This window comes from Furipterus horrens, unplaced genomic scaffold, assembly GCF_987537825.1.
Source record: "Furipterus horrens unplaced genomic scaffold, mFurHor1.1.pri manual_scaffold_4, whole genome shotgun sequence".
In the NCBI taxonomy this organism is placed as follows: domain Eukaryota; kingdom Metazoa; phylum Chordata; class Mammalia; order Chiroptera; family Furipteridae; genus Furipterus; species Furipterus horrens.
The window spans coordinates 17,821,242-18,109,599 of record NW_028327174.1 but is presented as its reverse complement, the minus strand read 5'-3'; the positions used below and the strand labels follow the sequence as shown (position 1 = coordinate 18,109,599).

General features: G+C 39.8%; 4 protein-coding genes, 1 long non-coding RNA gene, 3 other non-coding genes and 3 pseudogenes across 14 annotated transcripts; 9 read left to right on the top strand and 2 right to left on the bottom strand.

Moving 5' to 3' along the window:
* The first annotated feature begins 6,579 nt into the window (after nt 1-6,579).
* LOC150011207 (ferritin light chain pseudogene) lies at nt 6,580-7,111 on the top strand (annotated as a pseudogene).
* Nucleotides 7,112-73,379: 66,268 nt separating this feature from the next.
* LOC150011206 (small ribosomal subunit protein uS2 pseudogene) lies at nt 73,380-74,260 on the top strand (annotated as a pseudogene).
* A 10,239-nt stretch (nt 74,261-84,499) lies between these two features.
* LOC150011205 (uncharacterized) lies at nt 84,500-119,814 on the bottom strand. 2 transcript variants are annotated; one of them, XR_016510648.1, is made up of 3 exons: nt 119,768-119,814; nt 105,295-105,349; nt 84,500-84,786 (listed from the first exon to the last, which is right to left on the bottom strand). It is a non-coding gene; the product is annotated as an uncharacterized LOC150011205 (long non-coding RNA). The 2 variants fall into 2 exon arrangements; XR_016510647.1 differs by lacking the exon at nt 119,768-119,814 and adding an exon at nt 109,717-109,813.
* A 93-nt stretch (nt 119,815-119,907) lies between these two features.
* On the top strand, nt 119,908-119,979 carry TRNAD-GUC (transfer RNA aspartic acid (anticodon GUC)). Its single transcript has one exon. It is a non-coding gene; the product is annotated as a tRNA-Asp (tRNA).
* Nucleotides 119,980-120,657: 678 nt separating this feature from the next.
* TRNAW-CCA (transfer RNA tryptophan (anticodon CCA)) lies at nt 120,658-120,729 on the top strand. Its single transcript has one exon. It is a non-coding gene; the product is annotated as a tRNA-Trp (tRNA).
* A 9,531-nt stretch (nt 120,730-130,260) lies between these two features.
* On the top strand, nt 130,261-161,778 carry TMPO (thymopoietin). 3 transcript variants are annotated; one of them, XM_090272660.1, is made up of 9 exons: nt 130,268-130,861; nt 141,591-141,717; nt 145,154-145,312; nt 150,513-150,610; nt 156,896-157,015; nt 157,115-157,210; nt 157,630-157,740; nt 158,737-158,825; nt 159,559-161,778. In XM_090272660.1, exons 1-9 carry the CDS (start codon nt 130,583-130,585, stop codon nt 159,845-159,847), a joined length of 1,368 nt encoding a protein of 455 aa, XP_090128786.1. In that variant the 5' UTR covers nt 130,268-130,582; the 3' UTR covers nt 159,848-161,778. The 3 variants fall into 3 exon arrangements, with proteins under 3 accessions (XP_090128785.1, XP_090128787.1, XP_090128786.1); XM_090272661.1 differs by lacking the exons at nt 156,896-157,015; nt 157,115-157,210 and having other exon boundaries at nt 130,267-130,861; XM_090272659.1 differs by lacking the exons at nt 150,513-150,610; nt 156,896-157,015; nt 157,115-157,210; ... (1 more) ...; nt 158,737-158,825; nt 159,559-161,778 and adding an exon at nt 146,266-148,994 and having other exon boundaries at nt 130,261-130,861.
* LOC150011202 (large ribosomal subunit protein eL34 pseudogene) lies at nt 142,943-143,320 on the top strand (annotated as a pseudogene).
* Nucleotides 161,779-178,176: 16,398 nt separating the features above from the next.
* SLC25A3 (solute carrier family 25 member 3) lies at nt 178,177-185,546 on the top strand. 3 transcript variants are annotated; one of them, XM_090272658.1, is made up of 8 exons: nt 178,177-178,262; nt 178,515-178,675; nt 180,214-180,335; nt 182,281-182,460; nt 183,297-183,478; nt 184,135-184,307; nt 185,010-185,120; nt 185,205-185,546. In XM_090272658.1, the coding sequence occupies exons 2-8, from the start codon at nt 178,519-178,521 to the stop codon at nt 185,363-185,365; spliced, it is 1,086 nt and encodes a 361-aa protein (XP_090128784.1). In that variant the 5' UTR covers nt 178,177-178,262; nt 178,515-178,518; the 3' UTR covers nt 185,366-185,546. The 3 variants fall into 3 exon arrangements, with proteins under 3 accessions (XP_090128784.1, XP_090128782.1, XP_090128783.1); XM_090272656.1 differs by lacking the exon at nt 180,214-180,335 and adding an exon at nt 179,909-180,033; XM_090272657.1 differs by lacking the exon at nt 180,214-180,335 and adding an exon at nt 179,909-180,033 and having other exon boundaries at nt 178,183-178,241.
* Nucleotides 183,818-184,064, top strand: LOC150011200 (small nucleolar RNA SNORA53). The gene has a single exon (XR_016511054.1). It is a non-coding gene; the product is annotated as a small nucleolar RNA SNORA53 (small nucleolar RNA).
* A 5,132-nt stretch (nt 185,547-190,678) lies between the features above and the next one.
* Nucleotides 190,679-210,124, bottom strand: IKBIP (IKBKB interacting protein). Of its 2 annotated transcripts, none has more exons than XM_090272654.1 (3): nt 209,673-210,085; nt 203,880-203,997; nt 190,679-191,465 (listed from the first exon to the last, which is right to left on the bottom strand). In XM_090272654.1, the coding sequence occupies exons 1-3, from the start codon at nt 209,846-209,848 to the stop codon at nt 190,710-190,712; spliced, it is 1,050 nt and encodes a 349-aa protein (XP_090128780.1). In that variant the 5' UTR covers nt 209,849-210,085; the 3' UTR covers nt 190,679-190,709. The 2 variants fall into 2 exon arrangements, with proteins under 2 accessions (XP_090128780.1, XP_090128778.1); XM_090272652.1 differs by lacking the exon at nt 190,679-191,465 and adding an exon at nt 199,227-200,088 and having other exon boundaries at nt 209,673-210,124.
* A 160-nt stretch (nt 210,125-210,284) lies between these two features.
* Nucleotides 210,285-287,824, top strand: APAF1 (apoptotic peptidase activating factor 1). Its single transcript, XM_090272655.1, has 27 exons — nt 210,285-210,748; nt 213,569-213,747; nt 214,308-214,497; nt 215,467-215,664; nt 227,020-227,203; nt 229,166-229,278; nt 229,381-229,512; nt 230,713-230,951; nt 231,352-231,519; nt 232,195-232,326; nt 236,763-236,876; nt 237,285-237,469; nt 241,702-241,828; nt 242,746-242,871; nt 244,870-245,001; nt 247,767-247,892; nt 253,719-253,880; nt 257,793-257,921; nt 260,950-261,075; nt 262,716-262,835; nt 265,490-265,606; nt 268,677-268,802; nt 275,907-276,026; nt 276,320-276,445; nt 278,073-278,198; nt 280,495-280,641; nt 287,037-287,824. The coding sequence occupies exons 2-27, from the start codon at nt 213,610-213,612 to the stop codon at nt 287,181-287,183; spliced, it is 3,750 nt and encodes a 1,249-aa protein (XP_090128781.1). The 5' UTR covers nt 210,285-210,748; nt 213,569-213,609; the 3' UTR covers nt 287,184-287,824.
* The last annotated feature ends 534 nt before the right edge of the window (nt 287,825-288,358 follow it).

Genomic DNA, 288,358 nt, shown 5'->3' with positions numbered 1-288,358 from the left:
CCTGGCCAGCTCACCTCTTGGATGAAGCTGGCCTCCTCAAGCTCTGGCCACAGTAAATTTTCCCCTGCTGGCCTCAAAGGTTCAGTGAAAATAAAAACATCAGAAGCATCTCAGTTCAGGCAACACTCCTTGTGAAACGTTCACTTTAATGACGCTGTAATGTCGTGCCCCTTGGTGTGCCATTTTATTGTGAGACTTAATCAAAGGCAAAGAGAAATAAAGATGTCAGGCCGAGTGCAGGTGTGCCTTTGTTGGAGTGCGTTCCTGGGGGAGGGGGGAGTGGTCCACAGTAGTAGTGGCTTCTGCACAAAGACTCAGCTTCCCAGGGTCCTGGTGGTTGTTTTTACATGAGTCTGGAGGTTTGCTCTATGTCTGTGTGTGTGCTTTGTATAGTTCCATTTTTATGGACCTCAGGATTAAGAGAGAAAATAATATATATACATGGAGAGAGGAGGGTAGAGGGGGAGAGTGAGAGAATGCATCAGAGAACTTTCTATAGGTCTGAATAGGCCCTGGGGTTGCATGTGCATGCGGTGGTGTAGCTATGTGTCCACGCTTGTACGATGGAGTAGGGGATTTGTGTGAGTGGCCTGTATGTACTTAGTGTATGTGTGGTGTGTGTGTTCATGGGGAGCATTCATGTGCTGTATATATGCATGTGGGGGGTGGGGTGGGGGGTATATATGAGATATATATTTGTTTGTGTTATCTGTATGCCGTGTGTGGGTGTATGTGGTGAGCATTCATGTTGAGATTTGAGTGTGTATCCATGGTTTGTGTGTGTGATATGGGTGTGTTTGCATGTGGTATAAGTGCATGCATGTACGTGTGTGCATGTCATGTGTGTGTGAACACATACATATGCACGTGTATGCCCATATATACATGTGAACAGCAGAGTCCTTTACAGACCCTGGGATTTAAGTGTGTTTATTATATACAAGTGTATCAAATTTGTGGGTACATATATCTATTTGCACTGTCTGTAGCCCTATACATTATATCAGGGCCAACCATGGCTATTTAAAAGACAAGACAAAGCATTTAACTTAAGTACGAAAAGGAAAGCTCAGAGTGGTCACTCAGTTTGGTAACTTTTTGACAAAGAAAGAGAAAAAAAGAAAATTCCAAGGAACCTCAAAATTGGGATTTTAACCTTGATATGGATGTTAATATTTAAGAGATGATGATAATTAATCACTTCCCTTATGTGTTCTGAGTCGTTGAGGAGACAGACCCAGATCAACAGAGTTGAAATGATCAGCTTTATTTACAATAAGGCTGCCTTGGAAAATTTACCTTCACCTGCAACCAGAACTGACTTCCAACCAGCACGCCAGACCTTCCTTCAAAAGGCAGAGCTGCCTTACTGAGTTTATGGTCCAGAGGGGCAAAGAATGGACATGCGGTGAGGACAAGCTACTGGAAAGAACACAAGGGGCTGGATGTTCACACACCATGACTCTCTTCCCAGCCAGGAAAGGGAGCAGAAAAAAAGACAGAGGTTTATTTCCCAAGTCTTCTATTTTCCCACAAGGTGGGCGTTCCTATGTTATGGATCAAGGCAAAAAAAAAAAAGAACAGGAAAAAGAAAATGTTTTCCCTATGATTCCAAAAATGTTCTCTCTTAACCCACCAGATTTGTGTATCCAGGCTGTGGTCAACCAAGAGTGTGTGAAGGAACTGTGGAGTCCCCATGTGGGAACCGATCAGCAGTTAACCAGGGCATCCTCTTAAGGCCTCCTAGACCAGTCACTGACCCTCTGTGCTTCGTCCTAGAGATTGCTGGTATGCACTTTAGCTTTTGTCTCCAACTGGGCAACAGCAGTTCATTAAATTCCTATGGGGTAGTCTAAGCCACAGGTTCCACTACTGATTCTATGCTCCTCTCTAATCATGTCTGGCAAAGTCAGGGAATTTGATTTTCTTCTTCTTGCATAGCTGCACATTACTGCACCCTTCTTCTCACCTGTCCTACTCCTTGCTCATTGTTTTCCAAACAGTAAATTTCTGTACCTCTCATTGGCTGCCAGGAGGAGGCCATGTCTACTACCTCGATGGGTTCCTGCTTATGTGGTTCTTCTGTCCCCACTATCAGGGACCCCCACAGCTGGCCAGGGCAGTCTCTGACTTAGATTCTCCCTGCACTGGGTTGTCCCAAGGTCTAGAGAGGAGACTTGTTTGGCAGTGGTTCAAAGCTCTGTCCTCCAATCTATTGCTGCTGACAAAAAATCCAAGGTGTTTGCTCCTTCTAAGGTCTACAATTATTTCTCAATTGGTTTTTTACTCAGAGATCCTCTTCAACCTCAAAATGCCAGTTGCATGGACCTTAGGGAGCAAGAAAGGAAAGTCTGTATTTATATTGGAGTTATTGATTATGATGCCCATGTGACTGTTCCTAGTGCCACGCAGCTCACCATGCCCTCCTATTTCACCAGAATACTTCTCTTGTGCTGCTTCCTATTCTTTTCCATCACCATTTCTGGGCCTTCGTTGCCTTTCACCAGACTTTTGCCACCACTCACAACTGGGCTCCAAAGTATTATACTAGTCTTGGGTCCCCAACCACTCTAGCCTACATATAATTGCCATGTTTAATGTTCTTGAAATTGTGCTCTTAAAATGGCAATCTCTTGGTCAGACAAATGTCACCCAAGGGTATTGAGCTCAAATTCCTTATCCTATATACCATAGTCTTCCACCATCTGGTTCCTTTCCAAATTTATCTCTATTTTCCCCAAAATCTTCTTCTCCCAACAAACTCAGACACACCTATATTAGATCCTACCTTTCCACCTTTACACTAATATAACATCTTAAATAAGAATTCAGCATTATGCCGTTTTTCCATTGCCCTTGACAGTCCCCCATCCATTCCACTCTATAGCACACGGGAAAGATATAGATTGAATCTCCCTTGGAGTGAAGCTCACTCCATTGCTGACTGTTCCTCCACCTCCAACTGCACGCCAGCACTCCAAGCTGGTGCCTTGATATTTGACATGCACGCATGTAAGTTAGCCTGGGCATCCAAAATGTAGATGTGGTCATTCCTCCACACCTGAGCTTACTTGAGTTTGTCCTCAGGAAATTGAGATGGAGCTTAGAAACGCCGAAGAGCTGGCCACAGAGGCAAAGGACCACATCTTTGTGTTTCAACAACCTTCAGTTGCCTCATATTCCTGATACCACAAGAATCTTTCCTCACCAGTGTGACCCTAGTGACTTAAGCAATGTTGTTTTTGTTCAACGCCATCCCAAACACAAGCAAACTATAGAAATTTGAGGACTGGAAGAGGCTTCGTAGTCCAAAGAAGAAGCAATTTGTGCTAATTCTGTAGGGAAAAGTGACTGTGCTGAGCATGCACCCCCACAAAATCAATACAGGAGGCTCTACTTGCCCTAAATTTGTTTATGTGCCTGTCTTTAGCATGCAGCTCTGGCGTTACATGTGACACTGCTGGACCTCATCCCCAGTGCCCTTTTTGCTGCAATGCACAGCTGCAGTCCCACCTACTCCTCATTTCTTCCTCTGGCATGGAACCCTCAGGGATATCTCCCCCTCTGGACCCACTGGATACCCACATCAATTTCTGGGAATGTAATTCATGCAACCTTGTACCATCTAGTTATGGATGGTGTATGTGTATGTAACTGATCTGTCTGATGGGATATAAACCCCTGGATGACAGAGACCTTATCTCTTAATCTGCATTTCTAGCATCCAGCCAGAGTAAATTCTGGGTTAACATGTGCTATCAATAAGTCAATTAAAAAATACAGTTCTTTGGAAAGACCCTAAATTCAAGGTGCCAAAAAAAAATGTTTGCATACCCTGTCCACATAGAAAATGCCTGCTCCTCTTCAGTGTAGTTGAAACAAACACAGGCTTTTGAGTGAGCCAGACAGGGATGCAAATGTTTTCTGCACCTCAACTGCCTGAGCAAGTTTGAATGGCAGGCACGTTGTCATTGGGCCTTGGCTTCTACTTCTGTTACACAGAAACAGTAATACCCACCTTAGAAGGCCAGGATAAAATAAATTAAATTTAGACAGTGTCTAGAACAAGGCGGGCATGAAACTAATGGTAACTATTAATATATTCTTCAGTGTCATCTCCTCTGTGCTCCCATCACACTTTGTACATTGTTGCTGTCAAGGTCCTGATACAGCTCATTGTGAATATTTGGCTCCACGTCTGCCTCCTCCACTAGGCTGGGAGCTTTCAGGGGCAGGAATTATTCTATATGGACGAACACCTATTTGGGGACATGCTCTGTGCCAGTCCTTCCATATATGTAAGATAATCCTCACAACAAACAACAAGTATTTCCATTTTAAATATGAAGAATTTAATCCCTACAACAACCTACTATTATCCCCATTTTAAACGTGAGAAAATTGGCCTTGGAGGATTAAAGAGGCTTGCATACAAGTTCACACAGGTTCAACTAATGGGGGTGATCTCTGCCCCTGTGTCATTCCAAATCCAAGTCCATGTCCTTCATCTCTACTCTGTTGGGACCAAGGAGGTCTTGGCCAATACTAACTAGTGTATGAGTAGCATGAATTAACATTTATGAAGTGATTTTTAGTCAAGAAAGGGATTCTGAGTTCACATACATGAATATCTATGTTCCACCTTGTGATTATTCTATACCTGGAACAGCACCTGAGACAGGGCTGCAGTGGCCTAAGCAACTTTTTCAGAAAAGGGCTTCCTGCTTCATATGAGGCACAAATTTAGTACATGGAGAAAAATCACCCACATGTCCTGAGGGAGGGTGCTCGATGCAGCATTATTTGTAGAGGCAGGAAATGGGAGTATCATCACTGAGAGAGTAAAGAGGCAATATATGAGAGACACTCACCGAGGGTACAGCCATGGGAAGAGTGGATCATAAGTGGACAAAGTAACATGGCTTCTTCTTAAAGGCAAAGTACTGAGTGAAAGAAGTAAGAAGCACAATGAGATTCATAGCAGTGCCATTTATATAGCACCATTTACATAAATGAGACACACGTGCACACCAAGCACAGTACACATTTTGGTGATGTGGTTTGGTAATAAGAGCATGATTCAGGAGTTCAGCTGCCTGGGTTCAGATCCCAATCTCATTGTGCAGTAGCTGTGTGACCTTAGGCAACTTACTTAACCTCTTTATGCCTCAGTTCTTTCATCTATTAAATGGGGGTGATAAAGGTGCTTAACTCATAACCTTATTATGAGACTAAGTGATTACATATGAAGAGCATAGAACAGAGTTCGGCATGTAGTTAATTCTATACAAGTGTTATTTATTATTAATTTTTTAAAAACATATACAAAGAAAAGATATTGGGTTGGTCAAGAAGTCCATTTAGTGTTTTTGTAAAATAAAAGACATTTTTTATTTTCACCAATAACTGTATTGATTTGGATATTTTGAGTATGTTGGCTGTCTCCCACTATTGGCTTCTAGTGGATAATGCTGCTAAATATCTTCCGATGCATGAGACAGTCCCACAGCAAAGAATTATTTGGCCAAGATGTCAATAGTACCAAGAAACATCACAAACTCATTTTTGACATGTTCAGTCAGTCACAGCACCTTCTCCATACACTGCCAAAATCGTTTTTTGCTTTTCAGTTGTGTTTTTACCTTTCTTGAAATAATAAAGCATAATATGCTGAAAGTATTGCATATTTTATTCCATCTTCAATTTTAAAATGGCTGCACAAAAATTCATCAGTTTTGATAAGTTTCTTTAAATGCACGCTGATATGACAGCTGTCACAATACAATCTAACAAAATTGTTTCAAATGAAGTTAAAGACACCTAAGCCTTACTAGAGCCATCACAGGGAAAAAAACTAAATAAACTTTTTGGCAACCCAAAATACATCTCACATGCATTAGAACAACAGCCTATAGGGAAGAGAATATGTATGAAATAGAAAGGAATCAATACAAACAAGAGGAGCCTTACGTGAAATAGCGAGGCTAATTTACCATGAACTCAGAAGTGTGGTTAATTTAATTCTCTTCAGTTTACTTTTTTTTTTTTAATCTTGAGAATTTACTAGGCAAGCTGTTATCAACCATTTGCCTTACTGAATTGGTAAGCAATTATTTCCTGGTCACATTTGTGGTAAGTCAACTGTTCATCGTTCATAAAAATTCACCCTAAAACTAGGATCAACTTATACTTAAGATATGACTACAGCTAAGCCCAGCCTGCCCCAATACCCATTCTGGGTCAACACAGCTGCTGGGTAATAAATAAATAAGGATGCATTAAATGCCTACTATGTGAAAGACACTGACTTGGCTACAATGAAGCAAAAGAAAGTCATTAGTGTATACTTTTTTAAATTATAAAATACTAAGGTCAGTGAGTGTCCTCGCGGTCCTGTCTCTTGCTTCAGTGTTTGGACAGAACAGACCCAGGGACGCCCCTTCTTCCAGCCTCCAACCACCCTCCAACCTCTTTTCCAGTCACCACCTTTGGAACCATCTCAGCCATCCTTGGCCTTTGAGACTAGCCAACAAACACATTTTTTTTTTTTTTAGTTTAACTCCTTATTACCAAACGACCATGAGCTCCCAAATACATCAGAATTATTCCACGGAGGCCATTGTCAACTTCCTGGTCATCCTGCATTTGCGGGCCTCCTACACCTACCTGACCCTGGGCTTCAATTTCAACCAGAATGATGTGGCTCCGGAGGGCGTAGGCCACTTCTTCTCTGAGTTGGCTGAGGAGAAGTACAGGGCAGGGTCACCAAGAGTCTCTTAAAGATGCAGAATCAGCAAAGCAAGCGCACGCTCTCCCAGGACACAATGGAGCTGTCCCAAGATGAGTAGGTTAAAACTCAAATGCCAGGGGAGCCGCCGTGGTCGTGGAGAAGAGCCTGAACCAGGCCCTTTTGGACCTGCATGCTTTGGGTTCTACCTGCACAGACCCTCATCTCTGACTTTCTGGAGAACGAACCACTTCCTGGGTGAGAAGGTGAAACTCATCAAGAAGATGGGCGACCACTTAACTAACCTCTGCAGGCTGGCCGGCTCCCTGGTTGGGCTAAGCGAGTATGTATCTCTTCGAAAGGCTCACCCTCAAGCACAACTAGAAACCCAGAGGCCTTTGAGGGGCCCTCTGCACTCCCCTGGCATTTGGCTTTTGCCTGAGCCTCTCCCTGAAACCACTAGGCATCCTTTTAACTACCTTGGAGCTGTCGCCCATGCTGCGGACCAAGTGAAAACAATAAAGCTTCTTACAGGAGGAAAGTTGAGTAGTACCAACGACAGCTGTTGAAAGCCATTCAGAACTACTCACATCTGGAGTTCTAGGGAAGATTTCACAAGAGAAGTGGGAAGTAGAACTAACCCTCTCAGCTGCTTGAATAACTTCTAATAGATCTCCTTATTCAGAGATGCTTATGGAAACACCCTAAGGGTCCATCGATGAATGAAAATATGGAATGTTATTCAGCCATAAAAAAGAAGTAAATCTTGCCATTTGCAATAGAGGAACCTTGAAGACATTATGCTAAGTAAAATAAGTCATACAAGGAAAGACAAACACCGTATGCTCTCATGTGAAATCTAAAAAGGGGGGGGGGGGTAGGAGAGGCTCACAAATACAGAGAGATTGGTGACTGCCAGAGGGGTTTGGGGGTGGGGGATGGACAAAATGGTTGAAGAGGGTCCAAAGGTATAAACTTCCAGTTATAAAATAAATAAGTCTTGGAGATAAAGTGTAGAGCATAATGGCTATAGTTAATAATATTGTGTTGCATATTTGGAAATTGCTAAGAGATCTTAGAAGTTTTTATCACAGCCCATTGTCCATAGCCACATCTCCTACCAAAGGGGCTGGAAAATATAGTCATTATGCCAAGCAGCCATGGGCCCATCTAACACTGAGGGATTCTATTATGACAGGAGAAAAGGAGAACGGACTTGGAGGGGTAATCAGCGAACTCAGCCACACTATTCCTAAGTAAAACAATGTTATTCTATACATTCATTTCCCATCTTGGAATAACTATTATAGTATACTATACATTTTTCAAATGTTACTTTTTCTATTGCTAGAAGAATAAAAATGGAAAATAAAACTCGACTATTTCCAATATTCGAAAAATATTTGGCATTGCATTGGTGCTTTCACATTTGTTATGTCATTCCATTTTCACAGCAAGGTATTATAAACACTTGGTGAAATTAAGATTTACAGCTTAGAGACTCTCTTAGTTTTTTCCCCTATGAAATTTATTTAGCATAGTTCTTCTCCTCCTTAGAATCTATGAATAACTCCTGTTCAACTCTCCCCATGACCAAGACCCCTTTTCTGAAGCACCAGTAATTAAGTCAGGATTTCACCAAGCATCTGTGGAAAGGTGATTGCCAATATTTGTGATGTGGAACAGAAATTCCCAAATGTTTCAATCCTTGTTTTAAGTCATGAATTCAAGTTCTTCATGCCCTGTGATTAATGAGATGTTTTATTTTACTGTGCGCTGTTCAGAAGTACTGCATAACACTATCACTTGCTCTAGTTACATGTAAGATTGGGATGGATTCGCTTGGCTTCTACCCCAGAAAAACAACCATCTTTCAGGACATGCTTCAGCAATTCCTCCTTCCTCTCCACTCTGAAGTATGATATTTTCATCTGACCACTGAAGTTCCTTTTTCTTTTTTTCCTTCTTCTACCTCCCCACAACCCCTTTTCCCTCTGATAATCACCATACTATTGTCTGTCTATGAGTTTTGTTTTGTTTATTTGCTTGTTTTCCTTGGTCCCTTCACCGTTTTCACCGAGCCCCACCATCTTCCTGCCCTCTGACAGCTGTCAGTATGCTCTCAATCTATGAATCTGCTTCTATTTTGTTTGTTAGTTCGGTTTGTTCATTAGATTCCACATAGGAGTGAAATCATATGGTATTTGTCTCTCTGACTGGCTTATTTCACTGAACATAATGCTCTCCAGTTGCAAAGGGTAAGATTTCCCCTTTCTTTACAACCAAGTAGTATTCCATTGTGTAAGTGTTATCACTGGAATTTCAAGACCTTTGAATTCATAATTGTAACAAAAGATATTTATTCACTGTTTACTATGTGCCAATGATGTGGAAATTATCTATGAGGTAGAGCAGATTACAATGATTATTATTATCCCCATTTTTATGGATAAAAATATAGGGCCTAAGAAAAGTTAAGTAACTTGCCCCAGTTCTCACAGCTAACATGTAGAAGAGCTGAGACTTGAACCTGCTTCTGTTTGACCAAATAACTCATAATCATTACCTTCCTACAATGAACCAGGTACCAGGTAAGGTGTTGGCAACACAGCAGGTGTGTAAGTTTCTGTCCTCAAGGGATCACAGTCCAGTGGGATAACCAGAAATGCGCCTTCAATTTTACTGTACTGTGACAGGTTCTAGGACTGGCCGAGACCCATGGTCATTAGTGCCCACAAAGAAGAGCAGCTAATCCCACACTCAGAACGTAAGACCTTGTGTTGTCACCTCTCTTCTGTGTCTCTCTACCAGGGGACTCGAGTCTCATACATCTTTGTTTCCTTAGTCCCTAATGCAATGTTTGACACATCGTAAGTGTTCACGAAGCAGTTTATGCTATAAAACCAACCAGCTCTGTATAACCCAGAGTGAAGAGTGAGTACCCTGGGAAATAAGGCAATTTAGGGCTAAATCCACTTTCTAGCTAAGATGTTACCTGCCCAGATTTACACTAATTTTGTTTTTCTCCTAGTGGTATTTGAAGACATTTGAGATCTAGTTGGATAGAGAAATCCCACACTGAGCAGCAACTGGGCTGTTTTTAGTCCTGGGGGCAGCTTCTGGCAGTGCGAGATGGACAGACATTGGTCATGCATATGAGGGAGCAGCCACCCCGCAGAGGTTTCTGAGTGGTAGGAAAGACAACGATAACCCCTGGGACAATTAGCCCCAAATGGGCAGGACTTTATTACTAAGTGACAGCTTCCCTAATTTTTATCCCCACTTCCAACTTAAAACCAACTAGGAAGAGCCAAATATACACCCATAACCAATCACGTAAGATGCCCCACTTCTAGCTAACAGGCCTACAGCTTCCTTATGCCAACAAGCCTTCAATCAGGGCATCCTGAAGCCTTAACTTCACTCCCCCAACCCTTTCCCACTACAAAGCTTTCCCACTTCTCCTCCTGCCTTTGGGTCTACAAGATGCAATTGAGAGCAGCTAACTCCCTTGCTCTGATTAAATAGCTTTTGCTTGTACTCATTTTATTGGTCTTCATTCTTGTCCACACTGTTCACCATGAATTTTCTCTGGGCAATGCTAATTCTCTTTCATGTGCCACACCAATCTGCTTCCCATGCTTATTTACACAGGTTTGTGTTTATTTTATTATTTGTAGCTGAGTTGACATTCCAACTGCAGGGAATTGTCAGTCTCTCTGTCTGAAATTGTTCATTGAGGTGACTTAAACTGATCAATTGACTTCATCAATTGATCAATTGAATTTCTATTGCTTTTGCTAGTTCTGTTCCAATTTGCTACTTCCATGACGTGTCCTTCAGTTCTCTCAAACATCCACTTCGGTCATTGCATGATGCTTTCATCGTTGCTGCTGAAGAAATAACAAAAGAGAATACAAGATAATAAGAATCTCATGGCATCCTCTGAGACAGGCCCTGTGTTTATACCTATATTACAGACAAGAAGATTGAGGCAAAAAGGGTTATAACCTGATGGTCCTAGTCAGGATCCAGGGAGAAAACTTAGCAGCTAAGTAGAAATTTACAGCAAAAAAATAAAACGGCATCTAGATGGTTCTATTAAGAACACACCACAGAAAGATAGATGCTTAGGTACAAATGAACCAAGGGGGTGGGACAAAAAAGTTTATAACTACCAACTTGTCTTTCCAAATTTTTTCTTTTTTGAAATGCTGGCATCTTTTATTTTAGCAGCTAGGGAGCCATTAGTATGTAGTTATAGTTGCTTCCTGCATTTTGCATTAAGTTTCTCCGAAGTGTTATTTACTTTCCTGTGGAAGAAGATGCCTGAAAGGGCCAGATTATTCTTTTTTCAAGAGGACCTTAACTTTCCATCTCTCCTCAGCCCCCAAGGTCGCTAAGACCTACTCTAAGCAGCCAACAGTAGGGCAGGCTTTGTCTTAAAAGAGTGTGAGTTTGTGTATTGTAGGAAAAGAAGAGGAGCAGCCACTAAAAATGTTTGATTTAACGAGGCAGTCTGTACCTTGTGAAATGTACAAGTTATTAATAAATTGCATTTCTTCTTTTTTTATAGAGTACATTCCTAGTGTGGTGTTCCAGTTTATGTTTTATGATAGGTGCTATAGTTACAGCGTTCGAATATGGATTTCATTAATCCTTAATTTGTGCCTCTACCAGGAGGAACTGACTTAAGTGTCCTAGACTTTGCACACACTGCCCTCTCCTGGCTGAAGCGACCTCTCCTTTCCTTGCAAAGCGTGGAGGTAACGAAATGGATTCCAAAAAAGACAAGGGAAGGCTCCGGGATCCCTGCATGGTGGGGATTCCTGGTCTTTCCTGGGGTCACAAAGAAGGGTACTCAAAGCAGTCAGCAAGACCCAGTCCCCATCCTGCCCCAGTGAAAGGTAAGAGAGCCCCAGCTTCTATAAAGAAAAGAAAAGGCAAGGGGAGGATGTGGTCACTGTCTGGATTCCAAACATCCGACCAGAAACTTAAATGCCTGATAATGTTAGTTGGATGAATTTATTCTCACTTCACATTGGTGCAGGGACCTTGGTGGGCTCAAAGAAAAAAAAATGTTACACCCTTAATACTTAGAATGACTGCTGGAAATTAGATCCTGTTCATCTCCTGAGTTTGATTAGTTCCCACCCAAAAAACTGAGTTATGAAATAAGACACATAGATTGCATTTTTTAAATGCTTCAGGAAGCGGTGGCCTAGAAGTGGAGGGAAATACCAGCTTCTGTAAAAAGAACAGGGAAGGAGGGGGGGTTGATCATTGGTGCTGTTCACTGCTATTTTCAGTTCTTCTGGGCACAAATGAGGACTGAGGTTAGGTGTGGCCGGGTGACTAGCTGTGACCAGTGAAGTGGGAGTGGAAGTTAAGCCTTAAAGAATTGGTGCAAGATATGCCACTTTTCCTTCCTGCCCCTACCACAGGGTGGATGCAATATAGCCCACAGACTAAATCCAGCCCGCTGCCAGTTTTTATAAATAAAGCTTTATGGGAACACAGCCGTGCTCCTTCCTTTATATGTGGTCTGTAGCTATTCGCGCATTGCAACAGCAGCGTTGAGCAGCTGTAACGGAGTTCATACGGTCCACAAAGCCTAAGACATTGACCATACGGCCGTTCACAGAAGGTTTGCCAGCCCCTACTCTGAGTCCCTAAGAGAAAATATCGTGGCGCACAGCCCACGCGGGGCATGACGGACATGTAGCATGAGAATGAAATACACCTCTGTTGTCTTATGCCACCAAGATTTTGAAGTGGTTTTGCTACTCGAGCATAACCAAGCCCATCCTGATTGGCACACGGGGTAAAGAAGGAGCTGTCACAAAAATAGAAAAAGAAACTCTGTATACCCAGAATCAAAAATGTCTTGAAAGAATCTCTTCAAACATTAATGATGCAAAATGTGCAAATTCAACGTCATTGACATGGTTCTTTTAAGTGGGTGCGGAATAGTGTGATCCCCACATGCAAGTGAGGCTATTAATCAGGTACGCCAGACAAAAGCGTGATCTAACATCAAAATGAACTTATTTCCATATCTACAGAAGGCCAGCCAGCTTATAATCCGACACTGGTTTTTTTTTTATGAGAGGCGTGAAGAAGCTCATAACAGCAAATCTCAGGCACACATTGATAAATTCCCGAATCGGGCTCTTATGAAACTCAGGAACACACTTCCCATTGCTTTCCACACTCCTTCTCAATCACTGAGCCCAAGGCAGCTGCCTGATTTGCGACCTTCAGCTGTCCACTGTCCCTCATAGATCATTTCCACCTAACAGAGCCTTAAAATTGTCATCATTTCCTTTACTTCAACATTTGAAAGAAATGTTCAAGATTGATCTACCGCTAGGTTGGTTATTTTGCAACCTCCCCCAGCTGGTTAAGAAAAAAAAACTAATGTAAATAAATGTGGCTTTCCTGGACGTTTTAAATGGTAGTAATCAGCAATTTTAGCAACACGGAGGGGAGGAGGAGGGGGTAAGAAAAAGACTGAATAAAAGGACCATGGGCAATGCATATCGCCCTAAGGGAACCAGGTTCAAGCTTTTCCCATTCCCCTGGATTGAAAATTTAACTACCTCTCTAGCTTGGAGCTTGGAGGGGACGGAGCCCTCCCTGCCACGTTTTCCATCAGACTTGGTGTCACATCTGCCTAAGTCTATTGCCCCTTTGTGTCCCAAGGCAGGATGCTGAGGACTGAAGAGACATGGCTCCTTGTGGACCCCCTGTCAGTTTTTAGAGGTGGTTCCACTGGACTCAGGTCAAAAGATACCGACACAAGATCACTGCAGATAAACAGGGGTCTTCCACCAGAAAGGCACCTGTGGACCTAGGAATCAATTCATCTGAGCCAGGGAGCACTCAGTCTCAGGGATCAGCCTGCAGGCAATCCACAGAGCAGCTAAATCCCCCTGATGTTATGGATTTGTGCTGCTCACGACTGCTTCATCCAAATTCAGCTCAGAATGGTAATTCTTCTAACTAATTCAAAACTCCACACTCCCTCAGGCTGTGACAAGTGTTCTCTACGGGCCCAAACGCTCAGGAAAAAGAAAGAAAGGTTTTTTTTCTTTTGCCACTAGTACCAGTCTTCTCTGGGAGGCTGTGTGACTCCTTCCAATTTATTCCAGGACAATAAGTAGAAATGAGCTTCCCAACCCCTGCAGGGCAGGTAGAAGCCATAAGAATGGAAATAGAGCTTGGGGTCTCTGGTTGAGGTGGTTGAACTGGGTCCAGTATTTTGGTTTTGTCAGTTGCCTGCGGTAGCTTGTTAAGTTCACAGATAATTTGTAACTAGGGCAGCTGCTGAACACACTGGAAAAACAGAAGTTCAAAATGGCTTCACTAAATTAAAGGTGAGATCCAATGCCACTGGCAAATGAAAGTTAATAGAGGGCCCCTACCACATTTCAGCAGTGAGGGAAGAGCAATAAAACTAGATTAAAACAAAACTTATATTCAGGGAAGAACAATAAGCTAGGTTAAAATAAAACTTAGACTAAGGGAGGAACAGTAAAACTGCCCGAGTACAAACAGCTTGTGAAAGTACTAGCCATAGACTATGTATGGCAGAAGAAGATCTGAAGGTCTTAGTGGACAAGCTCATTGAGCCAGCAATGTAGCAGAAGTGCTAAACAAGAATATAGAAGACAGAAATTATAAAATAATTTTCACAGGTGCATGCATTATTTTATTCAACCAATTTTACTAAATGCCTACTATGTACCACACAGGTGCTAGACTCTACAGTAGGAATCAAATAGCACCTACGGGCCAAATCTGGCTTACCACCTGTTTTTGCATGGCCTTTGAGCTAATTTTCATAATGTAGGACATAAAAGGAGTATTAGCCTTTCAAAGAGAACAGCTATTCAAAAAGTAAAGGATAGTGCCTCTTAGCCTACAAAGCCTAAAATATTTATCTGGCCTTTCTGAGGGGAAAAAAAAAAAAAGTGTGCTGATGCCTAATATAGGGAGACAAAGCTGCCCTCAAAGAACTCACAGTTTGGCATAAACACAATAATCAGTATTATAGTACTTTGTTGTTTCCTGGCTTCACAATTTAGAAGCAAGATAAAAAATTTTGAAGAAAATTCATGGAAAGTTATAAGATTAATAAAAGAATGGGAAGAAAAATTCATGAGAAATTTTTAAAGAAATTTGAATTATTTCTTCTCAAGAAAAGGAGTCTATGGGAAAAGTTAAGAATAGTCTTCCAATATTTGAGGGGATATTATTAAGAAAAAGGCTTTTTCCATTTGGTCATAAAGATTAATAGAATGTAGGATAAAAAAAATTTTATTATGAAGGTGGTAGGATTTCCTGGAAGGCTTTTAAACTTCTACAAGGAATTGAGAAATCCATTTTCTTTAATCCTCTAAAACTAGTATATTTTCTCATCTGCCTGGAAGCTTTCAGTGTCGTTTGTTGTCTGAGCTGAAGGTGGAGGTAGACTACATGCCCTGTGTTTAGGCTAGCTCCCTGATTCTTCCATTCAGAAGCTGCGGCTTTTCAGAAGGAGAACGTCTTTTTACCCCCTGGGCCTCATTTTCCCCGTCTTGCAAAATGGGAGCCTGACATGCTCTGAGTCTGCAATATCTTGGGCCAAAACTTTGAAATGGTTCAGAAGCTAAGGAAAGCAAAGGAATTTCAATGATCTCATCTCATAAGAAAGATGCTGTTGTATTCTTAATGTGAATATAAACATTTAGACTTGAGCCCTCCCTGGTGTGCCTCAATAGCTTGAGCTTCGGTCTGTAAACCAAAGGGTTGCTGGTTCGATTCCCAGTCAGGGCACATGCCTGAGTTGTGGGCCAGGTCCCCAATTGGGGGCACACAAGAAGCAACCACACATTGATGTTTCTCTCCCTCTCTCCCTCCCTTGCCCTCTCTCTAAAAATAAATAAATAATGTAAAAAATTAGACTCAATATTTGTTTTAATTTAAAGATAACTACTAGCTGGAAAAGAATTGAATTATATTCACTGGAGAGAAAAGACCAAAGAAAAGTTAAATAAATGACTAAAGATCATAAAAGAATAAAAGGGGAAATGTTAAGGAGGCATACACAAAGAAAGACAAAATTAGAAGACAGAACTAAGAACTGAGATTCCACAATTGTAATCAATATGATGGAGTCATAGGTACCTCTTTGAAAGATACACACTCTTAGATTGTATTTAAATTCAAAATTCAACTACATGTTGACATACCATACAGCCCCTGAAAACCAAATGATCTACATGTATAAAACTAAAGGATTTGATATGAAACTTGGTTGATGATATGCATGCTGAAGTTTTAGGGGTGAAGTGTACCAACAGCTGTAACTTACCATGGAACGTATCAAAAACAAAAAACAAAGATAGAATAATGGATGGGCAGAGGGGGAGATGGATATATGAAAACGCAGATACAGGAAAATATTAATTATAGAAGCTAGGAGGTAAGTATATGGATATTTATAAATAATTCTGTATTTCTAAGACTTTTATAAGAAAATTTGGGGGAGGGGATAAAGGGTTGTGGCCAAAAATAAACCAAACAAGTACATAAAGGAATATATCATTTTTTGTTAACTCTAGAGATGAGTAAAGAAAAAGAAAGCTTTTTAAAAAGTTGTATTTGAAGTAGGCAAAACCTGAGTTACTTAGACTTCTTTGTTCTGCTGTTTTCATGGCTTTGAGAATAATTTCAAGGGCCACAGCAGGAAGTCCTTATTTTGATGTGCTCTGTGTGTCTCTCCAAATGTGACCATCTCTTGTTTTTTAGGGAATGTCATAAAGAAGCACGGTTTAAAGACTGTTTTTAAGAACTGTTGCCATTAATGACTCCTCTTTATGCAGATTTCCATCAGAAGAAGAACATTGGACTTAAAATCAAATAGAGTGTGGTGTCATCCCAGTTCAATGACATTGTAGCCATAGGCATGATAATTAAACACTGGCCATTGGTCAAATATATGCTATAGCATTGGAAATGTTATATGCTGCATGATATGACATAATGCTACATACATCGCCATTCAGATGTCTCATAAGCACCTTATACTTAACATATTCTAATCAGAATTCCTGACTTTTCACCTCAAACCAGCTCCTCTTACAGCTTTCCATTTCAAAATGGGGCAGTTTCTCAGGTCAGAATCCTTAGAGCCATCTTTTTCCCCCCTCTTTCTCTCATTCCCCACAAACGATGCAAATCCTGTTGGCTCAACATTCAGAAGACGCCAAGCAACAGATTGATTTCACCACCTCCAATGCTACATCTCCAGTGCCAACCACTACTGTTTCTTTTACCTGGTGATGACAACAGCCATGGAACTGGTTTCCTGCCTTCAACCCTTATTCCTCTAGTTTGGTTGCATCACCACAGCTGGACTGATCTTTTAAAATTATGTCTGATCATGTCATTCCTCTGCTCAAAACTCTTCAGAGGCTCCCCATCTCAATCAGAGTGAAGCTCCAGTCCTGCAGTGGCTTACAAGGTCTGCCTGCTGCTATCCCATCTCCTCCCACTCTGTGCTCAATACTCAGCTCCAGCCACACTGACCCCCTTGCTGTTCCTTGACTTCGTCAAGCACACACCAATCCCAGAGTATTTGCTCTTCTCTCTGCCTGACACTCTCCCCCATGTGATATCTGCATGATTTGCTCTTATCCATTCTCCATGGCTCTGCAAAAATACTGCCTTACCTGGGAGACCCCCACCCCACACTCCCTATTATACTGCCTCTGCTTTATTCTTTCCCACAGCACCTGCTTATGTAACGTACTTACTTCTTTCCTACTGTCTGTATCCCTTGCCCCTCGTGTATAAGTTCCAAGAGGCAAAGTTCTTTGTTTTGGTCGCTATTTTATACTCAGAACTGGAAAAGAACCTGACACTAATTTTCTCCTCGATAAATACTTGTCGAAGGAATATGAAAGTGCTTTGAAAATTATGAAACATTAAATACATGAGATGTGGCATTATTATTTACATGGGTAGGTCAAAGGAGAGCCTTGAAAACAAAATCCCCAGTTCATTTTTCTCCTCAACATATCCTCTTTGCTATGTGACAAGTAGATTCCTCCTCTGTCATTTATAGATCAGATACTGACAAATTTGATCATGTGACACTAGAGGTGTTATTCAAAATAGTTAACAACCTGCTGTTAACAAAATGGACACTGTGACCAATAGAAATAATGCCAGCTAAAACCAGCCTGTACCAGAGCAACATGGGCCTGGAGAAATTAACGCTCAATGACAGCTCTACCACACTGTTATCTTTGAAAACTTGCAGAGAAACAGTCATTGGGTTTAGGATCAAAAGACCTTGGTTCATTGCCACTCCCTCCAACCTCAGCTTGATTGACATTTGGTGCCATATGATTCTTTGATGGGGGAGGGGAGAGAGAAGTCCCATACATTGTACAATGTTTAGCAGCATCTCCAGTCTCTACCCACTGGATTCCAGTAAAATTTCCCCCAGGTTGTGACAACAAAAAATATCTCCACACATTGCTAAGTGTCTCCTGGGGGTTAAAAACTCCTAATCCAACTCTCAGCTATGGAACCTGAGATGAGTTAGTAAATTCCTGCGGGGGTTAATTTCCTTATTTGTAGAAGAGGATTAGTAATAACCTACCACACAGGGTAGCTTTAAGGACTAAAAGAAATAATGTATGTAACTAGTACTTGGCAAATTTTACTATGTTATAATTTTCATACCTATTCTTTCTTACTCCTGATAAAGAATGAGCTATTTATCTTGCTCTGATAAGTGACTTTGCTTATGCAGGCTACACTCATGATGGGCAAGCTGCATTTCTACAATCATAAAGTCGAGCTTTTTAGTGCCTTATCAGGTCACACCTGCAGCACACAAATTATCTCCAAATCCATTCCCTGGTTGGTTTCTCCTCTTAAAGAGCATGCCCTTTGCGGAGTGCATTTAGAGGCAGTCTGCTCACCCATGGTTAATTTTATGGGCTGTTTATCTACAGGAGGATTTACTTGGGTCTATCTTGGTAAATGTAATGAAGCCCGGGTGTGCTTTCACGGGGATGTGAGGTGAGACTAGGGAGAGCAGAGTCTTAGGCTAGCTTTGGAAATGTCATTTCCGAATCACTTTAATTGGACAAGTTCTAGACAGTTCTAAAAGAAGAGCTTCAGTAAACAAACCCATCACAACAAACAAGACAGAAAACCCTTATCTGTTTTTTGGAGGCAGAAAATAGTGTAGCATTTGGTATGAATTCTATCTTGGAAACTTAATAATTCTGCCAATTTTTCAACCCCCTCGAGCACTAGACAACTACGTTATACAGTAGACTTTAATCCATTGTGATATTAATTTATCTCTTTCTCTGGTTAAAAGGTTTCAAAGGGTGGTAGGAACCTAAGAGGGATGGGTAAAATTACCCTCGTTTTACAAATGAAGAGACTCAAAGAGGTTTAGTAGACTGCAGAATGTCATATAAATGATAACTGATGGAGCCAAGACTTGATCTCAAGTCAACTGCCTTCAGATTCCAGACTTTCATTAAAATGTACTGAAATAATTCAACATTCTTGAAGTTCATTACCTGCCCTCCGTTATTTCACCACCTGACCCACTGAAAGCAATGGCAGGAAATACAAGCGGGTTTTAACAGGACAAGCACCATTACAAAGGGCAAAGTCCAAAAAGCTGAGAAAAGTTAGGTTAATGGCAGGGAAGACTATCAGACCTTCCCTGAAGCAACTGTTGATGAAGGAACACCAGGAAGAGCTTATAAATCAGATGCCTCCTCATGCTGATTCACACATTTTCTCAGAATGGTTAGGCTTATTGAGTCTTAGCCTGCCCCGTGGGATGTGTGGCATAAAATTACCTCCACCCAGGGATGATAGTCAAAATATGTGCACCTGGTTCACAGAGACATCAACCGTTGGGAGCAGACACTGACCCCAGAGAAAGAGCCCCTGCTCTCCCAACCCCTCTTTAGTTGGTTGGTCACGGGGCAATCAACGGGGGTCTCCTTGGTGGGGAGACACTCAGGAGACCTTGTAACAACTACTTACCCACTAGAATAGGAAAATATCAGTATTTTTTTTATTATTTTTGGATTTTCCAATTACAGTTGTCCCCTTTACCCCCAATTTCTCTCCCCCACCCAACCCACCCCCTCTCCCGCAATCATATCCCTCCCCGTTGTCCGTATCCATGAGTCATTTATACAGGTTCTTTGACTAAACCCTTCCCTTACTTATCCCCCTTCTCTCCCTCTCCCCTCCCCCCTATTGACTGCTATTCTGCTCTTTGTTCTATTTAGTTCCTTTGTTTGTGTTGTTCTTTAGTTTCCTGTATTAGGTGATATCATATGGTATTTTTCTTTCTTTGCCTGGCTTATTTCACTAAGCATAATTCTCTCTAGTTCCATCCATGTTGTTGCAAATGGCAGGAGTTCCTTCTTTCTTTCTGCTACGTAGTATTCCATTGTGTGCACTGTTGGTGGGAATGCAGACTGGTGCAGCCACTATGGAGAACAGTATGGAATTACCTCAAAAGATTAAAAATGGAACTGCCTTTTGAACCAGCGACTCCACTACTAGGATTATACCCGAAGAATCCTGAAACACCAATTCAAAAGAACTTATGCACTCCTATGTTCATTGCAGCACTGTTTACAATAGCTAAGTGCTGGAAACAACCTAAGTGCCCATCTGTAGATGAGTGGAAAATATCAGTATTTTAATGATGTGTCCAATTGTTCTGGTACATTGAGACATCTAAACCTGCTCCACACTTCCTAGATACATGACCTTACACAAATTATTTAACCCTTCCAAGGCTTCATTTCACTCATTTGTAAAATGAAGATGATGATAATAATTCTTACCACCCAAAATTGTTGTGAAGATGAAATAAAATACAAGTAAGGTGCTATGCAGTGTTCCTGACACATATTAGCTGTGCCATAATTATTAACACTCATTATTATTAAAGGGGAATGCTTGAAATATGCAACATATGAATTAATTTTGGCAGAAGTGAACCCGAGTCTCCTATATACAAGTAACTATTTCCTGAAGTTAGACAAATACATGATAGTGTGCCCCTCCCTGAATCACACCTTCCGATCCTGGTGAGTCAGCTGCCTTCCCTTTGGTTCTAATCCAGGCACTGGTACTAATTTTATCCCCAAATAAGACAAACAGAATGATCTCTCTTGTCACCAGGGTGTCTTATGGAATCAGTGATGACTGAAATCCCATTCTGCATCTCAGGTTTTCAATTGCAAAATCCCAAGCTCTTCAGTAACTGAATACAGGATCTTATGCCCCAGCCTCCAATGGCTGTTTCCTGTCCCTCAGGGCAAATCATTGCCTCCCGGACCTCTGTTCCCTGGCTTTCTCAGTGCTCACTGTCAACATGATCAGAATTCAGCCTCTTCAAAGCTGTGAGAGTCTTGGCCCAACATTATTTTCCAGATCTTGGATCCTGAGTAGATCTTACATGTTCTTCTTCTAGACTTAGTTCCTTATGGTGGATCTTTTAAACACCTCTGTGTGCCAACCCTGGATGTGTTCCTATATTTGGCTGCATCTTTGGCTGACCCAGACCCCAGGCCATAAAACGAGGTGGTTATGAACATGGTGCTGGATTCGCACAAAGGAGAGTTCAAGTTTCAGGTCTGCCACTTACTAGCTATGAGGTCTTGAACAATGCTAATGCTTTCTGAACCAAATTATAAAATGGCGAGTTATAAGTGGTATATAATAGGCTTAGTTCCATAACTGGCATATAGAAGCATTCAATAAGTCAGTACTATTTTTTATGGAAAGTACCACTTCTCCCTCTTCACTGCAACTTGATGTCTGACCATCCTCTAGCTGTTAAACTAGATCCTTAACAAAACTACCTAGAAATTACTCAAAAGCCAGATAGCAGCTCACATCAATATACTGGGTGGACCAAGAAGTTCATTTGGTTTTTTTCCATAAGATGTCACTGGTAGTGCTTGGTTGTCTTTATCTTCATTTGAAACAAACTGTCCTATCAGCATGCATTTAAAAAAAACACTTATCAAGCCCTAGCTGTTATGGCTCAGTGGCCAGCCTGTGAAACTAAAGGTCACCAGTTTGTTTCCTGGTCAGGGCACATGCCTGGGTTGCTGGCCAGGTCTCCAAGGCAATTGATCTGTGTTTCTCTTCTTCTTTTTCCCCCTCTCTCTAAAAATAAATAAATATACATATATTTTAAACTTATCAAAATTGGAGATTTTTTGCATAGGTATTTTAATACCAAAGATGGAAGAAAGTACACATTTTCAGCATACTATGTTTTAGTATTTCAAAAAAGGTAAAACGTAACTGAAATGCAAAAAAAGGTTTGTGCAGTGTATAGAGAAGGTGCTGTGACTGATCAAATGTGTCAAAAGTGGTTTGTGAAGTCTCATGGTGGAGATTTCTCACTGGATGATGTTCGAGTAGACCAGTTGAAGTTGATAGCTATCAAACTGAGAATAATCAATGTTATACCACACAGGAGCAGAGAAGGAAAACTCTGACTCCAAAAAACCTCCGCTGCCTTGCGGCATACCTCTTCAGGGGAAAGGCTAAGGGAGTAAACCCCGACAGAAAATCCGGAGCCGGAGTCCCTAAGGCGGTTTGACGTTGTAGTCAACACCGGCAACTCCTGCGGCGCACCTGAAGCCAAGCTGTATTGACTCCGTCTTTCCCTTGGACCCTTCAGCTGCGAAGAGAGGGGGGGTCTGCTGCATGGGCAACAGCAGACCCTCCATATCACCCTGCCCAGGCTCTGTAGCTTCAGCTTCACTGGAGAGGACACTCCAGCGTCATCACAAGATGTCGATTCAACACGGGAGGAGACAGATACCGTGTCACCCCTGAGTCGGACTGCACAGCCATTCTCGGCAGTGCAGATAGACTCTTAAGAAGCTACACCATCGTCTCTTGAGACGGACGGCTGCCGACCCGACGACCACACAGGAGACAGCCAATATACTCAAAATATCCAAATCAATTACGTTATTGGTAAAAATAAAAAAAATGTCTTTTATTTTACAGAAAAAACTGAACAGACTTTTTGGCCAACCCAATATTTAGATTTTCCCAATCAAAATTATCCAAAAAGCAAATTTGGACATACACTGTTCTTACTTTTTGATTACAACAAATATACACTGAGTGTCTACCATTTACCAAGCATTAGGCCACATGAACAAGACAGATCTGATACCTGCCCTCCTGAAAGTTAGAGTCTGGAATTCCAACTAGAATTAAGGAAACTTTTGTGGAGAGCTCCTTTCTCATCCAAGACAGTGTCTAGCACAGTCCTCCCTTGTGAAATAATTATTTTGCTAGTACTTTTTCTTTCCAATATTCTTTTTCACTTTTTTCTTTTTTTAATTTTTATTTTTAAGTATATTTTATTGATTATGTTATTACAGTTGCCCCAATTTTTCCCCCTTTGCTCTCTCTGCCTCATACCCCTATTACTTCCAGCAACCCAACCCCCTTAGTTCATGTCCATAGGTCATGCACATAAGTTCTTTGGCTTCCCCATTTCCTATACTAGCCTTAACATCCCCCTGTCTATTTGTACCTACCAATTATGCTTCTTAATCCCTGCACCTTTTCCCCCGTTCTCCCCTTCCCTCCTACAAATGATCTCCATATCTATGAATCTGTTCTTGTTCTGGCTGTTTGCAGTTAGTGTGGTTTTTTTGTTTTGTTTTGTTTTTTTAGATTCAGTTGTTGATAGTTGTGAATTTGTTGCCTTTTTAATGTTTATAGTTTTGATCTTCATCTTTTTCTTAAGTAAGTCCCTTCAATGTTTCATGTGATAAGGGCTTGGTGATGATGAATTCCTTTAACTTTGCCTTTTCTGGGAAGCACTTTATCTGTCCTTCAACTCTAAATGATAGTTTTGCTGGATAGAATAATCTTGGTTGTAGGTCCTTGCTTTTCATTACTTTGAATACTTCTTACCAGTCCCTTCTTGCCTGAAAAGTTTTGAGAAATCAGCTGATAGTCTTACAGGAACCCCTTTGTAGGAAACTCTCTTCTTTTCTTTTGCTGTGTTTAAGATTCCCTCTTTATCTTTAACCTTTGACATTTTAATTATGATGTGTCTTGGTGTGATCCTCTTTGGGTCTAGTTTGTTTGGGACTCTCTGTGCTTCCTGGACTTATGTGTCTATTTCCTTTGCCAAATTAGGGTAATTTTCTTTCATTATTTTTTCAAATAGGTTTTTAATTTCTTGTTTTTTCTCTTCTCCTTCTGGCATCCCTATGATTCCTATGTTGGCACATTTAGAGATGTCCCAGAGTCTTCTCATATCATCCTTGTTTTGTTTTGCTTTGTTTTAAATTTTTGAATTCTTGCTTCTTCTTTCTGTTCTGGTTGAATGTTTATTTCTTCTTTATGTTTCAAATCATTGATTTGAATCCCAGCTTCCTCCCTTCACTGTTGGTTTCATGTAGATTTGTCTTTGTTTCACTTAGTGTAATCTTCACTTCTTCCATTATGTTTTGCCATACTCAAGGAATTCTTTGAGCATCTTGATCACCAGTGTTTTGAACTCTGCACCTGATAGGTTGGCTATCTCCATTTCGTTTAGTTCTTTTTCTGGGGTTTTGTTCTGTTCTTTAATTGGGGCCATATTTCTTTGTCTTCTCAACTTGGCAGCCTCCCTGTGTTTGTTTCTTTGTATTAGGTAGAGCTGCTTTGACTCCCTGTAGAAGGCACCTGTAAATTGTGTGGGATGGAGCCTTACATAATCACCAAGGTGAGGCAACCTACTTCACTGCTTTGTGGCTCTGTGGGGTGGGGGCAGGACTTGGAAAGGAGGCTGTGCCACTGCCTGGTTTCTGTGTTTTCCCAGCACTCACCCCATTTCCCATCACTTTTTCCACTCCCTGTATGTGACTGGTGTCCTTCCAGCTGTTTCCCTAGTGTTGAATCCCAAAGTGGATGGGGTTGCATATATTCTAAGACCAAGTGGGCCCTTTAAGTGAAGTCTCCTGAAAATCTGGCAGTTTCTCCCACTGCCCCAACCCCCACTTGTTTTTACAGCCAGAAGTTATGGAAATGTATCTTCCCAGCGCTGGAACCCTGGGCTCTGTATTCTGGACTGGGGCTGGGATTGCATGCTCCCAAAATATTCCTCCCAATTTTTATCAACCACATGTAAATATAGGACCTCCCATGCCATTCTGCCAGTGCCACCACCTCTCCATGCCACACTGAAGTCTCTTTGCCCTTCCTCCCCATCTTCACATCTCCGCCCCTCCTACTCATCTGGATGATTGTGGCTTCTTTAAATCTTTGGTTGTCAGACTTCCATATAGTCCAGTTTTCTGTCAATTCTGGATATTATTTGTTTTAAGATTAAGTTATCATTCTGTTTGTGGTTGCACAAGGAGGGAAAGTCTATCCACCTACATCTCCATCTTGACCAGAAGTCTCTTTTAAAATATTTTAAATGGGAGCATATTACTCTTATAATTTAAAAATTCATCAAAATTGAAAAATACTTGTGGTCTTGCTGGGAAGTATATAAAAGTAACTTGTCAGCCACCTAATGAAGCAGGGAGGTCCTGGCCACCTCACTACAATAGAGTTGTGTTTCTCCCAGGTAAACTCCTGAGCTAACAGCCACCGCTGCCTCTTCCTTAACTGCTAATATTTATTCTCTTCCCTCCAGATACTTCGCCAATTTTTTGGCCTGAATCACCCAGTATTCCAAAACAAATATTGTGTTTAAGATCCAATAAATTTGCCCTAGCTGCGGTGACTCAGTTGGTTACAGTTCAGTCATCCCATAACCAAAGGCCTGCCACAGGTTCAGTTCCCAATCAGGCACATACCTAGGTTGCAGGTTTCTTCCCTGGTCTGGGTGCAAGTGGGAGGCAACTGATCAATTCTCTCTCACATCAATGTTTCTTTCTCTCCCTTCCTCTGTCTCTCTCTAACCGCAGTGAGAAAAATGTCCTTGGGTGAGAAAAAAAAATTAATAAAATCCAACCATTTTTCCTCTGGATATTTAGAATAGATACCAGTTACATTATCTGGATTCTTTAAACAAGAAAAGGTTCGAATTGGTACAGTCAGTCTTTTAGAAAAGCAAAGAAACTTCTCTCCTTTGGAGTTGCTACATATGACACCACTGTGTTTTAAAGGGTCTTAGATAAGCCTTCAATTTTGTGAAGTTTAGAGATTAATAATACCTTGGGGGTGGAAATGCTGAAAGGAAGGCAGGTATTGTCTCAGTAAAAGAAAAGATTCTTCCTGCTTTGCAGTGATTAGCTGCATAAATTGTAGTGCCAGTTCCAGAGCTAAATGAATTAGTATGCATCCCACCCAGAGTTCTTTATTTGTTGAAGTAAAATGCTTACAATTTTTGCTTGGGGCAAGGGTGGGAGGGAAGAGGGCATGTCATTGAGTGAATATGAATTAATCAGTACTTTATGGACAGAACCCATAATTTTAAAGCAGGAGAAAAAAAAAAGTCAGGCATTTATCAGGGTTCCACTCAGCAATCTCCCTCTGTCATTGCTAATAAATCTTTTATGAAATGGAGTTCTGCAATCCCTGCAGAAGTATTCCCCCTCCTCCACATTTCCTTGGAAGAAAAAATAAGTTAGCATGCATTTCTAATATTTTCTCCTTTCTTCCCTATTGAATTTGCTATACATGAAAAATCTCTGAAGCTCCGTATTTTTAAAGCTTTTTCTTTTTTTCAAATGAAGCTCAAGGCCTCTTTCATCAGAGGAAATAATTAATATAAATCTTCTCCCAGGAGACTGAAGGAAAAGTTGCGTTTCAGGAAAGGGACACAATATTTCAGTAAGTATAATATGCTAGGCCTTCTAAATAATCGGCATTGATAGAAGGAGCGATAGAGTCTACCATAGGCCAAAGGAATTTGGAAATAGATAAGAGGATAATTAAAGAGCCCAACATTTCAGTTCTAACGCTTTACAATTTTCCTTTACTTACTCATAGACGCAAGAGTCTGCCAAATCATAAACAGCCTGCCAATAACCTCACAATGCCCTGATTTAATTAGGTTTTGTGCTCCTACTTGAAGGGTAGGTTCATTAGCTGTGAAATACGCCACTGGATGTCTGCATTAAGATTTAAAAGAAACCCTAAATACGGAATGGCGTGTAGCCAGCTTCCTGCCGCTTAACTGTACAAACGAATGTGTGATCGTTCTCCCCGAGGTTGGTAACTTTTTATTTTTAGCCACAAATCCGCAGGCCATTTCTCTAGGTCAGGGATGGGGCCTAATGGCTGGTCGAAAGCTTAAAAAGGTACATGACTGAGAAACCAGTTGTTAAGAGGCTATCAGGAAGGGCTGGCGGGAGGAGGGGACGATATTTTGGAATGATTTTGCCATTAAGCTTGTGTTCCATTTTACAGCTTGGATTTATTTATAACAACAGGTGGTGGTATTTGTGGGGAATTGCTTGTGTTTTCATTTGAGAAGGGCAGCTCCATACATCTGCTAAAAGGCGAAACAAAACCTTTTCCAAACACCAGTTCCTTGCTTTCGGCATCACCATTAGAAAGGAAGAATTTGTAGCAAAAGGCCACCCTGCCATTATTTCTTCCTGATGACACTCATTTAGCAGCCATTAAAATGCAAATAGAACTATGATTTTTAGATCACAAAATTAACATTAACGGTTGAATGATTGATTAAAGGTCATGGCAACGGTATAACTTAATTTCTTAGATAATTGTGTTCGGTTTTCTGCAGACTGTTTGGGTTTCTGAATTAATTTTTATCTGTTGTTGAACACTGACAGGTGCCATAATTGGCAGGGTCTCCTTTGGGCTCATTTCTTCCCGAGTACCATGCCCTCTTCTCTTCCTCCAAGCCGTCGCCTGAAACACTGAAGAGGAGGCCCACCTGCCACCGCATAACTAGCCAATCTGTGAGTCTGGGTAAGGTCACTGGAGGGGTTATTCCAGACCTGCAAAGCTCCAAATAGAATTCCATCCCGTGCCTGATGAGTTTTCCGTCTATGAACTTTCTGCATCAGGCTCCCAGTGATATACAATGACCGCAGCCCTCCCCCGGGGTTGAAGTCAGCCTCCTCAGATCCCTCCCCCCTCCCCCCCCCCCCCCCGCAAGGATCCCATCTCAGACCCTTTTTTCTTTAAGGGAGGCAATAAACCATGCTGAGAGGCAATGATAACACCCCTGTTTTTTTGGCTTTTCACGTCACCTCTGTAGGTGAGAGTTCAGGCAGTGACCCGGGGGGTTCCTATGGGGAGCAGCCAGAGATTAGGTCTATCTGTTCTGCTTCTGCAATGTCAAAAATAAAATATATACATGGTGCTTACCTGACAGGCTGTATACCTTCTTTAATCCCAATAAGTATAGCACTCTGTAATGGAAAGTCAGGAATTCACAGGAAAAGCACCATGGCACTGAAAGAATTGATTTAAAACTTACTATCATTGTCATCACCATTATCTCTTATAGTCATTTATCCTGGAAATTTCAAAGGACTTTGTTTCATTGTGATGGATTCTATTTTGCAAACGCTGTCCACCCACTGCTGGGCTCTAGCTTGAATCCTATCCTTTCGTTCTTATGAGTTCTTTACCAAAGGCTGTACAGCTGACCCCCAGCTGACCAGTCCTGCTCTCTAAGAGCTTACTATCTTGTGGGAGAGACCTCTGCACGTGAAGCAATTAAAGAATATAAAGTAATATATAAAACAGTTACCAGACATAAGCTCCTTAAAGTTACAACCATGTCTTATCAGGCTTTAATTCAACACAAGTATTCATTCAGCAAATACATACTGAGCACCTACTATGTGCCAGTCTTTGTTCCAGAATCTAGGGATACTCTAATAAAGAGGATAGTCACTGCTGAATGTAACATAGCTTCTGATGAGACACAGGGAAGGGAGAATAAGCAATGCACAATGCTTAAAAGTGAACTGAGCATTACATAAAAGGGAAAAGTTTTAAAAAGTGCTATGAGAGTTTACAGAAGACTCTACTATCCCATTGTCTTTCGCAGCTTGTCATATGTCCTAAATCGATGTTTGTTGAAGCCACCAGTCTCTCTATTAATGAATCAACACAAGGATATAAGGATGCAATTCTGAGGAGTTCTCAAAGAAGAAATGGGATTTGCAGGCCACCACACTGGCTCTTGTCAGTTCCTTGAACATGCCATGCTTCCTCTACCCCAGGGCCTTTGTACATGCCATCTTTACTGGTGACACTCCCTTCCCTCCCCTATGCCTAGTTAATACCCACTCATACTTCAGATCTCAATCCAAAAGGTAGACTGCAGAGAAGTTGTCCCTGACTTCCTTAACCCTTCCTCAGCCCTGGATCAGGTCCACAGCCTGGATATACCCAGGTGCAGTTTCCACAAACCCCACCACCCCAAACTCCTACCACTACAGCCCCTGCATGACCCACATCACACAGCTAATGCTGCGCTGGATGATTATTAGATGAATGTTTCTCTCCCCACTCTGCTCTCCAGGCTCCATGAGGGCCCAACAATGGCTGCTGGATAGGATTGCGTCCATTTCAGACCCTTGACAAATGGTTGTTAAACGCACAGGTGGAGGAGTTTGCTGTGTTGAGTCTTGAAAAATGACAAGTATCTGAACAGGCAAAGAAGAGGAACAGAAGGCATGGAGGGTGGGAAGGGTGCAGAGTGGGTCCCACGGAGCTATGCAGAGTGGATGCAAAACATTTCATCAGCTGTCCAGCCAGGGCTCAGACCAGCAGAGTATTTGGTGCTGGGTCTGGTGTACCCTGCATTTCCAGGCACTAAATGAACCCTTCGGTTCCTGGGTTGTGGACAAGTGGGCGGATCCTGGGCAAAGTTATACCTGGGGCTGGATGGTAAGGGTACTCCTCAGGGCAGCAGCTGTCTACCAACATTTTAACAAGCTGCAGATTCTATCACAGGATACCAGCTGACTGAGAGCAATCTCAGGGGTGAAAGGTGCCCCTGTGTGGCTGGGAAAGAGGATAAGCTAAATTATAAGCAGCCTTAAAATACAGGCATAGGCTTTTGATTTTGAGTTCATCAGGCAACTAGGAAGTCACGAGGACCCTAAGAAAGGAAAAAAAATGATAAAAGGCATATTTTTAGAAGGACTGATTTCAAAGTTTGGGCCAGATGCTGCGCTGGGCACCACAGAACTAAAGATGATACAGAGACATCAGGCTTTCCTAAAACCACGTTTCCCATCTTATAAGCTTAGGAGAGATTCTGAACTTCCCGAAGTGTCCAAGTCTCCGTGTTCAACCTCTGGGAGGCTGGTTTTGGTGGCTTTCTCTCCTGGTCTCTGAGCTCCCTAAAGCAATTCCTTACATCGCCAGTGTTGAGGATGGTAATCTAGCCCTTGGCCATGTTTTCGAGCCAAGAGTTGAATGAATGGCTTTATTCAAAACAAAAACATAAAAAGTCACCACCAGGTCTGTGTTACTGCACAAATCCTCTCCCACCCCCTCCCTGCCAACTCTATCTGAAACACGTTTCCCCAACTAAAGCGTGGGTTTCACCAGCTTTCCCAAAACCAAAGCCACGCTAAGCTTCCTTCTGCATTTTAATAGAACCCCGTCTGCCGATGGGATCGCCTGCCACTCTCTGAATCCAACCCCATCCCCCTGCTTGGCAAACACAAGCTTGGTAAGCTGTATTTCATGAAGTTAACCAGACTCATTACAGAGAACATATTTCCAGGAGGAGGGACATTAATTTCTTCCTCATACAAAGAACAAAAATCAATATCGTAAATCCAGGAAATCTCCCCTAAATGTCTTCCCCATTATCACTCTCTCCCTCACTCTGTGTAAATACCATTCTGACAGGTTAGCTATATTTCTACTCAGGTCATGTGGTATTGAGGTGACTATAGGACCAGTCAAGCTGCTGAAGGAAGGCGTGTTGGCTCTGATATTATTCCTAAAGGTGTTTTGTGACATTGGGACACCGTCAAATGGAGCTGAATGTCTTTTTACCTTTTAAACAAGCCCCAGTTCCAGGGCTCAGCCTGCTTAGAGCAAGCTAAACTTGAACGGTGACCGATGGATTTCAATGTGAGTTAGAGGTAGATGAAAAGGAAGTAGTTTTCTAGGGCATGTTTGCATCTCAATATATTCATTTACTCAAACGTGTAATAAATACCAACTGTGCACATTGTATGAGTGGCATATAAACAAGTGGAGACACAAGCTCCAATTTTGCAGGAGTTTCCAGCCTAAGGAAGCAAATAGAGTTTAAACTAAGGCTCAGTTTTAATTTGAATACACACACATCATATCCTAGTAAATTCCTGTGCAGAATTGTGAAATCTCCAAGAAATGCTTTTCCTGGCACCTTTTGAGAGTTCCTTACCCTCACGCAGCCCCGGGGTGGGGGGGGTGGGGGGAACACAACTTCATTTTAGGAGTAAACAAGAATATGACTTTAGAAATCCTTCCAAGATGTTGACCTTTGTGTAGGGATCTGTCAGCCTAAGACCCATGGTCTTGGATGGGTTATTATAAATTAAAATCTAATAAATACTTCATCCTTCTCTCTGGATCTATAATGCCCCATTCAATCAGCAACATCCAGCTTACGTGTGCAATTCAGCTGTGAGAGGCAGGCTGCAAAACTTAGTGACTTCAACATCCCAAGGACATGGGCAAAATTAATTAAGGCATTGCCGCTAAATATTATGCCTCCTTGAGTCCTCCCTCCCAAGTTTATCTCTAATTATCTCCCACTGAGTCATGTCCCCAGTGAGTCAAATCTTTTATTAGATTTTTAGGAGCCACCTTCTGACAGCTTCAAAAGGTTTTTATATGTGAGCATAGTTGATTCCCTCTAATATGCGCCCATCTCTTAACTAATCTCTACCCTGGATCATATTATAAAACCATAGCATGGAAGGAGTCCTTTGAGGTCACCTAGCCCAATTCCACCTGAATATGGACAAGGAAACTGAGGCCTAAGGAAGTTTGATATCTTGAGAAATATGAATAAGTTAACACTGCAGAAACCTGATGTTACAGACACCTACTGTTAGGTCCCATCAAGACTGAATTAGAAATGGTCCTAGAATAAAGGCCTAGATATTTCGACTTTTAGGATATCCCATCCAAAGAAGAAAAAAGAAAAAGTCATCTTGTGCTGCACTTACCCTCCATAAAGTCCCTCCCTTATCAACAAGCCCAGTCTGTGCACCCAGAACTTCAAACCGGCCCTTAGTACCTACCTTACGTTATGTGGACAAGCAAACAAGGAGCCATCATGCATATGAGCAAGGGTTGCACATGAGAGACAATAGCAAACTAAGAACAAGGCCAGGAGCCAGAGACAACAGAAAAAATGGGAAGGAGAAAAAAGTCTCAAAAAATATATCCTCAGAGCATTATACATAACACAGGATGCCCTAAAAGGGAATTTATTAAAGAACAAGAAAGAGTTGTTAGATACTGAGAAAAGAAAGCAAATAAAAAAAAAGAAGACTTAACAAGGATTTTGGACAATCAAGTCAAAATATCTCATAGAAAGCAAAACAAAAAAGATAAAGAGAGGGAAGCTAGGCAAAAAGTGATGAGAATGCTGGGGGAGAAAGGGGTGGTGATCCAGGGACTCTACTGTGTAGCCAACAGGAGTTCCAGAAATTCAGCCCCGAGAAAATAGAGAAAAGAACTATCAGAGGCATAAAACAAGAACATTTCCCAGGACAGCAGGACAGAAGTCTGCTGAGATGGCTTTCTGAGTGTCTGTCCCTGCAGTACAGCTCTGTGGGAATTCAGAAGCCTGGGATGAAGAGAAGATCTGGAGAGCTTTGGGGAAAAGGAGACTTTTCATCAACGAATCGGGAATTACAATGGCTTTGGACTTCTAGGCGTTGGAAGTTAAGAAATAATGGAGTAATGCCTCCAAAATTGTTTATAATGGCAAAAAAATGAATGAAAACACAATTTTGTTTATCTTAGGAAAGAGGACTAATAGAGAGAGGCGCAGACATGCAATGAAATGCCATATATTAGTCCTAAAAGCAGAATTACATGCATTAACATGGATAAATCTCAAAAACAAATGTTAACAGAGCAGGTGCAAAAGGCTAAATAAAATATTTTGCCATTCATATTGACTTTTAAAACATAGCAATACTGTATGCTATTTAAGGATACATGCATACATATGTAAAAAAAATAATTCACAGATTGACAAATACTATTTTCAGGATCATGGTTATTCTAAGGAAGTAAGGAAAGAAGAACAAAAATAAGACTAGGAAGATAAACACAAAGAGAAATAATAGGTATCCAGGGGTTCATGATGCTTTTTCTATACCTGTTGCTTGAAATCTTATGATGTGACCATAGCACCCTAATTGGCTCAGCAATCTCCCCATAGTCAAAGTAAGGCCAAACTTGATTATTGGGTGAACTAAATCAGTTATATAAAAATAGTAATAGAAAAAATAAATAGTATGAGACTTCTAACAAAATGAATAGGAATTTTTCATAATTTTAAAAATAAGAAAAATATTTAGCCAATTACTTGTAAATAAAAGCAATGAATACCAAAAGATGGTTTCAAAGTTGAAGTAGGGAGTGTCTTGGGAGGGAAAGTTCTTACTGTTATTGACAACTGACTGGAGACAAGCATGTGTTATTCTAGTTCTTCAAAAGAGGATGGAGTCAGGGATTTTTATGTCAATCCAGCCACAATTATTTAATATGGTTATAAAGGAAAGGGATGTATTAAGAGCCCTTGGATAAGGGAGGCACTACTTCCTACCCAGGACCACTGAAGTGTTTACTAAGATAAGTCTAGTCTGTTTTGCCCCAAAAGAATAAGTGGATTAGGCATTATTTATTTAGGCTTTATTATCTCCATTTTTCAGGTTGGAACTTGAATAACTTTTCCAAGGTCTCAGAGCTAGTGAGTGATACCAGGGGTGATTTCAAAGCCTAATGTTTTCCCTCTACTCCCTTGCTACTACTCACAGTGTGGTTTTTAAACCTGCAGGGACAGCATCACCTGAGAGCTTCTTAGAGAGGCAGAATCTCTGGTCCTACCTCAAATCTACCAGATCAAAAAGTGCAGTTTAGCAAGATGCACCAGTCTTACCTATATGGCCCTAGAGGAGAGAATTAGGTTACTAGTTGAAAGCTATAGGAGGCCAGGTTTCAGCTCATAGATAAGGAGAAAAATTTAAATAATTAAAACTAACAGAAAGGAAAGGATCTGCTTGTGAAGCAGTGAGATCCCCATCACTGGTGGTATTCAACATCAATGGACCACCTATCTCCTGGGGATGCTATGAAGATAATTGTGAGGCCTTTCCATTCTGGTGATTGTTACCAGTGACCCTTTCAGATACTGGAATTGCACCATTAGAGACATTCCTGGACATTAATGTCCCTGATATTCTACATAGTAAAGAAGAGTTCACAGAACTCTGTGGATGCATAAGAGTACGTAGGTGATTCTGGAACATGGGGAGGAGGTGTTAGGCAGGGTGCTGGACCACTGAAGGCCAGCTGTCATGAGGCAGCCCAGCTGGGAGCAGAGGAAGAACACAGAGGCTGGGCAGCTGAACTTGGGGCAGCAGGTGGGCAGGGAAGGGCCCTGAGGGCCATGCCTGTCTGGGACCCGGGAAGCAAAATTTGCAGTTGCCTTTGCTCCAGTAGATGCCACCTGTCAGTGGGTTCGAGGCTTCTCCTGCGGTTCCATCCTCCCTGCCTGAGCCCCAGAGAAGAGCTGCGAACGAGAGCAGGCTTTGGAAACGTACACATGTAACCACTTTCTCACCCTTTTGAATTTAATTCCACAGTATAATTAAGCACATATACTGCACATGCACAGCTATAATACAAGCTGTCGGTTCAATTTGGAAGTGTGCATTAAACAAATCCAAGTGAGGAGCAACAATCTGTGAGCCTTAGAATTGGAGGAGGAACCAGGCACCAGCCCCATAAAATGAACATTTGATGGGGAAACACTGCCACCTAGTGGCCATGAGGAAAATTGTCAAGCCGAAGAAGCACAAAGACGATACCCGGCACCTAACAAATGTTCGTAAATATTTGGAACTAAACTGAATTGAATTAAATTGAGGTGAAGCGAAGTGAAGTAAATGGCATAAAATGGACAGGGTTCTATTGAAACAATGGCCAGGGTTTGATGACCTACTCCTGAACCCACAAAAGCATAGCATATTTTAGACCAAAGGTAACATCCTCCCCACAACCTGCATCAAGAAGGAGTAGATTTAATCAGAAAAGATCTCAGAAAGTCAAGCTAGTGTGTGCCTCAGCTCAAATGGTTATCAGATGTGGTCTACCAAGACTACAGTATACATAAATCCGATTTCTGACACTTGACAAATATTCAGTAAATAAGTAGAGAAGCAAATTTTCATAAACAAACAAAATATAAACTCAAACCCTTAATAAACAGGCCAGAATGAAAGTAACAGTTTCCTAGCTGCCACCATCAGTCATAGGAGCCCATTCCTTGAAGTCCAAGTACACCTCAAACACCCTACTCTGCATCGGGCAGTATGCTGGGTTTAAGGGTCTCTGCCCCTTTGGACTGGGAACTTCCAGAGGGAGATTTTGACCATAACTATCACATAACAGATAAGAGAGAGGGAGAGAACTAGGAAGTGAGGGAAGGGAGGGAGGGAGGCAGGTGTCCTACTGTAGCATTGGTGCAGATTTCAATAGAAACTATTTCTTCTGTCTGCTTTAACACAGGCCTATGGTCTCCTGAACAGAGTGTCTGCTATTGTCCTGAGGCTTTGGGGCTATAGGGGTATGACAGTTACATTCTCTCAGATTCCTCATGCTATGGACTGAATGTTAGTGCTCCCCCAAAGTTCATAAGTTAAAACACTATTCGCCAATGACATTGGAAGACAGGGCCTTTGAAAGGTAATTAGATCAGGAGGATGGAGAAGAAAAATGAAAGTACCCCCAACCCCCACCCAGGTGGGGACAGAGCAAGAAGGCATTCATCCCCGAACCAGGAACATAGTCAATTGGCACCTTGATCTTGGACTTCCCAGCCTCCAGAACTGCAAGAAAGTGACTGTTGTTAAAGCCATTAGTCTATGGTACTTCTGTCACAGCAGCTTCAGAGACCCTTCGCTTTTTCCTTGACTTTGTTTTTGTTTGATTTGGTCTAGTTTCTTTCTGTATTTAAGTCGCTTCAGAACACACTATATTATGTGAAGTAAATATGTGATGATGTGGAATGATAGTATTTAAAGAACCTTAGGATTTACAAACATCTCATTTGGGATTAAGAAGAGATGGGGCACCTTTTACAGATATGGAGGACTCACCCAGAGTCACACTAAAAATCTGTAGCAGTGCAGAGACACACACTCAGGTCTCCTCCACAGGTGCACCCTGGCTTCACACCCAGAAAACATCCTGCAGGTGGGTATAACGGGGCCCCCTCCACATTTCACTCCCAGACGCATGGTTTCAAAAGAGATGTTGTCCTGAGCTCTGACCTGGGACTTAATTGAAGGTGTTTCATCTTTGGCTCTTAGCAGTCTGTCCATGGAAGCAAACATTTGCCTTCAAGGCTGTGAGTGGCCCCTCACTGGAGGGCCCCATGTGGACGGTGCCCCCTGCATGGGCCAGGCCTCTCCATGTCCCACAGGCACACGGGGTCTCTGCTGAGACACCTTTCCTTCCTGCTTCTCTGCGTGGCAGCTACACTCAGAGACAGCCCTTTAAAACTTCACCCCATTGTGGTCATCTAGAAAACTATTTACCAGTGACGATCTCCCAGAGAGAAATTTTGTTAAACCAGGTACAAATCACAAATGAGGATGATTTTTAAAGAAACATAAAGCCATTCTGGGAAGAAAGAAGGAGCAAGGGAATCTTTATTGGGAAGAGTATTTAAATTAAGATTTTCATTTACAGCATCAATGAATCCACAATTGAAGCAATCGCCACCATGAGAGTAGGCTATATCTGCATAGTAATACTTTCGCATTTTCTTTTCTTAAAAGATCATTCACACACACACAACCACACACACACACACAATAACTCATACACACTCTTTCCTCTACCATAAAACCTCTACTCTTATTTCAGGAGAGTTCACAACTCCCCACCTCTGTAAAACTTTTCCAGGTGAACCCTGGGTGAGCCAAAGTACCCTCCTTCTGCAACAGACTAAATGTGTCACCCCCAAATTCATGTACTGAAACCCTAATTCCGATGCAATAGTACATGGCAGTGGAGACTTTGCTAGATGATTAGGTAGCAGAGTGGAGCCTTCATGAATGAGAACAGTGACCTGAGGGGCCAGAGAATTAGCTGGGACACAGCTATGGGGTCACAGTGAGAAGAAAGCTACCTGTAAACCAGAAGAGGGTCCTCACCAGAACCCAACCATGCTGGCACCCTGATCTCAGACTTTCAGCCTCCAGAGCTGTCAGAAATAAATGAGCAGCTTCTGGTCAAGATGACAGAGTAGGTAAATCACAGCTCTCATCCTTCCACAGCCACATCAAAATACAGTGGTACCTCGGTACCCATCATTAATTCATTCTGTAACTCATGACAAGTATCGAAACTAAATAGTACCAAACAAATTTTTCCCATAAGAAATTTTCTCTTGAGGGGAAGCATTGTGACTCATACAAGTTCTAGCAAGTGCGACGAGTCCCGAGCAAGCACCGAGTGTTGAAACATTTTTTTTCTCGTCAAAATGTGATGAGTACTGCGTTTGACGATGTCTGAAGCCAAGAGTACCGAGGTATGACTGTAACTATTAAAGTACAGAACAATCATCACTGAGAACTGCATGACTGCATGACATCTAACTGAACAGAAGTCCTATGACTGAAGATATAAAGAAGAAGCCACAACAAGACTGGTAGGAGGGGTGGAGACACAGAACGGGCTGGTCCCACACCCACGTGTGCCGGTTAAAAATCAGCCCCAGCCCAGGCCCCCCAGCCAAGGGTTCCCATGCTTGGAAGAAAAGGCCCCATAATTTCTGGCTGTAAAAACAAGCAGGGATTGTGGCTGAATTGGACAAAGGGCTTCTGGAGTCCCAAGAGTTCCTCTTCAAGGGCCCACGCACAGAAATACTCGGACTCACACTCTGAGCTCCAGCGCTGAGGTAGCAGCTGGAAAGGTGCCAGGGACAAATGGAGAGAAACCGAAGTGTCTGGCTTCAGAGCAAGGGCTGGCAGGGCAGCTTCCTTCCAGAAGTGCTGACAGAGGCCATCGTACCTTTGTTGAGTCATCTTCTTGCGGGTGCAGGCAGGTACCATATCTGAATCTTCATCAACCTGGCTCACACCATAGGCCCCCACCCTGATGATTCCCTGAGACCCACCCAACTTCCGCTTCCAGTGGTTTCTATATAAACAGCCTGTCTTGGCTCAAGCTGAAGACTTTTCTAAAGTATCTCAAAGGTCCACCAATGCCCAACAAGCAGTCTCTCTTATCAGCATGCCCCATACCTCTTGCTAAGCAGCCCCCAGCCCAGCACTAGTGGCAACCTGACTCAGTCCACAGCTTGGCCTCTCCCAGGCCCCTCCAAGCCCAGCACAAGTAGCAACCATCTGCAGATCACTTTGTAGCTCATTCTGGGTGGCCCCAGGCAGGGCACAGGTGGTGGCTGACCTTGGCCTGAACTTTCTGAGAGGCCCCAGAGCCAGTGAACCTGACGGACAGCTTCAGACCATGCCAGAGCACCATTTAATCATCTCCAGAGTGACACACTCAAGGGTGGAATTAGCAGGCACCAGAGCCCTGCTAAAGAGAGTGCTATTTCCTGGGGTGGGCCCCTGCACAGCATATCATACCATTGACTGTAGCCTCAGCCAGTCCTCACATCCAATCAGCTTGGGAATCCATCCCTCCCATTGATGTACCAACAGCAATCAAGGCTAAACTACAACAGGAGGGTGCACACAGACCACATGGGGTACACACCTGGAGCACCCAGCTCAGGTGACCAAGGAAGCTGTGCCATTGGGCCCCACAGGACACCTACTACATAAGGCCACTCTACCGAGGCCAGAAGACTTAGCAGCTCTACCTAGTATATAGAAATAAACATAGCAGAACAGCCAAAAATGAGAAAACAAAAAAAGCATGTCCCCAATGAAAGAACAGGACAAAATTCCAGAAAAAGAACTAAACAAAATGGAGACAAGCAATCTACCAGATGCAGAGTTCTAATCACTGGTTATAAGGATGTTCTACATACTTAGAGGAGGAATAGACCAACTCAGTGAAAACTTCAGCAAAGAGATAGGAAACAAAAATGGAGAGAGAGAGAGAGAACATTAAGCCCTGGCTGTCCTGTGAACCAAAGGGACACCGGTTCAATTCCAAGCTGTGGGCTAGGCCTCCAATTGTGGGTGAGTGAGAGGCAACCACACATTGATGTTTCTCTTCCTCTCTGTCTCCCTTCCTTTCCCTCTCTCTAAAAATAAATAAATAAAATATTTTTTAAAAAAATAAAACATAAAAAGCACCAGTCAGAAATGAAGAATACAATAACTAAAATGAAGACTACACAAGAAGGAATCAACAGTAGAGCAGATGAAGTAGAGGATCAAATCAGCCATTTGGAAATTGAGGAAGCAGAAAACACCCAATCAGAACAATAAAAAAAAGAAAAAAATGAGGATACTTTAAGGGGCCTCTGGGACAACATCAAGCATACCAACATTTGCATGATAGGGTACCAGAAGGAGAAGAGAGAGAGCAAGGAATTGAAAACATATTGTCAGAAGATTTCCTTAACTTGGCAAAGGAAATAAACATATAAGTCCAGGAAGTGCAGAGAGTCCCAAACAAGATGAACCCAAAGAGGCCCACACCAACACACATCATAACTAAAATGCTAAGGGTTAAAGATAAAGAGATAATTTTCAAAACAAAGAGAGAAAGACAGTTAGTTACCTACAAGGAAACTCCCATAAGACTGTCAGATGATTTTTCAACAGAAATTTTGCAGGTCAGAAGGGATTGGCACATAAATATTCAAAGTAATAAAAATCAAGTACCTACAACCAAGATTACTCTACCCAGAAATTGTATCATTTTAAATCAAAGCTACAGAGGAAGAGCTTCCCAGACAAGGGAAAGCTAAAGAAGTTCATTACCATCAAACTGGTATTATAAGAAATGTTAAATAATCTACTTTAGAAGAAAAAGATTAAAAATATGAATAATAAAATGGCAATAAATACATATCTGACAACAATTACTATAAATGCAAATGAATTAAATATTCCAATAAAAAGACATAGGGTGGCTGAATGAATAACAAAACAAGACCCTTACATATGCTGTCTACAAAAGACTAACTTCAGATTCAAAGATACACAGAGATTCAAAGTAAAGGGATGGAAAAAGATATTTCATGAAAATGGGGGGGAAATCTGGGGTCCTGATACTTGTGCTAGGCAAAATAGACTTAAAACAAAAGCTGTAACAAGAGACAAAAGACCCAAAAATTCCACTTTGGGATATTTATCCAAAGAAACCCCAAACCCTAATCCGAAAAGACATATGCATCCCTGTGTTTATTGCAGCATTTTTTATAATAGACAAGATATGGAACCAACCTAAGTGCCCTTCAATAGATGAATGGACAAAGAAATGGTACATATATACAATGGAATGTTATTCAGCCATAAAAAAAGAATGAAATCTTGCCATTTTCAACAACATGGACGGATCATAGAGGTTATTGTGCTAAGTGAAACAAGTCAGACAGATAAAGACAAATACCATATGATTTCACTTATATGCAGGATCTAAAAAATAAAATAAATGAACAAACAAAACAGAAACAGACTCATAGGTACAGAAAAACATTTTGACATTTGCTGGGGGGGAGGGGTTGAGGGCTGGGTGAAAAAAAGTGAAGGGATTAAGAAGTGCAAATTGGTAGTTACAGTAGTCATGGGCGTGTAAAGTATAGCACAGGGAACACAGTCAATAATATTATAATAAATATGTATGGTGCTAGGTGGGAACTTGACTTATTAAGGTGTTCACTTTGCAAGTTATATAAATGTCTAATCATGCATTTGTAAACCTGAAACTAATATAATATTGTATGTCAACTATAACTGAAAAATAAAAAATTGTTTAAAAGAAAAAAATTATTGTTTAAGCGATCCAGTCTGTGATAATTTCTTATAGCAGCCCCAAGTAAGTAAGACTCTCCCTCTACCCCCTTGTACACCCTGCATAATCACCAAACATCTACATTTTTGTTGCCTCACTAGCCCATAAGCTTCTTGAGGTCAGGGGTGGTGTGAAAGAATAACTTAATCATCACCCTTTGGAGTTCAGAGAACAATCAAGGTGATGCTAGAGAATCATTACACCAGTCATGGGCTCATAGCTCTACCCAATTACTGCCCCGGGCCTGATTTATTGAGTTGGAAACCAAATTTCTCATAAATACATCATCCTCTCAGATATGTGCTTGTGGTTATTGTTTAGGGAGGGGAAAATACCCATTTATGGTGCCTTGGAGGATATTACAAAGACAATGATAAAAGAGCCTTCTTTTAAAAATGAGCAGGGTGCATCTGTCACCAACCAATCCTAGATAATTTTGTTTTTAACTCTTGTAAAGCTCTTATCCCATAGTACATTGTAGGGCCAGTTTTCAGATTATGAATTTACAAGTTCCTTGAGGGTGTAAACAGATCCTTCTTTGAAAACATATCAGCGGTTCAAAATCTTTTTTGAGATGTAGGTTTTAAGAGAATTAATAAATAATACCCAGTCTTCCCCTTCTGAATTTCAGTCAAAAGAGAAAAAGATATAGGAGTCATGAAGCTCAAAATATAAAAGTAATTATTAATAAAACTATGCTCTGGGAACCATAAGTACTAAGACATGTTAAGTCATTTAATAGTAGTACAGAATAGGAGACTGAGGGAGATGAGGTTGAGTCATTTGCCCGTGGTCATGCCACCAGTCAATGGCAGCCAGGACTTGGACCTGGCAGTGGTGCCATGGCCCACATTCATAACCACCATGCAACACTGCCTCTCAAACACCTTAACCTGCCAGTGAAGCTGACTGGACAGCAAGCCTTGTTTATGTGGCCAAATGATCTTCCTATAAGCATCCCTGCTAAACTGAAGTTTACCCTCCAAAACCACAGGCCTCCTCTAGGGCAGAACTTTCCACATAATAAAAAACTGAGGACGTGCCTTCTTTCCAGGACCAGCTACATAATTTGCAAGGACCAGCGCAAAATAAAAATGCAAGGCCCTGTGTTCAAAAATTGTTAATAATTTCAAAACCACAAGAGCAGAACGTTAAACCAGGGCCCTGTGCAACAGCATAGGTTTCACACCCACGATGCTGGCCCTGCCTCCGCGGTATGTAGATTCCAAGGACAAAGAAGCCCAGGAGGCTCTTGAGGAGCACACTCAGACTCTCCTGTCCTTCTCCTCAACAGAAAATGGAGACTGAGAAAGAAATGAGCCAGTCAAGGAACTATTTTGAGAAGATAGTGAAAATTATACACATGCACACTACATTTTGCACATTTCCATGGGCTTCACAAACCCCTTGAGTATTATGTTAGTTGGCTCAAACTCCTAAAGCAAAACACCATAAACTGGTTCCTGAAACAATACACATTTACTTCTCACAGTACTTGAGGCTAGGAAGGCCAAGATCGAGGTGCTCTCTGATTCGGTGTCTATCTGGTCAGAGCCTGCTTCCTCCTTCTCAGATGGCCACTTTCTTGCTGCATCCTCACATTTTTCAATGGAAGAGAGAGGGATAGAGAGAGAGCAAGAGAGAGACCTAGCTCTCTGGTTTCCTCCTCTTCTAGAATGGCACTAGTCCCACCATAAGGGCTCCATCCGCTTGACTTCATGCAAATATGATTACCTCCCAAAGTCCCCTCCTTTTAATATCATCACATTGGGGGGTTAGACCTTCAACATATGAATTTGAGGGTGACATAAATACTCATTCCATAGCAGGTATGTCTCTGCAAATTCACTGCCTTAAGCATAGAAGGGAATGGGGATATGTAACACACACATTCACACATACAAATACATATGCATACATATACACACACATACAGATATATATATGCATGGGTGAACCCCCTCAAGATTCCCCTTAGCTCTCAAATTGATCTTCCTGAAACTTAAATCCCAGCAGAGTGCCACAGTGCTCAGAATGAGTCAGCTCATTTCCTTCCCCAGGTAAAGGTCAAACTGCATCCACTGTTTGTGCACAAGAATCTTCAGTCCCTGTCATCCATGGCTGTCAATTCAAAGGGCCAGATTTACACTCAGTGTGGTCTAGGTTCTCATTAGCCTTGAATCACCTCCTCCTACACAGAGCCATGACATTTAAAATCCTATCAAAGTAGTCTAAAACAAGCACCAGATTGAACCTTTGGGGGATAAAATAAACGACCCATAAGCCCAGGATAAGAAAGGAATAAAAACAGGCCTTAAAGAAGTAAGATCTCTATTGAACACATCACTCACAACAAATCATTGTGTTGGTCTCTTTTTGTGGTATATATGGAATTGAATGATACTAATCAAATTTAGCCCTTTGAATGTAATTTTGGATTCCAATGCCACCTTGAAAACATTGACAGGTAAAAGTTTCTAAGAAAGTATATTGTAATTTTCTGTGAGTTTCAATGTGTTATACAAATTCCAAAGATAGAGATCTTATAAAATTATATATATAGACAACAATTCATGTGGACTATTGTAAAATAGATTGAATCTCTAATATTTCTATATTGCACCTAAACCATCTCTTTTCTCAGCCAGGCTGATGAGCAATGTGCATCACTAATACTCATTTATTGGTTGAAATTTTATTGAGGACCTACTATGTGGTAAATAATGTTACAAGAACTAGGAAAACAAAGAGAAATAAAAAAACTAGCTTCTTTTTTTAAAGGACTATCCAGTCAATGCAGGGAAGAAAGAGACACTTATCTGGGGACAAATATTGTGATGTGGCATGTTTGTAGTGCATGCTCTAGGAGAACCAAAAAGTGACTGGCTGAATCTGGAAGGACATATTTTGATGGGGAAAATATTTCAGGCAAAAGGAAAGGGTGTGAGCAGAGACAGTGGTGCAAATGTGAATAAATTTCAGGGAACCCTAAATGGCATCCAGCGCTGTGTTGGAAAGATGAGTCTCAATTCTGACATTTGCTAACCTCTTGAGTAGATCACTTGACCTTTCTGAACCTCAGGTTCCTTATCTATAAATTGGGATAATGACCCCTGTCCACAGAATTGCTAACATTTAATAAAAATTTATATACAAATGACCTGTCAACTTGGTGAACTATACAAATGTCAGTTGTACTTGTCTTTTATTATTCACCCTACTATTGTTCTTTCCTTAATCAGAAGGGATGCCATAGGCCATTTGGTTCAAATCACTTCTAGGTAAAACTGAAGCCCAGAAAAATGGTCATAGGCATCACCATTATCAACAACAACCATGAGTCCACAGTCCCCACCTCCTAATTTCCATATTGCAAATCATAAGCTGTTGGATCTAGCTGGATAAACCTAAATCACATGAGTAGCTTTAGCTGCAGGGGAGTCTGGGAAATGTCATATTTAACTTCCTAGCTTCTGTAGTTCAGGAGGTCAAACTACTGAGAGGTTGGATAATATGATCCATAATAAGTTCCAATTTGCCAAACACTGTGAGCCTCTGAAGTAGGCAGGAAAATTTGTATCACTTCCACTTAAATATATGAAAAATCTGAGTGTTAGGGAAGTTAAGTTGCGGTCCCTATTAATTAGTTCTCAAAATCATTTGTGAAATGAATTAGGATGAATGATTTGCCCAGAGTCAGAAAGCAAACTCCTATTGTCTTTTAAGTCCCAAGTAAAAGGGGCCTCCTCTATGATCCTTAAAATTACTCTCTTAGTCAAGGTTAATGCTACTGCTTATGCACACACACACATGCAAACAGATGTGTGCAAAGACTTTGGTGCTTCCATTATGGTGCCTACTGAAATGCATTTTAAAGACCAATTTACATTTCTGTTTCCCTATGTAGACTGTGAATTTCTCACGACCAGGGATGGCATCTTCTCACCATTCTGATTACTCCCTGACCTTAACTCATATGAGGTAAAATAAATAATTGGTTCATTGATTTAATAAATGTAAGGATCTGGGACTTTGACTCCAGTCCAGTGTTCTTTCCACTCTGCCACACTGCTTCTACCCAGCTTTTCCTGAAACCCACTGACTTTGCTATTCCTTTCGTCATTCATGAAAAAAATATTTATTAAGCACCTGCAATGCCACCGTGTTTGGCACAGAAGATGTAATAGTGAGCAAAATGAGACTCAGTCTCAGCTCTCATGGAAAGTACAGTCTAGTGGGGGAGACTGATACTGATTATCTGATCACACGAATAAATGCAAAACTACAGCTACAGCAATGGCACCAAGAAAGACGCTCCTCTTAGCTCTACCACTCAGCAATTCCAAGGGTTTTAGGAGCTCTGTGCCAGGGACTGGGGACAAAGACAAAATTTACATTTTTTATTATATCACAATATCAGACGTGTACATAACGGAAGTGAAGCCAAGCTGTATTGACTCCGTCTTTCCCTTGGATCCCTCAGCTGCGAAGAGAGGGGGGGTCTGCTGCATGGGCAACAGCAGACCCTCCATATCACCCTGCCCAGGCTCTGTAGCTTCAGCTTCACTGGAGAGGACACTCCAGCGTCATCGCAAGATGTCGATTCAACATGGGAGGAGACAGATACCATGTCACTCCCGAGTCGGACTGCACAGCCATTCTCGGCGGTGCAGATAGACTCTTAAGAAGCTACACCATCGTCTCTCGAGGCTCTGTAGCTTCAGCTTCACTGGAGAGGACACTCCAGCGTCATCGCAAGATGTCGATTCAACACGGGAGGAGACAGATACCGTGTCACTCCCGAGTTGGACTGCACAGCCATTCTCGGCGGTGCAGATAGACTCTTAAGAAGCTACACCATCGTCTCTCGAGGCTCTGTAGCTTCAGCTTCACTGAGAGGACACTCCAGCGTCATCGTAAGATCTCGATTCAACACGGGAGGAGACAGATACCGTGTCACTCCCGAGTCGGACTGCACAACCATTCTCGGCAGTGCAGATAGACAGTTAAGAAGCTACACCATCGTCTCTCGAGACGGACGGCTGCCGACGACGACATAACGGAAGGTTTGCCTAAAGCAGTGGTGATAGCTGAGACCTCAATGATAATAGGAGTTGTCCAATGCAAAGAAGTTAAGAAAGTACATTCCATGAGGAAGGGAATAGTCATGGAAAGGTCTCGTGACAGGGTGAGCTGTAGAAACACAAGAATGAAGATGGACCCAGATGGGGTTGGAAAGGGAGGAAGAAGCCAGATTCTGTGGGAAGTATAGGTCAAATAAAGGTTGTTTTCTTCATTCACTCAGAGGAGAGGGCGTGACATGCTTACATGTGTGCTGCAGAAAACTTCAGTTAGGGAATAAATTATTACATAACATTAATGCATTCATCATCCCACCCTGGGCCGCCACAGAGAAGGCGAGCACAGCTGCTGTCAATAGTAGCCACCATACTCTTGATCCGTCTTTCCAAGACTGAATCTCATTTGAATGTCATATAAATATACACTATGCACAAAAAAAGACATGCCTTTCCAAAGGACACTTTGGAGAGAAACAACTTGGTTCTATCGTTCACATGCAAAGGTATAGAGAGGTTTATATGAGCCTTTTGCATTTAATTTATTTTGCAGAAAGAAATGTAAAACTCTTCGGGATTGGAGGTTTCCTTTGAACTAACATCAAACCACCAGAACTGCTAAGGAAGGTTCGGCCAGGCTTTGATATGCCTCGGCGCACCCACAGCATTGCTTTTGCTTTGGACTCACAAAGGGAAGGGAAAAAACAGCACTCTGCATCACGAATCGCTCCTTATTAAAAATAATTCGTGAAGATAGTGCATAAGTCACTTCTAAACCCCTCCTTTACTCTAATTATCCTCTTAAATGTGTGCCAAGACCAACTCACTAAACGTTGCTTTGGATAGTTTAGAAAATATCTTTTTACTGTCATACGACAAGAGCTTACGCAAGGAATTGTTTGCACTCAAGCCAAACAAAATAATAATTAAACTGACTTTCTTCCCTGTTTTTAAATCTCACTCCCTTTCACTCTTAAACTTTCATGTCTCAGCTGAGAATTAAGTGGAAAACTTCCCAACACCCACCCCAAAAAATTATACTTCTATTAGCGGGCATGGATGATCCACAACCACCATTAAATTCTTGTATAGACTTTTCTGGAGATTAAGCAGAAATTTTACGCAAAGCAGGAAAGCATACTGTGTGGGACAGATTTCTTTTTAAACTATCTTAACCCTTTCTTTCCATAAACTCTAAATCAATACTAATAAAATCCATTTTATGTTCATGGTCATTCTAACCTGGTTCTGCTCCTCTCAAACCACATGACCTTGACAAATCCCTTAATCTGCCTGAGGTTTTGTTTGTCTGCCTTTAAAATCGATATAATGTAAGTGAGATAAGTGTCCAAATATAGTTTTTCTTGCTAAATATCTCTTAAAAATAAAAAAGGACCTGGCTACTGTGGCTCAGTGGATTGAGCATCAGCCTGCGAGCCAAGTGTCGCTGGTTCGATTCCCAGTCAGGGCACATGACTAGGTTGCACGTCAGGTCCCCAGTTGGGGGCGTGAGTGAGAGGCAACCACACAGTGATGTTTCTTTCCCTCTCTTTCTCCTTTCCCCTCTCTCTAAAAATAAATAAATAAACAAACAAATAAATAATTGAAATAATAAATAAATTATAAAAATAAAAAATTTAAAAAAGGAATCATATTAATTTAAAAAATACCTACACATGTAGTACATAAAATGAGGACAATAATTAAGCTAAGATTTAAGGACTGTGTGGAAGCGAAAGGTGAAGTGGTGGGACCTGAGGAAGGCTGAAAACGCTCTGACTTCCCCAGAACCGTGGTACATTGGCCCCGTCTCCTTCGCACACGTCACTCCTGCGGAACTGAAAACAGGCCAGGTTTTCATTGCTTTGGTGCCTTTGCAGGTGCTTGTGGGAACTCAGCCTGAAGTCCCCCAACTTCCATTTCATGCCCTAGTCTGCATTCATGATCTTCCCCCAGCCTACCTCACCATACGGTAATCATTTATTTATGTTCCCGGCTCTCTCAGCAAGGAAGTTTACTCCTGGGGGCAGCAAGAATTCTTATACACTATATAGTCTATCGGATTTCTTGGCATAAAATATGCATTGACCAACTAAATGAATGCATGGTGATATGTAATAAGTCTAGTAAATTATGGAGAAATTAAAAATTGTAATACCGTATATCAACTTTACTAACCGCTGGTTTGGCCTCTGTTGAAACATTATGAGCAACTTCAATTAATAGCAGAACATGCAAGGGTGAGCTCTCTCTTTCATCAAATCCATTCTATTTAAAGTCTCTTTTATTCTTTCTTGCCCTTTGTTTGTTTCCAGCCTAGCAATAATCACTATTTATAACAATTTCTTCCTGTTGTTGCCATTTTTTCCCCTAGAAGTTCTTTTTTTTTTTCATTTTTAAGTATATTTTATTGATTATGTTGTTACAGTACTCCCAATTTTTCCCCTTTGCTCCCCTCTGCCCAGTACCCCCCTTCCCTCCGGCAGTCCCAACCCCCTTAGTTCATGTCCATGGATCACACATGTAAGTTCTTGGCTTAACCCTTTCCTATATTATTCTTAACTTCCCCCTGTCTATTTTGTACCAAACAGTTATGCTTCTTAATCCCTGCACCATTTCCCCATTTCTCCCCTTTCTCCCTCCCAGCTGATAACCCTCCAAATGATCCCCACCTATGATTCTGTTCCTATTCTGGTTTGCTTAGTTGGATTTTGTTTTTATTTTTTAGATTCAGTTGTTGATAGTTGTGAGTTTGTTGTCACTTTAATGTTCATAGTTTTGATCTTCTTTTTCTTAAGTCCCTTTGACATTTCCTATAATAATGGCTTAGTGATGATGAACTCCTTTAGCTTCACCTTGTCTGAGAAGCACTTGATCTGCCCTTCCATTCTAAATGATAGCCTTTCTGGATAGAGTAATCCTGGTTGCAGGTTGCCTTTCATCATATTGAATACTGCTTGCCAGTCCCTTCCTGCCTGCGAAGTGTCCTCTGAGAAATCAGCTGGTAGTCCTATAGGCACCCCCCTGCAGCAACTCTCTGCCTCTCTCTTGCTGCCCCCAGGACTCTGTCTTTATCTTTCACCTTAGGCATCTCAGTCATGTGTCCTGGTGTGGTCCCCTCTGGGTACAGCTGGCCTGGGACCCTCTGTGCTTCCTGGACCTGTATGTTCATCTCCTTCACAAAATTTGGGAAGTTTTCCTCATTTTTTTCAATTCTTGCTTCCTCACTCTGCACTGGTTGACTTTTTTTCTTCCTTATGTTCCAAATCATTGATTTGAACCCCGGTTTCCTTCCCTTCACCATTGGTTTTGTGTGGATTGTCCTTCATTTCACTTAGCACAGCCTTCACTTCTTCTCTTATGCGTTTGCCGTACTCAAGCATATCTGCCAAGCCTGTGAGCATCATTATCACCAATGTTTTGAATTCTGCATATCTTTGTTTGCTGTATTTCCATGCAGTTTGATTTTCTGGAACTTCTGGTTGTCTCTAGTTTTGAGGTAGTTGTATTCCTTCTTAGTTGTGGAGGGAGACACAGCGTGTCTGTCTATGCCTCCATCTTGGCCGGAAGTCTCCACTAGAAGTTCTTAATGGCAGGGATTCTGTCTGTGTTGCTCATTGCACAGGCACAGCTCCTGGCACACAGTAGATGTTCAAAACACATTTGTTCAGGAAATGAGTGAAGCCAAAACATACCGAACAAACTTAGTCTCCACGTTCCATCCACTGCTTGTATTAAATTTTCACAATGGTTAAGTAAAGTCATAATGCCAACCTTGTTGGGGCTGAAAGTGGGCCCAATCAATAGCACTTTTTTTCCCCTTTCTGAACCAGTTGAAACTTGAAGGAAAAAAAAAAGAGTTGATAGTAAAATAATCAAAATTTTACTTTAATTAACAATGAAGCTAAATTCAAGGAATTTGGCAAATGACCCCATGGTATTAAGCCTCAGAACCATATAAAGTCAACCCCTAATTTGTGGGCAGCCTCTGCCCCAGGGTTGGGAGCTTCCCTTAAAAAATTCTGGCATATGCTACAACATGGATGAACTTTGAGGGCATTATTCTAAGAGAAATAAGGTGCCACAAAAAGAGACAAATACTGTATGATATGAGGTACCTTGAATAGTCAAAAGCAGCAAGATAGAAAGCACAATGGTGGTTGCCAGGGGCTGGGGAAAGGAGTGATGGGGACTTATTATTACGTGAGTACAGAGTTTCAGTTTTACGAGATGAAAAGGACTCTGGAGATGTGTGATGGTGATGGCTGTACGGCATCATGAAGGTATTTAATGCCACCACAAACTGTATGAGGTCTATCCTGAAAAAGTCCACCATTGTTAATATAATGAGAATGGTTTGCATGGCATCTGTGTAACCTGGCAGCCAAGGAGAGTGGCCTGGGATGCACATGCATGAATCATGATGACTTCACCGTACTAGTCAGTCGGGGCAGTAGATGCAATTGAGTGAGCGTGTGTACTGTGTGGCTGCCACATTCAAAATGACTGAGCAAGTAGAGCAACGAATCTGCATCAAATTTTGCATTAAGCTTGAAAATTCTCCACGGAAACTATTTAGGTGACTCAAAAGGCTTTTGGGGATGATGCAATGAGTGCAACACCAATAAAAGTGTGGCACAAACATTTCAAAGATGGCAGAGAATCTGTTGAAAGTGACCCACACTCTGGAAGGCCTGCAACAAGCAGAACACCTGAGAATGTTGAACGTGTACAGGCTGCAATCAAAGATCAGTGACTGACAGTGTGAGAACTGGAAGCTGATCTGGGGATTCCAAAAACTACTGTGTCCAAGATTTTGACGCAGGACCTTGGCATGAAAGATGTCATGGCAAAATTTGTTCCACAGCTTCTGCTACCAGAGTAGGAAGAACATTGTGCTGCCATTGGGAGAATCGTGTGAGGTCCCAAGGTGCCTACTTTGAAGGGGACTGAGGTGTCACTGTCCTATTACAATGTTTCTTGTATCTTGTATCTTCTTCAATAAATGTCTCTATTTTTCATAGTGCATGGCTGGATACTTTCCCAACCTGCCTTTTGTACAATTAAAAATGGTTAAGATAATCAATTTTGTTGTACCATTTTACCACAACTTTTTTTTTAAATTGGGGAATAAAAGAGAAAACAAAAAAGAAAAATTATGGCAGAGAAGAGCAGAGGAGAACACAGGTTCCTGTGGGCAATTCATCCCCAAGGGCAAAGGGCATAGGGCATAGGCCCCAGAGTCACTGATGGGAGGCATCTCTCCACCTCCCACAGGCAGAGTGAGGAAGGAAATGAAGAGACCAATACTCTAAGGTTTCCCAGTCTCTACCACGGAGGAAAACAATGGGAGTAGAGAGGAACTATCCCTTCTCCCACAACCAACTAGCCTTGACTCCAATACACCGATTTTCAGATCCATTCTATAAAGATTCTGAATTTGGCCATGTGGTAAGCCCACCAGGTCAAGGTTAATGATTAGAAGAGATAGCAGATTACATCACTCCCAAGTCAACAAAATAATCAGAGACCCAAGCAACCTACTTAATGTGGTAATTTTCCATCCATTTGGGAACCTACAATGCTACTACTGGCCAGTAATAACCTGAGGGAAAAACTATAAAATAATACTTTCTGTTACTTTCCATCAACCCAGCTTTGGTCACAGTGCCTCCAGCTGGTTTGCTCTGATTTAGCCCAAAGCACTCCCAGCCACTGAGCTGCCAGGGAAGGTAAGAACCTTACCCTTATCAGCAGAAGCCACGTAGGACAGCTCTTTCTAAAACATTTGAGATCCCCTGTTTTGAATTCATTCTTTTCCTGGATGGCAAAGGGCCTTAGTGACTGTCCAGAAGCGGGGCTCTCAGGCTGGCAAAGTGAAATAGAGGAAGGCTGGGGGAGAGCAAGGAAGAGACCCTGATCATTGTTCAAGAAGACTTCTTCAAGATGGCCATAAGAAGAAACTCTAAAAAGTATTTTTTCCACATCTCCCAGGCAACTGGGAGCAGAGAGAGCTTCTGTGAAGGGGTTAAAGAAAATTTTTCACTTGGCAAAAAAAAGAGAAAAACTCAAATATAAATGTTTTGAAGATTTGTTTTTTTGGGGTGCCTGCCTTTTGAGCTCGGAGGACAAAAAGTAAAGGGAGTGGTAGAGGGAAGACTCTTAAAACTACTCAGTAATTTTTTTTTTCCTGCTTTGTTTTTCCCATTGTAGAACAAACTCTTATATTACATCTCAGCCTGGAATACATCTTCCTGGCTGAATGATAAATCAAAGATTGTAATGTAAATCACTATTGACCTTTAAAAGGGCACTGTCCTTATATTTTCACACTGTGCTGTTTGAAATGTCGACTCAGAATCAGGAAAACAATATGCCATCGATTTCTCTCCATACCTCTTATAACAGCTTGAAATTGATCGGCAAAGCATTGGTATGGGTTTTCTCATTATGGTTTCAACATCATCAGAAATGGTGATTAATGATTCAGCCTTAGGAATAGCATTATTAGACCTTGTAATTACTTTGTGAATCATGTCCAACAGCAACTAGCTTACCCTGTTCCTACCACCTCCCAGAAGTGGGTATACGTTAACCTTAATGCAGTAAAATTCCGTGGTTGTTGGTTAAAAGCCTACACATGATGGGAATATTATTTCTTGTATTATGGTTCATCTTATTGATATTTACTGCCGCCTCCTTGTCCAGTTATTCCTTTTCTATTTCTCCTCCCCTTTCTTAATGTACCAGGGCCTCTCTGGCAATTCGTTAATGCTGGTGTTGCATTCTTCTTTTTATTTCTAATGTCCCTCTCCATTTTTCCTTCAATTTTGTATTCTCTCTCCCTCTAGTTCACTGGTCTATTTGGCTCCTTTTTCTTTTTCTGTCTGATGTAGGCATTCTATCTCTCATTTGCTCCACAAACTATCCAGATTCTCTTAGTCTTGACCATTTTGACTGATTAATATGGACCATCATCCCTCACCTGTCCGCTCTTTGCATGCCCTGGCTATGGAGGGTGGTGACCTGCACTCAGCCACCCCTCACTGCCAGCTCTCCTAGCGAAATGCTATTGAAAAGTATCTACAGAGCAAGGCCTCTCTTCATTATAGAAAAGTAGTTAGGTAGAAATAATTTTTTGGGGGGGTGGGGCTAGAAAAGTGTTTACACTTTTAAATGATATGTCCTTCAGCTGAGTACTTCTGGGTTGGGGGGATACCCCAACCCACATACACGGAAGCTAAAAATTTGGTTTGGATGTCAAGGCTGATGATGCCACACATATACCAAAAGGCTATGAAAAGGTATATTATTCACATAATTGAGTTTTCTGGGGAGAGCAGGGCGGGCAACCCAATTGGGTCCAAAGTGCCTTGAGAACACAAGGAAAGGAGGCACGTTCGAGTTATGTACTATGGACGGGAGCTGGGGCCAGAGAGAGGGTCCACACACTGGCAGGGGCTTGTGTGATTTTAATCTCCCACCCACGCTGAAGGAGAGAGCACCCTGGCTTTCTTATCAGCTTGCCCACGTGTGGCACAGAGGGAGAGAGAAAGAGGTGAGGCTTATAAGTTGTCACCTGTCAAATACCAAAGTACAGAGTCAGACTGCTTGCAAGATCTCTGACCCAAGATAGCCAAAAGCAAGCTGACAGTCTAAGACCTAACCCACAACCACAGACAGTCTCAGACCTAAAGCACAGGGAGCGAGGGCAGGGGGGGTGGGGAGGGGGGCGGGGGGGGTGTTCCACAGAGAATCTCTGCAAAGAGTCATAGAAAGGAGAGTGTCTCCCAGGTGTGGTGAGCTCATTCATGCAAGCTCTTTGGCCAAAGGACCCACAGAAACCTAATGTCTTACCCAACTTCAAAAGCAGAGAAGAGAAGCTCACCCTGCATTTAGATGAAGTGCTTGGCCATCCTCAAGATGTGACATGAATGTCACAAAAAGTGTTCCCTTGCTCCAAACACATTCTATCTCAGGGACACCCCAGAGAAAAGCCCTAAACAATAAGCTCGCCTTTAAATTCCAGGGTCAAAGATTCCCATAATGCTTAGAATAGCATTAAAGAAAGAGCACATTTTTGTGGACCTGAATTCAAGTCCTCCTTTTGCCACTTTTGTGACTGAGAGTTGTACTTATTTCTGAGTGCCAGGCTCTGCTTCTCTATAATGGGAATAAATAATAGCTACTCCATTTCATCAGTTCTAAAATGTACATCTTCCTTGCATTTTAGCATCTCTGAAAACTTGATATAAACAAGGGCTTCTTATAAATCCTAACTGGCAACTTTTTTCACGGTGGCACATAACATAATCATGCACCTTATGACCGATGAAATAAAGAATTACGGGGTTGAGAAAATGCAACCGTATATACTTTGGGCCTCAGTTTCCTGATCCGTAAAATTGAGGTAATAATGGTACTAATGGAGCTGTAGTAAGGGTCAAGTAAGTTAATACACAGAAAGTGTTCCAAACAGTCTCCTGCTCAGGGCAGGAGACCTTAGTATTATCATTATTCCAAGACCTTTTGTGATTCATTTTGAACCCAAGTTGGTTATTGATTTATTCCCCCAAACAGGAGCAGGGCTCTAGGGACAAACTCAATGGTTCTGAATCCTGGCTCTCTCACTTACTAACTGGGAATGTTTGTGGTTTCATTCAGCCACCTCTTTGGCATCTGTAAAGTGAGAATTACAGCACCTGCTTCAGAAAGTGTAAGGTAAGCCTTAAATTAGTCAATCCATGGAGAGAGCCTGGCAAGTGGAAGTCCTCCGTAAACACTAGTTATCATTTTCGGTAAGCAGTTCTGCTTTGAAGAAGCATCTGGTATAGCTTTAGAGATGGCCTACAGAGAGAAAATTACAAAACCATATGGGAAGGATGGCTCCTCTCACACCCTGCCCTTGTATAAGTCCCAAGCATGCCCTCTGGTCAAAGACCGTCCAAGAACACAACTAAGGTCAAAGAGAGTTGGGGTTTCTCCATGCTATGAGGACACCTCACTCCATGAGGATCCATGAAGTGTTTCAGAAAAAGGGTATCAGGAAGGGCTAGTTCTAGGAGTTGGGTCTGCATTAGCTGATTTGGGAAAGGGCTCAAGGGAGTGAATTGGAGCCATCAGAAAGTAGGGAAATTTACTAATTACCTTAATATTTATCTAATAGGCGGGAAGAAAGAAGTGGGGTTAGAGGTGTCACAGAAGAGGCAGTAGTCACTCCTGTCAGCCAGAAGACAGGGTGTTCAGTCATTTTTGTGGCTGCCTGGTGTCTGTCTCTGCTCAGGCATAATCATGGGGTGTTTTTGTTCTTGTTTTGTTCCACCACACTCGTGAAAGTCCTCATCTGATGTTGATAGTTGAAATTGCTTATATTTACCAAGGGAACAGAGTGACCCAACTGGTAGCAAATAAGCCAGCCACCAGCTATCAGCTACTGGGATGACCAGTTGTCCCAGTTTGCCTAGGACTGAGGCGGCCCCAGACCGAAGCACTGGAACACAGGACTTTCAGGGCTAAAATGCAGAAAGTCATGGGCAAACAGGAATGCGTTGGTCACCCTAGCTGTCAGGGCTGCCTTTCTGTTTCTTGACCCTTACCCCTTTTGATAACATGTCCTGCAAATTACCCAGTTTGTTCTTTATTTATTGACTCCTCTGTCTGCGTCTGAGGATGTGCTTTGGAGGCACAGCTCTATCATTTACTAGCCACATGGCCTTGAGCAAATTCCTCAATGTCTCTGAGTCTCAGTTTCCTCTTCTCTAAAATGAGGCTGGCGCACACTTTGTGTGAAGGCATAAGGAGATGATGGCATTTTCAACAATGACTCACACAGCATAGGTGCTTCATGGACGTTACTTCTTGCCCCTCCCTAACTCCCAGCTCTACCCCATTGCATACCAGCTATGTGCCATTTCACGCAACAGCCTTGGGGTAACCCTTATACCTTAGTAATGTTGTTTTTGTAACTCTTAGCATGGTTCCAGGTACTGTAAACACTTAGAAATTGATTGTTAATTGTGTTATCGCTGTTCCTTTTTCTTCTCTTCAGTACTCCCAAGTATTTCCTATGCTCCTCTATTCACTTTTCCTGCAAGGAACATAGATCTGTAAATAATGAAAATGACAACAAACTCTGCATTTCTAGAACACTTAACAACTTACAAAATGCTTTTCACACACACACACACACACACACACACAGCCCTGAGATGCGGGTATTATTACTCTCCTGTAGATTACTGTCTAATTACTCTTCTACAGATTAGCAAACCAAGGCTTGGAGAAGCCGTATTCCTGATTCAAGATCACAAGGCTGGTGAAGAAATACAACAAACCCCCTGAGTCTCCGCTCTGCTGTAAAACAACTTTCCCCAGGGACTCAAAACTGTATGCCAGTGTATCCCCATTCCTGCATAACAGGGACCCTGGTTCAGGCCTCTTGACCAGATGTCGCTGTTGAGACAAGCGGCTGCCATTTGTAATTTCCTGTGCTGTGTTCCCCAGAGTCCACAGCTTAATTTCACTTTAAATCCAGCATGGCTCTTGCCAGACCCATGAGAAAATCCCATTCAAGGTGAAACCACTGAAATCCGATTCAGAGCTCTCTGCTGAGTCTTCTCTGACTATCAATTCAGCTTAGGCCCTGGCAGCTGGGCTCAGCTGGGACTGGAGAATTCTAACTTCCTTTGACTTGCCATCCCCTCCCCCATTGCTCCAAGACGAGATGACAAATGGACTCACAGCTGTCATCCTTTGTGTCAAATTGTCGAACCTTTCAACATCATAGCTTAAGCAGAAGTTACAGAGTTTGGTATTTAACTCAGACTAGTTCCAAAGTATTTCCCCATCTGGAGTCAGTCGTTCCACAGAAAAAAACATTTGCAGTATGTAGACGGAGGGTGTGGGGCTGGAGGGGACCCAGGGATGGGAGATCAACAGCCTTGAGTCCTACTAGCTGAAGGTGTGTGAACACAGAATTCCTTTCCAGGGTTGTCCAAAGCCAGTGGAATTTGTGGTGAAGAAGAAAGAGGCCAAGATTTAGAGTCAGCTGACCCGGGTTCAAATACCAGTCACCATTCTCACAGGGTGAGTTGCCACATGCTACATGCTGGTACTTAGTTTTTCTAAGTCTGTGCTCTCCTTTGAAATGAAACAAAAATGCCTGTCTGCCCTTCTTTTAGGGTGGTCCTGAGCTAATGGACATAAAAGTGCTTTAGAAACTGGAAATCGCCAGACAAGCACAGGCTGTTACTATTACAGCGCAGCGTTCTGAAGTTTGCATAATGTTCTTCAGACGGATTTATATGCATTGCCATACTCTTTGGTCTTTGTTTTTTCTCCCAGTCCCTTTGATCTCCCTGCACAAGCTCAGACCAGCCAAAGAACAGGTCTGCATTTATCTCCTAATTCACACAGTTATTCAAGCCAGTATGTGGTATTCCAACCAAAAAAAAAAAAAATTCCAAGAAAGTTTAAGCGACCGAAAAGAGGGAAAAAAACTTTTTGCTCAACATACGCTTTTTGTTTCTCTAATCTATAAAGAAATTGTACACTTTCGTTTAGAGGAGAAGGGAAAAGGCAGGAAAGCAAGGGAACTTGAGAATTGGAAAGGGAAATTCTACCTTGCTCACTTAAAAATGGTTGAAAAAAAAGATTACATTTATAAAGCTGATTGGGAACGCAGAGTCAAGTGGAAGGGGTGAGTTTAACATAGAGATAAAATAGTCAAAGAAATGTTTCGGGTATTTGCAAGTCATTGTTAAGCAAAGATAAACTTGCTTGTCGCAACACAAGTCATAATTCTAGTAGATTTTCATCTTTGTCTAGAGCTTCGTCCAGAGAAAGAGAGATTCTTAGAAAGTACAACTCACCTTGTTCTTTACATTTTAATAATATTCCTCTTTCCCCCACACAGGGGTTAATATGTTCAGGAATTGACACTATAAATAATCCACAAAGGACTGAGACTAGGACGAGTCCAGAAAGATGTTTCTCTGTGTGCTGTCCTTCCAACCCTGGCCCTGCTTCTGATCCAGGACCCTATTATTATGTTTCCAGCAGAATCTTTGTGTTTTAAAACTTTCCACTTCAACAAAGTGATTAATAGACGAGGCAGCCTATCTGTAAACAGGTGACAGGCAGGATGTGTGCATACACACTAATCACATAGCGTGAACTCCTTCTACAACACTCAGCAGCCCACAGACGATCGAATTGGGATTTGGCAGCTGAATCTTGGACTCATTCCAGAATACTTAATTCAGGAAATACTACAAGTCTTCACACTGTGTAGCAGTTTCATTTTCAAGGCCGCAGCTCAGCACAAGGGGGTGCATGGAGGCACGCAGATAGGGCTGGTGTCAGAAATTGGAAACTTTTCTAAGTGGCCACAAGATGGCCTCACTATTCAGACTGACATTCCCTATTCAGGTTGAGGGCACAGAGGTGTATTTTAAAGATTGCCACTGAAATCATGATCAGGAAGTGGTGGCTTTTCCGTTGTTCTCCAGATTCTTCACCTAGGTTACCTACAACCCTGTAGGTACAGAGTCTCCAGTGGGAGACAAACAGAATATTATGCATTTTTTAAACTCTAGCATGACAGTCAAAATGTTTCTGGTCAATACTATATGGTTTTGTTAAATTTCCCTGGTATCTTGATGCATAGCAATGCATTCACTATTTAATAATTATATTCCCATTTTTTAATTGATATACTGAAGACTCTTTAAACACATCCTACATTGCTCCTGCAAAAGGTCGTCGTCGGCAGCCGTCCGTCTCGAGAGACGATGGTGTAGCTTCTTAAGAGTCTATCTGCACCGCCGAGAATGGTTGTGCAGTCCGACTCGGGAGTGACACGGTATCTGTCTCCTCCCGTGTTGAATCGACATCTTGCGATGACGCTGGAGTGTCCTCTCCAGTGAAGCTGCAAAAGGTAGTAACTAGCTTTTAAGCTAACAGACAAGATGAGACTATCCTGCACCTGGTCATCATTGAGTCTATCATTTTTTAATTATTCTTTGGTGTAAGATGTTCCCTTGAACACGATTTGGTGGTTTGTCTAGCGTATCAGCTAATGTTGCCATGCAATGCTCTAGGACTTGGGTGAAATTTCACATCACATGGCATGGGCTAAGGGAGAGGCCTAATAGGATAAAGAAGAAGCTTTCAAGGCCAGAATCAGCATGACAAGGGTCCATAGTTACTCCTTCATCCATAAAGAGGCATGCCAGGCTCTGCCGGGCCCATGCCCTCTTCCTTCTTATATGACAAACACGAGGGAGCAGCCTTATTAGAATGCTGAGCAGTCTGGTTTTGTTCCCCAAACCAGCTATTTACAGGAATTGTCTTGGAATGCCAGCTGCCCAGTACCTGGAGACATTGGTGCCCCAAGGGTGTTTCAGGTCAGTCCCCTCCTTGGCAGGGGGAGGAAGCACAGTTTCCATGAGAAGCTGAGTTGGGCACTGCCCCTTCACTTGAGAGAAGGGCAAGGGCCTGAGTCCTAGTTAGCCTCCGGCTCAGACCACCCAGGTTTATTAGTCTGCTAGAGCTGCCACAGTCTGGGTGGCTTAAGCAACAGAAATGTATTTCTCACAATTCTGGAGGCTAGAGTCCAAGATCAAGGTGTTGGCAGGTTTTGTTTCTCCAGAGGCCTCTCTCCTTGGCTTTTTTCTCACTGTGTCCTCACAGGGCCTGTTCTCTGTGCACATGCACTCATGGTGTCTCTTCCTCTTCTTATAAGGACTCCAATCTTATTGGATTAAGTCCTCTTACAACCTCATTTAACCGTAATTATCTCCTTAAAGGCCCCATCTCCAAATATAGTCGCATTGGGGGGTTAGGGCTTCAACCTATGAATCTTGTGGGGAAATAGGGGATTCAGCCCATAATGCCAAGCAAGCACACAGGGTTATTTGGGACAGTCTTCCTCCTTGCATAGTTGTAATATTTTTTTCTATACTCTATACTTTGCCAGTTTTTCTTTATGGATATTAATGCCTTACTCTTTAATTTGTCAAATACTTTTATATAGAATGTCTTTTACTCCAATACAATTGTCATGTGCTTTTTTCCACTGGATATGTTGATGACATATTTTATATTAATATAGAGAATATTTGTTGATTATCTCCCTAGTATTCACACCCACCTTCTTCCCTGTAGCCTCCTAATGCTTCTCAGAGGATCCAAATGGTTCCAGAAAGTTTGACTCCACCCCCAACTGCAGCTGGGATATAGACCTTGACCAAGCCAATCAGCACAAGCCGTGCTCAATGACTGGTATGAGGGTGGGCATATGACCCAAGTCAGTCTCATCAAGGTGAATCTCAGGAATCTTACTATAACTGCTAACACAAAACTACACCCTATTCCTTGCTAAACAAGAGCACTGAAGCACATAACTTCAAGGAGCTGATGTCAACTATCTTAGGGAATCAGTTCAGGATGAAGCTCACAGCAAAGGAAGCAGAGCAGAGGGATCAACTGAGTATTTTAGAATATTGTTAAGCCAACACAATAGGAAGCCTGTTTTAGGGATTTTTAATTACATGAGCCCCAGCATATATATTCACTTGTACACACTGGAATAGCCATCTGGTTGTACATGGCTTGTGTCCATTCTTATTAGTCAGGTGTCCATTCTAATTGGTCAGTAACCATGCTGCACAAGTTGTTAAATATATTAAAAATATTTATCCCCATATATGCCAGTAAGTGTCCTTTATTATTAAACTAGTTTGAGTAAGATTTAATTTTGTTTAGTGTATTAGCCATTGAGGTTTGTGCGTTTGTCTATCACAGTGACTAATGTTGCCTTAACTAGCTAGTGTTTCCTTACCTAATACATAATAATAATGCCTTTTCTTTTCAGTATCAGTTTGCTAATTAGAATTCTGTACCATCCTTTTTACATAAGTCAAATTCATAATTCATGGCTACTCACCATTTAGTTTCTTTAAAGAAAACTGTACATTGTTCATAAAGCAATATAGGTACTGAATTTTTCTATATTTTTGTGACTTTTTCCCAAATTCTCCAGTTGTCTTGTCCTCTTCCTTTAGTGACTCACTTGTATTGAGTTCTTCCAACATAGTCAATTTAACAGTCACAGGAATAATTCTTTTTCCATATTCATATTTCATCAGTATACATAAATATTTAATTTGGTTACATAATTGGTTTGGGAACTGGTTTAGAATCCTGTTATTATTGGAACAAAACTGGAAAAATACACTGAAGCAAATGGGTCATGAGCATTCTGTGACCATCAGACAGTGCGTTTTACAAAGGAAATGATGAAGTTTTATTAATCTGATAACTTGATTAAATGAATACTGTTCAACTGAATACAACTGAATTTAGTTTCTTTATTTCACTTAGACATTTCCCATATATATTTGCATATAAAATTGTTCTCTGCTTTGATATTCTTGTTGTTCATATATCAGGTCCTAGTGGTAAGGTTGTGCTAACTTTATAGAATAATTTTGATAGTATCATTTATTGCCACATGTTTTACAGAACATAAGAATCAGATCTTAGAGTCTCTTTTGGAGATCATTCTTTTATAACTTCTCCCAAGGTTGTTGTTCTATTCATATTTTCCACTTCTTCAGTCAGTTTTAGTAATGTGTTTTCTCAGAAAACCAACTACTTCATTAGGGAGAGTTCCAAATGTATTAGCATAGAGCAAGACCTAACATTCTCTTATAAATTTTTCAAATTTTAATTATGAATATTTAAAGCATACAAAAAAAGGAGAGAGAACAGTATAATGAACCCCCACATATCCATTACCCAACTTCAAAAATAACCAACATTTTTGTCAGTATTCCTTCACTTATTCCTCTTTCACTAGAGTAAATTTTTTTCAGCTTTATTGAGGTGTATATAACAAATAAAATTGTAAAATATTAAAAGCGTACATCACGATGATTTGTTATACATACATTTGCATTCTGAAAGGATTCTCCCACCTAGTTAATTAACACATCCATTACCTCATATACTTTTAAAAAACAAAGAAACAAAAAAAATGAGAATCATCCCACAGCTTCCGTGACGCTGCAAACTTAGGAAGGCGTGCCTCAGCCTCTCTTCTTGGGCCCCACACAAGTTCTCTAAGCGCTCAGCGGCTACATGCATCATATATGGAGCAAGAGCACTGAGAGCTCCATGGCCCAGGCAGAGACAAACCTCAACACTGCTAGAATGGGGGTGAGAGTAGAGAGAAAATAGAATAATAAAGAAATAAAATCTTCCATTCAAGAAGGCCTGCAAACTAAAATCCAGGACACATGAAGAATACTAATGTGGCCCTGGCTGGTGTAGCTCAGTGGATTGAGTGCCGGCCTGTGAACCAAAGGGTCATGGGTTCAATTCCCAGTCAGGGCACATGCCTAGGGTTGGGGGCATGTGAGAGGCAACCACATATTAATGTTTTTTTTTCCCTCTCTTTCTCCTTCCTTTCCCCTCTCTTCATAAATAAATAAATAAATAAAATACTAATGTTAAGAAAAACAGCAACAGTATCACAATCACTATTACAAGAAAATAAAAAGGATACAATTTAAACTTTTAAAAAATAAACATATTTTGGAGACTTCCAGCCAAGATGGAGGTGTAGACAGACATGCTGCATCTCTCTCCACAACTAAGAAGAAATACAACTACCTCAAAACTAGAGATAACCAGGAGTTCCAGAAAATCAAGCTGCATGGAAGTCCAACAAACAAATATATAAAGAAGAAATACTTATCCAGACATGTAGAATGGGGCAGAGCCGGGGCGAGAGGACATGGTGTGGTGGCAGCAGCAGCTGCAGCAGCAGCAAGCCAGCAGAAAGTGCAGTTACACGTTTTAAAAAGTGGGGAGGGACACCTGAGGAGTGCTCCCAGCTCTTGACCAGACCGCGCAGCTCAGGGTTCCAGCACTGGGGAAAATCAAGCCTCATTGCTTCTGACTGTGCAAACAAGTGGGGGTTGTGGCAGAGGAAGAAACTTCCAGTCTCTCAGCAGAGTCCGCTTGTTTAAAGGGCCCCCACAGTCCTAGAACATCTGCAAACCCACCCACTCTGGGAACGACGGCCAAGGCAACAGCTAGAAAGGCGCCAGGCCCACACAGAAGTGGGAGAAGTACATGGGAAAGGGGCGACTGCTGAGCAAGTGGCACTGTTCCCTCTCAGACCTCTCCCCCACATACAGTGTCACAACATGGTGAAACGGGTCGCCTGTACTGTCCAATCCCTAAGGCTCCTCCCCTTACAATGTAACAGGAGTGACAGTTTACCTAAGACACAGAGGCAAACAAACACAGGAGCCTGTCAGAATCAGGAGACAGAGAAGTATGGTCCAAAAGGGGAAAAGGATCAAGGTTCCAGTGGGAGAACTAAGCAACGAGGAGATAGCCAACCTCACAGATGAAAAGTTCAAAACACTGGTGATAAAGATGCTCACAGGCTTGAAAGATATGCTAGAGTATGGCAGACGCATAAGGAAAGAAGTGAAGGCTATGCTAAGTGAAACGAAAAAAAATCCACACAAAACCAATGGTGAAGGGGAAAAAAACCAGGGTTCAAATCAATGGTTTAGAACATAAGGAAGAAATAAACAGTCAACCAGTACAGAATGAGGAAATGAGAATTGAAAAAAATGAGGGGAGGCTTAGGAACCTCTGGCACAACTTAAAACGTGCCAACATTTGAATCATAGGGGTGCCAGAGGAAAAGAGGAAGAGGAAGAAATTGAAGGCTTATGTGAAAAAATAATGAAGGAAAACTTCCCAAATTTGGTGAAAGAAATAGACAATCAAGTTCAGGATGCACAGAGAGTCCCAAACAAGCTAGAGCCAAAGAGGACCATACCAAGACACATCATAATTAAAATGCCAAAGGTTCAAGATAAAGAGAGAATCTTAAAAGCAGCAAGAGAAAAGAAGAAAGTTACCTACAAAGGGGTGCCTATAAGACTGTCAGCTGATTTCTCAAAAGAAACATTGCAAGCAAGAAGGGACTGGCAAGAAGTATTCAAAGTGATGAAAAGCAAGGACCTACCACCAAGATTACTCTATCCAGAAAAGCTATCATTTAGAATGGAAGGGCAGATGAAGTGCTTTCCAGACAAGGTAAAGCCAAAGGAGTTCATCATCACCAAGCCATTATTATATGAGGTGTTAAAGGGACTTATTTAAGAAAAAGAAGATCAAACTATGAATACTAAAATGACAACAAACTCACAACTATCAACAACTGAATCTAAAAAATAAAAACAAAATCCAACGAAGCAAACTATAATAGGAACAGAATCATAGGTATGGGGATCATTTGGAGGGTTATCAGCTGGGAGGGGGAAGGGAGAGAAATGGGGAAATGGTGCGTGGTTGGTTGGTACAAAATAGTCGGGGAAGTTAAGAATAATATAGGAAAGGGTGAAGCCAAAGAACTTATATGCATGACCCATAAACATCAACTAAGTGGGGGTGGGATTGCTGGAGGGAAGGGGGGTCCTGGGCAGAGGGGAGCAAAGGGAAAAGAAATAGGCATAGTGTAACAACATAATCAATAAAATATGCTTAAAAATAAATAAATAAGCATATTTTAGTATCCTCAAAAATATAAATAGCCACTCTAAAAAGAAAAAAATATAAAACACAAAGAGGCAGAAACAAATCAGAAAAAGGTTGATGTGAAAAAATACATGTCTTCCAAGGAAGCTCTATGCATGATATTTCACAAGCCCTTGCAAATCTAAATGTCATTCTGCTGTATTTACACCTGAAAAACGACTTGACCAAGTATAAAATTCTCAAGCCACTCCTTTTATCCCCCAGATATATAACCATCACTCCATTTCCTTCTGCCATTTATCTTTGCAGAAATGATGGCTGAGGCCAACCTGCATATTGTTCTTTCATGAATTTGCAAAGGGGTGGGGGAGGCTGTCTGGATGCATCTCACTTTCCTAATCTTTGCAATTCAGAAAACTGTCCAAGGGCGGGTGGAGGGAGGGGAGGTATAATTTTCTCTTCATTAATTTTGCTGTTAATTATTGAATCCTTTTCAAGTTTATTCTTATCTGGTTATTGCCTCTGTATCAGCCAGTGTTCAGTTGCAGAAAACACAACCCACAAGTTTAAGCAAAGGAGATTTATTACAAGGTATTAAATAATTTACTAAATCACCAGGAGAACTGGAAAAACAGACTTTAGACCTGAGCTGTGCAATACAGGAGCCACATGAGGCTACTGAGGACTTAAAATGTGGCTGTTCTCAAATGAGATATGCTTTAATACAAAAATAAAAAAGAATGCAATATATTGACTACAAGTGAAAATAATAAATTTTAGTTGGGTTAAATAAAATATATTATTAAAATTAATGTCACCTATTTTGTTGTAATTCTTCTTAAACTGAACCTACTAGAAATTTTTAAATCACGTATGTGTCACTTTACATTTCTATAGGGCAGCACTGCTCCTGCCGGACCTTCCACGTGTGACTCCCAAAGACACATCTGGGCTGCCAGAAGGCCCGCTGCGCCCGCCCCGGTCAGGAAGCATCGAATCAGGAGCCACTGTTACACCTGATGGCTGCAGCCCCTGCCCCCACCAAGAAGCTGATAGCTGAACTGGAAAGCTGCCTATGGAGTTTTCTCTGCCATAATCAGCTCCAGCAAACTGGATGCTCCGCGACCTCCCTCTCCACAACTTGACTCAGTTCTAAATCCAGCCTCACTTGAGGGCATCATCTTGGCAGAATCTCAATCATATCCGAAGCTGCAAACAATTCTGGGAAGAGAGGGTTTCGGCTTTTCAGCCTTTGCACACTGCCAGAGGGTAGGAATGCACTTTGAGCAAGCCAATCTACAGCACACAGCACTGGCTCTATTACAATCGCCCTTGTTTCTCCTTTGCAAACACGAGTACTTCTTGGATTGAATCTCTTTATGTCTACAATGTGCTTTTGTATTATCTTTCTCTGCCTTCTAGGAAAACCTCTAAAGTTTCTTTTCAATATTACCCCTTCTGTTTTCTACAGTATCAGCTTGGCTCTTTAATAATTTCAGTTAGGATTTTAATTCTCCCATTAAACAAGTTTCCTTGAAATCCTGTGATGAATGGTACAAAAACGAAAGTCATGGAAAAGTATAGTTAGGAGCTATACCAAGTCTAATGGTGGTGCTCTTTTCTCCTTTTTTGGCAGTATTTTTCCCCTAGACCCCAAGTTTTCTTTCATTTTATTGTCTGCTTATCTCTGGGAGAAAAAAAAATAATCCTTAATTAATATTTGCCAAATATGTATTGTCCCACTCTCTGTCCATCATCAATGCCTTCAATCAAAGACCATCAGTAACACATTCAACAAGCTGGAATGATTACGAGTCACAGTGAGGGGGACTGCACACCATGGGCAACGATGGGGAGTCTCAGTAAGAGAACGTTGGAAAGGACTCATCGTCGGGTTTGGGCTTTGGTTGGGTGATTTGGTGGACTGGGCACTGTCAGAAAGCAGGGACAATTTTATAATTGGGTCTCTCAATAAATCTTATTTATAAGCACGGTTAAAGATGTAATTGGCAAGGAAGCAGCCGTTATTTATTTTAGCCAGCAGAGAATGTTTGGTATTTTGTGACTTGAACGATGTTCACGTGTTGTCTGTGTGCTTCTTTTGGCTTTGAAGCACTGTGGTCACGGAGGGGCCTTGTCTGATGTTGATGTCCTGCGAAATGTTATGTTCAACCATATTAAGACACAGCTGTGATTTCCAGGCCAGTTATAACAACACCAAGGGCTAGTCCCTGGATGTCAGGGACTGCTTTTCTCTTACTCATCACTTAGGTGATAGTATGATTCCACTCTGAAATCCACCATGAGAGGGAATGCTGTGGCCCAATTAAAACCTCCGCTGCCTTGCGGCATACCTCTTCAGGGGAAAGGCTAAGGGAGTAAACCCCGACAGAAAATCCGGAGCCGGAGTCCCTAAGGCGGTTTGACGTTGTAGTCAACACCGGCAACTCCTGCGGCGCACCTGAAGCCAAGCTGTATTGACTCTGTCTTTCCCTTGGATGCTTCAGCTGCGAAGAGAGGGGGGGGGGGTCTGCTGCATGGGCAACAGCAGACCCTCCATATCACCCTGCCCAGGCTCTGTAGCTTCAGCTCCACTGGAGAGGACACTCCAGCGTCATCGCAAGATGTCGATTCAACACGGGAGGAGACAGATACCGTGTCACTCCCGAGTCGGACTGCACAGCCATTCTCGGCGGTGCAGATAGACTCTTAAGAAGCTACACCATCGTCTCTCGAGACGGACGGCTGCCGACGACGACGAGAATTCCCAAAATCAAGAAGACATTCTGTCGACCTCCATTGCTGGTTCTCTCACTGACTGAACAAAAGCAAAGTGTTCTAGCTTGAACTCGTACAACCGCAACATACCATCACCAATCACTTTGAGCTTCCTGTCATTCCTCTCTGGAAGGTACGGGCTCTGAGATTGTTGGGAAAGAGAGGTGCCCAAGAGAATAGTGACAGATGTACTCCAGCCCTCTCTCCCAGCATTATCAACATTGTATAGGTAAGGTCAAAAGATACCATGCATTTCAAACCAGGGTACAGACAGTAGAAGACTGATAAAAGTATTTTTAAATTATTTTTAAACAAAAATTCCTACTTTATTTTAGGCACATTGGGTTTCTCAATCCATTTCCATTGGCTGTTCAGTAAACGGAAGGTCTCCTAGATTCTGCCAATACACTGAGAACTTGTTTTAGCTTTTGCAAATATATTGCCTTTTTTTTTTCTGAGAAGATACACCAAGAGCCTCTAGCCAGTCACCGTTTTCAATTGGAATCTTGCCAATCCAATACTATATTGAAAACATACTTACTTCGTCTAGATTTCTACCCCAGAATAAGTTCTATAGATTAGTTAATAGTATTGCATCAATGTTAATTTCCTGGTTTTGATCATTCGACTATGGTTATACAAGACATTAACATTAGGGGAAGCTGGAGAAAGCGCATATGGGAACTCTGCACTACGTTTGCATCTTTTCTGTAGTTGTAACCTTATTTCAAAATAAATACTTATACAAAATTAAACAGCAATATCAAAAACTTCAGAAAAGCCAAGAGTCCATAATACCAACATCCCAGAGAATAGCCTATTGCCCACATATGCCCCAGGCCTGGCCTCCCTGGAATTTACCTAAAATTACTATTTATTTAATCAGTTTATCAAATGAGCTAAACTCGGTGGTGTACAAACAGAACACAGTCTTATTTTTGTGTAATCACTCCATCTTAACACACTCTGTCAAATCACCCTTTCCCAGCTCTGGGCAATGTTTCAAGCATATGTCATAGATTTTTGAGTTAATTTCAAGAACTAAAATTCTTTAAAACATCTTATTTAAAGTTTCAATCACATGCCCAATTCAGAGCTCCCAATTAGCCAGCCCTACCTCAACCAGTAGCCTGGTGACCACGACCCTACAGAGCAGAAAGGACGGTCTCTCCTTCCTCCATCTAATTCACTCTCCTCCCCCTCACCCTGCTGCTTTTGACCTCTCCAGGGCCAGACATAGGGACCAGGGATCAGAGGGAAAGAAACAAATCTGTCTTTTGTGTTAGGTGCTACTGCATACAATATGGTAGGCCATGGCCTTGAAGTAGGAGGAGCCTTATGCTGGCTCTCTCCAATGGAATGCATTTGTGAGCTTTTCAAAGGTTCACTACAAGGACCATCTGCTGAGAAGCACCCCCCTTCCAAGCCAATGCAGAAGTTTCCTGCAAACCTTTCATCTCCTGCCTAGAAGTACACCATATAGCAGCTTACTGCTAGGGCACCTTCATTCACCCCATAAGAGCACGTGCACGCGCACACACACACCTGCTTCGAAGCCAGTTTTCTTCTGTTACAACTCTGGGAAACACATATGCTCACTGTTACAAATTCTGGTCCTATGAAAAGCTCTCACTGCTGCCCTCTTACTTCATTTGGGGCTCACGGGTTTGTCTGACCAGCCTCCGGCATTCCAGACTCCTCAGGCAGGAAGTAAGCAGTAGTTTTCCTTCATTTCTGTCCCTAAATTCCAGAAAACACATATCCATATCTCCACACATCCTTCCATCTCGCTCTATTCCAATCCAAGAGCACCTTTGGGGCCCCAATTCTCTCAAGGGACCCTCACAAGAAGAGAAGAGGAAATGCCACAACACTGTCCGCTACCCAAGAGACTCTTTAATTCCCTCTTCCTGCATCAGCTGGATGTATGTGATGGAGGTTAATAATCACTGCACAGTTTTACTCTCTTTCCACAATTTCTGCAATGGTGTGTCTACTGCTTGTACCCTATTCAGAAATCTGGAGATACTTATCACCCTTTGTTCTCAGCTCTGGGGCTTCAGGTGAAACTTGAGGACGCCATGAAAAGTCCCATTCGATATCCTGTTACACTTAAAACACACCATGACGCCTTCTATATAAGCCTCAGTCCTCATCAGAGCCATCTGCAGACTACACAGCGGGAAACGGAGAAGCCGAGAGTCCTGCGTCGGGGCTGCTGAGATAAGACTTTTAGAAAGACTCAACCCACAGACTTTTGCAAGAGTTACATAATCACATTCCAGAAAACTGAGCATTCCTTAGAAGGCTATTATACAACTAAAGTTGAGGACTGCTTTATGGATGACACAGAGAGGCCAGTTTGGGGCGCAATAATATTCGAGCAATCTCTCATCCATTCCCTGAGTCCCTGCTATGTGCCTGGGTCTGAGTTTGGGCTGGTGTCGCCACAGTGGATGAGACTTCATCCTTGCCTTCAAGTTGCTCAAAAACAATGTCTGTAATGGAAAAAGCTGCCGGCAGCAGCTGTAAGATCCCTGGTGGATGAGATCCTAGATGAGGTCCTAGATGAGAGTGAGGAGAGATGATTCAAGAGTGAGGAGCGGAAAAAAGAAGCAGAAGAACAGCTGATCTTCAGCGTCCCTTCTACCTTTCCAAACCTTAGGTTCCAAATTTAGTGGCTTAAAACAACACAAACTTATCATCTTACAGTCTGTAGGGCAGAAGTCTAATAGCTGTCTTGCCTGACGAAAATCAAGTTGTCAGCAAGCCGAGTTCATTTCTTGGTGGCTCCAGAAAATAATCCATTTCCTGCTCATTTGGGCTATCAGCAAAATCCAGTTTCCTGTGGTTATAAGATTTGGATTCCTGTTTTCTTGCTGGCTAGAGCTAAGGACCATTCCTAGGTTTTAGAGGCCCCTGCATTCCTTGGCTGGTGGCCCTCTCCCTTCATCTTCCAACAGCAAAGGTGGGGAGCTTGCTTCTAGTGCCACGTCTCTGACCCTTCCTCTGTAGTCCCATCTCCCTCACTGACTATAGTCGGAATAGGTTCTCCATTTGTAAGGACTCGGCATTTGTAAGAACTCGCGTGGTTAGATTATTAAATTAGGCCTACACAGGTAATCCAGGATACTCCCCACTCTCAACACCTATTACCTCAACCACATCTGCATGTGAGGTACCATATTCACAGGTTCCAGGAATTAGGGTAAGCTTACCTGGGGGTGGTGGGCATTATTCCACCTACCACAAAGGGTTTGACCTATGTTCCCTGGAGTTTGGGGAGCACAGAAACTGATGCTTGATTCTCACCTAGAAAACTCCAAAGGGCCCTGATGGATGTGGATCAGCTGGTTGGGCATCATGCTACAAAGCAAAGGGTCACCAGTTCAATTCCCAGTCAGGGCACATGTGAGAGGCAACTGATCTATGTTTCTGTCTTACATCAATCTTTCTCTTCCTCTCTTTCTTCTTCCTTTCCTTTCTTTCTAAAAATAAATAAAATATTTTTTAAAAAAAGAAAGGAAAGAAGGAAGGAAGGAAGGAAGGAAGGAAGGAAGGAAGGAAGGAAACTTCGAAGGGAAGAGGCCATCTGGAGCAATCTATGATGAAGAGCAAAGACAGAATACTGCACTTCCAGAGTTTAGAGAGGCAACGTGCCAGGCCACCTGTGGGGCAAATGGATGCTGCAAAGGATAGCCAGGTTAGAGCTTTCCTGAAAGGACTCCATCCAAGAGCACTACCCACCAAGGTCCAGGCTGTCTCAGCACAAAGAGATTGCAGTGTGAAATCTGGAATAGCACTGAGGACATATCAAAGGTGGGTGGTGAGAGAGTGCCTCACTCACGGCAGAGATCTCCATCAGGCAGCTCCAATGAACTAAAAAGCCCCCAATTTGAAAACTGGTCAGTGTTTGGATATCTGCTATGCAGAGGGTTTTTGCAAACTAGTAACAACTAGGTTAAAAAAAAAACACCCCTTGACTTCTAGTTATCCCCTCACTCCTCCACCCCCTGCTAACTACCTAACCCTGGAGCATCTAGCAAATAGAGGCAAGAAGTGGAGAGAGGAAGAAAGAAAAGCGAGATCCTTCCTCCCTTCTTTCCCACTTCAAGTCTCTGGGAGAACATGGAAGAAGAAACTTTTAATCAAATATGTGATTAAAGTTTTGATTTAGATTGGGCTAGAATTTTTAATAACTGAAATCATTCTATCCTGAATGCCCAGAAAAACAAAAGCCTGAGATACCATCCAGGACCTTGGAATGGAGTTTTATTTAAAGGCCATGGTACAAAGAATAAAGTGGTTTCCTCCTGGCACAGACCCAAAGTGTGTATATTCAATATACAAATATAAATCACATTTGCAGGGGCACCTCTAAGATCCTTTAAGAACCAGAATACCAGCCAACAGATGTGTACTTGAGCAACAAGAATCAGTAGGCATATAAATAGAACCACCAGGGAAACCAGTTCTGAGACGCTAAAGCAACCTTTGGCTGACAAGAGTCTGCCCAGAGACCTCTCCATGCAATGGCACTCAAACTTCTCGTGGAGGTTGAGCTCTATAGATGCTTTGCGGTTGTTGTTGTTTTTAATGTCAGATATGAGCTGGGATTTGACAGATGAGTCCCGTTTTAAGTTAGGGAGAAGGGAAAGCATCCCAGGAGGGAAGCATTAGGTACAGAAGGTGCTGTATTCTGAATGTTTGTGTCATCCAAAAATTCCTATGTCAAAACCTAATCTATACTGTGATGGTATCTGGATGTGGGGCCTTTGGGAGGTGATTAGGTCATGAGGAGGAAACACTCATTAATGAGGTTAATGCCCTTAAAAAGAGACCCAGAGAGCTCCCTTGACCCTTCCACCATGTAAAAACATGTCTATGAACCTGGAAGTGAACACTCACCAGACACCAAATCTGCCAGAGCCTTGATCTTGGACTTCCCAGCCTCCAGAAATTTGAGAAATAAACTTCTGCTTTTTATAAGCCACCCGGTCTATTATAATCTAGCAGCCCAAATGGACTAAGACAGACAGGAAGCAAAGGCATAACAGTAGGAATGAATAATGAAGTTGCCAGAAAAAGAGACCAGAGGTACTTGACTGAAGCAAAGAGTAACTGTCTGGGAAGCAGAAGAAAGGAAATTATCTAAGTAGGGTAGGGTCTTTAAAGCTGGACAAGAAGTTTGGGCTTGTTGCCAGGTAACAGAACTATCAGAGTTTCTAAAACTAAGCATTGGCACATAACAGTGTTCTAAAAAGTAATAATAAGCAAAATTGATTAGAAGATAAGACTGGGGTTCAGAATACCAGCTAGGGATCTGTTATCAAATTCCTATGGTGACTCTACTTTTTGAATAGAAGTTGGGACACCCTGACGAGTGTAACAGTGAACACAGATCAACAAAATAGAACTTGAATTGAGGACATCCCAGAAAATCTTGAGTTATTATAAGTACTCCAGCAAGTAACGATGAGGTGGTATGATTTCTTAATCTCTCCTTCTTTGTTATAGCATGTTGTTAGAGGAGACCTCCCCAATCTGTCTGAAATTGGTCGATTTGGGGGCAAGCAGGAAATTATTTAGCAACAGTTGCACCATTGTGAGATTTCATTCTTTCCTAGACTGAAGCTTTAGTCAGATTTCTATTTACAACCAATTAATATTGTACTTCTCAAGAAGGATAATATAATGCCTTTGTGGGAAAATGTTTTTCATGCACACACACACACCATTTAACAATACAACTACTGTGTAACCTGAGTTCTATCTGCCCTGATTTCCTTACTCACCTCCCACTACCATTAAGTTCCCAGCGTGGTATTGAGCTCAGCTCAAATCCCTGGAGGAGTAATAACTTTCTAAGTTTTGAAGCAATAGGAGAAACTACAAATAAAATGATAAATAATTTTATTATTAAAATTCAGAACTCATCCTTTCCATGCTACCTAGAGAAGGGCCCACACGGCGTTGTTCTCGGTTCCCACATAACTTAAAGGGAAACTTTCACAATGTCTGGAGCCCTTGATGTCCTGCAAATGGAAGAGGGGGGTGGCCTCAAATTCCTTGCCGCAAGAACCCACTTAGGGGGCACCAGCCTCGCCTTCCAAATGGAACAGTACATCTGCAAAAGGAAAAATGATGGCATCTACATCATAAACCTGAAGAGAACCTGGGAGAAGCTTCTGCTGGCAGCTCGTGCCATCGCTGCCATTGAAAACCCGCTGATGTCAGTGTCCTACTGTCCAGGAACACTGGTCAGCGAGCTGTGTTGAACTTTGCTGCTGCCACTGGAGCCACTGCTATTGCCGGCGGCCTCACCCCGGGAACGTCACTAACCAGATCCAGGCAGCCTTCCTGGAGCAGAGACTATTGGTGGTCACCGATGCCAGGGCGGACCACCAGCCTCTCACTGAGGCGTCATACGTTAACCTGCCTACCATCGCGCTGTGTCACACAGACTCTCCGTGCTACGTGGACATCGCCACCCCTTGCAGAAACAAGGGGACTCACCCAGTGGGTGCGATGCGGTGAATGCTGGCCCGGGAAGTTCTGCGCATGCACAGCACCATCTCCCGGGAACACCCCTGGAGATGGTGCCTGATCTCCTCTTCTACAGGGATCCTGAAGAGCTTGAGAAGGAAGAGCAGGCCGCTGCTGAAAAGGCTGTGACCAAGGAGGAATTTCAGGGCGAATGGACTGCTCCAGCTGCCAAGTTCACTGCTGCTCAGCCTGAGGTCACTGACTCGTCTGAAGGTGTGCAGGTGCCCCCTGTGCCTATTCAGCAGTTTCCCACTGAGGACAGGAATGCTCAGCCTGCCCCGAAGACTGGTCTGCAGCCCCCACTGCGCAGGCCACTGAGTGGGTAGGAACAACCACTGAGTGGTCTTAAGCTCGTCTTCCATAAACGCTTAACAGAATGGAAATAAGGGTGACGGAAAATAAAGTGTCTTAAAAACTCAAAACTCGTGCTAAACACCAACAAAAAACTAAACTGGAAAGAAATACAATGGACTAAATAATATTTATACTAATTAAACAAGCAAAGGGTTAATACCTACATTAAAATGAAGCTGTAAAAATTAGTAAGAACATTTTATTTCATACTAGGATACCCAGGACTGTTGAGGTAGTGCACTTGTACCTATATAGAATAAATGAGTATAACACATTTTGAGAAGAGTTAACATAATAAAGAACTATTAAAATGTCCTTTGATTCAGAAATGCTATTTCCATGTATCTATTCTAAAAAACTAATCCAAAATTTTTTCTTAAACTTGCATTAAAATTTTCACAGCAATATTTTAATATCAAAAAAAAAAAAAAAACAGGCTGTGTGCCTTACAGTTGGGAAATGGAGAATAAACAATGTTCCACCTAATTAATGGAACAAAGGAATCCTAAAAAAATGAGAAAATAAGAACAGATTGATTCGTGGGTAGCAGGAACGTGAGTGTATTTTATTTCTTTTATTTAAAATTCTATTGTTACTATAACAATGATTATGAAGCAATTTATTTTTTTAATCAATGAACTACCATGGTACCCAGGATGAAGAACCTTCCTTTTATTCTTTCCTCTTTCCTTTTGCCCTTTTCTGTAGGACTGGCCATTTAAAATAATCAAAAGTAATCCTCAGTTTACATTGTAAATGTTCCACAGAAAAACATTTCAAAACATACTATCTATTCATTTACCCTCAGATTTTAACTCTGCAGACCAACCAATTTGGACCTTCCTATGCCCAGTAAGGTTCTTGATTTTTCTATTATCTGTCAAGTTATTTCATTTTGTTTTTGGAAATTATCACCCTGAAGTATCCTGTCTGTATTTTACTTCTAAATACAAGGAGAAAGCTATCTGTGAAAAGCAGAGCTGTTTTCTTGAATCATGAACACTTTATGTAGACAGCTCATCACTTTGTAGAGTGAAGTTGACATTCTGAACTAAGAGCTAAACCCAAAGAATAAGATACAGGTAAGAAGTTTTTCAAGTGGGTCCAATAATATGTAAAGCTGCTTTAAAATGTATTCTTTTCAAGTCAAATCAAAAGTACTAAACAATAGTTTGTTTTGTAAATCATAGTCTAAAATAAGAGAGGAAACATCCTTGGAAGACTTGGCAGAGTTAAGAACAAAAAATAAAAATTGCAAGTTTTCTTATATATTTAATATTGAAAAAGTGCAGTATACTGGGGGTTTTTTATATGAAAATACAAAAACGTTTAAGTGGCTTAAGAACTTCAGAGTTACAGTTCTCTTATATTCATTTTTTAAAACTCATGCAAGACATAACATTTAAAATATATATTTACAGCCAAAAATGTTATTGGTTTTACACCATTTCATACAATACCATGAAAGTTACCACCTATTTTATCATATCACTGATTCATTTTCATCAAGGAAGTGGCCTCTTGGTTATTAAAAAGCCTTGTCTCAGCCCTGGCTGCTGCGGCTCAGTGGATTGAGCATCTACCTGCAAGCCAAGTGTTGCTAGTTCAATTCCCAGTCAGGGCACATGACTAGGTTGCACGTCAGGTCCCCAGTTGGGGGCGCGAGTGAGAGGCAACCACACAATGGAAAAAAAAAAAAAGCCTTGTCTCTATTTCACAGGCATCATGTTCCATGAGAGCACTTCCATCAGAGCAGTCCTCAATCTTTGCTATAATTAGAATCACAGAAGATTTACCAAAACCTATTAATTCTGAAGGGGTGAGGACGGGGTACTAGCATCAAATTTTATAAAAGCTTCTTATGAGATTCTATTGACTATCCATGGTTATGAGTCACTACAATAAACTCATATTACTATCCTCTCTCCCCACCCCTCACTTACTAGTACCCAAGGGAGAAATTCACCTGACTTGTGAGTGTTTGGAGTATAATATACATTTGTTCATGTTCCTCCATTGGTGGAATTAATGTTTTTAAAAGCAATATACCATTTCTTTATAAAGTTAAACCAATACTTACCATATAGTGCAACAATCACCTTTCTAGGAATTTACTCAAACACTTGTAAATGAATGTTTATGGCAATTTTATTCATAATAGCCCCAAACTGGAATCAACTCAGATGTCCAACAACTGGTGAACAAATAAACAAACTGTGATACATCAATGCAGTGGAATACAATTCAGCAATAAGAAGAAACTAACTACTGATATATGCAACCACATCGATGTTATGTACTGTACAATTCCACTTATGTAGCATTCTAGAAGCAAAACAGAGAAACAGAAATTCGATCTGGGTTGCCGAGATCTGGAGATAAGAGTGAAAGGAGAGAAGATTGACTGCAAAAGCATAGGAGGGAGCTACCTGAGGTGATGGAAATATTCTATATGTTGATTGTGATGGTGGTTACACAATTCTACATATTTGTCAAAACTCACCCAACTACACATTGAAAATGATAAATTTTTCCCAGACAATATAAAGCTAAAAGAGTTTATTGCCACAAAATCAGTATTACAAGGAATGTTAAAGGGTCTACTTTAAGAAGAAGAGGGAAAAAGGTCTAAAACATGAATAATAAAATGGCAACAACTAAATACCTATCAATAATTACTTGAAATGTAAATGGATTAAATGCACCAAAGAAAAGACATAAAGTGGCTGAATGAAGAAAACAAGACCCATACATATGCTGCCTACAAGAGACCCACTTCAAATCAAAAGATACACACTGACTGAAAGTAAAGGTATAAAAAAAAAGATATTTCAGGTCAATAGAAATTTTTTAAAAGCTGGGATAGCAATACTTCGACAAAATAGACTTTAAAATAGAGACAAAGAAGGGCATTTCATATGCAAGAGCCAAAATATGGAAGCAACCTAAGTATACACTGATAGATAATTGAATAAAGACACTGAATTATTACTCAGCTTTTAAAAAAATGAAATCTTCTGGTCAAAATACAGGTGTAGGTAAACATACCTCACCTCTTAACACAAGTACAGCAAAAATTACAACTATAGACTACAAAACATATATCACTGAGAATCATCGGGAAATTTAGCCGTATGGAAGCCTGACAACTAAGGATTTGAAGAAGCCACATTCATCCAGATGGATAGGAGAGAAAGAGGTGCAGGAAGGGCGAGGGTGCAGAATATGCAGAGGTGGAGAGGCACAGTGATGCCAAATGACCAGCACCAATCCACTTGTGGTGGACAAAAATAGGTAGGGATACCTCAGAAGTGAGGGATCCCAGCCCCAGACCAGACCACCCAGTCCAGGGTTCCAGCGCCAGGAAGATGAGTCCCAATAACTTCTGGCTATAAAAACACAGGAGAACAATTTTTAACATAATTCCTGTTGATTTCAATTTTTCAGCTGTTTTAGACTTAATGGGCATGCTGATTTCAAAACTGCAGTTAGTTTTCTTCTGTCACATCAAGTTTTTCTCTATAGCTTATCTTAATGCGACCACTCTAGGCTGGATTGAGCCTAGAGTGAGGGAAGCACTAGTGCTCTCCTATTGGCTGAGAGCAAACCTCCCTCAAGTGGGGATGGGTAGGGGACAACCTTGGAGACAAGTGACAGGTTCATACTTGTCTAGGCTATTGAGTTACACATGAGACAGTGTGGTGAGAGGTTGTGTGCCGCTCTATATAGTGAATCGTATTCTGAAGTGTAGTCCGAGTTCTTGTCTGTATACAAGGAGTTAGCAGAACTCATTTTTTTATTTACATACATACTTATTTTCTTTCCTTCAGATCATGTCTGCCTCTGCTATTTCTCATCGTAAATGCCTAAACAACCCTGATTCATTTTGTTATATCTGTGGCAGTTTCACCATTCCCAAAGGACAAACATCAGCACATTTGTCAGGCAAGCTTATTTTGCATATTTTAAAGTAAAACTTGATGATCGAGATAAGTCTTGGGTCCCTCACAAAGTGTGCAAGCAGTGTGTCAAGAGTTTACGGATGTGGACGAAGGGAACACGTGATAAATTGCCATTTGGTCTACCTATGGTTTGACAAGAGCCCAGAGATCATTCAAGTGACTGTTACTTTTGTATAGTGAAAACGTCAGGATAGAACAAGAAAAATAAGTGTAAAATAAAGTATTCTAGTCTACTATCAGCTATATGCCCAGTGCCTCAATCAGCTGAAATCCCAGTGCCAGTTTTCATTGAACTACCTTCTTTTGAAAAACAGGAGTATGGTGAAGAACTGACAGCAACGATGAAGATTTTAAAATTGAAGATGACTCAGTTCGTACGGGATTTGATCAGCATGAGTTGAATAATTTGGCATGAGATTTGGGACTATCCAAAAAGGCTTCAGAACTCCTAGCAACAAGACTGCATGAGAAAAACTTGCTGGAAAAAGGAGTGAAGGTATCCTACTTTCGATCGAGAGAAAATGCATATCTGCAGTACTTTCAAAGTGATGGTGGCTTTGTGTATTGCCATAACCTACATGGTTTAATGGAGGAATGTGGAATTCTGATCTATATAATGCAACTGAATGACGACTGTTCATCAATAGCTCAAAGCAGAGCTTGAAGTGTGTCCTCCTCCACAATGGTAATTTATTTGGTGCAGTCCCAATTGGCCATTCAGTTTGTTTTCATGAAGAATATGAAGACAGAAACAGTCATTGATCTGTTGCAATATCACAAGCACAACTGGATCATCTGTGTTGACCTTAAAATGGTCTGCTTCCTTCTTGGTCAGCAACACGGATACACCAAGTATCCCTGTTTTCTGTGTATGTGGGACAGCAGAGCTTGTGAGAAGCATTGGGTGGAGTCAAATTGGCCTCCAGGATCTGACCTCAAACCTGGTGATCCAAACATTCTACATTATATGAGCCACTTGTTGACAGAAAGAACATTATATTCCCACCTCTGCACATAAAACTGGGTCTCATGAAGCAATTTGTTAAAGCTTTGCCAACTGAAGGAGACTGTTTCAAGTATCTCATTTTGACACTTCCTAGCCTGTCATTTAAAAAGATAAAATACCTTAATATGTATGTTTGGTAGCAAAACTTTACTATTTGTACATAATTTGACTTATAGTAACATATAGCCTTTATATGAATAAAATAACTCTAAATAAACAGTACATTCAGATAATTTTTTTCTTTATTTTCCTTTGTCTGTACATTTTGTATGATTTTTGGTACAAAGGGAGAGTATCTTGTACCTTAAAAAGTTGACATGATAGAGAAAAACTGGGTCATTTTTGGATTCAGATGCCAAAAGTTAGTCAAAAACAAGTGTCAGATCTAACTCAATGAAAATTGTGTTCCCCAGTGTTTCAGTGGGGGTTGGAGTGGTGGAAGAAACTTAAGGATCTCAGGAGACTCCTCATAAAGGGCCCTCAGTCAACTTAGGACTTACGCATACTCACACCCTCTGGAATTCAGCACCAGGGCAACAGCTGGAAAGGCACCAGTGGTATATGGGAAGAAACTGAAGTGACTGGCAATAGAGCAAGCGCTGGGACACAGCTTCCACCCTGGCAAAACTCCAGAGGACAGGCAGAGGCATTATCCCTTCTCCAAGACCTATCTCACAGAGCCACAGAGTGGTGACTCAGGTTGCCCCGCCCTGGTGATTACCTAAGGTTTTGTCCCACACAACCTACAGGTGTGCTTGTCTACAATAGGCCACACTACTAGGACAGGTAGTCAAAGCAGGTCTACCTAATACACAGAAACAAACACAGAGAGGCTGCAAAAATTAGGAGACAAAGAAATATGGCCCAAATGAAAGAACAGAACAAAACCCCAGAAAAAAAACCTAAATGAAATGGAGATAAGCAATCTATCAGATGCGGAGTTCAAAACACTGGTTATTAGGATGCTCAAGAAACTCATTGGGTACTTCAACAACATAAAAAAGACCCAGACAGAAATGAAGATTGCATTACATGAAATAAAGGAAAATCTACAGGGAACCAACAGTGGAGGGGAGGAAGGCAAAAATCAAATCAAATATTTGGAACATAAAGAAGAAAAAAAACATTCAATCAGTATAGCAAAAATTAAAAAGACTCCAAAAAAAGGATAGGCTAAAGAGCCTCTGGGACACCTGCAAACATACCAACATCCAAATCATAGGGGTGCCAGAAGGAGAAGAGGAAGAGCAAGAAATTGAAAAATTATTTGAAAAAATAATGAAAAAATACCTTCCTAATTTGGTGAAGGAAATAGATGTACAAGTCCAGGAAGCACAGAGTCCCAAATGAGATGGACCCAAAGAGGACCACTCCAAGACACATCATAATTAAAATGCCAAAGGTTAGAGATAAAGAGAAAAATCTTAAAAGCAACAAGAGAAAAGAAGAGTTACCTGCCAAGGAGTTCACATAAGACTGTCAGCTGATTTCTCAAAAGAAACTTTGCAGGAAAAAAGAAAGGACTGGCAAGAAGTATTCAATGTGATAAAAAGCAAGGACCTATAACCCAGATTACTCTGTCCAACAAAGCTATCATTTAGAATTGAAGGGTAGATAAAGTGCTTTCCAGACAAGGTAAAACTAAAGGAGTTCATCATCACCAAGCCATTAATATATGAAATTTTAAAAGGAATTATATAAAAAAAAAGATCAAAACTATGAACAATAAGATGGCAGTAAATTCACAACTATCAACAACCAAATCTAAAAAACAAACTAAGCAAACAAGCAGAACAGAACCAGAATCGTAGATATGAAGATAATTTGAAGGGTTATCAGGTGGGAAGGGGAAGGGATAGAATGAGAGAAAAGGTGCAGGGATCAGGAAGCATTACCAGTAGGTACAAACTAGACAGGGGGATGTTAAGAACAGTATAGGAAATACAGTAGCCAAAGAACTTATAGGCATTGTCCGTAGACATGAACTATGGGGTCATTGCTGGAGGTAATGAGGGTACTGGGTAGAACAGGGCAAAGGGAGAAAAAATTGGGATGACTGTAATAGCATAATCAATAAAATATATTTTCAAAAATGAAATCTTACCATTGCAACAACACGAATGGACCTAGAGGGTATTGCACTAAGTGAAACAAGTCAGACAGAAAAAGACAAATACCATATAATTTCACTTATATGTGGAATCTAAAAAACAAAATTAACTAACAATCAAAACAGAAACAAACTTATAGATACAGAGAACAAACTGATGGTTGCCACATGGTAGTAGAGTTAGGGGCTGGGTGAAAAGTATTTCAATAGAAAAACAAAAAGAATTGTAATGTAATGCATGAACCATGATGGTTCTCAAAAAATAAAATAAAAGCTATTAAGTGACATTTTGGAAGATGGGGGAGATTTGAATATGGATTGAATATTAGATGATGTTAGGGAATTTGTTCATTTTCGTTGGTATGATAATGATATCATGATTACATAGGAAAATATACCTACTTTTTATGTGATACATGTTGAAATATTAGAGGCAATGTGTCCTGATTTTCTTAATTTGCTTTAAGGATGGTACAGAAAAGATGTATACCTGTATAGTTTTTCATACACATATATGAATTCATAAAATACAAATATGTAAATATATACATGTTGTCGTCGTCGTCGGCAGCCGTCCGTCTCGAGAGACGATGGTGTAGCTTCTTAAGAGTCTATCTGCACCGCCGAGAATGGCTGTGCAGTCCGACTCGGGAGTGACACGGTATCTGTCTCCTCCCGTGTTGAATCGACATCTTGCGATGACGCTGGAGTGTCCTCTCCAGTGGAGCTGAAGCTACAGAGCCTGGGCAGGGTGATATGGAGGGTCTGCTGTTGCCCATGCAGCAGACCCCCCCTCTCTTCGCAGCTGAAGGGTCCAAGGGAAAGACGGAGTCAATACAGCTTGGCTTCAGGTGCGCCGCAGGAGTTGCCGGTGTTGACTACAACGTCAAACCGCCTTAGGGACTCCGGCTCCGGATTTTCTGTCGGGGTTTACTCCCTTAGCCTTTCCCCTGAAGAGGTATGCCGCAAGGCAGCGGAGGTTTTTTGGAATCAGAGTTTTCCTTCTCTGATGTACCCTGACTGGAAGATCGAACCAGCGACACTTAGCTCGCAGGCCGACGCTCAATCCACTGAGCCAAACCAGCCAGGGGCAAAAAAATCTTTAAAGTCAGGCTAAAGCACCAAAAAGAAGGAAAGAATATATATATTCCAATTTAACTGTCCACAAATATTATCCAAAAAAGTGAGGAGACAACTTGACACTAGAAGAGAGAGGCTATCTGGGGTTCAAAGACACATTATAAAGGAAGGACCAAAGTATAAGAAAAAAGCTTGATGTGATACATTGTTAGCAGGTAAATTATATCCCCCCAAAACTCAAATATTGAAGTCCTAACACCTAGTACCTCTGAATGCGACCTTACTTGGAAATAGGGTGCTTGCAAATGTCATTTGTTAAATTAAAACAAGGTCATACTGAGGAAGGTATATCTTAATCCTAATGATTAGTGTCATATTTGGACACAGACACACACACGTGCAGAGAGAAGCTGGCGTGAAGAGGCACAGGGAGAAGACGGGCATCTACAAACCAAGGAGAGAGGCCTGGAGCAGATCCTTCCCTGACAGCCCTCAGAGGCAACGAGCCCGGCCAACAATGCTTGTCCTGAGTGGGGCAAGAGTGCTGGGACTTTACAGTCTCACACAGGCCAGTCTGTGGATGCACCTGTTCCTGGGATGGGGGTGGAAATGTGAGTAAGGTGATTCTGTTCAGCCACGGGAAATCTCTGAGAAGGGTTGGCAGCTGGAAAGAGTCAGCCAGCTATAATCTCGGCAGAGCTGGGGGATATTTCGTTCAGTCCTGGAGGGGGATCTTGGCTGGGCAATACAGTTTCCATGGCCTACGTCTTCCTCCCCCCAAAACCTTCTAGCAATGATACATTATTTATTTAGTCCCTTCTGTGTTTTCAGCATGTGCTTGGCTCTAGAAGCAATTCCACTCTTGTTGAAAACTGTCAGTTGATGAAAAGGGAGAGAAGCCAATCTAAATATTTGGTGAATGAGTTCTCAGGTTTTTATACTGAGATTCTCATACTTTTTCCCTTGGTCTTGAGAGATGGGTGAACCCTGTTACAGCTTTTCTTTCAAAATATTTTTTTGAGAACACATTTAATTCTATGCCAATACCAAATAAAAAATTTAAAATAGCTAGGGGGAAAAAAGATACTTCCTTCATTTGAAAAGAGGTTACTGCCAAAAACTTAAAACAAGTCTTGTCCTTTTTTACTTTCAATTACAATTGACATACAGTATTTTATTAGTTTTAGGTGTACAGCATAGCAATTAGATATTTACATAATTTACAAAATGATCTCCCCAATAAGTCTAGTACCCCCCAATACCATATATAGTTATTATAGTATTATTGACTATATTTTCTATGCTGTACTTTACATCCCCATGACTATTTTGTAACTTGTTCATTTTTTTAATTTTACTCTATTTTTTCACTTAACTGTTTATTATAGAACTTTTAAAACATACACAAACACAGAGAAAATAGATTATGAGCTCTATATACCTACCATTCATCTTCAACAACTATCAACATTTTGCCCATTTCCAAATATCATGCTGAAGAGTAAAATATCAGACCACATCACCATTAAAGTCAGAAACAAGATACAATGATGTCTACTTTGATGGTGAATAATTTTGTTCTAGAGTTACTGGTCAATACAAAAAGAAAAGAAAAATAAATAAATATGAATATTGGCAAAGTAGACATACGAGGTCTGTCCAGAAGGTATCCAACCATGTATTATGAAAAGTAGAGACATTTATTGAAGAAGGTAAAAGATACAAGAAACATTTTACATAGGATAATGATATCTTAGTTCCCTTCAAAGTAGGCACCTTGGGACTTCACACAGTTCTCCCAGTCTCCATCAGCTGCTCAACATATTTTCCTGAATCTCATCAATGGTCTGAAATCTCTTCCCTTTCAAAGGTGATTTTAGTTTTGGAAAAAGCCAGAAGTCACAGGGCACCAAATCTGAGCTGTAGAGGGGCTGAGTCACCTGGGTGATTTGATGTTTTGCCAAAAAAACTCTGCACAAGACGTGATGCATGAGCAGGCGCGTTGCCGTGATGATGCTGCCTGTCACCAGCTGCCCATAGCTGCGACCTTCTCAATCATCTGAATAATTTCTGTGGAGGAATGTTCAAGCTTAATGCAAAATCTGATGCAGATTCATTACTCTACTTGCTCAGTCATTTTGAATGCGACAGCCACACAGTACACATGCTCACTCAACAGCCTCTACTGCCCCCACGGACTAGTAAGGTGAAGTCATCATTGTTCATGCATGTGCATTCCAGTCCACTCTCCTTGGCTGCCAGGTTACATCGATGTCACGCAAAGCACTCTCATTATATTAACAATGGCTGGACTTCTTCAGGACAGACGTATGCATAGAATATCCACAGCAATCACATAATATCTATATGGATTAATTAAAATTTTCAGAAAGGTAGAAACAAGTTAACATGTAAAAAATCTACAGCTCCTCTATAATCAGCAGAAACTATTTTGAAAGTGTAATAGAGAAGAAAGCTTTATTAAATTCCTGTTAAACATTGAATTACTTAGGAAAAAAACTTAAGAGTATGAAATTTATTGACAATGACCATATAATTTTAATGGCCATAAAAGATATTCCTAGATAAAAGGTTCAATATCATACAGATGTTAATGCTCCACAAAATAAATAGTAAATGCAATACAATTTTAATCAAAAGCCCAATGGGATATTGGGCTAGCTAATTCTAAAGTTCATCTATGAGATGCATCAAAAAAGTCAAGGTTTTTTAGAAAAAGAACAACAAAAAAAGAACTCACCTTACCAGATATCAAAATGTACTATTTCCCATGCATCTCACATTGTACTCGATACATCTTATTTAATACTCACTGGAATGCTATCAGGTAGGTATCACTGCATCCAGTTTACAGATGAGAAATCTGAGGTTCATAGAATTTGAGTAGCTTGCCTGAGGTCAAATAGTGGCAGAGCCAGGGTTGTAACAGACATTCCTGACTTCAAAGATCAAGTTCTTTGTCTTGCACCATTTATAGGCATTCTTCCCCTTCCTGTATTTCTACATTTTTTTAAGCCTTTACACAGCATAGTAAAGAGATTAGGAGTGAAAGCTCCTTGTTTGGCAAGCTGAAAAAAGTTACTTAATACCTACTTATATGATCTGGAACAAGTTACTTAATTTCTTCAAGTCTCAGTTTCCCCCTCTGTAAAATAAGAATTTTAATAGTAACACCTACCTCAGAGATTTTGGGACTGATTAAATGAGATAGCATTTAACACGGTGCCTACCCATTGGCTGGTACAAAATAGACATTAGCTGTGTTATTCCCACTCCAGGTCACCCTGCTGGCACCAGCCAAGCCGGCTTAGGAAACCATTCTATAGTATTTCCAGGGGTCCAAATCAAATTACAAAATTTCTCTGAAATTTTTTAAATACATACTCTCTGACAGTGTCTGGAGTTTTTTCCCCAAACTTTTATAAACTCCAAAATAATGGGGTTGAAAAGAGGGAGAAATAAAGGCCAACGTAGCTCATAACATGCATGATAAAACACAGCATAGACCTGGCTGCTGCGGCTCAGTGGATTGAGCTTCGGCCTGCGAGCCAAGTGTCGCTGGTTCGATTCCCAGTCAGGGCACATGACTAGGTTGCACGTCAGGTCCCCACTTGGGGGCGGGAGGGAGAGGCAACCACACAGTGATGTTTCTCTCCCTCTCTTTCTCCTTTCCACTCTCTCTAAAAATAAATAAATAAACAAACAAACACAGCATTGAAAGTTGATTCAGCTATGATTCATCTAGTGCTATCTGCCTCAGTTCCTACTGCGTTACCACAACTCACTCCCCGTATTGCTCAGCCCTGTATATTTATCACCCACAGCTCACATTTGAGGGCACCGATTACAGAATGTTCTTTTGTGCATCAGCCCAGCAGCCTCCAGCCTCCCACCCCACCCTCACTACCTGAAATTGGTTCAGCAAACTAAGCTCTCCAGTATTTCAATACTGAGGGAAAAAGAACTCATCCCATATGAGTTCTATGAGATATTTATTACTGTCCCCATTTTACTGCTGAGGAAGATGGGCCACTATTTATATTTTACCCCAAGCCACAGAGTTGATAGGGCATGGAGATAAGAGTTGACCCAGATCACCCACAATGCTGCTCCAGGTACAAGGAGTCTGTTGCAAACACAATGCTCCTCAAACTGGTCCCCAATCCAAATGCCACCCACCAGTTTTGCAATATTGTCCTACTTCTTGTGGGATTATTTCCTTAATTTTTTTTCTTAAATCAATGGACTTTTTGAGACCTAAATTAATTAGGGAAGGTCAGGCTAAATAGTAACAGCTGTGAAATCTCAGGTTTTGTAGAACACATTTTTAAGTGTATCCATTTCCTAGGACTGCCGTAGCAAAATACTACAGACTGGGTAGGTTAAAACCACAGAAATTTATTGTTTCACATTCAGGAGACCAGAAGTTCAAAATAAAGGTGTCAGAAGGGTTGGTTCCTTCTGCAGGAAAAACTGCTCCACACCCTTCTCCTAGTTTCTTGATATTCCTTGGCTTCTACACACATCATTCCAATCTCTACCTCCATATTCACATGACCATTTTTTTCTCTCTCTGTTTCTGTGCCCAAATCTCCTCCTCCTTTCTCTTATCAAGACACCAGTCATTGGAGTCAAGGCCCATCCTAATCTAAGATCATTTCATCTCGAGATCTTTGATTACATCTGCAAGGACCCTATTTCCAAATAAGGTCACATTCTGAGATTCTGGGTGGACATGAATTTTGAAAGGGACATTATTCAATCCACTACAACCACTAAATAATGATCACAATTTTTTGGAAAGTTTATCCATGCACAACTTAAAATCATCTTGCATCATGGTAGTGATTTGCAAAGTACACTAGAAAGACAGTGGTGTACACATCTGGAGGCCCTTGGGTACCTCTCCTAGTTCTGAAGGCAGCAAATTTTATAGTCAAGGTGGTTATACTTCCATTACTGCATCTTGGTAAGTTGAGAAGTTGGCCCCCTAGACAGAGACCATTCTTTGGTTTTGATAGTTTAGAAAATGTTATAACAGATTGTTTCGAGTGCTATTTCAAGAGGGTAGATGAACACAAACTTATTGTATGATTCATTCTTTTCTGAAATCAGTAGCTGTGCAAGTACAGACAGGTCTCTGAGGGGTTGTATTTGGGGATTTACTGTCTCTTCTCCATAAAGACAACCAAAGGATCCTAAGGTGGATTTACAATTTAAAAGAAGCTGTGAGGTAATGCTGGACATTACGAAACTCCATTTTGAGGCCAAAGGCAGGATTCCAGAAAGCACTGTAAACAAGAACCCAGAGTAAGCCCAAATTTTCAGTTCAGAGAAGGATAGAAGAGAAAATTATTCTCAGCAGCCTTTATGTGACCTAGATTTCCATATGAATCACAGGTTGAATAAACTTAAGTTTTTCTATCTGAGATAATATCCAGAAGCCCTTAGTCTTCTAAATGCATTTAGACTTCAGCTTTTTCTAGAAACATGCACTCAATAATGGGAATTAAAGATCTCAGGGAAGACATTTCTATTGATCATTCTTTTCTATTTAGATGCTTTTTTTGCTCCAAAATATTAAAGATTACCATTTATCAAAACCATATAAGGGGGAAGTGTCATAAATAAAAAATTATCAGATGGTGAAGATCAATTACTGCATGGGCTCCATGCAAAATATTATAAAAGATGCATAAGAGCAGATGCTGTGCTTGGAAACATCTCAACAAGAACATTTCCGTAAACACATATGGTGTAGGAGCTTTCACATCCATACCACCTCTGTGTTTATACTGACTTAAATAATTCAAGATGGTGTAACTGCTTACAGAAATGTGACAAAATGCTTTAGATAAATTGGGCTGTTCCATGATAAATAAACTAAATGAAAGAAATGACAACATCAATGGTGGCCTTGTAGTATAGTTTGATATCGGGTATAATGATCACTCCTACTTTGTTCTTCTTTCTCAAGATTGCTGAGGCTACTTGGGGTCGTTTTTGGTTCCATATAAAGTTTTGAAATATTTTCTAGATCTGTGAAATATGCTGTTGGTATTTTAATAAGAATTGTGTTGAATCTATTGATAACTTTGGGTAGTGTGGACATTTTCATGATGTTAGGTCTTCCCATCCATGAACACGGTATATACTTCCACTTAGTTGTATCTTCCTTAAGTTCTTTCTCCAGTGTTCTATAGTTTTCTGAGTACAGGTCTTTTACCTCCATGGTTAAATTTATTTCTAGGTACTTTATTTTTCTTGTTGCTATAGTAAGTGAAAATTTTTTCCTAGTTTCTCTTTCTGACACTTCATTGTTGGTGTACAAAAATGCCTTTGATTTCTGAATATTGACTTTGTATCCTGCTATTTTGCCAAATTCACTTATTAGGTCGAGTAGTTTTTTGGTGGAGACTATAGGGCTTTCTATGTACACTATCATGTCACCTGTGAATAGTAACAGTTTTACTTACTCCTTTCCAATGTGGATGCCTTTAATTTATTTTTCTTGTCTGATCACTGTGACTACAACTTCCTACACACTATGTTGAATAAGAGTGGTGAAAGTGGATACTCCTGTCTCATTCCTGATCTTGGGGGAAAGCTTTTAGTTTTTTGCCTGTTGAGTATAATGTTGGCTGTAGGTTTCTTGTACCTGGCTTTTATTACGTTGAGGCATGCTCCCTCTATCCCTAATTTGCTGAGTGTTTTTAGCACAAATGGGCACTGAATTTTATCAAATGCTTTTTGATATGATAATGTGGTTTTTGTCCTTCATTTTGTTTATGTGGTGGATTACGCTTATAGATTTGTGGATATTGTACCATCCTTGCATCCCTGGGATGAATCCCACTTGATCATGGGTATGATCTTTTTAATGTATTGCTGAATCTGGATTGCCAATATTTTGTTGAGGATTTTAACATCTATGGTCATCAGAGATGTTAGCCTGTAGTTTTCTTTCTCTGTTGTGTCTTTATCTGATTTTGGAATTAGGATGATACTGGTCTTGTTAAAAGAGTTTGGGAGTCTTCCTTCTTGTTAAATTTTTTGCAATAATATGAGAAGCATAGAAGGTAGTTCTTCGTGAACTATTTGGTAAAATTCACCTATACAGCCATATGATCCAGGGCTTTTGTGTGCCAGGAGTTTTTTGATGGCCCATAGATATAAGAAAAGATGCTCAACATCACTAGCCATCAGAGAGATGCAAATTCAAACCACAATGAGATACCACCTCACACTGATCACAACAGCCTTCATTAATAATATCAACAAACAATAAGTGCTGGTGAGGATGTGGAGAAAAGGGACCCCATTTGCACTGTTCGTGGGAATGAAGACTGGTACAGCCACTGTGGAAAACAGTATGGAATTTCCTCAAAAAACTAAACATGGAGCTACCTTTTGATCCAGCAATTTCACTTTTGGGATTCTATCATAAGAATTTCAATTCAAAAGAACTTATGCACCCCTCTGTTTATAACAGCTCTATATACAGTAGCCAAGTGCTGAAAACAAGTGCCCATCAGTAGAAGAGTGGATCAAAAACCTGTGGTACCTTTACACAATGGAATACTACACAGCAGATAAAAAGAAGGAGCTCCTACCTTTTACAACAGCATGGATGGACCTGGGGAGTATTATGCTAAGGGAAATAAGCCAGTCAGTAAAAGATAAATACCATATGATCTCACCTATAAGAGGAATCTAATGAACAAAATAAACTAATGAGCAAAATAGAACCACAAGCATGGAAACATGGAACAGACTGACAGTGACCAGAGGGGAGGGGGGAGGGGGATAATGGTGGAAAGAAGGGGAAGGGACTAGTCAATAAACATGTATAAAAGACCCATGGTCATAGACAACAGTGTGGGAACTGACTGCAGGAACAGGGAATGGGATGGGCTAAGGAGAGCAAAGGAGGAAAAAAATAGGACAACTGTAATAGAATAACAATAAAAATGAAAGATATATATATATATATATATATATATATATAACATTAAATGAATAAAGGTCAAAAGAGTGAAAAAAATGACAACAGCAACAACTGTTACAGTCAAATGAGTGGCAGAGGGAGACATGTCTCATCTGCTAACTCAGCAGTCTTGGGCATGGTCCTATAATATTGTCAGGTGTTTCAATATCAGAAGAGACACTATGTTAGCACAGGAAGAGGAAAGTCCTTGGAATTCTATGGGTCCTTTCCACTATCTCGGAAGAGAAGCCTTTGAAACTGTGGGAAAGGGCCCATAGAGCCTAGAGGAAGAAGCCAATTAGCACCTTTGGGTACTAGAAAGTCCTGGAAAACTGGCACTGCCTTTACCTGTCAGTCAAAATGTAACTCCCTTACCCCCATCCCACCAACTATATTAGTCCTCAGGACCAAGGACTCACCCTCTTGGCTCTCATGGTGCTCTTGGCCCTCATGGCGTGCTTGGTGCTGTCGGCCCTCTGGCCGCCCTAGGGCGAGCTTGCCACCCCAGCGTTTGGCCGCCCTTGCTTTTGCTCTGTCATTCACTAATAAACTTTGCGTGCACACTAATAGGCTCGCTGATCTGTAATTCTTTACTGTATCAACAAGAAGAGCCAGGGTTTCTGGACTTCCGGCCAAGATGGAGGCTTAGACGGACACGCTAGGTCTCCCTCTACAACTAGAGAGGAATACAACTACTTCAAAACAAAGGATAACTAGAAATTCCAGAAAATAAAACTACACGGAAGCCCAACATATGAAGTTATAAACCAGCGGTGCCATTTGGGCAGGTAAGAGTTAAAGAGGGCAGCGCTGTTTGCGGTTGCACCTGGAGCGGAGGGGCGGCGAAAAAGCCCGGCGGCAGTCAAGCCCCTGGCAATGCGCGACCCCAGCGCTGGGGAAAGCAGCCACCGCATCGCCTTGAACAGTGAGGCCCAGGGGGGCGGGAGGACGGATCCCGGTCTCCTAGCGGAATAACTGTGTGAATCCACCTTGGACCCCCGCCCCCAAAGAAAGCACCACAGGGCTGCGAAATAGGTCGCGGACAGGCGCCGGTCGCTGAATTGTGACGCGTACACAGGCACTGCCCCCGAGAGCCAGCCCAAGAAAACAAAACGCATCTGTCAAAATGAGGCAGACAACTATAGAAATCCCGGTGACACAGCTCACCAGGCAACAGATAGAGAACCTGACAGATGAACAGATAAGAAACCTGTCAGAGGCTCAGTTCTGGGCCATTGTTATCAGGTGGCTTACAGAATTCACAAAAGAGCAGGAAAAAGATAAGAAAGAAGCGAAAAACATTCATAACGAAAGGAACAAAACCACATACGAGACAGATGGTGAGGAAAAAAAATCCAGAGTTCATTTCAACAAACTGGAATATGGAGAAGGAACAAGCAGTCAACCAAGGCAGAGAGAGGAAATGGGAAGCAACAATGAGAGGATCAGAAACCTCTGGGACAGCTATAAAAGGCCCAACATAAGAATCATTGGTTTGCCAGAGAGTGAGGAAGATGAACTAGAACTTGAAAAATTGAGTGAAAATATAATAAAGGAGAACTTCCCAGACTTGGGGAAGGGAATACACTTGCAGGTCCAGGAAGCAAGGAGAGTTCCCAAGAGACTGGACCCAGGGAGAACCACTCCAAGACACATTATAATCAAAATGTCAAAAATTAAAGATAAAGAGAGAATCTTAAAAGCAGCAAGAGAGAAGAAAAGAATTATGTACAAAGGGGTCCCAATTAGACTATCAGCTGACTTCTCAAGGGAGACCCTACAGGCAAGAAGGGACTGGCAAGAAATATTCAAAGTAATGAAAATCCAAAACCTACAACCACGAATACTCTATCCAGCGAAACTGTCATTCAGAATAGAAGGACAGAGAAAGTGTTTCCAGGACAAAATAAAACTGAAAGAGTTCATTAGATCCAAACCACTGTTATATGAGATGTTAAAGGGACTGGTTTAAAAAACAGAAGCTAAGGAGATGAAACAAAGGCAAACTAAACAGGCAACGAGAGTGGAAAAGGAACTGTGGGTACGGGAAGCATATTGGGGGGAGGTCAACAGGGAGGGGGAGTGGGGAGAGGGAGGGAGATGATATAGGAATTGGGGATCATGGTAGGAGGGAATGAAATAGACGGAGAGAGGTTGGGAGGAACTGTATGCACAACTAATGGACATAATCTAAAAGGGGGGGGACAACTGGAGGGAGGGGGGCCACCGGGTGGAGGGGAGCAGAGGGAAGGGAAATTGGCACAAATGTAATATTTTAATCAATAAAACACATTAAATTTAAAAAAAAAAAAAAAAGAAAAAAAAAAAAGAAGAGCCAGGGTTTCTCCGATAACACAAAAACAACAAAACCCGTTTAGACAAAGGAGGTGAGGAAGGTCTCAAAACCAAAAGTTTTACTGTTTCTTGGCAAAAACTCAAAACACAAGATGTTACTAACCTGTACCTTGTGTTTTCCACCAACAAATATAACTTAAAGAAAAGACCCAAAACTTTCATATATAAATGATTGCTGGCCTTCAAACAGTATTTTTTTTTTAACTTTTCAATTAGTTTATAGTCCATATTGTTTTGTTTTAGTTTCAGGTATACAGCATAGTGGTTAAACAATCATATACTTTACCATGTGGTTCCCCCAATATTTCAGGTTCCCACCTGGCAAGATACATAGTTATTACAATATTATTCACTATATTCCCTGTGCTGTACTTTCCATCCCTGTGACTATTCTGTAACTGCCAATTTGTACTTCTTAATCCCTTCACCTTTTTCACCCAGCCTCCACTTCAAACAGTAGCTGTCATTATATGACTCAGTATCACCCCAAACCATTGCTGACACATTGAACTTTGTAAAACTTTTCTGCAGAATCTCTTCAAAGACTGCCTACTCACCTCACCAGAAAATGTGTTCCTTTACTTTTTAATCACTCTTAGGTTTTAACGATGTGCATTGCCCAAATGAACAGGAAGGCCTTACAGGGTCAAGGTTGAGCAACTCCAAATGAAAATGTATTGCTTTCTAGAAACACATTTTTAACAGGAGATCAAGGCAGCTTTCCAATATGCTTTTAGAGCAGTGGTTCTCAACCTTCCTAATACCACGACCCTTGAATACAGTTCCTCATGTTGTCGTGACCCCCAACCATAAAATGATTTTCGTTGCTACTTCATAACTGTAATTTTGCTACCGTTATGAATCGTAATGTAAATATCTGATATGCAGGATGTATTTTCATTGTTACAAATTGAATATAATTAAAACATAGTGATTAATCACAAAAATAATATGTAATTATATATGTGTTTTCCAATGGTCTTAGGCAACCCCTGTGAAAGGGTCGTTTGACCCCCCCAAAGGGGTCGTGACCCACAGGTTGAGAACCGCTGTTCTGAGGGAAAGGAGTGGGGGTGGGGGAGGGGAGCAGGGCCTGCAGGAGGAAAAGCTGGAGAATGAGACAGAAACTGTGGTATTATTTACTCGACTCCCCTTTTAGGAATTCAAAGCAGGTATCAGCATAGTAAAAGCTGTATGAGAACACTGAAGGAAAGAAACCTGTTTAACTTGGTTGAACATATCCTTTCTCAAACTGACTTATCTGCAGATCCCCTTCTTCATATTACAACCGTTAACATCCCAGTTCTCCAGGATGTGTTTTGGAGAATGTAGTAGCCTAGGAGAGCTCCCAGGTGGCCCCCAGTGATTCTTAACCTCCTGGGATTCCCACTCCTGGGTAATCCCCTCCCACCCTGACAGAGCTGATTTGTATAAGGAAAACGATATTGCAAAAATGATAAGAGTGTGACTTTTGAGGTTAGGCCCTCAAAGACACTGTGACTTTCCCTTTGTACTCTTTGGGACTGCTCATCCTGGGAAAAGCCAGCCCCAATGTCATGAGGACACTCCAGCTGTCAGGGGAGGAACTGAGTGCCACATGAGTGAGCCAGTGAGGATGTCAACGTTAATCCTGCAGCCTAGTCAGGCCCCAGGTAATGAACTCCTGCCCCAGCTGACAGCTGGACTGCAAATTCAGGAGAAACCCTGAGCCAGAACCACTCAGCTGAGCCAGTCCTGAATTTCAAACCACAGAGATCACATGAGATCATGAATTCTTATTGTCACTTTAAGTCACTAAGTTTGGAGGTAACTTGTTATGCAGTAATAGATGACTAGTACTGGGAATATTAAAGTATTTGGTATACAGTATTCCCTCACTTACTGTGGGTATTACATTCTAGATCTCCCTCCTCCCCCCACCCCCCAGTGATAGGTGAAAATCTGCGAAGTAGGAACCTTACATTTATTTTAGTATTTATATATATTTTAAAGCTTTATAAGCCCTTCCCACACACTTATAAACCGTTCCCAGTCCCTTATTAACCTTTCCCACTCCCTTATTAACCTTTTCCATGCTTTTATAAACACTACTTACGTTCTTAAACATATTCTACACTCTTAAACCTACGTACCTTTAACAACATACGTATACAATACCACAAAATCCCGCAATATAGTGAAAAATCCACGATAAATAATTAAATATAATATTTTTAAAAATCCCGCGATAAGTAAACCGCGATATACAGAGGGACTACTACAATCACTTTGGTTGTCACTTAACCATCATAAAGCTGTAATGTAAAATATGTTTTTACACTATTCTACTTCTCTAGAAGGGTAAGCAATGTACTCACACCTAAAGCCAAACCAATTAGGGTCATTCCTCAGGATTTTTGTAACTGAAGTTACACAAAGAGAGTTAGTCTCTGGGGGTGAAACCAAGATATATGAGACTCGGGAGCTGCCAGAACAAAACCAAGATTGAGAGAAAAAAAAATCTAGTACCATTAAAGGCTCCGGATCCAGTGACTCCTGATACCAGTAAGTTCCTTTTTTGCCTAAATTGCTTTACATTGTGTTTCTCAGCCTCGCTTCCAAAAGAATCTTAACTGATCCATCCCCACATAACTCCATGTGTCCCCAGCATAGCACTGGTTATGCTGAGCTATTGGCAGCCACCTTGTACTCATAAGGATAGGCAGGCTTTGGACGAAGCTCTCACCATGAAAGGCAGACCTGCAAAATGGAAATGAACTAAGTTCTGGATGATATCAACAAGCTCCTAGGTCAAACTAACCCCAAAGGCCATTGCAGCTCTGGACTTTGCAGAGGTATAAGCCAATAAACTCTTTGACAGGCTAGATAAGTTTGAGTACAGTTTTCTGGTACTGAACACCTCAAAGATCTAAACCAATACACAAGAGCTAACTAGCCAGAGTGCCACATGCTACAGCCTGCATGGATAAGGGTCCCCTGTGAACACCTGAAACCACAGATAGCAACAAACCCTATATAAACATTTTTCCTACATAGACACACCTAAGATAAAGTTTAATTTATAAATTAAGCACAGTAAGAGATTGACAACAATAACTAATAATGAAACAGAACGATTATAACAATATACTCTATTAAAAGTTATATGAACGTGGTCTCTCTCTCACTCAAAATGTCTTCCTGTACTATACTCACCCTTCTTGTGATAGTGGGAGATGATAACATGCTAAGCCTATTCCTGAGACTGTGTAGCCAATCCTTACCTGCAGTAAGTGGCTTGGTGTCACTTGTTTCAGGGCATCCCTTGCTGAAGTCTTTGTACAGTCTCAATGCTTTCTGGCACAACACGCTGACATCAATCAGAACACATTTTCTGATCTAAGGCCATTTCCAGCTTAACTAAGCACTACAGCTCTGCGGCTGTAACTTTCACGGTTTAAGGTGCAACAAGAAGACGGGCACCAATTTGTTTTTCCTTCTTCACAATGTCACAGATAGAAGATTTGTTCTTACCACAGATTTTAGCAACCTCAGTATAAAATTCTTTTTTCTTTCCTTACTAAGTCAAGAGCTTTCACCTTTTCACTTAAAGGAAGCACTTTACAGCTTCTCTTGGGCATATGGCCAGCATTGCTACTCTTGCGCTTTGGTGCCATTATTAAGTAAAATAAGGACTATTTGAACACAAGACTGAGATATCATGACAGGGGAGCTGATAACCACGATGGCTACGAAGTGACAAATGGCAGAGGAGTGTATACTGAGTAGAGATGTGGGACAGTGCCAGTGATGCAAGATTTCATCACGCTACTCTGAACGCTTTGCAGTTTAAAACTTATGAATTGTTTATTTCTGGAATTTTCCATTTAATATTTTCAGACCTTGGTTGATCTCAGTTAACTGAAATCCAGGAAAGTGAATCCACGGATAAGAGGGGACTATTGGATGGGACAGTTTTCTACTGTAGAAAAGACTTTTCCTCAGTCCCTCAGCCCTGACCCTCAGTGCCTATAAACCAGATGGTTTTAAAGGGTGGACATGGAGTTGGCAGATGTATAAAATGGCTGAAATGTAGGTAACAATTCTAAAGCTTAGCAGCATTAAATGCCTTGCAAATTGAGCTGCACTGAAAATTTCCCCATCTATTATGCTTTAAGTGTGGTTTACGCATAAGCAAATAAAAATTTACTAGCTTAAGTTTAAATGTTGAAAACTGACAGAGGCTACTCCCTATTCTTGAACTACACAGAATTAGGAATTTCTTGGGGTTTTCCAGTTTATGAGATGAGAATTTTTAAGGGAGGAGAAAGATCTTCAACATCAGAAGAAAACAAAGAAAGACCCCGGGGTGGGGGTGGGGAGATGCATATGTCCTTCTGGTGAACTCTCTCCCCGAGCCCTGCATTGGATCCCTCCTGGGAATGTTCTATTTGCATTGGTCACAGCCTTTTGTAAAGCTGGCACCATGCAAGGCTGTACCTAGGCAGGGAGCACTTGAGGAGAGCGATTCTGTGTCTCACTGTGAGCCAGAGAGACTGGGCCAAGCTGTGGGATCCCAGACAGGCCCCTATCTCCAACCTCTTCTATTCTCCCAACTCTTCCATTTAATCTATAAGCATGCTCAAATTGCTTCCCATCCTTTGAGAGAGAGAAAGGAGAAAACCTTCCTTTACTGGATCTAATAGTGTCCCCCTAAAATTCATGTCTACTTATACCCTTATTTGGAAATAGAATCCTTGCATATATAATTAGTTAAATTAAGATGAGATCATACTGGACTAGGGTGAGCCCTACTCTAATGACTGGCATCCTTATAAGAGAAACCAGAGACCCAGAGGAGACACAGTGAGAATACCATGTGCCAACAGAGGCAGAGGGGTGTGTCCACAGGCATGGAATGCCAAGAATTGTCAGCAACCACCAAAAGCTGGTGGTTGAAGCTGGTAGAAGAAGCAAGGAATAATCCTCCCCTGGAGGCTTCATAGAGACCAGGCCCTGCTGAGACCTTAATTTTAGACTTTAAGCCTGTAGAACAATGCAAATAAATTTCTGTTGGTTTAAGTCACCCAGTTTGTGGTAATTTCTTACGGAAGCCTTAGGAAACTAATACACTTCCTGTTTTGTTGGTTTTCTTTTTGCTCATGTGAATTTTCTAATTTCTCTCCAATAAGCGTGGATTATTTGGACAACAAAAGCTTAAAAAGTCCAAACCCTTTCTTGATTCTGCATCCCCTTGCTCCTTTCCTTTCCAGCCAGGCTTCTCACAAAGGCTGTCTATGCTCACTGTCCACTTGATCTCCTCCCAAGACTTCCTCCATCTACCCACTGCATTCTGGCTTCTGCGCCCACAACCCTGATGAAACTGCCCTAGCAAAGGTTATCACTTGCTTCCATGCTCCCAAATCCCCCAGATGGTAACCTTTCTTATTGGCTCTCTCTGCCACATCTGTCAAACACTCTTGCCTTCTTAGAAAGCTCTCCCGCTAATGATGCGCATCATGAGTCTTTACAGCAATTAAAAACCATGGGTTAAATATATATGCCCCATAAAGAGACATGGGTGGGCCTTCTAACTTAATGTTTGTTGAGAAAAGTAAGAAATGGAAAGAGATTTCTTACACATTTACACAAAGTAAAAATATACACACAAATAAGCAGTATACATTCTTAAATACACACAAATGCATGAGAATGGGGACAGGAGTGGTAATGGAGGCAAAATGGAATAAACAAGCAAGCAGAGCAACGTCTCACAGAGACCCGTAAACTGTTCATGGTGGGCCATGAACTGGAGAATACAGTCAGCTCAACCCCTTACATCTGGGGCCGGCCACCTCTCTGCCCCTGAGAGAAAAAAAACGGCCCCATTCCCTGGGCTTCTATGATTCCACACTCATCCATTTTCTTCTTTCCTTTTTTCTTCCTATAAATATTGTAGTTCCCCAAGATTCTTCAGGGTTTCTTCTGTTCTTGCTCAGTCTCCCTGAGTGATATTATCCAAAATCAAGCCTGCAAATATCATCCAAAGATGATGAATGCCATATGTTTCTAAAGTCAGCATTCTCTCCTAAGTTCCATGCCCATAAATCCAACTTATTTATATGCCAGGAATGTATGTTCATTAATGTAGCAGAGCTAGGATGGGCTTCATGATCAAAATGCAGTCGCTTGGATTAGAGTCCAGTCAGTCCTACACAGGAAATTAAGAGTGTGGTGTGATGCGAGATGCAGAGTAAGGTTCTGTTTTCTTTTTTTAGCTGGTCTTTTTTGCTTACAAACTCTCAGGCAAGCTGGTAACATTGGGCTCAGTTAACTTGAACAGTCGCTGCTATCACAGATACATCCTAATATCTGAGCCATATTATAACAATAAAGCTAATTTCTTACTCATGTCACATATCAATGCAAGTGTAACTGGTGGGGTAATTATCCTCCATCAGTGATAGGGACTCAGGTTCCTTCCTGTGGCTTCACTATCTTTAAGTATGGTACCTAAGTTCAACCCTGGAGGTTGTCTCCAACCCAGCCATTAAGAAGGAGGAACTAGCACTGAAGATTGCCCTGGGCAGGTGTTTATGCAACAGGCCTGAAAGTGACAACCATCACCTCTCCTACATCCCACTGGACAAAACTCAGTATGTGATCACATCTCACTGTAGAGGAGCCTGGAAAACATGGTACAGGCATATGTGCCCAGAAAGAAGATGAAATGCATCAAGCAACACATAGAAGTGTCTCCCTCAGTGCTTTTCCTGCATTATCTCATTTAATCTTTCTACAATTGTTTTATTATCTCCATTTTACCGGTGAGAAAACTGAGACATAAAGGTAACAACTAGCCCAAAATGCTCAATGCCTTGAAGTATTATCTCCTTGCCAGGCTTAACAGTCAGGTTGCCAGTCAGACCTGCAAGATCTGATTGCCAAAATAAATTCTCTTATGTGGCAACTTGCTGCTGAAATCCTCAAAGATGGCATGAACGTCAGTTAGAAGGAACAGTGGACAGTCCAAGAGACACAGTTACCAATTTCTTTCTCTCACTCTCTCTTTTTCAGAGTTTAGAGTTTGAGCACCTTGGTGCACAACTAAATGGTACAGAATTCTCTTCTTGTGTAATAGTGTCTGTGTGCTATTTTGATGGTCTTAGTCTAGCAGCATATTCTTCTTCTTCTTTTTTTTTTTTTTACTTATTTATTTTTAGAGAGGGGGGAAGGTAGGGAGAGAAGCATCAGTGTATGGTTTCTTCTTGTGGACCCCCAACTGGGGACTTGGCCTGCAACGCAGGCATGTGCCCTGACTGGGAATCGAACTGGGGACCTTTTAGTTCATAGGCCAGCACTCAATCCACTGAGCCACACCAGCCAGGGCTACCAACATATTATTTATTTAAGATGTTAAAGCGCCCTTCTTTCCAAACCTATTGAAGAAAGATAAACGGTTCACCTAGCCAGCTAATAGCTGACATCTAAGCACTGTTCTATGCACTGACTTCGAATAAGTAGTTCTAGACTTTTGAAATAATGTGCTTGATTTGTGAACCTTTTTTAACTCCAGTAATGCCAAACTCAACAAAGTTCTTTACCTCCTGCTAAAAGTCTGAGCATTATGTTGGCATTATTCACAATTCTTCATACAAGACTTTCCATCAATAATCAATTGTGAGAATAGGCCAGAGTGCCCTTGTAGAGGAAAAGGAAAAAATGTAATATTTGTTTATTCTGTTCACGTGATCAGACATTGGAGTTAGCAGGCATCTGGAGGAGATGGAAGTAGTCTGTCGAAAATAAAATAATTTCCATTTTCAAACTTGAAGAGACTCAAACTATGTTTCCCTTTTCTTTCAGAGTTGTATTTGTATAGTCTCTTTTAGTAAAACTGAAAAATGGGTCATAGCTACTCCCACTGCTACAACACAGTGGAAAGGAGACAGTCCCTCCCCCACTGGAAAACAGAGGGCCTCTTTTGCAGTTAACAAAGGTATAAGGAATCTCAATGAAATTTTCCCTTAGGGGCCTACACTGTAAATATGGACACTAGACAATGGTCTCATTCAACTTTGTTTCCATAATGCTGCACATTTAAGAAGTTCATGGTATTAAAAACAATTGAATTATTTTAATCTTAGACCATTTCATTTTGTAATATCCAAACTTTAGTACTCTATATAAATGCAGTAGATTTATTCAGAATACTATTCCTTTATTACTGAGACAATAAAAATTGGATTGTGTTTTCACAGTTTCAGCAATTTGAGGTGGGAAAAATATTAATATACTGCAAGAAAATTATTTTAATATAATTTCCTGCAGTTGATTTTTATGATAAAAATGTTTCAGCTTTCTTCATTATATTTTTTAAAGATTTTATTTATTTGTTTTCTTAGAGAGAAGGGAGGGAAGGAGAAAGAGAGAAAAAGAAACACCAATGTGTAAGAGAAACATTGACTGGCTGCCTCTTGCATTTTCCCAACTGGGGACCAGCCCACAACCCAGGCACGTGCCCTTACTGGGAATCTAATTAGTGACCCTTCAGTTCACAGGCCAACACTCAATCCACTGAGCCACATCAGTCAAGGTTCAACTTTCCTTATTATTAAAACTTAGAAAAACAATCAGTGAACATAAACCATTAAAAATCAAAAGGCTATTTAAGTTTTGTTTAGACAGGCAAGTCTCAAGTTCCTTAAAAAATAAAAAAATAAAAAAGTCCTGAATCAACAGATCTATTTAAGAAAACTATATCACCTTTTTTTTTTTCTCTCTCTATTTGAAAGGTTTACTTCTAGATGACTTCCATGGTTAAACCTGGTATGGTATGGGTTTCATCAATTTGGAAGCCACCTCTATTTAAGCTTTCCAAGTTTTATAACTGGCTTTAAAACACAAAATCAAAACCACAAATACAGATGTACACACACACACATTCTCCGTTCCCAGACTTCTCCTAACGATCTCCTTTATCTTCAAAGTAATTGGCACCCCCCGGGGACTCTTGGTTTTTCTCTATGCTTGGTTGTCCAGGAATGCCAGCATTCTCTCACAGATGATACTGGACAGGCACGTCAGCCTGGCAGCAAGAACACGTTCTGGGCTGAAGCCGCTGCCAAGAACAACACCCCATTCTTCCCTCCCTGGGGGACTCGTGGGCCTGAACCAGACCTGTGTTTTGGACTAGGATCCAAACTTCCAGCCTAGAGCAAACCCACCGCTCCTGGCCAGGCACCTTGGATTCTTCTGACCTAGGAATAATTAGGGAGGAGGCGAGTCAAAAACCACCAACCTAAACTAACCTAAACCAGGTCCTGCCTCCCAACTAAACCAGGATTTACTCTTCCTCCAGTGATTTCATTAGTCTCTAACAAAATTAATTAACCTGGGTTATAACTTTACTCTTTTATTTTCTTGTTGTTGTTCTGAGTTTCTTTTTTAATCATTATTGTATTTTTTTCCATTGCCATTTAGTCCCCTATACCCCCCTCCCCCCAGCAATCACCACACAGTTGTCCACACCCATGTGTCCTTTTTCCTTTTTGCTCAGTCCCTCCACCCCCAACCTCCTCCGCCACTAGCTCTCATCCTGCTCTCCATCTATGTGTTCGTCCCCATTTTTCTTGAATAACTCTACTCTTTTAAATATCTTCCCTAAATATCTTGTAGGCAATATGTACTAACAGTTAATTGAGTTCTATGGTATTACAGCAGGTAAAATTATACCCTAGCATTATTTGGTATCAAAAAAATCTAGATTATACGGCTCAAGAAATTTAATCCTGTAAGTAAATTATATTTCTTTATAACAGCATAAAGCTTAGAAAAACAGATAAACAAAAAGAAATGGAAGAAAAATTCCCATGATTCTCCTCGTCATCCAGATATGCATCACTCTCTTACCTATGTACATGTAGCAGGATGATATCTAAATATTAATCGCTTTGCTTTTTGTGTTTATTGCTCTGGACCCTTGGCTAGAGAGTGTGCACCCATTACTTTAGAGATTTTTAGCAGAGGTACCCACCACATATTTTTTCTTTTAAAACCAAATCCATATTTGCAGTGTAAAGCAGAAAGAATCAGAAAGGATACGCAAATAGTTGAAAACAGCTTTCCCTGTCCCACCGCCCCCACTGTACCTCCCCCTCCCTAACAGGGTAAGACCCTTTGAGTTGGGAAATAAGAGGAAAGTCAAGAGAAACAAGAGTCAAGGGCACATTGGGCCCTGGGACAGACTGTATCCCTCCTCCTCTTCCTTACTTACAAATGCCCAGTTTTGGTCAGGTGCCATTTTCCCATCGACTTCTTTGCAGGAACATATGATCATGTGACACAGTACTAGCCAATTAGATGTGAGCAAACGTCCACTGAAATTTCTAGAAAACATTTTTCTTCCTTGAAATAGACACCATATCTTCCTTCTTCCTTCCTCAAATGCAGAAAGGATACTGAGTATATGCAGCAGCCAACTTGCAACCACTAGGCAACAAGCTAACAGGCTGAGATAGGATAGAGAACAATGAGATGAAGGCCCTAGACCTACACTGTCCAATACAGCAGTCCTTAGCCATATGAAACTACCGAGCAACTAAAATGCAGCTAGTCCAAATGGAAACGTGCCTTACGTGTAAAATACACAGTGAATTTCGAGGAATTAGTACCAGAGAAATGTAAAATATCTCCTTAGTAATTTTTATATTGATTGCATATTGAAATGACAGTATTTTGGACATACTGGGTTAAATAATATATATTATTAAAATTAATTTTGCCACCCTGACCAGTGTAGCTCAGTTGGTTGAGCGTGGTCCCACAAAATGAAAGTTCTCCAGTTGGAGTCCCAGTCAGGGCACATACTTGGTTGTGGACCAGGTCCCCAGTTGAGAGCATGTGAGAGGCAACCAATCAATGTCTCTCTCTCACATTAATGTTTCTCTCCCTCTCTTCCTCCCTCCCTTGCCCTCTCTCTAAAAATAATAAGAATAAAAAAGTTAATGTTACCTGTTTTACTTTTATCCTGTTGCTATTAGAAATTTTTAAATTACATATGTGCCTCACATTATATTTCTATTAGACAGCACTACTCTAGAACATGAACGACATTAGGGAGTCACTGTAACACTCTTGCTGAGTAAGAAAATAAATCCATATTGATTTAAGCTGTCGTTAGTCAGGTTATCTGTTTCTTGCAAACAAAAGCATTCCTGACAGATACAAGAGTCCTTAAGGTGAAGTCTCAGGGTGGGCATAAATTAAAGAAACCCTTTGAAGATCATGGAGCTGAAAATAGAGAAGGTGCATGAGCTGAGGAGGTATAGATGTTCCCAGTAGCCTCGGGGAACAGCAATCATAGAGAAGGAGGGGCAGAGGGGCACACCTATGTATCAAAGGAGACTAGTCGGCCCCTTGGATCATCATGACTCCCAACTGAGAACCATTGCTTTCATTAGAAATCCCCCCAAAACTTCAAATATACTATTTTCCTTTGGAAGAATTTTCTCCCTTGACTTTTTTGCTATTAATATTAATGTGATATACCTGATTCTAGATGTGAATTTAATAAAATTCTTACTCCATTGTCTTAACTTTTTTTTAAAGGTTTTATTTACTCATTTTCCAGAGAGAGGAGAAGGGAGGGAGAAAGAAAGGGAAAGAAACATCAATGTATGAGAGGAACATTGATCATCAATTGGTTGCCTCCCACATGCACCCCACTTGAGGACATGTGTCCTGACTGGGAATTGAACAAGCAACTTTTTGCTTTCCAATACAACATTCAACCAACTGAGACACATGGTCAGGGCTTAACTTTATTCTTAGAGCCAAACTATGAAACCTTTTCTGTTTCTGGTCTTATATTTTATTCTTAGAAAATATCATTCTTATCCTCTACATCCGTTCTATTGATGGATAGATCGCTGTACCTTAAGTGATGTTACCTAATTGCAAGGCATTTGAGACCATCTAATTTTGCCTACTTGTTGTCAACTAAGCAACAGTCTTCAATGTTGCCCGCGGTGTGCTTATATCAGAAACATAGCAAACAATGTTGGTTGCCTACCTGACAGCCATTTCCCCTTATTTCTTGTTCAAAGAGCGCCTCATTTGTGCCTGTACAAGGGAAAAATATGCTCCATGATGGCGGGTTCTTCTCCAAGTTTCCCTACCCTTTCTCTGTGAATGACTTAAGGATGAGCATGTGGTGGGCACACAAATTTTCCCAGTCAGACTGAGGGGTGGTATAACTTTGAAACAATTTATCTTCCTGATAAAAACTTCTCTCTTCCTGTTTTGGATGTTGTGACACATGTATGTGATGTTGGGAGTTGTGGCACCCATTTTGTGACTGTGAAGGACTTAAAAAAAAAAGACAAAAAGCACATCAGTCACAAGACCTGGAAGAACAAAAGAGGGGGCAAGAAATCTTGCAAACTAGAAAACAGATGAGCAATAACTGATGACAGACCCAAAAGAGAGTTGAATTCTAAGCTGACAGTAAGGAAAGCTGAGAACCAACCTGATTAACACTTCAGAATCCTCAAAGGAGTTGATAGTACCAGGGATCTCTGGAACTGGGAATGGAAGAAAATGATAAAGTAAGGAGGTTGCAGTTAATTTCCTAGAGCCCTTTACTCATTCCATACCGCTAAGCCAATGCCTCTTTCCCACACCAGCAAAATACCAGTGGTTTATTCACTGGAGAAGGTAAAATGGTTTTCTCTAAGTTTGAGAACAGTTGAAATCATGGGTACTGTACCAAAATTAGGTGTATTAAGTGACCGTGTATTCACTAAAGGCTGAATCAATACTGAGACCCTCAACTCTCTTTCCTTAGTTGATTCCCAAAACACTAGAATCAGATCTTAATCCTCCAGGTAAATAATTAAAACACTTTCCAAGTATTTTAAGCAGTTCAAGAGGAAAGAACAAAAGATGAAGACATGAGGATAGAGGACAGTCACTCAGAACACCTACACTGAGGCTCCCAAAGTGAACAAGTTTTACCCACACTTTCAGGACTGAAAATTGTCTTTTGGGTTCTTGCTCTTAATCAGCAGCAGACAACGCAGGATTTCCAGTCATCTGAGAAAGGCCCCTAGCACAGACACTGGACACCAAGTAAACTGAAGGGGGGGTGGGGGGACCAACTTGAAGGAAACAGAAGGGAAAGAAAAACTTTGACAACACTCTCTAAAAATATTCTCAAAGAGAAAAAAAAAATATTTTGTTTCTATAAAAAAAGAACTAAATGCTATTTTTAAAGTATAATTTGAGCGTAAGAATGAGCACTTGAAAATTTTAAAATATGCTAACAGAATTAAAAACTCAAAATAAAGGTTGGAAAATCATCGGCAGCCGTCCGTCTCGAGAGACGATGGTGTAGCTTCTTGAGAGTCTATCTGCACCGCCGAGAATGGCTGTGCAGTCCGACTCGGGAGTGACAATCCCTGCCGCACTTGTTACAGGTGAAGGCAGATGGCTGTTGTTGCTGCTGTTGACGCTGCTTCCGCCTCGATCTTTTCTGGGCAGCCTCGTTGCGGGTTGGAAAATACATTTGTAGAAATCTCCCAAAAATAGAGCAAAAAGATGAAAGCCATGTGAAGTAGCAATTAAGAAATTTTAAGTTAGATAACTAGTCCAAGAAGTACAACATCCAGATAATACAAGTTCCAGAAAGATAAAAGAAAGAAAGAAAGAAAGAAAGAAAGAAAGAAAGAAAGAAGGAAGGAAGGAAGGAAGGAAGGAAGGAAGGAAGGAAGGAAGGAAGGAAGGAAGGAAGGAAGGAAGGAAAGAAAGAAAGAAAGAAAGAAAGAAAGAAAGAAAGAAAGAAAAGAAAGAAAGAAAGAAAGAAAAAGAAAGAAAGAAGAAAGAAAGAAAAAAAGAAAGAAAGAAAGGAAGAAAGAGAAGAAAATACTCAATTTAGAAATATAGGGCATACATCACCAGATTGAAAGAACACTCTGGAAACCACACATCAAGAATGAAAGAACTCACTCATGGCACGTAATTGTGGAATTACAAAACACTGAGGCTCACAGAGATGATTCTACCAACCCCTCTCAGGAGAAAGGGAAAAGGAGTCACATATAAAGTATTAGGAATCAGAATGGCTTCGTATTTCCCAATAGCAATGCTGAAAGCAAAACAACTGTATCACTTTGGGTTTGGCCAAGAAAACAAAAGCCAGTCTAGGTACACAAATAGGAAGGGAATCAAAGGCTTAAACAACTACCAGTTCAGAGTGTGAAGGTCAAAGGAGAAGCCAGTAGAAGCAGCGAATCACAGGACTTCACTTGCAAGCCACAGAAAAATCTCAGCACTCTAAGGCAAGCCACCAACTTCAATCTCAGCTGCTGAGCAAGGACCTAAGGGCCACCTGTAAGAGCTGAGAGCAGTCCCCTCTAACAGCCAGCAAGACAATGGGGACTTCAGTCCTATTGCTGCAGGAAACGGAGCTTGGAAATGGAGCATTTCCCAGTTCAGCCTTCAGATAAGGCTACAGCCAGTGGACACCCTGATTTCAGCATTAGGAGATCTGAACAGAAGGGCCAGCTAAAATATCCTCACCTGTGGACACTGTAATTAAAAAGTATACTATTTGAAGCTGCTACATTTGTGGAAGCTTGTCATGTGTCAATAGAAAACTAACATGTGCCCCATGGCCTGCTGTCTGGGTGAGCTGAAGGAATTCACTGTGTCTCATAAAAGGGGTCAGCTTTGATTTCCTCTTGAGAGTAGGAGGGAGGCCATAGAAAGCTTGAAAGCAGCAGATGTCCTAACTGTGGTGTAGCCTCTGTTTCCCAGAACTCACTCTTGATATGAACCCCTGACTTCCCAGAAGCAGCTCTTGGATTCTCTCAGGAGCACAGAAGCTAAACATGCCTCAGAGATCTGTTCAGCTTATCTTTTGAGAGCTTGCCACAATGGTTGTGCTTGCCACTTGGTTGTCAAAAATATAAACAAAATATTATGTAAATGTACAAATAGGTGGTAAAAGTATAAAGCAAAACAAGGGATAATTACTAAAAAATCAGAAGAGTAGTTCTTCCTTCTTAAGGAAGAGGGCGGAGAATATGATTAAGTAGACTATAGAGAGGAATTCCAAGTAACTAGCAATGTTTCACTTGTTGACCAGGGAAACAAGCATATAAGCGTCAGTTCACCATTACTCTTTAAACTCTACATATATGGTTTATACAGTCTTCTGTATGTATTACATCTAACACCTAAGTGCTTAGCACAGGTAGTGTTAGACAGAAAATTACAGATTAAGTTTTCATCCTGACTGCTTTGACTTTGAATTCCTTTGATTAGAACTTCAACTACAGTGTTAAAAGTACTGGGAAATGGAGTCCCTAAAAACTGGGAACACTTTAGAGTTTCTATTAGTGGAGAAAAGGTGGAATAGTTAATAAACAATATCAGAATGGTTTCATACCCCAAACATCACACCAAAATAAATTCTAGATAGATCAAGATTTCTATATGAAAAATTGGAAACCTGAGAGTATGAGAAGAAAATATGGGAGAATTATTTTGTAATTTGGGAATAGAGAAAGTCTTTGTGAGCATGATACAAAATATAGAAACTATAAAAGGAAAGAATAAACAGATATCTATTTTTTAATTCTGCTTATAAAAAAAAAATACACAAGAGGCAAGAAAACCTGGGTGCAAGTACTTGCATTCCTAGAAGTCAATAAGAAAAAGACCAATAATTCAGTTGAAAATAGGCAAAGGATATGAGCAGACAGTTCCCAAGAAAAAATTTCAAATGGCTTTTAAATGTAAGAAAATATGTTCAATCTTCTCTATAATAAGAGAAATGCAGATTAAAACTACCATATTGGCAGACAAAAATCTTGATACTGCCGTATGGATGAAGGTTAGAGAAACAGATGCTCTCACATATTGCTGGTTCAAGTGTAAAGTGGCTCAAACCCTGTGGAGAACAATTTGACAGTATCTATGAAAATCTAAAGTGTATATTCTGGCAGGCACCATTAGTTGTATACCCCAAATCATTCCTCCATATTTCTTGCTAACAGTTGCTCAGGTGGCAACATGCCAAACTCTTAAGCAATGAGTAGCTATTTATTGATTTCATTTGTGTTTATTAAGCATTTACTGTGTAGTAGGCACTGTTCTAGGCATTGCAGATACAAGAGTGAAGGAGGAAGACCAAACCCCAGTCTTAATGATAATTCTGTGCCAACTGATTGAGATTTCAGCACAAAATGGCAACTGGAGTATTTTGATGTATATTTCAAATAATAGATGACCATGTAATTTTCATTAAAACTGAGACACTTATGAGAGTGAATTAAGTGTTGTTAATAAAATACACTGGGACACAGGTGCTATCTGGGATTGTCACAGGCAAACTAAGAAATACGGCTGCCCCCAGTAATCCTGAGATAATGACAGCACCATTGTCTCAGTTGCTGTTCTAAACAATGTTCTTCCATTCCAAAATGACGCTACCAGGAGTCTTCCAGTCCACTCTGAGAGGGGAGGGGAGGGGAGGGATTAGGACCCAAACTAGCCCTGGAGAAAGTACAAATGACAGATAAATATGAAAAGATACTCAACCTCTTTATAATGAGGAATCAAAAATAGAGAAAATATGTGGTCAGAATACTTTCAAAACACATGTAGCTTTGATGTGAAATGTTAATGCAATACATAATTTTCTGGACATACCTCCAGAAATAACACTGGTTAAAACAGTATTGTTAAATTAAGGAAAATAAGTATTATACTACCCAGATTACAGTTTCTAAAAACAGCACAGAACACTAGAATACTAAAAAACAATATTGTAATCTGTACCATTCTCCTTTGACAAATAGTCACTTTACCAGCCTCCTTCTGAACCAGTAGTGGCTAAGGAAACAGAGAAATGACTGACAGAGTGCTCTTGGAAAGACTTACTTACCCTTAAAAGCATCAATTCAAAAGGAAAGTCTCTGCTGGAGCTGCCTGTTTCCTCATGCTTCAACACTGAGAGTGGCCACGATGCCTGCACCTGCTGCAGTATCTTGTAATGTGAAGTGACAAACATGGAGAGAAAAGTCAGTTTGCTAAGGGCTGTAGAGAAGAAAGACCCACAGGAAAGAGAAGAAAGAACCCAGAGCTCTAGATGACTTTGGGGAGCTGCTGGACCAATTTGACAGAGAATTGTAGCTATGGGTCAAAGATGGGGAAAAGACTTTCTGCTTTATACTCTTTGATACTTTTTAAATGTGCATGTATCACCTATGAAGGGTGGAAGAATATACTACCCTCAAATATGCCACTTTGGCATAAGGGTTGTTGTAAGCAAAAGGCACTTGAAAAACAACAGGTGTAAGAACAGAGCTCTGACCTTGCCTTTTTCTTCCAGAAAGCAGGAGCTACAACTCCCATGTGAAAGGTGTCCTGCCTATACCAGGAGGAATAAAACGTTCTTATCACCAGAGGTGAAACCTCAAGGCCAGGAGAACTTTGTACAAACAGACCTTGTTAAAATAATTCTTATCTTCTTTTAGCCTTCCCGTGTATTTTGGTTACTTTTCCACAATTGCCTATCTTTATTCAACCGAATATAAAAAAGCATTTATGTATTGCCACTTCTTTGGGTCTTCATTTTTCTATGAGGGCTCCCATGTACATGTAAAAATCGGTATCCTTTTCTTCTATTAATCTGTCTTATGTCGATTTAAACTTTTGTCCCAGGAGGAGACCCTAAAAGGGTAGACATAAAAAAGTTTTGCCTTCCCAACACCTATTTATACAAAACTGTAATGCCTGGGATCCCATCCATCCTTAAATTTTTGTTAAAAGATTTTTATTTATTTTTAGAGAGAGAGGGGAAGGGAGGGAGAAAGAAAGGGAGAGAAACATTGACATGAAGTGTGAGAGAAACATTGATCGGTTGCCTCTCACATGTGCCGATTGGAGGACCTGGCCTGCAACCCAGGCATGTGCCCTGACCAGGAATCTAACTGGCAGCCCTTCAGTTCACAGGCCAGTGCTCAATCCACTGAGCCACACCACCCAGCGTAATCTTAAATATTTAAATCAAAAACATCCTTTGTCTGTATGGGGATGACGATTTTTTAATGAAAATGTATTTTTTTAAAAAACCATGTAGTTTGATGAAAATGCAATACAAAGAAGTAAATTATAGACATAAAGGACCTTCAGTATCAGTTTTCATATTACACCGATAAAGCTCGAAGTGGCAGAAATCATTATCAGTAAACAAGCTAAAGCCTTCATAACCAGACCCTTTCACCTATTTTATCTGCAATTAATCCAGAGTATCGATTTATGTTGAAATTACAGGTCAAAACTTGACTGGAGTCTTAAAGAGTAGAACCCAAAAACCTGTGCCAAATGCTCTGAGAACTGACTTTGTTTTTAAGTTTTTTTTAAAAATCAGTATCCACACCTCTATGGTTTTGAAGAGAAAACCTGCCAAGGTTGTTAGTGTGTTACTCCTTCCCCTCAAATTCCAGACATTCTCATCTCTGGGCCTCTCACCAGGCGGGGAGAGCGCTGTGTGGAAACGGCAGTGATCTTTGTGGGTTACGTCTGGTTATACTTCACTAGGACACCAGAGGGCGCGCGGAGGGACGGCACTTGTTTTTCTTTAAATCCAGACTCAAATTCCGTGCTGTGAACAACAAAAGGCTAGGAACAGAGTCCCGGAGACAAAGGGACAAGGAGAAAAAGGCTGCTTGCACGCCCTGTTTTACTGGAGTCGAAATTGCTTCCTCATCTCACTCCCACCTCCGCGCCTAAAAAAATAGAAATAAACAACTTCAGCTACAAAATAATGAAATGTTTGACTAACAAGCAAAAGCGGAGTAGAATAGATTACTTAGTAGTCACCATATAGGTCTAGGAAAAACTATCACGGGTTGTGCACTTGAGCAATTTGCTGGCCTGATGTTAATATCTTTAAAAATATTTTTTTACTGTTTGTTTTTTTCTGAGTTCAGGAATAATTTACGCATATAAGAAGAAAATTTAGAAAATAAAGAAAAGCAAAAGGACAGATCGTCAACATACTCTAACCCAGTTAGAACTATTTTGACTATCTTCCCATATTTCTTTCCAGACTTCTTTCAGTGTTTATAAATGCATAGAAAAATGTGGCTCCATGCTGGTTTTCTTCTCATTTATTGTACCATCTTCATTTTTATCAATAAACTCTGAAAATACAACCTTGCTAATCACATCAGTGAATCACGGATGTAAAACTAAGAAATTTCGAATGTGCTACCGGCAGCTTTCTTCCTAAGAGCTTAGCAAGTTGTCAGACCTCGGTCATGTATTTGAAGCAGGAATGTTTCTGTTGCTTTGCATTTAGAAGATGAAACAGGCAAAGAACTAAAGAAGTAGAAACTTATTTCACCCCACTCCAAATAAACGAAACGAATTTGTCCTTCCCAGGAGCCTGAGGAGTGACCCCAAGGCTCCAGGGCCATCGGAACCCAGCGCTCCTCCCAATGGGGCCAGGGCTCACCCTTAAGGCCATTACATATCATTCCGCACAGTTACTGACACAGGCAGACCAGCAGGTGGTCAGCGAGACATTAAAAAAGTCAAAAACAGGAAGGTCACTGACTTTGAGACTTGGGGCCAATGCCAGCAGGCGGTTTCCTCAAAGGAGAGGAAGCTGAGCCGAGCCCAGAGGCAGACAGTCACAGGAAGGTGATGCCAAGATCTGATGCTCTGAAGTCACCGACCTAATCAGTGATCCTGCAAAGTCCCTTGCGTTTCTGCAACAAATAAAGGGAAGGGTGGTGATATTCTCAGCCCCGAGAACAGAGAGAAATAACTGGAGCTCTCAGGGCCTCAGTTTTCTTATCTGTGTAAGGAAAGGGTCTGAAAGATCTTTATGGTTCTTTCCAGCTGCTCAAAGTCTGTGGTTTTTCATTATCCCCAACTGCGCATTATAATGAACGGTGAAGACATTTCCTGCTTTCTGCAATCTTCTCCCACATGCAGCACCCCCTCTACTTGCTATTTTCAAATTCCCACATACCCTTTCACAAGCTCAGAGCCTTTATTAGTGCTTCCCTCTTCCAGAAGTGCTGGAGAACCTTTCCTTCTCCTCTTTCAAAGTTCCTCATCTTTTAAGGCCCAGGTGAAAAGTAGGTGTTTTTCAACCACCCCCAGCAGAGCTAGTTCTTCCTTCTCTGTAGTCCAATAGTACTTTGCACATACTTCCATCACTTTCTATTTGCGTGGCCTTAACATTCCTATAAATGGGGTGAAATTTGAATATTATACCAAACTCAGAGGACTGTAATAAGGATCCAATGGTTAATGTATGTAGTAGGCTCTCAATAAGCATGGACTATACCTTCACCATAGCATTTGACAAATTGCATTAAAGCTGTCAAAGAGTCTACCTCTCACATGATATCTGAGTTCCTCAAGGGCAGGAAGTGAGTCTTCCTCATATCTTTGTCCCAAATTCCTAGCTCCATGCCTGTTACAAATAATAAATAAAAAAAGGATTTTGGTGTTTGTTTGTTTTAATGAGAAGAAAAAGAGTAAAGTGTTGATTGAAGTGGAAGGGGATAGACTTTTCCCTCTCCATTTTAACTTTGGGTTACTGTTTAAATAAATTAAGATAGGAAATAGTGAATTATGATCACCCTTAATAGATTATTTTCCCCTTAACAATCCAAACGTACCCATCTAAATCTGTCTTCCAGGCCCAAATTATAAACATCCACCTTCAAATTTTAATGCTTATGGAGGGTTAGTTCCCATATTTGCATGGGGAGTTTTGCATTTTAATAAACATAAGTAGTAATGTTTCGGTGAATAAATGATTATAGAATCCAAAACTACCCAAGAGCAATTTAGGCTATTCTTTAATTAGGGGGCAGGAAGGAAGGGAAGAAGGAAGGTTGTGTAGTGAACTGGCCAAAGTTCATATTTACATTATGTTCAAAGGTTGGGTTGAGGAAGTGAGAATAATAGAGAAAAGAGGGAAAAAAAAAAAAACACAACAAATCAGATCATGTATGCTCTTATTTAAAAAAAAAAGTTCTTTAAGAGAGTACAAAGAGAAGACACAGCTTGGAAGAACATATATCTCATCTATGTGTTGATATATTTTAAGATATAGCTCAGATACAGTTTGGAACACATACCTGATTTTTTAAAAAGACTAGTAATTAGAATATATTTCAAAACTCAATAATAAGAAAACAACTCAATTTTAAAATGGGCAAAAGACCAGGATGCTTAAATAAATCCATGAAAATTTTCTCAACATCATTAACCATTCGGGGAAGTCATATTAAAACCACAATGAAATCCCACTACACATCTACTAGAATGGCTTGAATTTAAGAAGTGTACAGCATAATACCAAGTGCTAGAAAACATGTGGAACAACAGAACTGTCATGTGTTGTTGATAGGAATGTAAAATGTTACAGCCACTTAGGAATAGTTTGGCAGTTTCTTATAAAGGTAAACACACACTTACCCTAAGACCTAGCAGTTTGACTCCTAGGTATCGACCCAAGAGAAATAAAGATAGATGTCCACACAAAAACCTGTACACTAATGCTTTTAACAGCTATATATATATATAATAGTTGAAAACTGGAAACAACTCAAATGCCCATCGCTACTGAATGGATAAACAAACATCCATACAACAGAATACTAATCAACAATTTAAAAGAAAAAAAAAAAACTAGTGATACATACAAAAATGTGGATGAATGACTCTCAAAAGCATTAGGCTAATGGAAAGAAGCCATATTCAAAAGGCTACACAATGTATGGTTCCATTAATATGACATTCTGGACATGGAAATCAGATCAGTGGTTGCCTGAGGCTGGAGTGAGGAGATTGACTGCAGAAGGACATAAGGAAACATGGTGATAAAAATGATAGGGGTGATAGAAATAGTCTAAAATGATCAAAATTCATATAATGGTACTTAAAAAGGGGAGTTTTACTGAATATAAATTATACCTCGGTAAACCCTAAAAATAATAAATAAATAATAATGAACACGAAACTAAAAAAAAAGTTCTTAACATAGCCTGAGAGACCCCCACTGACCTTTGAGCCTTGTTTCTCCCATGATGCTCCTCACTCTAACCAAACCACTTCCGTCTTCTTTCAACACCTCTACTCTCTATGATTCCTCAGTTTCTATAACCTTTGCACATCCAGTTCCATCTACAGAGAAAGTTCTTTCCTCATCTTCTTCCTTGTAATTGTTACAGTTGTAATTTTACTTTTTTGTTGTTGCTGTTGTCCTTTGATTAGTGATATGTGTCTCCTCGACTAAAACGAAAGCTCCTTGAGTTCAGGTTCTGTGTTTGCTTAGCACTGGATCTCCAGCTCCCAGCACTATATTTAGCCTACACAATGAGTACTCAACCATCACATTCAACAGCTTACTCAATGTCTTAACCTTAACACATCCAAAACTGAAAGGCTGGTCATCTGTGGAAATACTGCTCTGCCATGTTGCACAATTCCAAGGAGTGCCATCCATAGAGCACCTATGTGAATAGTGCCCTGCATCCTCCCCAGTTGTGCCCTTCATGTGGACTATCATTTGGATGGTGTCCTCTGAAGTTGTACATTATTCTTCTCTACTTCAGTTGATAGCAACTCTGTCCCTCCAGTGGTTCAGGTCAAAAATTTTAGAAGCATCTTTTATTCCTTTTTTACTCTCACACCTCAGAAAATTTTATTAGCTCTACCTTCAAAATATATCATCAGCACCTCTCACATTCTCCATCACTCCCACGTTAGGCTGAACCACCATCATCTCCCATGTAGATTACTGCAGTAGAGCTCTCTGGTCTGCCTGCTTCTGTTCTTGCCCCCTATATTCTACTCTTCGGAACATAAATCAGACCATGCCACTTCCTTATTCAAAACCCTATAGTAGCTCCCTATTTCCCCTCAGAATAAAGTCCAAAATCTTTACAATAATATCTAAGGCCCGTTAGGTCCCCCAAATACCTATATGACTACATCCCTTACTTCCTTCAAGATTGCTACTTCCTTAAAATGAGTCCTACTTTGACCACTCTATTTAACTTGCTCCTGTCCAAACCCCCTTACCATGCTATTATTTTTCTATTTCCACTCTTGTCACCATCTAACATATTTATTTACTATATCCATTGTTTATTGTCTATATTCCTTTTGTTAGAATATAAACTCCATAAGAACAAAATTTACCCATTAAAACCTCCTATCTTCCAGCCAAGATGGAGGCATAGGTAGACATGCTTTGCCTCCTTGCACAACCATAAGAAAGATTACATCTACCTCAAAACAAAAAACAACCAGAACTACCAGAAAATTGAACTGCATGGAAGTCCAAAAACAAAGGTATAAAGAAGTAATACTCATCCAGATGGGTAGGAAGGGCAGAGACAGGGAACAGGGCAGAGAGGACACAGTGCAACAGTGGCAGCAAGGCATTCACTGTGGCTGGCCAGTGGAAAGAGCAGTCACACATTATAAAAGCCAGGAGGGACACCAAGCAATCCGAGTCCCAGGCCAGATTGCATAGCTCATGGTTTCAGCACCGGGAAAATAAAGCCTCATTGCTTCTGGCTGTGAAAACCAGTGGGGGTTGGGGTGGTAGAAGAAATTGCCGTCTCTCAGGAGAGTCCATTTAGAGGGCCCCTATGGTTCTAGAACAAACACAAACACAAACCCACCCACTCTGGGAATGACAGCCAGGGCAATAGCTAGAGAGGTGCCAGTCCCATATGGAAGTGGGAGGAGTGACCAGAAAAGGGGCAAGTGCTGAACAAGAGGCATGGTTCCCTCTCTGATCCCTCCTCCACAAACAGCACCACAACATGGTAAAAGGGGTCACCCAGCATTGACGAATACCTAAGGTTCCACCACTTAAAATGTAACAGGTGTGACAGCTCTACCTAAGACACAGAGACAAACACAAGAGGCTGGCAAGTTGAGAAGACAGAGAAATATGGCCCAAAAGAGAGAGCAGATCAAGGCTCCAGAGGGAGAACTAAACAACAAGGAGATAACCGACCTAATATATGCAGAGTTTAAAACACTGGTGATAACAATGCTCACAGACTTGACAGACATGATTAAGTACAGCAAACGCATAAGGGAAGATGTATAGACTATACTAAGTGAAATGAAGAAAAATCCACACAAAACTAATGGTGAAGGGAAGAAAGCTGGGGTTCAAATCAATAATTTGGGATATAACGAAGAAATAGACAGTCAACCAGTACAGAATGAAGAAACAAGAACTGAAACAAATAAGGAGAGGCTTAGGAACCTCTGGGACAACTTTAAATGTACCAACACCTGAATCATAGGGGTGCTAGATGGAGAAAAAGAAGAGCAAGAAATTGAAAACTTATTTGAAAAAAATAATGAAGGAAAACTTCCCTGATTTGGCAAAGGAAACAGACATACACGTCCAGGAAGCACAGAGAGTCCCATACAAGCTAAACCCAAAGAGGACCACACCAAGACACATCATAATTAAAATGCCAAAGGTTCAAGATAAAGAGAGAATCTTAAAAGCAGCAAGACGAAAGAAGAAAGTTAACTACAAAGGAATTCCCATAAGACTATCAGCTGATTTCTCAAAAGAAACTTTGCAGGAAAAAAGAAGGGACTGGCAAGAAGTATTCAATGTGATGAAAAGCAAGGACCTACAACCAAGATTACTCTATCCAGCAAAGCTATCATTTAGAATGGAAGGGCAGATAAAGTGCTTCCAAGACAAGGTCAAGCTAAAGGAGTTCGTCATCACCAAGCCATTATTATATGAAATGTTAAAGGGACTTATTTAAGAAAAATAAGGAGATCAAAACTATAAATAGTAAAATGTCAACAAACTCACAACTGTCAACAAAAGAATCTAAAAAACAAAAACAAACTAAGCAAACAACTAGAAGAGGAACAGAATCATAGACATGGAGATCATATGGAGGGTTATCAGTGGGGAGGAGGAATAGGAAGAGTAGGGGCGAAATATGCAGAGATCAAGAAGCATAACTGGTAGGTACAAAATAGACAGGGGGACGTTAACAATAGTGAAGTAAATGGAGAAGCCAGTGAAGTTCTATGCATGACCCATGGACATGAACTGAGGGAGGGAGGCACTGCCGAAGGGAAGGGAAGTACTTGGCAGAGGGGTCAAAGGGGAAAAAATTGGGACAACTGTAATAGCATAATCAATAAAATATACTTAAAAAATAAAAGCAATGAAAAAGGAAAAAAACCCTCCTGTTCATCTAAAACAATATCTGGCATATTGTAGGTTCAATAGTGAATTAATAACTATAGTGCCTGCTACATGTTAGAGATTAGTAGATAATAATACAGGAACAAATGTGACACATGTGTTGACACAAGTAATAAAGGTTTTTTTCTCCATAGCACATATTTAGTTATTAACATATACTCATATGTATGTGACTTGAGTGACACCTGGCCTTTCACCACTTCTGACCTGGAACTGTACAAAAAATTATCTTTATCCGCTTACAAAAAAGGAGTAAAATATTTGTCCTACTGACCTCACAGGGCTGTTGAGACTATGAACGTGAATGGTTTTGGAAGCTGTGATAAACTATCCAAAGAGTTATTTAGGTGGAGCAAGATTTGAAACATACCGTCAATTGCCGTCATGCTATTTACTCTCAAAGAGTTTTGTGCTTCCTGTACTGCCAGTTAGATTTTAACCTTTACTTTCTCCCAGTGCTGACAGTGAGCAATCTCTGAGCTCCCTTACTCTATTCAGGTTAATTACTCTTTTCCCTTCCATTTTAGGAAGATGGACAGCAGGTGCTGAGTTCCCTGCTCCATGATCTCTGCTGACTCAGGCCGTTTATTCATTTCTCTAGGGAGCAATAAAGAAGGGCAGTAAAAACACATGTATAAAAACTGACATAGCTTTACCAGAGCTTTGGCTTTGACAAATGAGAAACCTGAGGCAAGTCTCTTCAAGTCTCTTCAACCTTATCAGGAAAAGGATATCATCAGAGTTATTAAGAGTGCCCTTTGGAACTCACAAGTTATTGGAGGATCAGAGTAGAAGAAGTCTCCAAGACACTGAGTTTTATTGAGGCTTTGGTGTATTTAAGAGTGAAAAAATGTCAAAGCAGGCCTCAAAAATTGCTATTTTAATGCCTGCATTAAGCAATCTCATTCATTTGATGGAGAATACCATGTAACCTATGACCTGTAAAAATATATTAATTCATGGTTACACTAAAAGGGATGAATTGCTTAGGACACGTAAGTTTTTCTATAATGAAAACTTTCAACCTTCTCAGTTTGTGAGTCTGAATTCTCTTATTTAGAGATAATGTCAAAAAGTTTGTACGTGAGGACCTTCTAGTCCCTGTGGGAAGAGGCTTCATACTGTTTATGAAAAGTCTCAGGATGATAAAAATTATTCTATTACTTTATTGCAATTTCCTAACCCTGTGTTTAATCAGTGGATATTCTTGTTTTGAATTATTTAAATATATTATTATTTAACAATTCACGTGTTTGTCATCTTCCAGTAACTGTAGACGCCTCCGGAAAGAGACCATAATACAGAAAAAATCGGCTAATAAAATTCCATTTGGCTTCAAATGCGTGAGCTCTTTGGTGTCACAAAAGGTTACAAATTGTTTGAAGAAGCAGTGGACTGTGGGATAATCCTGACTGCTCTGGACATCTGGCAACCACATGATATTCTTGAACTTCGGCTTCAGAATGAAAATGTAAATTTGTGAAAGTAAAGCTCTGCTTCAACTCACATACTTCTGGTCACTATTAAAAAATACCTCTTCCAGCCAGAAGCCTAAATTATCCGGAAAACACAAGGAGCCCAGGAAACTATTTTCAAAAATACACCATCCCGACAACTGCAAGCGCATTTTGTTTTATTCTAAACCATTTACTAACTTTTCACTGAAGAACCCAAGGTACGGAGAAAAGATAATTACCAGAGCAGCGAACTCAAGTATCTTAATTTTCACACTTCCGGATGGCGAGCGGAAACGGAGATACACGAGAAGGGGGAGCGGGTTTGGGGGAAAATATTTTCTTTTTCTAAGGAGATACTTGGAAATGCTTGAGCAACAGCTCCTCGTTAGTATAGTGGTTAGTATCCCCGCCTGTCACGCGGGAGACCGGGGTTCAATTCCCCGACGGGGAGACTAGTGCTTTTTTTTTTTTTTTTTTTTTTTTTGTACTAACTCCATCCACATTTCTTTGTAATTCAACTGCGCGACATTGCTGACAAATACAAGCCTGCTAATTTTATTTTTTTTTGGTACATCTTTCAAAAATTATGGCTCTTAAGCTTAATGCTCACCATGAAATAAAAGCTTACACTAAGAACAAACGCTTTATATTGCTGGCAGAGGCAAAAGAGGGGGTAAGAAAAAGCTCAACTGTGCCTCTCGGATCGCTTCCAACCGGGGCCTACAAAGGCCAGCGCGTGCGCAGTGGCGCCCCGCCAAATTCCAACTGGGGGGAGGTCACGACCTCAGCGTGCGGAGCCTGTTGGAGGGAGGGGAGAGAGAAGGCGGAGTCTCTGCCCCTGACCCGGCGGGTTACAACGGAAATCACTTGCTCAAGAGAAGGTTGGGTTTCCTCGGAACGCGAGGACTGGATTAAATGGAAATCCTGTTCCCTAGCCACCGCTAGTTTGCTCCCAACCTAGGCAGCGGGCCAGCTGACAGGAAAATCTTGGTGGTAAAGGTATCAGTCTTCACCTCTGACTTACACTTCACGGAGGGGCTAGGAGAAAATGGAAGAGCAGTAGGTGTGTCCGGAAGAGACGCCATTCTTACCGGAGTCCTAAGACACTGCGCAAGTCACAGCCCAGCAGGACCTCGTGGCGCAACGGTAGCGCGTCTGACTCCAGATCAGAAGGCTGCGTGTTCGAATCACGTCGGGGTCATAGGTGTTTTTCTTTTTACTCCTCAACCACTGGCTTAAAAACCTAGGTGTATTCCCGCCTTTTTTGGAAAATGCCTTTAATTTTACAGTTTAACCTTCCTCGTTCAAATGTTAAACTAGTAATCCTTAAACTACAAAAAGACAAGGCGCAGTATGTAGTGTAAAGCCTTAAGGCTGATTTTTTTGGTACCGTTTTCCTTTGGGAAGTGAGTTTTCTGTCATTTAACGTACATGATGCGTGGAAATAAGAGCTTTACTGTTGTGTATTAGTGGACATATCAGTCCACGGTGGTTCTTAACAGGTAGTGTACAATCTACTGTGTAATTATTTTTGCAAAGATGATTTTAGACCCGTTTGCCTTTTGAAAGCCAGAAAAAAAATAGTATAATTTCTAACAGTATTATAATAGTTTACATGTTTTCGACCATGTGCCAGGCACTGTAAGCAACCTTACAACTTGCGATTAATATCCTACTTGTAAAGGTGAAACTGGCACACAGAGGAATAGTAACTATCAAGGGTCACCGAAGATTACAACTCAGGTGACTCCGGATCCCCCTCTTTACTAAATGTTTTATAATAAAAGTGGAAATAAACTTGAAAGGACGTGCCAGAACTGTTGTATTTCAGTGATACACCATTTCATGCGAGTGCTGACAAGTCAGATAACCACTTTCAACTACTGTATTAATCTCTAATAGCACGAAGCAAAGCTTACTCATTCACCGTTGTAAGCCTCAGAACTCTTAGTGCTACATACTTCTTACAGGCATATGCCAAATATTTGTTGTACAAAAAATAACAAGACTGTGAGAAATCAATATTTTTAGATTTTTATTTGATATGTTCCATAAAAGTCCCTGAGTTTTTCTGTTCAGTATTTTGAAAATATTAATTTCTTAGGCTTCAATGTAATAGAGCAGTATAGCTGGACCCTGTATTTACAAGTTGTGTAGTTTGTTCTTCCTCTATTTGGGTGGATTGAGATTAGATCATCCATTTCAACAGATATTTATGGACCACCAAGTATGATGAGCAAGATACTGTACAATAGCACTGAGGGAAAGGATACAATGAGTAAAAATGGGTTTGTGGGTTTGATTTTTTTTTTAGCAGCAGGAGACAGGTTAAGTAACAAATACCATACATAATATATTGTGATAAGTGCCATCAAAGTAGCATGAACAGAGTGATGAGATGGTGCTCAAATAGCGACGTTAACTCTGCCTAGGGTAGTTCAAGAAGGCCTCATAAGGAGGATCTTGAAAAATAAAAGTTTGCTATGTAATTTTAAGGCACTTTTTATCCAATGGACATATGTGAATGCCTTCTATGAGCCAAGTGCTTGTCACTTAATATCCCTGGGATCTGATTTCTTCAACTACAAAAGTAGAGGTTTAAATTAGTTTTTGCTAAGGCTGCTATAGCAAAATACCACAGGCTGGGTGCCTTAAACAACAAAAATACATTGTCTTGTAGTTCTGGAGGCTAGAAGTCCAAGATCAATTGGATTTCTTCTAAGACCTGTCCTTGACTTATAGATGGCCACCTTTTCAGTATGTCCCCACATGTTCTTCCTCTGTACTGACACATCCCTGCTGTCTCTGTGTGTTCTTCTTATAAGGACACCAGTTATATTGGATTAGGGCCCACTCTAATGGCCCATTTTACCTTAAATCACCTCTTAATAGATCTCATCTCCAAATAAGAGTCCCATTTTGAGATATTAAGAGGTTAGGGTTCAACATATGGATTTCAGGGGGACATAATTCAGCCTATAACAAAAGTTATTTCTCCCCCTGGCAACTTTTGCACAAACAACATTTATCTGCAAGAATCCTTATTTGATCTTAGCTTGGAACAAGCATGTTATCACATTTGTACAGAATCGTGCTCTTGTGAGGTAGACCCAGCAGGTTGTATACATTGTTAATTATTTTGTTATGGCAGCCCTAGCAAACATACAGCTTTTATTGGAGAACTGCTTGTTCTTCAGTATGGCTAGAGAGGAGGAGAAGCAGAACGCAGTAGAGGTAAATAGGAATTCAGATCACTCAGGCCCTTGTGTGCCATTCCAGCCAATTTAGATTTTATTCTAATGCCAAGCTATTATTCAAGAATGTGAAATGATTGACTGTGGCTTTACAAAGAATATTAAAAATGGCCTAGAGTTGTTGTTTCCAGACCTACATCCTGGGAACAAGCAAGGAATGCAAATTTTCAGGCCCCACCCTAGACCTACACACTCAGGAAACTCTGGGGATGGGGCTAGCAACCTGAGTTTTAACCAGGCCTTCCAAGTGATTCTGATGCAAATTAATGTTTGAGAAGCAATGGCCTATGCAGCAAGGCCAGACTGGAAGTCCCACTTAACTCACAAGGTTGCTAAGAGAATCAAATAACATAAAATACATTAAGTTGTAAAGCACTATATATGAATACCATTATTAAAACTATTTTAATTCTAAATCTATGACTTCACAGGTTCCAGCTTCTTTCCCAAGCCTGAGATGGCTGTAGTTTCTTAGAATGGCTGATTTGCTGACTTGCTATAACTTGGAAGCAACCTAAAATTTAACACTTCATTTTAACTTAAACTTCTGTAATCATTATATAGGAATGATGTGAGGAGAAAGGCTCTGGAACAGACAAATCCATGTTTGAATTAGCGAATCCTGACAATAGCTCTATGATTTTGTTCTATTTCATGAAAATTTTTCCAGTCTATCATTCTTCCAAGTGTATTTATCCACTAGTAGAGAATGCTTTCGGCATTTATTTCACCTGTTTAATAAATCAGCTTTCTCTTTTGAGGAAATGTTTAATCATTTACCTAAGGATGAACTGATAAAATGAAGCCTTTGGAAATGCAAAACTGATAGAGTGAGTTCTGGTAAGCCAAGTGATTACCTGATTTCTCACACTGTTTCAAAAAGAAAAGTAGTTATGATTATAAAATTGTATGTGTTCATTATAGAAATCTTGGGAAATATAGAAATAAATAAAAAAGAAAATAAAAATCACCTGTTCCCCACCACTTAAAGGAAATCACTACGGACATTCTTGTCTATATTCATTTAGTCTTTTTTCTTTGTATATATATTTAAATATACACATAACCATACATATTTTTTCTCTATATAATGGGAGATCTTACCCTAATATGGTTTCCTATTTTTATTTATTTTCTTTTATGATTGCTGTATTGTGAACATTCTTTCATATTAAAAATATTTTAACATTTTTATGATCATTTAGTATTTTGTCATCAGTTCTATTTGAGGTGACACCCTTAAATTCACAACTAAGTTCTATGCAAAACAAAAGTTTTTTTTTTTTTAAAGATTTTATTTATTTCTTTTAAAGAAGGCACAGGAGGGAGAAAGAGAGGGAGAGAAACATCAATGTGTGTTTGCCTTCTGTGCGCCCCCAAATGGGGCCCCAGCCAGGAATGTGCCCTGACTGGGAATCTAACCAGCGACCCTTTGGTTCACAGGCTGGCGCTCAGTCCACTGAGCCACACCAGCCAGGGCCAAAAATGTTATTTTTATATGTAATGTCTCGATAATGAAAAACAAAAATGTCAGCTGTATGTTATTAGCATTAAGAACTTTAAAAATGGAGGCACTTATCCCAGTCATTTAGGAAAATAAAAAGTTTGAAAGTTTTCTGACAAAGTAATTACATCCATATTTTTTAGGCTGTAGTTTCACATAGAAATATCTTTCCATTGTTTGTTAAGGTTTTAGGTATCAATGATATAATATTTAAAGATTTAGCCCTGGCCAGATAGCTCAGTTGCTCACAGTGTTGTCCCAATACAGCAAAGTTGTGGTTTCAATCTCTAGTCAGGGAACATATAAGAAGCAACCAATGAATACATAAATAAGTGGAACAACAAAACAATGTTTCTTTCTCTAAAGTCAGTAAATAAAATTTTTTAAAAATCAGTCTTCCGGCCAAGATGGAAGCCTAGATAGACATGCTACGTCTCCTTCCACAACTAAGAAGAAATACAGTTACCTCAAAATAGGGACAACCGGAAGTTCCAGAAAATTGAGCTGCATGGAAGTCCAACAAACAAAGATATGAAGAAGAAATACTCATGCAGACAGGTAGGAGGGGCAGAGCAGGGTGGAGTGGACACGGTGTGGTGGTGGCAGGGGCAGCAGCAGTGGCAGTGGCAGGCCAGCAGAAAGTGCAGTCACATGTTTTAAAGTCAGGAGGGACACTGGGGGAGTGCTCACAGCATCAGACCAGACCACACAGCTCACAGTTCCAGCGCTGGGGAAAACAGAGCCTCATTGCTTCTGACTGTGCAAACCAGTGGGGGTTGGGGCAGAGGAAGAAGCTGCCTGTCTCTCAGCCGAGTCCACTTACTTAAACGGCCCCCATGGTCCTAGAATGTCCACAGACCCGCCCACTCTAGGAACGATGGCCAGGGCAAGAGCCAGAGGGGTGCCAGTCCCATATGGAAGTGGGAGAAATGCCTGGAAAAGGGGCAAGCACTGAGCAAGCGGCATTGTTCTCTCTCTGACCCCTCCCCCACATAGAGCACCACAACATAGTGAACCGGGTCACCCTGTACTGACGAATACCTAAGGCTCCGCCTTTTACAACATAACAGGTGCGACAGCTCTACCTAAGACACAGAGGCAAACAAACACAGCAGCCTGTCAAGATGAGACAGAGAAGTATGGTCCAAAGGAGGGAACGGATCAAGGTTTCAGTGGGAAAACAAAGTGATGAGGAGATAGCCAACCTAACATGTAGAGTTCAATATACTGGTAATCAGGATGCTCAGAGAAATGATTGATTATGGCAAACATGGAAGGGAAGAAGTGAAGGCTATGCTAAGTGAAACAAAGGAAAATTCACACAAAACCAATGGTGAAGGGAAGGAAACTGGGATTCAAATCAATTATTTGGAACATAAGGAAGAAAAAAGCTCAACCAGTGCAGAATGAGGAAATAAGAATTGAGAAAAATGAGGAGAGACTTAGGAACTTCTGGGACAACTCTAAACATGCCAACATCCGAATCATAGGGGTGTCAGAAGGAAAAGAGGAAGAGTAAGAAACTGGAAGCTTATGTAAAAAAATAAAGAAGGAAAACTCTACAAATTTGGCCAAGGAAATAGACATGCAAGTCCAGGAAGCACAGAGAGTCCCAAACAAGCTAGACTCAAAGAGGACCACATCAACACACATCATAATTAAAATGCCAAAGGTGAAAGATAAGAATCTTAAGAGAGAATCTTAAAAGCAGCAAGAGAAAAGCAGAGAGTTACCTACAAATGGGTGCCTATAAGACTACTAGCTGATTTCTCAAAAGAAACTTCGCAGGCAAGAAGGCACTGATGAGAAGCATTTAATGTGATGAAAAGCAAGGACCTACAACCAGGATTACTCTATCCAGAAAAGCTATCATTTAGAATGGTAGGGCAGATGAAGTGCTTTTCAGACAAGGTCAAGATAAAGGAATTCATCATCACCAAGCCATTATTATATGAAATGTTAAAGGGACTTATTTAAGAAAAAGAAGATCAACACTATAAACATTAAAATGTCAACAAACTCACAACTATCAACAACTGAATCTAAAAAATAAAAACAAAATCCAACAAAGCAAACCAGAATAGGAACAGAATCATAGGTATGGGGATCATTTGGAGGGTGAAGGGGAAGAAGTGGGGAAATGGTGCAGGGATTACGAAGCATAATTGGTAGGTACAAAATAGACAGGGAGAAGTTAAGAATACTATAGGAAAGGGTGAAGCCAAAGAACTTATACGCCCGACCCATGGACATGAACTAAGGGGGATGGGATTGCTGTAGGGAAGGGGGTACTGGGCAGAGGGGAGCAAAGGGAAAAGAAATTGAGACTACTGTAACAACATAATAAAATATACTTAAAAATAAATAAAAATCTAATATCTGTTCCAACATAAAAGGTAACTTTAATGTTTTTTTTTATATTGGATATAAAACACCAGTCTTTTAAATTCAGCAATTCCACAGGAGATGACAAAGAATCAAAATTTTGTGAAAGAGAGAAGGATGAGATCCAGAGTACAAGTGGTAGAATTCACTCTGATAGAGGGACACCTCTCCTACTGGAACAAGAAAGATGCAGGAGAAAATAAGTGCAGGTTTGACCATCTGAAATTGAAGCATTCCCCACAGATGGTTTCTATTTTCTCAAGTATGAGGCAAGGTCACCAGGTGAAAACTGGGAGGGGTGGGGGAAAGGGATGTGGGTGATTTTTTGGGACAAGTGAAGGTGTGAATGGTTAATCCAGATGAATAGCTTTTCCAGCCAGTGTTGAGTGCTCCTATGAGATCTGACATCATAAATTAAAACCAGCCAGCCCTGTTGTATAATATTTCTCCCGTAATATTTACTTGGTTGTAAGCATTGAGAAAATTTTTTCCAGCAGGCTTCAGTCTGAGCAGGGTTGAGGTTCTTCCAAGTAAGACAGACAGAAATAATGCAGTAAGAGAGTTGAAACTTTGTAAAGGACTGATTACAAGATTTGATCAGGGAATCTAAGGTGAGTTAGAAATGATTATATGATGGCAGAAACAGGATAATAGATTTTTAAAAAAAGTTTTGGGGTTAATGGATTGGAGGTCTCAATTAGGTCAACGAAACTACAATAAATGAGCCAAGTGGAAAAGGATATTTATTGATAATTGGGATGCTTGAAATTGAGATCTAGAAGGTAAAATAGTTAATGATGACAAGGTTCAAATTTTTACCACTGGAGTGGATGGATGTGACGGAATAGTGGAACAAATTGTTGGAGATGAAGAGGTCAAACATCAAAGAGGCTAAGTGTTGGTATTGCATAGGTCATCTGTAAGACTGTTGAATTCACACAGAATGTAGACAAGAGGGATGATGAAAAAAACCTAGAGCAAGGAGCGACAGTCTATAATTTCTGAGGGAGAGTGGCCAGGAGGTTGATAAATAATAGTAGTAAAGATGGTAGAGAGTGATTTAGCCAGATTATATGAATTTCAAGTATTTTTGAAGGAGGAAAGAAAAGAAATAGTTTGGAAATGGTAATCAGAAACAAAGAGGCTACCCAAACTCTAGACCTAACCTCTTGGCCTGAAGGTAGATAAGAGAATGAGGAAAGATAGCCTCTACTTTGGACCTCTACAGCAGAGACAAAAGCAAAAATTAACTTCATCACTAAAAATAGTGGTGCTAGCTAGGATGATACCAATCTGAACTTGATAACTCATGAGTGTGTGGATGCAGAAAGGCAATCTCACTGTCTAATAGCTTATGACATCAACCATGTCTCCAGAGAAATGTCGAATCTGCAAGTAACCTCCTGTTGATAATGTCCCTGGAAGAGAAAAGGAGAGATAATCAATGAAAAGGAATGAAAATGTTTTTTTCTCAGGGAACATTTACTTCAGGCATCTAGAATGCAGTTCTTTATGAATTATCTTTAATGTTGGCCTGTAGGGCATAGTACTGTCTCTATTTAAAACGATTTTCAGATACAACAGGTGATTTTTTTTTTTTTTTTTTTTTTTTTACTTCTGGTAAAAAGTAGGGTGAATTATTGCACCTAAAGATTACACTGCCTGGAAAATTTCTGGTGCAAAGGCCCTATGAAAAAAAGCAGTTCCAGTGCAGTAGCCTATCAGGTGGCTTTGTGACTTCAGCATTGTACTTACCCACATTTTATTAAGGTAGAGTAATATTATCCTCGTGTGCCAGTAAGGTCACCTCCTTCGAGGTTCCACTTCAGGGACCTAGCTGCCCAGGAATCCTCAGACCACAGGAGCCTGGAGACCCTTCTACTCAGATCATCATATCTAGCTCTGGTAACCCTGACCCTTTTCAGTTAGGGCAGCAAAACCTACCTCTTAAAAACTATTAAAAGGTAGTTCAGTTAAGCCAAAGCCAAACTCTGCAACTATCAAGGTAACAATGTAGCAGGATAACTTGCAGATACTATGCTCAGTACTTTGTTGCTCTGCCCATTATAATTTGAGACCATACTAGAAGAAGTCACTGACCTGTGGCCGGCGCATTGCACACTGGGACCACCCCACATGCATTAATCACATCTGTGTTTTCCCAACACTGCAAAAGCATGGTCCTTTGCCAGCCGGCTCAGTCCTTCCTCCCTCTGAAGATAAATACACTTGCCTACGTGTTCAGCAAAGACTGCCAATTAAAATACAATTTTTATTTTGTATTACTGAGTTTACTACGATTGCTTAAATTCGTGTAAATCTGAGGTTTATCAAAGAGTTAAAACATAACATTGCCTCTGTGAAAATAACCCATCATTAAAAGAAATGTCTCCTCCATTTGAACAAAATAAAAGGGCTTGACAGGAAACACTTTTAATGAGGATGTTTTAAATTTACAGAAACAACCATGCAGAGATCAGATAAATGTTTAAAAATCATTTTTAAGCAGCTTATAACGTAGTTTGGAGATCAGAACTGGGGAAATGATTAAGACACTCTAGATTCAAGGTCAGCTTCTTTCTTTTCTTGGAAGAAAGCACAGTAAAACAAATTCCTAAGAAATACAAATACTTGTCATAAATGGCATATTTTTCAGGAAGACATTTTAATTGCAGGAAATTTCTGAGATTCTACCAGGTTTTAATTTTAACCAGTAATGAGATTAGGGTTCCCGGCCTAATTATAAGGTCCTTAGGTTTTCTGTATGACTAAAATCTAGTATGTACCTTCCTCAGGTATCTCAAGCTGCCCCATTAAGGCATTCCTAAACGTTTCCTTTTATTCTGTTTTATTAAACGCTAGGTTTGAGCAAGTATGGCAAGAACAGAGGGAGGTATCTAACTCAGTGAGACGGCTCCCAACAAAAATGTAGTTGGGCCCAACTGTTCAAATGTAATAATTTAGAAACGCTCCAACCTGTAGGGTAAAAACCAAATGGAATATTCGACGATACAATTTTGTTACAAATTCAAGGACAGTTGGAAGTGCCCAGCAGTCGAGGGCTGGTTTTTTCCTGAATTTCGGGAACAAAAGAAGCGTTTCCAAGACGAGACGTGAAGGCGTTTGTTTTATAATTACTCTAAAATAAATCAAACCAAGGACGATGAGTGTCTGCAAACACGTCTTGCTTCTCTTCCTTCCTTTCAGATATAACGGTTGGGGAAGGAAATGTTGCGACTATTCTCCGGAGGATCGGTGTCCTGAGGTAGAGAAAGGCCCAGCCCAGGTCCTCGCAGCTCGTCGGCGACCGACTCAGGGGAGGAGTGCTTCTTTCCCAGCAAGGAGCGGGAGAGGAAACCTCACACAAAAGCTGTAAGACTTGTTCCTTATCAGCGTCTAAGGGAAAGGGTGGAGAAAAGGGAAACAGAAACGGACTAGGAGCTGAAGATCCCGCCCGAGCGGCTTTTAAACTGCGTTTCCACAACCTCTCGCAGGGCGCCGCGGCTAATGGAACCCGCGCGAGGCGTCGGGCCAATCACCGCCGCGCTTCCTCCGGCCGCCGGCCAATGGCGGCGCGCGTTCTTGGTGCGTGGGCGAAGCAGGCTGCTCTCCTTGGCTGTCGTGTGTGGGCTGGGGTTGGTGCGAGCTGCTGTTTGGGCTGCACTTGGTGTGCAGTTCTGCTCCGAGGCTTTTGTGTCCGGCTTTTGCTTTGCTTTGCTTTGCTTTCTGTGTGCGAGGATTTTTTCCCTCCCTTTTTTTTGTTTTTTGCTCCGCGCGCTGCTCCCGCTTGGGAGCCTTGAGGCTCAGAGGCAGCAGCGCGTTCCCCCCCTACCCCGCCTTCCAGGCAAGAAGCGAGCGCGCCGGCGTGAGCGCGGGTGTGACGGCTGCGGGGAAGGGGATTCGCCGCCGAGATGCCGGAGTTCCTGGAAGACCCCTCGGTCCTGACGAAGGAGAAGTTGAAGAGTGAGTTGGTGGCCAACAATGTGACGCTTCCGGCGGGAGAGCAGCGCAAAGATGTGTACGTGCAGCTCTACCTGCAGCACCTAACGGCGCGCAACCGGCCGCCGCTCGCCGCCGGCGCCAACAGCAAGGGGCCGCCGGACTTCTCCAGCGACGAGGAGCGCGAGCCCACCCCAGTCCTCGGCTCTGGGGCCGCCGCCGCGGGCCGCAGTCGAGCCTCCGTCGGCAGGGTAAGGACGCCCGGGCTGGGCCACAAAGACGGTCGTTTGGCGTGTGTCGCTCCCCGTGCGCTCGCTGTCCGCCCTCCTCGACGCCCCTTCGGGCCCCCTCGGCATCGAGGCTCTACTCGAGCCCTTCGCCTCGGGCTTGCAGGCCGTGGAAGGGGAGGGCGCTGGAGGGTAGAGTCCCGAAGTTGGGGCCGCAGGGCTGGCGTCTTGGCGGAATGTGTCTGGGAGGCATGAAGTTAGCGTGTGCTCTGAGGTTGCCAGTGGGTGACGGGCGCGCGCGGGTGGCTCGGTGGCCCTGGACTACCGGCCGCCGGGACTGGCTGGGTATTCGGACCGGGACCAACGTGCGCTTTTCAGAAGCGCTTAGGGTCAGCCCGAAACTGCTCTAGGTTACGTTCGAACGTTTTCCCGCTTTCTTAACTGCAATGACGAGTAAGTGTGTGTCTCAGAGCGCTCCCTGGAGGGCAATTTGTGCATACTAATTTTTAATCAAAATTTAAAATAAATTCCCGCCTTTTTAGTTTTGTTTTTTTTTTTCTTCCGGAGGGCTTTTTGAACCGTTTATGTTTTTATTATTTGTGTTACTCGTTTCCAGCAATAGGCCATATTTTGGCGGAGGAGCGTTACTCTAAATTAAAGTGAGCATTTAAAAATAATCATTAAGCGGCTATCATAGACGCTCAAACATTTGAAAATTATGGTTATTAAGGACTTGGGTTTGGGGATTTTTTTTTTCTTTTTGGTACATTTTACATGAAAGTAAAGACTTGGGAATCAGGAGAAATGTTTATTTCATGACATTCTTATTTGTCCGTATCACAATTTGGAATGTCTAAATCTCAGGTAAATCTCAGATTGGCTCCAGCAAATGGATATATATTTTTTAGAACAGTTTGTTTTTTGTTCAGTGAGTTTGTACACAGTGTTTTACTAGTATGAATCTGTCTACTTACCAGACTTCGGATCCTAACAGAATGTAATTAAAAGTAGTGATTGGTGTAAGGGACGATGCATTGTAAGACTTGGAATATGGAGTTTGGACTTGTTGCTGCTAATTACTACTATAACTCGAAAGTACTTCTTTCAAAGTCAGGTTTTTAATTTTTAAAAATATATCTGATGTGCTTTCTGGACTACCCAGATAGAAATAAAAGAAAAATGTAATAGATGCATGTGAGTTTAATCGAAAACCTTAGCCTGAGCTTCAGAGATTTGAAAATCTTATAAGTCAATGCCTGGCAAGTAGTATTACCAGATAAATATTTGTTCAAAAAAACTATAGAAGACCAGCCACACCTTATTGTTTCTCTTTTGTGTGTGTGTGTGGATTTGAGGAAAGCCACTTGACTCTTTCACAAAAAAAAGAAATTTACTTTTAAAGTAAGGCAGTATCCCTTATCTGTTTTTCCCCAGCTCTTCTGAAGAAGAAAGTAATGCTCAAACTATTTCAGTAAAGATTTGGTTGAAAATGAATTATTTTCCATTTAAAGCAGCACACTGTAAAAATGACAGGTCTTTATAGAACCATATCTTGGTCTACACAAACATATTATTCTTTGGTTGTATGTTTTATAATAGGATCACGGTTCTTATTTTGGTGATTCATTTTCTACAGAAATGACCATCTTGATTTTGATGTTTTTCCTTTGGCTAGTTTTTAAAAGAGAATATACTCCAACCTACCCTGTGTTCTTCAGGTTGTAAGAAGATCTGAATGTGAAAAAGTTTAAATATCAATTTAATTATTCAACATTTTTTAGTTTCTGCTATATACTCTTTAGTACTGGAGATGGATTTCTGCCTGACCTCGCCCACCACTATAATTTAATTTTTTCAATTTTTTTGTTATGATAATCAACCATGTTTGTTATCATCCCAACAAATTTCTCATATTATCCAATTTGTTTAGCACTATGCATATAAGCTCTGGGTGAAAGGAATTAGCATTTTAAGAGAACCTATCATGTCCAGTGGCATGCTAAGCCCTTTATGTAGCATTTAATGTTTTGATACATATAGAGAAAAACTATTTCACAGCCATAGATTTAGGCCCTCTCTGCTTGAGTATTTAAAACTAAAAATATGTACCCGTGGCTAGGCTTAATAGTGTGGAACAACTTGAAGAAGTTAATAATGGTAGTTGGTCAGTGGCATCATTATCTGTTTTCAAGCATATTAAGTAAAAGTGAATTATAATTTAATTTAGGAGTCTAATGGACAGTTTATCAGGCATAGGAAAAATACCTTGAATATACAGAGAACATTCCTTTTATGTATACAACATTTTATATTCTAGTAATTGTTAGCCCTGTGTACAGTATAGAGTCACATTTCTTAAAGAATATTTCCAATCTAGGAGAAAGTCAGATTATGTTAGAGCATTGCAGAAAAGGCAAATCTTTTAGGTGGTGAATTTTTAACATTTAAAAAAAAATCAAACATTAATGTGGGTTTGGCCAAAGGCATAGCATATGCCTTCTATTTAAACATGAGTTTATGAGGAATATTTTTAATTAAAGGAGAAATTGTTTCATTTCAGTCATTGCCATGGTCTCTTACAAATGTTTCGCATGCCCAAAATGTGGGTTTGGTTTTTAGTTTTTCTGTCTCTTAAGCTTTTTTTTTTGGTGATACCAGCATTTTTAGGTTGAGATTATCTAGCTTGTCAACACAAAAATAAACATTTACAGAGTTGGCAATCTGCCTTTTCTTTCCAGGTGCAAAGCAGTGTAGTTATTTATAATTATTTTTCAGAATGAATGAGCTAAGTTTTGGAAAGAGATGTATATGTAAAGTCTGTTCAAATGTTACTATATAGCCTCATATGCAGATTGCCTGAGTTATCCATGCAACTTTGAACTTCAGTTTCCTTTCTTGTAAAATGGAGATATTAGTATCTGTCTCATAGGATTTTTAGGGTTCATTGATTTAATATATATAAATTACTTAGAATATAACTCGGTATGTACGTAATTATTCACTAAAATTATTTTATAACAATAATTGTTATACTTCAGCATCTTTGCTACTAAGGTAGAAATTTAAAAATAACTCATAGGTGATATCTTCAGCTGTTGAATTTTAAAGTTGGAAAAAATATTAGAGATCACCTAGTAGTTGGGAAGAAACTGGAGAACAGAGCCTGGTACATAGTAAGTACTGAGTATTTTTGACTGAATAATACTTAAGAGCTTACATAATTTACTTAAAGGAACAGCTTTCTGGAGGCAGGAATCAGTACAACTGATGGTTCCTCATTAAAACTGCTTGCTTGTTAATTATGTATACAGTACCATGCCACCTGCCTTCCAGTTTTTATTCTTATTAAACTTGATATTTCATAAAATGGCGTTACTTTCCTGGAATTTTTCTCCCTACAAATTAAAAATAAAAACCAAGCAGCCTTTATGAACCACTGCTCTATTTAATTTACTTATTCCAATTTATTGACCTCTTAATATTTGTACAGCTGTAGTTTTTCATTGTTTTAGGACAATATTAGGGAGTTGGTTTTCTGCTACTATTTGATAAGTCTTTGTTATTTCTTAATAAGAGATGGATTTTAAAAGTATAAGTGACTTTTTCCTCCCCACATGGCACTTTCATTCAACCAAACATCTTATCATTCTCTTCAGTGTCTGGCAGGTTTTCTTTTAGATGCTTGGGATACAAATGTAAATTGGTAAGGCTCCTTTCTGCTACCTTATTAAATGCTACATCCAAAATTACCTGCAATACTTATTAAAATACAAATTCTTGCGCCCAAGATTAGGACTTAAACTGGATGGAATAAGATTTTTTAGAAGAGGTAACTTCTCAAAACTTGAGGTTTTGGTAACCAGACTTAAGGGCTGTTGCTCAAGTAGTTCACTGTCTGGAGAAGATAAAACATTTACACAAAAACTAATAAAAAGTAGGTTGAATGTGGTGAGTGCCAAAGAAAGTAGATTTCTTGAAAACCTCAGGCTGTTATAAGAAGTTGAAATTCCTGGTTGTCTTTGTTGATGCTAGAGTTTGAACATTCTTATGGTGTGAGGGGTTATCTACATGTAATCTGTACCTGATTGGTTTTCTTTAATTTAAGGTATTTATATTCTACAGTGGAGTTTTTCTTTCTGGCCTATCCACACATTTCAGAAAATTCAAGTAGATCACTAACATGAAATTAGGGCTGTTTAATTTTTTTAAAAGTCTTTAAAGAATTCAAGTCTTTGATATAGAACTCTTAGATTCTAGGCAACTATTTTGATATCAAGGTGTCGGTTTCAAGATTTGATCCTGATGATCTTAGATAAGTGCAGTATAGTGTGTGCAGGGGTGGGTAAATGTAGGTTTAGAGTTGTATTGTTACTCTTGTATTTATTATTAATTTGTATTACAATTGTAAACCTATTTTTGCCCACCCCTGTATATATGTTTCATAGTGTTGTCTTATGAAGTATGCAAATTTTTATTTGGTTAAAAAACAAAAATTCTGATCCATGGCCAAATAATGTGATCCCTTCTCTCCCCCAGCATTTCATACAACTTTATGATTTTTCCTTTTGCATAAAGTATTTCTTGCATTAACTGCTGTTCTGCCTTAAATATTTGGGTCTAAATTAACTTTGATGTTTGTGGCCACTATTGAAATAGCCATTTTTGTTCAGTGCTGTAATGCTTCCTAGGCTTACTGAGGCATTTGTGGTGTTATTTATCTGCCACAACCTTGAAAGGTGCCCATACCTTTGCTTCCTTCTCTTGTTTACCTTGGAAGTTCATGTAGTTTTTTCAGTACTGCCATTGCTTAAATGATTGTAAAAACTTTTTGTAATTTCTCTCAAAGCTTGTTCCATGTTTTTTCAACTATACCTGGCCACATCTGTGGTTTCAGTTACTGTTGGTCAACTGGTCTGAAAATATTAAATGAAAAATAGCAGAAGTAAGCAGTTCATACGTAAATTTTAACTTTTGTGCTGTTTTGAATACTGTAACGAAATTTGCACTGTCCAGCTCCGTTCTATCCAGGATGTGATTCATTCCTTTCTTAGTTATTATTAATCTCTTACTGTGCCTACTTTATAAATTAAACTTTATCATAGGTGCACATGTGTGGGGGAAATGTGGTCTACATAGGTTCAGTACTATGTAGTTTCAGGCATCGACTGGAGGTCTTGGAACATATACCCCTCGGATAAGGGTGGACTACCATATTCTAATGAAATGATCATATATTGGTTTCACCAAAAAGTTTGTTACGTTTATTCTATAAAATAAAAGACACATTTTTCATTTTCACCAGTAACTATTGATTTGGATATTTAGAGTATGTTGGCTGTCCTCCTCTATTGGCTTCTAGTAGGTAGAGGCCAGGGTGCTGCTAAACGTCTTCAAATGCATAAGACTAGCCCCACAACAAAGAATTATTTGGCCAAAATATCAATAGTACCAAAAAACTTTGTAAGCCAGTTTGACATGTACGATCAGTCACAACACCTTCTTTGTACACTGTACAAACCTTTTTTTTTTGTTTGTTTCAGTTCTGTTTTTACCTTTCTTGAAATAGTAAAGCATATTATGCCGAAAATGTTGCTTATCTTCCATCTATAATATAAAAATGACTGCACAAAAATTCACCTATTTTGATGATTTTTTAAAGTATATTTTATTGATTATGTTGTTACAGTAGTTCCAATTTTTTCCCCTTCTCTCCCCTCTGCCCAGTACCCCCCTACCCTCCAGCAATCCAAACCCCCTTAGTTCATGTCCATGGGTTGTGCGTATAAGTTCTTTGGCTTCACCCTTTCCTATGTTATTCTTAACTTCCCCCTGTCTATTTTGTACCAATCGCTTATGCTTCTTAGTCCCTGCACCATTTCCCCATTTCTCCTCCTTCCCACTCCCAGTTGACAACTCTCCAGATGATCCCCATACCTATGATTCTGTCCCTATTCTGGTTTGCTTAGTTGGATTTTATTTTATTTTTTAGATTCAGTTGTTGATAGTTGTGAGTTTGTTGTCATTTTAGTGTTCATAGTTTTGACCTTCTTTTTCTTAAGTAAGTCCCTTTGAGATTTCATATAATAATGGCTTGGTGATGATGAACTCCTTTAGCTTTACCTTGTCTGGGAAGCACTTTATCTGCCCTTCCATTCCAAATGATAGCCTTGCTGGATAGAGTAATCCTGGTTACAGGTTGCCTTTCATCATATCGAATACTGCTTGCCAGTCCCTTCCTGCCTGCAAAGTGTCCTCTGAGAAATCAGCTGATAGTCCTATAGGCACCCCCCTGCAGCAACTCTCTGTGTCTCTCTTGCTGCCCCCAGGACTCTCTCTTTATCTTTCACCTTTGGCATCTCAATTACCATGCATACTGGTGTGGTCCCCTCTGGGTCTGGCTCACCCGGGACCCTCTGTGCTTCCTGGACCTGTATGTCCATCTCCTTCGCAAAATTTGGGAAGTTTTCCTCATTTTTTTCAATTCTTCCTTCCTCATTCTGCACTGGTTGACTTTTTTTCTTCCTTATGTTCCAAACCATTGATTTGAACCCCGGTTTCCTTCCCTTCACCATTGGTTTTGTGTAAATTTTCCTTCATTTCACATAACATAGCCTTCACTTCTCTTATGCGTTTGCCTTACTCAAGCATATCTGTCAAGCCTGTGAGCATCTTTATCACCAGTGTTTTGAATTCTGCGTCTGTTAGGTTGTCTATCTCCTCATCTGTTAGGTTGGCTATCTCCTCATCACTTAGTTCTCCCACTGGAATGTTGGTTCGTTCCCCCTTTTGGGCCATACTTTTCTGTCTCCTCATCTTGACAGGCTGCTGTGTTTGTTTGCCTCCACATCCCAGTTAGAGCAGTCGCTCCTTTTACGTTGTAAGGGGTGGAGCCTTAGGGATTCGTCAGTACAAGGCGACCTGTTTCATCACGTTGTGGTACTGTATGTGGGGGAGGGGTCTGAGAGGGAACAATGCCGCCAGCCCAGCACTCGCCCCTTTTCCAGGCACTTCTCCCACTTCCGTATGGGACTGGATCCTCTAGCTGCTGCCCTGGCTGTTGTCCCCAGAGTGGGTGAGTCTGCGGACATTCTAGGACCGTGGGGGCCCTTTAAACATGCAGATTCTGTTGAGAGACCTGCAGTTTCTTCCTCTGCCCCAACCCCCACTGGTTTTCACAGTCAGATGCATGAGGCTTGATTTTCCCTGATCCTGGGACCGTGAACTTTGAGGTCCAGTGAGGAGCTGGGAACGCTACCCAGGTGTCCCTCCTGACTTTAAAACGTGTGACTGCGCTTTCTGCTGGCCTGCTGCTGTTGATGCTGCTGCTGCCGCTGCTGCCACCACACCTCATCCTCTCCGCCCCTCCTACCTGTCTGGATGAGTATTTCTTCTTTATATCTTTGTTTGCTGGACTTCCATGCAGTTTGATTTTCTGGAACTTCTGCTTGTTTCTAGTTTTGAGGTAGTTGTATTCCCTCTTAGTTGTGGAGGGAGACGCAGCGTGTCTGTCTATGCCTCCATCTTGGCCGGAAGTCCTGATTTTTTTTTCTAATGCATGCTGATATGAGAGGTGTCAAAATACAATCGTAACAAAATTGTTTCAAATGAAATTGAAGACAACTAAGCACTACTAGAGCCCTTGTACAGAAAAAACTAGACAAACTTTTTGGCAAACCCAAGAGAACTAAGTATGGCAACAAAGCTATATCAGAGCTGATGTCTGGCTTCCTTCATGGGTCAAACACTGGCTACCAAAGTCCACTATCACAAGAAGAGTATTCATTTGAGCTTTTAAATTCTGCTGTGCTTATTCAAAGGAAATCATTTTTATATACCTTTAGGTAAAGTCTTAAACTTTTAGATTGATTTATACAAATATTATTAAAAGAGGCCAGTAATGAATTGTATTTAGAATTATCTGGATGAAAATATTTAAAAGTATTTGCTCGTTTGAATTTCTTTTGCTATCATGTCCTCTTTAGACAGGTTAGCCAAACTGACTATTTTAACAATTATGTCTTTAAAACTTGAGTTGCTCTCTTGGGTATTAAGTTTGTATAATTATAAGCAAACTTAGCAAATATTTCCAAACAATGAGTTACTTTCATTATTTTTTTAATTATATTTTATTGATTATGCTATTACAGTTGTCTTTGTGTTTTTATCCCCTTTGCCCCCTCCACCCATAACCCCCCATTTTCTCAGTAATCCCCTCACTGTTGTTGATGTCCATGGGTCATGCATGTAAATTCTTTGGCTACTCCATGTCCTATACTGTACTTTATATCCCCATGTCTATTCTGTAACTACCTATTTGTTCTTCTTAATCCCCTCACTTCTTGACCCTTTCCCCCACACCCTGCTCCCACCTGGCAACCATCAAAATGCTCTCCGTATCCATGATTCTGTCTCTGTTCTAGTTTGCTTAGTATGATTTTTAGATTCAATTGCTGATATATTTTTTTGCCATTTTATTCAGTTTTGTACTTTTTTCATTAAATAAGTCCCTTTAACATTTCATATAATAATTGTTTGGTGTTGATGAACTCCTTTAGTGTTTTCTTGTCTGGGAAGCTCTTTATCTGCCCTTTAATTCTAAACAATAGCTTTGCTGGGTAAAGCAATCATGGCCGTACGTCCCTGCTTTCCATGACTTTGAATATTCCTTGCCAATCCCTTCTAGCCTGCAAAGTTTCTTTTGAAAAATCAGCTGTGACAGTCTTAGGGAACTCCACTGTAGGTAACTTCTTTTCTCTTGCTGCTTTTGAGAGTCTCTCTTTGTCTTTAACTTTGGCATTTTGATTATGATGTGTCTTAGAGTGGACCTGTTTGCATCAGTCTTGTTTGGGACTCTGTGTGCTTCCTGGACTTGCATGTCTTTTTCCTTCACCAAATTAGGGAACTTTTCTTTCCTTATTTTTTCATATAGATTTCCAATTTCTTGGTCTTTCTCTTCTTCTGGCACTCCTATAATGCAAATGTTGGAATGCTGGAAGTTTTCCCAGAAGTCCCTTATACTATCATTATTTTTGTTTTGCTGTGTTTTGTTTTGATTTTGGATTCTTTTCTTATTCTGATTGGTTTTATGTTCCAAATTATTGATTTAAAACTCAGCTTCATCCCCTGTACTGTTCTTTCCCTGTAAATTGTTCTTTGTTTCAATTAGTGTATACTTCATTTCTGACTGGCTCTTTCCTATGCTGTTGAGGTCCTCACTAAGTTCCTTGAGCTTTGTTATAACCAGTGTTTTGAACTCTGCCTCTGATAGGTTGGCTATTTCCATTTTGTTTAGTTCTTTTTCTGGACTCTTGAGCTGTTCTTTAATTTGGGCCATATTTCTTTGCCCCCTCAATTTGCCAGCCTCCCTGTGTTTGTTTCTATGTATTAGGTAGGGCTGCTATGACACCCTATCTCTTGGCAGTGTGGCCTAATTAGTAGGTGTCCTGTAGGGTCCAGTGGCACAGCCTTCCCTATCACCAAAGCTGGGTACTCAAGGTGTACCCTTTGTGTGGGCTGAGTACACCCTCCTCTTGTAATTGAGCATTGATTGCTGTTGGCAGGTCAATGGGAGGGATTTACCCAGGCCAATCAGGGGCAAGGATTGGCTGTGAGCACTGACCACCAACCACACCCCGCTGTGCAGGGGCAGGGTGCTGTTGCTCCGATGTGGTCTGTTAGCTGTTCACTTGGTGTCCTGACCTAGGGATTTTCCAGGTGGTGCAGCCAAGGTCAGCCCTCACCTGTGTTTTGTCCAGGGCCACCATGCCTGAGCTGTAAAGCAATCTGAGATGGCTGCTACTTGTGCTGGGCTTGGAAATTCCCTGGTGTAGCCAAGCTGTGAAACTAGGCTGGCTGCTGCTAGTGCTGGGCCTGGGGCTCACTGAGGCCAGCTGTGGCTTGTTTGATAGGATTTAAGCAGTTATGAAGCATGAGCCAAGACCAGCCATTCATATGTAAAAGCAGCTTGTGGGGGGGGGGGTCTATAAGTTGGGTGGGGCAGAGTCTCTGGGGATCTCCAAAGGGAGAACAAATAGTATTAACCAGGCTGATGGAGTCTTGATACTGGTACCAGCTTGCCAGCTCTGTGGGGGGAGGGTTTAGAAAGAAACAATGGTCTCTGCTTGCCTCAATGCCTGTATACCACTGGTGCCTTTCAAGCTGCTACTCTGGTACGGAAGCTCAGAGGGACTGAGTCTGAGTAGGTGAATCCATGTGTAGGTTCTTTAAGAGGAACTGCTTGGGGTTCCAGCAGTTTCTTCCATTGACTCAATCCCACTGGTTTTTGCATCCAGAAGTTGTGGGGACTTAGCTTCCTGGTGCTGGAACCCTGCTGTGGGACCAGGACTCCTTGCTCCCAGGCTACTGCTCCTGATTTTTTACCCACCACACATGGTGGAGACACCAGCCCGTTTTGCATCTGCACCCCTCCTACAAGTTTGGATAGATGTGGTTTCTTTAATTCTGTAGTTGTCAGACTTCATTCAACTCAATTTCTGATGGTTCTGAATGATAGTTGTTCTGTACTTTAGTTGTAATTTTGATGTGGTTGTGTGAAGAGGCAAGCCATGTCTGCCTACGCTGCCATCTTGACCAGAGGTCCAGTGTGTTACTTTTAATTTAATCAAATTTCCAAGGCTTAATATAACTTAAGTCAACTTGAAGGTGAATTTTCATGTTTATTGTGTACAGTGTTAATATACAGTAAATGAACATTTTAAAATTCGTTTGTAAATGATAATTACTTTGTTTACAGAAAGCCACAAAGAAAACTGATAAACCCAGAGTGGAAGACAAAGATGATTTAGATGTTACAGAGCTCACTAATGAAGATCTTCAGGATCAGCTTGTGAAATATGGGGTGAATCCTGGCCCTATTGTAGGTAAGGTGATAAAATTTCAAATATCTTCTATGAAGCAGTGCTCTAAATTGTTTTTTTCTCTTTTTGTCTAGGAGGTGTTTGGGTTCTAAGGGTCAGTCTGTCATTACTCATTCATATGACCAGGATCTTAGGTTTTTTAACTGTATGAGGGAAATAAATTGAAGGAATTGAATTAAATAATCCCCAGGATTTCCTCTCTTGTCAAGATTCCTTCATATGGTGCTCATATTACACACTACCTCATGAGACACATGCACCTTATATGTCAGGAAAATCTGAGGTAACATGGTTGGCCAAATTTATTCAAATCAGTAATTTAGTGACAGACTTGTTAATATAACTCAAGTTACTCAATTCCTGGCATTTTCAGTTATCATTAAAAATACCTTTTTATATGTGTGCATGGGAGAATCACAAATGATGCTCAGATATATAATGAAGCCCCTAAAACTGTCTTAAGAGTTATTTTAATTGGAATTCAAGAATGATACCCTGAAGAATAAACTAAAAGGAGAAAATTTGGAACTAAGTATACTGGATTTTCATCCTTTGCTTACGTTTGGTGATTTAGCAAGGTTGTTCATGCCTTTATTTTGGAGGATCATGGCAATAAACGTCAGGAGGAGGAAGGCCTACATACTCTATACTCTTCTGGGTAATGTAAAAGTTTGAACACTGGAGAGTTGTGAATTTGTTCTAAAGTGTCGTCGCAGGCAAAGATTTATTAGAGTCTTGTCTTTTGTTTTATTTAACAGCTGTCTACATAGATAATATTTGCTTATTAATATAATAACCAGGCAACATTTGATACCCTTTTTTTTTTTTTTAAGATTTTATTTATTTATTTTTAGAGATAGGGGAAAGCAGGGAGAAAGAGGGAGAAAACCATGATGTGGGAAAGAAACAGCAATCAGCTGCCTCTCGCATTCCCCCAGCTGGCGACTTGGCCTACAACCCAGGCCTGTGCCCTGACTGGGAATTGAACCAATGACCCTTTGGTTTGCAGGGCGACCGTCAATCCACTGAGCCATACCAGCCAGAGCTGATACCCTTTTTAAATTTAAATATTTAAAATTTCAAAATGGAGATGTTGAAAAATGTGTATTATTGTCAACATATATTAAATTACATGTTTATATACTAGCTGTTCATTTTTTCCCCAGCTGTATTGAGGTATAATTGACAAACCTGTGTATGTTTAAGATGTACAACGTGTCTTCGGGAACAGTGTCGTTAGGCATTTGCAATGGTCCAGAGTTTGACATACTGTCGGAGGCTGTCCTACAATACAGCCTCTAACAAAACCAGGTTGTCCCGAACCCCTGGCAATTGAATTGTTTACCTTTATACCAAAAAGGTTAGGAAAGCACCAAAATATGCATGTGGCGTGTGCCCAGCTCGACTTCGCGGAGTTTGTGCCATGAAGCCTAAAGTTCTAATAAGGTTGTCTAAAACGAAAAAACATGTCAACAGGGCCTATGGTGGATCCATGTGTGCTAAATGTGTCTGTGACAGGATCAAATGTGCTTTCCTTATTGAGGAGCAGAAAATTGTGAAAGTATTGAAGGCACAAGCACAGAGTCAGAAAGCTAAATTAAAATGACACTTTTTATAGTAATAAAAATAATTAAAAGGAAAAAAAAAGATGTACAACTTGATGTTTCAGTACACATAATCATTGTGAAATAACCATAGTCAAACTAATTAACATGTCCATCACCTCACATAATTTTCTTTTGTGTGTAGTAAGGGTGCTTAAGGTCTACCTTGGTAAGAAGGTAGACCTTACGAGGTCTGTCCAGAAAGTACCCAGTCATGTAACGTGAAAAATAGAAACATTTATTGAAAAAGATATAAGAAACATTGTACATAGGATAATGATGCCTCAACCCCCTTGAAAGCAGGCATGTTGGGACTTCACACAATTCTCCCAATTGCCACCAGCTACTCCGTAATATTTTCCTGAATCTCATCAATAGCCTGAAATCTCTTCCCTTTCAAAGGTGATTTTAGTTTTGGGAAAAGCCAGAAATCACAGGGCACCAAATCTGGGCCGTAGGGGGGATGAGTCACGTGGGTGATTTGATGTCTTGCAAAAAAACTCTGCACAAGACGTGATGCATGAGCGGGCGCATTGTTGTGATGATGCTGCCTGTCACCAGTTGCCCATAGTTGCGGCCTTCTGAATTGAATTGTTTCCACAGAGGAATGTTCAAGATTGATGCAGACTTGTTGCTGTACTTGCTCAGTCATTTTGAATATGATGGCCACACTGTACACATGTTCACTCAACAGCCTCTATTGCCCCCACTGACTAGTACAATGAAGTGGTCATTATTCACACATGTGCATTCCAGTCCACTCTCTTTGGCTGCCAGGTTACATCAGTGTCGTGAACATTCTCATATTGACAATGGCTGGACTTTTTCTGGACAGACCTCGTGTAGTCAGTTATCAGTAATTTCTAAACTTACTCATTTTGCATAACTGAAATTTTGTACCCTCTGACCAGCATTTCTCCATCTCTACCTGTTCATTTTAAGAATACTTATATAATATTTTGGGATGTTTTGTTTCTAAAAGTTTTCTACACTTTTCATGAAAGGTCATTTTAACTGCGGGTAGGTACATTTAAATGTAATTTAACACCTTAAATATACATAATATTTATGCATTTGAATTCCAGAACTTATTTTCTTGTATGACTGAAATTTTGTATATTCCAACCAACATCATGTCAAACATATAAAACGTAAAAATGTGATTTATAGTCTTTTCTCAGAACTGGATGGCTGTTTATAGGTGTATTATTCTCTTAAGAGTTGTGGGGTTTTTAATCACAGTAATTGAGAGGCATACAATCTGTTAATAAAATTTGTTGTTGTGTTGTTGTTTTAAACTACTGTATATAGTACTGGAGAAAAATACAAAGTCCAGAACTTTCAGGCAAAAAATACTCAGTTGTATATGGCTCTTCAGCTGTTATCTAATAGACTTATAACAATCTACTATGTATTCTATGCCAGAAAAGAAATGTTGTGGTTATGTGTTAAAATACCATAAAGACATCTTTTTATAAATTATTCATTGTATGTGTTTTTTGTTTGTTTTGTTTTGTTTTAGAGAGAGGGGAAAGGAGGGAGAAAGAGAGAGAGAAACATCGATGGGTTGCTTCTCTCATGCCCCTATCTGGGAACCTGGCCCACAACCCAGGCATGTGCCCTGACCAGGAATCAAACCAGCAACCTTTTGATCTGCAGTCTGGTGCTCAATCCGTTGAGCCACACCAGCCACTGCTCATTATCTGGTATTTTTAAGGACCTAAATTTAGAAAGGAAAGAGTGAAAGTAACATTTTAACGTTGCTAAAGATCTGGCTTGAGCCGGATCTTAAATAAGACAATACAAGTACTAAAGCGAGTTTTGCCTTAATACAGGAACAACCAGGAAGCTATATGAGAAAAAGTTGTTGAAACTGAGGGAGCAGGGAACCGAATCAAGATCTTCTACTCCTTTGCCAACAATTTCTTCTTCAGCAGAAAATACAAGACAGAATGGAAGTAATGACTCTGACAGATACAGTGACAATGAGGAAGGTAAAAATTTTAATGATGTTAATCAAATAGATGGGATTTTTTTCCAGACTGATACGATACAGTAACCGTGAAGAAGATAAAATTTAAATTATTACGAAGATATATGTAATTTTTGTTCATATCATTAGTTTTCCAGGTAATTTGATTTAAATAGATTTTGTTGAGAACTCAAACAGAAAAGTACAAATGTCTAATTTTCTGTCACCTAAAATTACCAAGGTACCTGTGTCTTTTTTGCTTCAAATCTCATTTTTCTAAGGAAATAAAATATTACAAATAAAGACAAAGTTCTTCCACATACCCCTTTCCAAATATCCTCTCCATAGAAGCCCTTTTTAAAATATTTTTATATGCATCTATTTAATACATGGTATTATTTTGTACTTTAAAAGGTCCATATAAATGATATACTAAATCCTGTCACTTTTCTTTGCACTGTTACCAAGATCTCATTATTACATATCTGTTTTATTCCTTGTAATTATTATATATTATTGTTATTTACATGTGGCATGTTTTCTCTGTTCTCTTGGTAGGCATTTAAATTTACAGTTTTTGCTAGATAATCTTTTTTCAAGGCAACTGTAGAGCAAATATTGTGACATCTTTTAGTAGACTATTTTAAGAAAATTGGACCATGGTATTTAAATATTTTTGAAAATAGTACAAAAAATAAACGACCTTTTAAAATTTGTTATAAGAACAAGTTGATATTTATAAATGTTTAATTCATTTATATGGCATGTTTGTTGATTTCATGGTTATTTAATTCAACCTAAATTGCCTAATACCTCCATAAGCATTGCTGCCAGGGCATAGTCTATCAAATTGGTTATTCAGAATATGAAATAGAGTCTTTTCCTTCAACAGCACTATGTTAGCAAGGAGGCAAAGAATAAAATCAGCTTAAACACAAGTAATGCTTAAACTTCCTGCCTCTTTTGCCTCTACAGGAAAGAAGAAAGAACACAAGAAAGTGAAGTCCACTAGGGATTTTGTTCCTTTTTCTGAACTTCAAACTACTCCCTCTGGTGGATTTTTTCAGGGTATTTCTTTTCCTGAAATCTCCCCCCGTCCTCCTTTGGGCAGGACTGAACTACAGGCAGCTAAGAAAGTACATGCTTCTAAGGGAGACCCACCTAGGGAACCTCTTATTGCCACAGCCTTGCCTGGCAGGGAACAGTTGCAGAAGTTAGCTTCTGGAGGGAATTTGTTTGTGTCCTCTGATTCTAGCCATTATAGATGTTTAGAGAAAAGTTCTTCGACATCTTCTCAGCATGAACTCGCTGCCATGTTGGTCTCAGCTGCAGCTTCTCCTTCACTGATTAAAGAAACCACCACTACTTGCTCTACAGAAATAGTAGAAAATATTAACTGTGGAGAGAAAAGTGGAACTCGACCATTATGTACTGAGAGGTCCCATGGTTCAAGCCAGTCAATTCTCTCCAGTTCAAGGAAAATACTAGAAGAGTCTGAGAGATCACAAGTAATTTCTCCACCACTTGGTCAGGCAATCAGAGATTATGTCAATTCTCTGTTGGTCCAGAGTGGGGTAGGTAGTTTGCCCGGAACTTCTAACTCTATACCCTCACTGGATATAGAAAACATATGGAAGAGAATTGATCGATCTAATTTTCAAGAAACTGAATCCCTCTCTCCTCCACGAAAATTGCCTAGACTCAGTAAAAAGTCAGAGGAAAAGGATTCAGGTTCCTCTGTGGCATTTAAAAATATACATGGATCTGAGCTGATGTCTTCTTTTGCCAAAACTATTGTCTCTCACTCACTTGCTACGTTAGGCATAGAAATGTCTAAGCAACCACAGCATGATAAAGTAGATGCCCCAGAGCTGTCTTTTCCTTTCCATGAATCTATTTTAAAAGTAATTGAAGAGGAGTGGCAGCAAATTGACAGGCAGCCGCCTTCTTTGGCATGCAAGTATCCAGTTTCTTCCAAAGAGGCAACGCAGCTTTTATCAGTTCCGAAAGTAGATGATGAAATCCTGGGGTTCATTTCTGAAGCCACTCCACCAGCAGGTATTCAGATAGCTTCAGCTGATAAACAGGTGGACTTAGCACTTTGTAGAACATATGAAGCTGCAGCATCAGCATTGCAGATTGCAACCCATACTGCCTTTGTAGCTCGGGCTATGCAGGCTGACATTAGTCAGGCTGCACAAATTCTTAGCTCAGATCCTAGTCAGAGCCACCAGGCACTCGGGATTCTGAGCAAAACATATGATGCAGCCTCATTTCTTTGTGAAGCTGCATTTGATGAAGTAAAGATGGCTGCCCATACCATGGGATCTTCCACTTTAGGTCGCCGTTATCTCTGGCTGAAGGATTGTAGCATTAATCCAGCTCTTAAGAATAAGCTGGCTGTTACTCCCTTTAAAGGTGGGACATTGTTTGGAGGAGAAGTATACAAAGTAGTTAAAAAGCGTGGAAATAAACGCTAATAACATTAAAAGTAAAGGGATCCATTTTATCTTTGAAATTGGGAACTTAGATTTTCTAGGAAATTTTAAGTACTACTTTTAAAGCAAAAAAGTTTTTAAGGTCTTTTTAGTTTCTTAATGGGGCTAATTTCAAAGTGTCCAGCTTCTACCCATTGAGTTATAGTTTAAAATAATTGCTCACATAAAACTGCCTTTTTAAAAAGGTTGTACAGATAGAAACCTGATAAAATTAAAGCTTTGTAGATCACATTTTTATCTCAAATAGTCCAATTTTGCCTAAGATTTTACAACTCTTCAAAACTAAGAAAATTCTTTTAATTAGAATATAAGTCTTCATAGTTCTTAATCTTTTTACTTTCTATACTTGTCTACATTTTTCTTTTATTTTTTTCACTTTTGTTTGTTTTTTACTTGTCTACAGTATCATTCATAGTATTCTATTCTAGATCATTGCAACTCAATGTCCCAGTATACACATTGTTACTGTTCCACAGGCAAGATAAGCGTGCACCAGAATTTGAATCTAGAGACACTTTAGATCAAGGACAGGGTTTATTTTTTGTATTTTTGGTAAAAATTTATTGATAGAGAAAACAGTGCTGACCTACATTCTGTTGTTAAGTGCCTCTTTTCTCCATGGACTGGTGGCCAATGGTTTGTGGACCACACTTTAAGAAATACTGCTCGAAACCATAATACTGTAGGATAGTACATTCTCACCATTACTGTAGTTTATTAGATGAACCAGGCCCTGGAAAGATGGGGCTCTTAATGAACACTTTCAAGGTATGTTGTAGTTCATAGGTTTAGTCTAAGTTCTAAAGGCAAATTTAAGATTTAAGTTAGTTGGAGGTTTTTTAAAGTCATAAGAAATAATGCTATATCCTAGTGTCTTTGTGTTTATATAAAACAATATATTATCTTGTGTTTTCATTTCTGATTGTAAGATGAGAGAGAGTAACTGTAGAAGCATTTGATAATTGAATTTCTTTGTATTTTTATGGAAATAGTAGTATTAAGTATAAGTAAAATATGACCTTGGTTATTCCTATATTCTTAGACTACCCCTGTCCATCTTTGCAGCTTTGTGGAGTGATTTTATTTGTGATTTGTCTTCAGTAATGTACATGTATACATGTACCTACTAAGTGCTATGTGACCTTAAAAATGTATTACTGTAGAATGCTTCTGCAAACTCAATAAAGTTGTTAAATTTGAACAGTTTTGTGTGGTCTCCAGCAACATGTGTGTTTTATTCTTGGAGTTAAAATAAGTTAGATGTTTGTAGATGAACATTCCTTTATCATTTCATCATTGAAACTCACTTGACATTACAACAGTGTAGTTGAAAATATTCTAAACATTGTTGTCCTTTTGTATTTAAGGACCATGTTTTTTATTGGCTATTGAAATTTAAAATTTGTAAGAGGAATTAAGATGAAACCAGATACATTATTTGTTTCAATCAATTTCTACTCAACTACTATTGGGTTCTTTGGATGCTTTCTAATTCTTAGAATCTGAGTTAACAAAGCCTAAGGTTTTATAATGCTAAGGAGTGTCCCAAATATAGATATATTGCTAGATCTATTAATAGGTGTGTTGGGAGGGGGACAGAGTTGCTACCTTGCTCCTAAAGAAAGATCAAACTGTTTGAACTGTCATGCTAAAAGTAAAAATTAGTTGTTTATTTTTGGGAAACTCGCAAGTAGATGCTGGACTGACTAGTGCTAGATAATTAGCAAGACACATAGCTATCTTGAGTACTTTTTAGTACAACTGCATTGAGTTTGTGCAAAACAAAGCTTTTAACGATTAACTACACTTTTGTCTCGAGTGAGAAAGTAAAGTTTTAGGTAACAAGTTTTAGAAGTAACAACTGACATTTTGCAATGTGATGATAAATGGCCACAAAATGTGGAAGTTAACTAAAATTTATATCAAGTCTTTTAATAAATCCAGCTCTTCAAATGGTGATATATTCAAGACTATGGGAATGGAATATTGAAGCCTATAAAAAGATATACATATTTGAGTTGTTAACCATTAGGTGGTATGCTGAGTAATACATACGCCCTAGCTTCTCTTGAGAGAAATGTTATTTGTATTACGGGGAGGAGCAGAAGCAACTATGGTTGGTTGTACTTTTCTGCCAGCGAGATTCCTCCTTACCTCCTCAACTGTACCTAGGTTTTTTATAATCATGGTAAAAAGAAGGGAGGAAAGACTTAAACTGCACTTATGTGTTAACATCATTGCACTTATTGTTATTAGAAGCTTGGTACCATACATCTTTAAATTCTCTGTGGCTTTTTTCTTCATATTCCAAATTCCAGTGTAATAACCTTTGCACTGTATGGACAAAAGAATGGTAACAACTATGTATTTTAATATTTTTCTTCCCCACATTAAATTGTTTTTAGAAAAACCTCCATGGGAGCAGTTTGAATTTACTTTGTTTCAGGCTGTTTAGTTCCAGAAAAGGGGAAGGACAATAGGAAGTCCTGATCAGTTTAAGGAGTGGAGGAGAGAAAAAGAAATGTAATAAAATAAAAATGGAAAAGAAAAAAATTTTTAAGTCAGAAATTGCAGTTAAACAGTTTTGGTCTGTTAAGATAATACCAATAGACAACTTGTTTTACATATTAATGTGCCTAAAACCAGCATTCCAAATGATAATCAAGATGGTTGTAGTTTATTGTATGTTTCAGAGAATAATGGTTTCTCCAATGTTATTTCCAGACTCTAAAATAGAGCTCAAGCTTGAGAAGAGAGAACCACTAAAGGGCAGAGCAAAGACTTCAGTAACACTCAAGCAAAGAAGAGTTGAGCACAATCAGGTATCTTTAGTTTTATGATCGCTATATTCAGGTGTAAGTAATCTCCAGGCAGGACTCATGCGCCTGTGTCCCAGTTGTTGGCTAATAGTTGACACTCAGATTTCAGCGCACTAAATAAAGTGTTCATTCCACCATTCATTAAATGGCATTAGAAATCTAAATTTTGTGTGTTTTTGTCAGTAGTGTAGCTGTGCTTACTACAAAAGCAAGTGTTTAACATCTCATTTATGTTTGGTTCTGTGCTAAGCATGGTTTAAAGCCAATCATACTGCTTCTTAAGATAAAATTATATTTTAGTGTTGATCTTTTTGTTTTCAGTTACAGTTGATGTTCAATATTATGTTAGTTTCATGTGTACAGCATAGTGGTTAGACATTTATATAATTTACAGTTTCACTCTCGACAAGTCCAGTATCCACCTGGCATCCATAGTTATCACAATATTATTGACTGTGTTCCTTATGCTGTACTTTACGTCCCCATGACTACTCTGTAACCACCAGTCTGTACTTCTCAGTCCCTTTGCCTCTTTCACACAGCCCTGAAGCCTTCTCTCATCTGGCAGCCATCAGTTTGTTCTCTGCATCTATGAGTCTGTTTCTGTTTTATTTTGTGTTTTAGATTCCACCTAAAAGTGAAATTCTATGATATTTGTCTAAGAGGAATATTTTAACAGGTGGAAATGCCTAAGCAGTTTTTATATAATTTCTTTAAAAGGCAGGGGAATGGTTTTATATTTGTGTCTTTGTCTTTGTATGTTTCTGATTTTGCTTTTATTTTTGCCTGTCTTCTGTGACCTTTCCCTCAACTCCCAAGCTAGACTGGTCCTGAGACCCCACTATTTTTTCCTTGTTCTAGATGAAAGTTTATGTTTTTTTATTGTGGGTGAGGCAAGATGCAGTAAATGCAGATGCAGAAGCTAGGAAAATCTGGAGAAGGACACTGAAATAGACGAGCATGGAGAATGTTGGCCCAGAGTATTAAGGCAAGATGATATAGTGCTATGAGCAATGTGTGACTGGTCAGATAACAGGTTAAAAGGAGGGAGGAAGGGTGGTATTAAAGATGGTTTAACAGGTAATTGTTTCAGTTGGGGAAGTTAAACTGAAGGACAGTGTAAACAGTGACAGGCAGAATTAGACAGTGGCCTTAGATACAAAATGTAAAACATAGTAAAGTGGGGGGAAGAATTTAATGACCCTCCAGTCACAGAGCCTGAACAGTTGTCAATATTTTATCAGTTTTATATCATCTTCATCTGCACCTCTTAGCTTTTTTGATTCTTTGGTTTTATTTTTATTTTTGCTGGAGTACACAAGAGCAAATCTCTGACATTTCAAACATTAAGATTTTGGTATATGCACACTCAATGCTAGGTCACGTGTAGTAAAATTATTCTTTATAATCCCGCAAGTTTCAGAAATGTCTCTTATTAAATTGTTCAAATTAGGACTCCACATATTTGTTGTTGTTGTTTTATTTTAATCTCTTAAATCTGTAGCTATTTCCACTACAACTATTTCCCCTCCCTTCATTTAGTAAAGAAACCAGGTCAGTTTGCTACAGAATTTACTACATTCTGGATTTGGCAGATTGATTCAAGTGTCATTTAATTTGCTCTTCTATACCCTGTATTTCCTGTAGTCTAGGAGTTAAGATTTATAGTAGGAAAAAGTGATAGGCCTTTCTGTGATGATGGAAATGTTTTGTATCTGCTGCCCATTATGGTAGCCTTGAGCCACTTGTGTGTTGAATACTTGAAATGTGACTAGTGTGGCTGAGAAACTAAAATTTAAATTTATAACTTTAAATTGCCACATGGAGCTAGTAACTAACCATATTGGATAGCACAGATTATAGGGTCGATTAGATTCCAGTTTAGGTTCTTTGACGAGAAATGGTGGTATGGCTTTTTTTTTTTTTTTTTTTTTTTTTTTAAGATTTTATTTATTTTTAGAAGGGAAGGGAGAGAGAAAGAGAGGAAGAGAAACATCATTCAGTTGCCTCTTGCGTGCTCTTGACTGGGGGCGTGGCCTGCAACCCAGGCATGTGCCCCGACTGAAAATCAAACTGGCGACTTTTGGGTTTGCAGTCTGGCGCTCAATCCACACCAGCCAGGGCTATAAGTGAAATTTTTTAATCAATAACTTTTTTCATTTTTATTTATTTATTTTTTATTTTATTTTATCTATATTTAGAGAAAGGGAGGGAGAAAGAAAGGGAGAGAAACATCAATGTGTGCTTTTGCGCACCCCCAACTGGGGACCTGGCCTGCAATCCAGGCGACCCTTTGGTTTGCAGTCGGCGCACAGTCCACTGAGCCATACCAGCCAGGGCCAGAAATAAAATTTTTTAATCAAGAACTTTTTTCCTTCATGTACTGCTTAGTTACCTTGAAATAAAATTCATATAGAAGAGCCAGGAGAATGTTTGCTTCTTGCCTTTCATTTTCCACTTTTCAAATCAAAGTGCCCTAGTCGCTTTGAAAGATGATCAATAAAAGTTTTGTAATAGTATATTTTTTATATATTTTATAATCGGTTGCAGTCATTCTTTTTTTTCATGTTCAAATTGTGCCATCTTTAGCTATTTGGAATTACTGAGTTAGTTTCTGTTTCCCTTTATTGACCTTGTTTGTCTTCGATAGTTTCTTGGTTTTGGCACATCAAGGTGACTCATGATGCTCATATACTTCCTGACTTTCATCATATCAGCCATTTTTCTAAAGAACCCTAATCATTTTTATTAAAATCCTTACTCCTAGGATATGTTTAATTGATTTTAGAGAGAGAGGAAGGGGGGAAGAGAGTAACAGTGATGTGAGAAGCATCCATCAGTTGTTTGAGGTCCTGACTGGGGATCAAACCCACAATCCTTTTTTTAAAGATATTAATTAATTAATTAGAGGGGAAGGGAGGACGGAAGATTGGGAGAGAAACATCAGTGCGTGGTTGTCCCTCTCATGCCCCCAACTGGGGACCTGGCCGGCAACTCAGGCATGTGCCCCGCTTGGGAATCGAACCGGCAGCCCTTCGGTTTGCCGGCTGGCGCTCAATCCATTGAGCCACACCAGCCAGGGCAAACCCACAACCTTTTGGTGGGCTGAATGACACTCCAGCCAACTGAACACCTGGCCAGGGTGAACCCTAATCCTTTTAATAGAGAATATTACTCGGAGGATGCTAACTTCAATCTGGATACTAGGGTGTTCCTTCCTATTGGGTTGTCATTGCCTCTAGGCCTTTGCAGTGGGTAGAGGTAGGAGTACTTATTTTTTAAAATGAAAATAAATCATGAATACATCAAATTAATGAATGCAGGCCTATCTGATATTGCATTTAATGGATGTATTGTAATTTATTTAGCCACTCTTGGTGAATATTTGAATTGTTTTCAGTTATATGCTCTTTTCAATAATGCAGAGAAGAACCAATGAATAGCCTTTTACATTTATCATTTAATATTTTATTCAGTTTATCTTCTGGAAACCTGGAAATGAAATTGCTGGGTGATTCTACAAGATGTTACCAAATAATAGTTGGTAAAATAGTTGAAGCATTTTGTATTCCTACCAGCAATGTATAAGTACCTACCTCTTACGGAGAAATATGCTGCTGCTTTTAATTAACCCGATTATATTTTTTATAACCTAGTTTTGTGGAAATTTTATGTTTGTAGCTTTTTACTCCCTGGGATTTCTAGTCTCCTGAATAACTTTTTACCTGTTAGCTTATTGTATGGCATTGTGAGAAGGTTTTTATTTCTTCTCCATGTTGTCTCCACGGTAAATTCAGGGCTTTTATAGAATATCTTGCTGAAAAATAGACGACAGCACAATTCTTATTTTGGCCACAGAGCATATAGCAAGCACATTAACTACTAATTTTATATAGCAGTGAGTTTCTTTTCAGTCAGTAATTAGTCCATCTTCTAAGTAGTTATAACATTGAATTATGATTTTATTATTTTTACTTCTATTTTCTTTCTTTTTTATTCTGTTTTCTTAAAGTTAGTTTATAGTGGAGTTTGGTAGAGAAAAATTCTTTTTTATTATTCAGAAGATCTTTTCTGGTTGTATGAAAGGTTGTCAATTAGTTTTCTGTGAAGATGATTAATTCTAAATTAGATAATGATGGTCAAGAATAAAATTGGGTGATAGTCCTCAACTAAAGAATTTAACAAACCTGAACAATGGAAAGCTTAAATAACTTATAGGGGAAAGTGTCCCTCCCACCTCTGTTCCCACAGGTGACTAATGAGTTTCTTGTGGTTCCTTCCACAGAAGAAAAGAATCATTAAATGGAACTTGGCTTTTTTTTATTAACCACAATATTTTAGTAGAGGTTTGATAAACTTTTTGATAAAGGGGTTATTTATTTATTTATTTAAAATAAAACATAACATGGAAAGTCCTGGAATTTGGTAGATAACTAATTTTAAGGAGAAGGACATCTCCTCAGCCCTCTTCCTTCATGTGCGTAGGTAAAATATCTGGTGTTTATATTGTATCAATTGCATAAATGTGAATTTTATTTTGGAGCTTTTAAGCAATGTAGTTTTAAATTCTTTAAAGTATGCATTGATAATACCAAATAGAATATTTTATCCAGAATATTTTTAAAATAGTTGTATTATATTTATTGGCATTAAGAAGTTGATTATTGAAGAGAAAATATTGTTGGAAGTAGTTTTAAAAAAAGTACTTGGCTTTGAGATGCATAATAAGTCAGTTATATAATCTTAAACTAGTACTCAGCTCTGGCTGTACATTAGAATCCCCTCAGGAGCTGTAAAAATTTACTGTGCACAGGCCTTCTAGATTCTGACTGATTGATCTAAGCTGGTGTTGGGTATTTGAATCTTTTTTTTTTTTTTCAAAGATTTTACTTATTTAATTTTAGGGCGGGAAAAAAACATTGATTCCTTGGTTCTCTCACGCCCCCAACCCAGGACTCAGTCCGCAGGCCGGCACTCAATACACTGAGCCACACTAGCCAGGGCTTGGTATTTTTTTTAAAGCTCCGCAGATGATACTGTGCTACAGGATTGAGATTAAAACTATTGTTTCCTTCTACTCAAATATTCAAATCAGTTCTATGAAACTTATGTCTGTGCCTTTTGGGGTTTGCTACTGATACTTCCAGCCATATAAGCATATATATTGGATGACCAATCTTGTTCCAAGATAATAGGAAGATATATCTGTCTTAAAAATTAATAAACACTGACTTGGATATAAAAACATCTGCTATCTAGATAAAATATTAGCTTGAAGGCAAAAGTGAAAGTATAAGTGCACTCTAATATACTGATCATGGATTGCTGTTTCCTAGTTAAAAGAATTCAAAAGCATCATCTGGTAATTGTGGCTTCAAAGTTGAATAACTTGTTACTTGGGATGCAGAATCTCAGGCTTCACCCTAGGGCTGCTGCATCAGAATCAACATTAAACAAAAGCTGTAATGTGTGATTGATACACACATTACAGTTTGAGAAGCACTAGTCTTAATGGTTTTCAAGCTATTTTATAGGACTGCTAACTTCATTTTTAAGTGAGGGAAAATTACTCAGCTTTTCAGGGAGAAATAAATCAAGGACTGGAAGGTAACAATGGTCTTATCTGCCTTTCTTTCTGTAGTGAGGAGTTGGCAGCACTAAGTGAGGTTTGGCAGTGACTCTTAGGCGTGTGTGTTCATGAAAAGAGTGACACCAGGTTTTTGTTGCTGTTGTATTTTAATGTCTGTTTCTAAGAAGAATTTGACACCTGGGAAATATGGATTATAATTTAGACTGATTCTATTTAAATAATCCTAACCGCACGAAAATAATAATGTTTTAATCTATTTTAACAGTTATAAAATTGGTATCTTTTTAAAAGGGAACTGACTTGTAGCAAGTGACTTTCTTATAAGTCAAAGTCAGTCATGCTCAGCCTCAGCCTGCTTTTTGTTTCAGCAGAGATGTAGCTGCAATACTATAGCCAAATAGCAAACAGCAGTCACAGGAGTCAGTGATAAATTGATTTGCTTTTTCTCCCCTCATTTCTATTAAAATTTATGAGCTCCTGTAATTGGACTCTTGAGTGTATTTTTATAATACTTTAAGTGTTCTCTGATACGTATGTATCAGTTCAGTCACTACATATAGAAATATATTGAGGACATAGCATTGTTTGCAAATGCTGGCATTTGGAGACTTTTCATGGCTTTTCAGTGCGCTAATATGGCCATTATTAAAGTGTTTGATATTAGAATATGACTTTTTAATGTGTCAATGCTTGATTAGAGCTATTCTCAAGCTGGAGTAACTGAGACTGAATGGACAAGTGGATCTTCAAAAGGCGGACCTCTGCAGGCATTAACTAGGGAATCCACAAGAGGGTCAAGAAGAACTCCGAGGAAAAGGGTGATGCAAGGCTTATTGCTTAGAATTGGGTTTTCAGATTGGTAGGGTTTTAGTCATTATTTTATATTTATTGTCTTTGTTTTGTTTTCAAACTAACAGGTGGATACTTCAGAACATTTTCGTATAGATGGTGCAATAATTTCAGAGAGTACTCCCATAGCTGAAACTATAATGGCTTCAAGCAACGAAACCTTAGTAAATATATTTCATAAACTATACAAGTGATATTCTTTGTAAATTACACTTTAATTAGAATTGGGGAGGTGGTGAATTTTGGCAAATCTCAAACTTATGTTTTTAAACATTACATGTTAATCTTATTTTCCTCATATAAGTCTGAATTTAGATTTTTTTCAATATAGCCAATTTAGATATATAAATTTAATTCATTGTGCAAGAATCCAAAGTATTATAAGGATACTTTTTTGCTAAAATATTTAAAGTATGATGAGGCTTCACACGTGAGAACTATTGAATATGTTCATTTCTGAGTCCTTTTGCCTAAATTTTTATTAAGGGAAAGTTCAATTATTACAGAAATAAAATTTCTTTTTTTTAACATGTGTTTGTTATGTTTGGATAATTCTGAGTCTGAATAATTTGAATCTTGGCAGGTTGTCAATAGGGTGACTGGAAATTTCAAGCATGCAGCTCCCATTCTGCCAATCACTGAATTCTCAGACATACCCAGAAGAACACCAAAGAAACCATTGACAAGAGCTGAAGTAAATGACTAAAATTTAGATCGATGTCATCATTGATCTTTTAAAAAGGAAATATTTACATTTGTTTTTTAGAGTGGGTGGGAGCAGAACTTTATTGGGTGTTATGGGTTTGTGTATATGCGTATTATTTTAAAGACATACTTTATTAGTGACAATAAAAAGTAGTGTAATATGACATGCTAATACTATCCTCTTGCTACTGTATGACTCTTAAGTTTGCAGTTTTCAAGGGAGTGGTCATTTGTGTGCTGCTTATAACATGTTCTCTTTGTTATAGATGTGAGTTGAAACTAACTGGGCAGTAGGGGAGGCTCTACTATCTTTCACTGAAAGATCAAATAATGGGACTTTAAAGGAACTTTGTATGATACTTCATTTCATTAACTCTCCTGTATAATCAAGCTTTAAAGTACTAACTGCATGATGCGTTATAGTTTTAATGAATTGTTACTAAAGGTTATTTTGATCAGGGCATAAAGGTGACAGCAAAACAATCAGGTGGTTAAAAAGCATGTATCTTATGTTTTTTTAAGTTCAGAAGATAATATAGACTACTTAAGAGCATATACTAAAATTTGTTAAAGATCCATGTTAATTTGATAGCTTCTGTATTTGGTCATTTATTACAAAATTTTTGATGAAGGAAGAAACAATGTACTCTTAATGAGAAGCATGGGAAATCCAGTAGTGAGGGAGGCTTATGCTGCCATATTAGCTGCACTGAATTATTGGTTATTTTGAGACTTCAACTTATTTTTAATGTGTGGCAATTTTATTCTTCTCCAATTATCACATTAACTTATGTTCACTTTGAAGAAGTTTGAAGAGAGCCTTGGAAATGTGTGGATACTTGGGTGATGATGAATTTAGAAATGGCAGTTAAAAGCTAGGATAGATTTAAGTGCATTTTCTTCTCTGAAACTTCTGTTTAAAATATATTTTAATTGTTGCACATTTACACTAAATTTTTAACTGTGGTTGTTTGTTTTTTATTAGGTGGGAGAAAAAACAGAGGAAAGAAGAATAGAAAGGGATATTCTTAAGGAAATGTTTCCCTTTGAAGCATCTACACCAACAGGAATTAGGTATTCAGATACATTGAAACAAGTATTAGTGTATTCTACTGGGGCATTTTTATTTATTCACTTATTCCCACCTTTTTTGAGGTATAATGGACACATAAAATTGTATGTATTTAGTGTATACAACATGATTATTTGATATACATAAATGGAAATTTTAATTTTTAATTCTTCACTAAGTTACTATACCTGTGTTCTTAGAATTTTTGGGAGCAGTTTAGTTCTTTTAAGCTATCTAGTTTATGTTGTGGAAAGTTGAGTCAGTTTCAAAATTTACTTCATTAAACTGAAGGATTGTAAATAAATCATTTACCTACTATTTAATTTCCATTTTTAAATCTAAATGGAAACCTGGTAAGAAGCAAATTGTTTTCCCTGAAGGCTTCTGTTTTCTAATTCAAAACACTATATTTAGATATCTGTTGGACTGTTTTCTGACTGAAGGAATCAAAACCAAACTACCTTATTTCTATCTTCTTAGCTCCTAAATATATTGGCTCTGAGAAGCCTTTAAGACGGCAAGTTTAGTGACTATCAGTTTGAATATTTTCGTATAAAAGACAATTATCTTTTTAAATGGAAAATAGTTATACATTTTAAATAGTTTAACTGACCTCGCTGTTACCTCAAGGAATATGTTTGGAATTAAGTGGCAGTGACATTTTATATTATTTATCTAACTCATGGCTTTATCTAAAATTTATTTTTCTCTTTCTCAAACTTTCATTCCCAACAGTGCTAGTTGCCGCAGACCAATCAAAGGGGCTGCAGGCCGGCCATTTGAACTGAGTGATTTCAGGATGGAGGAATCTTTTTCATCTAAATATATTCCTAAGTATGTTCCCTTGGCAGATGTCATCAAGTCAGAAAAGACAAAAAAGGGACGTTCCATTCCCATGTGGATAAAAATTTTGCTATTTGTTGTTGTGGCCATCTTTTTGTTTTTGGTCTACCAAGCTATGGAAACCAACCAAGTAAACCCATTCTCTCCTTTACCTGTTGGTGACTCTGGAAATTCCAACTGAATGATATATCTTTGGCACACTCAACTTGGTCTCCTATTTTTAATAACTGTATAAAAGAACATTTGTGTACACTTGTTGACTCAAGAGCTAAAATGTGATTTCACCTCAAATGTAGTGTTCCATTGAAAAGCAAACAAGATATTATATAAATGGACTTCATTTAAATGTTTTGGACTTTGGACTAGTAGGAGATCACTTCGTGCCATATGAATAATCTTTTATAGCTCTGGAACTTTTTTGTAGGCTTTATTTTTTTAATGTGGACATCTTATTTCATTTTTGAGAAAAATGTATATTGTTTCTGTGTATTTGGGAAACGAAGGGCAAAATGCATAATGTGAAGCTATACATTTAAATGCTTTGAATTCTTACAGAAAAGATTGAAGAATTCTCTGCTGGATAAAAATTTTAGAGATACATGAAACATGAAATTGTAGGAGAAAAATAATGGGGTTGTACGTTTTGTAAGAGCAAAAAGTTTTCATGATGTTTATGGGGAAAAGTACAGCAATAATCTCTTCTGTAACTTTTATTAATTGTAATGATATTATTGTAGCCCTACTGTACTGAACTTTTTAAAAGATTTCTAGTATCATGAATGTCCTACTTTAGTAAGGCTCATTTAAATACAGTTGAATTTTAGCAGGGATCTTTTAGTGTAACATATGTACATGTTATAGAGGACTGTTAGCTGGCTGTACATGTTTTTAAAAGCTGTTTAGCTAGCTATAAGGCTATAATTGGAAAATTGTGCTTTTTATTTACAGCAAAAAATATTGTCAATCCAATTAGCTACCAAAATATTTTTTAGGTAAATGTGTGTCTCTTTAGAAGCTAGAAACTTTACAGACTGGTCTTAGCTTTCATTTGGATTCCTTACTGCATTGTCTTCTGTTACAAAAACAAATTTTGCCAAGCTTCTTTTGCCCCCTATTTCCCAACAATTCGATTTAGAAGTGCAGAAGATAATTGCTTTTAAATTACACAGTAAACTTTTCTTGGATCTACAGTAGTTAATTCATGAATTTGTAAACTCTGAATATGAAGCGGGCATTATGATTTTTGTTTATCCTTGAAGTTGGCTAACTTAATTTTTTGTGGGGTTTTTTTGTTTTTGTTTTTTTTAGCTAAAATTTACCTCATGTATAACTTGGTTAAGTAATTGGAATTTCAGTAGAATCAAGTAAAACAAGTATTTTAAACTTGTTTGAGTTATTAATTTTACACTCTGACCATAAAACACCCTAAAAATGTAAATTATTTTAAAATATCATCTGAAATAAAAAGATACTTTGAAAAGGGGAAAAGTCTGAAGATGTGCATTTAGATCAGCACACATTTTTTATTTGAACTAGCCCTATGCTGATATTTAGCTTTTAGGTATTTTGTAGACATTTTCACTTATCAATTTACCAGAAATGTTCATAGGCCTGTACTGCAGAGGGAGTGAGGAACATACTCCTAGATCAGAAATGCTTGCCTCTCTGAGTAAAAATGTTTCTTTGAGATGAGCCACACAGGGGGCAGGTCTTCCTCAACTTTTCTGCTGTATGGTAATAGTCTATTTTCACTTGCTTTGTTTTTAAACTGTTTGCAATTTTGTTTTCAATCTTTTGTTTATAAATGGAAATTGTGAGAAGCTGCATTTAATGTTTAAAAATGTGGGATGGTAAATCAGACTTAATATGTAAGATCAATCTTCTAATAGGAAAGGTATGGTCCAAAATAGCAAAATTAGAACCAGGTAAAACATATAGGTGTTTTGGTTTTTAATTTTTTTTAATGTGTATCTGGTCTTTTGTCTGTGTCTGTTTTATTCCACTAGAATTAATTAATGTGTCCTTGATGTAAATGCAAAGCATTTTTTCCTGATTAAACTGTAGATGTAGACTTTACAATATAATTCAATAATAAAAAGTAATTAACCTCTAGTTTTGTCATTGTAATAAATGCTTTTCAGATAGCACAAACTATAAGATATCCTGATAACATTTCTTATGTGATATTTATGGATTGTTGAATTTTAGTTCTCATTTCAGTCAACTCCTTTATGTTTTGCTTCTCTTCTTTGTAGTAATCAAGTCCTTGTTTATTCATAGATAAAATAACGTGTAGCCTTTATGCTTGGAGAAGGACACGGGGAAGCTTACAGAGGCTCCTCTCCCACTCTACAATGTATATAGTAACTGCTTTTTTTAAGTCACCCCTTACCCCCAGTTTTACAGTCTTGGTACCTTTCTGTGGTACTCATGATTGTTAGTCTTGCTCTGAGACTAAGCAGAGATATTGCTGTATATATTAATTATGCAGCTATGTTCACAAGGATCAAAGTGCCTTTATCTCTTCATTGTTCACATGTCCCCCAAAGGTGATTTTACTTCAGTATTCTCACAGTAATATGTACACTGTAATTAATTAGAAAATAGCATCAAAGACTTAACAGTGTACTATATTGCATGCTTACCATGTGCAAATACTGTTCTAAGCATTTGATATGTATTAACTTAATCTTCATGATAATACTATGAAGTAGGTGTTTTCTTATTCTTTTATTACAAATGAGGGAAATGATGCTCAGCGCGGTGAAGAAATTTGCCCAGGTTTGCACAACTGGGAAGTAAGGAGACCCAAACAACCAGCACTGGGTTCGTGCTCTACACCAATTCTATTTAGCCTTGCCCTCCGCATGACACTGGGGGTGCCTCTAAGTCCCAAACCTAGGGGTTCTTGAAGGTTCACTTCCAGTTCTAATCTTTCTCCGTGGCCATTTAAATTTGAGCTGCCTTTAGCTTTGTTAATTCATTTTCTACTTAATCCGTTTTTCATTATCATACAGTTATTTGAAATATATTGTCTTTGGATGTCTCACTTCCATTCTCTGTTGTCGTGTTAAACATTTTAAAATTCCCATTTTAGTAATAGTCTCAACAGGGAGGGGTTATATAAACATGTAACCTGTCACCTTGAATTAGCAGTTACTGAGAGCTTTTCAGAGTTCACATACCAACTTCCCACTAAAGATATGGGAAGAAAGTAGAGGAAGAGACACAGAGTTCTGAGTGCCGGGGGACTCAAAACATCAATTTTGTGATGTTCTGGCATCGAATCATTAGTTGAACTGGCATTTGATGACCTGCTATATTCACAGTGCTTTGAAATTGACAGTAAAATTTTGCCACTCAATTCAACAGATATTTGATACCTCCCTCTATACCAGGTATAATGTTTGGTAGTTCATAGATGCAGTTTTAGAAGTATCTTTAAACTCATCTTGAGCATTCTTCTGTGAAATTTTTTAAAAAAAATGGTTTTAACCATTCCGTTAACTAATGGCAGTGTTGGTTTAAATATTATTAATTATTCTTGATTGTATTGAGAGGAAATAGTAATGTTTAATTTTTGGGAATCAACCAAAAGTTTGTCAGCTTGTTTGGGATAAATCAAAGCCGAGTATGAAAATATAGCCCTGATCATAGCTTTTGTACTAGACCACTACTGACTATTGTCCAGAATTTAACACATTGATCTTGTGATAGTGCATAATTTGAAATTGCAACACAGTCTAAAGGGTACTTGTCTTATTTGTCCCAAAAACAAATTATATAGTCTATCACATCTTACAGTTTGAGAGAAGAAATATTACTATTGCTATATAACCTCAAAAGTTAGCAGCATAAAACAATTTTTGCAGTTTCTATGGGTCAGAAATCAGGGAGTGACTTAGCCCTATGGCTTTCACTCAAGTTTTCATGGCTTTGTAATTAAAGTGTCATTCTTGGTTGCAGTATCACCTCAAGGCTCAAGTGGGGCAGAATCTGCTTCCAAGCTCACACGGTGTTGGCAGGCCTCCTAGTTCCTCAAGGCTATTGGCCAGGGACACCCTAGATTACCTGAGTGCCCTCATGACAGGGCTTCACCCAGAGTAATGCAAGAGAGAGTGCACCCATGATTGAAGACACAGCATTTACACAACCTAATACTGGAAATGATACACCATCACTAGATTCTGTTGGTCAGCTCTGGTAAAAGGGGAAGGGACTGAGCAAGAGTAAATGCCAAGAGGCAGGAATAATTGGGGCTCATTTTGTAGTTTGGCTACATAACTCTTAATATGAGGAATTATACTAGTTCCCCCTTATCTGTGGGGGATACATTCCAAGACCCTCAGTGGATGTCTGAAACCATGCTAGTACCATACTCTGTATGCTATTTTCCCTATACATACATGCCTATGATAATGTTTAATTTGTAATTTAGGCATAGTTGGAGATAATAGAACAGTTATAATTAATAAAATTATGTTAACATGGTCTCAAAATATCTTGTACTATGCTTACCCTTGTGATACGAGGTGATACAATGCTTAACGTGGTAAGAGGAAGTCAGGTGATTGATGGCAGGCATTGTGACAATGTTACGCTGCATAATGTTTAGTGACAGACACACCTGTACCTGTTTCACATTCCACGCGCAGAACACTCAGGAGAGAACGACCATGTTGCAAGGGACGATTAATAACATTAAAAAAATGTTATATTAGAGGGGAAAGACAGGGAGAGAAACATCGCTCTCACATGCCCCCAACTGGGGACCTGGCCCGCAACCCACACATGTGCTCTGACTGGGGACTGAACTGGCAACCTTTTTGGTCTGTAGGCCAGCGCTCAATCCACTGAGCCACACCAGCCAGAGCAATTAATAACTTTTCTGTGTGGGGGGCAGAATGGTGCTCAAATTTATAGTAACATGTTTTCATATGCTCTCTTCCTTCCACAGATGGGTCCAATTATCTTTCAGCATGGCTGGGAGAAGGGGAAAGTAATGTGGGTAAAATCAACACACCCCATTTAGGAGAGGGGGTTAAAGATGAGAGGCAGAGTGACTGTTCAAAAGTCTTGACACTCAGTGATCAAGCCAGGGATGTTCTAAGTGCCTGTCAAAGATTATCCATCAGGGTAATAATGCTGAGCTGTCATAACAGACTTTACAATGTCTGAACTCGATGAAATCTACTTGCTCCTCGTGTCCCATGGTGCAGGCCAGGGAGCCACCACACTCATGCTCTCCACACAGTGACTCAGGCACCCAGGGCTTCTCCAACATGTGGCTCCACCAAGTGCCCTCGAGGCCTGCTGACCCTCTGCATTCAGCTGGCAATGAGCACTGATCTGTGCGGGATGAACAGATGAGTGGTATCAATTAGGAGGGCCTGGGAGGAGCCACTCATGGCTGATCCTGCAGGGCAGGAGAGGGTCGGAAATACAGAAAAGCACACCCCGTGCATCTGGGAACCCAGGGCAGCACACCCACCCTCTTGTCCCTGTACCTTTGCAGCCAAGTCCGTCCACCTTCTTCAGGAAGAATATCCAGAGAGAAGAATAAAAAGTACCTCATGCCAACCAGCATAGCACTTCAAAGGAGTATGAGAAAACACTCCAGTTATTTCTAAAGAAAGTCCACTTGCTGTCAGACCCACTTGCTTTCTTCCCTTTCTCCTTAAAAAAAGAACATGCCATTCTGAAGCCACCAAGATGGAGCATGTCCACAGCCAGCCACCTCACCACTGATGACAACCACGAGTTCAGGACAGAACAGAAAAGGCCAGTAACTGCAGACTCTGGAAAGGAGGTGCAGCAGGCAGACTGGGCCGGGAAGTCAGAACTTGACAATGACTGGTACAGCCTTGCGCTGATTGGTCTCTGCTCCTTCATCTCAGCTTTGTCCTAAGGAAGGTGTCTCAGCATACTCCATAGGCAGGACGGGAACGACTCTGAGAGGGCTGGACAAGAGGCCTGTCAGAGCCCGAGTGCAGGGCTGCCAGGGACTCTTGCCTTTTCTCTCCTGGCCTTGTTTGTACCATGAAGCTGCAGCCATGCCAGGCTCCTAAAATGGCAAGGACTTGCTCCACAATTTTGGGAATATCCTGCTTATTTTTTCACTTTGCTCTGAAAACCACCCAGTTATGGAAGCTGCCATACAATGCATGGGGGGAAGGAATCTAAGATTCTGAGAAAAACCAGAGCTTTTAGCAGAAAGACCAGGAATGTGGGAGAGACTCCAGAAGAAGACTTGCTGATAGTGAACTGGGCTCACACAGAGCACACCCTAGAGGCCAGCACCGGCTCTGTACCACGCTGGTGCTGAGGTCACCCCCACAGACGCTGAGACAGAACTGCAGTCAGAAATAAACATTCTCACAGACTTAAACAGTGGCCTTTCCACCTCTGCCATTCAGTGGTGGGAAGACAGACTATGCAACCCTGTCCAGTAAGGGCAGCACATTGCTAGCTTCATCCAAAGTTTGGAGGGAGAAAATAATTGAATTTGAATTGGCACAGAGGTCAAGTGGAGGAAGGATCGAGCTCCAGAGACCCAACCTGTGGACCACCCACACCCTGGATTTTGGTTCTGAGAACAAATTCAGTTTTGCAAATTAACCAATTTTCTTTTGTGTTTTCAGTTTTTTTGTTTCCTATGGTAAAGACTAAATTTCTGTCTGAAAGATAAACATAGCAAGTGAAAAACAACATAGTGGAGGTGGTGCTGCCATTTCCAGCGTGTTTTATGGTAATGTCCACATGTTACAAGCTTAACTGGTGTCTCTGAGCACTATAAATCCACAACAGGCTGCATTAAGTAGGTCTCTAAGCAGATATCAAATCACCTGATACATGAGGAGTGAGGATCATACTGTCTTTTCACCATACAGTAAAACAGTAACGCAACCTGATGAGAAAGAAAACTGTTATTCTGAATCTAACGCAGCAACTCAGAAAATCCCAACTTAAGTCCCAAGAGTTCAGATATCCTTTATGCTTAAGCACCCAAGTTTTAAAGCACACACCAACTTTTTCTTAGTAGAAAGACACTGTACAAACCTGAACCATTTTCTAGCGATAGAAACATTCCTCTTCAAATCAGAGAGCAAAGGCTTTCTAAGCTGTGAATGAGTTTGAGCCACTCTGAATGCACAGCCTTCATTCCAGCTGGCTCCTGAGGGGCCTATGGTTAAAACCTCATCTGGGCAGCCTGTGTTCTAGGCACAGATTAATGTCCATAAGCACCACAGATAAATCAAGATAGCACAACTGCTGTTCTGGAGGAGTGGAGAACGTGCTGCTTAGTCCTGTGTACAAAACGTTGGCAGAATAGCCAGTAGGGTAATATGATCCACATGAACCACTAGGAAGAAAATACCCCACCACTCCTACTTTTCAGGAGAAACCAGGATTGGATTTTCAACTACTTGTCTTACTAAGTCACTTACCACTCCGAAGGATAAAGATATTAATTGGATAACATGTTAATTCTCAGTTTTAGTCACATTGTATTCAAATACAGCATTAATGCCCTTCTCAAACAGCATTCCTTTTATAGCATTAATTATAGAATACATTTTATGTCCAACTCATCCCTTTCTTTTCTAAACCCAGTCCCTCTTCTCTGTCCCATATCTTCTTGTCAATCGCAAAATCACATTCCCCACCATTTATTCAAATCCTTAAAAAGATCTTACACTACAAATTCCTTGCACATCTTATTCAACTAACTTGTACTCATTCTAGTAATGTCGTATGTCGGCAGCCGTCTGTCTCGAGAGACGATGGTGTAGCTTCTTAAGAGTCTATCTGCACCGCCGAGAATGGCTGTGCAGTCCGACTCGGGAGTGACACGGTATCTGTCTCCTCCCGTGTTGAATCGACATCTTGAGATGACGCTGGAGTGTCCTCTCCAGTGAAGCTGAAGCTACAGAGCCTGGGCAGGGTGATATGGAGGGTCTGCTGTTGCCCATGCAGCAGACCCCCCTCTCTTCGCAGCTGAAGGGTCCAAGGGAAAGACGGAGTCAATACAGCTTGGCTTCAGGTGCGCCGCAGGAGTTGCCGGTGTTGACTACAACGTCAAACCGCCTTAGGGACTCCGGCTCCGGATTTTCTGTCGGGGTTTACTCCCTTAGCCTTTCCCCTGAAGAGGTATGCCGCAAGGCAGCGGAGGTTTTTTGGAGTCAGAGTTTTCCTTCTCTGATAATAATTGCTCATCTTTTCCTTACTCTTTAACTCTCCCCCTATCTCTCAACCAGACAGATCTTTGTAATAACCTTGTAATCAATTTCCTTTCCATGGCTTCTACAATGCTACTAAATTAATCCTTTGAAAATATAGGTTTTACTTAATTCCCCTAAACAAAAATCTTCAATGGCCCCCGATGACTACAGATTCAAACTCAGCTGTGGCCTTGTGGAAACTAAGTCCATCTACTTCTCCAGGCTTTTGTTTTTTCCTTCGTCCAACAAAACTTCTTGCCCTCAACCATGTCTTTTCTTTCCCTACTGTTCCAATGGGAGAGAGAAACATCAGTGTGAGAGAGAAATATCGGTTGCCTCCCATATGTGCCCCTACCAGGGATTGAACCTGCAACGAGATGACACGCCAACCAACTGATCCACCTGGCCAGGGCCAAACAAAACCATTTTTAGACTGCTGTGTCAAAGCTGTAATAAATTCTGTTGCAGCTAAAACATGTACAGTGAGAACCCCACACAATACCCCATTTTGTACTATTAACTAAAAAATCATAAGAAGGATTAATAAGCAGACTTTAGTTAGGCTGTTTAGTTCAGGACTTTAATAGTAGTACCTAGTCATATGGTCACAATCTACTATCTCAGAAATAAGATCCCAGAGTCTAAACAATTTTTCAAAAAGGGTACACTAGATGTCGCTGTGGAACTCACTGTAGTTTTTAGTATTTACTACTACCAGAGACCTTTACAAAATAAGTCTGTCACTTGTAAGACTTAAAATGTTGAGTTGCTGTCATTGCATGCTGGATCAAAAATTCTATGAGACTTCATTCATTATGTTCATGTCATTACACTAAAATGAGCATAGGACTTCTGGTCAAGATGGCAGCATAGGCAGAACTGGCTCGCATCTTCGCACAACCACATCAAATTACAACTAAAATATAGAATAACCATCACTAAGAACTCTCAGAAATCAAATTGAATGGAAGTCTGTCAACTATGGAATTAAAGAAACCACATCCATCGAGACAGGTAGGAGGGGCGCAGATGCAGAATGGGCTGGTCTCACACCCACGTGTGATGGATAGAAACTTGGGAGGGATATCTCTAGAGCGAGGAGTCCCAGCCCCACAGCAGGCCCCCCAACCCAGGGTCCCAATGCCAGGAAGATAAGTCCCCACAACTTCTGGCTACAAAAACCAATAGGGATTGAGTCAGTGGAAGAAACTGCTGGAACCCCGAGCAGTTCCTCTTAAAGAACCTACACACGGACTTACCTGCTCAGACACTCCCTCTGAGCTCCAGCACCAGGGTAGCAGCTTAAAAGGCACCAGTGGTATACAGGGAGAAACTGAGGGACACACAAGACACATCATAATTAAAATACCAAAGGTTAAAGATAAAGAGAGAATCTTAAAAGCAGCAAGAGAAAAGCAGAGAGTTACCTACAAAGGGATGCCTATAAGACTATCAGCTGATTTCTCAAAAGAAACTTCGCAGGTTAGGAGGGACTAGCAAGAAGTATTCAAAATCATGAAAAGCAAGGACCTACAACCAAGATTACTCTCTCTAGCAAAGCTATCGTTTAGAATGGAAGGGCAGAGAAAGTGCTTCCCAGACAGAAAAAAACTAAAGGAGTTCATCATCACCAAACCATTACTATATGAAATGTTAAAGGGACTTATTTAAGAGAAAGAAGATCAAAACTATGAACAATAAAATGACAAAACAACAACAACAACAAGTCTATCAACTATTGAATCTAAAAAACAAACTAAGCAAACAAGAAGAACAGAGACAGAATCGTGGACATAGAGAGCATTTTGATGGTTTCCAGCTGGGAGGAGGTGTGTGGGGGAATGAGTAAAAGGGTGAGGAGATTAAAAGTACAAACAGGTAGCCATGGGAATGTAAAGTGCAGTGTAGGAAATGGAGTAGCCAAAAAACCTTAAACGTATGACCCATGGACATGAACAATGGTGAGGGGATTGCCTGAGGGAGTGCGGGGTGCTGGGTGGGTGGGGGGAAAATGAGAAAAAATCAGGACAACTGTAATAGTGTAACCCATAAAATATAATTTAAAAAAAGAGAAAATATATATAAAAATAAAATGAGTATAAAGGTAGAGTAATAGAAAAATCAACAAACAGGAAAACAGTAGCCTTAATTTTGGCTTTTAATTGCCTATATAACTTGACTATAAAATTTTTTAAATCAATGTAGAATTTATAAATTGCGTTTATATATACATCAAATCCATCAAGTAGGCATTCAAATGTTCTATCTACAGTGTAGTATTTCAGAGGCTGAATGTATCAGTATAATAAAGTACTTTAAAAGAGAGTTTCTAGCCCATGTCGGTGTGGTTCTGTTGGTTGGAGTTTCGTCCCATGCTCTGAAAGTTTTTGTGTTCAATTCCCAGTCAAAGCATATACCTAGGTTGCAGGTTCAGTCCCCAGAGTGTGGTGTACGGAGGTGACTGATCGGTGTTTCTCTCTCACATCGATATTTCTCTCTATCTCCCTTCCTCTCTCTCTAAAATCAATAAATATGTTCTCAGGAAAGAATTTAAAAAAGAACAACAGCGTTTATAATTGCTGTGCTGGTTATTATTATGAGATTGTCTACTGGCTCCAAGCCTACCCCTCTATACTCTCTGGAATGAGAAAATAAGAGACAATATATAATGAAGGTAATGAACATCAGTTTTATCACCATCAGAGAAGGGAGTTACAAATGTAGAAAGAAAAAGAAAGGCTAGAATGAATTCTGTGGTATTCTGATTTGGAATTGGAGGTATTAGTATGAACTTGTGGTTTTTAAAAGAAGATATTAATAGATGGATGTGTGGATGAAAAGAAAGAAATGGAAGGAAGGATGGAAGAAAGTGAGGGAGGAGGGAGGTAGGGAAATGTACATGTATGAGTGTATTATATTTACTGAGAAAACCTAGAAGCAGTAACAACCTGGAGCAATATGTATTATTTGCTCCCAGATGCTTGTTTTCCTAGATCTCTTTTAAACAGTACCAGAGTTCTTTGGAGAAACGGCCGATCTCAGGGCTGGGGAAGAAGTGTAAGATGAGCCTAGAACATCTTCCTGTACCAGAAACTAATAAAGTGCTCCAAAAATAACAGGGACTTGTCAAAAGAATACAAGGTCAGCTTAAATAAGTTTCCACTGGCAAAAATTTAGGACAATATAAGCATCAAAAGAAATAATATTAGTATTATAACTCACCAAATAAATAAATAAGGATAAAGGAAAGCACTTCCTTACAGTAGAATACTAATAAATTTGGACTGGTGGAGTTAGAAAATCACCATTTGGCAATTATCACAATAATAATTGATTCTGGCAACAATCATTGATAGATATGAAAATTAGTGGGTGAAAGTTTGTTAAAGAAAAACATACTTATATAGTCTCAAAGCATCTCCCCACAAATTATTTATTAATTAGAGATTAAAAACACTAAGTTATAAACCCCACCTCAATCAAGTGATCCAAGTTCACTTCACCAATAATAGGACAAATTAACATCAGAGGCCTTCTGATGTGATACTTCAAAAAGAACAAAGAATCGCTGATATGATACTCCTGCCCTAAATGATTACTCTAAATTTAATCACGAGAAAACATCAAATTCAAATTGAGTAACATTTTCCGACATAAAATATGCCATGGCCATGAATGACAAAGAAAGATAAAACTGTCCCAGACTGAGGAAGCTTAAAGAAACATGAAAATTAAATACAATGTGCTCCTGGACTGGATACTGGACCAGAAGAAAAAGTAATTTTGCTTTGTTTTAATTGTTTTGTTATAAATGACATTATTGGGAAATTTGGATAGGATTTATGAATTGGATGGTAGTATTGTACCAATGTTCATATCCTGATTTTGATGGTTGTACTCTATTTTTTAGGAAATACACACTAAAGTATTTAGAAGTAACAAGGCATCCTGTATATTTGGAAAAATGTGTATGTACATATTAAAATATGTGTGTGTATATGTAACCTATAAATCCATACATATAAGTATATTGTATATATGTGTGCCTTTCTATGTATATGAGCATGTAGAATTGATGGGAGAGGCAGAGAGAATTTTGCAGCAAAATGTTAACAACCGGGGACCTTAGCAAAGGGTATATAGAAGTTATCTGCACTATTCTTTCATCTTTTCTGTAAATTTAAAATTACTTCAAATTAAAAAAAATAAACAAACAAAATCAGAAAATATAAAAAATAAAATATTGAAAAATTTCTCATAATAAAGCTAACTTCCATGGGATTGTAAAGGAGATTCCTGGGAAAAGACTGTAAAAGAAGAGAGACCAAAGACAGAACTTTAGAAATATTCACAGTACCCTAAACTAGGTGTCCAATAGATATTAAATAATTTAAAAACAGCCTAGCCCTGGCTGGTGTGGCTCAGCAGATTGAGCACTTGCCTGTGAACCAAAGGGTCACCAGTTTGATTCCTGCTAGGGCACATGCTTGGGTTGCAGGCTGGGTCCCCAGTTGGGGGTGTGTGAGAGGCAACTACACATTGATGTTTCTCTCACTCTCTTTCTCCCTCCCTTCCTCTCTCTCTAAAAATAAATTCAAAAAACCTTTAAAAAAAATATATATATATATACCTTAGAGTGAATGGTATTCCAAAAACTTTTAAGTTGTCTAGATCAGCAATTCCCAACTGGTGTGCTGTGGCAGGCACACTGGTGTGTCACAAGAATTTTTAAAATATACAATACCTGATTATTTCGTCAAGGTCACTTACCTCCTTTCCCTTAGATTGTCAAATTAAAAAATGACAACAGCCAACACAACAATAGCCTTCCAGTTTAAATGTGTCAAAATTAGACTGACTTCCAGGCAAGATGGAGGTGTAGACAGACATGCTGAGTATCCCTTCACAATTAAGAAGGAATACAAGTACCTCAAAACTAGAAACAACCAGAAGTTCCAGAAAATCAAACTGCATAGAAGTCCATCAAACAAAGATATAAATAAGAAATACTCATCCAGACAGTTAGGAGAGGTGGAGCTGGGGCGGAGAGGACGCGATGTGGTGGTGGCAGCAGCAGTGGTGGCAGTGGCAGGCTGGTGGAAAGCACAGTCACACATTTTAAAGTCAGGAGGGACACCTGGGGAGCATTCCCAGCTCCTCACCAAACCTAGTAGCTCACGGTCCCAGCACCAGAGAAAATCAAGCCTCACTGCTTCTGGTTGTACAGACCAGTGGGAGTTGGGGTGGAGGCAGAAACCCCGTCTCTCAGCAGAGTCTGCTTGTTTAAAGGGCCCCCACGGTCCTAGAATGTCCGCAGACCCACCCACTCTGGGAATGACAGCCAGGGCAGCAGCTAGAGGGGTGCCAGTCCAGTGTGGAAGTGGGAGAGGTGCCTGGAAAAGAGGCGAATACTGGGCAGGCGACATTGTTCCCTCTCGGACCCCTCCCCCACATACATAGCCACAATGTGGTGAAACAGGTCACCCTGTACTGATGAATACCTATGGCTCCGCCCCCAACAGTGTAACAGGTGCAACGGCTCTACCTAAGACACAGAGGCAAACAGACACAGGAGCCTGTCAGAATCAGGAGACAGAGAAGTATGGCCCAAGAGGGGAAACAGACCAAGGTTCTAGTGGGAGAACTAAGCAATGAGGAGATAGCCAACCTAACAGATGCAGAATTCAAAACACTGGTGATAAAGATGCTCGCAGGCTTGACAGATATGCTTGAGTATGGCAAACGCATAAGAGAAGAAGTGAAGGATATGCTAAGTGAAACGAAGGAAAATCCACACAAAACCAATGGTGAAGGGAAGAAAACCTGGGTTCAAGTCAATGATTTGGAACATAAGGAAGGAAAAAACAGTCAACCAGTGCAGAATGAGGAAGCAAAAACTGAAAAAAATGAGGAAAACTTCCCAAATTTTGCGAAGGAGATGGACATACAGGTCCGGGAAGCACGGAGGGTCCCAGGTGAGCTGGACCCAGAAAGGACCACACCAGAATGCATCATGATTGAGATGGCAAAGGTGAAAGATAAAGAGAAAGTCCTGGCGGCAGCAAGAGAGAGGCGGAGAGTTGCCTACAGGGGGCTGCCTATAGGAATATCAGCTGATTTCTCAGAGGACACTTTGCAGGCAGGAAGGGACTGGCAAGCAGTATTCAATATGATGAAAAGCAACCTACAATGAAGATTATTCTATCCAGCAAGGCTATCATTTGGAATGGAAGGGCAGATCAAGTGCTTCCCAGACAAGGTAAAGTTAAAGGAGTTTATCATCACCAAGCCATTATTATATGAAATGTCAAAGGGACTTACTTGAGAAAAAGAAGGTCAAAACTATGAACACTAAAATGACAACAAACAACTATCAACAACTGAATCTAAAAAAGAAAAACAAAATCCAACAAAGCAAACCAAAATAGGAACAGAATCACAGGTATGGGGATCATTTGGAGAGTTGTCAGCTGGGAGTGGGGAGGGGGAGAAATGGAGAAATAGTTCAGGGACTAAGAAGCATAATCGGTTGGTACAAAATAGACAGGGGGAAGTTAAGAGTAATATAAAAAAGGATGAAGCCAAAGATCTTATATGCACGACCTATGGACATGAACTAAGGGGGGTGGTATTGCTGGAGGGAAGGGCGGTACTGGGCAGAGGGGAGCAAAGGGGAAAAATATTGGAACTACTGTAACAACATAATCAATAAAATATAATTTAAAAAATAAAAAAAATAAATGAGTCAAAATTATACCTTTTTTTGTCATATTGGCAAAAAAATATAAGGTATATTTTGGTGTGCCATAGAATTTTAGTAATTAGTTTATGTATGCTATGAGATGAAAAAGGTTGAAATAGCTGGTCTAGTTTACTATTACATATAGCAGTTTCAATATACATATGTTGGCAATGGACAAGAAGGAAGGATGCTTAGATACTTTCTGAATGATTGCACCTAACTGGGAGACTGTCTTAGAAAAACAGTGTCTACAAGTATCCAAGGCCTAGGACATAGCAGAATGAGGTATAAGAAGTTCTTAATATTCAAGATTGAAGCTTTTCCATATAACTGAGATGGAGATCCATTTACGTAAAGAAAATTATGAAAATAGTAATACATAAAGACAATTTAACTTGGGTGTAATTTGTTTGAAAGACAGTAGCAATATTGGAGCGAATTATATTGTTCATGTGCAAGAACACAGTATAAAGAATCCCAAACTCCACAAATACAAAGAATGTATAGAAACTTAGTTCTAAGAGTAATTACATTTCCACTTACACAAACTTCGGGTGTTAAATTTTACTTTTAAAAAAATAGAAAATTGGTTTCTAAGCTTCATCCATTCAAGGTACTCTAGGCTCAACCTAGAATAACCTTACAAAGAAAATGGGGATGGTTTGACCTTTTAAAACTTTCCAGAATGAAAATTATGTCCCTATGTTGAAGTCCATTTTATCTTATTATAGTTACAAAAAGACAAATTTCTCCCTACTCTATTTACAAAGACATGCAAAAAAAAAAAAATGTCAACAAGATTTCTAATAAAAAGAGACAACAATTAAGTGGACATTATTTTCTCCTCAGGGCAGATATGAAAAGGGATTTAGTGTCCTTGGCATAATTTATTTTATGTTCTTTTTTTAAAATTGTTGATTTATTATTTTTCTATTACAGTTGTCCCCCTTTTTCCCTCCTTTCTCCCTGCCACTCAGCGCACCCCTTCTCCCATATGCATAATTTATTATAACCCTCTATTACATGACAGTGCTAGGAATTATTTAAGGATTTTCTTGTGATTCCCCATGAAAGGGATAATCCTAAATGCAAATTGGCCTCTAGCTTTACAAATACCTGTTAGAAAGTTCCACTTGAATGTTCTATCTTTCTAACATCTCAAATTCTGTTTATCTCCCAAATATGGTCCTGGGTTAGGACTGGCCACAAGGAAAATTTGTGTACGATTTCAAAGGCAAAAGTGAAGCAGCAGTCATTATACTTTAACGGTTAGTATATGACATGAGGGGCTATGGCGGCTCATACACATTGTTGTTAATCTGCTGGCTCACCTTGGAGTGGGGCAGTGGCCAGGTGTGTGGGGCTCCTTCAGCAACTGCTAGACCTTCTTCCATCTCTCTGAGTCCTGGGCCAGATGCCTGTGCGGCACCATGGCTCCTGTAGATACCTGCATCATCAATGTTGTAGCGAGTAAGAGAGAGATGTACAATCTAGTTTTTGTTCAGGGGGTTCCACTGGTCTTTGAGGGTTCCACTTTGTCCCTCCTCGCCCCCACTTCATGTCCGGCTTTCCTGCCTGACCGTTTGCCCTATCAATTTATAGCAATTTTAGGTCCAATTCCAGAAGCAACTTCTCTAGCTCCCCCGATTTCATAAGGCCTAATCCCTAAAATAAATCTGATATTGCATATGACATAGCAGTTTTGCTTCTCTGGTCAAAATCTAATATAGACAATGGTATGGAAATAGTAATTCCAGGAAAACCAAATGTTAATAATGGGTTCTCTGAATTTTGGGTTAACTGATCTGATCGGAATTGAAAGGCACTGGTGACCAGTTGTCAGTGTGACACTGGTTGTCCATGGCACGCATTAGCAAAAAGTTTCTTAATATATCGCCCATGGACACCTGTAATCAAATCGCTAAAGAACTCAAGGTTTCAGGTGACCGAGTAGATGATTCCATAGTATATTTAAGTGAAAATAAGAACTACAATGAAGTTGGTTGTGTTCTCCCAATTATGTTTACTAAAGGAGATGATGAGCTTAGGACTTTAAAGTCTCAATTCAAGATGAGATAAAGGACCAGAAAGTTTATATGACTGCCTTCATGTATCAGCAAGTCTGTAATTTTCAAAAACCAAATCCAAAATTTAACCCTGAATTACAATGCAATTGAATCCCCAGTCTTACAGGTCTTGTGTTAAAGTTAGGGAATTTATTTTATTTGAGCAGCAGTGAGCCTCTGAACATCAGAATGGGGACATATGGGCAGACTCAGATGATACTGGAACACTTAAGGGCTTCTGCCTAGCTCTATTTAAAGTTTGCCTTTTCCAAGGCCTTTGAATAAATCGTTATAATTTATTTCTAGTCAAAAGTCTCCAGACTCTTTTTGGAGTTTTTCCACACCTGTTAGCATTCTGGCTCTGACATTTTCCCAGCTCCTGATAAAGTAACCTTGGGGAAAGTTAGAGAGTTCTTGTAGTACAATGTGCATTCTTGACACCGATCTGTTCTGCATTCTTAGCTCTAGGATTGGTCCAGGATGATTACCAGTCACATGTCTAGCAGTCTGAATGATGGATGTCAGGTCCTTCAGAGGGTAATCAGAGGTCTGGTTCATGTCCAGATACATACCTGGACATAAGACTGAAGTGTTCAAAAGTTTAAGTTCTCAGGGTACCTAGAGCAAGAATTGAATCGGTTCCTCATGCTGCAGCCTTCACAATGTTAATTTTAGCAGCTTGGTTAAAGAGACTCCATTTTATATATTGCTTATCTTAACTCTTTCCTCAGAGGTTTGACCTCTACTAAACTCTCCGTAATTAAAGTAGGCCCTTCTCTGTTGAACTGAATCTAATGAAGATTTCCTAAATTTATTAGACACACAAAATCTGCTGCCAGTCACTTCCACTCCGGTTCATCTCTGGACCGACAGGGCTTACAAAGCATTTATTTAATGTTTTAAATATGACATATAAAATATTTTGAAACAGCAAGATATTTTGTCTATCTTTAGAATTTTTGCTGCATATTTCCTTTTAAAATCCTCTCGTAAAGTCTGATGAAAAATGCAGACATGTCTATATGTCATGTCAATGGATGGAACTCAACAAAAAAAAGGGGGCCATAACGGCATAAGTTGCGACACAGGATACGGCAGTGACATTCCAACCAAAACACCCAGATTAACATCAAGCACTCATTTTGTTTCGTTTTTTTAAGCGACTATTATACTGGGACTCACTTAAATGTAAATAACTGAATGCCCGGCGTCAAGGAGAGACTGACTCTTCAAGGTGAAGGGAAAAAAAGAGGAGGTCACGACCGCAACACCCACAGTACTCAAAAAGCCCAGTATGCGCGCCTGCGCAGAGCGAATCCTCCTGCGCAGAAGTTGGACCGGAAGGGCTGGGGCGACCGGGGCGGGGATAGGGTTGCTAGGAGAGCGCAATGACGCCACGGCCGAGGCGCTGTTCTCTACCAATGGGTGCCGTCGGCCTGTAGCGACTGGCCGGGTACGTCACGCTGACGACGCGCGAAGGGCACACATCTAAGGGCTCGGAGGACGTTCGGCCTCTGTGAGCCGCAGCGTTCCCCAGGAGCGTTGGTGTGTTCGCCATCTTAGGGAGTGAGTGTGGTCGGGCCTTTCCCGGGGCAGGTGCGGGGAGTGGGGAGCGGGGGGCGGGGACCGGAGCGTCTGTGGGACGATGCATTGGCTGTAGGTCCTGTCGGCCTCCTCCTTCGGGGAGGCCGCGGGGACCTCAAGGGCGCGGAGGCGAGAAAAGGAAGGCCGGGTCGGGGTCCCATGGTGACGGTGACTTTGGCCGGCCTGACGGAGCCCCTTTGCTTTTCCTGTGACCGCCGGCCTCTGTTCCCCTAGGAATATGTTCTCGTCCGTGGCGCACCTGGCGCGGGCGAACCCCTTCAATGCGCCCCACCTGCAGCTGGTGTACGATGGCCTTTCGGGCCCCAGCAGCAGCCCCGCCGCGCCGCCGGGCCCGCCCCGCCGCTCCCGCAACCTGGCAGCCGCCGCTGTGGAAGGTGAGGTCAGACCCTGCCTGCGCCGGGCCTGGAGGGCAGGGAAGGACGCGCCCAGCCGCCGCGCCGCAGGACGGCGCCCAGTTGCGTCCCGGAGAACGTCGGCCCACTCTGCCCAGGCCGGGTGTCGGATCCTTAGCCCTCCCTCAAGGGCGTGGGAGGCCTAGGCACGGTCCCGCCGTGACCTCCACGTCCTCCAGGGAGTGGAGGCATAGAGGCCTTGCCTAGCTCCTTATCTTCTCCGTGAGTCCGCTTGGTCAGCAGACTTAAGCATTGGGTAAAGTCCTTCCGAAACCGGTGGCCACCTGCGGTTCTAACTGTATTATCTGTTCTTTGGTTAGGTTTTAATTTTCTTCTTAAAAATACTCCCTCCTCCCTTAGGTATTTCCGAAGTCTAATACTAGTTGACCGAGGGTGTATAAGATAGCTAGGTGTCTGTTAATACGAGTTGCGGGGAGAAGGCGATTTGCAGCCTCAGGCCATAGAAAGGACACAGAAGTTCATAGGGATGCCTTTGGTCTTATTTCTTGGTTAGATTCGGTTTACAGTACCTGAAAGCAAAGCCCCCTGGAGCGGATGTACAGAGAAACCTGAAAACCGAATTGTGGTCCTGGAAATGTTACCTACATTGTATGTCAAGTCTCATGATTTTTTTCCTTGAGTCATGTATGTGTTTCTGTTATGCCTTAATGTGGATGCAAAGAAAAAAATTTTTACATTAGCATTCTGTACTTCAGTTTAGAAAGTTAAAGCTAACGTCGTTTGTGTAGTGTTTGACTGCAGACGTTTATGTTTCTGGTTTTATGCTGTAGGAATCCATAAGCGGAGAGAGTATTGGTTAGTGGCTCGGGTGAACCCAGAAGTTGGCAAGCTGAGTGCTCCTGAATTTGATTTGTGCTCTGAAGCGTGTTCTTATCATTGATTAATAATTTGAAGGTTGATTTTAATCATTAATGTCGAATAATTTTCTTATTAATATGGCAAAATAAGAGAGCTAGTGTCTCACAGATAGAACCTTCATAATCATTTAGTGATTGTTTTGATTTTGGCAGTGAATTTTCTGTTACTCATGCTAGGTGGAAACTCCTTTTTCAACTAAATTGTAAACAGGTGGCCAGAGCTGTTCAGTCGTGATAGTACTGTTACACAGGGATACCATTCTCTTTCATTCTTGTGGCCTTCATCGTCAGAAGAAACACTTACTTGACTTTTTTTTTTTCTCCCCCAATCAAACAGAGCAGTATAGCTGTGAATATGGATCTGGCAGATTCTTTCTCCTGTGTGGATTTGGAGGAATTATTAGCTGTGGCACAACGCATACAGCATTGGTTCCTCTAGATCTGGTTAAATGCAGAATGCAGGTTTGTTTTGCATGTCGGACTGAATAAAGCATATTGTTGAAGCATGGCTGTTACATAGTGTGAGATGTAGTCATCTACTAACAAGCTGTGTGGAAACCTAACTATCCAGGAGGTAAGTTGATAACCAGTAATAACGTGAGTTTTATACTAAAATGCATGGTGTGTCTTGTCTTATTACAGAGTACAGTTGTGAATATGGCTCCATGAAGTTTTATGCACTGTGTGGCTTTGGTGGAGTCTTAAGTTGTGGTCTGACACACACTGCTGTCGTTCCTCTGGATTTAGTGAAATGCCGAATGCAGGTTTGTATTGAGATGACGGTGTTGAATGTATTTGTGTGGGACTTAATTACAAATAATCTTAAAGGACTTCACAAACAAGAATTTGAAGATATAAGAACTGCTAGAAAGTTTAGTGGGAAAGCAAACCTCAGTTTCTTTAGTCATTTTATAAGCAGTTACATGTCAAGAGTGGGTAATCATTCTTTGTGTATTATGTGAAGTAACTTCACATCTCTTAATGGATAAGATTAAGGCAGAGAGTGCTATGTATTGCGTTGGCCAAAAAGTCCGTTTAGTTTTTTCTGAAAAATGAAAGGCACATTTTTCATTTTCACCAGTAACTATTGATTTGGATATTGTGGGTATGTTGGCTATCCCTTGCATGGTGTAATGTTGATTGTTCTCATTGTCTGTTTGATCACTATCAACTTCCACTGGTCTGCTTTCTTCTCCAGGGAGAAATCTCCATGAAATTTCACAAACCACTTTAGACACAGCACTTTCTCCATACATTGCACAAATCTTGTATTTCAGTTGCATTTTTACCTTTTTTTAAATGATAAAGTATAATATGCTGAAAATGTTATTTTTTTCCTGTCTTTAAATATTAAAAGGGTTACACAAAAATTAACCAATTTGGTAAGTTTTCTTTTTTTAACTGTCTGTTGCTATGACAGCTGTCACAATACAGTACAACAAAATTATTTCAGTGAAGTTAAAGACAACTAAATCATCTTATGGGAAAAACCAAATGAACTTTTTAGCCAACCAAATAGATCAAAATATGTACTTCTGGAATCTTAGTATTAAGATTTTGTGGGTATAGCTTCTTGTGTATTCACTTACATAAAAGGGTACGGTTTTATTTTCTTTTTAACAATTAGAATATCTTAATTAGGATTGTTCAAACAAAAATAATCAAACCACAAAAATTTATTTGTTCCAAACAGGATTAGAAGTCTACTTACCTAAAAGAGAAAGGAAGGTGAAATAATTAGCAGGGAGAGGAAGGTGACATATACCAGCCCTTCTAGTACTGGCAGAAATAGTGAGAGAAGATTTTTTTTTCCCATTTAGTTAATGGAATGAATATGAAATATACTTTCTCTAAAACTATGCATGTCTCTTGAAGTGATTTTAAGTCGAAAGACATTCTCATTATGTTGATGTACCTTTTTAACTTTAGTTTGTCATAAGTTCACAGAACTTCATAGTATAATCTCCTTGGTGGACTAGCCTTATCAGAGGTGAGATGTGCAGGCATACCTTGCTTCACTGTGCTTCGCTTTGTAGCATTTATAGCACTTCAGAGATACTGTGTTTTTAAAAATTGAAGGCAAGACCCTTCTCTATCAAAAAATATTTTGACTTGCTGAAAAGCTCAGGTGATTGTTAGCATTTTTTAGCAGTAAAGTGTTTTTTATTTAAGATATATACATTGCTTTTTAGACATAATGCTGTTGTATACTTCACAGACTGGTATATAGTGTACTCATGACTTTTATATGATCTGGGAAACCAAAAAATTTGTGTGACTTGCTTTCTTGCAATGTTATCTTTATTTTAGTGGTCTGGAACTGAACCTGCAATATCTCCAAAGCATGCCTGTAGAGTTATCTATTATTTCGGCAAAAGGCTTTGAAACTAATTCTTTAAAAGTGGTAGAGTTCGGTGGTGAAAAATCTTCTAGAGTTAGTTTTATTATATATTTTTGTAGGAATTTTACCCTCTGAACTAACCTTCCAAGATTTAAGTCTTAACTAAAAGAAAGCCAAGCCTCAATGTACACGTTTACAAAGATGATTATAGATACTAAGCTGATACGCAGTGAGCTTATATTTGCCCCCCTTCTGTGTAGTTACTGAAGTTTATTTTAGAATCAAAAGGAAAGACTAATTACAAATATTTATGAGAAGTGTTAGCCCTTTGGTACATTTCATTACTTTTCTTTTTCTCTTAAATATAGGTGGACCCCGAGAAGTACAAGGGCATATTTAATGGATTCTCCGTGACACTTAAAGAGGACGGTGTTCGTGGTTTGGCCAAAGGATGGGCTCCAACTTTCATTGGCTACTCTATGCAGGGGCTCTGCAAGTTTGGCTTTTATGAAGTCTTCAAAATCTTCTATAGCAACATACTTGGAGAGGTATGTAAGTTAACTTTGAAATCGAAAGTCCTGAGCTTTTACCTTAAAGTTTAAAACCAGAAAGGCTCTTAGATTTTTGTCTGACCCACCTCATTTTTGAACTGAGGAAATGGTCTCAGAAAGGATGAGCAACCTGTTTCAAATCGTAACTGTTTTAGCAACCACAGGATAAAAAATGAAAATGTATATCATTAGATTTTAGTGCTCATTTTATTAGACTGAGGCTTTCCAAGTAAGTTGGATTTTGAGTTTATATCAAGAGTTTATTGAGGGAAGTTACATATGAGGCATGTCTTGGGTGGCAGCAAGACAGACAGACATGTCCTCCACACCACGTGGCAGGCACTGAGGTGATAGATAGGACAGGGAAAGATGGATGGGGGGCACTTGCATGTGACCCACCCCAGATAAGGGGAGAACACCCTGTTTGCTTGCCTGTGGCGGGGCAGTAGAACCAGTACACTGGGGGGACAGGGGGTGGGTCGATCAGGCAGTCTCTGAGGGGATTTTCAGGAAGCAATCTCTGTTCCCGCCAGGATCTGACTGGATCTAGCGCAAGGGTCTGGCAGTGATCACTCATGGAATAGTCTCTCATTCACAGATTTCTCTGTACAGTTCCTTGGTACCTAGATATTAAAATAAAATTCATATTGCAAATGTGTGGTTGATGAAGTTATAAGAAATAAACATATATTCAGTCTTGTATGTTATCCATGGGACTGTATGATAGGAGAAATACTTTTAAAATGTCTGAGATTTTACTGTTTCCTAGAACTGTTCCTTAAAGTAAAGTTGAAAACAGCCAATTCACGTCCTTCCTCATGTTCTTCAATTAGGAGAACACTTACCTCTGGCGCACATCACTATATTTGGCTGCCTCTGCCAGTGCTGAATTCTTTGCTGACATTGCCCTGGCTCCTATGGAAGCTGCTAAGGTTCGCATTCAAACCCAACCAGGTTATGCCAACACTCTGAGGGAAGCAGCTCCCAAAATGTATAAGGAAGAAGGCTTAAACGCGTAAGTAAACATTTGCCTAAATTTATATATAAAACGGCTCACTTGAGGAAGCTGCATTTGTTAGCGTTAATCCTATCAGACTTTAGAAAATTTCTTGTTTACTATCCATCTCTCCCTCCCCTTGCCTTTTTACATAGAACATGAATTCCAGGGGAAGGATAAGTTGATAACATGTTTTGAGCCCTGAATTAAGAATATTTTTTCTAAAGTAGGAGCCATTTTTTCAGTCTAAAAATGACTTGATATTTGACTAAACAGTAACTGTTAACTTTTGGGTGGGCTTCCTAGGATTCTTGTCATCTGTGTTCACATTTAAGAATTTGCATATAGTCTGGCCATAACATGCTTCCTTAGATCCACCTTTGTGGATGCCTATCTTGAACTGAGTTCTACTTGAAAACATACTATTTCTTGTAGTTCCAGTCGAGAAACATCCAGCAACTTTTCTGGTTGTACAGTCAAAGGTGCTTGAGTCATTGGCATGTGAGATAAATATACCTGCATGTTAGTCTTCGGTTCTGATAAAATGACATGCAATTGTGCTGCCATTTTTTTATTATCAGGACTTGACTGGTATGCGGACACTTGTGTTAATGATGGGAATTCTGCTAGATGAATCTATGCAACTGAGTAAAATAGTTCTTCTGATTTCCTAGATTCTACAAGGGGGTTGCTCCTCTCTGGATGAGACAGATACCGTACACCATGATGAAGTTCGCTTGCTTTGAACGTACCGTTGAAGTATTGTACAAGTTTGTGGTTCCTAAGCCCCGAAGTGAATGTACAAAGGCAGAGCAGCTGGTTGTAACATTTGTGGCAGGTTACATAGGTATGAATTATTTAGGACATGTTTGTCTGTGAAATTAAGGACAAATACTTCCATTACTGTCTGATCTCTTATGAAGAAAAAAATATTCCAAAGAAGTTCTATCTTTCTATAGCATTTCATATCCCCTTCAGGATTCATAAATACTTACCAATTAGTTCTTGATAGAATTGGTTCATGGTTTGCATGATTAAGTTTGGGAGTGTATTGATTTGACTGCTGTACTATTTGTGGTTTTTCTGGTTGGTTGGTTTTGTTTAGTTTTTCAAGAACAGATAAAAAAAATTATCATTTAAGAAAGAGGGAAAGGGAGGGAGAAAAGGAGAGAAACATCAATTTGCGAGAGATACAATACATTGATTGTTTGCCTCATGCACCCCGCAACCAGGAACCTGGCCTGCAACCCAGTCATGTGCCCTGACTGGGAATTAAACCAGTGACCTTTCAGTTCTCAGGCTGGGGCTCAATCCACTAATTCAGCCAGGGCAAGAACAGAATTTTTAATACAGGAGAAAGTGTTGATTAAAATCTGAACATGAAAATTTTTAAGTGATTAGGTAGATTGCTTTATAATCTTTGTCAGTCTTAACCCTAAATAGTGATTTTTTTCCCCCTAAGTACTGAAGTTTTATTACCTAGTCATGAAAAGGTTGAGTGTGATGTGATTTTTTTTTTTAATTGACCTCATTTCTTGACCTTTTTTAGCTGGAGTCTTCTGTGCGATTGTTTCTCACCCTGCTGATTCTGTGGTGTCTGTGTTGAATAAAGAGAAAGGTAGCACCGCTTCCCAGGTCCTGAAGAGACTTGGATTTAAAGGTAGGACTGTTTTTCCGCTAAAGAAAAAAAACCAACACTTCTGGGTATATTCCTGTTTCCATTCATGTTTCATATTTCAACCAGGTGTATGGAAGGGACTCTTTGCTCGTATCATCATGATCGGCACTCTGACTGCGCTACAGTGGTTCATCTATGACTCCGTGAAGGTCTACTTCAGGCTCCCTCGCCCTCCTCCACCCGAGATGCCAGAGTCTCTGAAGAAGAAGCTTGGGTTAACTCAGTAGATAGATCAAAGAAAATATGGACTGAATCTGCTTGTTGATCAGTGTTGACGAAAAATGCTAAAGGAACTTTTATATATTTGACAGTGTAGGAAATTGTCTATTCCTGATATAATTACTGTAGTACTCTTGCCTAAGGCATGAGTTTCAAATTTGCTGTTGAAATAAACCCAACTGTTCACGATTTGTCTGTGACTTGATAATTATTTTTAAAACTAGTTTTTAAAGATTTCGCCATGCCCTGACCATTGTGGCCCAGTTGGTTGAGCATGATCCTGCAAAGTTTGATTCTCAGTGAGGACGCGAGAGGCAATCAGTTAATGTTTCTCTCTCTCATTGATGTTTCTCTCTTTTTCTTTCCCCCTTAACCTCTCTAAAAAATAAAATCTTGGGGGGGAGATTTTACGTAAAATGGAAAGAATCAGTACTGTATAAGACCTCTAAAAAAAAAATGCGTATTAACCAGTTGATTTAATACTCTTGATTCCTACTCATAAATTGTCAGATGGCTCAAGTTTTGTCATTCAAGAGAGTTCCTATATTTTTAGAAAGCATACCCTAAAATTTCAAAAGTTTAATTATTGAAATATGGATAAATATTTGTGATTATATTTTGACAAGTTGATTTTGGCATATAATCGAGTTTTTGCATTGTGACTATACTTTTTAAAATCCCTGTGAGTTTGGTAATCCTTAATTGTAAAAGAAGGTAATCTAAATTAGGCTGATTTTTAAAATGATAGTTTTTATTTTTAGAAAGCAGAAAGGAGGGAGAAAGAAAGGGAAAGACGTTCCATTGCCTCCCGCATACCCCCAACTGTGGATCTGGCCCGCAGGCAGGCATGGGCTCTGAGAACCTGCTACCCCTCCATTTGCAGGATTATGCCAAACTCACTGAGCCACACTGGTCAGGGCTAGAATGACAGCTGTTAAAAGGAACAAAGCAGTTGATAGCTAAACATTTCAAGTAACGGTTCTCTTCCACACAGATCTGAGTTCTACATTTACAAAAGTTTCCATAAGCTGTTGTCCGTTTTGCTTTTAAGAAAGATACTTGCTTGACAACTGAAGTAAGTGAATGCCTTGGGAAGGCACTTGGGTGGACTGGGGCATCTGAAATTTGGTGGTAGGTTGAAGCCCAAACTGATATTTTAAAAGCTTCAGGAAGTAAGCCACTCTAGTTTTCCCTCATGTTTGCTTAGAAAGGAAAGTCCAATCTGTAATATAGTGTTTTTCGAATCCGATGACATTTTACATTGAGGCCTTTGGTTATAAATATCTGGGTTGGGTTGACAATCACTGTGGACTAAACAGATGGGGTGCCAGGAAAAGAACTTTCGAGGAGTCTTACCAGGAAAAGGTGATTTCATTATAAATCCATATTGTAAAATTAGAAACCAGATGCATCTAGTTGCATGTTAACTTTCTATTGTTTGGTCTTGCTTAAGGTGCCAGTCTTATTTTACCTGTGTTGCAGAGAGAAAGGAAGGGTTATAGGTGTAAATTTGAGCCACTGTTAGAAAGGTAAGAGCAGTCTGAGCAAGCAAGCGATGGGTTAGTTACTGCTGTGCAACATCTCTGAAATGGCTTGAGACAGTATAATCTCAAGCTTTCTGTGGGTCAGGAATTCAGAGCATCTCTGTTGGATCCTCTTGGCTCTGGGTTTTCTGAAGTTACAATCAGATGGTAGCCACGGGGTCCTCTCTCAAGGCTTTTCACTTTTCCAGGCTGGAAAGAATTTTGAGCCAGCTCTCTTGTTAGCGGCTTAGACTTTTCAATATCTACCGCATGGTGGCGCACGGCTGCAGGACTTCTTTCAGGGGTCCAAGTGGTGCTAGACAAACTAGTTTTGGTCACAACATTGGAAGTCCCAAAGACCAAATCCCAGCTTCAGGGGAAAGGAATGCAGACACCATCTCTTGCTGGGAGGAGAAGAGACTGGGATTGGAGGTATATGTACATTGAACTAATCCAAAGCTGGACTGCATTTGAAAACCAGGAAGTGCACTTCAGCCAGCCTTCATTATGTGGCACTTCTACCAACCTCATAGAATTTGAGTTTTAGTTTAAAGAGAGACTTGGTTTTATTTGTGGGTATTGGTATAATATGCTGTCTATATTTGTAATATCTGTAGTTAGGTATTTCAAAGCTTAAAAGAGAAAACCATTTCATCCTCGAAATTTAAGTAAAATATCCACTAAAAATTCTGTGAATTCCCATTTCACATTTTAAAATTTATACTGAAAAGATCTAATAAGGAAATTTTCATAACTGGTTTTTCACGTGGTATAATAAATTATAACTTGCATAAATCAGAGCCCAGTGGAATGAATATATGTATGTCATTAGTTCTTTAACTACATTTTGTCATAATTCTAGGACAAGATAGCATTGCTGCAAAGAAGGTTTCAGAGGGCTCACATGTGGTTCAGATAGTTTTGAGGAGCCTGGCCCTGGATGGATAGCTAAGTTGGTTGGAGTCAGCCCAATACACCAAGGTTCGGTCTCCAGTCAGGGCACATACAATAAGCAACTAATAGATACATATATAAGTGGAACAACAAATTGATGTCTTTCTCTCAAAATCAAAAAAATGGTTTTTAAGTTCTCACCTGAGGGTATGTTTTATTGATTCTTGGGAAGAGAGAGAGAAAGAAACATTGATGTAAGAAAGAAATGATTGCTTGCCTCCTGAACCCGCAACCTAGGTGTGTGCTGTGACCAAAAATCAAAGCCATAACCTACCTCTTGGAGTATGGGTGACACTCCAACAGAGCCACCTGGCCGGGGCAGCAAAAGCAAATAAAAAATTTTTAAAAACTGCCTGAGTTTTGCTAAATTATGCATACCTAGTGACATGTAAAACTTGAACAGAAAAAGAAGTAACAGCTTAAACAAATCTCCATTTTGTGAAAGCTTCATGAAATGTTTTGATCATATTTTTAAATGAGTTGAACATTTCTGTTACACTGTTTTCAGGATAGAAGTGAAGTATCCATATGTTCATGAAGCTTGGTGTATGGCAGTCTTCCTGCTAAATTAGAGTTACACACTTCAGCATAAGATTATATAATTTTTATACAATTTTTATCATGAGATATATCACAAAATAATTGTTAAAAATTTCAGATACCATATGGTTAAGGAACAAACTGATATCAAACTTGGAGGAATCTGTAGTTCAGTTGAATGCTGTGCCTCTTGAAGTATCAGATAATGTGGTGGCTTAATAAGTCATCTACTAGCAGGTCTTACCTAAGTAGTATCAGCTTTTTGGATTTCTTTGTTTTATGAAAATTGAGTTGCATTAAAAAAAAAAAATTACTGCTATTAGAAAGGGGAGAGGGGAGGCTGATCTGATTGCTTCCTGTTCGCACCCCAACTGGAGATTGAACCCACAACCTAGGTATGTGCCGTGATGGGGAATTGAATCTGCAGCCTTTTGGTGCACAGGATAGCACTCCAACCAACAGAGCCAACTGGCCAGGGCAAATCATTTCTCTTTTAAATGGCAGCCCTGACTTCACATTCTTAGTAATGTTCATAGGAGTACATGAAATGTCAACTTCATGAATATAGTTTATGAATCTTGGTTATTACACTGAGACTTGTTTCCTAGAAAGCAACAATTCAGAAGATTTCATGTTTTTATAGACTCGGAAGTACCATGCATGCAACAGTCACTTGATAAACGCTGGCTATACTGAATGAAAACCTAGTGAATGTGTCGCTTATACAAGACATACTGTAATTCCTGTCTAATACTGATTTGATGTACAAGTCAGCTGGCTTTGTGGAATGTGGTGTATGCAGGATTTGAAGATGAATAATTCATGTGAGGGGAAATACATTTATTCAAGACCCAGGAGTCAATCTCAGAGGGCTCTATTAACCAAGGTTAAAACTATTAAGACATTAACATCTGAAAATATGTTGTATCTGACTTCTACTTAGCAATAAACTATTATTTAAAGGTTTTATTGACTGCACAGTTGGTTAGACTTTAAATGATATAAGTGCATGGAAATTTCACAGCTGAAGATGACTCACCAGTAAGAGACCATATTTATTATTGAAGTAAATTTTACATTTTCTACTGTTGGGGAACAGATCGAAAGTTTTCCATCCTCCTGTATTTGCCACAAAAGCTATCTGACTTGACGACAAAACCATGACCACGAGCCTAATGACAGTCCAGATTTTAGGGTTCCTTCTCAGTATGGCTACCAAATTACTGTCAAGATCTGTGAATCATGATTTCAGTAATGAGTAGAACTAGCACCAGCTGAGTGCTTCATTTTGTTGGCACTGATAGAAAAAAATATTCCTCAAATGAGTTTTCAGATTAAATAAATGTGTTTTTAAGTGCTGAAATTTTTATATTTTTTTCATGTTTAAAAAGCATTGTGTTTTATTAAGGTGATTACATGGAACATAATCTACATTCATTTGGTATCATCATTATGAACAAATACCACATTAGGATATACCGTACTACAGTGATGGTCTCCTGTGGTATAGAGCAGTTTACAAGAAAAACATTCCCATACTATGTAACTTTTTGTTATATTATTTAATGGCTTTGCCCTTTCTTAGATGTGCTAGGCACTTTAGATATTTTAATGCTAATATTTACAGCATCCCTGTAAGGTAGATACTATTCTTATTTACAGATGAAGAAATTAAGGTTCCAGATCCCATGAGCAATGGTTATTCCACAATTCTTCCCTTGGGATACTCATGAGATTAATAAACCCTTTTTTATTTTCCCCATGAGATAACTTGGATTGCTGTCTCTTGCAACCAGAACTTTGATTAAATCCCCTAGTGGCCAACTCTGAGTTCTGGAAGATCAAGGGATGCTTGTTATCCAGTGATGTATCCCCCGAAGCTCCTACACATGTGCTTGGCACCTATTAAGCACTCCATCAATGGATAATGAATGCAACAGCACTGATCCTGATGGCAGGATCCAGTTAGGACCCTAACCACATGTACTATGCTCCCTGGCAGTCAGTGAGGGCAAGAGGGGTTTCAGATGCTGCCTCATTTAGACTAGATTTTCCAGTGCTAGACAGACAGATCCTGCTTCTCCCCACTTGTATCTCTGATGCATCAGGCTCTCTTAAAAAAACGTTTCAAGTATATGGTTTTAGCATGCTTATTTTGAAAAATCAAGTGCTCAACCCTTTAAAACATTTTATTTTTACTGTACAAAATAGAATCATGTACAAAATGGTATTTACTCCAAAATTTCATTATTTCTAATTTTTCAGTCTTTTTCATAACATGACGTAGGTCCATGAAAAAAAACAAGTCACTCAATCTAATCTAAATAATTTCAAACTAATCCATATCTGAAATGTGTTTTATTTCATCTTTTATATCCTTAATCTCAGCTTGGACTATTGTTAAATTAGATATTTTTTCGTTTAACAAAGCAATTTCTTTCTCTCTTTGTAGTAAGTCAGCAACCAATCTCCCAATGCGTAGTGTTAAGTCATTTACCAGTGGTTCCAAACGGGAAAAGTCCTTCCTTAGATTATACACCTTGGGCTTTAGATCATTTGCAAAAGTCACTGTCTTCAGAACTTTAGCTCTGTCACTTTCCAAGCTTAAAAACCTATCTGTGTGCTTGTCAAAGTCACTATTCAGCTCTGAAAGCACCTTCTTAACAGAGTTAATTCTCTGTGAGTTTTCAGATGCTGTCTTTCGGAGCATTGCTGTTCGGTCAATGCTACTTGAAAGAAGATCACCTATGTCTTTTACTGTATTTTTCTCTACTTTTTCTATTTTATTTTCCAGTTCTTGCACAGAATCTTTCAATGATGTTATCTCAGTTGTTAAACCTGAAATGCGTCGTATATCTGTTTTTATAGTTGTAGTCTTGAGACCAACATCTTTTGCCATGGAAATTATACTTTGGTCTACTTTTGTAACATCTTGAGAAAGAGTTGTCAAATTGTTGTTCAGTGCATCCTGTTTTTCAGTTATCTGGTTGGACCACATTTTCACCTCGTAAATTTCCTCCTGTAGACGCTTTAGATGTGCAACTATTTGAAAAGACTTCAGTTGTTCCATGATAGCTTCAGACTTCTGACACTATAAGAAAATATAATACCACAATAATTAAATTGGTTAAAAGCTTCACATTTAAAATTCAACTTAAATTTCATTAGTTTTAACCATAACCTCACTGATCCTCTGAAAAGCACTTGGTAAAAGATGTATTAACCTTAAGGAAATATAAAATATTCCTGGAAATGGCATTTTTCAGTTACTATTTGTACTATCAGTCCTCTGTACAGTGACAAAATGAGCTAAATGATAGAAACTTATTTTTCAGTTGCTGGAGAAGGGAGGAGGAAGGAATCTCACATTATTTGGTACAATTCTCTCATTTTACAAATTAAAAACAGCCCCAAAATCAAGGGCCCTAAAACACAGTTAGTGGCAAAGCCTAGGCCCAAAGATCCTCATCTACCGTTCTTCCTCCACCACTGCTTTTCAGCTCTTCTGTAAACATTTATTAATTCCTTCTCATGCCCAAGGCCCAAGCAATTCTAAGTCACAGTTACAACTTTTGAGTGACTTACAGTCTAGTTTAATGGTGACATGGTAGTCATCATCTACCACCAAATCTGGCTGAATTACAGCTTTTTGAATCCTTAAGGAAGTTCTATGACAGATACCTTGTGATTTTTCTCCTTCCCTGGTTGAACAGCAGCAGGCTGTATGTGTGAGATCAGTAGCTTCTGGAGTTGGACAGACCCAGCAGCTTGTAAAATGGGTCTCCTAGCTAGCAAAGCTGTGGTGAGAATTAATGATAAGACATGCAAAATGCCTTGCACAAAGACTGAGGTACAGGAGGTACTCAACAGAGAGCTGTAAGGATGGTAATGATGAATGGAGACCTCCTAGCAGTGTGACAACGTGTTAGTTCTCTTCTCTCCTGCTATGTGAAGCTGGGATGGAGCATTTTGATTTGTATTAAATTAATAGTTCATAGCTGAACTGAAATACACAGATGCTGGGTGAATTTGTTGAGCTTTTGCCAACTCTGCAAATATGAGGTAAGGTTATATAAAAATGAGTTTGTTTTTGGTTTGTGCATTTGGTGAATTTACATAATCATTATTGTACAATGACATTATGTTATACTTTGATCAAGATTATAGATTCAGCCCTGGCTGGGTAGCACAGTAGGTTAAAGCGTCATCCCGATAAGACAGGGTTATGGGTTCGGTCAGCCAATCAGGACACATACAAAAATCAACCAATGAATGTATAAATAAGTGTAACAACAAATCATGTTTTTGTCTTTCTCCCTTCCCCTTTCTCTAAAATCAATAAATAAAAATTAAAAATGGTTATAGATTCAAAGGTCTACAATTAGGTTGAGATTAAAAATAATGCCATTAACTTTGCAGCTTACAAGTCTTCTATGAAACCATACAAATGAATAAGTCAACATTTTTCATTATAAAATATAAAAGTACACTCAGCCAACAGCTTCTAATAAAAATTGAAAGAAATATCAACATATACTTTGAAAGTTTACAACCAAGAGTTTAAAAAAATTAGGTGTTTGTTTTGTAAAAGTAATTTACGTGTGTGCTAAAATTTTTTTTTTAATGGATCCAGTATTCTGTATCAGAAATCAATTGATATAAAATCTATTATTAATTACAAAGATACAAAAGTATGTCTTAGAATATGGTAATCTTCCTAAAAGGAAAGATCAACAATGTAATTTCATATTTGATACACAGGGAAGTTATTGAAATTTCAAGTATTTGTGTTAAATAAATGAATGTAAGAAACAGGAAGATAAATTAGGTATATCTAAAACTCAAATGAAAAAAATTTTAAATTATGTTTTATTGACTATGCTATTATAGTTGTCTGAATTTTCCCTCTTTGCCTGCCTTCCACCCAGCACCCCACCCAACTCCCTCAGGCAATACCCCCAACATTGTTCATGTCCATGGGGTTATGTGTATAAATTCTTTAGCTACTCCATTTCCTATACTGTACATCCCCATGGCTATTCTTAACAATTTACTTGTACTTTTAAGTTTTTTTTTAATTAAAGATTTGTATTTATTTACTTTTTTAGAGATAGGGGAAGGGTGAAGAAAGAGAGGGAGAGAAACACTAACATACGAGAGAGACATGGTTGCCTCTCACATACCACAAACCAGGGACCAGCCAGCAACCCAGGCATGTGTCCTGATTGGGAATCGAACTGGTGAACCTTGGCTCACAGGCCAGCACTCAATCCACTGAGCCACATCAGCCATGGCCCTCTTTGTACTTCTTAATCCCCTTCTTCACTCATTTCCCCATACCCCTCTCCCATCTGGCAACCATCAAATGCTCTCGCTATCCATGATTTTGTCTCTGTTCTTGTTTGCTTAGTTGGTTTTCTTAGATTCAGTTGTTGACAGATTTGTATTTTTTGCCATTTTATTGTTCATAGTTTTGATCTCTTCTGTTTCTTAAGACCCTTTTTACATTCATATAATAATGGTTTGGTGATGATGAACTCCTTTAGTTTTTTCTTGTCTGGGAAGCTCTTTATCTGCCCTTCCATTCTAAATGATAGCTTTGCTGGATAAAGTAATCTTGGTTGTAGGTCCCTGCTTTTCATGACTTTGAATGTTTCTTGCCAACCCCTTCTAGCCTGCAAAGTTTCTTTAGAGAAATCAGATGACAGTCTTATGGGTACTCCCCTGTAGGTAACTCTCTGCTTTTCTCTTGCTGCTTTTAAGATTCTCTTTATCTTTAACCTTGAGCATTTTAATTATGATGTGTCTTGGTGTGGTCATCTTTGGGTCCAGCTTGTTTGGAATTCTGTGCTTCCAAGACTTGCACATCTATTTCCTTCACCAAACTAGGGAATTTTTCTTCCATTACTTTTTCAAATAAATTTCCAATTTCTTGCTTTCTCTTCTCCTTCTGGCTCCCCTATGACGCAAATGTTGGACCTCTTGAAGTTATCCCAGATTGCTTATACTATCCTCATTTTTTTGGATTCTTTCTTCTTCTTGTTCTGATAGGTATTTTTTTTTTTTTTAAGATTTTATTTATTTTTAGAGCGAGGGGAAGGGAAGGAGACAGAGAGGGAGAGAAACATAGATGTGAGAGAGAAACATTGATTGGTTGCCTCTTGCATGTCCCCAACTAGGGACCTGGCCCACAACACAGATATGTGTTCTGACTGGGAATTGAACCAGTGGTGCTTTGGTTTGCAGGCCGGCGCTCAACCCACCAGGCCACACCAGCCAGAGCTGTTTTTTGCTTCCTTTGGTTCCAATTCATTGTTTTGATTCTAGGTTTCATCCACTCTACTGTTCTTTCCCTGTAAGTTGTTTTTTATTTCTATTAGTGTTTCCTTCGTTTCTGATTGGCTTTTTTTATGCTGCTGAAGTCCTCAATAAGCAACCTGAGCATCCTTATAACCATTGTTTTCAACTCTGCATCTGATAGATTGCTTATCTCTATTTCATCTGCTCTTTCATTTGGGCTATGTTTATTTTCCTCCTCATTTTGGATCCTCCCTGTGTTTGTTTCTATGTATGGGGTAGAACTGCTTTGACTCTGTGTCTTGGTAGTGTGCCCTAATGTAGTAAGTATGCTATAGAGTCCAGTGACACAGCCTCCCCTTTCACCAAAGCTGGGTACTCGAGGTGCACCTTTCATGTGGGCTGAGTACACCCTCCTCTTATAGTTGAGCTTTGGTTGCTGTTGGCAGATCAATGGGAGGGATTTACCCAAGCTAGTCTGCTGTAAGGATTGGCTGTGATCACTGACCACCAACCTCTTCACTCTGTGGAGGATCAGCTGTGCAGGGGCAGGGTGGTGGTGCTTGGACGTGGTCTGTAGCTCTTCACTGGGTGTACTGGTCCTGAGGGTTCCCGGCTGGTGCAGGCCAAGGTCAGACCCTGCCTGTGTTTGCCTTGGGCCACCTACCTGAGCTATAAAGCAATCTGAGATGGCTGCTGCTTGTGCTGGGCTTGGAGACTCTGGTGTAGCCAAGCTGTGAATCTAGGTCTGATGCTTCTAGTGCTGGGCCTGGGGCTCATTGAGGCCAGCAGTTGCTTGCTTGATAGGACTTAGGAAGTTGCTGAGCATGAGCCAAGACCAGCCCTTCATATGGAAAATCAGCTTGGATGGGCCAGTGATTTGGGTGGGGCCAAGTCTCTGGGGATCTCTAAGCTAGGGCAAACAGTGTTAGCCAGCTTGCTGGAGTCTCAGATATGGCACCAGCTTGCCAGCTCTGTGGGGGAAGGGTTCAGAAAAGCGACAATTGCCTCTGCTGGCCTTGATGCCAGACACTTCAGTTTCTCCCTGTATACATACCACTGGTGCCTTTCAGGCTGCTACCCTGGTGCTGGAGCTCAGAGGGAGTAGGTGAATTCATCTGTGGGTTCTTTAAGAGGAACTCTCTGGGGCTCCAGCAGTTTCTTCCTTCGCCTGACTCCACATTGGTTTTTCCAGCCAGAAGTTGTGGGGCCTAATTTTCCTAGCCCTGTAACCCTGGGCTGGGGGGCCTGCTGTGGGGCTGGGACTCCTAGGTCCTGTGTTATCACTCCCTAATTTTTATCCACCACTCATGGGTGAGGGACCAGCCCATTCCATGTCTGTGTCCCTACTACCCGTCTCGACGGATGTGGTTTAATTTCATAGTTGTCAGACTTCCATTCAACTTGATTCCTGACTGTTCTGAGTGATGTTCTATACTTTAGTTCTAATTTTGATGTGATTGTGCGAAGAGATGAGCCATGTCTTCCTATGCTACCATCTTGACTGTAAGCCCCTCTAATGACATTTTTTAAATAGGGAAATCTGTGAGTAAAGGAATATGTACATGTGTACACACAAACCAGTTTTCTTGTGGAATCCCTGTAGAAGGGCAGTTTTTGTTTCCCTTGTAACTGTCACTATAGAACGCAGTGGCCATATTGTTTCCCTTTATTTTCTGTAACTATTACTATGATTTATACAAGTTAATAATAAAAATGACGTATACAATATGGTGATAGGCCAAAAAAGAATAGAAGTGAAGAATGCAAGAGATCACATCTTGGCTTACAGGACGGAGGTGGTTGAAAGAACAAAGTCCAGCTAACTTTATAATCTATTTTATTAGCATGAAAATGAAAGCAAACAAATACAATTTTGTCAGTGCACATAGACAAAAACTTAGAAATTCAGAACTCAAGAAATTTAATCTTGATTCCAGAAATTAATACTATGCTTTTTAATAGTAGCACTCTTCCATTTTTATGATCAATGGCTCTCTACCTTAGTAGAACTTGTCTGGAGTTTTTCCAAAAGTCTGCAGATTTACATAGTAAAACTACCTGACCACAACTACCTTTTATAGCTGACTGCATTCAAGTTCTTTGTGCTTAATTCCACTGAAATTGCATTATAAAACTGGGACTACAGTTGGTTATTGTCAAGAATAAATAAGAAAGAACAGTACTTCCATATGCAATTGATTCAGTTTTCAACACCAAGTTTGGGCACTCTTGATACATCAGTTTACCAATAAAATTTCCATGTGCTCCCCCAACCCTGCACATTTCTGATATCATTATTCAAAAAATATGGCTAGATCTCTGCTTAGTCATATGTCAGTATGTCCATGTCTTATTCCTTCTGACTCTATTACAGCATATTGAGTAAAATAAAATCAGTATATGGAAAAAAATTTGGATGGGTAATTAGTTTGGGAACTCTTTAAAAATAATGATGTACTTTTAATTACTGTAATTTTCATTTATTTATTTACTTACTTTAGAGAGAGGGGAAGGGACAAAGAGAGGGAGAGAAACATCTATGTGTGGTTGCCTCTCGCATACCCCTACTTGGGAACCTGGTCCCCAACCCAGGCCTGTGCCCTGATTGGGAATTGAACTGATGACCCTTTGGTTTGCAGGCTGGTGTTCAATCCACTGAACCACTCCATCCAGGACTGATTACCTTAATTTTCATCGTCTTTTTTTAATTTTATTTTTTGTGTACTCAGCCTGCTGTGGGGAGTGGCCCTGGGGCAAAGAAGAGGGTGGAGGCTGAAGAGCAGAGGCTTTTAAATTTGTTTCATTAAATCCCGTGCCTACGTTGAAGAGCTGGGAAATTGCACCTCTGCCTGAGTGACCTCTCAGGCTTGGGGAAGGCAAGTGACCCCCTCTCAGGAATCCAGAGGACAGCCTGAAGAACTGCGTGATGGGGGGCAGCTGAGTTGGCCCCAGAAAGGCAAAGTCTCGAGGCCTCATCCTCTGGGCATTTGGCACATCTGCCCATGGCCTTAGTTTGCAGCCCCACGTTGCACGTTTTTGTTTGTGGTGCATTCAAGGCCAGGACAGTGTCTTTCTTACTTTCCTGGACTTAAACAAATTTGTCACGAGCCAGCTGCCCAGCGAACGTCTCTTAAGTGAATAATACTTCATTCATCCACAAATACTGACTTAACTCTTGTTAGGTAACTGGCACCATTCTGGTCCTTGGGGATAAAGCAGTGAACCAGAGAGAAAAATCCTTGCATTCCTCGAACTTATATTGAGGATAATAATTAATAAAATTTGTAACATACAAAGTTTGTTAAAGGGATAGGGAGTTGTAAGTTTACAGTTTTACACAGCGGGGGTGGGGGGTGGGGGTGGCGCACGTGGAGGGTTAAGGGAAGGTAACATTTGAGAAAGACCGTTGAAGGACAGGAGAGAGCATTCCAGGCAGAAAATTAGTGTAGGAGTGTGAGCTGGGACTGGGAGAGAGTGCAAAGAGGTGAGGCTGGAGAGTTAGGGAGGTGGCAGGCTGGCTCTCATCATTTCTCATTTTGTTGCTTTTTCCTCTTTAAAATAGGCCACAGGCTTATTGGCGTATGATTTCTCTAGAGAGCCTGTATCTGGCAAACGCAACATCTGTAATATAGTCAGAGCGTTTTTTTAAAAAAAGGCCCAGCTCTGCAGAGATATGCCAAAAGTTCACACTTCAAAGCATACACACAATTCATAGGAAAAGCCTTCGATAAAAACACACAGGGAAGGGCAAAAGTAGCTCTACGGTTGCTCACATGGAAAATAATACAGTAATTAATAATACAAGAATAAACTTTGTTTTGCGTACTCACCAATGTAAACCTACATTTGCCCAACTCTGTATTTACTCATTTACAAACTCTTACAAGTATGTGTAACACACTTTAGAACCTTAACGAAAAGTAAAAAATGTTTCCAAGGCTCCACAGTTTTCAAAAAGTACATATTAATTCATAGCTAAGCACCCGAGGTCTGCCCTTGGGCATGATATCTTTTATTTTAGACAAAATTCCTATGAACTCCATTGTCTGAGTCCTTAGCCTGTAGTAAATTACAAAGGAAATGAAGGACTGGCTGAGGTTGGCATTTTTATCAACCAACCTAACAGTAAGACCAGGTCAGTACTTCACCTTTTCAGGTGACAGAAAAGGTAGAAGTGCAATAGAAATAAGGTTTGAAAAATAGCAAACTGGGGTCATTTAGTGAAGAGGTAAACACTCCTCATTAGCTCCCAGAGACATTAATATATTTGGGTCTAATAGGTGAAATTCATAATGATGACTATTAATTATTAGAAAAACATTTAAGAATATTACGTATATAACTTTTTAAAAAGTACAGAAATATATATTTAAAAATTTTTCTATGTAAAATGGTTAAAATAAAATAAGTTTTATGGCTTAGAGATAAGTGTTGATCATCTGGATAATCGTCTGTGTGGCCTTCTCACTTTTTGCCCTATAACGCAGGATAAAGTGAGGCATCACCAAACAATGCCAAAGCAAGGCCTAATCAATTTATGTACAATAATAGGGTTCATCAGAATAAGTGTAATGCATTTAAAAATCACTACCAACTCCTTTATTTTCTGGATTATGATCTTCAAATGCTCCCTTTTCTCTTGTACTTGAATATACTATAAAGTCATGAACTTTTCCTTTCAGAACATCCAGTTCATTTTGCATTTTTAATATGCTATTATCATACTGAAGTCCTTCAAGGGTTTTCTGCATCTCCATGATCTCAGATACTGCTTTCAACATATCATCTTCCATATTAAACATCTGGATAGTTAAGTCTTCCATTTTCTTTTCTGTCCCTATCAGATCCTGAGAAACCTTGAGAACAGAGTGAATTGCACTTTCAATGGCTGGCAAATGTGTCTTGCATTCTTCCACTTTGGGTTCGTAGCTGGAAAGCTTATTAGTCAGGTCTTCATCTCTGGCAAGGAGAGCATGCTGTTCCTCTTCTAGCTTTTCAACTGCTCTTGTATCAGAGCCCAGCTGCTCCTCGACTCGCAGAAGATCCTCTTCTTCCTGTCTTTTCACTGTTCTAATATTTCTGAGCGTGCTGTCTTCTAAATCTTTTAGCCTTTCAGTGAGCAGTTTTATTCCTTGTTCAGCTGAGTTAATTTGGACAGTAACTTGAGAATGTAAATGCTTTGATTCTGACTTGAAAATATCTGTATGAACATCCATTTCTTCTAGGCTTCTCTTCCAGAAATTTGTAACATTTTGGAATTTCTCATTAAGGCTTTGCATCTTTTGAGTGAGCATCTCTTCACTATTTTGAATGTCATGCATGATGCGCTGGAGGCTGGATACTTCCTGCTCAAACTGGGTCACCAAAGACATGGATGATGTAGCTTCCTGCAGGATACTTTCAGTAGACTCAAGCTGCATTTATAACACAAAACAATTCCCAAGGCTACTTAATAATTTCTTTTATATTAGAGAAACACACTTTAAAAAGCACATGCCAAGTTCAAATTCTGAAGATGTCTAAAACACCAAGGATATCAGAACCATACTAACAAATACATTTGTTACTTTAATACTGTTTTAACATATTTAAGACAGATTTACTAGATTAGCACTATTGCAGAAAAATATACACCTGAACTTATAATCCTAAATATCTGTACATTTTCATGGAGGGCTATTCAAGTGAGAAATAACGCTAAAGGAGCCTGAAGTATGTCACATTCCTTTCTTTTTTTACTCCAATGGAAAGCAACTTAGTTGTCATTTTTATGGTTATTTGGCTTTTTTAGAAACTGTTAAGTTAATTACAAAAAGTATTCTAAATCCAAGGCTTCTGGAAGTTTCTGCCTGAAAAAAGATTGGCTAACTGAGCTTTGTGGAGAAGATACCAGAATCAGCTCTTACAGATATCACAAAGACAAAATGAAAAACAAACAAACAAACAAACAGTTTAGTGAGACAACTTACGTCAAATAGTAAAGTGTTCTAAGTATCTTCAAATTATGGTAAGCTCCTGGCATGTTCCAATATATGTCCGGAACATAGATGGGCCAGGTTGTGGACCTCTTAGTCTACACTCACATAAATAAAAGCCTCAGAGACACAGGAAGGCCTATACATGAACATTAATTTATCAAATGGCTGAAGCCTTGTGTTGAAGACTTAATACTGTACAAGACATAGTTCTGTCCTTAAACAGCTTAGTTTAATTGGGTTGAAAGCCAATCTATATGACAGGGGAAGCAGTATGGAAGCACTTACATGGGGCACCCAAACACAACTTCGATGATCAAGGAAAATATTCTAGAAGCATTACCTAATATCTACTTCTAGTTACTTCCTCTCTAAATCATTCTACACACTAGAGCCAGATTAAGCCTTTAGAAACTGCTATGCATATCATGGTACAACATGAAAAAACCCACAATGTTTCCTAAACCCACTTGATCCTAAATTATAGGATCAAGTCCCAAATTCTATAACCTCTCTCTATGCTCATCTTCCCTCTTCTTTGCTTAGCAAAGTTCTGCCCTTCCTTCAAGGCTCAGACCAGATCTCAGCTCACCAGTGGAACATTCTGCCATAGCCCTAGCCTGACAGTTTGAACTCTTACAGCAACATCGTATTATGCATTTGCCATCTATGTGGCACTTAGCACATATAATTCAAGAATTTTTGAGTGTCCGCTCTGTGCCAGACCTGTACTAGACATTGGATATAAAAATGTAGATACAGTATAGTCCCTGGCTTCACAATTGGGTTAAGGGAGATGGTATCTTGGGTCTTTTACATCATGTGTTCTAGAGTTCCAATAAGACTTATTAGGTGTCCTCTGTCTCATTATTAAGCAGTAGGAATATAGAGATAAAAAAAACAAGTTTCACCTAAAGATCAGTAAAGAAGACAAATTAACAATGACAAAAAAAAAATCACAATAGGTTATGATTCATATCATGACAGAATTAGCACAGGAGAATGGATGCCTGGAGGAAAGGTCAGACTCTGGATGTCAGTGAGGAAAGGCTTAAAAGTAACTGAAATCTGACGCTTTAACAGACTGATGAATCAGCCAGGTGAAGACAGGAGAGCTTCTAAATTCTTAGGGAAGAGACCATGTCTTATGCATTTTTTTGTAGTGCCTGTATCTTGGGGTATAAAGAACGTGTTTGTTAATGTTGAAGAAGAATAGCCATAAACCTTCTGGGCCCACCCCAATCACACCTGAAGGAGTTCCAGGTGATAGCTGGGAACGAATGTGCAACAGCACTGCACGACACAATAAAACCATGCAGAAACCTAGCTTACAAACTATTTTTAATGCACACATGTAGCCCTAACACAAGTTCCTTTAAAAAGCAATTCTGAGAGCTCCCTGTTCATTGGTCACTGCTAGGTTTAGTTGTCTTATTAGCAGCATTTTGAAGAGGCAAGCTTGTCTTCACCTATGGTAATTTCCTGTTTGGGCTGCTCATCAGAGTATCACTATAACCTGAGGCAGCAGACCCCAAAGGCAGGATAATAAGGTCTCAAGATTTAATCTGCAAATACAAAGTGGGGGGAGGAGGTTTACAGTTGTTCATATGGAAAATAATAATTATTAATAAATAATAATACAAGAATAAACTCTTGTTTCATGAACTCACAACTGTAAACCTACTTTTGCCCCATCCTCTATATAGTGATTAGTATAATACAATAGCTAGCATGTATGGACTGCTATATATTCTAATAGTTTTTCATCTGAAAAAAAAAGCTAATGCTTTAAATTTATTACTGCTTGAAAGTTTTCATAGTTTACATATATATTGTATCTCATCTGATCTTTATAAAAAGACTTCTGATTCTCACATAGTGAATGAGGAAGTGGGGGCCAAGAGAAGTTAAAGCGATTTTTTCCAAGGTGATGCAGTTGCAGTGGGAGCCCGTGTCTCCCTGTTTCCCTTCCTCCTGCACTGTGGTGTCGTTAGGGTCAGCTTTGTGGAAAGGCAGCTACTGTTAAACCACTCCTAGGGCGCAGGGGGAGAGAAAGAGCTATGCAGAGCCCGAATATTCTTTGGAGCCTATGATATTTTAAACATCTGCTTCAAAAAGCATTTTAATGGCTATGGCTACCAAAATTTTCATTTTAAAAAGGTAATTTTTCTTCAAAATTTGTTTTCAATAGCTTTTAAGCACATGAAGTTTCTCTCTCCTGGATTTTTTTTATCTTTATGGTCCCTCTGATTAGAGGGTCCCCAACAATTATAACCAGATTCCAACTTGAGCCCTGTGTCAAAATATTGATTCTTTCAGCTCCTTCTCAGAGGCCCCTAAGATCACATTCAATCTCCTGGCATGTTCCAGGGGATGCGTAATTTTCATCCGCAGCCTTCATCTTCCGAGGGAGTATATTCTCATCCTGTGCAGGAGTCTGCAGGAACTCAGACCCTCTGTTCCATTTATGTTTATTTGTATAACATCCTCGCTCATTCTGGTGCCAAGCGCAAGTCCTGCCTGCCTTACGACATGAGTAAAGATTTAGAGAATGAATAAATGAACCAGTAAGACATGTTTTCTAATAATAGCCTGTTTCCTAGAAGACAGACCAGGCCCACGTGGTACCTTATTGATTACAGCAGACCTTCTTCTCAGAAGGGTGGTAGTTAAAATTTTTTCTCACATTTCTAAGAATCACATAAACAATGCATCTGCATTCGCAGCTTGAAGAAACATAACAGAGACATGGATTTTAATTTTCATTTGGTTATAAATTAATATTTAATTTTAGGTTAGCCAGTCTTATATGCAGCACATACGTATATATATATATGCTTACTAGGTGGAAAGAAGAAAAACAAATAAATGCTTTTACCCAACAAATGCTTTTCCTATTCTAATTTTATATCTAAAGATCAATCACATTTTCAGTGCTCTATCTAGACACCTCACATTTAAATAGAAAATTGAGGTCACCTCAATATGAGCCTAGTGGTCTTTTGAAACAACATTAGTTATAATAATAAAAAAAAAATCCTTGTCCTTTCAAAATGTAATTTAAGTCTAAATTGGATTGAAGGGAGAATATAAAGATGTAGGGAGATTTGTGAGAGTTAAAACAGTATTGCCTAAAAGTTGGAAAAAAGAACTTATGAACTGGGGTAGAATGGTGATAGGGGCAAAGAAAACTGTGAAAAATCTTTCCAAATAAGCCAATTAACAATTACCTTTTCTGAAATTAAACTGATTTTACTCTGAAGTCCTTGGAATTCATTGGTTTCTATTTTCAACAACTGGTACTGGTTTTCCACCTTTGCAAACTTTTCTGCCTGCTGAAATACAAACCTGGAAAAGAAAAATAAATCACTATCACCTAATGCAAATCTATTTTAAGTCTGAACTTCAAAGAAGTATTATATACCCAGTTCTGGTAAGGACAACATAAATTCTGGTCTGGGTAGTGGCAGCTTTTATTAGTTTATTTGAATAAACAGAGAGCCAGCTATATGATAGGCAGTGGTTTAATGGTGCTACTCACACACAGATGAGTGAAACTCTGCCCCTGCTCAAGGTAGCAACTCAGTGAGTGAGATGGTGTGATATCTGTAATAGATGTATGCAGAAGAAATACTTTGGAGGAAGAAATAATTCATTTTTTGTTTCACCAACAAAAAATTTTGTTTAAAAATTAAAATGTAGAAGAGACAAAAAAAAAAGCAGTGGAGTGGGAGGAAGTGGACGTGATGGTGACTAGAAGTTGCAAAATAACCGATTAAAAACTGCTTCAAACAGGCATCACTGTCAAAGTGACAACAGAACACATATGTGGTGCAAGGCGTATAATATGTACAACTGTTTATAATAAGTCATAGAGGTGTATTTTAGATGCCCTTCTATAACTGGAATATGTTTTTTATCTGGTAAATAGCGCAGGGTAGAGGCACAGAAAACTATCCCGGTCTTAAAAACAGTAAATGGATCGTTGTGTGTTTAGATCTTGAAATGAACAAGCACAAAATAAATGTTTTGACTCTAGTACCATTCTGGTTTATCTACTTTGACCTAATTCTTCAGGATCAGAAAGAGCAGTGGTTGAAATTGTTTGTGTATCTGAGTCTCAAAAAGCAGTGGAGCAGAACCCTGAAGCCAGCGACTAAGTTAAGAGTACATAAGACATATGGTTCAAAAACTTCCCTGTACATTGGAGTCACCTGGCAGTTTAGAATATGTCTGATGCCTGCGTCCCACCCATAGAAATTCTGATTTAATTGGCTGGGGATATGATTTGGATATTGTAAAATTTAAAAGCTTCCCAGGTTATCTTGAGTGCTCAGCACAGTAAAAAACACTAACTGACACTGGAAAGACAAACATTTAAATTTTTCCAGCCCTGGCTAGTGTGGCTCAGTGGATTGAGCACCAGCCTGCAAACCAAAGGGTCGCCAGTTCAATTCCCAGTCAGGGCACACGCCTGTGTTGCAGGCCAGGTCCCCAGTTGGAGGCGCACAAGAGGCAAACACACATTTATGTTTCTCTTCCTCTCTTTCTCCCTCCCTTCTCCTCTCTCTAAAAATAAATAAAATCTTTGTAAAATAAAATAAAATAAAGACCCCAAAACTCAACGAAAGGCTAAAAGACATCTGAGTTTTGTACATCATTGCAAAGGTGGTGATGTTTCAAACTCATAAATGTCTTCACACTGTTTCTATATAACTTTCAAAGCAAAAATAGATTTTCTTGCTTTTTAAACAAATATTTATAGTGTTGGATGAAATAAATTTATTTTAATGATGGCTCCCATCTATCTTATAACCCTGAATTAAGTCCAGGTTACACAGTTAATACAGATCAATTCTTCCCCTGTGTTCTAATACAAACTTTTAAACAAAACTTCTGATTATTAGAAAACACCATTATCCTAATTTTCAAAGATGGATATGTAGACTTAATTCTTTTCTGATTGGCTGTTTTATTCTTGGCTTTTTAGAGGTTCTTTTTAGAGTATAGGTTTATCTGAGACCAGCAGACAGAGACTAAGGATAGAAGCCATTTTAAATAAATAAGCCTAGTTTTATTATTCATTACTCCACAATGTTACTTCATGGATTCATACTATAGATCAGTGTTTATTCAGATTAAAATCATTATGTTAAAAAACAAACTTTTTATGAAGGTTGATACACTACGATATACATTAGGACTTTACATTTTATTAAATGTTTTTAATGTTATCTCTGCACTTCTCTTCAATATTAAGCAAAAGCCTAAAGAAAACTGCCATGTTAGTGGAAATATCATCTCTGAAGATAATTTGTAGTTTTTCATGGTTAGCTTCTCACTAAAATAGAAAAAAAAATAAAATTCACCATTGTTACATATATTCATAAAGTTGACTTACTGAGAGCAATGAAAAAATGAAAAGTGGTTTGTATGGTGCTGAGTTAAAATACATTTGTTGTATTTTTCACTTAGATGTGCCAGACACTCTTCTAAGTGCTTTAGAAATATTAACTCTTTAGCATTAAGGAAGAAGATTTTCTAGAAGCCAAAAATGTATGTTGAGAGGAGGTGGCTTCAATTCTGAAAAACTAATTTCTAAAACAGGCATCCAGATTAGCACCCAAGATCCTTCTTTTCTTCTTCTTCTTCTTTTTTTTAAGTTATAGACATATTAACAGCAGTTCAAAGCCTTTTTATGCCCATCTTCCCTAGTTTAGGTGAGACAAACAATTAGGGCTACAGCTTGTAGCTGAAGAAAGAAGAGCTATAAGTAGTTCTGGAACGAGGTTTTCTCATTTCTAGGGCCCTGCCTCTTTCTGGATTAATATCAAAGAGGAGGCCGCATATCATACTGGTTGAGTATGGAGCTGGGCAGCTTTGGCTCTGCCATTCACTAGCTGTATAACCACCCTGGGCAAGTCATTTAACTTATCTTTGCTACAGTTTCCTCACCTGTAAACAGGGGATACTACCACTTAGTTCACAGGTTGTCGTACAAATTAGTAGGCTGGTATTTACAAAGCTCCCAGGCAGTGCCTAGAGTGTAACACCTCAGCTACTCTTCGTTCAGTGCCCTGCCTTTTCTTTTGGACTGCTTGTGCAGCTGCTTTGCCATCCTGACAAGCCTACAGTGGTTGACAGAAGCTCCAGGCCTGTCCCCCTTTGAAACCAGGGTTGGGTTTACAGCAAATGAAGGATGCAGTGAACCGATGAGACCACTATTAGGAATAGAATCATTTTCTTATCCTGTTTTGGGGCCTCTTCCCCTTATCACGTAAATACAGGCCTTGAAGATTTGGATGTAGGAGAAAAGGAAGCAAGTTAATTGGCTACCATAGCAGGGTTTACAAAAGGAATCTTTTTGACTTCATATTCCATTGCAGCCTATAGACCTCACACAGGTTCATGGCCTGGTACTATTAAACTGTGCATTCCCTTGGAGAGTTGCGTCTATACTGCTCCTCTAGGAATCTCAGATGGTGGCGGACTGAGGACTAATATAGTATAGGAGTTTCTTTGGCTCTGTTTCAACTTAATGAAAAAGAGGCAAATAACAAAAGGAAGCTGTTATTATGGATCCTCAGCAAGAAAGGTTTCAGGGCCACTACTAGAGTCAGTAAACCAGGTAGCCCAGTTTTGTACTACAGCTTAATTTTTAGCGTAATACTGAATGTTCTGAAAGACACTGACTATATTCCATTTTTATAAAGCAGGACATTTAAAGAATAACTCTTAGATAAAACTTCATTACCAATAACAAAAAACTGAAAAACGGGGTTATCCACAATTTTGCTGTATAAATGATTTATAAAGTGTGTTACCTGATTGTTTAAAGAGCTTTTGACTTATTATACATAATTATCACAAATGTGATGAAAAACTTTTATAAAGGCAATTTAGAATCTGTTGGAATTTCCAGAAGAAACTTACATTTTTTTTTACAATGGAACTTGTTTTTCTTTTTTTAAAAGATTTTATTTATTTATTTTTTAGAGAGGGCAAGGGAGGAGAAAGAGAGGGAGAGAAACATCAGTGTGTGGTTGCCTCTCGCACAACCCCAGCTGGGGATCTGGGCCACAACCCAGGCATGTGCCCTGACTGGGAATTGAACCAGCGATCCTTCAGTTCTCAGGCCGGCACTCAATCTGCTGAGCCACACCAGCCGTTTTTAATTTATGTCATTAAACAAACTCGTAAAACATTTATTTGTGCCTTGTTAGTAACTTCACAACTTAAAACTTTTTGAAAGTAAACTTTCTTCAATTCTCTGAAAAGTTTCTCTGAGTTTTAAGTATGCAAATTAACATTCAAAGCCATATCGTTTTGGGCAAATGTTATCTCCAGAGTCTTAGTGTTAAACTGACATATCAGGACTTTATCTGTTACACATTATCTTCTCTTACTCTCTAAACAAGAATCCCAAGACTAAAGGCCTGAAGACACTGAAATAGTGATGTCTTCAAATCCTCCTTGGGCAGTGGAAGGGTTTATTTACATCACCCCCCCCCCCCCGCGCCCCAATTTAATCTAAGTGTAGGAGGATGGATAAGCTGTGTTGATAGGCACATATAATCAATAATCAATGTTGTATTTTAACAATCATGGACAGTGTCAGTATAGTAAGCATTCAATACCTGACAAACTGACCTTTAGATGCTGAAGTATGTGTTCTAGAGGTAAAAATCTCAATGGCTTTATCATAATTCCAGTGTTCTGAGAAGCCAAAACCATTATTTGGAGCATTTTACATCTTGCTTCCCAGCAACTGTTATCAGTTTTGGTTCAAATAAACTATTAATAAAAATCCTCTATAGTTTTGGATATTATGTCAACAGATTACTACTATTAATGCTTTTTCCCAGGACAGTAACTAAATTTTTGAAAAGCTGAACATTTTGTGATAGAATTTATCTCACATGAACATGCATCTTTGGATAATTAATGAGAATTAATAAATTCAGTAAGTAAAACCAGCTGTATTAGGTTCCAGGGAAAAGCAACATATATCTTTGAGGATACTAAATTCTGTTACTGAATAACCTTCCCAATTAAAAAAAGGGTTAACTTACCTAAAGAAGGTCTTAAGACATAAGAGCAGTTTATTCAAAACAGTAAATTCAGTAATTTATTAAGATCAAAATATTCTATCAACAAAAATAACATTAATAAAATAACAATTCATACTTTTTTGAAGAGAACATTTGGTAATCAACACTTCACATTATTCTAAGAACTCTTTTAAGTTCAATTCAGGATGAGTCACCACAAAAGTATAACTCAAAATTTACTAGCATAAAAAATGTTCTAGACTAGAGGACATCCAGGGTCCCTTTCAAAATTCAATTAATTCTTAAAATGAATAACTTCTTTTAAATACTTTAAAATCAGTGAAAACTGTAAAGTCTAATTTAAAGCATCAGTCTTGTAACAAGTGATTAATTTTTGTAGCGTTCCAGTACTAAAATTCAATCTGTACCTTCGGAATAAGCTAAATTCATAACGCATGCACATTGATAAAGATGAGAAATCCTCCATACTTTGATATAATCATTAACGTTTGTTGCTTAGAGATCGTAACGCATCTTTTTAAGGTTGCAAACGTTACCATTAGGCATTTATGGGGTGGCAAATCTGTCCCGGACAAATGCACAGGGGACTGGAAATAAAGAGTTGTAAAAACCTAAAAGCTTCGGACGTGTAGTAGGCACTTAATAAAGTGTGACCGAGTCTGCATCTCTCAAGAAATGGCTGACTTGTTCCAAATCTTAGCCTCAACTCCAGTTGAGTGAACGGGGCAAGTTACTCATACAAAGGTAAAATGAGTTACAAGAAAAGAGAAAGAAAAAAAGTTGAGCTGTCCCTTCTTGGACGTCGAGGCAGAAGAACAGAAGCTGCTAGCGTGGGGGTTTGGGGATGGGGATAACTGCACGGCGAGGCGGTGGCGCCGGAGCGGACCCGACAAGAGCAGGGCGACCACAGGAGGCCGGAGACGGGGACCGGACGGCCTTGCGTCCACTTACCAGGCCAGGCCCAGGCAGATCCCCAGCGACAGGAGGCTCACGCCAGTCCGGGGGTCCACCCAGCCCCCACCTCCACCGTCCCGGGACTCTGGGCTCTTCCCGCCCTCGCTCCGCTTCCCTGGATCCGCGGGGGCTCCCTTGGGCCCCGACTTCTTCCGGTTCTTCACCTCGGACATGTCTGGAGGCCCTGAGGATGGCAAACCCGGGGCGGGCCCTGCACTTCGGGGGAGCGGGACGTGGCCGCCTTAGCCTCCGCGGGAAGCCTTGCCGGTGACCGCGCCCCCGCCCAGACTTAGCACCGCCCAGAAGCCAGCCCTCTTTCTCTCCTGGCCATCCTCTCTGCTCCGCCGAGCCTCGCCTTCTAGTTCCTCCAGCTGAGATAGGCGTTGACTCGAGGTCCCCCTCCCTCTCATTATTGCCGCCAGCCCCAGGAAACCTTAGCTGCTGGGCTCCGGCGGGCGGCGGGAGCGCCGGGGGCGGGGCAGGGCAGCGCGCGCCACGTCCAGAACGCGGCGCGCCCCCGTGGCTTAGCCGTGCCCCCTCCGTGGGGTGGGGCGCAGGGCGCTTCCTTATGCGCGCGCGGGCACAAGCCAGAGCGGGAGCGCGCGCGCCTCCGGTCACCCTCCGCGGGGCTCCGGGAGTGTTTATTTGCATGCGCGGGTGCGCGCTTTTCGGCTGGGCGGGCTCCGCGGGTTTTGACTGTTCCGCGGTTCTAAGGCAAAGAGGGGGGAGGCGTGAAGCAGGCGCGGATGCTTTATTCTTAGGCAGTGGGGTGAAGGAGCCGAAGGAGGGGGAGCTGTCTGGGTCGTCGGCTCCCCTCGAGGACTTGAAATAGCCACGGCAGCGTCGGGAGTGGCACTGGGCCCCCAGGGTGCAGCTGCAGTCTAGGGAAGGAGCCACAGTCCGAGTGGCCCTCCTTTCTTTGTGTCTGGGGTGGGGTCCCCTGAGAGGGCGGCCCAGGGGCCAGGCCTCACCTCGGCCCCCCGGACTGTGTGGTCGGCCTGCGGAGGTCACGCCTCCTTCTCCGCGGGTCAGAGGTCCCTGGAGTCTTCAGGCGCCGGGCTGCGGAAACCCAGGTGAGGCACCTGGCAGACTTGGACTTGTCCCGGGGCTGCGTCCAGACCCCTGCTGCCTTTCGGAAGTCCCCGCTACCTCCCCCCAAATTTGATTTCCAGGTTTCTCCCCACAAGGCTGCTCATCCCAGTAAGATCTTGGTGCGAAGGTTTGGGTAAGTTTGCGCCTCGCTTTTCTCCCCGAGCCGGTTCTTTGGAGGTTCAGTATCGATTTCAGGGACGCAGAATTGTGGGAGAAGGTACCTCCTCTACCGGGAAGAGAAATGATCTGAAGAGGAAGTAGTTGACTATTAACGGCGTTCCTGGATGAAATTGCCCTTCATTAGAAAGAAAAAATAGATTTTACATCTTTGAAGACTTTCGACTTTTTATTTTGATGTGGCTGCGAAGGATGGGACACAGAGACTTTGTTCAGGGTATTTCAGTTTGTGCTTTTTAAAATTTACCTGTTTTTAATAGGGCTAAGAAAAGTTGGAACTTAGTTTCAGATTGTCAAGAGTTTTCAGAGTGTCTGTTTGCCAAACAGACATTCTGTTTTGTCAAATTGAATTTTATTATCAAAAATTAAGGTACGTTTTACGTTTAAATTGAGATAATAAAAACGTTATTAACATTTTAAAAGTCTTATAGCCCTGATTCTAGTCATAACTTTCTTTTTTCAGTTTCATGTCAGGCCTGGGCATTCTCTGCACTTGACAAACAGGCAAATGCTCTGCTCCCCTAATTTTGCAAGTGCCACGTTTGGTGGCACTTTAAAGATATATAGTCATTATTGAAGCCTAATGATTATTGCTCCTTTTTTTGTGCGATTTAAATTACTTGTGCTTTTCTCTGTGTTTGCACTTAGACATCACATTCTAATTATCTCTTTATTTTTCTTTCCCACTTGATTGTGAATTCCATTAGGGATATGATTTAATCTTCTCTGTAGAACTAGTATAAATGACCCATGGACATGGACAACGGGGCGGGGATTGACTGTGGGAGCAGGGATGGGTGGGGTGGGAGGGAGCAATGGGGGAAAATGTGGGACAACTGTAATAGAAAAACAATAATAAATAAATAAATAAATAATTTTTTCCTGTAGACTCAGGGCCTGGCACATAGGAGAGGCTCAAATGTTCATTGTATCACTAAATTAATAAATATTTAGACACTCACTTTAATAAATACATTGGGTTAGAGTTCTGTTACTGTTTTAAAAACTTGCAAACATTCTGATCTGGGTTGTATACCCATGGAAAAATTTGGATTCTACTTGAAATACAGTTGGTAGAAACTTAAGAGTATTACACTGTAAAGGAGAAGATTCTTTCTTTGTGTTCTCTTAATCCAAGAAATGACACCAGAAGGTATTTCCTGTTGCTTTGTCATTCTTAGCAGCTCAGCTGAAACATTAGTGGAGTGAGCGTATGAGAAATGTGTTTACCATTGAAGATGAAGAGCTGAGTGAGAACTCATACTCAATACCAACAATATTCCATTTAGTCTGTTGTTGAATAAAGAAAACAAGAAGTTTTTACACATTAGGATTTCAGTATGGTCATTTTTTGTAAACCTTTTTTTAAAAAGGAAGCTTTTTTAAAAGTATATTTTATTCATTATACTGTCACAGCTGTCCCAATTTCTTTTCCCTTTGCCACCCTCTGCCCAGTTCCCCCTTCCCTCCAGCAATCCCACCGCCCTTAGTTCATGTCCATGGGTCGTGCATATAAGTCCTTTGACTTCACCCTTTCCTGTATTATTCTTAACTTCCCTGTCCTATTTTGTACCAACCAGTTATGCTTCTTAGTCCCTGCACCATTTCCCCATTTCTCCCTCTTACCCCTCCCAGCTGATAACCCTCCAAATGATCCCCACACCTATGATTCTGTTCCTCTTCTGGTTTGCTTAATTTGTTTTTGTTTTCATTTTTTTAGGTTCTGTTGCTGATAGTTGTGAGTTTGTTGTCAAAAAAAGGTTTTTTAATGTAAAAGTAATAATGTGTATTGAAAAAATTCAAGACACTGTAGTACACAAATAGGGGAAAAAAAACCCCAAGTCTTGCTAGCTAGAATTAATCCAAACATTTGTTGAATAAACTTCCAAAGATCTCCCTGCGTATTTACATATCGCCAACACATCTTTTGTGCTGTATATGGGATTATATTTGTAATTTTTTCAATCAGTGTGGTATTAGTGTCTTTCCGTGTCAGTACATGGAGGTGTGTTTTATTTTGAATGGGTATATAATATTCTATCTTACATACCCTAATTTTTTAAGTGATACTCAAAATGGTGGATATTTTGGTTATTTTTATCTTTTCTTTCTCACCTAAGCACTCTGTTGCCACATTTTTTGTGGCTATATTTTGAATATACATGTGAATGTCTCCTTGGGGTAGATTCCTAGAAGTGACAGTTTTCGGTTAAAGAGAATGCTTACTTAAAACACTTTTGTATCCTTCCAGAGAAGTTGCATCCATTTTGTACTCACTTAAGGTAGTGCATAAGAATACTCATTTTCGAGAAGAACTATATGTGCAACCGATGGGCATGGACTAAGGGGTGTGGCGACTGGAGAGAGGGAAGTCACTGGGTGGAGGAGACAAAGGGAAAAGAAATTGGGACAACTGTAACAGCATAATCAATAAAGCATATTATTTAAAAAAAAAAGAATACTTATTTTCTCACACCTTTGAAGGCATTGGGTTTTGTTCATTTAAAAAAATCTTCACAAAAAATAAAATCTTATTTATTTTTTTTACATTTCTTGATTCCCAGTGAGGTATACATGTTTCATATCTTTGTTGGCCTGACATGTGTTTTGATGTTTGCCTGTAGCTCATGGTTTACAGCTCAGAGAGAGAAACATTTGAGGGAGGATGGATGCAAAAGCTCAAAATAGTTTGCTTCAACATAGAGAAGCCCTGGAAAAGGACATCAAAACATCCTACATAATGGACCACTTGATTAGTGACGGAGTTTTAACACCCTCAGAGGAGGAAAAAGTAAAAAATGAGGTAAAGCCCTCTGGAGCAGTCTGTGCTTCCTTTCAAATTTTTAGAATTTATGCTTCGTTGGTTGGCTGATTGCACCAGAAGGTTGTGAGTTTGATTCTGTTTGTGGGTTCGATACCATCAGAGTGCATATGGGAGGCAGCTGATCTATATTTCTTTTACCGAAGTTTCTGTCTCGCCACCTCCATTCTCTAAAAATCAATAAATGTATCCTTGAGTGAGGATTAAAAACATTTTAAAAAAATTTATTTCTGAATTTGCACTGATCTCCACTAATTTGTTGCACACATATTCTTTTTAAAAAAAAAAAAAAATAAAGATTTTATTTATTTATTTTTAGAGATAGGGAGGGAGGGAGAAAGAGGGAGAAAAACATCAATGTGTGGTTGCTTCTCTCATGTCCCCAACTGGGGACCTGGCCCGCAACCCAGGCATGTGCCCTGACTGGGAATGGAACCTGCAACCCTTTGGTTCACAGGCTGGTGCTTAATCCACTGAGTCACATGAGCTATGGCGCACACATATTCTTTGTAGTCTACTAAACTTTTTTTTTTTTTTTTTAGCCTACTCAACAGCATCGAGCAGCTATGTTAATTAAAATGATACTTAAAAAAGATAATTATTCCTACGTATCGTTCTATAATGCTTTATTACATGAAGGGTATAAAGATCTTGCCATCCTTCTCCATGGTGGCCTTCCTGTCGTCTCGTCTTCCAATGGCAAAGATTCAGTTGGTGGAATAACTTCATATGGTTTGTATGCATAATACTTTCTATCACATTTCACAGTGGCTACATTGCTGCAGTTCTGTCTTATTCTAGATGGAGTCCGCTGAAGTCACTCACTGATGAGTTCACTGAAAAATACATGTGAAAAAATTGTGTTTCAAATTAAATATTTTTATTTGCTTCTATATTAATTCACATTTTCTTCTTGCCTGGTGTGAGCTATCTGCTACTGAGGTAATAATAGATATACCCTACTTTTTGGAGATAAGACAATTTACAGGCCTTTATTTAAGTTCCTCAGTTCTGTGTTTATCAAGTTTATGCATAGGAAAGAATAAAAATCTTTAGAAATTGAAGTTCTTGAAAGGAATACCATACTCCTCCCTTTATCCTTTCCTTCCTAGGCTTTAATGTGAGAGAAGGAGATTAGAGTCAGAGAGGAATAGGGTAAGGGCAGATACAGATGGAGATTTGCATTGTTTATAGCAGCGGTTCTCAACCTGTGGATCACGACCCCTTTGGGGGTCGAACGACCTTTCACAGGGGTTGCCTAAGAACATCGGAAAACACATATATAATTACATATTGTTTCTGTGATTAATCACTAAGCTTTAGTTATGTTCAATTTGTAACAGTGAAAATACATCCTGCATATCAGATATTTACATTACGATTCATAACAGTAGCAAAATTACACTTACGAAGTAGCAACAAAAATAATTTTATGGTTGGGGGTCACCACAACATGAGGAACTGTATTAAAGGGTCGCAGCATTAGGAACGTTGAGAACCACTGGTTTATAGTCATCTTGAAAGCCATATGTTTGCTTTTGTTCTGGGTTTCTCTGAGAAATCAGTTGAAATTAATTTGCTAGCCACGTTTCCTTCTGTTGGAAATTCTGAAGCTAAGGCCTCAACCTTATTGTTTGGTTATTATGATATTTGAGTAACCAATTCAGAGTTTTTTCATACTTCTCTTGTTTTGGATTTCAGTAAGAACAGTCCTGTGTGAAGGAGGAGTACCACAGAGGCCAGTTGTTTTTGTGACTAGGAAGAGGCTGGTGAAAGCAATTCAGCAGAAGTTCTTCAGACTGAATGGTGAACCAGGATGGGTCACTGTATATGGAATGGCAGGTTGTGGGAAGTCAGTATTAGCTGCAGAAGCTGTTAGAGATCATGGCTTCTTAGAAGGTAAGTTTTGATTACCGTATGTTGCTGGCCAAGGAAATATTCTTTAGGCATTGTATTAGTTTCCTACTGCTGTTGTAACAAGCAAAATTTGATAGCTTAAAATAACATACATTTATTATCTTATAGTTCTGGGGGGTCAGCAGTCCAAAATAAGTCTTCCTGGGCAAAAATCAAGGTGTCAGCAGGACTGAGTTTCTTCTGGAGGCTCTAGGGAGGATTCTTTCTTTTATATTTTCCAGCTTCTAGTGGTGGCCTGCATTCATTGTCAAAGCTGGCAGTGCATAGCATTTGCAAATCTTTCTCTTTCTCTCTGATCTTTGCTTCTCTCATTATATCTCCTTCTCTGACTCTGATCTTGCCTCCGTCTTATAAAGGATAATCTGGGAAAATCTCAAGATCCTTAATTTAATTCCCTTTGCAAAGTCCCTTTTGCAATGGAAAGTAACATTTACAAATCCTGTGGAATGGGACATGGACATCTTTGAGGGGCCATTATTCTGCCTACCATAGGTATGATGGAATTTGAAATTTATTTTCAACCTAGGCTTTCACAATGAGGCTTGACTAGCCAGGCCAGTAAATTCATATATTATCAGATGACATTTATTATTACTGGAATGAAACTAGTTCCCTTGTATCTTAACAATTGAAGGGATTGTACAGTTGAAAAAAGATCTTGAGAGGTTATATCCCTGCCTTTCAGACAAATACTGGACTTAAACCTTCCTGTCAGCTGAGTGTCTGTTTTGGCATAGAGTGCTATGGGGAAGGAGATTCTTGGAAACTAAGTTCCATGAATTCCTTTTCTGTCATTAATTTTGTCAGTTGCTTGTCTTTAAAAATAAAAATCTTTAGTAACTTGTCTATTTTATGGTAAACCCCAAGAAAAAGGAAAATTGGGAGTTGACTATAGCAATGGATAGGTTTTTTGTAGGTGGGTTTTATAGATTCCTTCACTATCTGGTGATGGACTTTTCTTGTTTCAGGTATTCATGTACTGGGTAAATGTTTGAGAGCCTCTTGTGCTCAGCACTGCCTTGGGCCCTGGGAGTCCAAAAGGAAGGCACATTCACTACATTCTGGTAGGGGAGACAGATAGGTAAACAAATTATGATATATGTGATAAATTGGACAGTAGAAACAAGTATAAGGTACAAAGTTAGAACAAAGGAAGCATTATCTCTCTAGGGAAAGAGGATAGACTGGATAGGTTTCCTAAATGAGATGACTTTAAAAAAATGTTTTTTTCATCATCACCTGGGGACATTTTTTCATTGCTTTTAGAGAGAGGGTAGGAGAGAGATAGGGAGAGAAAGAGACATCAGTGTGAGAGAGAAGCATCGATTGACAGTCTCTCCCACGGGCCTCTGGAGCCCAGATCGTTCACACAAGGACTAGGGATTGAAGTGCAACCTAGGTGTGTGCCCCGACCGGGAATCAGACCCACAACCTTTCGGTTATGAGGCAATACTCCAACCAACTGAACCATTCTGGCTAGGGCTAAATGAGATGACATTTTAGCTGGAGTTTGGAGGAAGAGTAGAAGTTTGCCAGGCAGACTAGTTCGAGATGGGAGAGTAGGGTAGGTGGGAGGGGTAATGGGTAGTTATTGGAATGAGGAAGGGCATACTGTGCAGAAGAGGGTTTAGGGCATTTTGCAGGTGTACTCCAAACCCTAATGAGTCTGGTAAGTTCTTGGGGTATTTGTCAGCAATAGTTATATAGCTCCCTCAGTCTTTGGTTGCCTCTAGTCGTTAGTTGTAGGGGAATTTAAGGACAGTTCCTGATTTCGGGTACTGTTGTTAATAAGTTAATAACTTTTTAATTTGTAACATAATCAGGCGTTAAGACCCTTTATGATGAGATAATAGAATGAATGAAATGAATATTAAACCTCTAAAAGATTTGGAAAGGTAGAGGCTAGGGCACATCTGTTGTGCACATGTGGTTTTATTTATACTTTAAGACTTTGTTGGCAGTGTTGATCTTATTCTTGTTGGAGGACACCCAACTTGTAAAGCCTGGTTTTCCTGGGACTCAGCTCCATGCAAATCTCCAGGCCAAGAATTTATATTTATTTATGTAATTTGACCTCTACTGCAAAATTGACCACCAAGGATATTTCAGGGTGAAATTGATTTAAGTATAAAGAAATGGGTCTTTCTTTCAATATTATGAACTTCCTATAAAATACACATTTATAATGTTCTAATTTATAGGGCTAAAAGTGTGCCCCTCAACTCAGTTTAAATCACTCTTTGATTATTGGGGTGAAACTATTTTATTAAAAAAAATTATTTTTAAAGTATATTTTACAGTTGTCTCAATTTCTTTTCCGTTTGCTCCCCTCTGCCCAGGACCTCCTTCCCTCCAGCAATTCCATCCCCCTTAGTTCATGTCCATGGGTCATGCATATAAGTTCTTTGGCTTCTCCATTTCCTGTATTATTATTAACTTCCCCCTATTTCATACCAACCAATTATGCTTCTTGATCCCTGCACCATTTCCCCTTTTCTCCCCCTTCCACCTCCCAGCTGATAATCCTCCAAATGATCGCCATACTGATTCTGTTCCTATTCTGGTTGTTTGCTTAGTTTGTTTTGTTTTTATTTTTTTTAGGTTCTGTTCTTGATAGTTGTGAGTTTGTTGTCATTTTAGTATTCATAGTTTTGATCTCCTTTTTCTTAAATAAGTCCCTGTAACATTTCATATAATAAGGGCTTGGTGAAGGTGAACTCCTTTAACTTTACCTTGTCTGGGAAACACTTTTATTTGTCCTTTCATTCTAAATGATAGCTTTGCTGGATATAGTAATCTTGGTTGTAGGTCCTTGCTTTTCATCACATTGAATACTTGATTCCCAGTCCCTTCTTGCCTGCAAAGTGTCTTTTGAGAAATCAGCTGATAGTCTTGTTGGAACTCCTTTGTAGGTAACTTTTTTTTCTTGCTGCTGTTAAGATTCTTTATCTTTAACTTTTAGCATTTTAATGATGGTGTGTCATGGTGTGGTCCTCTTTGAGTGTAGCTTGTTTAGGACTCTCTGTGCTTCCTGGACTTGTACTTATTTTTTCTTTGCCAAATTAGGGAAGTTTTCCTTCATTACTTTTTCACATAAGTTTTCAATTTCTTGCTCTTCCTCTTCTGGCATCTCTGTGATTCGGATGCTGGCACGTTTAAAGTTGTCCCAGAGGTTCCTAAGCCTCTCCTCATTCTTTTAAATTCATATTTCTTCATTCTGTACTGGTTGACTGTTTATTCCTTCCTTATGTCCCAAATCATTGATTTGAACCCCAGTTCCTTCCCTTTACCATTGGTTTCGTGTGGATTTTCCTTCATTTCACTTAGCATAGCCTTCACTTTTTCCCTTGTACATTTGCCATACTAAAGCATATCTATCAAGTCTGTGCGCATCTTTATGACCAGTGTTTTGAACTTTGTGTGTGTTAGGTTGACTCTCTCCTTGTCTGTTAACTTGGCTATCTCCTCATTGCTTAGTTCTCCCACTCTTTCCTCTTTTGGGCCATACTTCTCTATCTCCTCAACTTGACAGGCTCCTGTGTTTGCCTCTGTGTCTTAGGTAGAGCTGTTGCACCTGTTACATTATAAGGGGTGGAGCCTTAGAGATTCATCAGTGCTGGGTGACCCCTTTTACCATGTTGTGGGGCTGTATGTGGGGGAGGGGCCTGAGAGGGAACAATGCCACTTGCTCAGCACTCGCCTCTTTTCCAAGCACTTCTCCCACTTCCGTATAGGACTGGCACCCCTCTAGCTGTTGCCCTGGCCATCGTTCCCAGAGTGGGTGGGTCTGTGGACATTCTAGGACTGTGGGGGCCCTCTAAACAAGCAGACTCTGCTAAAAGACCAGCAGTTCTTCCTCTGCCCCAACCCATACTGGTTTTCACAGAAGCAGTGAGGCTTTATTTTCCCCGGGGCTGGAACTGTGAGCTGCGGGATGTGGTCTGGTGCTGGGAGTGCTCCCCAGGTGTCCCTTCCTGTTTTTTAATAGTGTGACTGCTTTCCACTGGCTGGCCACAGTCGCTGTCCCTGCCACCCTTGCCGCCTCCACACCGCATCCTCTCCTCCCTGGCTCTGCCCCTTGTACCTATCAGGATGAGTATTTCTTCTTTATATCTTTCTTTGTTGGACATCTATGAAGCTAGATATTCTGGAACTTATGGTTGTCTCCAGGTTTGAGGTAGTTGTATTCCTTCTTAGTTGTGGAGTGAAATGTAGCGTGTTTACCTATGCCTCCATCCTGGCTGGAAGTCCTAAATTTTTTTTTGAGAGAGAGGAAGGGAGGGAGAAAGAGAGGGAGAGAAACATCAGTGTGAGAGAGAGACATTGATCGATTGCCTCTTGTATGTGCCCTGACCAGGAATCAAACTGGCGACCTTTCACTTTTTGGCATGATGCCCAACCAACTGAGTAACACTGGTCAGGGTTGTTGGGGTGAATTTTTAATTTTAGCAGTTAAAGTTGGTCAAATTTAATTCCACAACTTATGGAATTAATTGCTCAGGAATCACATTGTATAAATTGTGTTCTTGAAATAGATTTTAACTATTTTGTTTTGAGAAAATGTCAGATCGTAGCAATTTTCTGGTTAATAGTGAGTGTAATGCATTTTCCTCATATGCTTTTGTGAGATCTCAGGTACAATGGATTGAGTTAATCATATTTTTTAACTCACAGTTCTTGTCTTATTAGGTCTGTATAAGACTTAGCTTCTTACTGTGTCTGTTTTCTTATTTCCCATTTTCATTTCCCTTCCCCTCCTTTAAGGAAAAATCTCCCCTCCTGTGTGTCTCCTTTACACAACTACAACACTGCTTCATTTCTGACATCACATGTGTGAGTTTTGTACACCTCCAGCAATTCTTTAACACCAGCTGGGTGTCCTGATTGAAACTTATTCCAACACTATCTGAAGATAGCGTCAGATCCACTGGTTAAGGGTTCAGTTCCACAAGACTGCCCTCCCGCCCACCCGCCACCCTCTTTAGATGCCAGTTGCAATTCCAAATTGTTACCTGGGCTTCTGACCAGAGGTTTCCTCTTCTTGGGTTTGATTAATTTGCTACAGAACTCAGGAAAACATTTTACTTACTAGATCACTGGTTTATTATAAAGGATATAACTCAGAAATAACCAGATGGAAGTGATGTCTAACGACAAAATATGTGGGAAGGGTGTGGAGCTTCCATGGCCTCTCTGGGTACGCCACTCTCTACACGCCTCCCAGTGTTCACCAACCCGGAGACGCTGAACCCCCACCCTTTTGGGTTTTTATGGAGGCCTCATTACATAGCCATGATTGATTATATCATTCACCATTGGGGATTGAACTCATTCTCCAGCCTCTCTCCCTGAGGTTTTAAAGAACGGAAGCTTTCTCCAGAGTTTGTCTCCTGTTTGCCTCTCTCCTGCCCAAGGTTTCCTGATGCTATTAGGCTATTAATTGCTACCAGGGTAAACCCCTTGTGAAACTAGGATGGGGTTAATTTTCTCTGAATAAAGGCAGTTTTTCTCTGATTAAGTTTGTCTGAATTGAATTATAGAATCATTCAAGGCTAAATTGCTCCCTCTTGTGCCCATAGTCAAAATGTTTAGATTCTTTCTGAAATGTGGAATTAATGCTTCGGTATTTAATTGCCATTTTGTAATAGTAGGAGTTTTGCAGGTTAGTAAGTCATTTGGTCTGTCTTTATTTTTAAAGCTAGTAGTGTTTTTACTTTTTTGTGTATGTTTATAATGTTCTTGTTTATTTTAAATTTGGGAGAGAAGGACTTTATATAGGTAATAGGTACTTAAATTTAAATCTAAAGAATTTACTAGGTAGCTATACCAGGATACTTTCTTTGCCTTGTCTTTAATCTTGCATGATTAAAAAAATTTTTAATATGCTTTATTAATTATGCTGTTACAGTTGTCCCAATTTCTTTTCCCTTTGTTCCCCTCCACCCAGTGACCCCACTTCTTCCAATTGTCCCCCGCCCCTTAGTCCATGCCCATTGGTTGCGCATATAGCCGTTCTCAACATCTCCCTGTCTACTCCACCCCCTCCTACTATGCTTCTTAATTCCTGTACCATCTCCCTCCCTTTCCCCCCTGCCCCTTCCCCGCTGACCTCCCCCCAAAATGTTCCCCATACCTATAATTCTTTTTCCACTCTCGTTGCCTACTTAGTTTGCCTTTGTTTTGGTTCCCTAGCTTCTGTTGTTGGTTGTTGTGATACAGTTTTCATTTTAATGTTCATAGTTTTGATCCTCTTTCTCTTAAGCAAGTCCCTTTAACATCTCATGTAACAGTGGTTTGGATCTGATGAACTCCTTCAGTTTTACTTTGCCCTGGAAGCACTTTCTCTGCCCTTCTATTCTGAATGACAGCTTCGTTGGACAGAGTATTCGTGGTTGTAGGTTTTTGTTTTTCATTACTTTGAATATTTCTTGCCAGTCCCTTCTTGCCTGCAGAGTTTCTTTTGAGAAATCAGCTGATAGTCTTATTGGGACTCTTTTGTATGTAATTCTCTTCTTTTCTCTTGCTGCTTTTCAGATTCTCTCTTTAGCCTTAATTTTTGACATTTTGGTTATAATGTGTCTTGGTGTGGTTCTCCCTGGGTCCAGTTTTTTTGGAACTCTCTTTGCTTCCTGGACCTGTATGTCTGTTTCTTTCCCCAAGTTAGGGAAGTTCTGCTTCATTATTTTTTCACATAATTTTTCCGTTTCTAGTTCTTCACCTTCTGGAAAACCTATGATTCGGATGTTGGCCCGCTTATAGCTGTCTCATAGGTTTCTGAGCCTCTCCTCATTTTCCTCACTTTTTGTTTCCTCTTTCTGCACTGGTTGACCGTTCCTTCCCTATGTTCCGATTTGATTTGATTCCTGGTTTTCTTTCCCTCACCACTAGTTTCATATGTGTTTTTGTTCATTTCAGCAGGACTAGCCTTCGTTCCTTCCCCATCTTGTTTAAGATCTGCTGTTAGATCTGTAAGCATTTTTATAACCAAAGCTCTGAACTGTGTCTCAGAAAGATTTCCTATCTGCTGCTTCGTTAGATTAGATATTTGCTGCCTGGTCAGCTGTGTCACTGGGATCTCTATCATGATCTGTGCCATCCTGACAGTTTTGTGTTTACCTTTGCTTCCTGGGCGGAGCTGTCACACCTCCTACGCTATGGGGGGCGGTGCCCTGTTCACTCCTCATGACCCGGCGACCCTTCTCACCACGCTGTGGAGTCTTCTGCGGGGGCGGGGGTCCAAGATGGATTCCTGCTGTTCACTCTCTGCTGAGAGACCAGGAGCCTCCTCCTCCGTCCCCACTCCAACCGGGCCTCACAGTCCAAGGCAATGGGGGTCTGCCTTCCCTGGTGTTGGAATCTCAAGCTGATGGGTCTGGTCTGCAGCCGGGGGTGCTCCCCAGGCGCTTCTCACCCCCCCACCCCCAAATACGGGTGTCTATGCTTACCGCAGTCCTGCCTCCGTCGCCACTGCTGCCACCACCAGCACAGCTTGACCTGTCTGCCCTGGCTTCGGCTCTCCTACCCGTCTGGATGAACACTACTTCTTTATAACTTCATATGCTGGACTTCCATTTATTTTCTGGAACTTCTGGTTATTTCTGGTTTTGCGGTAGCTGTAGTCCTTCTTAGCTCTGGAGGGAGACGGAGCATGTCAGTCTAGGCTGCCACCTTGGTTGGAAGTCTTGATTAAATTTTTTTTTAAAAAATAGAAAGCACGTATTAAAAAAGAAAAAGAACCTTAGGAGCAACAGGTAGTTCAAAACTTTGTTTTAAATACTACAGTTTTAATATTTTCATTTGAAAAGAAAATTCTTTTCACTTGTGCTTCTCCACTTTCTCTTAAATTCTTCACCACAAATAATCATGGTTAACAATTCAGAGTGAATTGTTCCAACCTTTTTCCTGTGCATTTGCAAACATGTTCACCCACAGAGCGAGCTACAACAATAGGTGGAGCCGGAAAGTGAAACAGGAATCAGGGATTTACTGCTTTGCAACTGTTGACTTACACAGGGAAGGAAGCCTAAGGGAACTTCAGGAAGCTTTCTGGAGGAAAGGGTAGGACTTGTCTCTCTTCTTCTAAGATCCTTGCACTGATAAAGAAACCATGCTTCCCAGAGCCATCTTTACCGCTGTTATCAGAAATCTCTGTCTCTTGGTTACGTGGCATCTTTTAGATTTTCTCATGCAGCTACTAAATACATTGCCAAGTTCTGATCTAGGTCTCTTCCCCTCATCCCCATGCCTTTCTGCCAAACCCTTTAGACTTCCTCTTCTGTGACCAGAAAACTCTTCTATATCATCAACCCCTTCTTAGAATGTTTACCTTTTTGTCTTACTGAAACTGGGCAGTTCCCTGAGGATATCACCTTTGCTGTAGCTTTCTTTGCTGGTGTGACGACTTTTTTTCCTTTATATCCCACATACTTCATCACCAGACAATGGGTAGGTGTTGTTTTTGCTCTCTGTTGCCTCATTCAGACTATTAATACTCTTTTTTTCAGATGAATTGTTTGTCCTTTGAAGCTCATTTTTTTAGTCTTTCCCATTTATGTCCTCTCATTCATTGATGATTGGAATTTTTTGTTTTTGCTTGTTATGAAAAAGGGAAGAGCTCATTTCTTTTTTTTTCTATTTTTTATCTTATTTATTTATTTATTCTTAGAGAGAGGGGAAGGGAGGGAGAAAGAGAGGGAGAAAAATAACTGTTGGTTGCCTCTTGCACGCCCCCAACTGGGGACTTGGCCTGCAACCCAGGCATGTGCCCTAATAGGAATTGAACTGGTGACCTTTTGGTTCACAGGCCAGCTGTGCTCAGTCCACTGAGTCATACCAGTCAGGACTGGAGTTCTTAATTATAAATTTAAACCCTTTTTTTTTTTTTGGCACACTCAGTGATTTTGGTATCTCTGTGGTTGAGTCACCCAAAATCTTGGCCTCTCACTTCCTTGACTTCTTTATCTTCAGTGACATTTTCTTCACTAACCATCAGCCATATGCTTCCCTGGATCCTGGCCTGAATCCTGTCCTTGGCACCACCAGAAGGGATACCACTTTTGAAATACTAATAAAAACTCTTTGCCTTCCTCTACCTATTCTGTTCTTTTAAGTTCGTGACTGCGGTTTTCTGACCTATCAATAAATATCTGTTGATTACACAGTATCCTTACTATTTGTCCTATCAATTTCCTCTTGCGCTGGGTCTAGATTTTTATTGCCCATCATTTGGTTGCTCATGAGCATGTACTCTTGGCCTTTAGGTTCTCTCCTTATTTTGGGTGAAAGTTGATTCCTTCTTTATGCTAGGAGATGGAGTAGGTATTCATTCTTACTCCTTGTTGCTCATCTAGATCATTGCTTGCTTCTTTTTTGCTGGAGAAAATAACCCAACCGAGTTTCAATTTAAACTCATGATTATAAACCTTGGCAGTTTTACTGGGTTTATCTAGTGGATGTGTAACCATTGTATTGGGGTATGTTGGGTGTAATCAGGAAACAACTTTACTCTTTTCTCTCATTGCCTGTTTAAAACTCTTCTCTGGGACTGATTCTTTGATTGATGTTGTACAGGTTTAGCATCCCCAGGTCATTTCAGGTGTTTAAAAAAGTTTCATTTCGCCCTGGCTGGGTAGCTCAGTTGGTTAGAGCGCCGTCCCGATATGCCGAGGCTGTGCGTTCAGTCCCAGTCAGGGCACATACAAGAAGCAACCAATGAATACATAAATGGAACAAAAAATTGACGTCTCTCTCTCCCTCTCTCTCTCCCTCTCTCCCTTCCTCTCTCTCTAAAATCAATAAATAAAATTTAAAAATGTTTTATTTCAACAATTAAAATGTCAAGTCCTATTTAATACTCCAAACTTTCTTTATATGAGGTTCTATCCTTCCTTAGTTGAGCCTGCCGCAGGCCTTGGAAACCTGTAGGGGAAGAGGAGGTTCAGATGGATGTTGCTGGTGGTCTGCAGCTGTTCCCTGTTGCAAACAATGCTGCTGTGAATATTCTTGTGGCAAAAGAACTGTTTAGAAGTCAAGCATTGAGGCTGGAGTTTTGAAATCCCATCTCTGCTTTATTAGCTGTATAACCTTAGACAAATTACTCAGCCTTTCTATACCTCAGTTTCCTCTTATGTGAAGTGGGGGATAATGATAGTGTTTGCTTGATAGTCTGCTGTGAAGATAGTGCTCAAAAATATCTGTCACAAATACATCTTGGTGCGTGTGTACAAATATTTCTTTTGGATGATTAGGTTTTTAAAATAGTGATTTCTTTTTGTACTTAATTATTTTTGAATACCAATAAATTGCCTTTTGGTATAATTAATTTGTCTATATTGTATCTATTTTGCTTTTTCTTATACTTTTATGATCACATAATTGAAATCTTTATGATTAATGCCACTGGTATGATCTAATGCTACTGTCCACCGTATTTTACACATAGTGACCCCTTGTACATTTTTTTCTATCTACGGGGAAGTGATTACATATACGTCCTAGTCTTTGAAGGCTTAAGATGTCTGACTTCTGATATAGTGCTTATTAGTTCAAAGCTTAATATGAGTAAGGTGCTCTGCGATCCCTATCACTAAGAAGTCTCTTATAACCCTTTACAGTTAACAGTAAATTACAATATTTTATACTGTTAATTTCTCAGAGTAATTCTGAAATAGGAGAGGTAAACAGTCATATTTTAGTATAATAGATAAGACTGAAGTTAAATGATTTGCCAAAGATTGCATAGTTAGTACACAGTAGAGCCAGACTTGAACCTAACTTTTTACTTTAAGTCTGTGTACAAGAACTGTAATGAGTGAGTTACACTTTTCTAGGCATAATGGGTTCTCAGTCAGAGGTGATTTTGCCCACTCCCCTCACCCCCACCTCAGCTGACATTTGACAATGTCTACACTTTTGGTTGTCGTAACTCGGAAGGGGGATGCTTCTAGCATCTAGTAGGTGGAAGCCAGGGAGGCTTTTAACCATCCTGTAATGCACAGGACAGTCTCTCACAGCAATGAATTATTGGGGCCCAAATGTCTAGACTGCTTAGTTTGAGAAACAATGCTGTACAGTGATGATTGATGACCTAGGACAAAGATTATGAAATTTGGTAAGATTTTTACTGATAAAAGGCATATTTACTCCAAACTTCAATTTCTTAGATTGAGGCTATAAAGCTCAGTAATGCCCTATAAGTAAAATTTGTTCCCTTAATCAAGAGAAGTTGAAGATGTGATGAGGTTGAAGATTGGAACAAATCTGCTGCTTACCAGTAAAATCTTTGAAAGTAGGACACCTGTTCAAAGGCCTGAAGTTTATTATTTGTTTCCTCACCAGATTGTTTCCCAGGAGGTGTGCATTGGGTTTCCATTGGGAAGCAAGACAAAGCTGGGCTTCTGATGAAACTACAGAACCTTTGTACACGATTGGATCGGGATGAGACTTTCTCCCAGAGGCTTCCACTTAATATTGAAGAGTCTAAAGACCGTCTCCGCCTTCTGATGCTGCGCAAACACCCAAGGTACAGGTGGTCAAATTTAGTTGGTGTACGAAGTCCCCCTGAACCTTAACTACTGCCACCTTGAGAGCATTGTATACCCTTTTCTTGCTGTTTGGTAGAGGGTCTAAAAACAAACCATTGTGTTCCTGCTGTTCTCTCTCTTAAATTTAAAAAAGAAGTGGCTTCCACTGGCCTAAAACTGCTACTTTTCTCTTTTTTGTCTCTTACCTACCACATTATCTGTTATGTACCATTGTAGGCTCTCAAGAAATATTTCTTAAGTAGGTGAGTGGTCCTGGCTAGAAAAAGCAAGCTGTTACTTTGAATCCATTGTTTCTAATGAATTAACATTGAAGAAGAGACAGAATAAATGGAGGCAGCTGGTAAAGGACTGAGTCAGAAGGATTTTTTAATTTAATAGGATCCTTCCATTGTGTTGCCTTAGTTTTTGGGTATACATGCAACTCTTCTATTTCCATACACTTGGAGTTTTGTTTTATTTGTTTATTTCAATAATTCATTAATTCATTCAACAAATACTGATGTAATTGTGCACTAAGCACTGTTACCAGCTGTTTCACGATTTTCCCTAAGCCAGAAGGGAGACAGCAGCTCAGTTGCTGCTTGAGTTAAGGGTGTCGTAGCGGATTCAGTCAATAGTTTGATTTCCACGATGTAGAGGCCATTCGTTTCAGTTGCTCATTTAAGTAGCGTTGAGTGTCGTGCCTCAGTCAGTGCTGCAAGTACAGAGGTGAATAAAGCATTCCTTTGGAGGGGGGCAGGGAGGTGACAGTAAATTGGGCAAGAATTACATGATGGCATGGCTGCACCTGTGCTTGGTAAGTGGATTGATAGCAGAATATTGAGCGAGAGAAATAATTTTTGGGAAAAGTGTCTTTTAGATGATTATGATGGATACTCTCTACAGAGGGAAGCTCCCCTTTTTCTGACTTTTTTGTCCTCCAGACCCTTCCATCATCTCTTCTTCCCCTGGGTAGTCACTGGTATCCATTTTCCTGGAGGAAATAGAATTGAGACCACTAATCCTCCTCCTTTTTCTTGCTCTGTAACTTCTCCCTAATCCCGCTTCCCTTCTTTGCAAAATAAAAGTGACTTTTGTTTTGGAAAATATTGTAACCACTCTCAGATGGATCAGACCATGGCTTATAGTGTTAGTCATTTTGGGTTTGTGCTTTTGCAATTTTCCAGCCTGTGTATGTACCTAGAGTCTTCTTTTTGTAGTGTTCAGAAGTGGTGTGGCATTCAGATGAAAATGCTAGTCCGTAATTATGCTATCAGGTTTTGTATATTTTTTCTCATTTGTTTTGGTGAGTTTTAAAAAGTTTTTGTAGAGACCGCTCAGGAATTGTCACAGAGGTTCTTTTTCATTATGAATAAACAAACTGATTTTTTTGGATGGAAACCCCTAGAAGTGTATCAAATGAAAAGTAATCTTGCTAGTGCATTGTGTTAGGTCGGAACATATGAAATAACTAGTTCTGTAGGTAAAAAACAGCTTAAAATGTTCATTTATCTATGATTCATTCTAATGCTAATCTTAGCCCAGTTCTCATTTGGTTTTGGTGCTTAATGACTGAATTGGAAAAAATCTCATTAGATGGATAGGCATTAGGTAGCTGATTTCTAATACTTACAGCCATCTTTTTATAGGTCCTTTAACTTTAAAATGCATTGATTTCAGGCAGGAAGAATCCTTTTTTTTTTTTTTCCTTTTTTTGATCAATATACAGTGGTGGGCAAAAGGAGGTTTACAGTTGTGAGTCTATGAGTTTATTCTTTATTTATTAATTATTGTTTTATTTTCCAAAAGAACCACTGTAAACCTGCTTCGCCTACCCCTGTATTGTGAAATGAATATAACAAAGAAAAGAGGAAATTTTAAAAACAGTGGTGGCATTCTCTTTTTTTACAGGAAGCTTAAAATAAATGCCATCAGTGACTTAATACAGTTCTTTTAATTAGGTCTCTGTTGATCTTGGATGATGTTTGGGATCCTTGGGTGTTAAAAGCATTTGACAATCAGTGTCAGATTCTTCTTACAACCAGAGACAAGAGTGTTACAGATTCAGTAATGGGTAAGGATTATTAATTTATTTTTTACTACCTTTATGTTTTAATTAACTTACATTTAAATATGTGGCATACCAAATTAATTATTATATCTTATGATTTTGCAGGTCTTAAATATGTAGTTCCTGTGGAGAGTGGCTTAGAAAAAGACAAAGGACTTGAAATTTTATCCCTTTTTGTTAATATGAAGAAGGCAGATTTGCCAGAACAAGCTCATAGTATTATAAAAGAATGTAAAGGTATAATTATTTATTTTGTGTGTGAGAGGCTTATAGAGATGTTAATCGACCCTGTTGTAAATTAATTAATGAATATGACAGCTTAGCACATGAACATCCAAAAATGTTAGAATATTTAGTATTTTAGGTTTTTCTCTGATACCCTCAGTGTATAATGATACTTTTGTATTCATTCATTCATTAAGATAGTAGTAAATGAACACCCACAATATGTTAGCATGAAGACATGACCTCTGCTGTCAAACAATAAAAAAATGTAGCGAGAATTTTAAATGTTTTTGGTTGGAAATTATAAAAATAGTATTCTAATTTGGTAAGTAAAATCTGGTTTTGTCTTCTTAGTTTACATTTTTTACTAGTGACATTAAACTTTTTACTTATTTATTACATTTTTACATTTTGAGAAATTATCCTTGACTCATTTATCTTTTGTGATATAAATGTCTTTAATGGATGTTTAGGTACTCTATTGAAGCTATTAGCCCTTTTTCATGTTTCTTCAAATATTTTTTCCCAGTTTTTTGTCTGCTTTTAAATTTTATTTGTAGTCTTTTTAAAATACAGAAACTTAAACTTTTATGCAGTCAAATCTATCAGCACTTAAGATTAATTTTTCTCTTGTTGTTAATGCATGGAAATACTTTCTTTTTTTCCTTTCTGCCATCAAGTACATATTTGGTTTTAAGTTAATTGACTTTAAGAAAAATCTTAAATTTCGAAAAAATGCTTGATTTGTATTCATTATAAAGCTTATGCATATCCATACTATAAAGAAACAGTAGAAACTATTTATAATGTGATAATTAGTGGTATCATGAGAGTATTTCCTCTAGTCTTCTAGGACATATAAAACTTTGGAAAAAATATTGAGATTATAATGTGGCATACGTAATATAAAGTCTTGTCCTTTTTATACACATCTTGAGCATTTTCCCATGCCATTAAATATCTTTTGAAAAAAGTTACCAATGGCATAATATTGTGACATACATTAATTCAGTCATTTCTATTACTGTTTCAGATTTTTCATTATTTTGAATAATTCTGTGATGAATATCCTTAAATGAAATATTTCTTGTTTCTAATGATTTTCTTAAAATCATTGGATACCATGCAGCAATAAATTGATTCTAAACTTAGTGGTAATTATGAAATGAAACAATACTAATACATTGACTTTTTTTTAAAATTTTTTTTAAGGTTCTCCTCTTGTAGTGTCTTTAATCGGTGCTCTTTTACGTGATTTTCCCAACCGCTGGGAGTACTACCTCAGACAACTTCAGAATAAGCAGTTTAAGAGGATAAGGAAATCTTCGTCTTATGATTATGAGGCTCTGGATGAAGCCATGTCTATAAGTGTTGACATGCTCAAAGAAGATATGAAAGATTATTACACAGATCTTTCCATCTTTCAGAAGGATGTTAAGGTGCCTACACAGGTAAAAGAAGGACCAAGAATACTCATCCCTGGGTATTTATGGCATGTAACCTTTGATACAGTTCCAAGGATATTGTTACAGAGGATATGGGAAAGACAAGACCCATGTGGCTGAGGTGGTGGGGTGGAAGATTCAGTGGTTCTACTGCTCTCAGACTCCATCAAGGGCTTGATATTGAACTAGGGATGAGTTACCCATTTCTCAGTGGTTCTAGTGAAGCTGGAGAAACATCTGACTACTTTCTCTTTTCTGTCCTGATAAGTGGCTGAGCTTCTTTTTACGAAATAGAGAGATTCTTATTCAGGGCTTTGAGATATGATTTATTTGTGTGTTAACACCTTGTCTGCAATCCTGATCCATGTACTTCTGTGTCACATTAAATGCTTAAAATGATTCCCAGGTGTTATGTGTTCTCTGGGACATGGAAACTGAAGAAGTTGAAGACATACTGCAAGAGTTTGTTAATAAGTCTCTCTTGTTCTGTGATCGGAATGGAAAATCATCTTTGTATTATTTGCATGATCTTCAAGTAGATTTCCTTACCGAGAAGAACCGCAGCCAGCTTCAGGTACTTGCATCTCTGTTCGTTCTCCCTCTCTCTCTCTTTTTTATAAAACTCTTTATTTTGAAATAATTTTAGACAAAGAAAAGTTGCAAAATAGTACAGTTTCTCTGCATATACCTTTCACCTAGCTCCCCCCATTGTCAAAAGCTTACATAACTAGTGTTACTAATCCACAGGCTTTATTTGACTTTTGTCAGCTTTCCCACCAGTGTCCTTTTTGTGGGCCAAATCCAGTTCAGGATTCCATATTGCAGATAATCGTCATGTTTCCTTAGTTTCCTCAGCTCTATGGAAATTCCTCAGCTTTCATTACCTTTCATGGTCACTTTTGAGGAGTACTCACTGGTTGTTTTGTACAGTGTCTCTTAGTTTGGGTTTACCTGATTTTTTCTCTTGACTAGATTACGGTTATATATTTTTGGCTACCACAGAAATGTTGTGTTCTTCTCTGTGCATCACATGAGGGTGTTGATATATCTTATTATCAGTGATGTTACCATTGATCACTTGGTTAAAGTGGTGTCTAGCAGTATCTTTCCTGTAAAGTTGCTATTTCTTCTGTTTGTGCTTAGTAAGTATCATGGGGAGATTCTTAAATAGCTTTGGAAGCTGGAGCCACTGTAATGTTTCGGTTATAAAATTGTTTCTCTCCTCTGAAATGTATCATTTGGGTTTCAGGATCTACATAAGAAGATAATCACTCAGTTCCAGAGTCATCACCAGCTGCATACTCTTTCGTTAGATCAGGAGGACTGCATGTACTGGTACAATTTTCTGGCCTATCACATGGCCAGTGCCAAGATGCACAAAGTAAGACGAATCATTTAAAAATTATTATTATTATTTTAAAGATTTTATTTATTTTTATACAGAGGGGAAGGGAAGGAGAAAGAGAGGGAGAGAAACATCAGTTGTGTGGTTGCCTCTCACATGTCCCCAACTGGGGACCTAGCCCGCAACCCAGGCATGTGCCCTGACTGGGGATCAAACCGGCAACCCTTTGGTTCACAGGCTGGCATTCAATCCACTGAGCCACACCAGCCAGGGCTAAAAATTATTTTATTTTATCTCACTTTTATTTAGTCCTGTTTAGAATTTTTTTATTAGTAAAAATAGAATTATAGCCTATGTAAGTATTTTTGTTTTTGTTACTATTTTTTACCTGCAGTGATTTAAAAAGACTCTTTAGTAATTGCAGTAAATGAACTACCTGAAAATTTACTCTTTGTACCAGTAGCTTTTCTTTATAGGTGGTGTGAGTTTGTTTTTTAAGTTTAGGGAGGAAATGGAGGGTGCGAAAATATATTCATTCATTCAACAAATATTTGTTGAGTGCTTGTTATGTACTGGTATTGTTCTTCATTATGAGGATATGCTACAGCCACAAAGTTCTCCTTTCATTGAGCTTACGTTTTGAGGGGGAGACCGACAGTGGACAAATAAATTTATACTATGTCGGGGTAGTAAGTGCTCAGAAGAAAATAGCATGGAAGGAGAGAGAAAGTGATGACATAGGGGTAGAATCATGATGTACTGATGGATTTGATATGCATTATATGAAGAGAAGAGTTAAAGATGGCTCCAAACTTGTGCAGTGGAAGGATTAGAGTTGCCGTGAACTGAGATGGGGATGTCTGTGGGTAGAGGAAACATTTTTTGGGAGGGAAGGTTAGGAACTCATTTTGTGTATATTAAGTCTGATATGCATATTAAAACATGTAACTGTAAATATTGAGCATGATGTGTGAGACAAATAATCAGTTGCCTTTTGCATGCCCCCAGCTGGGGACTTGGCCCACAACCCAGGCATGTGCCCTAACCAGGAATTGAACTAGCGGCCTTTCAGTTCTCAGACTGGCACTCAAACCACTTAGCCACACCAGCCAGGGCTGTTTGCAGTGTTTTTGACTTTATGATGCTATAGTGAATATTCTTGGTAATCTTTGCACCTATATTATTTCCTTTGAAAATTTATTGAAGTGGAATTAATGGATCCATGCATTAAAAAAAGAAAAAAAGAAAGAAAAACTTCTGATATGTATGATAGTGGCAGGATTCAGTTTCTTCTCCCTTTTGAGCCTTTTTTTTCCTTATGGTTAAAGATAATGGTTTATTTTCACTGGGAAAATTTAGAAAAACTAAAAGAAGGAAATGAAGATCATAATTAGCAACAGCTGATACTTTTGTGAATACTTTTCTAGATCATTTTGTTGCTTATACTGTATATACATACTTGTCCTTTATAACAAAATGGGATCATAATACAATAAAAATAGTGTTTTATGTCTTGTTTCTTTCCACTTAATGGTATTTCAAGTCATTTTTTAATGTCAATTTATATAGAGCAACATAATTATTTATTTATTTTTTTTTTTGTTTTTCAATTACAGTTGTCCCACTTTTTCCCCATTTCTCTCCTCCACCCAGCCCACCCCCTCTCCCACAATCATATCCCTTCCCATTGTCCATGTCCATGAGTCATTTATACACGTTCTTTGACTAAACCCTTCCCTTTCTTATCCTCCTTCTCTCCCTCCCCCCTCCTCTCTGTTGACTGCTATTCTACTCTTTGTTCTATTTAGTTCTTTGTTTAGAGCAACATAATTTTTAAGGCTGCATATTATTTCATTGTGTAGCTACGTTATGCTTAACCAGTTGCTTATGAACAATTAGGTTGCTTAAGCACACCCATCTAATTATTTTTTCAGGACACATATTTATAAGTGTATTTTCTGGATCAAATGGTGTGTACAGTTTGAATTTTAATACAGATTGTCAAACTGTCCTCTAGAAAGGTTGATTTGATTTACATCACTACCAACAGTGTATAAGAGTATTCATTTGCTCTGATTTCAGCCAATAGTCTTACCACTCCTTTTAGTTTTTAGAAATCTGATACCAAAAAATAGTACATCTTGTTTCACTTTGATTACTGGTGAGGTTTTTGGTCATTTGTACTTTTTATTTTGTGAATTGGTTCTCATCCACTGCCTTCACCTATTTTTATATTGGGGTTTGTATCTTTTTCCTATTTTTAAAGAAATATCTATGATTCTGTTCCTGTTCTGCTTATTTGCTTAGTTTATTTGGATTCAGTTATTGATGGTTGTGAATTTATTGCCATTTTAATGTTCATCATTTTGATCTTCTTTTTGTTATATAATTCCCTTCAACATTTCATATAATAGTGGGTTGGTGATGATGAACTCTTAGTTTTACCTTGTCTGGGAAACACTTTATCTGCTCTTCAATTCTAACTGATAGCTTTGCTGGGTAGAGTAATCTTGGTTGTAGGTCCTTGCTTTTCAGCACTTGGAATATTTCTTGCCAGTCCCTTCTAACCTGCAAAGTTTCTTTTGAGAAATCAGCTGACAGTCTTATGGGAACTCCTTGGTAGGTAACTCTTCTTTTCTTTTTCTGCTTTTAAGATTCTCTCTTTATCTTTAATCTTTGGCATTTTAATTATGATGTGTCTTGGTGTGGTCCTCTTTGGGTCTAACTTTGTTTGGGACTCTCTGTGCTTCCTGAACTTGTATGTCTCTTTCCTTTCCCAAATTAGGGAAGTTTTTTTCATTAGTTTTTCAAATAAGTTTTAATTTCTTGCTCTTCCTCTTCTACTTCTGGCACCCTTTTGTTCAGATGTTGGTACATTTAAAGATGTCCCAGAGGTTTCTAAGCCTATCCTTGTTTTTTTTTTTAATTCTTTTTTCTTCCTGCTGTTCTGATTGAATGCTTTTTCCTTCCCTGTGTTTCAAGTCATTGATTTGATTCTCAGCTTAATCCCCTCCACTGTTGTTTTCCTGTAGATTTTTCTTTATTTCACTTAATGCAACCTTCTTTTCTGCCTGGGTCTTTTTTATGCTGTTGAAGTACCCAGTGAGTTCCTGGAGCATCCTGATAACCAGGGTTTTGAACTCTTCATATGATAGGTTGCTTGTCTCCATTTCATTTAGTTCTTCTTCTATAGTTTTGATCTATTCTTTCATTTGGGCTATATTTCTTTGTCTCCTCATTTTGGCAACCTCCCTGTGTTCGTTTCTTTGTATCAGGTACTGCTACTTTGGCTCCCTGCCTTAGTAGTGTGGCCTATTGTAGAAAAGCACACCTGTTAAGTTGTATGGGGCAGAGCCTTAGGTAATTGCTAGGGCAGGGCACCCATGTCACTGCTCTGTTGCTTTCTGTGAGGGAGGGCTCAGAGAGGGGACAGTGCCGCTACCTGGCCTCAAGTTTTGCCTGGGAGGAAGCTCTCTCCTGGCATTCACACTTCACTTTCTCTCCATATGCCTCTGGTGCCTTTCCAGTTGCTGCCCTGGTGCTGAATCCCAGAGGGTGGTTCTGTGTGAGCTCTAAATTCATTGTGTGCCCTTTTTAAGAGAAGGAGTATCTTAAGAATCCTACAGTTTCTTTCACTGTTCCAATCCCCACTGGTTTTTACAGTCAGAAGTTATGGGGACTTATCTTCCTGGTGCTGCAATCCTGGGCTGTGTTGTCTGGACTGGGGCTGGGGTCCCTCTCTCCAGAGGTATCCCTCCTGTTTTTTATCTGCCATACGTGGATGTGGGACAGCCAGTTCCTATCTCTGCACCTGTCCGCCTCTCCTACCCTTCTAGATGAATGTGACTTCTTTAAGTCCTTGATTGTTGGACTTCCACGCAGCTCGATTTCCTGACAGTTCTTGGTGACCTTTGTTTTGTAGTCCAGTTGTACTTTTTGCTATAGTTGTGCGTGGAGGTGAGGTGTGCTTACCTCCGCCTCCATCTTGATCAGAAGTCCTTATTATTCATTTTTATTGTATTAATATTATCATCTATCATACCTGTTAATAAATTTTTTTCCTGGTTTACTGTTTGTCTTAAATTTTATTTATATTGTTTTCTACTACATTGAAAATTTGAGTTTTTATGTTGTTAAATACTCCACTGTTTTTCTTTTTGGTATTTTGCTTTGGTGTCATATTTCCAAACATTTCTTTCACCTATGGCTTACAGAAATATTTACCTGTACCTTCTAGGATTTTTTGAAGTTTTCTGTTTAATACTTAAGTCTTTAATCCAATAAAATTTACTTTGAGCTAAGGTGTGAGGTCCATTTTATACTGCTTTGTAACTATTTATATGTTTCAATAGCTTCCTTTTTGTCCTTAAATTTGAGATATCTGCTAAATTTCAGTAGTGATGGTAGACTTAAATTTTTTTGGTCTCTTTACCAGGGCTCCTGATCTTATTTATTTATTTATTTTTTAAAAGGAACTTTGTGCTCTATTGTTTTCCCTGGATTGGATTAAAGCAAAAACGGAACTCGTAGGCCCTGCTCATCTGATTCATGAATTTGTGGAATATAGGCATATATTGGACGAAAAGGTATATGTTCACATGAAAAATAAGTCCTGGGTTTAATAGTGGGGATGAAAAGAGATGACTTTCTTATTTTGACCTTTGATTATTCTAATTATTTTATTTCCTAGCCTACTGAGAATATGAATAGGGTTGAGGTTTGAAAGTTGAACAAGTGAAGTGTTCTTTTTTTTTTTTTTTTTTTTTAAGGAATGTGTTAATAAAGTAGTACTTTGATAATGAGATTTTTTTACCTTATGTTTAAAAGTTTGAAGAGGGTCACTCTATATTTGTTACTTACATGGTTGGTTATTCAATTTTAGCTCATATAGAAAATAGCTCATTTAAGCCTTTCAAGTGGCCAGATCACAGAAACAGAAAAATGTCCGGTCTTGGCTCTGGTTATGTTTCTGAGAGATTTCACTTTGTTCATAGGATTGTGCAGTCAGTGAGAATTTCCAGGAGTTTTTATCTTTAAATGGACATCTTCTTGGACGACAGCCATTTCCTAATATTGTGCAGCTGGGTCTCTGTGAACCAGAAACCTCAGAAGTCTATCAGCAAGCTAAGCGGCGGGCCAAGCAGGAGGTCGACAGCGGCGTGCTCTACCTGGAGTGGATGTAAGTGGGTTAGCAGAGACCAAAGGCAGCAGGGTGCTGGCTGCATCGTTATTTTTTCAGGTAGTGAATATGTTCACTCCAGGAAGATGTAGCTACCGTTCTTTGGAAAAGGCTGGAACTTTTAATAAGCTTTCTTACTTACCAAAAAGTTTTAGAGAAGAAAGCATGGGAGAAATATACGTGTTTCAAGAGCTGATAGAAACTAGATGACTGCCTGTATGGCATTTTCACCGGTCATTCTGAACATTAACGCCAAATACTTCCCTTCTTGTCGTACAGTAAGTAGCAAAGAGCATGGGCTTTGAAGCCGCAAACCTATGTTTGAGACTCAGTTCTAAAACCTAACAGTTCTGTGATGCTGAACAAGTTACTGGTTCCTCTCCTTTCTCATAGGTAAAATAGAGATAACAATCCTTTGAGGTAAGTACTGTTTTTGTGGAGATTAAATGAGATAGTGGATATAAAGCAGTTAGCACTTTGTCTTGCACTTGGCCCTCATTAAACTACCCCTGCATCCTATTCTCCTAATTCCTAAAAAGAGGCCCTTCAGTTTTGCTCTGACCCTAATCTTATCAGTTAGTGAAAGGAAACCTAAGCTACCATCTTTTTAATGCCTGTTACATACAGTAGGCTCACATGTTACTCATTTTATCTTCAAGACAACCTTATGAGGTAAATGTGATTTGCTGTAATTTACACCTGAGAAAATAAAGACGCAGAGGGGTTGAAACTTGATTAAGCTCCTGTGGCTTGCTGAAAGGGGTTTAAACCCTGGGTCTGTGTAGCTTTATTTTCCACGCCCCTTCTATATGCCATGCTACTGTTAGAGCTAGAAACAATAAGTGGGAAAGGTGGGTTTTTCACAAGTTTAATTTATATCTGAACTGAACTTTAGGTTGATAGCAGTGATCTCTGTAGCCCTGTACCCTCTTTTGAAATAAGTCAGGTTGCTGTGGCTGATTCCCTTTATTTAGTTTAGTTCACCAAACATTTGACTTTCTCTAATGTGCCAAGTAAGCACTATTCCTAAGTGCTAAGGCTCTTCCCGAGGAGCTCACAATCTAGTAGTGTAGAAAGAAGTTTAAGCAAATAATTGTAATGTGATAAGTGCAAAAAAGTATGTATAAAATAGAAGTAGAACTGAGAAGTAGGCGATTAGCTTGAATGGATGAAGAGTTTGGAAGGGTTCTATGGAGGAGAGGGTTTCTTTTTTTTTTTCTTTCAATACTTGTTTTATTACATTTTTTCCCCATTACCGTTTAGTCTCCTTATACTGCCCTGCCCATCACCACACTGTGGTCCATGAGTCCTTTTTCCTTTTTGCTCAATCCCTCCACCCCTCCTTTTTTAAAAAAGATTTTATTTATGTATTTTTAGAGAGAGAGGAAAGGGAGGGAGAAGGAGAGGGAGAGAAACCCCAATGTGAGAGAGACACAGATTGGTTGCCTCTCTTACGCACCCCAACCAGGACCGAACCTGCCACCCAGGCATGTGCCCTGAGAATCGGAACAGGCGACCCTTCACTCTGCGGGACAGAACCCAACCAAACTGGGCCACACCTGTCAGGGCAAGGAAAGTTTCTTAAAAAATGTTTATTTGAAATTAAATTTTAATTTTTTGTTTATTTTATTTTAAAGTAATCCATGTTCCTGATTTAAAAAAATCAGACTATTAGAGGAATGTAAAATGAAGAGTTGAAGACTTCTCAGCTTACCCCACCTTCCCACTTCCCAGAGTCAGCCACTCTTAACACTTTCTTGGGAAGCGGTTGCACGCTCCCTGGAAGCAACGCCCTAACTCACTGAGGCTAGGGTGGATCTATCTATATTCTAGAAAACTTGTTTACCCCATATGATAGCATTGTCTCCTTTTATGGCGATTGTTTACTTGCTTGTCTCCCATAATAGTCCGTGTGTTCTGAGGTATAGAGTTACTTGGAGGTTAAAGTAACAGGCTGGCTCTAGACTGCCTGGGCTTGAATCCCGGTTCTGATATTTATTAGTCGTGTGTAACTGCAGAAAGTTATTCAACTTCCTTACCTAACAGTACTATTTCATCGCATTGTTCTGAGGATTAAGTGAGAGTGTGTGTGTGTGTTAGTTGTTATTAAGAATAGCATTTTGCATATTGCCTGGTCCATATACTTGGTATTCTCTAGAAATTTGTGGAAGATTGTCTGAATTCATGTGTTAATTAGTGGCTGAAATAGAATTTTAATACTTGGTTTGATAATCAGATGGGCATAGTTTTAGTTCTTTTATAAATTATTGAGTTTATTATTTTTACTTTTTTATGCTGTTTCTTTTTTTTCCATTCTATAACAACTGCATTTCAACTTGAGATGGTCTCATAGAATAGTCATTCACAGCTGTATTTTTTAACTGGGTTTGACCAAGTCATATTTAAAGAATGCTTTATTTTTCAGAATTGGAAAGCCTTTTTTTTTCCTTTGTAGAAAGGTTTAGGTTGGTAAAAACTTAATTTAACTGAGTTTCAACTTTGAAAGAAATTGTATTTTCATGAATTGATGTGTTATTTAATACTTTTTGGCCATCCACTATATGCCCATCATCGATAGGTCACTGTCTGAATTTTGTTTGGGGGAATTAAGTAGGTAGACCAGGGGAAAGAAAGAGTAGTTTCTTAATCTTAGTTTTCTCACCTTTGCTAGTAGCTTAACCTGTTTTTCTTCCAGGTTTTCGTTACTGTAGTTCTTACATTATAGTTGCTTGTTTTATCACTTCTAGTAAAGTGTAATACTTTCTAGGCAAGGGCTAAGTCTCATTTACCTTTGTGTTTCCTTTTTCTTTTGGTCTGTCTGTGGGTGTTTAATTTTTTTGAAGAATTGACAACATTGACATCTTTATGTGCCTGACACTGTATAAAGCGGATGTCATTACTCCTACTTTATGCACGAGGAAAGGACGCTTATTAGGTTGAATCATTCGCTTAAGCTTACACACTTAATAAGTAGTAGAAGTGAAGTCATTTTTTATCTGACTCCTAACCTTTGACTCTTAAGCTCGATACCATTTAATATATTTACTTGTACTCAAAGTGACTGACACTGAAATTCTGACATTTTAAGTATATTTATGTTCCTTCACCCTTTCGTCATCGTCGTCAGCAGCCGTCCGTCTCGAGAGACGATGGTGTAGCTTCTTAAGAGTCTATCTGTACCGCCGAGAATGGCTGTGCAGTCCAACTCGGGAGTGACACGGTATCTGTCTCCTCCCGTGTTGAATCGACATCTTGTGATGACGCTGGAGTGTCCTCTCCAGTGAAGCTGAAGCTACAGAGCCTGGGCAGGGTAATATGGAGGGTCTGCTGTTGCCCATGCAGCAGACCCCCCCTCTCTTCGCAGCTGAAGGGTCCAAGGGAAAGACGGAGTCAATACAGCTTGGCTTCAGGTGCGCCGCAGGAGTTGCCGGTGTTGACTACAACGTCAAACCGCCTTAGGGACTCCGGCTCCGGATTTTCTGTCGGGGTTTACTCCCTTAGCCTTTCCCCTGAAGAGGTATGCCGCAAGGCAGCGGAGGTTTTTTGGAGTCAGAGTTTTCCTTCTCTGATGTGCCCTGACTGGAAGATCGAACCAGCGACACTTAGCTTGCAGGCCGACGCTCAATCACTGAGCCAAACCAGCCAGGGTCACTTCACCCTTTAGCCCATGAGAAATAATATAATATTTATACCTGTGGGACAGTTAATATTCATAGATTAAGATACAAAGAAAATAACATTGTTTTAGTGTTTTCTCTATGTCTGAGTAATTGTAGTCAGAGAAGAGCAGTTGTAAAGTATCACACCATGGCGGTGGGTGTAGTGTCAACACTGGTTAGGAAATGAGCTTCATTTTGCTCTTCCTTCTTTTTAAAAAATAGGGAGTTTTTTGAGGATATCCTTACATAATGTTTTCACTGCACATATTATTAAAGTATCAAAGGAAAATAGAAAGTGACATGTATGTGATTAACTAGATTTCTTTTAATTCAGTGACATAACACGTGACAGGTTGCTTGCTATAGGGTAGCACTTCTCTTAAAATGCCAATTTTGTTATATCATGTTTTTTTCTTCAGGTGATCTATGCTGTCATTACATGTTGGTAATATAATTTAAAAATTTTTTTATTTTTGAGAATTAACTAAGTTAAAAGATAGTTTATTGCTGAAAGGAAAGAATTGCTTCTACTCTCATTTATTGGGTTTCTGTTCATTTTTTCCTTGTATTTAGAAACAAAAAAACCATCAAGAACCTCTCCCGCCTAGTTGTCCGCCCCCACACAGATGCTGTTTACCACGCTTGCTTTTCTGAGGATGGCCACAGAATAGCTTCTTGTGGAGCTGATAAAACCTTACAGGTAAAATAGATCTCTTGAGGAAAATTGAAAAGGGCACTGTACCCAATACTGTGTATATTAGAATATATTTAAATCCTAAAAGTCAAGTAAATTGCACATTAGAAACAGAGAAATCCAGATCTCTTGAATATTTTTTGAAGGCTTTCGCTAGAGAGTTTAGAGATGTAGTTGTGTGTTTTCATAATTCTAAACTTGCCAAGAGACGTGAAAGTTCCTCTTACCCTGCCAGTCAGTTACCGTTGCCCGTGCGCCTGCTAAAGGAAATGAGGACGTGGTGATTGTGAAAGACGTAGGGCTTCCTAGCTCCGTGAACAGGGCTCTAACGGAAAAACAGTCATTAACTAAAAGGCCTATTTTATTACCAGCTCAGGCCTAGATTTCTGATGGGAAATGGATTGGGCCAGGTTATTTCCTAAGGTACTTCAAGGAATTTCCTTTAAGTTCTCATTTATTTTCAGAAAATATGAATGAGTGCTTTCCTTTAAACTTGTGCTCCAACCTTTGATTTTGAAGTAATCAGGATCTAATTAGTTAAAACTTTTATAATTAGGATAGCTTTAGTCTTTGCAAGATTATGGCTATAACCCTTATTTCTATATTTGTGCTTTATAACTAATTTTATTAATTTTGGCCCTCTGAGCCCCAGAAAGAAATTCTATTGCATGAAATATTTTCTGTTTGATTGTGGAAAATTTGCCAAACTGTTCTCAAGAACCGAAGCTTTATTCTGGTAGTTCTTTTTATTAGTGTTACACACAATTTAACAATAGATAGTTCTCTGTTTACATTAAAGCACATGAATTCTGACAGAAATTCTGATTTTTAGAGTGATTTTGTCAAGGTTCACTTCTGTTGCAAAATAACAGTAGTTAAGCTCTTTTAAGTGGTATATAGTAAAAAGATTGTTGTTTGTGTAGGTGTTCAAAGCTGAAACAGGAGAGAAGCTTCTAGAAATCAAAGCTCATGAAGATGAAGTGCTTTGCTGCGCATTCTCTGCAGATGACAAATTTATAGCTACCTGCTCAGTGGATAAAAAAGTGAAGGTAGGGTGTTTAAAAAAAAAAAAAAAAGTGAAGGTAGGGAAACATTTTCCTCTTGAGCTGTAGTCACCACAGAATTCATTTTCTTTTTCCATAACAGAGGGACTAGGTACGTAGGATTAAAGGACGCTTGCCTGTTGATCTACTAACTTGAGGCAAATCATTTTTTTTTCCCCTTGTAAGTTAACACTGTCTGAAAACCCTTTGCATTTAAGCCCCAGCAAAAATACCTACGTTGATTAGTCTGAGGTATTTACCTGGCAGCTGGGAAAAACAATTACAAATTAATAAACTTGCTTGCCATTTATTGACTGGTTTGTGGGTTATACATCAGTTGAAATCTTTGAGGCCACTGTGATTGGAAGTGTTGCTGCACAAATTATTATCTGAGATTGGATTTTGTTGCAAAATATGTAACTTGTGAAATGCAACCCAGTTTTTTTATGTGTATGAACTGCCTTATAACTCAGTGCAAAATGAGATGGATGCACAAATTAATATTAAGGTTATTAGTTGAAATAAATAGAGGAAAAAATACAAGGTAATTTTTATCTTTGTTAATTTTTCTTTCTTGTCTCTTGTCCCTAAATTTGGCTTTTAGCCAGAGCGTTTATGCAGAATTTAAGAGAAACTGTAGTCCAGGGAAATGTTTTATCTGATAAATGAAAGGGGGATTTCACTTCAGGCTTTTTTTAAGGGGTTGTGGAATGCTAAATCTGGCCAAATGGGTGGGCCTTAGTGGGCCTGGGATCAAGAGAGTGGGTTTGGAAGTTTTCCTGGAGTTTGCACCCACTTGAAGAAAGCTCTGGAGTGTCTAGAGTAAATTGAAGTCTTGGAAAAATCTGGTTCTTAATATATTGGACTCTTAGGTGATTTTACAGCCAATTAGTTAATTCACTCTGTAGCCTCTACTCTTGAGTGACGCAGGGAGCTGGCCACTCTGGGTAGTTCCAAAGTCAGAGTTATATGAAATAAAAGGAAATAATACCAAGTTTTTGTTTTCTAAGAATTCAAAATTTAAAGCAAGAGGCAGAAATTAAAAGAACTTCAAAATAAAAGAAACTCTCTGGATCTGTGGGGAGCGCTTTGATGAGATAAAAAGAAAATACTGTGGGAGGGACATTAGAACCTCTGAGAAGTCCAAAGCCCTGTGAAGATATGTTAGGTAATTCATTTATTTTGTTTGTTGTTAGATGGAATGGACTGCTTAGTTAGCTGTCTTACATAGTAATTAGGATGATGATTACTTTTTATTCTGAACTCAGTACTGCATGAGGCTTTATGCTATACACTTTCTTATATTACATTATAAATTTCACACTACAACTTGCGGAGTAAGTATTGATCTCATCTTTCAGATGAAGAAACAGGTTCAGAGATGAAGTCATATTAACTAATAACTAATGCAGCAAGGGTTGAAAGCTAAGTTTCCCTCAGAATCTAAAACCTTTATTTTTCAATTGAGCCATCTGCCTTTACTTATTTAATTGGTACTTGAAATCAACAGAACACTTAGCATGTTCTTTATTTAACACCATGCATATGTAGGACAGGTATAAGTATCCCCATTTTACAGAGGAGGAAACTAAGGTGCAGGTAAATTAAGGACTTGACCAAGGACACACAAAAGTGGTAGAGTCAGGTCTTAGATTTCACCCTTCCCAGCCGAAGTTCATTATTCCATCGCCATGTAGCATTTCTCTGCCTGCTTTCATTCATATGAACGCCTGAAATCTTGCCCTTGAAGAATGTAATGTTTTCAGGAGATTCCAGTTATGCTATAGGAAGACACGTGAAGACTTGCAAGTAAGCTTTAAAAAAAAAAAAAAAATCATCCTGGCCAAATATTGACACATTTTAGGGAGGCCGAAGGTATTCGCTGGTATCATGTCTGACTGGGAAAGTCTGGCAGACAGGATGGGTGGCATCCACAAAGCATTCTCTTTGCTTTATTTGGAAACAAGGGGTAGTTGTTAGTTTTGTTTTTTCTCTCCTCTTTAGATTTGGAATTCTATGACTGGGCAGCTGGTGCACAGCTATGATGAGCACTCGGAGCAAGTCAACTGTTGCCACTTCACCCACAACGGTCACCCCCTTCTCTTAGCCACTGGGTCAGGTGACTCCGTCCTCAAAGTAAGTGTGGGTAATGGGAACTATGTAGATAAGTTTGTAGCCATATCAGAACATTGGCTTTGATTTCCTCATACATTTACTAATCAGGGCTCTTCTGGTTGCTTAACACACACGTTTTATATTAGCTTAGGCAGCAGCAACGGCAAAGAAGATGTTAGTGGCTCGTGTAATCGGAAAGACTAGAGGGAGGGTAGCTTCAGGCAGAGCTGATTCCAAATGCTTAAACTACGTTCTCAGGCTTTAGCTTCCCTCTTTGTTGGTTCGGGCATGTTCTCTCTGTGTGACAGGAAATGTGCCCTTTCTCAGCTCAGCTTGTATAGCTCTTGTAGCTCGTACTCACAGAGGAAGAGAAACTTGCTCTTCCCCAGACTTGGTGGGTTCAGTTTTAGAGAAGACTCTAGTTGACCTGGTTTGGATTATACACTTATTGCTAAATAACCGTACTGGTCAGTAGGATGGAATCCTTGGATTGACCAAGGGTTGCAAGTTTAGTCACATACAAATTGGACAGATGAGGGGAGGCCAGCTCCACTTGAATTGTTAAGTGGGGTTTGATTCAAAAGAGAGGTTTTGTTATCTGAAGAAGGAGGGAAAAAGGTGCTGGTAGGAAAAAAATATTTTAAAAAAGCGCCAAAACCAAAAACAGATACTCATTTTACATGTTTGATAATGTTTTATAATTACAAATTATAAAAAGATTACCTTTTTTTCCCATTTAAGTGGCATACTAAAGATACCTAGATTAAACTTTTTTGGATCCCAGAAATATCCGCTGACTTTTGGATTCTTTTTTGGTTTGGTTTCTGCCCTTGCTTTCTAAATGTCACACCATTTTTCCAGTGGGACATTGTATTTTTGGGTGGAGTGGGTAAAACATTTCAGCTTGGAAAATCTTCCAGACTCTGTGTTTTGACATTTAAATAAGTATGTTTTTAAAATTTAATAAAATGTGGAAACATTTATTGAAAATTGCTCCCCTCCCCTTTTTAGGAAGGTGAATTGTTTGTCTTTTTTTTTTTCTCCAGAAGAAGACTTAAGTAGAAGCTCAGTGTGTAAAAGAGATAAAGTCCATTTTTCTTGTTGAGGTGGGGGTGTGGGCCTGCATTTCTAGTCTCTCTTGTTCTCTTACTCCACCTCCCTAGCCCCCCCGCTATAGTGCCTTTTCAAACATGTTTCTGGAATCCCTGGTCCCTACAGAACACAATTTGAAAACATCAGATTGGATCAGAATAATGTAGTAATATAAAATGATCTCACACTTCTAGCTCACTGAATAAAGCTTACTCTGATGAGTAAACACATCTTTAAAAATAAGACACTTGTACTAGTTCAGAAAAGCTTTGCCGTATTTGAATGAACCCATTTCTAAAATGATAAGACTTTTATAGTATATATGACTAATTTTGATGTTATTTTTAACATTTTGTAGGGTGAGGTAGTTTATATTTCCTCCTTTTAAATGTAAACAAATCTCTTAAGATGTCGGAAGGGGTTATTGGTTAGTTAACAGGTTTAATTAAGGACGAGTTTTACTGTAAGACCTGCCATACCACACCTGCATTACTATGAAGGCTATCAGAACTTACTTCTTGTGATTCTGGAACTGAGAGAAGCCAGTGAAAACTCATAAATCTAAAGCGATCCCTGTGTAACTTGCCTTCTCTGAGGAACTGGGTTTACCTGGTACTGAGATAAAGGAACCAAGGAAGAAGACAGCCATGAGGAACAGGACCTGTCTCACTGCTGATTTACGAACGATTTTTACCAAGATTAATTGTGGGAGATAAATGAGTTATTCGTCTGTGTTTAGTCTAGCTAGCATAAATTACCAGAGATGACTGTCGCTCCTTTTATTTACATTTAAAAACATTTTCAAACATACTCAAAAGGAGAGAAGACAATAATGAACATCTCTGCTATCCATTGGCTAGCTCCAGCAATTAGTAGCATTTGGCAAAATAAAAACCAAGCCCCGTTTTTTGGCCTAGAACATTTTATAGCAAATTCTAGATATTATCTCATTTCACCCAAAATACGTCAGCATGCATCTCTGATGCCATTATCATGCCTAACATAATAAACAGTTTTGTAATGTACCTGGTCCATGCTCACTTTTCCCCACTAATCTCAAAACCTATCCTTCTATCATGGGTTTTTGGGAGTCAGAATCTAAACTTCAGTTGGCATTTGGTTGTTACACCTCTTAAGTCTTCTTTATTCTATAAAAGTTCCTCTTCCCCTCTGCCTCTTTTTTTTTTTTTTTAATTTTTTAAGGCCATTGATTTGTTAGAGGAATTGAGTCACTTGTCCTATAGAATAGATTTTAGCTTAGTTAGCACACTCAGACCTTTCTTTGGAAAATTTTAGAAATGACCCTTTTTTGGGTTGGATAATCTAGCATCTAAAAAAATTTGGGGTGATTTATTTTGCATATTACTTATTATAGAGCTGAGTAAAAATATAATAATGACTCCAAACTACTTTTTTAAAGTAGCGGTAATTGTTGAGTTCTTTAGTGCTCAAACTAAAAGACTAGGTGAGCCTTTGAGTCCCTTAGTAGACTGAGGTGCTGATCTAAGAGCTGCCCGCTCACTTGTTAATCACAACTTTGCCAGTGCCTTTGACACCTTTATGTTAGTGCAAATTGAACATCCGCCTGTAACAGAAAAAGCTTAAATGAGAGGGAAGAAAGGAGTTTGCATTATTTTTAACTTTTCTCCATTCAGTACTAGTGTTTTAGTTATCTTTTTATCTTTCTCAAATAGCTCTGGGATTTGAATCAAGAACATTGTCGAAATACCATGTTAGGCCATACCAATTCGGTCAAGCACTGCAGATTTTCACCAGATGATAAGCTTTTGGCGAGTTGTTCAGCCGATGGAACATTAAAGGTATGCTTTTGTTCATTATTAAATTGGTTGTAATTTTATGGCCTTAGGATTGGGTTATGGAATTAGGCTTCTGTTTTTCACATTTCTGCAGAAAGAGCTTCAACTTCTAGGAGCATATTTAATATAATTGTAATTGCTTGTCATAATGATTGTTTATTATGGTTTACTACTTTATGCTTTAAAGTTTGTAATTTTGAATTCTTAATTTTAAGCATATATTTTATTTCATGACTTCATAAAATCTTTTGAGATCTATGGGGTCAAATTTGTAAAGGTCTTGCTTTTATTTCTCATTTATCCTGCCTTTTATGTTACTATTTACCTGTTTTTGACAAGTCATAATGGGGGGAAACCCAGAGCTAGGGAAAAATGCTTATTTAAGCTCCCTGAAATTGTAGTTCTAAAAAAATCCCCTAAATACTTCCTCCTTAAATCTTTAAAAAAAAATATTTTATTTATTTATTATTAGAGAGAGAGGAAGGGAGGGAGAAAGAGAGGGAGAGAAACATCGCTGTGAGAGAGAAACATCGATTCATTGGCTGTCGTATGTGCTCTGATCAGAGCCCAAACCTTCAACCTAGGCATGTGCCCTCACCTGGAATTGAACCCATGACCTTTGGTTTACTGGACAGCTCCAACCAACTGAGCCACACCCGCCAGGGCTACTTAACCCTTTTTTAGCCTGGTCCCATTTCCTGTATTCCCTTGAAAAGCGAAATCCAGTTTTATTTTTAGTTTCTTTTTTTTTTTTTTTTAAAGTCTAATGTTCTTTGGGTTTATGTAAAATCTGATATTTTTCTTTATCCAATCTTTATTCTTTTTGTTGCATTACCAGTGTTCATTTTCTCCATTGACCACTGACGGGTATTTTCTTTTTGAACCTGTTATTTGATATCAGTGTTTCTTCTTTCCCTTTTATTTGTCTAATTCCTTCTTTACCTCATTTTCCTGCCCATTGAAATAGAGCAGTTCCTCTAACACAGTGGTTCTCAACCTTCCTAATGCCGCGACCCTTCAATACAGTTCCCCATGTTGTGTTGACCCCCAACCATAACATTAATTTCGTTGCTACTTCATAACTGTAATGTTGCTACTGTTATGAATCGTAATGTAAATATCTGATATGCAGGATGTATTTTCATTGTTACAAATTGAACATAATTCAAGCATAGTGATTAATCACAAAAACAATATGTAACTATATATGTGTTTTCCGATGGTCTTAGGTGACCCCTGTGAAAGGGTCGTTCGACCCCCAAAGGGGCGGCGACCCACAGGTTGAGAACCGCTGCTCTAACCTCTAACTTTGCCTGCTGCCTGTAGCGCCTGCCTTCCACCCCAGTTCATCCAGCCTCATGGCTTCAGCTCTCGTCTCTCTGAGTGACTTTCGGACATGTTCTCTCTGGTCCTTGTGGCCCGTGTGCGCTGTGTCCTGATCCCTAACTGCCAGCTACTTGTCGTCTCTCAAATAAAACTCCTTGTCTCACACTTAACTGTTCTCCAAACTGAACTGACTGTTTTTTCTCCCCCAAACCTGACCCACTTTTTGTGGCTTCTGTGTGTTTCAGGATTTTGATTAGATCAGTGTTTGTGATTTATGTCATTGTGACTGATCACAGTTGAGCCACGCAGAGTCTGATGAATATTTTTCCTTCCTCATACAGCTTTTTGTTTTCTTTGTGAGTCGATGTGTAGTACATTTAACATTGTAGCTTTGTTTTTTCATTTGCTTATTTTTTTTTAAATGCACTTGTCACTAGTTCATCTTTAAACTATCACTTGTCTAAGTTACTTTTTATATCCTTCAAACTTATTGGTATTTGAAAACTTTTCATAGAAATAACTTTCTTGGAGGGTTCTCTCTTGCTCCATTCTGATGGGTGTCCAGCTGTCCGTCTGGGGTCTCCCTTTACTATCCTGGGAATTCCTTTTGCTTTTCTCTTTAGTTGAAACCCTTTTCCCCCTGGATTTCTTGTCTTCTTTCTTGGGTTATTCTCTCAGGTTGGTGGAGAACTCCTCTGTGTTTCTAAGAAAGAATCTGTTGGAAGGTCAGTTTTTAAGACCTTGCCTTTCTAAAAGTGTCTTTTTCTAGCTTCGTACTTAACTGATATTTTTGACTGCATGTAGAATTCTAGGTTGGAAATAATTTTTCCTTAGAATTTTGGGGACATTGATGCCTTGAATTCTAGTTTCCAAAGTTCTTGATAACGTTTGAAGCCATTCTGATTCATATGTGATCTGTTTTCCCGTCCTAAAACTTTTAAGTTGTCTTTATCCCTAATGTTTTTTCTTTTCTAAATGTTATGGTAATGTGCTTGGTTTGGGTTTGCCTTCATTTATTGTGCTTGGCATTTGGTGGCTTCTTTCAATTTGGAAACTCCAGTTTTGGAGATTCCTCTAAATTATTTGATCTATTCTTTTCTCCTTTCTTTTTCTGGATGTCTAATTGTTTTGGATGTTTTCTTATTTTTTTCTCTCTTTCCTTCTCTGTACATTTGTCTTACTTTCTGGAAGATTTCTTTAGCTTCATTTTCCAATTCTTCTATTGAGTTTTTAAATTCTGCTATCATATCATTTAAGAACCCATTCTTAAGGCCAGTTCCCTTTTCAATATTATCCTATTCAGTTCTCTTTTTAATATTAACCTATTCTTGTTTCATGAATACAATGTCTTTTATCTTTTGCATTAATGTTTTTTTTAAGTTTTCATATTTCTGTATAGTTTTTGTTCTTTCTGTTTGTTTTGATTTCTGTCTCCATTTTAGACATATACTTACTTGTCTGATTTTTGGACATCTGCTTTATTTCTGATACAGCACCAAAAAACTGATGAGAAATTGTGAACTTTATTGTGGGTTTCTCTGTAGGGTTACCTGGCTGTCATTTCTGATGTCTGACTCTTCAGATTTTTTGTGTTGGTCTGGTGGGGTATTCAGAGAAAACCCTTCAGTCTCCTCCCTGAAGGCTGTGGGTCTGGCAGAGCTCTCAGCGTTTGGGACGCAGATTATCTCTAATTTCCCTGTTTCCAGAGTGGCAACCCTTCTGTCAGTTGTGTTGGGTATGGGACAGCCCTCTCTTCTCTAGCCAGAGTAGGGACACAGCAACCGGGATTGGATAGTAATGGAAGGTATTCTAGGGGACTTTCCACAATTCCTCCTGATTTAACGCCACCTTTTCCAGAAGGTACGAGGAACAGCACTAGCTGGGCGCGTTAGGAGTTCCGTCCTGTGAATTGGGTCGCTTCGTTGGCTTTCCCCACTGCAGGCTCATGGTTCAAATTTTAGGAGTCTCCTTGTCACTTGTCTTTCTTCTTTTTAGCCTTTACAGTTTTGTTGCTATCATCTCTTCCTTCTCTTTCACCCTGTGACTTACGCCTAGAGAGAAAAATTCTCTTTACTGCTGTTTCGCATGGGTGTTGGGAGGGTGTGGAGATGGGTGTGCGTTCTGTCTACAGCTTCAGCCTGAACCCTGTTTCTTTCAGTAATGCTGTTGTCTCTACTCACCTGTGCTTGAAGCATGGAGATAATCTGTCTTTTCACTTTAATGTATCTATTGATCACTTATTGAATGCTTACTATGTATTCAATAAGTTTTGGGTTTTAAACACTTAAAGAAATGTATAATTCCTGGCCTGAAGTTGTTCAGTATCCAGTTGGGAAGGAAGGTAAGTGAACAGACAAACCATGAAAATGGTAAAAGTCTGTCGAAGGTGCTCAGAGAGCAGAGGACGGCTCTGCTGGGGAAGTAGGTGTCCAGGCACCCGAAGCTGCGGCCACTTGTTCTTCCTGCCCATTGTCTTTGCTTTCCCATTCAATGCTTAGCTTATCTGATCCCTCCAGCTAGACTCCACATCCTAGAGTTTTCCTCCTTTCTTTTGGGCATTGAAATTCTGTTCTCCTTATGGTGGTGTAAAGTCAGCTAATCTTCAGGGAGGAGAGTGAGCCGGCCACCCTTGCAGAAGTGTTCCCTCCAGCCCGCAGCCTGGGGGTAGCATTCCCCTCATGCTGCACCTGTACCTCTCAGATGGCACATCTGACATAACTGGTGTAAAAAGCCGCCTGTGTGCTTGCTGTCTCACCGCCTTCATAGCATGTAAACTGTCTGATTTATTGGTAGAATCTCACAGTGACTAGCACAGTGGTTATAATGTGTTTAAGATGATAAACCTTTGCTGTGTCCATTCAAATCAAATTAAGACTTCTCTAACTCAAGAGAAAAACATTTTTTGTTTTCAGGGACAGGATTTTGATTTCAGGTGTGAGTATCAAAATGTGGTTGTGGAGCCCAGAGCACCTGCAGTGGGGGCGGACATTCCCGCACCCGTGGCGAGAACTGCCTTGTGGTGGCAGCTTTCCCAAAGTGCTGTCAAGCTTGTGTTGTTGGCTGGTTCACACTGATACAGGGATGCATAGTAAGCAGCGGTCCTGCAAAATGATGTTGGATAACAGCACTTCAAGGTCAAAGTCTCCTAAAGCTTTTACTTTCTGAGAGCATGAAGAAGTGTAAAATTATTTCCCTCTCCACATAGCTGTCATCTAAGCGTTTTGTTAGACTATCATGTCAAGAAACATGTATTTTTCAGGCCCTGGTGATAAACTGTTTCAAAGTGCAAGCTTTATTAAAAAATTGCCCTTTAAACTATACAAGGGCCAGGGTGCATCAGGGTCCCCAAATACAGTACAGTGACTTGCTCAGAATGTAACACTGCCACTTACTTGGTCCCTCGATATGTAGAATTGTATCACTCCTTGGACAGGAGCTACAGTAAGGTCCAGATGCAGAAGATGCAATTTAGACAGATGTCATAAAATGGAGTTGTGTTAATTTTCTTTTTCTTTCTTAAATCCAGGCAGTAGTTGCTTTGTTTTTCATATTAAGAGGGAAGCAGAGTGTGATTTCTCATATAATCAGGTTGATGGAACTGAAGCTTCTGGCATTTATATTTAGATTTTTTTTCTCTTTAGTGTCAAGAAAAAACGGTTTTAGTACCTAATGTCTCTTTTGCTTCATCCAGCTTATCCATGGTTGTTGCAAGTGGAAAGAGGAAAGTGTATATAAAAATTCTCTAAACTCAAGAAAGATTTTAAAGTATTCCTGGCTAGAAAAATCACAGCCTTGGAGTTGTGCCTGAGAAGCAGCTTTTTCTTTTGTCCTTGTTTTTGGCCAACCCTTGGCCTGGGCATGGCAGCCCTTATCCGCCTGTGAATCTGAAGCTGGGACATAGCTCAAAGCCCAGGGGAGTGAAGATGATCTTCTCGGAGGCCTTTGTCTGTTGTGCTGTTCAGTGGCTTTGCTATGCGAGTAGGTTTAGGCTTTTGTATTCCGTTCCTCAGCATCCAGTTGTTTTAGAGCCCTGTCTGGCCTCGCCAAGCACACACTGTGTCTTGCTTCCTTTCAGCATCTTCTTCGTTTTCCAGTTTCAGGGCCTGCTTATGTCTCTGGTTGCTCTGCTAGGTTGTAATGGTGCACTTCGTGTCTGGCACAGCAGAGGGCAGCAGTGGCAAGGTGTGAGCCTCTTCCTCTCACGTTCTGCACTCATCCTTACTGTGGATACCTAGCTGCCTCCACACTGCGCAAGGCTCTTTTAACACTTGATTTAGTTTCGCGTTCTGCATTTCAGGCAGCGCTTCTAATTGTTTTCCTTTTAGGAATGTACTGAATGAAACGTGTTCTTAATTTAAAAGTTTTATAAAAACGTCATGCATAAGGAAAAATAATCCATTAGATAAAGTGAAAATTTGAGGGATATTTGATCCAGGTGAAATTCTAGAGGTGTGATTTGAGATTAAAACAAACTTAATTTTTTTTTTTTTTTTTAATTTGAAGCTTTGGGATGTGAAATCAGCAAATGAGAGGAAAAGCATTAATGTGAAGCAGTTTTTCCTAAGTTCAGAGGAGCCTCAAGAGGATATGGAAGTGATAGTGAAATGTTGTTCGTGGTCTTCTGACGGTTCTAGGATAATGGTGGCAGCCAAAAATAAAATCTTCGTAAGTATCACTATTTTAAAAAGCCACATTTAGTCTAATTTAAACAAATTAAAACCTCGATTTTTGCATTTTACATTGTTTATTGATGTAAATAAAGTGTAGCTATATGATTTGCGGCAGTGGCTCCCTAACCTTTCATAGTTCTTAGAACTGTGCTGTAGGGATGTCAGTAGGCCTCATGAGAAAAGGCTTCCGTGGTCATACAGGCTTGGGAAGTGTAATGTATTGTTTTTTCCATTGGAGGTACTCAGTGTGTACTAATGTATTTAAAGCCCCAAGAAGTCCTACAATACAGAAACAATTTTTGTTATTTAATCCAATCTTTCTCAAATTTATTAAGAACATGGAATACTTTCTGCATCAGTTATTTTTGTTGTTGTTTTACAATTTTTGATACATTGGTTTAGATGATTTTCAAAGTGCTTTCTTACCCCTAAAATTTTATGACTTTGTGAGAAACATCTAATGTTTGTGGGATTTCTGTGAAGTAAATGAGGAAGATATGCAAAAAAGTAAATGAGAACGAAATGCTTCTTCCTTTTTCAAATCTAATAATAGCTTATATTTATAGTAGTCAGCATGCTCTCATGTATAATTTCTTTTGATATAAATATCCAAGGGACAGAAAGATTGCAATAACCCTATGATATAATGAGGCAGCTGAGTTTCAGAGCAGCTAAGTAATTTGTTCAGAGTTACATCATGATTTGGAGAACCAGCTTTTCTGATTTATGGCTCAGTGATACTCCATTCTAACAGTAATTTAAAAAGACTTGAATAAGAGATTGCAATTTCATTTTACTTTTAGCTTTATTGAGGTATAATTGACAAAGTTGTAAGATATTTAAAGTATATAATGTGATGATTTGATATATGTATGCATTATGAAATGATTTCCCCCCATCGAGTTATTAACATAACTGCTGCCTCACATATTTACCTTTTTTTAAATGAGAACATATAAGTTCTACTCTTTGAGAATTTCCATTATGCAATATGGTATTCTTAACTACAGCAACCATGTTATACAGTAGATCCTCAGACCTTATTCATTTTATAATTGAAAGTGTGTATCCTTTTACCAACTTCTTCCTATTCCCTCACCCCAGATAGTATATTTTAAAGAACACAATTGAAATATACAATATAGTTATATTAAAACTCACTGAAGGACTGTTTATGTTATTATTATTGCTCTAGTAGCTAAGACCCTTGGATGTGGGCTTTTTATATGTTTACACTCGTTTATCAGGAAACTAAAGAAAAAAATATCTCCTCTTGTCTTAAATTTGTGAAAGACTGTAAGAACAGAAAAGGAACCACTGCATTTACAGGATTTGAAGATTTAAACTATTTTATCTCATAAAATATATATGTGTGAAATTAGCCACTTCTAACTATTTTAAAATGTACAATTTAGTGGCATTAATTATATTCAGAATGTTGTACGACTATCACCACTACTCCCAAGTTTTTATCATCCCAAATAGAAACTCTGTAACTAGTAAGTAAAAACTTCACATTCCCTTCTCCCCAGAATCCCTGGTGTCCTTTAATATAATCTATGAATTTCCGTATTCTAGATATTTCATGTAAGTGAAATCATAAAGTATTGGGCCTTTTGTGTCTTGCTTATTTCATTTAGCCTGCTATTTTCAAGGTTCACTCCTATTGGAGCATGTATCAGAATTTTTATGGCTACATAATATTCCATTATATGATACACCACATTTTTTTTTATCTTTTCATCTGTTGATGGACATTTGGGTTGTTTTTACCTTTCAGCTATCGTGAATAATGCTGCAATGAACATTGATTGGTATGCAAGTATCTGTTTGAGCCCCTGCCTTCAATTCTTTTGTGTGTATACCTGGTGGTGGAATTGCTGGGTCAAAAGACAATTCTGTATTTAGCTTTTTGAAGAACCACCAAATTTTCCCATAGCGTCTATACCATTTTATAGCCCCACTAGCAATGTACAAGAGTTGGGGTTTCTCCACATCCTTGTCAACCCTTGTTATTTTCCTTTATTATATTATAATCATCCTATTAAGTGTGAAATATTTCATTGTAAATTGATTTGCATTTCCCTCATGACTAATGGTGTTGAGGAGAATTTGAACATTTTAAAAGATACGTTCTAGTGAGAGAGGAAAATAGTTTTATATTGTATAAAATGCCTTCTTATTTTAAAAATCTAGATGAGCTCTTTATTTTACTTGCTAAAATAAAGCTAAGATTACCCTTAACTACGTGTAAATCCCAGTTTCTTGCTTTTGGTCTCTCCATTCTCCTCTGCTTATTTCTTTCCAACTAACTCTCTTGTGTTGTTGGTGCACTCCTGTTGTTAAGTATTTTCCTTTTGCTGCCCCGTAATTGGAACTGCTGCCTATTTCACATTTGCCAGGTTTCCTTTCTCACTCTCAGTCACTAATATTTTTAAAAGATTTTATTTATTTATTTTTAGAGAGAGGGGAAGGGAGAGAAACATCACTGTGTGATTGCCTCTCGCACGCCCCCAACTGGGGGCCTGGCCTGCAACCCAGGCGTGTGCCCTGACTGGGAATCGAGCAGTGAGCAACTCTGATTCACAGGCTGGCGCTTAATCCACTGAGCCACACCAGCCAGGGCTCAGCCACTAGTTTTTAAGAAGGACCTGTCCTGGAAGGCATTTTAAGTATGATTTCCTGTCCTTTGGTGTTGACCTCTGATGCTGTGCGGGTAACCGCCTGTGCATTCACGGAACATTTTCATGGCTCCCACTGAAGCTTGTTTTTCCTTTCTTTAGACTTGGTGTTACATCACTATACTGTAGATGGGATACATGTTTTTATCATTTGGTAAAATTTTTAGGAAGAGTATATTCAGCATTTAAAAATTTTTCAAAAATTGAAATGAATCTTGAAGTACCCCAAAATAGCTCTTTTTTGGTTCAAAATGGGAAAATGATGGATCAAAATGGAATAATTTGATAGCTCTGAAGAGAACTAGAAATAATCTAGCTAATTTCGTGTTATCAAGCCCCTACTCTTTATTAGTTTGATCATCTTTATTTTTGAGTATCTGTTTTCTCTTTTGAATAAACAAGCATTAGAAAGAACTGCTCTGAATATTAATTTGGCTGTTCCATTCCTTTATTCACAGAAGTTTCATTTCTCTCTAGGCCAACTAGAGAGATTATCTGTGATAAATTTTCTTTTATAGGAAACATGTTTCAAAATGGGCAATATTTTAAAACTGTATGTATGTTGATTTATATCTTACTTATGACTGTCAATAATATGCCAATTATCAGTAATTGTAGTATTTTTTTCAGGATTTATATTTAAGTTTATCAGAGAAGGAAAACTCTGACTCCAGAAAACCTCCGCTGCCTTGCGGCATACCTCTTCAGGGGAAAGGCTAAGGGAGTAAACCCCGACAGGAAATCCGGAGCCGGAGTCCCTAAGGCGGTTTGACGTTGTAGTCAACACCGGCAACTCCTGCGGCGCACCTGAAGCCAAGCTGTATTGACTCCGTCTTTCCCTTGGACCCTTCAGCTGCGAAGAGAGGGGGGGTCTGCTGCATGGGCAACAGCAGACCCTCCATATTACCCTGCCCAGGCTCTGTAGCTTCAGCTTCACTGGAGAGGACACTCCAGTGTCATCGCGAGATGTCGATTCAACACGGGAGGAGACAGATACCGTGTCACTCCCGAGTTGGACTGCACAGCCATTCTCGGCGGTGCAGATAGACTCTTAAGAAGCTATACCATCGTCTCTCGAGACGGACGGCTGCCGACGACGACGACGATGACGATATTTAAGTTTGAAATGGAAGGCTATTCTTTTAGAAATAAATGTGGATTCAGTTTGGGTACAGCTTATTTTAAAAAATATTTTACTTCCATAGATATCTCTCTTATGTTGACAGATCTTTGACATTCATACCAGTGGTCTATTGGCAGAAATCCACATGGGCCATCACAGCACCATCCAGTACTGTGACTTCTCCCCCCATAACCATCTGGCGGTGGTGGCCTTGTCCCAGTACTGTGTGGAGGTGAGTAGTTCACTATACTTTGTGACGTCTGTGTCCCCAGAGGTACAAGGGTGATGAAGGATGGGTTGCTAAACTGTTAACTGCTGAAGATGTTTGCTTGGGAAATTGTACAGTATTGTTTTCATAGCATCATGACTTACAGCTTTAGGATATTAACTGTGTAGCCAGCCTTACTGTGTTAGCAGTGGTTAAAGACTTGATTTGACAGTAAAGTATCTGTTGGAAGGCCCGTATGTGCCACGGGCTGAGGAAGGAGCAGCATGACCACGGGTTTCCAAAGCAGAAGCGAGGCACCTCTTAAACAATGTAGGCATAGACCCTTCTCTACAAGAAGTGACGAGAGATGAGTCCAGTTCACATATCTTAGATCACTGAGAAGGATAAGATGGAAGTTAAATTTGGAATTAGTTAACCTTGGGCATTCATTGCTAAGCATTAATGAATAAAATGGCTCTTATAAATTACTTGTTTATATTTATAATTTAGCACTTAACTTGATAGAGTTTATATTGTCTCAGTGGATTGAGCGTCGGCCTGCGAGCTAAGTGTCGCTGGTTCGATCTTCCAGTCAGGGCACATCAGAGAAGGAAAACTCTGACTCCAAAAAACCTCCGCTGCCTTGCGGCATACCTCTTCAGGGGAAAGGCTAAGGGAGTAAACCCCGACAGAAAATCCGGAGCCGGAGTCCCTAAGGCGGTTTGACGTTGTAGTCAACACCGGCAACTCCTGCGGCGCACCTGAAGCCAAGCTGTATTGACTCCGTCTTTCCCTTGGACCCTTCAGCTGCGAAGAGAGGGGGGGGTCTGCTGCATGGGCAACAGCAGACCCTCCATATTACCCTGCCCAGGCTCTGTAGCTTCAGCGTCATCACAAGATGTCGATTCAACACGGGAGGAGACAGATACCATGTCACTCCCGAGTCGGACTGCACAGCCATTCTCGGCGGTGCAGATAGACTCTTAAGAAGCTACACCATCGTCTCTCGAGACGGATGGCTGCCAACGACCGCATTGGCCCTGGAAGAACCCCACCTAGTGAATAGCTATATTGATTTTTTTTAAAAAAACAATGACTCCCCTGATATTTTTCCTCCAAAGATGGATTTGTTTTTCCAAGTTTTATTACTACTCATGCCCTGAGTGAGTCTTATGACCAGGTAATTTGAAATCCCTTGTGATTTACCGACCAAGAAAATGGCGATGGACCTTCATCTGGAAAATAGGGAAATTTATTTGGTTCACAGGTTCTTCTCTAAGGAAGCTTGACTATTACAATTACTTCTTCTGTGTTCTGTGCTTATTTCAGCAATTATTAGTGAGTTTGCCAATTTTGCCCCTTACTATGAAGGGGTGTGTGTGTGTGTGTGTGTGTGTGTGTGTGTGTGTGTGTGTGTGTGTGTGTGTGTGTGTGTGTGTGTGTGTCTGTGTCTGTAGGGGAGAGTTGCTGAGCTGTAGGCCTTCACATGGAGATAGATAAAATGAGAGTGAGCGGATGAGCTCTGTGTGCTCCTCCTAATTCTAAGAACAGCAGTGCAGCTATAACACTGAAGAACTTCCCTGCCAAAAATCGTCCCATTGGAAACTGAAGCAGTGAGGGAACAAAATCCAGTCCCATTTGAAACAGTGTGAAGAGACAGGGTGCTGTGGGCAGTGTTCTCCTTGGCTGAGGCCTTGGATTGAAGGGCTCAGATCTGTAGGACACTTTGCACCTTACCTTTAGAAAGATTCTCAAGTTAGGTGTGGTTGGAAATTTCCCTTTTCTGGGTTTTTGTCAGGATTTTTAGGAGATATAGAAGAGCAACCCCTCTTCCTGCCTTCCCTGTCACTTCTGAAATCTTTACCCTATTCTTAGAAAGCTCTGGGAAACATTGTTTTTCTTCTTGAAGTACAGGGACTTGGTTTTGGACACTCTGACTGACAAGGAAATGATGGGGCGAGAACCAGAGGGGAAGAGAGGGAAGGATTTCAAGGGAGATTTTTCAGTAGTGAAACCACTTTCACCTCTGTACTTCAGCTCTGGATGCCCACTTTGGACTCTGGAGATAAAGCAGAGAAAATTTCATGTACTTAATGTGTAACTATAGAACTCCCTGATGGAAGACCACCGGGCATGTGATGAAGCACTTGTTTGTCCGTGCTAGTTCTGCAATCATAAAGTAGGTCTGTAATTCAGAGCATAATGAGAGGAACTCAGGCCCATATGGTACTTCATTAGACTAGAGTATATCTGAGTAATTTACAGCAATACTCTGGACAAAATACAGCCAGGCTGGTGGCAGATACTGACAATTTGAAATAAGCATGAATAACAGGAGAAATGTGTACATGTACAGTTAGTACATTCATTTATTGTAGGGCTTTGCAATCATTTGACATGAGGATTAGATAACAGTGGAAGATAGTCTGAATATGGACGCTTCTTGTGTTCATCTACTTTTTATTGATTTCTTAAAATACATAAAATGTTTGCACGATTCTAAATCAAAGCTTTACAATAAGTATATTCAGACAAGTCTTGCTTTCTTCACTATCCCTTCCCCTTCACTCTTTCCCCTCTTTCCCACCATATTGGTTTTTGTTTAACATTCCAATGTTTCTTTTTGCATATACAATCAGGTGTTTATATGTATTGATCTTCACATTTGTATCCATTTATATATTTACATTTTTCCAATTTTTTATATTACGTAGTGTGTGCGTATATTCATAAATTCACACACACATATATAGTATAGCATAGTATATATATCCTTTGGCGAAATATATATACTCTGCTTTCTTTGTAAACAGTATTGTCTAGCGACTAGTCATTATCAAGATATTTTTCTCATTACTTTATATGGCCTCATAGTATTCCATTATATGTATGATAAATGTAGTTTATTCAGTCCATCCTATTGATGGTCATTTGGGTTGTTTCTAATTTTTTGCTATCAAAAATAATGATACAATGAATAATCACAAGCCATTTGGTATATATAAATAATGTTTATGAATGTAATTTCCTATATGCTGTGCTTATTCTGTAGTTGTGGAATGTGGACTCATGTGAAAAAGTGGCTGATTGCAGAGGACATTTAAGTTGGGTTCATTGTGTGATGTTTTCTCCTGATGGATCATCGTTTTTGACATCTTCTGATGACCAGACAATCAGGGTGAGAAATATTGACATTTTCATTTTAAACATTTACTGATGGTAAGCTAAACCTCCTACACACTAAGAAATTGATGGGCAGTATTGGGAAAATAAAATAGAAAACTGTTAGATTCATATTTATCCTTGAAAAGTGCTATTACATGGACTATTACAGTCTCATTCATTTAGAACATGTTCACTGAGTATTACCATGGACCAGGTGCTGGAGAAGTCCAGTGAGTAAACTGTATTTTGGTTAGTTTAAAAATTACATTTGATTCCTCAGAGTAATATTGACTCTTGCCTCTACCTTGAATTCCACATCCAGTTACTTGCCGAATCTAATGGATTCTACCTTTTCATCTTCTGTCACTTACTTATGCTTCTCCATCTCAAGGTTAGGTGCTCATTCCCTGTTGCCTCTCTTGCATTAGTTTCTGCCATAAGTCTGTTCTTTCCTGGTTTTCTACTTGCTGCTTCCAAGATATTTTCCTCATGTACATATATAGTCGTGTCATTTCTGCTCAAAAACAGATAGTGGCTCCTTTGCCTACCGAAGTAAATATGTCCTCCTAAGTCTGCCATCAACTTCTCCACAGTGTGGCCTCATCCTGCTGAGTCTGTCTTTTAGTTTATTTCTGCAGGTAACCTGTACTGAACTGCGCACATTTCCCCAGACATCCTGTAGTTCCCTGCCTCCGTACTTTTGCTTACGTGGCTTCTTATGTCTTGAATAACCTACTTCTCTTTACCGCTCCTTGTTGAAATCCTAACGATCCTACAAGCCACCAAGACTTGCTGTGAAGTCTTTCCTAGTATTCCATTGGGGGGGGGGGGTGTCTCTCCTTGTAATGCCATGTAACTTTATGTCATTTTCTTATGGTACTTACCAAATTTTACCTTGGATTTAAGTATAGATTTGATTTACTCCCCACCTCTAATCCTCTGTTGTTCCTCTGACATGTTCACACATTTTAAATTATAAACTTGCGGCCAGGGACCCTGGTTTGTCCCTGTAGCGTCTTGTAAGTATTTTGTGCAAATCGTAGCTAAAATATATTCAGTATGCCTGACGCTGTGCAAAGTGCCGCCCGTGTATTTGCTTATTCTCACAACAGTCCTTCTTGCAGCTGAGGAAACAGACACAGAAAGGTTAAGTCGGTGCTTCAGAAAGTGCCGTTCTCAATAAGCTTGAACCAGAATGTAAATCAGCACACTGCTGCTTTCATCAGGAGGTCTTGTTAAAAAAAATAAACTATCACTAAGTAAACTGTTAACAGTGTGTTTTGTAATATCGTTGATTTATATTCAGGTACAGGCACCTTTTGTCTTGGCAGCAAACAGTTTGAGAGCCAGCCGAAGGTCCTTATCTTTGAATAGCACTGGGTTACATAATCTGCCCAAAGTTGCAGGTAGAACTGGAATTGATACTAAAGCATTTTGGCTCTAGCACCCATTATTTTTAACACTAACTGCTTCTTACCATAGCATGTAATTAACAAATATTTATTGTTGAATTATAGTTTAGTAATTGAAGGATTTTTAGCATCATAGGCATTTTGAATGTGAAGCTTGGTTTGTATCTTGCTAGGAGTTGTTTTTTTAATATTTTGGAGGATGCGGTAATCTCATTTTATTTTTTTTTAAACTCTTAATCAGCTCTGGGAGACAAAGAAAGTATGTGAGAACTCTGCTATAATGTTAAAGCAAGAAATAGACGTTGTATTTCAAGAAAATGAAGTGATGGTTCTTGCAGTTGACAATATAAGACGTCTGCAAGTAAGTATTTTTTTAGGGAACAGTTGGAAAAATTGTTTTGATTGAACTCACAATTCACAATTTTTCTTGTTTGCTTTTAGACTTGGGATCAGGCACAATTGTTTAGTATCCAACAGATACTCAGTAGGTATCAGTTGAATAAGTATACAGTTCTTGCGCTGAGGCTCAGATAGGCTAGTATTTAGAAATAAAAAGGTGATACCTTGCCTTCCCTTCTTCTCCTGGTGGTATCAGTGATCACAGTCCTTGGTTTGCATGGAGTCTAGGATATCATGAGGACAGATTTGAACTTGTTCACAATAGTGATTTAGACATGTCTGTTGGAACGTGCAAGGGGGATGGACATACCAATGGAAGCATTATTGCAGGGAAATGATTACAGGATCTTTGAAAGAACAAAAATCACCTTGAGTGAGGAAGGAGTCTGACCCACTGGAATCAAGGTGGAAGGATCTGGGCTTTACATACTGAAGTACACTTGTTTATTCATTCATTTACTCATACATTTGTTCAAGAAATATTTCTTGAATGCTTCTTACATTCTCTGAGAAGGAAGAGGTTTTTGAGGTAACATTGAAAGGTCTGTATGTATCATTCAGGGATCCAGACAGCTGTAATCTAGACTCTGCCCCTCAACAAAGAATGGATGCATAAGAGGAAGGCATTTCATGACTGACTGAAGAGGAAAGGAGCCTGAGAGTCAGGTCCATTGGTAGAGGATTGATTAGTTAGGCGTTTTGAATGATGGTTAACAGAGAGCAGGTGCCTTAAGGATCATTGGGGCTTAAGATGGAGAGAAAGAAACATGAGAGCGTAGAAGGAGATGGTGAAACAGTAGAGAAGAGGAGAGAGAAATAGAGGGGACGTGCATATGTATTGAGGGTATGGGAGATAGCAAGGGCTTGAGAGCAACGGGCAGAGAGTAGGAAGAGCTGAACAAGTTGTCAAGCCGCGAAGGTCAGCTTGATGTAGTGGAGAGAACAGTGACTTCATTCAGGAGACTCAGGCACAAGTTCTGGCTTTTTGGTCAGCTAGTTAGTTCTGTGATGTTGAGTGAATTACATCCCTCTCTAAACCTCACTTTCCTCACTTATAGGGTCCTTTTTATCTTCAGAAGTCCGTGAGCTGGTTATATATATAATCAAGGTGGAATCAAATTCAAGAGACAAATACCTGGGAGTAAATAGCTTATGGTTGTTTTCCTTGTCTGTTGTGGGGGTGGAGAGTCAGCCTGGGAGGCACTTCTAAAATGGCTTGTTCTATATTTTACAAGTTTTACAGTCTTCCTTAATATGTTCAGGAGCTCTGATGCCCTGTATTTCTGGGATGAATTGGGGTGTGGGATTGAATGTGAATTCCTCGTTACTGATTTTTAGCAGATGGATTCTTCCACTTGGGATATTGTCCACTGCCATTTTCTTGTCAAGTTCAGAGTCCTCATGCTTGTATTGCCTTCATTAAATTTGTGCAACCAAAGGGGGAAAAAGCGGGACAATTATAATAACATAAACAACAAAATATTTAAAAGAAAACAAAGGAAAAGAAAAAAATTTTGTGCAGCCTTTCTCTAACAGCTGTCGTAACTCCGAGACTTAAAAAGAAGTCATCTGAATATAAAAGTATTCATTTTATTCTATGTGAATGATTGTGGGAGACTTTCAAGCATAAATTGACAAATAATAGTTTGGTTTAAGTGAACAAACCATTTTTAGTCACTTAAAAATATGGAAATCAGTTTTTGAGCGAAAATATTCAGCTTTTAATAGTTCAGTCTTTATTTTGAGTGTCTAATAGATCCAGACATGCTGGGTAAAATGTTGTAAAGAAAAGCTACCTTGATTGACTGACCCTGTAATCTTGTACCTGAAACAAAGATTACTGCTAATTTCATATTGAAAAATAATCCAGGACTTTTAGACTGTAGTACTTATTTAGAGAGCAGTATCTGACAATTCATTTAAGCTTGAGAAATATTTTCTGAGGTCCCATGTTTTAGTTGAGTGATAAGCTTTATTAATGGAATTTTTAGAAGTAATTATTAGCATTGTACATATTATGAAGTTGGGTAGTCTTAGTTTCAGCACTTCAAGTCCAGCCACCCAAATTGTGCTCATGGGTTCTTCTCCAGTGCTCTCTCCTCCCCCCCAAAAAAGGGTAAGAATCTTAATTTATACTGTTTTGTGAGTGATTTGGAGGATATGAAACCCATTTTAATTTGAATTTGTCTTTTATGTAATATCTGTCTTAGTCTCATTTCACCAACTCCCTTGAATAATATCAGAAAAGTGTATTTTTACAAACGATAGCCCTATTAAAATGGGTTTTGTGAAGAAATGGAAAACAGGTTGTGGGGTTAGCTCTGGGATTGCAGATCAGACGTGTGTCTGAGGTGGGGGGCACAGCAGCTGCTTTTTAAACTTTTTATAGCTCGTTTTATTTTATGAAAATGTATTTGAACCACAAAAGTGAAGTGAAATGAAAGCATGAAGTGCTAAATGCAGCTGCTGAGACTAGGAGAGGGCTTTGTGGTTCCCCTGGGCGCTCTGGTTGGCTATTTTCTCTGTTTTATTATTATTTTTTCAATTGAAGTCTGTTCTAAAGAACAAAAACTGCTCTTGCAGCCTAATAACTGATTGTGCCTTATTTTTCATTAGCTCATTAATGGAAAAACAGGTCAGATTGATTATCTGACTGAAGCTCAAGTTAGTTGCTGTTGCTTAAGTCCGAATCTTGAGTACGTTGCATTTGGAGACAACAGTGGAACCATTGAGGTATTCAGTTCTAGTCGTCATTCTGTGCAGTACAGTTATTTATTTAAAATTAATTATGTGTCTGGCATTGTAGGCCTATACTAAATAAATCTATGATCTATTAGTCATTCTTCTGTTAGACTAAAGAAACTTACAATCCTGTTGTATATTTTTCAGATTGCCCTTATTACTGTTTCTCATGCTTTTTGTCTTTTTGTGCTCCTTATTCTCTATATAATTGCTGTTTTCCAAGTATATCAGAGCTTCAGCTGACTATGCAAAGAGCATTTTTTTTTCTTTCTTAGAAGCTCAGGTGTTGAGGGGTATAAATTGTTTCCATTTTGGTATTGATAAGGTTTGCTGGGAATATCGGTGCAGGGTTGCCTGTGTTTACCTGTTCACTCCTTGCTCTTCTTCCTCCTTTTGGTATTAGAAGTATACCTATTCACCACCTGAAATTCTTAACTTACCAAACAAGACCAAATTAATAATAATAAAGTCAGCTTTTATGACAAAAAGATAGTATAATAAAAACCATTTTGGATAAAAATGATCTTATAACAAATGAAATTCATCACAAAAGCATGTTTTCTCTAGTTACGTAACAGTTTTTCAAAGAACATTGGCTTCTCCAACTTTTTCTCATGCAAGCTTTTTGGAATTATTTCTTAATGTATCAGTAGCTACATTTATTTTACTTTGGATTCATTTTCATAAGGAATTACATAAATATTCTCCAGTCCATATTGACCCACATAGAGGAGACTATATGAGGCCTCTCCAGAAGGTATCTAGCCATGTAATATGAAAAATATAGACATTTATTGAAGAAGATGCAAGATATAAGAAACATTGTACACAGGACAATGATGCCTCAGTCCCCTTCAAAGTAGGCACCTTGGGACCTCACACAGTTCTCCCAATCACCATCAGCTGCCCTGTTGTATTTTCCTGAATCTTATTGATGGTCTGAGATATCTTCCCTTTCAAAGGTGATTTTAGTTTTGGGGAAAAGGGAAGTCACAAGGTGCCAAATCTGGGCTGCAGGGGGGCTGAGTCACCTGGGAGATTTGATGTTTCACCAAAAAACTCTTCATGGGATGTGATGCATGAGCAGGCATGTTGGTGATGAAGCTGCCGGTCACCAGTTGTCCATAGCTGCGGCCTTCTGAATCATCTGAATAGTTTCCACAGAGGAATGCTCAAGCTTAACGCAAAATCTGATGCAGATTCATTGCTTTACTTGCTCAGTCAGTTTGAATGAGATGGCCGTACGGTACACACGCTCACTCAATGGTGTCTGCTGCTCCCACTGCCTAGTACAGTGAAGTCATCATTGTTCACACACACACATTCCAGTCCACTCTCCTTGGCTGCCAGGTTACATTGATATTGCACAAATGTTAACAATGGCTAGGTTTTTTCTAGACAGACCTTATATGTTTATATACAAAGTGAAGAAGACTTTTGGAAGTGATGCAATGTTATTGAATGTGTGCCTTGGTTGTGGCATGTATTCAGAGCTAAGGCTTTGGGTTTTTTTTTAAATTCTAAAAAATTATTAATTGTGAAGATGGGTGCTACTCTGAGAAAATTGTGTTATGAATGTTTGTTAAGCAAGGAATGGTTGTACATTTTTGGGTGAACCTTACTCTTCCCTGTCTCATCTCTCAAACTAATGTATACAGGTATTATTTATTCTTAAAGGATCCTTAGTGCCACTTTTTTAACTTGCTGCCAAGCTGCACTACATTCTTTTTGTTTTTACTGTCTAAATATCTTGAAATAAGCCTCATAGGTAGTTTAAGAAAATAACTCACAAAACACACATGTGCCTCATCCATATCTCCCGACCGTATCCTGTGGGGGAAGGGCAGTGCTTGGCTCTGGGGACTGGGTCAGAGGTACCGCATGGAGCTCTTCTCTCTTTGCCTAGGGGTGGGGAGTAATCTTATCCTTATCCCCTTCAAAGTCATCAAATAATATAAATAACATATAAATGAATCATGTGAAATTACTAATATTTGACTGTTTTTAACCTATAAAATGGCACTTTTATATGAGTAAGCCTAGTATCACATAATAACAGCTACCATTTATTAGGTGTTTACTGTGCCATTTGCTCTCATTGAATTATTATAAGATCCTGGATGTTAGGTATTATTCCTGTTTTACAGAGGTCTAAACTCCTAGTTTTCACAACTTTATGAAATCATAAGTGGCAGAGCTAGGATTCAAACCTGTGTCTCTCTGCCTCTGTATTCAACTGTTAGGCCCTCTCTCCACAGGAATTGTAAGACTGTCCATCCTGCTCATTCAAACTATCCTTTTTGCTTTTTAAGGACCTTTTTTCAGACATGAAGATTTGTTTGAATTTCTACAGTCTCCTTTTTAAGCATCTGTATTTTCCTTAAGCTTCCTTGAGTAATTTTAATTTGGGGAAAAACCATATTTACTTTTTCAGGGGGGCAGAGTATGAGTCCATTTGAAAACCTTTCTGATGTAATCATTTTTTGAGTTCTGTTACCACTTTTTTCTTCTGATTTCCATGTTACTACTTTCTTAACCTCTGCATTTGGCATACTGGTCGTTAGCCTTTTTAAGTTTTCTCAGTACACTGCCTTCCAGCCTACTCATACCCTCTTTTTCCATACCTTTGTCCCTCATTATCTATTTTCTTACCTTGTCTCTGTATTTTTGATAAAGAACTTACCTTATTTCTCGTCTTGTTTTTCTTTTTTTTCCATTTCTCTCATCCATCTTAAATGTTATATTCTTTTTGGAGGCCGAACATAGACTGCTACTTGTTTGAAGAATTGGGTAGTTGAGTCCTCAGTAGGACCACTGGTTCCTACTGCCTGTGGTCATTCCAGTGAGTGTTCTAGTTTTTTAGGGTGTTTCTGTGTGCTTGTAAATGTGCGTGCATGTATGTGTACCATCCATTTGTGTGTCTTTGGTTAACTGAGAGCACTGTGAGGTAGATATTCTATACCCTTCTGTAGTCTAATTTTAATTTTATATCTTTAGGGTGTAATGCCTGGGTATTGCTAAGTCTCTTTGTATTAATTTTCTGTGTTTTTCTATTCCGAAGATTTTAGAACTTCTAAACAACAGGGTCTTCCGATCCAGCCTCAGGCACAAGAACACTGTGTGGCATATCCAGTTCACAGCTGATGGGAAGACTCTAATCTCAAGCTCTGATGATTCTGCAATTCAGGTGAGAGGGGGAATGAACTCTTAACACATGTAATGCTGACACTGGCAAAAGGAAACTTTGATTATGGCTCAAATCTGGTGCACATTTTCAGCCTTTAACATATTACTTTGGGCATACATTCAAACCATGCACATGGGTTTAGATAAAACCCATTTGTGTTTCATATTTTTGTATGGGTGAGGCAGGCAATTTGACTTAGAAGCCTCTACTGAAAGATTTTTTATTTTGCAAATCAAAGATCCATTTGAATTCTCCCATCTGCCTTGGTGTTTGGGTTTGTATCAACAAATGCACCTTTTGCCACATTTATGTACTGTCTCTTTTTCTTTGTAGTAGTAAAATCTCATTGAAATTATCTCATTTTTTCCTTCTAAGGATCAGGTGTTTATTACAGGGATGAAATCTTGTGAAAAAAAATAGTTTACCATAATGAAGGATTGTGGATATAGAGACCTTAAGCCACTATATGTTCTTTTAAAATTTATTTTTATCAAAGTTTCAATACACATTTAAGTGTGAAGCCATTCTGATTCCTCATCTTTCTGGAAGATTCTAGTTTTCCCTTTCTACATTTCATGTTTTTATACTGTGCTCTATTTTCTGAGAGTTTTCCTCAACTTTATATTCTAATCCTTTCATTGAGTTTATTTCTCTCCTAATATTTTTAGTGCCAGAGAGTTCATTCTTATTGTTTATTCCTTTTGAAGAGCACTGTGTTTTCATTTCATAGATGAACTATCTTCTCTTACTTCTTTGAGGATGAATGGATGTAATACATAAATTGATACTTGGATATAATGTAGTTAGTTGTATCTAAGTTTTTTCCCTCAAAATTTAATTTTTTTGCATAGTTGCTATTCCCTCCCAGTTGTTTTCTTCTGTTTGGTTGTTTTGGACTTCTATTTTATTTATTTATTTTATTTATTTATTTTTTAAAAAAGCAACACATATTTTTAAAAATAATTTATTTATTTATTTATTTATTTATTTTTAGAGAGAAGGGAAAGGAGAAAGAGAGGGAGAGAAACATCACTGTGTGGTTGCCTCTCGCACGCCCCCAACTGGGGACCTGACGTGCAACCTAGTCATGTGTCCTGGGAATCGAACCAGCGACACTTGGCTTGCAGGCCGACGCTCAGTCCACTGAGCCACAGCAGCCAGGGCTTATTTTATTTATTTTTTTAAGATTTTGTTTATTTAGTTTTAGAGAGAGGGGAAGAGAGGGAGAAAGAAAGAGAGAGAAACATCGATTGGTTGCTCTCGCACACCTCCAAGGGACCGAACCTACAACCCAGGCATGTGCCCTGAGTAGGAATTGAACCTGTGTCCTTTCAGTTTGAGCGATGACGCCCAGCCTGCTTATCCACACCAGGGCTGGCCTCTTATTTTAAAGGCCTTCTTCATCTGTGTAGTGATCATTTGATACCAGAGACAGGCACTGAAAGGCTGATTGAAAGTTTTGTGTGTTCCCTGAGACCTCCTCTGAAAGATGGTTTGGGTGAGGTTTGGATGAGGAACCTTCGTTGTCCGCATCTTTGGGTCTTTTGTCGTGGTCTTGTCAGACGTAGCTGAAGGTTCTTAGAGCTAAGTGGCGGAAGGAACCTGGGGGTGGGTGCAGGGGCTCAGTGTTCAGTATGTAAACCTTCACCTGAATCCCTGTTCTCAGCTGTAATCCTGCCCTTGGTTGTGCTGGTGCCCTTTAATCCAGATTGTTCTTTCTGGTTTGCTTTCCCTGTCTGTAGGAGCATTATTCTGCACTTTATTCTGTTATTTTTATTTTTTTCTCATAGTAACTTTGGGACCCAACAGCGATTGTTTTCTTTTTTACACGAAGTAATTTTCCTGAACTCTTTGAAGGAGTGGGGGAGGCCAGCCTTTCTCGCCTCACAGTCTGCAGCTCCTCCTCCTGCTGTCCTCATGGAGCATGAAGACTAGGCCTGCTCTCTCGAGACCTCTTTGCTCTGTGCCCTTCCCTCTCTCTTAGGCCTCCTCTTTCTTGTCATCCTTGTTCTACGCAATTGGGTTCTGGTCCCAGCAGTTTCTCCTCATTGTAGGATTGGCCTGGTTAATTTTGAGAGTTCTTGGGGCCCAGACTGCTCAGCCCTTCCAGACCCCGTACCACAGTCGCCTTGCACTCCGTTTCTGCTGCTCTCCTATTGGTCCTCTGCGCTTCCCAGGGAACGTCACTTGGTTCCTTTCGGATTTTTCTTGGTTCTTTTCGGATTTTTCTTTTAGGTCTGTCGGGCTTCCCAAGCTTCCCCCTGCTTCTGCTGTTTGCCTCCTTCTGCATCTTGGGGTTTGTGGGGACACTTCGTCATGCAACATGATCTTGTTGCTAATGTGGTCTGTGCATTTTTGGTTTTGCTGTTTTAATTGCTTTGCCTGCTTCAATGGAGGCTTTGGGGAGACTGAAAAAAGAAAACTGCCTGCTCTGCTGCCCTTTCCCCAGAATTCTTGATACTTCTGTTCTGAGCCCCACCTGCATTCCCACCTCCGGATGTACTTAGTGACCTACATTTCTGAGTATTTGGGAGTCCTGTAGTGTTAATTTTGTTGCTTTTGTCTTTCTCTAATGCTTTTCAGATTCTGTTCTCTTGGTTCTGCTAAGTCAGTTATTGATTGTCTCCTGCTTTCCAGCCTCCAACATTTTATCTTCTTTCCCATTCTCTCGACTTTGTCTCTTTAATAGGGTTTTAGAAGTGAAGGAGATGAATTCATGTCCAATGAAGTTACTATATATTCTTAATTCAGTATGTGTCTATGTATATATATATGTTTTATAGTGGTGATATTAATAATTTAATAAGAGTGATTTACACTATTAAAAGTATTTTGGAAAAAAGCTCTTTGTTATGTCTTTGTGAGTCCTCTGTGATTAGAAAAATTTGGCTTCAGTACAGAAAGTTATTTATTACAGGTTCCCATGATACTAGTGTGTTAGCTGTGAAACTCAGTGTAATATTCATCTTTCTTCCTTTCCAGGTGGCTTTGAAGTGGGTAAAACTAAACTACATCTGATGAAATGCTGCTGAGACATTGTAGACTGTACAGCCTTTCTGTCAGAAGCTAAATTCATAGCTTTTATGACCTGCCTAAAGATCAGATATTTTCAGCCAGAGGGAGAAATAATTTCTAGGAATATTTTCAGGATTGGCGTTAGATTATTTTAGAAATATGAGTTAAGTTGTATTTCATCCTCTAGTCCAATAAAGCCCAGAAAGTAGGAAGAGAGAACTGGAAAGTTCCTAGTGGGAACGGTCTAGGTAAGGGTATTTTATGTCTCTTTGTACAGGTGCCTTTCCTTTCTGATGTGAATTTGGGGGGGGGTGCCAGAAGAGCCTCTCTTTCTCCCCACCCCCCCTGATATATCTCACTGGGTTCTTAAAACACTGAAATTCCCAATTCATTGTCTTTGAGCTCTTCTCACTTCCAGCTCCTCTCGCTCTCATAGGAGATACCGGGCCCCTGCTCTCTGGCTTCTGTGAACGGGCACTCGTGGGTGGGACACATGGAGAGAATCTGAGAGCGAAGGCTTGGTTGCAGGGGCAGGGGGTGGAGGGTGGCTGCTAAATGTGGGGGATAAAGGGGTACATAGAGAGGGGAGAGGGGAGATGTTGTTTCTTTTACAATTTTGCCTAAGCCTGTCAGGAAAAACCTTAAAGACAGTTCTACTGTTTAACCTTCACCAGTCAAAACCAAATCTAGAATGTTACTAACATGCGTACCTGTGCTGGTGGCTGACTTTTAAAAATAGAAGAAAATTCTGTTGGAGCCTGCCTGGTTGTCCACAGCTCAGAAATCAAGCTTTATTGGACTCTCTGGGGTGTTTTGTCAAGTATCTTTCCAGACTTTTTATCCTGTTGTTCCTCTGGCCAGATTTTGGACTGTGTAATCTTTCCACGTTTTCTTGCTCCTGTGTTTTAACCCCAGCATTCATTTCCTTTGTTTGAAATGCCCTCCACCTTGTGTGAATCATACTTCCAACCATTCCTCAAGCCTACTTTGAATGTGTTTCCCTCCATTAAGTCTTCTCTAAGGAATTGCTTTTTTGAGTTTTACAGAAGTTTTATCTGTATTATCGGGCTTTTATTGTTTTTTGTTTTTGCCATATCTCATTTACTTTGCTAGACCCTTAAGTTTCTTTTTTTTTAACTATATTTTATTGATTATGTTGTTACAGTAGTTTCAATTTTTTCCCCCTTTGCTCCCCTCCACCCAGTACCCCGCTTCCCTCCACCAATCCCACTCCCCTAAGTTCATGTCCATGGGTTGTGCATATACGTTCTTTGGCTTCACCCTTTCCTATATTATTCTTAACTTCCTACTTCCTCCTGTCTATGTTGTATTTACCAGTTATGCTTCTTAATCCCTGCACCATTTCCCCATTACTCCCCCTTCCCCCTCCCAGCTGATAACCCTCCAAATGATCCCCATACCTATGAGTCTGTTCCTATTCTGGTTTGCTTAGTTGGATTTTGTTCTTACTTTTTAGATTCAGTTGTTGATAGTTGTGAGTTTGTTGTCATTTTAATGTTCATATTTGGATCTTCTTCTTCTAAAGTAAGCCCCTTTGACATTTCATGTAATAATGGCTTGGTGATGATGAGCACCTTTAGCTTTACCTTGTCTGGGAAGCACTTCACTGCCCTTCCATTCTAAATGATAGCTTTGCTGGATAGAGTAATCTTGGTTGTAAGTCCTTGCTTTTCATCACCTTGAATACTTCTTGCCAGTCCCTTCCTGCCTACAAAGTTTCTTTTGAGAAACCAGCTGATAGTCTTATAGGCACACCTTTGTAGGTAACTTTCTGCTTTTCTGTTGCTACTTTTAAGATTCTCTCTTTATCTTTAACCTTTGGTATTTTAATTATGATGTGTCTTGGTGTGGTCCTTTTTGGGTCTAGCTTGTTTGGGACTCTCTGTGCTTCCTGGACTTGTGTGTCTATTTCCTTCACCACATATGGGGAGTTTTCCTTCATTATTTTCTCACATAAGCTTTCAATTTCTTGCTCTTCCTCTTCTCCTTCTGGCACCCCTATGATTCGGATGTTGGGACGTTTAAAGTTGTCCCAGAGGTTCCTAAGCCTCTCCTCATTTTTTTCAATTTTTGTTTCCTCATTCTGTACTGGTTTGACAGTTGTTTTCTTCCTTATGTTCCAAATCATTGATTTGAACCCCAGTTTCCTTCCCTTCACCATTGGTTTTGTGTGGATTTTTCCTTCATTTCACTTAGCATAGCCTTCACTTCTCTTATGCGTTTGCCATACTTAAGCATATCTGTCAAGCCTCTGAGCATCTTTACCACCAGTGTTTTGAACTCTGCGTCTGTTAGGTTGGCTATATCCTCGTTTGTTAGGTTGGCTATCTCCTCATCGCTTAGTTCTCCCACTGGAACCTTGATCTGTTCCCCCTCTTGGGCCATACTTCTCTGTCTCCTGATTCTGACAGGCTCCTGTGTTTGTTTGCTTCTGTGTCTTAGGTAGAGCTGTCGCTCCTGTTACGTTGTAAGGGGCGGAGCCTTAGGTTTTCTCGTCAGTAGAGGGCAACCTGTTTCACCACATCATGGCACTGTATGTAGGGGAGGGGTCTGAGAGGGAACAATGTCTCTTGCTCAGCACTCACCTCTTTTCCAGGCACTTCTCCCACTTCCGTATGGCACTGGCGCCTCTCTAGCTACTGCCCCGGCCTTCGTTCCCAGAGTGGGTGGGTCTGTAGATGTTCTAGGACCATGGGGGCCCTTTAAACAAGTGGACGCTGCTGAGAGACCAGCAGTTTCTTCCTCTGCCCCAATCCCCACTGGTTTGCTCAGTCAGAAGCAATGAGGCTTTATTTACCCTGGTGCTGGGACCGTGAACTGCGTGGTCTGGTCTGGTGATGGGAGTGCTCCCCAGGTGTCCCTCCTGACTTTTTGAAATGTGTGACTGCGCTTTCTGGCAGCCTGCCACTGCCACCACTGCTGCAGCCACCATACCATATTCTCTCCGCCCCGGCTCTGCCCCTCCTACCTGTCTGGATAAATATTTCTTCTTTATATCTTTGTTTGTTGGACTTCCATGCAGCTCGATATTCTGGAACTCCTGGTTGTCTCTAGTTTTGAGGTAGCTGTATTCCTTCTTAGTTGTGGAGGGAGATACAGCATGTCTGTCTAGGCCTCCATCTTGGCCAGAAGTCCACCCTTAAGTTTCTTAATGCTAGATCCTTATTTCATTCCCGTTTGCCTCACATGTAGGTGCTAAATAAATATTTGTTAAATTAATTTCAAGTCAAAAATTAATAAGGCTCTAAATATAGTTGCTTTTATTTAGTACTTAAGGGTTCTGTACATGGCATAGAAGTAAAATTTCTGTTTACCTGTGTGTCTCACATATGTTTGTATGGCTTATTTTGTGCCAGTTATGTGTATTATTTCAATTTCTTCTTCCCTTTTGCCTGAGGAGTTCTTCCTGGAGCTCTGTGTGAAAAATAATGTATTATATTAACTCTTTTATCATTTTTGAGGATTGCAGTAGGTTATAGTTAAGATCTCTGAAACTTATGAATTCTTTGACCTTGTTTGAAGCTGCTCTGCTCAGTCGACCTGGCCAGGCAAGGGCCAGTAGGATTCAGTAGCTTTAGCGGAGCTAGAATCTACAGGCTTGCCTGGCTTGTAAGGTTAGAAATCTGTGAATATGTGATTGGGATAATTTTCTCTGGAAAATTTAATCAGATGGTGAGCTCACTAGCATATTGTGGCTTTTCTCCATCTTTTGGTGTAACTGACTGCTCTCCAAGCAACTGAAGAAAACAAATTTTATTCAGAAGGACAGTATTTTATTTTACCCCTACTCAAGTTATTTAACCTCAGGGTTTCTCTTCTGTATTTGTAAAGTGGGGACACCCTATTCTTTCTTGGTACTCTTATTTGTTTTACCAAAATGCAATGAGGATAAAAGGCTTTAAATGGGAGCATTTGAGATCTTGCTCCCAGGCATGTGTCTTCACTTTGACTCAAGTAAACTCATAATAATAACAAAAAAGACTAGGCAATTGAACACATTCTTTTCCACCCCTCCAATGGGATATTATGGGGAGAGGATTATAACAGACTTATTTCTTTGATATTCAGGTATGGAATTGGCAATCAGATGACTGTGTCTTTCTGCAAGCCCATCAGGAAACCGTGAAAGACTTTAGGCTCTTGAAAAATTCAAGACTGCTTTCCTGGTCATTTGATGGAACGGTGAAGGTAATTTGAAGAACAGATTTCTTTTTTAAAAAGTATTCTCATGTTGCAGTGATTGTATTGTGACATCCAAAAGCAGATGGATAATAAGTAACTACTTACATTTTCACATTTGTTTTCTCATGCTTGTTGTAAGTTTCCTGCAGTCACCTGTATGAGCTTTTGTACTAAAAGGGCACGTAAAGAGGTCAGACCACTGTTGTGCTGACGCCCCTGTTTCATAGGTCTGCCTTCTAGTGATGATGTGCAGGAATACAAAATGTTCCTAAGTGTCAACTTCTGGGTTTTCTTTGAAGGTATGGAATATTACTACTGGAAAAATAGAGAAAGACTTTGTCTGTCACCAGGATACAGTCCTTTCTTGTGATATTTCTTCTGATGCTACCAAGTTTTCATCTACCTCTGCTGACAATACTGCAAAGGTAAGTCGGTCAGTTGAAATGTGCATGCATAAAACTTCAGTATTGGTTATGTATTATGAGTCCAAATAATGTGTAAAGTAGAATAATAAGTTTCTGTCTGTATGTCTGTCATATTTTGTGAGTTTTTGGAGGGTTTCCTTGGCATTTAGTTAGTGTCAAATAGATTAAATGAATGACATTAAGGACTTTTTATTTCTCCCTTACTGATTACTTTTTGCCTGTTACGAATCAAATGCAATCAAAGGCATATTATAGTCAATAAAAAGCATTAAAGGGGTTTACATTTAATTGCACATTCATAGTAAGTTTTTTATAAATGATATAAGTTGACGCTTTTGAAAAATCACATTCCAGTGAAATGGTGCTGCCTTTTGGGGATTTTGAATACTTCATTCTCTCCTTTTTATCCATTTTTGTTAATGGCATTGTTATCCACCCATCTTCCAAACTAGGAACCTTGGAATTGCCTCTGGGACTCTGTCCTGTCTTTTGTGTTCTGTTTATTACTTCTCAATGTCTCTTGGATCCTCTTCTCCTCCTTGCTCCCACCCTTAAGACCAGGCTGTCTTCCTTTGTTGGTGGACCTGCCTCTGGTCTGTACCTCCTCCGGTTTATCTTCCCTACTGCTGTCTGCATTGCTGCTGAAACACCTCTGTGACCTGATTGTAAGCCAGATTTGTAGCTCATCACCATCTCTTCTGTTACATTGTTCCCTCTGTGCCAGACTACTTCTTCTGTCTTTTTGTGCACGCTGTTAACTTTGGCTTGACACAACCTTCCATTCCTTTTTCACCCTAAGCATCATGACTCATTCTTCCTGACCTAGATTTGATGCCAGCTCTTCAGTGAGCCCTTTCCTGGTCCTCAGGCAGGATTAGCTGCTTTACCGTCAGTGTGCCCATTACAGATTACTTCCATTTATTAGAGCATTTGCTTCACACAACTGTTCACTTAACCATTCATAAGCCAGTATTCCTGATTAAATTACAGACTTTTCAAGGACACGCACTATACCCAGTTCATCTTTGTATCACCAGGTCTTAGCTCACAGTGCCTGGAAGATGGTAGTTTTCAGCATATGCATGTTGAATGGTGTTGACAGAACCATAAGGGAGAATATTGGAAGGAAAAGAACTGCATTTGATTGCCAGGGTCATAGGATGGTATTGTGACTGACCTTTAAAGAGCACTTACCATGTGCTAGGAATTTCACTCTATTATTTAATCTTTACATCACAGGTATTGCTGTCCCCCTTGCACAGATGCAGACAGTGAAGCTACAGCATCTCCTGTGGGTTGTCCTAGGCCACAGGGAGCTAGCCAATAGTGGAGCCAGGACTCACACTCAAGTCTGCTTCAACATCACAGACCAGTCTTAACTCATTTACTGTTCTTCCTTCTAAATCTCAAGTTAGGAGCTTTGACCCTTGAGCTGAAGTTAACTTGAGTAAAGAGAAACTCAAAGATGAACAAGATGGCGAGTGGTGACGTGGGCCTCCTGTGAGAGTTTATGAACTGTTGAGGGCTAGAGCTTCTGTGGGGTTGACCCGATGGCTAACTAGCACTCCAGGCAGATGCTGATTTGGAATGTGTCTGCTCTTCCTAAACAATCCCCGTTGTCTTCCAGATTTGGAGTTTTGACCTCCCTTCCCCTCTTCATGAACTGGAGGGCCACAGAGGCTGTGTGCGCTGCTCTGTCTTCTCTGTGGACGGTACCCTGTTGGCCACTGGAGATGACAACGGAGAAATCAGGGTAGGCTCTTCCTGTAGCTTGGGCAAACCCTCTGCAGCACTTTGGGGACCTTTGTTAATGTGACAAGGACGCACCGGCCCTGGGGTTCTGGATGGAGGAAACATTCTTTGTTTTGTTTCTTGTGCATGTTGTGTTCACAGCTGCACTCGACTGCAGAAAAGAATTCATTTTAGAGTGAAGCATTTCCTGTGTATGTGAAGAGGCAGATACCCTAGTTATTAGCAGTTGGTTCTCTGCTGTTAGCTTGAGAATGAGTCATCTGAATTCTTGGTCCTGAACCAAAGGTGGTTTTTGGTGGCAGGATTTGAGGAAAATAATTTGGTAAGTCATTCTGTAGATTATAAATGAATTGCATAGTCTGCTGTTTTCAGCACTGAGACAAAACATCTCTTTAAGCGCTATACCAATTAGCTAGTCCACATTTACGGTGGGGCCTGCTGCAGTCCTCACGGGGCTGCCTGCCTCTGGTCATGTTAGAAGGATTGGGCACTCGATGGGACGAGTCTGGGCATTGGGGATGGCTGCTATGGTAACCAGTACACTTGAGAAGAGCCTTGTGTTTTCTTTTTCTTTTCTTGCCCTTTATTTATTTATTTATTTATTTTAAACAAAGAAGGATTTAAAATCCAAGGAATAAGTATGTAACACAGAAGAGTCAGAGAGTATGCAGCTGGCAGGAATACAGGCGTTATCAGATAGGCTTTCTGGGAAAAAGAAGTCTCCTGCTTGAGGACTAAGTAACTAATCTTCTCTATACCGCTCTTATAAGTGCCACACCCTCTGAGGTGGCAGGGCTGCTCTGGGAACATTCATTTTGCTCCAAGTTCTCATCTTGGATGAAAGGGCTCCTTTACTGGTTATGAGGCTGTGTTTCATTTTTCAGAAACCCCTGAAGGAAAAAAATTGCCTCTTTATCTTATATCTTCCTGTTTTACTGAATTTTTTCCAATGAGTTTTTCCATTTGGCTCTTTTTCGGGGACTTTTATGGCCTCATTTATTTATTCATTTATCATTCATTAATTATACTTTATTGAGGTGTGAACGACATGTAAAAAGCTGTACATAGGGGATGTACACAGTTTGGTGCGTTTGGGGATGAGTGTATACCCTTGAAGCCATCACCGCCACTAAGCTGTAGACGACTTCATTCCCTCCCAGAGGTCCCTCCCTTCCTCTTTATTATTATTATTTTCCTTGTATGCGGTAATAACACTTAACGTAAGATCTGCCTTCTTAAAAAATTTTAAATACTCAATACATTGTATATATCTTGCACAACAAACTTTGTATCCTTTTTCCAGAACCTTCCCATTTTCTTTTCCTCTTAGTCCCTGACAGTCACGGCTCTGTTTTCTGTTTTTATGTTTGACTATTTTAGATTGCATATAATTCTTTTGGATGTTCTAGGGATACATTTACAGATGATGACTTTGATGTTTTTAAGCATCTAATTTTAATCTGATATGCATTTCTTTAAAAAATTAAGAGTACTGCTTATATCTTGTGTCATTGGAAATAAATGGAAGTATTAGCATTTGTAAATAATGGGGTTGTTTATAAGAGTATAGTAAAAAAATACTATATATATATGACCTGACTGTGCTGGACTTCTAGTTTTTTTGTTTTTTTTTTTATACTGAGTGTTTAAAATATAGCCCTGGCTGGCAAGGCTCAGTGGATTGAGTGTTGGCCTGTGAACTGAAAGGTTGCTGTTTTGATTTCCGATCTGGGCACAGGGCTGGGTTGTGGGCCAGGTCCCTGGTTTGGGGGCGTGCAGGAGGCAACCAGTCGATGTCTCTCTCACACATTGCTGTTTCTCTCCCTTTTTTTCTCCTTCCCTTTTCCTCTCTCTAGAAGTAAATAAATGAAATCTTTTAAAGAAAATACTTGTTTGAAGGACATCTGTCATATATTAAGTGGTAGACCTTAGACCAGAATTCTTTTTTAAAAAATTAAATTTATTGAGGTGACATTTCTTTGTTTTTTTTGAGGTAGTTTATATGTTAGGTCTTTTTTATTTCTTGTTTCTCCCTTCATTCTCTTTTTATTAAATGAAGAGTATTTTTTGGAGTGTAGTCAGTGATATATATTGTAAATAATGTGTTTGTATTATAATTAGTGTTTTTTAAAAATATGAAAAGGAGAGAGTACAACCTAAAAACATTCCTAAGTTATCACTAAATCATAATTAGATTTTAAAGAAAGATTTCCAAATATATTTCAGATGAGATAGATACATACAAAAAGATTTCTGGGTAACCCTGTTAATGAATTGTGTTTATCATGTTTGCATAGATATGGGATGTGTCAAATGGTGCGCTTCTTCATTTGTGTGCTCCGATTTCCATAGAAGAAGGAACTGCCACCCACGGAGGCTGGGTGACCGACCTCTGCTTTTCTCCAGATAGCAAAACGCTTGTCTCCGCCGGAGGCTATCTTAAGGTAAGAGTGCATTAAAGGCTGTGAAAGAAAAGAACGGCCTGTATCCCACTTTTCAAGCTATTTTTACTTCCTGTGTCTCAGTGGGTCCTCATATAGCCCAGCTGAGGGGAAGGGCAGCTTCCGTCACCCCTGTTTTGCAGAGCTGAGATTGACATGCAAGGTCACTTTCCTCGGATCTGTTGGAGATTTTGGTGGCAGTGCTGGGGATGCTCTTGGTCCAGAGCTCTCATACTGCCCTGTACAAAGTCTTAGATGATCAGAATGACTAGGGAGTGGGTTCTGTAACTTAATTTTATTTTCTACCTCATAGTTATTAACTATTTGGGTTGAAAGTCTTAAAAAATTGCTGAAATTTTCTTTAAGTATTAATAATAGTAGTAGCAGTGGTAGTAAAACAGTAGCAGGAGCATATTCCTTTATAGTTTACAAAATGCCTTCCTTACATCATCTCATTAGCCAGTGTGTGAGGCTTAAATTTTATTATCTTTGGTTATAGATGAGGGAACTGATGTTCATGGAGAGCTGTGGCTTCCCTAAAATGGCATAGTTAGTAAGCTGGCGTATACAAGCTTATGAGTGATTACTGGGGCGAAGGCTGGAGTGTGTTGTGCCTCGGGGTCATTTTTTGGTGCTTGCATCTGTTTATCCATCCACTCAATAATGTGTATTAAATGCCCGCCGTGTGCCAAGACACTGCTACGTGGCACAATGTTTAAGACTTGGTTCCTGCCTTCTGGTGCCTTACAGCCTGTGGGGGAAGCAAATGGTAAACGAATAAAATCTCTGAAGTGCAGGACACATTTGCATATGGATAGTAAACGCACAAAGGAGAAGAGAGAACAGCTCTATCTTTGGGAGTTGGCAGAGGCCTTCTGTGGAGGGGGATGCTTGAGGTAAGGCTTGTGAATAGTGTTTTCCTTAGAAAAGAGGTCGAAGATGATATTCATATATTGTACTGATCACTTAAAATAGATCCCTAGTAAATTAGATCTTATGATACTGTTATCTTACTGAAGACATTTAAGTGTAGGAGATGATTCTAATTGTCTAACACAATGTAGTTATTAAGAAATATTTGAATGAATGAGTTGAAGTTTTTTTGTAATATGAGACCCATGTAATCGTAATTTTACTCAACAAAAACATTTAGCTTATCAAAAAGATAAATAAGTAGGCAGATGTGGCTCATCTCTTCCTCCAACCACATCAAAATTACAACTAAAATATAGAACAATCATCAGCCAGAACCATGAGAAATCGAGCTGAATGGAAGTCTGACAACTATGGAATTAAAGAAACCACATCCATTGAGATGGGTGGGAGGGGCGCAGACATGGAATGAGCTAGTCTCTTACCAACGTGTGGTGGATATAAATTCCGGAGGTATATCTCAGCAGTGAGGAGTCCCGCCTCATACCAGGCCACTAGGCCACCAGGCCCAGGGTTCCAGTGCCAGGAAGGTAAGTCACTACAACTTCTGGCTGCAAAAACCAGTGGGGATTGAGTTGGTAGAAGAAACTTCTGGAGCCCCAAGCAGTTTATCTTAACCCACACATGGATTTACCTTCTCAGACGTACTCCCTCTGAGCCCCACCACCAGAGTAGCAGCTTGAAAGGCACCAGTGGCATACAGGGAGAAACTGAAGTGTCTGGCGTCAAGGCCAGCAGAGGCCATTGTCTCTTTTCTAAACTCTCCCCCACAGAGCTGGCAAGCTAGTGCCATATCTGAGAGAGACTCCATCAGCCTGGCTAACACTATTTGACCTGCTTTGGAGATCCCCAGAGACTCTGCCCCACCAAACTTGGAGGCCTACACAAGGTGCTTTTCCATATGAATGACTGGTCTTGGCTTCTGCTTCACAACTTCATAAATCCTATCAAACAAGCAGTAGCTGCCCTCAGTGAGCTCCAGGCCTGGAACTAGCAGCAGCCAGCTTAGATTCACAGCTTGGCTTCACCTGGGAATCTCCAGGCCCAGCACAAGTAACAGTTATCTCAGGTTGCTTTATACCTCAGGCAGGATGCCCTGGGCAAAACACAGGTGGGGGCTGACCTTGGTCAGCACCACCTGAGAAACCCCAGGACCCAGTGGACAGCTACAGACCACATCGGAGCACCACCACCCTGCCCCTGCACAGCTGATTTTCCATGGAGGGGGGAGGTTGGTGGTCAGTGGTCACAGCCAGTTCTTGCAGCTGACTGGCCTCAGTAAATCCCTCCTATTGATCTGCCAACAGCAACCAAGGCTCAACTACCAGAGGAGGGTGTACTCAGCCCACATGGGGGGCACATCTTGAGTACCCAGCATGGGTGATAGGAGAGGCTGTGCCACTCAACCCTACAGGATACCTACTATAATAGGCCACACTACCAAGACATGGAGCCAAAGCAGCTCTACCCAATACACAGAAACCAACATAGGGAGGCTGTCAAATTGAGAAGGCAAAGAAATAAGGCCCAGAAGAAAGCACAGAATGAAACCACAGAAAAAGAACTAAATTGAAACAGAGATAGCCAACCTATGAGATGCAGAGTTCAAAACACTGGTAATCAGGATACTCAGAGAAATGATTGATAACAGCAAACACGGTAGGAAAGAAGTAAAGGGTATGGTAAGTGAAATGAAGGAAAATCCACAGGAAATCAGTGGTAAAGGGAAGGAAACCAGGGTTCAAATCAATCATTTGGAACATAAGGAAGAAATAAACAGTCAACCAGTACAGAATGAGGAAACAAGAATTGAAAAAAATGAGGAGAGACTTAGGAACCTCTGGGACAACTTTAAATGTGCCAACATCTGACTCATAGAGGTGCCAGAAAGAGAAGAGGAAGAGCAAGAAATTGAAAACGTATATGAAAAAATAATGAAGGAAAACTCCCCAAATTTGGCGAAGGAATAGACATACAAATCCATAACGCACAGAGAAATCCAAACAAGCTAGACCCAAAGAGGAACACACCAAGACACATCATAATTAAATGCCAAAAGTTAAAAATAAAGAGAGAATCTTAAAAAGCAGCAAGAGCAAAGAGGAGAGTTACCTACAAAGGAGTTCCCATAAGACTATCAGCTGATTTCTCAAAAGAAACTGCAGGCAAGAAGGGGCTGGCAAGAAGTATTCAAAGTGATAAAAAGGGTGAAAAGCAAGGATCTACAACCAAGATCACTCTGTCAAGCTGTCATTTAGAATGGAAGAGCAGATGATAAAATGCTTTCCAGAAACTTTCAAGCTAAAAGAGTTCATCATCACACAGCCATTATTACATGAAATGTTAAAGGGAGTTATTTAAGAAAAAGAAGATCAAAACAATGAACATTAAAATGACAACAAACCCACAACTATCAACAACTGAATGTAAAAAAGAAAAACTAAGCAAACAATCAGAACAAGAAACAGACTCATAGGTATGGGGATCATTTGGAGGGTTATCAGCTGGGTGGGGGAAGGGGAGAAATGGGGAACTGGTGCAGGGATCAAGAAGGCTAATTGGTAGGTACAAGGTAGACAGGGTGTTAAAAATAGTATAAGAAAGGATGAAGCCAAAGAATATACATGCACGACCCATGGACATGAAATAAGGGGGAGGGATTTCTGGAGGGAATGGGGGTACCAGGAGGAGGGGGACAAAGGGAAGAAAACCGGGAGAACTGTAACAGCATAATCAATAAAATATAAGTAAAAAAAATAAATAAGAGGGCAGTTTTGAGCTCTGTGAGAGATGTACGTTCTGAGCATGTTGCGTTAACCTCTCTTTTTTTGGCATGCCCAGTGCTGTCACTAGGGAATTGTGGGGCTGTCCCCACTTGTCCTCCTTTAGCGTAAGGATAAACTCAGTCTGCTTTGAGGATGATGCTTAGCACGGCGGGATTGCTGTTTTTGTGTTGGCAGCTGGGAGTCTTGCTTGATCTTTATTCACTGCTGAAAAACTACTTTGACACTGAGCTTCTAGAGACCTGCCATTTGATGCTCTGGGCCCTCTCGAAGGCTGTTGCATAACCATGAGTCTGGCTTACCAGATGTGATAGAGATCAATGAGCAGATTTCCAGCATTGCTGGAGAACCCTGAAAAAAAGCCGCCGAACCGATAGCTGGACTGTAGACGTTAACGCCTTAAGAGTGGAAGAACCGATAGCCTGTGTGTCGGTCTCTGTGTTTGTTGCAGTCAGGCTGCTCCTCCCTCTGGTTACGGGGGTTGCGAGGGAGCCCAGCCTGCATCTACCCAGCACGGTAATGAGACGATCCAAAGCACAGAGCAAATTAAAAGGGAAAAGGAGCAGCTGCTGTGGTGTCCAGGAAAACAGGCCTTCGAGTCTGTTTACTTAAGAATCCAAGCTGCATAAATTCCGTGTCCATAATATAAAGTAAGTATCCAGTAGCTTAAAAGCTCTTAACTTTCAAAATTGTTCTTATTTGTAAATTAAAAAATACTGTCACTTAGGTATTTGCCTGTGCTGTGCCACAGGGTGGATACTGTTAGAATGGCAAGAAAGCCACATTAATTCATACTCACGGGGAGAAAGGCTGGTTTGAAACCTGGACTCCATGGTGATGATGCAGGTTTGCCATGGCTTAGAGGCAGCGGAGGGTAATGGGCAGGAGAGTGAGCCTCGGGGCAGACTGCCTGAGCTCAAAGCCTGGCTCTGCTACTCATTGGCTTTGTTAATGTTCCTGTTATTCACCAGGTTGTGTAAACTCGCTGTGCCTCTCTTTTCCTATCTGTAAAATGGGCACAGTAATTTCTACCTCATAAGTTTGGGGGGATTAAAGCATTTATAAGTAGTAGCACATAGTGTACCCTGAGTAATGTTAGGTGCGATTTTAAAAAAAAGATTCACTTTATTTCTTAGAGCAGTTTTAGGTCCACAGCACATTTGAGCAGCCTATGCACAGAGTTCCCCCCAGGCCCACCCTCGTGCATACACAGCCTGCCCCACTCCCAACACCCCCCACCAGAGTGGTACACGTTACAGTTGACGAGTGTACACTGACACATCCTTATCACCGGAAGTCCATGGTTTACATCAGGGTGCACGCTTGGTGGTGTTCGTTCTGTGAATTTTGACAACTGTATAAAGGCAAGTGTCCACCACTGCAGTATCATACACAATAGTTTCTCCGTCCTAAAACCCCCTCAGTGGCTCTCACTTCAATATCTTTGCTTTTTAGTGCACACTCCAGTTAGTGGCTGGGTAGTGTTTCTGAGTAGTAGAGTGGTCTGAGGGACAGGTGTTGGAAGCACTGGTGGGGAAGCCAGGGACTGTCGCACCTCTGTCATCGTGGGTGTTGAGCCCTTTCTTCTCTCAGAACCCTGGTTTCCTTCTGTGTAAAATGAGGCAGTTCCTGGGTGGTCCCTCAGGGCCTGCTGCCCCTACGATGTGCTCCTAGCAACTGAAAATGGAGTCTTCTCTCAAGGAGGTGGAAGGTGTCCTCTGCCGTCTTGATGACATTACTATTTCATAAAGTGAAATTGTCAGTTCTGAAAGATTTCAAGTCAGTACATGTAGCTTCAGTGAGGTTTACTAGCCCACGGGGCGTACTTTTACCATTTATTATTGCTGGTAGTGAACATGAAAGTGGACCCAGCCAGACGTGCCAGGCAGAATGCGAGGCCCTGCCGTGGATGCAAAAGTGAGTCACACGCCATTATTGCTCTCATAATACTCAGAATCTTGATGTGCCTGAGCCCTTTTCAAAAGGTGTTCGTGTACCATGTCTTCTGCTTTCACTTTAGCTGTGACATATATGGGTAAGCTTTATGATCTCAATTTGGTAAATGAATATAAAATTATTACAATCTTAGCGAATTCAGTGATTGGGAAGAAAAAGGAAGGACATGGCCAGAGAACCTGCTACATTTGTGGTGTTCACTATTTGTTTAGCACATACGTGTATAGACTATTTTATGGAGAAAGTTGGTCATTGGTTCTTGAATCACTCCCGGGGAAAGGGGAAGATTCAGTAGAGAGGACAGTCCGTCCTGTAGCCCGTTATTATCAATAGTCTTGGCGTCTGGGAGAATATCAGTTTGTGTCCGCAAAGAGGCATTTTTAGAGCAGAGAAGGCATTCTTCTCTCCATCCCCTGAGCACCTGCAGACAGGACCGCGCAGCCCAGCCGTGACGATCGTGGACTCTGTGTGGCCAGGCTGCACGCTTCTTCAGCAACCCTGAGTGGAGGCAGGTGTAGGGGTAGCTGGGAGGCAGTCACCAGGGCGGGTCAGGAAAGGCTGATGTGGTTAGTAATTGTACTCAGCATTCAGCCTTAGACTGCTTTCCTGCTGTCTGCTTAAAGTCCGGGCCTGGGGAGGCGATCGGGTGAAGGACCTGGCTGGCACTACAGGTCCTCACACAGTATAATTACCAATCTAACGGGAATGTTGGTTTTCTCCCAACAGTGGTGGAACGTTGTCACTGGGGAATCCTCACAGACCTTCTACACAAATGGAACCAACCTTAAGAAAATACACGTGTCTCCGGACTTCAAAACATATGTGACTGTTGATAATCTTGGTATTTTATATATTTTACAGATTTTAGAGTAAAATAATTAGGCATTAATGTAAGTTGAACCCTTTTAAGTTTTGAATTGGAAAAAAATGGTGATGAACTCTGTATTTCAACCTTTTATAAAGCTGTGAATTGTTTGCAGTATTGCATTCATTACCGAAGTGTTTGTGGTTACGTGAATAATACTAATGTAGCTTTATTCCAAGTGAACACACTTTTAATCTTGTTTTTCATAATCATCATCATTATTTTTAACAATTTGTCTTTAAGATGCAAATGAAAATGTAAATATGTTCCTTATTATACTGTTGGCAAAATGATCTCTTGATACATTCAAATTGGCTGACATAATTAATGAGAATAATTAGAAGGAAATGTGTGTTTTTTAATACGAACATTCTGAGGGCTGTGCCTCAGACTAGCAGTGGCCTGCTTTCCGAACCCCGCGTACCCCACCGGGGTATAGTTTTCCCAAATACAATCTTAGAGCTTATTTGCACTCCTTGAATTTGCTTTAAAAATATTGTGTCTGTGCTTGCGCACAATTTGCAGTATTTCCTTTAATTCACTACATAAGTGAGTCTTGGATGTCCAGAGTTCTTTCTGTGAAGTAAAAATTACGTGTGTGGGCGGGAGCAGGTTTTATTGGCCTGGCTTTTTCTCACTCGCTGGGGCACCTGTGCTGTAACTGGACTCCGGGCGTCAGCCTCTGAACGGGGCGTGCTCCTGCTCTCGGCTTTTTTCACCTTTTTCTTAATCTTCACTTCTTTCACTTTATTATAGCAGTTGCTCCACAGGCACATGTTAGTAAATGAGATTAATTGGGGAGAAGCCAGTTTTAATAAGTTTTCTAAGAAATATAAAATAGAAGTCATTTTTTCCAGTTCCATTTACTTTTAGATGAATGGCATTGTCAGTGCTATTCTCTTAGTGAATTTCAGAACCAGAAGTCATCGTGACTGGATGGTGTCACCTTTAACACTCCAGCCAGTCTGTCTTCCTTCCCTTATCTCCTCATCTGCTTCCTTCACCTCCCTTCCTTAATGGTGAATCAAAAAAGATAGCTTAGGACAGGGAAAAAGCCCATCAGCGTCAGTTATCAGTTTTTTTGACCTCTTGATTAGGAACCTTACTTGTAGCATAAATCTAACCATTTTTCCGGAAATATATTGTGAAAGGAAATGCTGATAAATTAATAATAGATGCAGTT

Coding starts and splice junctions, on each gene's coding strand:
- TMPO (XM_090272659.1), top strand. CDS start 130,583: ATGCCGGAGTTCCTGGAAGACCCCTCGGTCCTGACGAAGGAGAAGTTG. Junction 130,862..141,590: donor GTCGAGCCTCCGTCGGCAGG/GTAAGGACGCCC, acceptor CTTTGTTTACAG/AAAGCCACAAAGAAAACTGA. Junction 141,718..145,153: donor GAATCCTGGCCCTATTGTAG/GTAAGGTGATAA, acceptor GCCTTAATACAG/GAACAACCAGGAAGCTATAT.
- APAF1 (XM_090272655.1), top strand. CDS start 213,610: ATGGATGCAAAAGCTCAAAATAGTTTGCTTCAACATAGAGAAGCCCTG. Junction 245,002..247,766: donor CAGGTGACTCCGTCCTCAAA/GTAAGTGTGGGT, acceptor TTTCTCAAATAG/CTCTGGGATTTGAATCAAGA. Junction 265,607..268,676: donor ACAACAGTGGAACCATTGAG/GTATTCAGTTCT, acceptor TCTATTCCGAAG/ATTTTAGAACTTCTAAACAA.
- IKBIP (XM_090272652.1), bottom strand. CDS start 209,848: ATGTCCGAGGTGAAGAACCGGAAGAAGTCGGGGCCCAAGGGAGCCCCC. Junction 203,998..209,672: donor ATCTGCCTGGGCCTGGCCTG/GTAAGTGGACGC, acceptor TTTCTTTTCCAG/GTTTGTATTTCAGCAGGCAG. Junction 200,089..203,879: donor TCAGTTTAATTTCAGAAAAG/GTAATTGTTAAT, acceptor TTATAAATGCAG/CTTGAGTCTACTGAAAGTAT.
- SLC25A3 (XM_090272656.1), top strand. CDS start 178,519: ATGTTCTCGTCCGTGGCGCACCTGGCGCGGGCGAACCCCTTCAATGCG. Junction 180,034..182,280: donor TGGTTAAATGCAGAATGCAG/GTTTGTTTTGCA, acceptor TCTTAAATATAG/GTGGACCCCGAGAAGTACAA. Junction 183,479..184,134: donor AAGGAAGAAGGCTTAAACGC/GTAAGTAAACAT, acceptor CTGATTTCCTAG/ATTCTACAAGGGGGTTGCTC.